The 229,589-nt window shown below is 45.2% G+C and overlaps 3 protein-coding genes and 2 long non-coding RNA genes across 9 annotated transcripts; 2 read left to right on the forward strand and 3 right to left on the reverse strand.

Moving 5' to 3' along the window:
- Nucleotides 1–4,990: 4,990 nt before the first annotated feature.
- On the forward strand, nucleotides 4,991–96,650 carry LOC119976734. The gene is made up of 3 exons (XR_005462983.1): nucleotides 4,991–5,115; nucleotides 37,317–37,372; nucleotides 96,554–96,650. It is a non-coding gene; the product is annotated as an uncharacterized LOC119976734 (long non-coding RNA).
- On the forward strand, nucleotides 11,534–19,660 carry LOC119976735. Its single transcript, XR_005462984.1, has 2 exons — nucleotides 11,534–11,582; nucleotides 19,372–19,660. It is a non-coding gene; the product is annotated as an uncharacterized LOC119976735 (long non-coding RNA).
- prss16 (serine protease 16) lies at nucleotides 12,252–103,435 on the reverse strand. Of its 2 annotated transcripts, none has more exons than XM_038817462.1 (9): nucleotides 103,333–103,435; nucleotides 96,878–97,059; nucleotides 87,204–87,436; nucleotides 71,609–71,744; nucleotides 37,686–37,800; nucleotides 33,740–33,941; nucleotides 30,523–30,613; nucleotides 25,289–25,485; nucleotides 12,252–13,074 (listed from the first exon to the last, which is right to left on the reverse strand). In XM_038817462.1, exons 1-9 carry the CDS (start codon nucleotides 103,429–103,431, stop codon nucleotides 12,965–12,967), a joined length of 1,365 nt encoding a protein of 454 aa, XP_038673390.1. In that variant the 5' UTR covers nucleotides 103,432–103,435; the 3' UTR covers nucleotides 12,252–12,964. The 2 variants fall into 2 exon arrangements, with proteins under 2 accessions (XP_038673390.1, XP_038673388.1); XM_038817460.1 differs by having other exon boundaries at nucleotides 103,090–103,435.
- A 5,734-nt stretch (nucleotides 103,436–109,169) lies between these two features.
- LOC119976621 lies at nucleotides 109,170–133,992 on the reverse strand. 2 transcript variants are annotated; one of them, XM_038817251.1, is made up of 6 exons: nucleotides 133,725–133,992; nucleotides 125,515–126,241; nucleotides 122,626–125,010; nucleotides 122,399–122,523; nucleotides 109,829–110,062; nucleotides 109,170–109,310 (listed from the first exon to the last, which is right to left on the reverse strand). In XM_038817251.1, the coding sequence occupies exons 2-6, from the start codon at nucleotides 126,194–126,196 to the stop codon at nucleotides 109,212–109,214; spliced, it is 3,525 nt and encodes a 1,174-aa protein (XP_038673179.1). In that variant the 5' UTR covers nucleotides 126,197–126,241; nucleotides 133,725–133,992; the 3' UTR covers nucleotides 109,170–109,211. The 2 variants fall into 2 exon arrangements, with proteins under 2 accessions (XP_038673179.1, XP_038673178.1); XM_038817250.1 differs by having other exon boundaries at nucleotides 122,399–125,010.
- A 14,164-nt stretch (nucleotides 133,993–148,156) lies between these two features.
- Nucleotides 148,157–208,782, reverse strand: LOC119976313 (protein FAM124B). Of its 3 annotated transcripts, none has more exons than XM_038816756.1 (4): nucleotides 208,598–208,782; nucleotides 187,431–187,459; nucleotides 151,954–152,696; nucleotides 148,157–149,936 (listed from the first exon to the last, which is right to left on the reverse strand). In XM_038816756.1, the coding sequence occupies exons 2-4, from the start codon at nucleotides 187,441–187,443 to the stop codon at nucleotides 149,205–149,207; spliced, it is 1,488 nt and encodes a 495-aa protein (XP_038672684.1). In that variant the 5' UTR covers nucleotides 187,444–187,459; nucleotides 208,598–208,782; the 3' UTR covers nucleotides 148,157–149,204. The 3 variants fall into 3 exon arrangements, with proteins under 3 accessions (XP_038672684.1, XP_038672681.1, XP_038672682.1); XM_038816753.1 differs by lacking the exon at nucleotides 208,598–208,782 and adding an exon at nucleotides 195,983–196,360; XM_038816754.1 differs by lacking the exon at nucleotides 208,598–208,782 and adding an exon at nucleotides 193,389–193,417.
- Nucleotides 208,783–229,589: the final 20,807 nt, after the last annotated feature.

Genomic DNA, 229,589 nt, shown 5'->3' on the forward strand with positions numbered 1-229,589 from the left:
AGGAACATTCTGAGGCTGGAAGATGGACCTCGTCGAAGACACTAAATCTGGAAGGTTCACCTGTAGATGCTCCCCTCATCCACTGCTATGGTGTTCCAGAGTCCAGGGTTGTCGGCAGCCTCCAGAGGTAGTAACAAGCAATGTTCAGGTGAGTCCCGACTTCTGCACAACACGTTATTCCAGGTATGCACTGTGTTTTCCCACTGAGGTCATGGAGAATTGGGCATGGGAGGAAGATTCCTGTCAAGCCTTCAATGGGATGCAAATCAGTTTCAGGCCGCTCTCCAGCAGATTTCACAATCTGCCATGGCGGACACCAGTGGAAGATCCCACGGGAAATTCACACTAGTGTAAAACCAATTATAGGACTTGCGTCAAGTTCACCATCGCCCATCAGCTTCTAGTTATTTAGATTTATTTGTGAGTAAAATTGTTTCAATTCACTGGAAATTAGGTTGAGGATTAACATGAATTCCTGTTTTTTGATTTTAAATGCAGTACATATAGAAATTGAGAGTAAAAACACCCTCACTGGGTGTGATATCCAGATCAGCATATTTAGATGAGCCATATAGCTCATTTAAATATACTTTTGCCAGATTCTGCCGGCATCTGGGACTCAATGGTCCCACCTGGAAGACCTCGCCAGGGTACTCGTCCACACAAATGTGGACCAGGGGTAACAACACTTGGAGGTCTCCCAGGCCATTTGAGACCCCTGGGCAGTTGGGGACACGGCTGGGTGGTACTCTGGCTGTTCTTCTGGCACCTGGGACTTTTGGCACTGCCAGCCTGGCACCCTGGCAGTGCCACCCAGGCACATTGGGAGTGCCACCCTGGGACTGATTCGGGAAGCCTTCCAAAATGGTGCCTATATGCGAGGAGCCTTTCCAGCTTGCCAGCAGAAAATCCCTGTGAGTGTGGCCTTGATGGAGAGTATCTTCCCGAGACCAAAAAAAAAAGGCAAAGTGCCGTTGAATAGTGAGGTTTTTCTCGGCGCTTCACCCACTGAGAAACACTCATCAAATGTGTCCAAAACCGAACATAGAATTTTTTCGAGTGAATCATGCCCAATATTGAAAACAACAAGATAGAAATGTTCTTTAGAGATTTATGGAACTGCCTGATGGATAAATTGTTTAAGATGTGAGACCCAGCAAGCCACTTAATTGTATCAAATCAGTGTAGAAAATTGAAATCAGAATAAAACCAGAAGGAACACCAAACATTGGCCTTGGCATCAGTCATTAACAAAGGCACACACCGCCAGTCAATACCACAAAGTCATTTACATCTGGTGACTTATGCCAAAACTGGGAGAGCTGTCTCACAGGATGCTCAAGCAACAAGATAGTCAAGCAACAGCAAACAACATAATGCCCCATACTCCTCCAGCACCATCTCTGGGAATGCCCTATCCCACTGGTAGGACAGACCCATCAAAAGATGTGGTACAATGGTTTACATTTGAGAGGGACCAGCGCTGGAATCCCCAACATTGACTTTGGAGGGCAGCACATTCTCCCCGTGTTTCTGTGGGTTTCGCCCCCCCAACCCAAAGATGTGCAGAGTAGGTGGATTGGCCACGGTAAATTGCCCCTTAATTGTAAAAAATGAATTGGGTATACTAAACTTATAAAAAAAACAAACATTGACTTTGGATCCATGAAGTCTCATGGCACCATGTCAAACATGAGCAAGAAAACCTCCTGCTGATTACTACCGACAACCCTCCCTCAACTGATGAATCAGTATTCCTCATGTTGGGCACCACTTGGAGGAAGCACTAGGGTAGCAAAGGCATAGAAAGGACACTGAATGGGGTTCAAAGTCCAGCACCAAACGGGTGGCACGGTGGCACTGTGGTTAGCACTGCTGCCTCACAGCACCGAGGACCCGGGTTCGATACGGCTGCTGGTCACTGTCCGTGTGGAGTTTGCACATTCTCCCTGTGCCTGCGAGGGTCTCACCCCCCACAAGCCAAAGATGTGAAGGGTCGGTGGATTGGCCATGCTAATTTGCCTTTTTATGCACACCCATGTGATAGGCACTGAGCAAATCAACTGGACTGCGTGCCCCCCCCACCCCCCTGAGTGGATCAACTGGACTGCGTGCCCCCCACTGCCCCTGATACCACACCTGGCTAGCCCTGTTAGACTTTTATAGGTTTCTATGAGATCCCTCCCCTCATTCTTCTAAACTCCAGTGGTTATAATCCTAACTGACTCCATATCTCCTCATATTTAAGCCCGAAACATTACATTAGTGTTTCCCTCCCTCCCTCCTCCTCTAACCAAAATCCCAGGAATCTGAAACCCTCCCACTATCTCTTCCGCCACGTATTCATCTAATATATCCTGCTATTTCTGCTCTAATTAGCACGTGGCACTGGTAGTAATCCTGAAATTGCAACCTCTGAGGTCCTATGTTTCAACTTGCTTCCTAGCTCGTTGTATTCTGCTTTTAGCACCTCATCCCTTTTTTAAATCTATGTCATTTGTACTGATGTGTACCATGATCACTGGCTGACTACCCTCCCTTTTGTGAGGGCCACGAAGAATCCAGCACGAGTCTTCAGGATACAAAGAAATAACATTTATTTACAATAACATATATATACAACAGCAGCAACTTCCCTTGCAGCTAACTCATCTCTCTCTGCTGGTTCCAAACTGGCCAGCTTTATTTATGCAGGGAGTCTGCTAATGATTTCTCCACCCCCCTCATTGGGGAAGCTCATACACCCACAGGATTGTGGGATTGTCATTAGTCCCCAGCCAATGAAAAGCAGGCAGGTTATAACACTCCCTCTCCAGAATGCTCTGTAGCCGCTCTGAGACATCCTTCACCCTAGCACCAGGAAGGCAATATATCATCCTGGAGCTGCGTTTGCAGCCACAGAAATGGTTATCTATTCACCTTACAATTGAATCCACTATGACTATTGCATTCCCAGACTTTTTACTTCTCTCCCATCCAGCAGAGCCAACCATGGTGCAATGAATTTTGCTGTTGCTGCTTTCCCCTGAAAGGCCATTTCCCCAACAATATCCAAAGCGTTACATCTGTTCAGCCAGTGAATGACCACAGGAGATTCCTGCACTGCCTACCTGGTCCTCTTGCTCTGCCTGGTGGTCACACATCAAGCAGGCTGGGCAAAATTAAATAGGAATCAGGTGACTAAGTCTCCTGTGGTTGGAGACACAATTGCCACAAAGGAAGATGGTTGAGCTGGTTGAAAGTCAATTGTCTCAGTCCCAGGTAATCACTGCAGGAGTTCCTCAGGGCAATGTCCGAGGCCATCTTCAGCTGCTTCATTAATGACCCTCTCTACAATATGAGAAGTGGTTATGTTCACTAATGATTGCACAATGTTCAGTCCCATTCAGGGCTCCTCAGATACTGAAGCTGCCTGTGACTGTATCAAGTAAGACTTTGTTGAGTGGGACAATTAATAATAATAATTGCTTATTATCACAAGTAGGCTTCAATGAAGTTACTGTGAAAAGCCCCTAGTCACCACGTTCCGGCGAGGCTGGGATGGGAATTGAACCCTCGCTGCTGGCCTTGTTCTGCATTACAAGCCAGCTTTCTAGCCCACTGTGCTAAACCAGCCAATTAACTATAAGGTATGATGGTAAAAGAGGACAATGGCTAATATTGTGCCATAAGGCATGATGGGAAAATAAGAAAATGACTAACATTAAACAGGCAGTCAGACAAAACTGCAACCCTTTGCAGAATGACTTTCATGGGAACCAGAGAACGAAAACATCCGTGACAACACCCTTGTTTTTCGAACATGAAGCACAGGTTCGAATGACATCGAGAAGCTGAACATTTTGTTTAACTGAGATACAGACCACCGAGATTTCAACGGCGATAACCCCGGGGATCAACCATCGTCCAATCAAACCTGAGTCTAAAGGCTCACCAGGACACACCCTTCAGAGTGAACCTGGCCAAGTTTTCTCTCATCGGATAGCATATCTTTGGTTCAAGTCGTGAGTCTTGCAACTTATGTAACTGTTGAAATGAACACATAGCTTTAATAAATTTGTATTAATTCAACTGGTAGTGGGTAGTCAATTCTGTCTGCATTCATCAATTGAGGCCAGCAGAGGCACCAACAACCTGGACAATATTCAAGCCTGAGTTGATAAGTGGCAAGTAACATTTCTTACACACATGCCCGAAAATTATCATCGCTATCAAGAGAGAGTCTAATCACCTTCTCCAACCCCACCCCACAAATCGCTTGATATTCAGGGGACTTACCATCACTCACTCCTCCACCATAAACTTCCTGGGGTTACTATTGACTAGAAACATATCTGGTCCAGCCATATATTACTGTGGCTACAACAGCAGATCAGAGGCTAGGAATCCTGCGTCATGTAACTTACTTCTTGACTCCCCAAAGTCTTTCCAACAAGAGATAAGGCTGAAGCATTCAAAACAATCTTCAGCCAGAAGTGCCGAGTGGATGATCCATCTTAGCCTCCACCAGAGGCCCCCACCATCATAGGTGTCAGTCTTCAGCCAATTCGATTCACTCCATGTGATATCAAGAAATAGCTGGATACTGCAAAGTATTTGGGCCCTGACAGTATTCCAGCAACATTACTGACACCTTGTGTTCCAGAACCTGCCACGCCCCTAGCCAAGCTATTCCAGAACAGCTACAACACCGGCATCTACCCAACAATATGGAATATTTCCCAGGTATGTCCTGTACACAAGAAACAGGACACATCCAACCCAGCCAATTACCGCCCCATTAGTTTACTCTCAATCATCAGCAAAGTGATGGAAAGAATCATCAACAGTACTATCAAATGGCACTTACACAGCAATAACCTGCTCACGGATGCTTAGTTTGGGCTCTGCCAAGGTCATCCAGCTCTTGCCCTCATTACAGCCTTAGATCAAACATGGACAAAAGAGCTGAATGCCAGCTACACATCAATCAGTATCTCATTTGTGTTGATATCGCTTACGTTTTATTTCACCTCACTCCTGACATTGCTGCTCTCCTGATCTCCTGCAGATTCGTAATCCCTCCAAGGTCTCCAATGCAAGGGAGCGCATGAAGAATAAGAGTGGGATCATTTTGTGAGTACAAATTTATTTTTAGAATTTCAAAATGTTTTAAATGAAAGTTGATACATTCAGTAAGGTTAGTGACTTTTTGAAAATGTTTTGCTTTATTTGTGGAAATAAAGAACAAATTATAGTATCATCATGACCCTTCATTGATTGCACTATTAATCATTTTGAGGAGAAATTCAAACCGATAATGCAAAAAGATGTATTAATTGATGTGATGGCTTGTGTAGGCTTGAGAGATGAACAGACACTTCCAACACAGATGAAGGCTCAACTCAATTTTATTAACTACTTCTAACTAACTAACACACAATGACTGTGGGTCTAAATAATGCTAACTTGAACTAGAGACCTAAGCCTTGTCCGAACCAGTTGATTCTCTCAGCATGTGCTGTGAGTCCGTGCTGGGCTGAATAAGTTCTTGTTACACTCAGAGGCAGCACCCAGAATGAGCAGAACCGTGGTGCCCTCTGCCTTTATAGTGTGTGTATTCTAACTTGTGATTGGCTGCAGTGTTTGTACATGTTGATTGGTCCCTGTGTGTGTCCATCAGTGTGTGTCTGCACCATGATATATTGGTATATATTATGACATTAATAATACAAGTTATGTACTCTAAATTTTTCAAAGTTTAGCACAGTGGGCTAAGACAGCTGGCTTGTAATGCAGAACAAGACCAGCAGCGTGGGTTCAATTCCCGTACCGGCCTCCATGAACAGGCGCCGGAATGTGGCTACTATGGGCTTTTCACAGTAACTTCATTGAAGCCTACTTGTGACAAGAAGCGATTATTATTATTATTATTAAATTTACCATATGATTATTGATTATTATTGGCTTGTAGAGAGTTAGTGTAAGCAAATGTAAAAGCTAAGATATATATCTCAATGAAACAAATGACCATTTTTTCCTGACCCACTGAGTATTGCCAGCATTTTCTCATTATTTTGATTTTGTAGTAGTATTTGATTCAGTACCATTTCTCTTTCAAGAATGCCTCTCTTGAAGCAATTCTGCTCTTCACTCCGATGGGATTTCTGTTTACCTTTTTTTAACCTTGTTCACTCTCATTCCTTTCTGTTTCCCTTCTGGTGTTTGATCAGTTATCTATGAAACTAATTTTCGCCGCCACATCCCTACCCTCAGCAACAGCTTCCTTCTGACTAATTTGAGGCCATAATGATTTTGGCAAGATTCTCATCTGCATTAAACATTCCTCCTCAGGTGGGTGCAAAATTGATCTAAAGGCCTCAAGTGTGCGTTGGCGGTGATTGTAATCAATCACAATTGATTACCTTTTGGGGTACATTTAAATTTTAAATTCCTCTTTCCCTGTCAGAGATGCACCCTTGTGCCCAGCCTGCATTGATTTTGGTGCTGTTACTGATCAGAAATCTGTTATATGACAGTCTGTCATGGGCATGCCATTGGAATAGACCTACCTGTGTTAGGCAGGCAACAATGACTGTTTGCATTCAGATAGCAAAATATTCAAAAGTGTTTAAGAGACATTTTCTGATGCTGAGCTAGAAGAGAGATATCAGAGCAGATGACCAATTTGGTTTTAAGGCGCACCTTAAACAAAAATAGAGAGAGTTTGAGAGGTAGAGGTGTCGGTATGGGACAATTGGGCGCGGCCGTTTTGGCGCGGCCGTTTGGACGCAGCCGTTTGGGCGCCATGGGACAATTGGACGCAGCCAATTTGGCGCGGCCGTTTGGGCGCAGACGACAGAAATTTTTTCGTTTTTGTTGCTAGTAAATTGTTGCAAATTGTTGCAAATAAATTTAAAAACCTTAAATTAGTTCATTTAGTTTAGTTCATTTGGTGATTATGAGCAAGGCTCCTCAAGTACTCGATAGCATCCATGTTTTCAAATTTAAGAACAGTTTCATGTATTCTTTTATCTTTATTGTAAATTAAAAACCTTAAATTAGTTCATTTAGTTAAAAACCTTAAATTAGTTCATTTAGTTTAGTTAATTTGGTAATTATGAGCAAGGCTCCTCAAGTACTCGATAGCATCCATGTTTTCAAATTTAAGAACAGTTTCATGTATTCTTTTATCTGCATCTCTATACTTTTTTAGTTTTTGTGGCGGTTCATGGCCGGCTAGTAACCTTTCATAATATGCATCTCTACCTTTCTGTACTTTACGCAGGCCATCAATTAGTTTCCATATGGTGGGATGATGCATGCCAAGTTCATATTTCAATCGACGGTGGGCTGCCTCCGCATTATTGTTTGTGCGGTCTTCCCCGTTTAATGTTCTCTGATAAAGGTTCCAAATCTCAGGGCGAAATAAAGGTGTTTGTCTACCATTTCCTCGTCTGTTCAGACGACCAACATATGTATCTTCAAACCAGTTGAGTAAATCTTGAAGTTCTTGCGGCAGTTGGGTCGCTAAAGCATCCAGATATTCATTGATTTTGTTCAAAGGTACAAAGGCAATGGCAATAATCATTTTAGCTTTTAACGCGAAATCTGGATCAGTGTTATACAAACTACAGAACCCCATACTAGCTAGATGTTTTTGCATATTTTGAGCTAAATGAAAAAAACATCCTTTTATTTGAACATCAGGGAATATGTCTTTCATAGCACTGTGCACAGCCTGTTAATAATCACAGACGATTGAACTGGGTTTCAAGTTGGGTTCGATTTCTTTCAATAATGCGAACATTCTCGCATATGTGGTGCATTGATTGTTGGGCAAAAGAGCATAAACCATAGGAGTAACTCCGTGTTTTTTTACCATAATTACATAAATCTGAGAAAAGAGGCTGGGAGCAATACTGAATGTGCCATCTGCAAACCACATATCAGATGTCAATAAGTGCTGGAGCCAGCTCTGTCTTCCGAAGATTAATATCCGGTCGTGACCTGGTCCGCTATCACAAAGTAAAAAATTTTCTTCCACTCCTGGTTGAGGGACATATATCCTGTAGCATTCTGGCACAATCAATTGTTGTAAATCACTTGGATTGGTGGGGGCGTTCAATACATAATTACGCTTTCTGCTTATCATTCTCCTCAAAGCAGATATATTAGGAATGGCTGGTAGACTAGCTTGGGATATGTCTGTCAAACATTCATTAACAACTACAGTCGGTGCCTCAAGGGTTTCCTGTGCTCTCTTTTTTATTTTAGTTTTCACGAGTGCAACCTCTACTTGTGCAACAGAAGCATCATGCGAATGGCTGTTCAGCTGCCTCACCACGTTTGCAGCTTAAGTATGGAGCCGTTCTTTGCACCGGTTTTTTTGCTTACAACGCCAAAATTTCACTTCGCTGTCACCTTTGCTTGTTTTGTCAAAGACGTAAAGGAATCCGTTATGAACAAATTTTTCTTTACCACATTTCGTTGATACTGCCTCAGCCATCATATGGGTATGCAAATTGGTTTAGTTAAAAAATATATAAAAAGATGGTGATAGAACACACCAGCACCCAACTCAACGCACCCGCACCAGCAGCCAACTCACCTGAAGCTAATTCATAAATAAAGAAATGTTATTTCGGCACCAAAACGTCAATAATGCCAATATACAAAAAATATATAAACGTCAATAATGCCAATATATAACGCCAATATATAAAAAGATGGTGATGGAACGCACCAGCACCCAACTCAACGCACCCGCACCAGCAGCCAACTCAACTGAGGCTAATTCACAAATAAAGAAATGTTATTTTGGCGCCAAAACGTCCGGCGCCAAAACAGCCGGCGCCAAAACGGCTGGCGTCAAAACGGCTGGCGCCAAAACGGCCGCGCCCAAATGGCTGCGCCAAAACGTACCTAACCCAGAGGTGTAGAGGAGGAATTCCAGGACCAGAATTTTACACTCCACAGCCCCCTCCCCCGATAGGTTCTGCAGCTGTGGGCGTGTGGGGGTAGCATGAATTTCCACAGGTGGTATTCCCTTTCTGGGAATTCCCCTTAATTTTCTGCCCAGCTTCAATTTTTAGGCTGGTGAAAGCTGAGGGAGGGGGAATAAAGAAAGTTTGATCTTGGGCAGTTGGATTGAGGGGGGTGGCACCTCCATCAGAAGCCCACTTATAACTGGTGATGCCCTCCCCTTAAAGCCCATTGACCTCAGGACCTACCTCCCTCAGGTTTATCCCCCAACACCATCCTTGCAACCTTCCAGATCTACCCTATCCTACCCTGCCTTACCCACCCTGGGAATCTTTACACTTACCTTTTTCTCCATTTCCCAGGAATTCGTCGCAGGCAGCTCTGTGCAGTGCTTCTTTCAGCCACTGCAGCGCTGTTGGTGGAGGGGCTGAAGAGCTGTTGGCCATTCTGATTGGCCGGCATCTCTCCAAGGTGGAACTTCCTCATGAATCATTAAAGCATAAAATCAAAGCAGGGCTGTAAGCGTTGGCAGGGATGTGTTTCCCGCTGACTCTTCAGGTGGATGGGGCCAAGCTGAGAAAAGTGCCAGCCATCCTAAAATTTAAGGCCCAGGGCTTAGGGTCAAGGCATCTGAGAGCACAACAGCCAATGGTGGAGTGATTAAAATTGTGGCTATGCAAGAGGCCAGAATCAGAGCAGTATAGAGATGTTAAAGGCTTAGAGGGCTGAAGGAGGTAAGACGTGAGGAGAGGCAAAGCCATGGAGGATTTTGAAACCAAGGTTGAGGATTTTTATATTTAGGTGTTGCCGGACCGAGAGTCAATATAGATCAGCAAGCTTGGTTAATGGGTGAACAAAACAAATTGAGGTTAAAAGCAGAAAAGTTTTATGAACACATGTTTATGTAGAGTGGAAGACTGGGTGCTGACCAGAAAAAAAAGCTGAAACAGTCAAGTCTGGAGTAATAAGGACATGATTGAGGATTTGAGCAGCATAAGAGCTGAGGATGGGTCAAAGGCAGGCAAGGTTACAGAGATGAAAACAGGTAGTTTTGGTGATGCAACAGTTGTATGTTCAGAAACTCACCTTGCGGTCAAGCATAACAGACTCAGCTTCAGAAAGTTGTCAGCAAAGGAAATGATGACCAGAAAATGGAGTTTGTGGCATCATCAAATGGCTTCAGTCTCCCCAATATTTAGTTGTAGGAAATGTCTGTTCATCCCACTTTGGATATTGGACAAGTAATGTGACAAATTAAAGAGAGTAGAGGGCACCAGAGAAATGTTAGAGGGATGGAGTTCAGTGTCATCAGTGTGTGTAGAGCCTGAGATATTATTGGATGATATCATTGAGTAACACATAGATGGGAAATAGAAACAATCCAAGGACAGATCCTTGGGGAACCCCTGAGGCATAGGCATGGTATGGGAAGAAAAGCTATTGCAGTCGATTCTCCATCAATAATCAGACAAAATAAGAATAGAATCAAGCAAGAGGAATTCCAGTTGGACAATGAAGGAGGCATTAGAGGAAGCTAATATGATTGACTGTGTCAAAGATGCCAGATAGGTTGAGCAGCATGATGATGGATAATTTATCACAGTCATTGTCACAAAGAATGTCAACAGTGACTTTGATAGGGGCTGATTGAGTACTGTGGGAGGAACAGAGCCTGATTGAAGAGATCAGGTGTGGAATTGTGGGGAAGAAGGGAACAGATTTGGGAGGCAACAGCATGCACAAGGATTTTGGATTGGAAAAGGAAGTTGGAAATGGGGCAATAGTATGCAAGGACAGAAAGGTCAGTGGTTTTATTTTCAGGAGAGAGACGATGACAACAGTTTTGAAGGAAAGTGGTGGGGGTAGAAAGTAGTGTATTCAACCTCTGGAAAGTAGTGCTGTCACCTCTGGTAAAAATCCTACAAACTGTAATGAACTGTAAGTGGATAATCAAAGGAGATCTGTTTGATTCAATGTCCTCACCTGCTGGGCTGTGAAACTATCCCAGTGGGATTGAGGCAGCTGCAATTCAGTCCTATGCACCCAAACGTGATGAATAATTTTAAATTAATTTGGAAATCTTACACTAGGATATCAGAGGACTGATGCTGTGGAAAATGTTACTATTAAGCAATCATGTGATTTTCAATGCAAGTTTTATTTCTGTGCTGTATCTGAACTTGCATTGCATGAACAATGTTCAATTTGTCAGCCAGTTTTGTGCTTTGAAAAAAATGATCATAAAATCTTACGTCATCCCCCCCCCCAAAAATATAAACGAAGGAAAGGCAAACCAGCACAAAACCAGAAAACTATCTCAGTACTTGTTGAGCTCCACTGAATGTACAAAAGGAAACAATTAAAGGCAATAAAAATGGATCACTGTAAATGTCAGCATTTAAATCAACCTTTGAAGCCTCAAACAATCCCTCCAAAAACAGGAATCGATTGATTAGTCAAGTATGAATTTGAACTGCTGCCGTGGGTGTAGGTCTTTGCCATTTTGAAATGTCATCCGCATCCGATGTGAAGAGTGGGCATGTCGTAAGCTCCTGTGCGTCTTTGTGACGCAGCCCTTACCATCTGCATGATCCCTACTGCCTAGTTATAAGGCACTGGTAAGTAAAACATGTATTTACAGGGTGCAAAAAAATGGAGGCTGATTGCCAATGCAAGTATAGTGTGTCGTGGCTGGAAAGACGGTTGGAGGGTGTTGATTTCTATGTCGAGTATCTGCAGAAACTGAATTTCCGGTCTGAAAAATGGAGGTTGAGTTTTCCACCCCTTCCCTGCTGCATGTTTTGCAGAGGCATCCTGCTATTGGCTGATGGTGGGATCTTCTAGTCTGCTTGCTGTCAACGGGGTGTCTCATTGTTCGTACCCTCTGCTGCTGAGAAACCCGCAGGGGTGGGGGTGTCGCCGCTGAGGGGACTGGAAGATCCCGCTGGCAAGACCGGCTGAAAAACCATGCCCAGACCCCCTTAAATACTTGACTAGTTTTTACCCCCAATCTACTGTCAATCTAATGCAACTTTCAAACAATAGGAAAACAATTATCATTTACAATAAATGAATACTTTCAAAATCTAAAATTGTGTCTTACCTCAATGTGACATTTTACCTCAGGAACTTGAGAGAAAATCCCTGGTATAATTGTTTGAATTGTGAGGTCCAAAGAATGCGTTGCCAGATCCATCCTCTTATATAAATATATATGCTTAACTTGCAATTGCCAACAAATGTTTATTGCAGAGAAACTCACAGAAAAAAGTATTGTAAAAATAACTTGATTTGTCAGTCTCGTTGGACATGTTGAAACAGCCAACTCCTGAACCCATCTAAACAAATTATTCCAGAATTAGAATTGGAGGTTGACTTTTTATAGCTGAATCGCTTCTAATCTATTTTATCCTCAATCCCTCTAATTTTACTGGATTTACCAGTGCTCGAACTGGTGTCGAACTACTGAAAATTGGGGGTAATTCACACAAGCCATATTAGATTTCCCCTCACCCACTCAGAAAATATTTGTTCTCATTAAGGTGGGAGGTCAAAAGATTTCCAAGGTCATATATATTATTTTCACATCTGGAGCTTCAATTAGACCACCCTAAACTGGATAACGTGAATTCCTTAGACTGCAAATAACAAATGACATAAAATGTACAACAGTGGAATAGCACACGCTTACTGTATGACATGTTGAGTTTCTTTACTTGTAGAATTCTGCAAGTATGAGTTAACACTCATTCTGCTGACTAAACCATAAATCAATATGGTTGGAAGATATATTGAGAAAAGCATTTTAATATATCATCACTAGTAATAATACAGTTTATACAGAAAGGCATTGCATTAACAAATGTTGGATGGGAAAAATGAAACGAACACTCCTTTGTGACATTCAATATGACCAGGTTGAGCAGAGAAAAAAGTACAGCTAAATCCCTGAAGTTCTGAATCCTTTTATAAAGTTTCATTCTCACATAGATAAAAGACTTCATTCTTCAATCCAGGTTTTGAGTCGCCGAAAGATTTCTTCTCTTGCTCTAATGAGTTGTGGTATATCGTTTGTTTTTTCTGGGTACATGTCAGCACAATGGGCTGTACCTGTTTGGTTAATTAAGGAAAACAGACAAAAATGAAAATCCTGAAACAAAAACTAGCACTGTACTGTCACAGAGCCCTCATTTATATTTATTGATTTAAGAACATGCCAGATTAATCCAGCATGCAGGTATACTCCCCTCAGTTTAACATTAATGATGACCTGTTAATTTACACATCCAAGCGTCACTTATAAAACACCTACCTGCCTTTCTGAACTTCACTTACATTTCCATAAGTCAAACCAGATGCAGACATATATGCTCAGCACTTAGTGGTTTAGGCACAAGAAATCTAGCTTCAAGATTAAAAACAAACTAAAACTAAAATATTTTCTATAAAGTTTAAAAATATATATTTTTAGTAAGGCATTTATAAATAAACATCAAATAAAACCACAACCAAGATTAAAAAAGATAACCAACAGATAACAAACAGGAGAACACAGCATAACTCAATAAATAGCCAACAACCGCAACCAGCCCTCCCTACCATACCACCCATCCTCTCTGCCTTCTATAAAGGTTTTTAACCAATCCTTTCTTTGAAAGTGTGTATCTTGTTCAGCTGGTTTTTCATGCTGTTATAAATTATTTTTTCAGCAGACTTTGGTTGCTTTTCGTTTTATCCGTTTAGAAATTAGATTTGAGCAGTTCAAATTTTAGTCTCCCTTCCTAAAAACTGGATAGCAGCAAATGAGACGTCACAAAAATTGCTTGGCGATTAAACCTACAACAAAATGATTCAACATACCACATTGCGCATTTCTTGTCTTTATTGTAATATTTTAACATTTAATTGATAGTCTCACATGAGCAATTAATTATAATTTTGCTAACAAAACCGTGGCCGCTTATTCAGCTGAAGAGCATTCTATTTATCTTTTTCTTTATCTGCTTTTTCTCTTGGAAAGGCTGAAAAGTGTAAAAGGACTTGATCCAAGATTACATTACATTGTGGATGATTAAAAATCTGGAATATTCGTAAAAGGATTAAAGTAATCCTGAGATATACAAACCTATCAGTTTGAGACAGATCAACCACCTGGAAAAGATCTTAATGGAAAGACAAAAGTAATGTCAAATGAGCTAAATGGATAAAAATTGGAAACACCCCTGGAGTTTGCCTGAAAAATAAACCTGTACAACGCCACCTGTTTTATATGAATTATCACTGTAGAACATTCAGAATGCAAAGTCAGTATATTTCCTCATGTCTGTCATTTAAATTTATAAGTAAAACATTTGTAATTGCATTATTGCCAGAAGGAAGATTATAGGTGCGATCTAATGGAAATGTTTCTGGGCGCGATATAATTAATTGGGAACAAAGTTCCATAGCGAGTGCCTTTAGCTTTGTGTTTCTCCACACAGCGGCAAGAAACACAAGTCGCTATTAAACGCGACTCGCGTTTGATAAGGTGCCTCAATGGGGAATGCACGGCTGAGGCTGAACCTAGCACCATTTTGTACACCGAGGAGCTCCGCTCGCCAGAACTCCTCAGTGTGGCGAATGGGATGCCATTTTTAAACGGTGCCCTGATCTCCGAGGCCCTTGAAGCGCAGCCCGACTACACCAAGCCTCAATGCACTATGGGAGGAATTCCAGATTGGCACCTTGGCAGTGCCAACCTGATACTCTGGCAATGCCACCTGGGCACCTTGTCAGGCTGGCACCCAGGTAGCATCACCAGAGTGCCAGGCTGGCAGTGCCAGGGTGCCTAAGTGCCACCATGCCCAAAGGGCATGCACCTGGGGACCTCCAATCCCCAGGAAGACCCCCACAAATGCAGTTCCATTTCATCAGTGTTTGAACGACTCTCGTCCAAGGCGAGGGAGATTGATCCCATTCCTCAGGTAACTCAGGAATCTGCACATTAAAGTGAGACCAGCTATCTCGGTTTAATATACAGATTTTTAACAAGTGGTTTTGCCCACAATGGGCAGAATTCATATCTAAATGTCACGCGAGATTGCGTTAGATCTCGGTGTTGCAAGCCAGGCAGATCCCAGAAGCGGTCCGGGCAGATCCTGGCACTCAATACACAACAGCCAAGTGATAATGGGTGTGATTCAGTGGACTCAAGTTAAAGTGCACTGAACAGCATGTTCAACAGCACCTTGCCTCTTTTTTTTGGCCTTGGGGAAGAACTCCCCATCGAGGCCACTCTTTAAGTTATTTCGCTCAGCTCCCCAGTGCAGGAAGACCACTCGTTGATTGGGGTGCCATTTTTAAAGGCAGCCCAGCTATTTGTTCCCCTGAAAGTTCTCTTTTGTCAATGAAAAATTGAGAAGGATGAAGAGTTAGGATAAGAAAGGATAGCTGCATATAGTGTTGACCATGCAGGTTAAAGTGGTTAAGTTTATTGCATCTGTTCTATGCTAAATGAAATGCTGAATAAAATGCAGTTACCCCTACTTGGATACACCGCCAATTTGTCCCTCATGCCTCTGCTCACGTCCCTGTCTGGGCTAGTGAGATCCAGGGTTTCTTGAGGACAATCATTTTGATAACTCCTCCAGATGTTCAGTTCTTCTCTTTAGCATTAGGAACAGTCCTGACCCCCAAAAAAGGGTGAGGACTAATGAGGGTGTGTTGAGAAATAAGTGGAGGTGTATGGGATTGTGCAGATAGTGTGTGCGGGTGAGAGGTGTAATAAAAGCAAGTTGGAATGATCATGAGGAGATGACGAATGCAGAAAGATGAGTGTGATGCTGATCACTGCCTCAATTTAAAATAGAGTCTTAAGTCTATTAATAGGTAAGATGTCCTTTCTCCATACTGTAGTATTGGCAAACTGTAAATATATGCTGGGTGAGAGGCAGACACACTTCCTCATTTATTGATTTTTATTGTCTAACAGGGATAATAGAAAAAAGGATTTTATTTTCAAAGACTGTTGATGTTTTTAACTGAACACTGGCATATTATCAAGGTAATTCCCTAACTAATTTATTTTCTTAAATAAAATACGGAGACTAATTAAAGGAGTCAGCTACTGTAGTAGCATTGTATAGACTACAAAAGATGAGAGTGCAGGGCAATGATCCATTTGACCTAATTTAGTCATGTCTTAAATTATTAACTGAGCCCTTTAACAGTGTCGAAAGGACCTTCTTGATTACAGGCTAAAGACTATCAACAGTCCTTTCACATCAATCAGGTAACTGAAAAAATAATAGTTTCCGATTTATAAAAGTAAAATCATCTCATTTCAGTGATTACAGATAAACATGATTACATAAGGACATGAAAATCACCATTAAACACTACATAGATTTTCATGAGGTACTTAAATCAACAACATGTGCTTACAATTCACCAATAAAAGAAAAACATTGTTGGCTAATACAGGTAGTGCAAGTGAACAATGACTGGCTTGTTCATGCCCATCTTTTAAAATTAATAGTTACGTTCTACAGAAAGCTGAAACTTTTAAGGCAACTGGTGGGTAATGGTATCGCTGTCCAGTATTTAATCGACTTTCTCAAAGCCATTCTTAAACCAAAAAATTGATGAAGGATTCATTGAGGAGAGAATAAGAAAGTTAGTGCCTTGAAAATAGATTAGTGGATAACATGAATCAACCCTTAATCTTTGTAGAATACAAATAAACAGTTGCTGGAGTAATATAGTTTAATTCCATGCAAATAGCTTTAATACATGGTTCTGCAGCTAATTACTTGCTCAAAAGTAACAACATGCGTCATGATGTTTTTTAATAGGTTTTAAAAGATTTGTAGTGCCGTTTCTGTATTTAGTTTTGTCACTCAGTGGCTCAAATATAAACCTATTACAGAAATTTAGCAAAATAAATTGGACCCTAATATTTCTCCAACCCTCAAAGCAAAAAGGCCAGCAAGGTGGTACAGTGGTTAGCATTGCCGCCTCACGGCGCCGAGTTCCCAGGTTCGATCCCGGTTCTGGGTCACTGTCTGTGTGGAGTTTGTACATTCTCCCCGTGTTTACGTGGGTTTCGCCCCCACAACCCAAAAGATGTGCAGGGTAGGTGGATTGGCCACACTAAATTGCCCTTTCATTGGAAAAAATGAATTGGGTACTCTAAATTTATTTAAAAAACAAAAGCAAAATACTGGGGTTGCTAGAAATCTGAAATAAAAACGTTACATGTCAAATATTAATCATCTTCAGAACCAAATTTCTGAAACATTGGATGTGATCTAACGGCCCCGTTGACTGGTGTTGTCACTAAATTTTGTGAGAGGCCAAAAACAGGATTTGCACTAGCGAGATCTCAGAACGGAATCTTCCCCACCCCCCCATTGCTGATGTTCATGCCCTTCCTAGGCGATTTGAGTGAAATAACATTACAGAAGCGGGCATAATGCCACTGCTTCCGGCCTCCTTGTAACTTCACACCCAGCCGACGTCATATCACACTGGCCCTAATCGCAACTGTTTTTCAAAAACTAAAACCAATTGCGATGACCACACTATGGGCGCACAGGTAAGTATAGTCCCTGAGTAGTGAGGGACATGCTTGGATATTGCCCCCTGGCAATGCCCCCTGGCACCTCTCGGGGTCCCTTCGGGCAGCACCGTTGCATAGGGGGGAGGGGGAGGGAAGTTGCCCTTCTGCATGTGCCAATGCATAATAGTTGTCCGGTGGACATCATCAAGGGGACCATACTCCCCCTCTAGGAGACCATTCTGCAGCCGAAAGAGTACGTCATGAAACAGAAGGAGATCATCAGAGCACTCACCGCCACATTCTGCAGATCCGAGAGTCAGAGTATGTTAGAGCTCTCGGTGAGTGAGCACAAACCTGGACAGGGATTCCCTGTGTATGTGTGTGTATGTTGCATGTGTGTGTTTGTTGTGTTATCGGTGATGACAATACACTGAGGCAATGACTTTGTGCAGACAAATAGCTTGAAAATCTTCTGCAGATATTCTTGCAGTGTGGTTACTGCAGAGGGACCAAAGAAGCATGTGTGTCAGTGACACCATGGAGGCGCATCCAGGGGAGGGAATCGTCTGCCATTGTAACAAGAGCTACATTATTGGAGGCAATAGTCTCCACAAAGTGACTGCAATGGCATGTCTTCCGGTTGGGGAGACATGAGCACATCATGATGCCACAGTTGAATATCTCGGAAAATAATGTATAATCTGAGAAGACTTGTTTCAACGTCCATTTTCCCTGATTAATGACAACCTGAACAGTTAGTTTGTCAGTTGCCTCCGGGTCAGTTTTAATGTTGTCAGCATTCATCAATATTAATGAACCACATATGGCACTCTCCCAGTGATATCTGTTCCTCTCCTCAAGTCTTCTTCCTTCAATTCTTTGTTTCCTCGAAGTAGTGGCCCACAATGAATGCAGGTTCACAATTGTTGGTGCCTCACCAATATCTCTCATGAGTAAGTGTTCTTCATGTGTGACCCTGGACAGTGAACGTTTATAGATGGGAGGACATCACAGGCATATATGATCCTGTCCTCACTCAATGTTGACATCAATTCAATGCACCCGGGGCTACTGGATACTGGTAAAAACAAGAAAGCTAGATGATTTGCTTTCCCCCTCTTGCCTTGGGCAAGAAAACTTTAGTGTCTCAAACCCTGCCTTGACTCAAGATAGGCTGAGATAGCAAATGTGGCATGGGTCCCAAAGGTCGACTGGCGTGGATCCCAAAGGTCAGTCAGTTGGAATAAGTGCGTCCCGGGGAAAAAAAAGTTTGAAAAACGCTGATGTAGATAAATCCAAAGAGTTATTTTTATACAGCAATGGCCTGATTATGTGTGAACCTCTGTATCTTTATTATCAACCGGTAGAGGTTGTAGAGTGTTTCAGGTATCTGAAAACATATATAAACCAGAAGCAAAGCTTTACAGAGAATCCCAACTGTACCTTTAAAAATAGTGACTATTTTTAATTAGAAAACTGAAAGGGTTTGGAGCGAGTCAGGTTGTTTTAGAGAAGGTATACAAAAGTCTGATAGAGAGTATTTTAACATTCAACATGACAGTCTGGTATTGTAACCTAAGTGTGCAATGAAAAAGTAAGAATTGTTAACACAGCAGGTAAAATCATTGGTATACAGTGGACACAGTTAGATAATTTATTTAACACAGTTAAGAGGAAAGCTTAGACCATTATTGGTGATTCCTCTCATTCTTTATATTATCAATTTGAAAGGCTCCCTTTGGGCCAGTGCCTTAGAATGCCTATTGCCAGGAACAATCTATTCAAGAGGTCTTTTTTTCCAGTGCCATAATCTTACTAAATAACATAATGTAAATTTAACCTACTGATTTTATTTATTTTAACTGCAGTAAATGTTTTAATAGCAGAGTGCTATGTCTGCACAGACCCTCTGAGAGAGCATCCCTGCACATCTTTGGACTTTGGAAGAAACCCGGTGCACCCGGAGGAAATCAATGCAGATGAAGGTGCAAACACCAGACAGTCACCAAGGGCAGAATTGCACCCTGGTCCCTGGATCTGAGGCAGCAGTGCTAACCACTGCGTGACCGTGCCACCCACTATTATATTTGTATGGCATGAATGTATGTTATATATGCACAAATGTATGAACATTAAATATTCATTGTTTTTGACTAATGACTGTGATTATATGTTATACTGGAGGTGAAGCCAAAGACAAATTTCCACTTTTGCAGGGACAATAAAGTTTTATTCTATTCTATTCTTCTACTTAGAAAGGATATAATACAGTTGGAAAGCAGAAGTCATATGACCTCAAAGCTCAAAAATCCCCAGGGAAACTGCAAAATTATGTAGGACATTCCCTTCTAAGGCCTGGTAACAGTTTCTTCTACATCTGGGGTGCCCTTCCACAAAGCCTTGGTAGAACACAAGGTGGGAGACCTGAAAACATCTGTTGCAAATATAAGATTTTTATGTTTTGGGATCTCTTCAATTTAGGATACATTTTTAAAGATGTTTCTATTAGGGTTTTTCTTTTTATACAAAACAAAGATAGAAGTGAACATACAGAGAAACTATATACATCAGTTACAAATCACTATATACATTGGTTACAATTCATATTTCTGTACAAGTGCTGAGCTTTGACTTATCCTCCTGGTCCCAACTCCCCCCCCACCCCCCCCCCCCCCCCCCCCCCCCCCACCCCCCACCCCCCTTTCTTCCTGAGCCCCCTCCCCTTCTTGCTATCTGGTGTGTCTTTTATTTTGTTGGATCTTCCAACTTGGACATGTAGGGGTAGCGTGATGCTATGTATGCTGTTTCGTGTTAGATATAGTTGGGTTCTGTGACTCTTTGTTCCCTCCCTCCTTCTCCCCCTCCTCCCTCCCTCCTCCCCCATTTCTCGTTTTGTTTGTGTCTGTGGTTGTTCTGTGGACCTCCCCTCCCCCTGGCCTATTGGCTGCCTGCTACAAACAGGTCTTGGAGCCATCCGCCAATTTGTTCCAATGTTTTGTGGAAGTCCTCTTCCAACCCCGGGATGGTGAATTTGGTTTTCTCCATTTGGAGAAATTCTGAAAGGTTGGACAGCCAGCCTGCAGCTTTAGGGGGTGCTGCTGATCGCCAGCCAAGTAGGATTCTCTGATGTGCAATTATAGAGGCAAAGGCAAGGGCATCGGCCCTCCTCCTCATAAAGAGTCTTGGCTGTTCTGATACCTTGAAGGTTGCCACTTTGGGCATGGCTCCACCCAACAAGTCTGGGACATGACCAGAACATGTGGGCGTGGTTGACCAGGCCTCTCTGGCACTGTTCACATTTGTCCTCCATCTCAGGGAAGTACCTACTCATTCGGGATCTGGTTAAGTGTGCTTTGCGTACCACTTCCAGCTGCATTAGGCTTAGCCTCGCACAAGTGGAAGTGAATTGACCCTGTGCAGTGCTTCGCTCCAGAGTCCTCACCCTATTTCCATCCTGATATCTTCCTCCCATTTTTCCCTTGTCCAGTGGGCAGCGTGCCCTTCCCAGCAGTCGCTCATACAGGTCCCCGCATTTTCCCCTCCCTAGGATGTCCACGTCCAATAGGTCCTCTAATAGTAATTGTAGCGGCGGCCGTGGGTGTGTCTTTGTTTCCCTACATGGGAAATTTTGAACTTGCACATATCTTAATTTGTTTCCCCCAGTCAGTTGGCACTTCTCTGTCAGTTCCTCTAGTGTTGTCAGTCTGTTGTCTGTGTAGAAGTCTCTAACTGTCAATGTCCCCCATCCTGTCTTCATTTTTTGAAGGTGGCATCCATTTTGGATGGCGCGATCCTGTGGTTGTTGCACAAGGGGGCCTTAATAGACTGAAGTACTGACGTCATGACTGGAGTGTGACTATCACCACTGGGCTTGTTGAGTATCTAATTGCTGGGAATGGGAGTGCTGCCGTGGCCAGGGCCCGGAGATATGTCCCCGTGCGGACCCCTCCTCCATTCTTACCCATTCAGTCTCCATTCTATCTATCCCATTACTCTTTCTGCTGTTGCTGCCCAGTGGTAATATTGCAGGTTTGGGAAGGCTGGTTTGGCCACGCTTCTCGTTCTTTGCAAGACTTTTTGGGGGATCCTGGATTTTTCCTCCCCACACAAACTCCATGATCAATTTTTCCACTGCATTGAAAAAGGCCTTCGGGAGGTAGATTGGTAGGGATCTGAACAGGAAGAGGAACCTGGGCAGTACGTTCACTTTGATCGTCTGCACCCTCCATGCCAGGGAGAGTGGGAGTGTGTCCCACCTCTGGAGGTCCTTTTTAACTTCCTCCGTTTGTGAATCCCTGTCCAATGGGCAATTTGGACCCCCAGTTAGCGGAATTTCTTTCAGGCAGTTTAAATGACAACCCCTCCAGCTCTGCCTTGCTCCTTGCAGGAGCCGGGAAGATCTCACTTTTGCTCAAGTTGAGTTTGTAGCCCGAGAAGGTTCTAAACTCTTTCAAGAGCACCAGGATTCCCTCCTTGTTGCTTTGTGGGTCCGAGATGTAGAGGAGCAGTTCATCTGCATAGAGCGAGACTCTGTGCTCTCTGTCTCCTCTCCAGATCCCCGTCCAATTCTTAGAGAATCTCAGATCAATGGCGGATTTACTGTTAGTGGGGTTCTGTGCTCGGTTTTATATTGGGCAGTACCCTCCGCCCCCTCACCACCAAACAACCAGCAGCAACCCCCCCCCAACTTCCTCCTGGCCAGGAGCATCCCCCCTTCACTCGTCGCAATCTCGAGCAATAAAATAATTAAATTGGAAGGGGCCAATTTCTGAGGAACGGATGTGTTTCAGTTAAATGTGTCAAGTGCGGCCAAGAACTTTCTCATCATGATGTGTGAGTAAAAAGGAATAAGAAGTTACCAAAGATGCAGAAAATCCTCAGGGCAGCCCATAGGCTGGAAATAAAGTATTAAATTTATAATTTGTTAAACTTCTGAAGTTTATTGCTTCTAGGTGATACGTTGACAGGGCAGGATGGATGTGAAACCTGCAGAGTAAGTTGATTGAAATCACCAACTTCTGGGGTAATGAAGATCTTAACAAGTCATGCGGATAAAAAATATCTCTCCCATATCTTTACAATACTTAGATGAGCAAATTGCCAGTTCGTAGCTGGGCTGATTGCCCTATTAATTCAAACTTGCAAAATAAAGTGTATGAAAAAGTTTAACAATACTCGACAGTTTATCTATGGTTTTATTTTTGGGTTGTGACACATGGTCACATGCCATACCCATTCAATCACTTATTCACAATCACATGCAAAAACATGCGTAAACATACACTGGGAATACACAGCACTTTAAAAACTTGCGACATAGCACCGAGTACAAGATTAAAGTATGTGCAAGTGTCTGACACCCCAACTCTGTTTTTGCTATTTTCCCCTGAATCCCCAGCTAGCAGCTAGTATAGTAATCCTACTGTACGATGAATACACGCTCCTCTCGCTGGGACTGGCACTTTAATCATTAAAAAGGAATGTGTGCCTTGAGTGCAACATGAACTGGTGACTATACCCAGTTATTTCTGCCTTCCAGTACAATTGGGTGGCGATACTGAGAGGCAGACAGGTCCAGCAAGATCAACTTCCACATGGTTTGGATTTTGGACACCCTTATCCTCAGTCTTCCTTCCTTTGGTAGAGAAATTCAGGATCCACCAACAGGAACAGCATTGTGAGCAAACAACACCCCATATTCTGCTAAATTGAGAGGGAGATGAGCAGCGACTGCAAAGCAGTTCAATGCAATGGGCTCTCCTGAGACAGTCCAGTAGGATACATTCCCAGTGGAGAGATCGGAGATCAGTAGGGAGGATTGTTTTTTAAATATCAAGGTTCTGATTTAGTGTAGATACATTTCGAAAGAACCACAACACTTTTTGTAGTATATATAACTCTATGTGCAGGTAAAATCACATTCTTACAAATGCAAACATAAAAGTCTCATTGAGAACCCCGCAAGGGTGTCACGTCGCACAGTGGTTAGCACTGCTGCCTCACAGTTCCAAGGACCCAGGTTCAATTCCAGGATTGGGTGACTGTGCTGAGTTTGCACTTTCGCCTTGTGCGTGGGTTTCCTCCGCGTGCTCCGATTTCGTCCGCCAAAGATGTGCAGGATAGTGTCCAAAAGGTTAGGTAGGGTTTCTAGATTACGGGGATAGGGGGCTTGGGCTTAAGAGCCAGTGCAGACTCGATGGGCTGAATGGCCTCCTTCTGCACTGTAGGAATTCTATGATTATATTCTATGATTATATATGCAGACATATAAATAGATTCACGCTGATTAACATATAATTTTTTTTTTAAATTTAGAGTACCTAATTTATCTTTTCCAATTAAGGGGCAATTTAGCATGACCAATCCACCTACCCTGCACATCTTTGGGTTTTGGGGGCGAAACCCCCGAAGACACGGCGAGAATGTGAAAACTCCACATGGACAGTGACCCAGAGCCGGGATCGAACCTGGGACCTCGGCGACGTGAGGCAGAAGGGCTAACCCACTGCGCCATCGTGCTGCCCTCGCTGTTGTACAAATTAATAAGCAGCAGAGTGGAAAGGGATGAACCTGGCCTTACTCTGTACAATCTTCTTCCACAAACACCGGCCGTGAGGGTCACAGTGCCCAGGGCGGTTGGAGCCTTGGCACAACTTTGGTTCTATTTGCATCTTCTCACACAAGAAAGAGCCATGGGAAGCTGACCAGCAAAGAGACAAGCCAATCAGAGTCAGGATTAACCATCAGCACCGACCAATGAAATGCCGTACTGGGTATAATGCGACTTCAATGAGAAATACAGCAGTCAATAAAAAGACACATTTCAGAAGTAACTAAGGAGTGTAAAGAGGCAGCGAGAAAATTAGAAGCGGGACACAAGGGAGTGGACAATGCTCTTGGGTGGCAGGGTGAGCAACTTCATCACTCACTCATCATTTTTGGGGCCCCTATAGTTTGAGGCACGGTGTGTTTCATTGTAAATCCGCCCCGACCCAAATTATGTAAAATATCAAGGAATAAGCCATTTCACCTCCACCAGATACTCAAAATTAGTGTTACAGATTGTCCACTGCTAAATGACAATAAAATACCAAATGCGAGCAGTTTCTGCTTTGGGAACACACGGTATTGCACTTGATAATTGCACTGGTTAGGTTACAAATACAGTAAAATGTATTTGCCTAATCAAAAGTGTCAAATCTTCCAAGGATCTGTGTAAGCACACAAAATTGGTAGAATATTTTTTTGCTGTATGAAATTAGTCCCATTGATCTACTTCAGAGTGGTAACCTGGTGAGGTTTTATTAACACAGCTGGAAATGGGTTTATCATGTCAGCATTTTGAGTCAGATGTCCAGTTCTCCCCCTGTGAGTAACGTCATTTTAAGTAACCAAGATAACTTTTAAAAATACATTGAAGAATTAACTAGCCAGTTTCATTAAAAATACTTTATAATATGTATGCAAAAAGTAATTAAAATTCTCCAGCCTGTGTAACTAAGAAATTGAACTTAAATGGCTACAAATGCGTTGTATCAATGGAAACTGGCCATTCTTATTATTTTGATCTGGGAGCAGGCATTGTTGTGTGGACAGGTCTGGTTTCTGGCAAAACTACTTTTAAGTCACTTGTTGAATGTCAAGGAAACCCAATTTATGTTGGTTGTAACTTACACTTGAATATTTGCAATTGTTTGGCCACTTTTACCCAGACTGTGCTGCTAAAACTAGTGCAAACGAGCCAAAACTCTAGACCAATATGTTTCAAATGTACAATTTCATTACCTTGAATGTAAATAGCTTTAGGTTCTTGGGTAATGCCCAGTACATGCCAGGGGTCCATTGATCCATTCGGGAAGACTATCCGACTCCCTTTGATGTTAATGCCTCCATAGTTTTCATTGGTGTGTTGGACAGCATGAGCAACTACAGTGTCATTAAATGCCGGGCCGAATAAATCTACACATTGTTGAAGTTTGTAACTAAAATGGAAGAAAGAAAAAAAAACACATATTTGTAAATGGGCTGGGTACAGCCGGTCCACCAGCTGCTTGTTTCTCGGTAGCGTGCCATTCACTGGTGGCGGGTGATGTGTTAGGCAGGTTGGTTCAACGTTGACTGCAACGGGATGCAGTGAAGCTAGAAACAGACATCTGACACAGGAGATGATCCAACACTGTTTTATTTAACTAGTGAACTGCTGTACATGTTCAGCTGTGGGTTGACACTCTACTAATCTAACTGATGACCTCTTACTGGCTTGACCAGACTTACTGGGCGCGATTCTCCCAACGGGAGACTAGGGCGCGATTCTCCGCAAATGTGGAGAGTCATGAAGGCTGCCGTGAAACTGGCCGTGTTTCACGGCAGCCTCCGCGCGCCCTCCCGGGACCCGATTCTGCTCACCGGTCGGGGCTAGCAGCGGGGCCCCGTGAACCACGGCATCGCAGGCTTAGCTAAACTCGCTAAGCCCACGCGCCAAGGGTAACGGCGGCTGACGCGCACGATGACGTCAGCCACGCATGCGCGGATTGGACGGCTCCAACCCGCGCATGCGCAGATGGCGTCATCACGCATATGCGTGAAACCCGCGCATGCGTGGGCCGTTATGCCCTTCAGCCGCCCCGCGGACTGATCCAGCGGGGCGGCGGAGGAACAAAGAGTGCGCGGGGTTCGGACCCGCTGCCCGCGATCGGTGGGCACCGATCGCGGGCCCATGCCACCCTTGGCACAGCCGTGGTGCGGCCGTGCCAATCGGTGCCATAGTTCTCGAGAACGGCACTTCGCGGCCGTTTTCACGAACGGTGAGAGCAGGTGTGTTGGAGTTTGTGAAAAAGGCCGTAAAGGCCTGGGAACTCGGCCCCTTGGATAGAGGAGAATCGCTGCTTGCCGTAAAAAAACGGCGAGTAGCGATTTGTGTCGTGGGGCGGCCGTGGGGGGGGGGGGGGAGAATAGCGGGAGGTCGGGACAAATGTCAGGAAGGCCCTCCCACTATTCTCCGACCCGTCGTGGGGGGCGGAGAATCGCGCCCCATGTGCCGATGCCGGTGTGAAAACCGGAGTGTTTCACTCCGGCGTCGGAGGCCGCTCCTCGCCCCCGATTCTCCCACTCCCAGGGGGCTAGGAGCGGCGGCACGTCAATTTCGCATGCCGGGCCTTGGAGCACGCGTCAAAGCAGCGCAGCCTGAATGACGCAGCCGGTGGTGCCTAAATGACGTCACCCGCGCATGTGCAGGTTGACCGGTGCCAACCCGCGCATGCACGGTTGCCGTCCTCCCCGCAGGTGCCCCGCAAGAATGGAGCATTGATCTTGCGGGGCGGTGGAGGGAAAAGAATGTGTCTTTTAGAGACGCCGGCCCGCCGATCGGTGGGCACCGATCGCGGGCCAGACCCCCACTGAGAACCCCCCTGGTGCTCGATCCTCCCCCCACCCCCCCACAGGCCGCCCACGCAGCATTCTTGCGCTGTTCACGCCGGCAGCGACCAAGTGTGGTTGGCGCCAGCGTGAACCGGTCGGATTGGGCAGGCCGCTTGGCCTATCCGGGCCGGAGAATTGCCGCTCGACCGTTAGAAACAGCGAGCGCCGATTCTCCGAGCGGCCTGTCGTAAAACGCGACACTCCATTTTGGGGGGGGGGGTAGGAGAATAGCGTGGGGTGACAGGGTAGCGTGGCGGGAATCGCCTGGCACTCCCGCGATTCTCCCACCCGGCGTGGGGGTCGGACAATTGCGCCCACTAGCTACCGCATGATAGTGCTCACGAGCTTGTGCACTCTGACTGTCTCAGTAGCTGGGTCCTGAGAGAGGGAGAGTCTTAATGCCCTGTGGGCTTTATAGTGGTAGTGTCCAGTCTGGTGATTGGTTGTTCTGTGTTGTGTGTTTTTGGTCATCCTGTGTGTCAATCACTGCCTGTCTGCATCTCATTATATACATGAGTGGATATTATGACATCTCCCCTTTTGTAAAATAAATTTTGAACGTGGAGGTATATACATGCCTGACTATGTACAAGTGGTGAGTTAACGAACATATGTACATGGGAAGATGTCTATCATGCAGATACAGAGCAAACTGAACAAAATTTGCAAGAGTTAAGTCTATAGATTCAGTCTTTGAGTCCGGTGACGAATTCTGGGCGATCGCCGCAGAGGTGGAGCAGGAGACGCCGGCACTAGGACAGGCGGGATTGCTGGCATTGCAGTGGTCTCGTGGACAGGCTTTGATGACTGACTTGGACGTGAGGTCCGACAGTTTCACCACTTCCGGGTAACTGGAGAAGTAGTCGACCAAGAGCACGTAGTCACGCCCATTGCCATGAAAGAGGTCTCCCCCCACTTTAGACCATGGAGAGGTCACAATCTCGTGCTTTTGCAGTGTTTCCTTGGGCTGAGCCGGTTGAAGCTTCTGGCATGTTGTGCAGTTGAGGACTGTGTTGGCAATGTCCTGCTTGATGCCCGGCCAATAAACCGCCTCCCAAGCTCTGCGTCGACATTTTTCATCCCCAAGGTGACCCTCATGGATCTGTCTGAGCACCATATCTTGTATGCTTATGGAATGACGATCCCGTCTAGTTTAAGAAGGATTCCCTCAACAACCGTTAATTCATCGTTAACGTTAAAGAACTGGGGACATTGCCCCTTTTGCCAGCCATGGGCGAGGTGTTGTATCACGCGCTACAGTAGAGGATAATGCCCAATTTGCCATTCCTGTCACATAATGCTCTTTTTTCCAAGAGAGATGACTCCATTTCATTTTCTCTTGCTAGGGAGCAGCAAGCAGAGCTGTGTTGTACATGTGCAAGGCTTGTAGATATCCTTATGGTGCTGAATTCCACTGACTTTACACCTCATGTCAACTCCAAGATGTACCAGAACTGAATGAGATCCATTTCCTCGCTGTTCAGTTGGTGTGTGACAATATACAGAGGATCATGCAGGTCAAAGCTGGTGTTGTCGCAGTAGTCATGATGCTTTTATTCTGTGACAATCCTCTGTATCAGCTGCAATTGAGTCACCAACATAAACCAGAGGGTTGTAACTAGGTGCCAAAGGCTTTCCTTTGATGATTTGGCTCATAACTCATGAAAGCAAGAGAGCATGAAGTTGGATTTGAGCAGGAGCATAAGACATACTGTCATCCTGGATATATTTGATGCAGTTGCCTCTATCATTGCCAGCCTAATAACTCACAGCACCATCTCCACCAAAGATACAGGAAGTGCTGACTTTTCTATCCACCCTTGATTATTTGCTGCTACCTCCTGTTAAGTGTCACCTGGTCTCACAAGAGAGAGGGAAGAGTAAGTAAGTAAAGTCGCCATAGTCTCAGATGACCATAGGCTGCTTTCACCTATCAAGGGGAGAGCTGACTGGTGGTTATTTAACCTGAGGATCCGCACACCTCAGTTGAGGGCAAGGTTGAAAAGGCAGGGTCTTCATGAATAACCTAACCCTAACCCACGCTGCTGGCCTTGCTCTGCCTCACTAACCAACTGTTCAGCCAACTGACTTAAACCGGAGGGAAGATTATCAGTGAGTGTGTTACATGGTGTTTCGGTGATATACCTGTTAAAGCTGAATAGCTGGTAGTATGTGAAAATGGAGAGATGTGGGTGTGTAGCTGGCAGCATTGAGGGTGAGGCGGAGCATGTGAATATTAGGTATGAGTGATGAGGGGTTATGATAATCAAATCTCTTGAACTGACCTCCTTGGCTAGATGCTCCCTCTTCACTCACAGTGTGTAGAGGGCTTCCCGACTACCCGCAGAAACATGATGGCCACCTCCTTTTCACCTCCTACAGTAAGGCCTCCAGCTCTGCAACAGAGAACCCGGGAGCCCACTCCCGGGTGTATTGCTCCATAGGTGGCCAAATTCCTTCTCTGAAATATTTTCGGAGACGGTTTCACCATTCCACATGCTTTCCTCAGTAAAGATGTTGGCCGGGATTCTCCCTTTTGGGGGACTAAGTCCCCACACCCGCCGGAAAACGGGCGAGAATTATTCCGGACTTTTTCCTTGAAAGTCCAGGGTGATTCTGCATTTTCCAGGGGGCTAGCATGGACCCGGTATGCGTCCCGTAGCTCTGGCTGCCGGCGGGGCCCTGCTGTCAAGACCATGCGGCCGTGCATGTGCATGCCGGCTGCAAGTGGGTCCGTGCATGCACGCGCCGGCCCACTTTAGCGCGGGTGTCGTTGACATGACAGAGCCACACAGCGGGCCCGCGCAGAGGAAGGTAGGTCTCCCACAGATCGCGATGGCCCATCGATCAGTGACCCCCGATCGCGGGCCTGGCCACCGCTGAGGCCCCCCCTCCCGCAGTCAGATTCCCACTCCCGGAGTCAGATTTCCCCCCCCCCACCCCCGCCCCCCACCAGGACCACCACCGCAGCCGCGGGTCGTAGCTCCCACCAGGTGATACCAGATGTAAACCACGCCAGCGGGAGTTCGGCCGGACGCCTGTGGAGAATTGCCGTGGGGGCCTATTTCAGCGGCCCCCGACCAGCGCCACAACGACCATGCGGGCGTGATTGGCGCCGATTCTCCTGTCGGTGGAGAATCGGCGGCCCGGGGTCAGAGCGGCATAGCGGGAATTTCCCGCACCTCCGCCGATTCTCCGACCCGGCGCGGGCTCGGAGAATCCCGGCCGTTTTTTCCCCCCAATCCTTTAATGTGTTGACCAATACTTACAGAATATCAGAAGTAAATCACGTTTTTTTCATAGTTAGGGTTAATTATTTCTTCATCAGTTGTGTGGACAGCTGGATTACCAAACGTATCAAAACCTTGCGTGGTTAAATGGTCTGTTACTTGCTTGAGAAGTGTGAAGTTCATTATTGGTAGGGCAGCACGATTTGCTACATTTGTCACAAACAGAATCAGATTCCTTCAAATAAAATGCACCTGTGTTTTTGTCACATTTTAAATGCGTATGTGTCCAGGAGTATTGTGCATTAATATTCCTCATTCAAGTTATCGATAGAAACAGACTGGAAGCAACAAGTCACTTAGAATTCAACTTACTTGAGAGAAAAGCCAGAAAAAGGTTGCAGCGATGAATCGGTTGACTGATAATAGCCAAATTCTGTACATGACTGATAGGCCCACTGCCTACCTGGAATAGGAAAAATGCAGTTCAAATATGTAAGCAGATTAAAAAAACATTTGTCTAAGCTTCTCCTGTGGTCTTGTGGATAAATACACAACTGGAGTGATACTAAACCAAATAGTTCAGGTTTGGCTCCTGGTCTGTGGTGAGCCAGCTGGATCAGCAGTTTAATGCTACAATTGATCTCAGTGCCTGAGCTAGCAAGAGGGATCAAAAATGTTTCCTGCTTCTGACCAGAATCCAAAGAAGCCCACAAAATGCACATCTGTCAACGTTTTTATAAGGACAGTATGAAGTGCAATCATTACTTCCAAAAGTTGAGCAGCTTGCCAACACAAACTGTCTACTCTAGACTTGCAAATGTGGGATAACCACCCAGGCGTCTAATGGACAAGGAACAGAATTCCAGAAGAAGGTGGCATCTTCAGCAAAGTAAGGGAGAAATTTTGAGGGACGAAAGAGAAAAAAAAATAGCAGTTACCACTTGCAATGTTGATACGTTCTAGTTTCACAATCTTTTCAAAGACTTTGTAATACGGACATGTAAATGTGAGAGTGAGAGTGAAACAGCACAAGTCTCCTGACTGCAGCTCTGGCACACACACATGATGCAAAGCATTTCTGAAACGGGAGCATCATTTACTTCTCAAGCTGGTCAGACTCTCAAAATACAAAAAAATGAAGAATCATGTAACTCTGAGCTTTAAATTAGAAAATACAAGAGATACCATAAGAAATAGTTGGACACCGCACTACCTGGGAATTTCTGCTGCCGCGTTTTTGACCGCTCTCCAAATTTTCCCATCCCTCCTGCCACAATGCCCATCGCTGGTAGGACTGGAAAATCCCACCCCTAATTTCCTTTTATGTTATGTTGTCATTTAAACTGGTATTGGTTTTTCAGAAGCCAAATGAAAAAAGTTTATAAAGATAAAATATTGCTATAAAGACCTGAAAGTCATCTATCACTTTTTAAATGATAATTTTGAGAAGGCTGTTATTACTGTTTCTGCTAAATAATGAAAATGTTCAAATCATTTCAAAGAGGCTGTTATGTTGCATTTAATGGGAAATAAATCATAGAAAGGAATATTCATTCATCTAATGTGGTTTAGCTTTGAGCTGTTAATTGTTAATTAACATCCCTCATACAGTCTTGCACGCAGCAATGCTCACAGTCATAGTTTCCATGCTGAGTTGATCAACTCAAACTGTTTAACAATTTAAATATGTTAATGTTGAAGTCAGATCCCTAAAATTTAAATTTAGAATCTCATAATATACACAATCCACCACACAGTAATTCACACTCCAAAGTAAACCTTCAGGTCTAACATCAAGATCCAATCCAAAAGTAAAAGTTATGATATGATTAAATTAATTCAATTCAATCACATCTCCTCAAATGAGGAAAATGCAGAATGTTTGATGAAAAAGTTAAGCCCACAAAATACTTCTATACCTGAAGCACCCCAAGCACTCAGTATATCATGGATGCAACATTGCAACGCAGAATACAAAGTGTGAAACATAGCAACAATGTGCACCTTATTGTGGATGCCATAGTTGCAAAGGCTAGGCAAATAAATGAATTTTCTTCACAGCTGACACATCTTGGGCGGGATGCTCCATCCCGCCACGCCACATTCCTGCCTCACCATTCCAGCGGGATGCTCTGTTATGCTGGCTGGTCAATGTGGTTTCCCATTATGGGGCAGCCCCACGCTGTCGGGAAACCCCCCTCCCCCGGGCGCTGGCGAAACAAAGCATCCCGCCGGCAGAGAATCCCGCTCATTATTTTTCCGTCAAAAATTGTTCTCTTGTTAGGGCCTCTATAGAGCTTATCAAACGTATAAGCTGGCTTGTACATAACTGAAGCTGACCAGATTTGGATGATTGGTCAGCTTTTCGCCAATCAGGAGCAGCTTTCTGTAAAATAGTTTTCTTTCGCAATAAACAAACAGCAATAAAACAGGGGGCAGAATTTCTCATTTTGTTTCCCATTTTGCTCAGGCAAGAAAAGCAGTGTGCAGTATGTCAGCTGCACTGCTGGCTTTTCTTGCCATATCTTCCAACACTTTGGTAAAAGAAAATGCTGGATGAAGCTCCCACCCCATCACACTGTGGGGCAGGCTCTAAAAGGCCCCACCAGAAAAGTCAACTTTCCAGAGATCGGGATGCCATTTTTAAAGAGCACCCTGATTCCCTGATTTCCAGCACTAAAGATAAAAACCAATAACCCCACATAGACATCACGCATCAACCCCCTCATGCCCATAGGAACCCCTCATCCCCAATGCACATAGGAAACCACCCCACTCATGGATCACCCCCAGAGGAAGCCCCTTGGCACTGCCATTGATAGTGTACAGGCATGTCTTTTTCCCCCCCAGGGTCTGTACATGCCTATGCGCCACCAGCATGGTCACTTCGTCAGGCTCACATTACTCCAGACCTGTTGTAAACCTCGCCAACGTCGGCCCTCATCGGCAAGGGGGGAAATCTAAGTGCAGTGGGAATGATGCAGTGGGGAAGCACGCTAAAGACATGGTAATGTATTTAAATGAGGTTCCCAACTTACCTGGGTATGAACTGTGTTACGTTACTGGCAGGGGAGGGGGATGCGGAGACAATCACGTTGTGAGATTATTCTTGTTTTTGGCCTCTCCCGAGATTTGCACTCATGTTTAATCCCAGCATGGTCTTGTGTCTGTTGACGGGGTTATTAAGTATATGGCGTTCATCATCCTTGTCGACCAGCAACATTTTTCCCCATCTCTTATTTTTACAGGGTTTTCCCAGCACCTGACAGCCAGAAATGAATTCCTTAATCAGGACTTTCAAATATTGCCAGTACTGCAGAATCCATCCTACAATACAAAATTCAAGATTCAACAGCACTGCCATTCTATAAATGTGACCAAGGCCTTGGAATTGTGAATTAACTGGCTCAGTTCCTACAACAGTCAAATATAGATTAAATAACTTCAAAAAATTTCATCAGCATCTCAATAAAAATTGGGTCAATGAAATAGAAAAATAACTGTTCATTCCTCCATTATTTTTGAATGCCAAAACACTATAAAACAGATCTTGATAAAAGCAGTTTTTAAGTATTGATTGCTTTCCTACTTCCATCTGCTGCAGGTGCAGCCCAGGAGGTGTTCAACATATCAGATACAAACTTGCTGTAACTTGCATCTACACATTTCTCTTCATATGTCTTCAGTAGGAGGTGTGAAACCTTTGCATATCTCTCGTAAGGTATGCCCAGTGATGAATTCTCCATTATAGTACAGAGCACGTCAATGGTGATGTTAACACCTTTTGGGTCCTGTTTACAAAACATCCGGATAAATCATTATTGACCCTTAAAAGAAAATGCATGAAAAAGATTAAAAGATGACAACTGCCTATTTAATTCCTCACCCGTCACCGTAATATTCTTTAGCTAAGAAAAGGCTGAAGATTGGCCTAATGAAGATCTTCAGAATTACGAAGAGGGTAGATGTAAAGATACTGGGGGTGATTTTCAGCCCACGATTGATGCAGGGAGAATGGCGACATGGGCAGAAAATCGGGAAACGCAATCTTTCCGGAGAGAATGGGTAAACTCGATTCTCTCCGGAAAGATAGCGGTCGCAATATTCCCATCGGGAGACAGTGAAAACTGGAGTGTTTCACTTCGGCGTCGGAGGCCGTTCCCAGCCCCCTATTCTCCCGCCCCCGGGGGGCTAGGAGCGGCGCCGCGTGATTTAAATGCTCCGGGCCTTGGCGCCGCGTAAATGACGTCACCCGCGCAGTCGCAGATTGGCCGGCGCCAACCCACGCATGCGCAGTTGCCATCCTCCCCGTGGTCGCCCTGCAAGAAATGACGACCATTTGAGGCCCCCCCCCGGTGCAAGAACCCCCTCTCCCTCCCACAGGCCGCCCCTCCAACGTTCCAACGCTGTTCCTGCCGGCAGCGACCAGGTGTGGACGGCGCCGGCGGGAACCTGTCGTGTTGGGCAGGCCACTCGGCCCATCCAGGCTGGAGAATCGCCGTTCGCCCATTACAAACGGCGAGCGGCGATTCTCCCAGCGGCCAGCCATGAATCTCGCCGCAACGGTTTGGGGGGGGTTGGGAGAATCGCGTGCGGGTGCCGGGGCGGCGTGGCGGGACTCGCTTGGCAGCCCGGCGATTCTCCCACCCGACGTGGGGGGGGAGAATTCCGCCCAGCTTTTCTCGATTTTCCCTCCCCCTTGCCAGCGAAGTCACAAGTTTCATGGCCACAAAGGATGGGAACCTCATTAAAATACATCTGACCCCGTTTACATAATATTGTGATGTAATATTATAATATTAATACCTCGCCAACATAATGGCACGTCGGCAAGGTTTGCAACAGCTTTTCAAAAACGTGAATCAGTCGAGGAGATCCCTCCAGGGAGTAGGGCACTGCCCCCAGCACTGCCCCCTGGCACAGAGTGGCACAGCCAGGTTGGTCAGGTAAACCACGGCCACTCAGTTTTTTCTTTAAAGAGGCTCAGGATCTGAAGTGAAAACTGGTCTGTGCAACTGGAGAGCAACACGGCAGTTTTCAGTCTGAGCCTGACACTTTGAAAAAATAAGGTAAGGTTCCGCTCGTTGTTTCCAATTGCGAGGAGTCCAAAACTAGGAGCCATACTTCCTTACCAAAGAATTTGCTATCATATGGTATAGTGGACGTAAACAGCACGGATGCATTTAACGGGAAGCTGGATGAGCATAAATGGAAGAGGGGAATAAAAGTACATGCCGATCTAGTTAATGAAGCACAGCAGGGGTGACTCATGTGGGATATAAACACCGACTTGAATCAATTCGGCCAAATAATCTGTTTCTGTTCTAAACTCGATATAATTCTGTTTACTATTGCTCCCTCATTTCCTCTTATCTTTGCCACTGCTCACACAACAGCCAAACGCTTCCATAATGATATGCACATTCTCAAGACATTTCAGTAGGCCATCACTAACACGCCCACCTTTCTCACCGAACAAGCGGGGGTGCAGTGTTCAGGAGCAGATGAGGATAGGAGGAAGACGAGCATCTACTCATGTTCTGCCATCACTCCTGTAGAAGGTCCTGAACACTGATAAACACTTGAAGAGAAAGTATTCAAAGGGTATGGAGAACGAGCAAAAAAATTAGGCTGGAGCCATTGCAAATTGGACTTTGACTTTAGTTCTCTTAAAACTATTAATGACAATATTATTGTCCTTGATCTTTCTGAGGAGAACAATCAGCTCAAAAATTGTACAATGCTTACGTGACTCCGATTTTTTTATTAAAGTGAGATACCAGCTCAATATAAGCATGTTAAAAATGTTTCGGGGTTGCTGGGTCCGAAACCCCACAATCCAATAACAGCAAAAAACTGACACCTATCATATTTCTTTCATAACTCTGACCCACCATAGTAACAAATGCTACTGCCAAATTACCACACTGCCTTCTGATCTTCTGCTACTCCTCTTCAATGCCCACTCCCATACAAAACACTAATTCTGCTCCTGTAGCCTTCTTAAACACAATATGAGTACAACACACACATAACCTAGGAAGCTGCACCTCATGAAGTACTGCCAAAGGATCAAAGATTGACATTTAAGGACCTAGGAACTACACGAGACAGTTCTACAAACAATTGTCCAACTGTAGCTTACCCAAACATCATCACCTACTATCTCTTTTGTACCTGGACCTCGGGTCAGACTAGTTGGGTGGTTATGCTGAGAGATGGGCTGGGTTAAAATTCTCGGTTCCAAAACACTAAATTGGCTTCGTGGGCGACGGTGGTGCAATGGTTAGCACAGTTACCTCATGGCATTGAGGACCCAAGTTTGATCCCAGCTCCGAGGCACTGTCCGTGGGGAGTTTGCACATTCTCCCTGTGTCTGCGTGGGTCTCACCCCCACAACCAAAGATGTGCAGGATATGTGGATTGGCCACACTACAATTGTCCCTTAATTTGGAAAATGCTTAAAAAACTAAATTGGCTTTGGGAGTTGGTTTCAATTTCGAGAAATTGGCTTCAACTATGAACAGTTAGTATCGTAAATAAAAAACATTGTCTCCGAATATTTTTAAAATCATAATTTTTCTTGTGGTATTTAAAATCGGGAAAAGGTGCCGTGGCTGCTGAGGCAGAGAGGGGGGAATACAAAAAGTGTCCAACTGCGCACGCCGCTGACTGCCAAGTGTGAACTTAGCGCCTCGGATCATATAGGTGCCTCCCCAGGCCACCCCCCTAGGTACCCTCTGGCCCCAGCCAACCAATCAGTGGGATGAGAATGCTCCAGCGCAACCAGTGCCATCTTCTTGGCTGGAATGAGGGTATCTGGGGAGTGGAGTGCCTATATGCAGCTCCTGCTCGTCAGGTTCTCTAGTGCCTATCCCAACCTCATCGTATTACACGGCAGCATGCATTGGAATTGCACTAGTTCCATGTAGTGCCCATTAGGATGTCCAGAACCTCTCCAAGACCGGTGCAATAGAACGCTCACAATTCAGTCCCAGCGACACTGTGTCTCACAAATGGAGAATCCAGCCCAGTTCGTATGTCAGTCAGACATGAAAAGGATATGTTAAAAAAAGTTGCTTGCCAGAGAGTGAGTACAGCTAGCAAGGTGATTTTTAAAACATAGGTAAATGGTGACCACTAAATCCAAATTTCTTCTTTTCTAGGACTCCTAGAAAAGGCAATTCAGAAGTAGCAACTGCAGTGTTTCATGAAGATCTTGGTAAGTCTAAAGGTAACATTTACATAGCACAGTGAAACGACAACTATTAGGTTAGTTTAGAGGTTTATGCTGATAACTTATCATATTTAAGAATATTTTAAGAAACCACTCAGGTTGGAAAAGAAAGAAAAGCACGTTTTGCTGAATTCTAGAAGAAACATATTTATATTGAACACATATGTGTTGCAGCTAGTTTAGGTGCAAGGCAAAGTTGGCCAGATACACAGACAGTCATTTACACTTCAGAAAATCCCGCACTCCTATGTATACAAACTAGTACAAATAAATATCGCATGTCTGTTGGAGCACTTACCTCAAAAGCTCTGTTGTCCTTATTATATTGGACCACATCCATGAAATTCCCAGCCAATGTCTCCAATAAATAAGCAGAATCCATTTCAGATTTTATTCTAAGTTTTTCGCATAAGCTGAGAAGGTGAATAGTGTATGATTTAAAAAAAAAGTATTTTAAAATTCTAAGAAAACAAAGAGCATGGGTTAAAATATCAATTTATATAAACAAGACCTACTTGACAAATCATGAACCGTTTTCAGTGTTGAATGTTCTGTTAGATATTTATCAAGGTTCATTAGAATATTTTACTGCATTTCAATTCAAAAGAGACATTCAATAAAACACATCACCGATACAGAGAGGAAGTATTCTTTCAGTGATCAACTGGGCTTCTAAGAGGGCAGCATGGTGGCGGAGTGGTTAGCACTGCTGCCTCCTGGCGCCGCGGACCCAGGTTTGATCCCGGCCCTAGGTCATTGTCCGTGTGGAGTTTGCACATTCTCCCCGTGTCTGCGTGGGTCTCACCCCCACAACCCAAACATGTGCAGGGTAGGTGAATTGGCCACACTGCATTGCCCCTTAATTGGGAAAAGAAATTAAAACAAACTGGGTTTCTAACTTGAATGCAAGGGACAGAAGAGTCAGCAGCTCTCTACCAGACTGTCCACATACTTTCCCATGTCAGACTTAATCGGAGCAGAGGTGGGAAAATGGCATGTCTATGCTCCAACCCAATTAAATGTCACCCCTAACCAAATTCACCATTGGGGATGGCATTAAATTCCAACCCTAATTACTGCAGAAGGAGGAAGATTTTGCTAAGAGTCATGAAGCAGTAGAAATACTGTGAATATAGTTAAGGAGCAACAAAAGACGCAGGATTCTGGTCAGAATTCTCTATTGACCACCTGATGGTAGTGATGTACTGGAGGGAGGAGATCTGTATATAGGGAAACATGTAGCAAAAGTAAAGTGGTCACAACAAAAGTTTTGAATTTTCACATAGACTGACAGAGAAAAGCAGAGCAGTGAGTAGTAAAAGCAATGCATTTCTAGAATATATTTGGGTCCTAAATGATTGTCTCCTTATCCTGAAACTGTGCCCTGGTGTTCTAGATTTTCCAGACAGGGGAAACAACTTTTCAGTGTCTACCCTATCAAGCCACTTCAAGATTTTGACCAGAATCTTCCTGTATAGGTGTAGTGATGGCCAATCAACTGTGAGATAGTGCAAAATCTGACTGCTCCCACCTGGAAAAATCCACTGGTGTCAAAGTTTAGGGCAATGGTGACCTGACAGCCATTAGCAGCAATGTTGTTGCCTTGCTGTGAAGCTGCAGGTTGGGTTGGAGGATGTGCAGCTATCACCTCCTTGGTAAAATGTAAGTATCTCACGCACTGCTCCTGGCTGAGGTGGCGAGTGGGAGAAATGCTCCCTCAAGACCCCTGGTGAGTAGGGCCGTCTATAAAGAGCCTTCCTCCTCTCTCTGCGTTGGTTGAATTCTCTGCTGCCTACGCTCCATTTCAAAGTCATGCTGCTTCTCAAGAGATACTGCAACTGGCCTCACTTCAGCTAACCAGGCAGTAAAGGATAGAACTGGAGCCAAGTCTTCACACATGGAAGCTTTAATTTGCAGAGACACACTTCGCAAATAGGCACCTGCAAATCCTACTCAAAATTTCAGTCTGTTTCCATATGCAGCAGCACAAAAGAATAAAGCATTAATGTTTGATGCACCATCGATTGCACGCGAGGCGAGTGATTTACCAATGTCAGGCTTTAATTAACTAGAACACAGCCTGGCGATCGTCTACAGTGGAAAGGAACGATCGTCAGGCTTCTGAGCATTTATACCTCGTTGATAGAGGCGTGGTTAACTCAGCCTCTCGGCCAATCGGTCGAGAGGCACATGACCGACCAGGGCAATGGTAAGCCGACGTTCTGGCCCAATGGCAGACGAGTATGCAGATCATATCATCACATTCACCCCTTACGGAGAAGGAAGGCGGGGGGGGGTGTGAACGAGACCCGGGAGGGGGGGGAAGAACTGATGATATGAGTAGCCGTCGGGAGAATAGTTTTCTCTCCGTAACCTTGTCGAATTTGGGGGCTTGCCACTGGCCCAGACATAACAATATTTACAAAAGGAAGTCCATGGGACCGTAGAACTCTAGATGGAATCGATCAGTCATTTGGTGGTCCTTGACGTCCTGGCCGAGCGCCGTAGTGGAGGAGGTGTCGTCGGATCGGCTGATTGTCCTGCTGATGTCCTGGAGTCCGGGAGCGATAGACCTCGAGTAGTCTCCGTCACCTGAGCTGGCCGCGGAGACGCCATGGATGAGGGATGGGGAAGCTGAGTGGGGTGCTGGGGTGAAAAAGGGGAGGGGGGGTCTGTGGTGGGGGGGGGCTGCACGCCGGCGGGTGCCAGGTCCCGGAGGGAGACCGTGTCCTGCCGACCGTCGGGGTACTCCACATACGCATACTGCGGGTTAGCGTGGAGTAACTGGACATGCTCCACCAACAGATCGGACTTGTGCACCCGCACATGCTTCCGGAGCAAGATGGGCCCGGGAGTGGCCAGCCACGTCGGGAGAGGGGATCCGGAGGACGACTTCCTGGGGAAAACAAGAAGACGCTCATGAGGCGTCTGATTAGTTGCAGTACAGAGGAGTGAGCGGATAGAGTGCAGTGCATCGGGGAGCACATCTTGCCATCGGGAAATAGGGAGATTTCTAGACCGGAGGGCTAGTAGTATGGTCTTCCAGATGGTACCATTCTCCCGCTCGACCTGTCCGTTACCCCGGGGGTTATAGCTGGTCGTCCTGCTAGAGGCGATGCCCCTGTCGAGCAGGAATTGACGCAGCTCGTCGCTCATAAATGAGGACCCCCGATCGCTGTGAATGTACGCGGGGTAGCCGAACAGTGAGAAGATGGAGAGTAGGGCCTTAATGACGGTCGATGTGGTCATGTCGGGACAGGGAATGGCGAAGGGGAAGCGGGAGTGTTCGTCGATAACCGCCAGGAAGTAAATGTTGCGTTTGTTAGAGGGAAGGGGCCCCTTGAAGTCAATGCTAAGACGTTCGAAGGGGCGGGATGCTTTGATCAGGTGTGCGCGCTCGGGGCGGTAGAAGTGCGGTTTGCACTCGGCGCAGATGTGGCAGTCACGGGTTACTGACCTGATTTCCTCGATGGAGTAGGGCAGGTTGCGGGCCTTAATGAAGTGGTGTAGGCGGGTCACCCCTGGATGGCAGAGGTCTGCGTGGAGGGAGCGGAGGCGGTCTATCTGCGCGCTGGCGCAGGTACCGCGGGACAGGGCATCAGGAGGCTCATTGAGCTTCCCAGGACGATACAAGATATCATAGTTTTACGTGGACAACTCGATCCGCCACCGTAAAATCTTGTCATTTTTGATCTTGCCCCTTTGTGCATTATCAAACATGAAGGCTACTGACCGTTGGTCTGTGAGGAGGGTAAACCTCCTGCCGGCCAAATAGTGCCTCCAATGTCGCACGGCTTCGACTATGGCCTGGGCTTCCTTTTCCACAGATGGGTGGCGGAGTTCGGAAGCCTGGAGAGTTCTGGAGAAGAAGGCCACGGGTCTGCCCGCTTGGTTCAGGGTGGCCGCCAGAGCTACTTCTGAAGCGTCGCTCTCGACCTGGAAGGGGAGGGCCTCGTCGATGGCACGCATCGTGGCCTTTGCGATGTCCGCTTTGATGCGGCTAAAGGCCTGGCAGGCCTCCGTCGACGGCGGGAAGGTCGTGGTTTGCATGAGGGGACGGGCCTTGTCCGCGTAGTTGGGAACCCATTGGGTGTAGTATGCGAAAAACCCTAGGCAGCGTTTGAGGGATTTGGGGGTATTGGGGAGAGGGAGTTCCATCAGGGGGCGCATGCGTTCGGGGTCGGGGCCTATCACTCCGTTACGCACTACGTAGCCGAGGATGGCTAGGCGGTCGGTGCTAAACACGCATTTATCCTTATTGTACGTGAGGTTAAGGAGTTTTGCGGTTTGGAGGAATTTCTGGAGGTTGGCGTCATGGTCCTGCTGGTCGTGGCCGCAGATGGTGACATTATCAAGGTACGGGAAGGTAGCCTGTAATCCGTACTTGTCGACCATTCGGTCCATCGCCCGTTGGAAGACCGAGACCCCATTCGTGACACCAAATGGAACCCTAAGGAAGTGGTAGAGGCGCCCGTCAGCCTCGAACGCGGTGTACAGTCGGTCACTCGCACGGATGGGGAGCTGGTGGTAAGCGGACTTAAGGTCCACAGTGGAGAAGACCTTGTATGTCGCGATCTCGTTTACCATGGTAGAAATACGGGGAAGAGGATACGCGTCCAGTTGCGTAAACCGATTGATGGTTTGGCTGTAATCGATGACCATCCGGTTTTTCTCCCCCGTCCGGACCACCAGCACTTGGGCTCACCAGGGACTGTTGCTGGCCTCGATGACCCCTTCCGTCAGCAACCTCTGGACCTCGGACCTGATGAAGGATCGGTCCTGGGCGCTGTACCGTCTGCTCCGTGTGGCGACGGGTTTGCAATCGGGGGTGAGGTTAGCAAACAGGGAGGGAGGGTCTACTTTGAGGGACGCGAGGCTGCAGACAGTGAGGGGGGGTATAGGGCCGCCGAATTGAAAAGTCAAGCTCTGCAGGTTGCACTGGAAGTCCAGTCCTAGGAGTGCCGGTGCGCAAAGGTCAGGGAGGACAAGGAATTTATAATTTTTAAAAACCTTCCCTTGGACCGTGAGGTCCGCGATGCAGCACCCGAGGATGTGGACGGAGTGCGAACCTGAGGCTAAACCGATTTTGCGTGTTACGGGATGGACAGGGAGCGCGCAGCGTCTTACCGTGTCAGGGTGAACAAAGCTTTCCGTGCTCCCGGAGTCCAGCAGGCAGTCCGTCTTGTGGCCGTTGAGGTGGATCAGCGTAGTCGTTTTGGCGAGCGTGCGTGGATGAGACTGGTCGAGTTGAACGGCCGCGAGCCGTGGAGAAAATCCGTCGTCGCTGTCCGATTCCATGCTGGAGGGACCTTGCGTGGCAGATGTGGAAGTCGGTGGCCAGGATCCATATGTGGGGTGAACGGCCGCGAGCCGTGGAGAAAATCCGTCGTCGCTGTCCGATTCCATGCTGGAGGGACCTTGCGTGGCAGATGTGGAAGCCGGTGGCCAGGATCCCCAGGTGAGGTCTGTTCCCCAAGATGGCGGCGCCCAGGACCCGCACGTGGGGTCGGGGCCCCAAGATGGCGGCGCCCAGGACCCGCACGTGGGGTCGGCACCCCAAGATGGCGGCGCCCAGGAAGCCCTCGTGGCCGCTGGAGGCGGAGCTAGCGTTGCCGGCGCTGTGAGCGGAGAGGCGCGCAGGCCGGCTCCAAGAGGTGAGTGACCGGCATCAGCTGCGGGGATGCACAAGCCGGCTCCAGGACGCCGGCTAGGTGCATCAGCTGTGGGGATGCGGAAGCCGGCTCCAGGACGCCGGCTAGGTGCATCAGCTGTGGGGATGCGGAAGCCGGCTCCAGGACGCCGGCTAGGTGCATCAGCTGTGGGGATGCGGAAGCCGGCTCCAGGACGCCGGCTAGGTGCATCAGCTGTGGGGATGCGGAAGCCGGCTCCAGGACGCCGGCTAGGTGCATCAGCTGTGGGCGGAGGTAAGGCGCGCGGGCCGGGTGCGGGGGGCCGGGGGCGGGGGGAGCCGGGGTCCGGGAGCGAGGGAAGCAGGGCCGCTGCGGGCAGGCAGGGACCAGGGGGGCCCGGAGAGGCGAGCCGGTCGGGCGCCGGGGCCCGGGGGTGGGGGGAGCCGGGGTCCGGGAGCGAGGGAAGTAGGGCCGCTGCGGGCAGGCAGGGACCAGGGAGGCCCGGAGAGGCGAGCCGGTCGGGCGCCGGGGCCCGGGGGCGGGGGGGAGAAACGTGCGCGGCGGGCAGGCAGAGGCCTGGAGGGGCCGGGGAGGTGCGCATGTCGGCCGGCGGGGCGCGAGTCGGGAGCAGCTGGGGCGGCCCTGGGGGAGAGAGGGAGGCACACAGGCCGTTTGCAGAGGCCTGGGGGAGGGGGGGAGAGTGCTGTGCAGCTTCCAGAAGCGCTGCAGCCAGCGATTTGGCCTGGCAGACCGTGGAGTAGTGGCCCTTCTTCCCGCAGCTCTTACAGAGGGCGGAGCGGGCTGGGCAGCGCGAGCGAGGGTGCTTAGCGTACCCACAAAAGTAGCAGCGGGGCCCCGCGGATTTATCGGGGCGCCCCGCAGCACAAGCCTGAGGGAGGCCGGGAGCGGTGGGTAGCTGGTGGGAAGCGTGCCAGGAGGCGGCCTGGCCAGGGTCATAGGTGCGAGCGCTTTGATCTGCGACCTCCAGGGAGGCGGAGAGAGTCAGTGTCTCCGTTAAACTGAGTTCGTCTCTTTCCAGCATCCGCTGGCGGATCACGGGGGACAGCATCCCAGCCACGTAAGCGTCTCTGACGAGTAGCTCCATGTGCTCTGTAGCGGACACCGCTTCACAGGCGCAACCTCTCCCCAGGGCACAGAGGGCCCGGGCGTATTGGTCTAGAGACTCACCGGGGACCTGCTTTCTGGTGGCCAGCAGATGTCGAGCGAATACCCTGTTGATCGGTTTGAGGAATTGTCCTTTTAGCTTCCGTATAGCGTCATCATAATCTGTTTCGTCTTCGATTATTGAGTAAGCGGCAATACCCACGCTGGAGTGGAGGACGTGCAGCTTCTGTGCCCCGGTGGGGGGGGGTGGTTGTAGATGCCAGGAACCCTTCGAGGCAAGTCAGCCAGAGTTTGAAAAGTTCTGTAGAGTTCGGAGTTTGCGGGCTGATGCGGAGGCATTCGGGCTTGATGCGAAACTCCATCTTCAAAGTTGTAGTTAATTAAATTGATGCACCATCGATTGCACGCGAGGCGAGTGATTTACCAATGTCAGGCTTTAATTAACTAGAACACAGCCTGGCGATCGTCTACAGTGGAAAGGAACGATCGTCAGGCTTCTGAGCATTTATACCTTGTTGATAGAGGCGTGGTTAACTCAGCCTCTCGGCCAATCGGTCGAGAGGCACATGACCGACCAGGGCCAATGGTAAGCCGACGTTCTGGCCCAATGGCAGACGAGTATGCAGATCATATCATCACAATGTTCACCAGCTGTATACAATAAATATCCAATTAATATTCAATCAAGACAAATATAGTTCCCAATACAGAATCACACAATAGTTACAGCACAGAAGGAGGGCATTCAGCCTGTTAGATCTTGCTGGCTATCAGAAGGAGTAACTCATCTCGTGCCATTCCCCCACCTTCTCCCTGTAGCCCCGCACATTCTTACTTTTCAGATAATATTTCAATTCCCTCTTGAATTCCTCAATTGAATCTACTTTCACCACTATCTCAGTCAGTGAACTCTAGACCTCAACCACTCACCACGTGAAAAAGATTTCCAATATGTCGCCGTTGGTTCGTTTACCAATTATCTTAAATCTGTGGCCTCTGGTTCTTGATCCCTCCAACGGGAGCAGTGTGTCCCTATTTACTCTGTCTATGCTCTTCATGATTTTGAATACCTCTATCAAATCTCCTCTCACCCTTCTCCTCGCCAAGGAAAACATTTCCAACTTCTCCAATCTATCTACGTAATTGAATCCATGGGGAGGCGGTGACATAGTGTTATTGTCGCTCGACCAGTAATCCAGAGACCCAGGGCAATGATCTGAGGACCCAGGTTCGAATCTCACCACGGCAGGTGATGGATAAATAAATATCTGGAATTAAAATATCTAATGATGACCATGAAACCAGTGTCGGAAAATCCCATCTGGTTCACTAATGTCCTTTCGGGAAGGAAATCTGCCATCCTCACCTGGCCATGAGTTGTCAACATCGACTCTGTGTCAGCACCACATGAAGTCTCATGGCTTTAGGTTAAATATGGGCAAGGAAACCTCCTACTGATTACCATGTACCAGTCACCATCAGCTGATGAAACAGTACCCCTCTGTGGTAGTATGACTAGGGGTATTACGGTACCTGGGAGTGTGAGCTGCCATTGGTACAGAGGGCTCGCTGCCCATTGGCCCAAGTATTGTGTCCTCTGTATTCTCATTGGTCAAGAGGAAGGTAGCTCCGCCTACGAGGTGGGGTAAAAGAACCCGTGTTCCCCACCAGCCAGGTCATTTCTGTACTCCTGCTGCTGGGCACACTTCTTGCTGATTAAAGCCTTCGCTTCGGACTATTCCTTCGTTTCCGTGTCCATTGATTGTGCATCAATTTAATCAACAAGATTAATCAGCAAATTGAATTAAAGGATGGAGCTTCGCATCAAGCCGGAGTGTCTACAACTCAGCACCCACGCAGCGAATGCAACAGCCACATTTAAGCACTGGCTGGTTTGCTTCAACAGTTACCTTAGCACGGCGGAAAACGTCCCGACGAAGGAGCAGAAACTCGTGCGTCGGCACCGCCACATACACGCTCATAGAGGACACGACAGACTACGACGCGGCTATGGACCTACTCAAAGCACATTTCCTACGGCCGGTTAATCAAGTCTACGCTCAGCACTTACTAGCACAAGACAACAGATCCCCGGTGAGTCACTGGACAAATTTTACCGTGCCCTCCTTGTGCTGGGGAGGAACTGCGGCTGCCCACAGGTATCTGCTGCCTCCAATGTCGCACGGCCTCCACAATGGCTTGTGCCTCCTTCTCGACTGTAGAGTGCCGAATTTCCGAGGTGTTGAGGGTTCGGGAGAAGAACGCTATTGGTCTGCCCGCCTGGTTGAGGGTAGCAGCCAGGGCAACGTCAGATGCGTCGCTTTCTACTTGGAATGGAATAGCTTCGTCCACCGCGTGCATGGCGGCCTTGATGATGCCGGCCTTGATACGGTCGAAAGCCGACTGGGCCTCATCCGTCAGGGGAAAAACCGTTGAACATCACTTAGAGGAAGCACTGAGGATGGCAAGGGCGCAGAATATGCTCTGGATGGGGGACTTCAGTGTCCATCGACAAGTTGAGCGGGAGCTTAGTTGATGTGCTTGGAGTCAGACTAGTTATGCAATTGTGCCAACTCAAGCAGCTGTTGTGATGAGTGTGTCAATGATTTAACCCTTGGCACACAGATTTCCAAATTCAATGACCGCTATGGTGAGGACTGGACTAGCTACAATACAATATTACCTTAGAAAGGTGGCCGTGGCACATTGCCCAAGAATAGTGCTCCTAATTCTGCACTCTATTCTCAAGTCCTCTTCCGAATGGGCCAAGCTGAGTTCAAGGCCTTGGATGGAAGGTTATGAGAGCTCAGAATGCATTGAGTGGCCAAAGCTCTCGGCATTGGGTAATGCGGGTGGGGATGGTGTGGGGTCTTGTCCAAACAGCATGCAAACTAAGGACTGGATATCGCTGTTGTGGCCAGGGACATGAATCAATAGGCTTTACGAGATAGCTGCAGATGGTGAACGGTCTTTCATAGACAAATGTTGGTGGAGAGTGTGGACGAAGGCTCTAAGGGTTCTTCTACTTTGGGATCTGAATTCATGGTCTGTGCAGCTCGTGGGGCTGGAGTCATGACTTGTCACACGGACCCCCTCGGCTGCTTCCCAGATGTGCCTGCGAAAGAAAGGAATGGCCATTAGTGCATGGCGAGGGCCTGAGGAACAGGAGACATCACTCACTGTATGGTTGTCTGATGGATGGTGCAGTGCTGGATCCTCACTTGGTTGAGTACTGTCAACTTCACCCTCACCAACCAAGCAGTCCACATCCTCACCTGCCAGCTGACTGGCTCTCTCCTCAAGGCTGATGAGGACCTTGAGTTCTGGTATCCCTCCATCCATCTGAGATTTCTTCCTCTTGTTGTGAGCCAGTTGTCCTGCATGAAGGCAGATGGAAATTGTCTAAGCAGGACGTGTGCCAATTATAAAGTTGCCTTGTAAATGTGGATGAGTGAGGGCAGGGAGGTGATGAGGACAGAACCCGCAGGGCAGATGAATATGTGTGTGTGGGAGGCCGAGTGGTGGTGTCCCTTGAGCTGTCAGTGATTGAGATCCCTGCAGATGTGTGATGGGCTTGTGAGTGCGAATGAGAGGAGTGACTTAGTCTGGCAGAACAGAGGAGATCATTCATCCTTTTACAGCACTGGATGGCTGTCCACTTTTGCAGGGTGTTAGCACTGACCACTGTTTCCCATGCTGGATTTCTGACCCTGTTTGCAGGTCTTCTTCAGAGCATGGGTACAGGACATCAGGGTGGCCCTCCACTGCAGCCAGCAGGCACTTTAGGAAGGCATCATTAAATTTGGGTGTAGTATGCTTCCTGGGTTTGGCAGTCATGACTTCCCAGTGGCTACCTCCACCTTGCTGTATGCAGGGCCAGCCATTAAATATGATGCCTGGATCACTGCACAAATGAGGTGATGGGGGGTCGGACAAACCAGAGGCTTCCCACCAGCGATCCAGCGTGGAACCCATGCCTGCTCATTTTTTGCACTGAGTATTGCATAATGCGACGGAAAAAGCCTCCATTGCTGTTGGAAGGCTAAATGCCACTTTCCCACCCGAAATCGGACTTTGCCAATTTCTTGGATGATTCTGCCCTAAGTACCTGAATGCAAGTAGCATTCAAATCAAAACAGATGAACTCAGAGCACAAATAGAAATAAATATTTGACAACCATTCCAGAAACATGACTGCAGGATGAGATAAATTGGAAGCTGAATATTGAAAGGAACGTGTTATTTAGGAAGGACAGGGGCCGGGATTCTCCCCTACCCGGCGGGGCGGAGTGGCGCCAACCACTCCGGCATCAGGCCTCCCCAAAGGTGCGGAATTCTCCGCACCTTTAGGGGCTAGGCACGCGCCGGAGTGGTTTCCGCTATGCCGATGGCGCCAAAACCGGCACCAACGACCTTTGGCGTTATGCCGCCCGGCGTCGGAGCTGGCCGAAAGGCCTTCGCCGGTCCGCGCATACGCCGGTGCGTCAGCGGCCACTGACGTCATCACCGGCGCATGCGCGGTAGGGGGATCTCTTCCGCCTCCGCCATGGTGGAGGGCGTGGTGGCGGCAGAAGAAAATGAGTGCCCCAACGGCACTGGCCCGCCCCCCAATCGGTGGGCCCCGATCGCGGGCCAGGCCACCGTGGGAGCACCGTCCGATCGCCCCGCGCATCCCCAGGACCCCGGGGGCCCACTCGCGCCGCCAATCCCGCCGGCACCAGAGGTGGTTTAAACCACGTCGGTGAGATTGGCCTGTCAGCGGCGGGACTTCGGCCCATCGCGGGCCGGAGAATCGCTGCCGGGGGCCCGCCGATTGGCGGGGCGTGATTCGCGCTCCCGCTGATTCCCGGGTGGCTGAGAATTCCGGCCACGGCAGGGGCAGGATTTACACCAGCCCCGGCGATTCCCCGACCCTGCGGGGGGGGTCGGAGAATTCCGCCCAGGGTTCCAGGAAAAGGTGGAGGCAGTGTATGTTTTGTCCATAACATTGGTGATGAGGCATAAGTTTTAGATCGCAGCCGACAGTGGTTGCAAATTGAGGGAGGAAGAAAGGAACAGTTGAGAAAGTAGAGAAGCTCCTGCAAGAATTGGAATCATTTAAACTGTTTGGAAATGCCTTAAATTAGGAAACTAGACCGAATTGACAAAGAGGTTGAGTCTTGGAGTCAATACATCAAACGGTTCCGTTTCTTCTTTACCGTGAATGAGATCACAGGTGAGGACCAGCAGAACGTGGTACCTCTGACAGTTTAAGGGCCCCAAACATATAATGTCATTCGGAACCTCACGTCCCTGGAGGCACTGGACTCTAAGACCTTTGACCAGATAGTGGAATTGGATAAAGAACATTACAACACAAGGTTCTCAATAAACATAAGCTTAACTCTGCAGTGAGTCATCAGGAAGAGTCTGTCTCAGCCTTTACCAGCTTGCTGAGCACTGAGTTTGGGATTGCGCTTAATGACATGTTGCACAACTGGTTTGTGGGATCCATAACCTTAATATCCAGAAGAAGCTTCTAGCGGAGATCACAATTATATTGAAAAAGCGATCAAAATAGCTCAGGCCATGGGGTGCGCTGAAAAAGGCACAACTGAGCTTCATAGAATCATAGAATTTACAGTACAGAAGGAGGCCATTCGGCCCATCGAGTCTGCACCGGCCCTTGGAAAGAACACTCCATTTAAGCCCATACTTCCAACCTATCGCCGTAACCCAGTAACTCCACCTAACCTTTCTTTTGGACATTAAGGGACAATTTTATCATTGCCAATCCACCTAGCCTGCACATCTTTGGACTGTGGGAGGAAACCGGAGCACCCAGACGAAACCCACACTTCAAAGCATCGCTGAATGGATGGTTAGTATGATGCAGTACAGCTGCAAGATCTGCGTCAGGATCAACAGGCACAGCTCAGACAGACACGGTCCTTGGTACAGGATCGGAACCAAAGGAATGGGAAGGAACCTTGAGCATCAAACTGAATCACATTAAGCGCGAGAATGCAATGCAAAAGAAAACAACATAGCTATGGTCCACAGTGCTACTGAACATAGTGAACATAGTGAAGAAGAGTTCTAAAGAACAACATGCAATGCAACTGGTTGAACGCAGTCCAATTGAATGAGATTGCTTTGATTAAAATTGTCTTAAAGATAAATGGTAGACCTCTTAAAATGGAAGTCAACACCTCGGCTTCGGTGACCAAAGTGGATGAGCAGACCTTCCACTTTGTCTTTAAGTTTGAAGAGCACTTCAGACAATCTTTTGACCTACACCAGGGAGGCTTTGAAGGGGCCTACAGAGGGCAAGAGGCCAATGTGCATTTTGTTGTTGTGGAAGAATACAGACCCAATCTATTGGGAAGAGACTGGTTACGGAAGATTGGGCTCGAATGGCTGGAAATATCTTAAGGAGGTATGGAGACATCTTCTACAGAGAATTGTGCTGAATTAAGAGCATAAAATGGCAACATATAAGGCAATCCAAGTTCTTCACAGCCAGACTAATGCCATGCACATTGCGTCAGAATGTTGAAGCAAAGGTAAAGGGATTGGAAGAGCTGGGTATAATTAAGCTGGTTCCATTTTCAGCATGGGTGGTGCTGATAGTCCCTGCCCTTAAACCTGATCAATCAATAAGGATTAGTGAGGACGGGACTTCTGGTAGCGACAGCCAGCGGAAGGTCGAACGGAAGGAGGGTTTAATGGTTGTGAAGAAATTCCATCAGTATGTGTACAGTCAATGGTTCGACATAGTGACTGTTCACAAGCCATTACTGGGGCTGTTAAGGAACAATAAGCTCATATTGCCCATAGCCTCAGTGAGTGTGCAGCATTGGGCCCTGCAGTTGATGGCTTACAACTATGTTTTCAGCACCAGCCTCCGACACAAATTGTTAATGCAGATGCAGTACATCACCTGCCCTGACCCAAGAGCATTCCGCCACCAGCAGTACCCCAGGACATCATTTTAGCCCTAAACTTCCTAGACACCCTGCCAGTATCTGCAGGGCACATCTACAGCTGGACCCAAGACAACCATATTCTTTCAAAGGTCAAACTAATGATACAGACTGGCTGATGTTACCAGGAGGCTGAACAGTTGAGACTCTACTTCACTCCAAGGCGACTTGACATGGTTTAGCTGGTTTAGCAAAGGGACTGGTTTAGCAAGGGGCTGGTTTAGCACACTGGGCTAAATCGCTGGCTTTTAAAGCAAACCAAGGCAGGCCAGCAGCACGATTCAATTCCCGTACCAGCCTCCCCGAACAGGCGCTGGAACGTGGCTTCTAAGGGCTTTTCACAGTAACTTCATTGAAGCCTACTCGTGACAATAAGCGATTTTCATTTTTCTTTTTTTTTTCACGTGGAAGCAGCGTAATTCTCTGGAGATCACAGATGGTTGTCCCGCCTCTGGCCAGGGAAACCCGTCTTCAAGAGTTACACGGGCCCACCCAGGGCAGACAAAGATGAAGATGTTGGCATGCAATTATATCTGGTGGCCAGGCATAGACAAAGCCATTGAAGAATTAGTAAAGCAGTGCCACTCCTGCCAAATGTACCAATCTTTGCCACCTTCCACCACCAGAGTCCACGTTGATTAAGCGGGACCGTTCCAGGGCAAGATGTTGCTGGTGTTGGTAGATGCTCAGCCGAAGTGGCTATCAGTTCAAGAGATGATGACCTTGGTTGTCACGGTAGACGCCTTGCACCAACTGTTTACCATTAATGGGCTTCCTGGGTCAATTGTTTTCGACTCCCTTCACGGGCGATGATTTCCAGCATTTTGTGTGAGCAAATGGCATACGACACAGGACAGCGCCTCCCACCTAATGTCAAACAGTTCAACTGAGATGGCCATTCAAACTTTCAAGAATACCATGAAAAAGCAATCCCATAAACCATTTAGCCAGAGGTGGCATCAATTGTGGACCACTCGATCACCCAGAAGAGTGCTGAGCCTGTGGCTGGGCTACACGGCTGTCTGGATCGATTGGCTTTTTGATTGTCTCTCTTTCCTTGGTGTCCCTGTTAACAAATGTACATAGTTTTGAGATAGTATGTTAAGGGACTAAGGGGAAGGATGTGATAACGTGAACCTCGTTAAGGAGGCGGACTCCACAGACCACATGACCGGCTAGGGCCGAATCACGTGGAAACACTTGAACCCCAGCCAGTGGGGAGTTTGCGCAGGACCCTGGTGCCAGGACACCGGCAGTGCGAACAAGGGAGCTGAAGTGTAAAAACCTGTTGTTTAGTGTTCTATACATCTGTTATCTAACTGCCTTTGCCTTTCATCAATAAACCCCTCCGTTACTCCTGGAAGCCTTGAGTGTATGTCACAAGGCACCACAAGAGGGATGACCTGAGTTCAGGAAACCAGGATGTGGAAAGAGCTTGGGTAGAGATGAAATAATACAGGCAAGAAGTCACTTGTGGAAGTAGATCCCCAAACTGTAGCCAGGACGATGGGGGCATAAATGGCAGCTTGTCATAAAGGCATGGCGATAATCATGGGGGAATTCTAATATACATATAGACTGGAAAAATCAGATGAGCAAGAGTAGCCCAGATGGGGGGGTTCATAAGAATATTTTCAGGATAGTTTCTTAGAACATGATGGTGGTGATTCTCCAAAATGGAGAATAAATGTTTGCGCCGTCGTGGAAGCCATCGCGTTTCATGCCGCTCCAGCCTCCCTTCCCGGCGCCAAATGGGCTCCACGCCAGCCCGCGCATGCGCGAGGGACTTCGTCAGCGTGCCGGCCCCTACACAACATGGCGTGGGGTACTGGGGCCGGCCGCGTAACAAAGTAGGCCTGGGGAGGGTGGGGGAGAGGCCGACCCACCGATCAGTGGACCCCATCAGAGGCCCCCCCCCCCCCCCCCCCCCCCGGTGAAGGAGCACTTTTCCCCGCCCACAGGCCGCCTCCCGACCCTTCGCGCAGAGTTCCCGCCAGCAGCTACCATGGGTGAATGGCGCCGGCGGGATTCTGCTTTTTCCCCGTGGCCGATTCTCCGCACCTCGGAGTAGCGCGCACTGGCGTCGGGGCGTTGTGGCGCGGTTGCGGCGATTCTCTGGCCTGGCACGTGGCTTGGAGAATCACGCCCCATGTTCTGGAACTAACCAGAGAAGACTATCTTGGACCTGGTATTGTGAAACAAGAAGGTGCCCCTAGGTAGCAGTGATCATATAATTGAATTCTACATTCACTTTGAGGAAGAGACGAGTAGGTCTACAACTAGTATTTTAAATTTAAATAAGGGTACTTATGAGAGCATGAAAGCAGAACTAGCTAACATCATCTGACAAATTAGTTTAAGGGATAGGTCAACAAAAATGCAGTGACAGATATTTAAATGGATCTTTCAGAATACACAGAATAGATACATTCCAACAAGAAATATTCTAAGGGGAGGACTGTCATAACCAGCACTGGGCTTAAGGTGTGGCCACAATCCGACTCCTGGTAAACCTAGCCTAATACGAGCTCCCCGTTAAGCGGGTGGGGAACTCTGAACCATGTTCTCTGGAAAAAATTGATCGGTTTTGTTACTGACGGGAGAGACCTGGCCGGGATCTTTCATGTATTGTAAATAATAGTTTATTGTAATCAAACTTTATTTAATTTAAACTACTCAGTGTGGACTCCTTCGAAGTGTACAAAAAAGACCAACAAGAAAAATTCTGAGGAGGATCTATTTCCTTCACTGGTTGACTAAAAAAATTAAAGATAATATCAAACTTAAAGAAAAAGCAAATAATTGAGCCAAGGTGGGTGGCAGGTCAGAAGATGGGACAGAATTTTTTTTAAAACAGAAAACAATGACTAAAAGATTGATAAGGAAATCAAAATTAGAGTATGAGAGAGAGAGGGCTAGCTAGAAATATAATGATAGATAGTAAGAGTTTCTAGCTTCTATAGATATTTTTAAAAAGAAAATAGTTCATACAAGCGACAGTTGGTCCCTCATAAAGTGAGTCTGGGAAATTAATGATGGAAAATTAGGAAATGGCAGATCAATTGAACAGGTATTTTGTATCGGTCTTGACTATAGGGGATACAAGTAACATCCCAGAAATAGCTATAAATCAGAATACTGAAGGATGGAGGAACTCAGGAACATTACAATCACCAGGGAATTGGTACTGGGTAAATTGTTGGAGTTACAGGCTGTCAAATCCGGGTCTTGATGGACTTCATCCTAGGGTCTTAAAATAAGTGGCTAGTGAAATAGTTGATGCATTGGTTTTAGTTTTCCAAAATTCCCTAGATTTGATTTTCTTTTTCCTCAATAAAATTTTATTAAGGTATTTGAAAATTTTTCTCACAGTAGCAAAAATAATGACATCAACATGGTAAAATAAACATTCCCCCCCCCCCCCCAGCCCAATTTTCACACACCTCAACCATACAACAACAATCACCCCCCCCCCCCCCCCCACCCCCTTGGCATACTGCATCTGCTGACATTTTTAATTTTCCCCGAGAAAGTCGACGAACAGCTGCCACCTCCCGGAGAACCCTAACATTGACCCTCTTAAGGCAAACATGATTTTCTCAAGACTGAGAAACCCACCAATATCACTAACCCAGGTCTCTACACTCGGGGGCTTCGAGTCCCTCCACATTAATAAGAGCCGTCTCCGGGCTACCAGGGAGGAAAGGCCAGGACGTCGGCCTCTTTCGCCCTCTGAACTCCCGGATCTGCCGACACTCCAAAGGTCGCTATCTCCGGACTCGGCACCACCCCTGTTTTTAACACTGTCAACATTGCCTTAGCAAAACCCTGCCAAAACCCTCTAAGCTTTGGGCATGCCCAAAACATGTGGACATGATTTTCTGGGCTTCCCGCGCACCTCACACACCTATCCTCTACCCTGAAAAATTTGCTCAGCCTAGCCACTGTCTTGTGTGCCCGGTGGACTACCTTAAATTTATCAGGCTAAGCCTGCACACGATGAGGAGGTATTAACCCTGCTTAGGGCATCTGCCCATAGATCCGCATCTATCTCTCCTCCTAGCTCGTCCTCCCACTTGCCCTTAAGCTCCTCCACTGGAGTTTCCTCCGCCTCCGAAAACCCCTGGTAAATTTCTGATACCTTCCCCTCTCCCACCCAGGTACTGGAAACTACTCTATCCTGTATCCCCCATGGCAGCAGCAGAAAGGCCGGCACCTTTTTTCTCAGGAAGTCGCGCACCTGCAAATACCTAAAACCATTCCCTGCTGGCAATTTAAATTTATCCTCCAAAGCTTTCAAGCTGGACAAGCTCCCATCTATAAATAGATCCCCCATCCTTCTAATTCCTTCCCTCTGCCAACTCCGGAACCCGCCATCTAACCTACCATGTACAAACCTAAAGGTTGTTATAAATCGGGGTCCAAATCGATGCTCCCTCCAGTCTCTTATATCTCCTCCACTGCCCCCAGACCCTCAGAGCCGCCACTATCACCGGACTTGTGGAGTATCGGGCCGGCGTGAACGGCAGAGGTGCAATTGCAAATGCTCCCAGATTGGTGTCTTTACATGACGCCGCCTCCATCCGCTCCCATGCTGACCCCTCCCCCACTACCCACTTTCTAATCATGATTATATTAGCCGCCCCATAGTAATCGCGGGGTTTTACTCGCCCACACAAAGCCCGAAATAATCTTATTCACCCGCTTGAAAAAGGCCTTGGGGATGAAGATGGGGAGGCATAGATTTGATTTTCAATTATAAATTCCTATGTCCACATTTACAATGGAAATTGGCCATGTAAATCTGTCATACATTCAGTACACCTCAGTCATGCATCTCCCACACCCTCAGCTTGTACTGTAGAGAAGGTCTACATTGCATCCCAAATTGCTTTAGGGTTTACCATTTAACTATAATTAATTATACAGAATTGAAGTAACAAATTAAAATAATGACAAGATGCATAACTTTAAAATGGGTATTGAATTACATTCCATATTCTGGTCTAATTACACCTTGACCTTAAACTTTGTCCTGGCTGAAGACTACATTTGGTCTCTGCTCTCTGTGAAACACCACATCTAGTGTGGGCAGCACGGTAGCACAAGTGGATAGCACAGTGGCTTCACAGTGCCAGGATCCCAGGTTCGATTCCCCACTGGGTCACTGTCTGTGTGGAGTATGCACATTCTCCCCATGTCTGCGTGGGTTTCCTCCGGGTGCTCCGGTTTCCTCCCACAGTCCAAAGATGTGCAGGTTAGGTGGATTGGCCATGCTAAATTGCCCTTAGTATCCAAAAGGTTTAGGAGGGGTTATTGGGTTGCGGGGATAGGGTGGAAGTGAGGGCTTAAGTGGATCGGTGCAGACTCGATGGGCCGAATGGCCTCCTTCTGCACTGTATACTCTAGTCTATTATTAAACATCTTGATATGAAAGTGCAATCACTGTTGTTTTACGCACAATGCCACCATTTCTAGCGACTAATGCTTTGACAGACGATATGTTGACAGGTAAGTTTTCTAATTTAAATTATATGGCCACATACACATAATATCAAATTCCAAAATTTAGATCAACCCTTTGCAGATGAATGAAATATTGAGCTGCATAAAAAAAGGCAGTTGAAGCAGCCAGGAGATAATCATAAGGTAAATATCATCACAGCACCAGTCAAATGGGTCATAATTTCCAATCTTTTCATGCTGCATTATTTTAACAACTGCCTCATTGTAATAACAATTGTCTTATTAGGTATGCAAAATATCGGCAGTACTTATAATGAGGATGTAGCAGCATTACATTTTGTAATATTATTGAAAATGTGAAAGTGTTATGATCATATCATCCAAAAATGTGGCAAATTAATTGCTTCATCATTCCATAGCTGCAGACCCAAAACTTAAATTGCAGTTTATGAGGGTTGCCAAATCTTAGCCACGTTATTAGATCTAGCTTTCCACAGGGGGAAAACCAATGAACCAGAATTACACCTGTTTGTGAGGCGTTCCCGACCCATTCACAAGTCATTTCACTGGAAGGGAATTGTACACTTATTATAAACAAGAGGGAAGGAAAGAAGAGGGAAAACACATTTTAACTTCACACATTTTTTATCTTTACAGTTACTTGGTATGACTCAGCCAGTAAACACAAAGGCACAACAGCTGGTTCCCATTGTATGGCCTAGTCAAATCTTGTATGAAACTTTCCCTTAGAAGGAAGTGGCATTTTAGAGCATTCTAACCACAGTCCAGCAAAATAACTTCCATACGACTAATGTTCTAAATTGCGACATTACAGAACAGTAGCACAGACCCATTACAAATTCCAAATAAATCCACCCCTGGTGAGACAGGAAAACAAGTGTGGCTCCCACACTGGTAATGACAGGCTTGTTTTCCTGAACACAATTCACAGTTATGCACTCGTTTCAACTGAAGAGAGTGGGGATGACGTTGTCAAAAATAAGCAGTGGTATAATGTATTTTGGTTAACACAGAGACCGTTAAATGTCAGAGGCAGAGGTTTCCAAACAGTGGGTCTGCCTATGGTGGGTGTATGTGTGTGTGTGTGCGCGTGTGGGGGAGGGGAGGAGGGGGGCAGCGGAGGGAATGGTGATTAGGCCTCACTGGCAAAACAAACCCCAGAGCCACCAATGTAATCTGGCATATCCGGAGGAGAAGCCTCAATGGCTGCACTTCTAACTTTTGCTCAGTTCCTTCAAAAGTTAAGTTGAAGTTCAATGAACGAGTGATGCAGGTTCATGTAGGATGATCTTGGCACAGCACTGGAGCATAGGTTGAACCAATCAGAGATGCTTCTGGTAGATATTAATTGCTCTCACTGGTCCAACTTCTGCCTTTTAGAAATCAACAGGAATTTAAACATCTGGGTAGTGATGTGATCATCCTATGTGAGGCTGCATTGGTGCATGCTCAATGTGGTATAGAATTGGCTGGAAGTGTAAAATGGCCACCTGACCTGAACCCAATCATTTTTCTCTCAGTGGCTTAGGTTAGAATCAGAGCTTACAATACCCATTAATTGCGATATGGCCAAAGCTTTAATGCCTGAACAAGAGAATATCCTTCTTTCTCTAGTCTTCTCCCTTCCATCCTCTACACACTCCAGAGTACAGATGATTTGGAGGAAAATATATAAATGGTTTGGAGGAAAAATATAAATGATTTGGAGGAAAATGTAACTGGTCTGATTAGTAAGTTTGCAGACGACACAAAGGTTGGTGGAATTGCGGATAGCGATGAGGACTGTCAGAGGATACAGCAGGATTTAGATCATTTGGAGACTTGGGCAGAGAGATGGCAGATGGAGTTTAATCTGGACAAATGTGAGGTAATGCATTTTGGAAGGTCTAATGCAGGTAGGGAATACACCGTGAATGGTAGAACCCTCAAAAGTATTGACAGTCAGAGAGATCTAGGTGTACAGGTCCACAGGTCACTGAAAGGGGCAACACAGAAGATAGTCAAGAAGGCATACGGCATGCTTGCCTTCATTGGCCGGGGCATTGAGTATAAGAATTGGCAAGTCATGTTGCAGCTGTATAGAACCTTAGTTAGGCCACACTTGGAGTATAGTGTTCAATTCTGGTCGCCACACTACCAGAAGGATGCGGAGGCTTTAGAGAGGGTGCAGAAGTGATTTACTAGGATGTTGCCTGGTATGGAGGGCATTAGCTATGAGCAGAGGTTGAATAAACACGGTTTGTTCTCACTGGAACGACGGAGATTGAGGGGTGACCTGATAGAGGTCTACAAAATTATGAGGGGCATAGACAGAGTGGATAGTCACAGGCTTTTTCCCAGGGTAGAGGGGTCAATTACTAGTGGGCATAAGTTTAAGGTGCGAGGGGCAAGGTTTAGAGGAGATGTACAAGGCAAGTTTTTTACACAGAGGGTAGTGGGTGCCTGGAACTCGCTGCCGGAGGAGGTGGTGGAAGCAGGGACGATTGTGACGTTTAAGGGGCATCTTGACAAATATATGAATAGGATGGGAATAGAGGGATACGTACCCCGGAAGTGTAGAAGATTTTAGTTTAGACGGTCAGCATGGTCGGCACAGGCTTGGAGGGCCGAAGGGCCTGTTGCTGTGCTGTACTTTTCTTTGTTCTTTGTTCTTTGTTCAGAGTCCATTTCCTCTCACTCCCTCTGCACATTTTCTATGACCTGTAGCCTCGATTACTGTTTTTAACTTGGCTTGCTTCCTCCCGATCTCTGTTTCTTTTTCTGTGGAACGCACTTGGCCCTCCACTGCAGTCTTGCCACATAGAAACGGGAATGATACAGGAAATAGGACAGCTGAAGAAACAAAAAGGAAAGAGAGAAAGCAAAAAAAGTGGGAATCAGGAAAATAAAGGAAAGAAAATTTAATAAAATAGAAATCAAGAAAAATGCAAAGCAAAAGACATGGGATAAAGAGCAGCAAAAGGGTGAAAGTGAGACGTGAAGTAGGAAAGGGTAACATCAGGAGAAGGGTGGGAACAAAGGGCAGGAGAGGATCCAAGTCCTTTAAACGAACATCTGACTTCATTGTGGAGGTGGTGGAAGCAGGGACGATAGTGACGTTTAAGGGGCATCTTGACAAATACATGAATAGGATGGGAATAGAGGGATATGCACCCCGGAAGCGTAGAAGATTTTAGTTTAGACGGTCAGCATGGTCGGCACAGGCTTGGAGGGCCGAAGGGCTTTCCTTTTTGTTTCTTCAGCTGTCCTATTTCCTGTATCATTCCCGTTTCTATGTGGCAAGACTGCAGTGGAGGGCCAAGTGCGTTCCACAGAAAAAGAAACAGAGATCGGGAGGAAGCAAGCCAAGTTAAAAACAGTAATCGAGGCTACAGGTCATAGAAAATGTGCAGAGGGAGTGAGAGGAAATGGACTCTGAACAAAGAACAAAGAACAAAGAAAAGAAAATGAAGCAAGTGTGAAACACATAAAAGTGGCAGTGGAGGAAAATAAATGAGAATCAGTGGGAATGAAGAGACAGAAGGGGCAGGATTCTCCGTTAGCGGACGGCGAAATCGGGAAAGGCGACTGGATGGAGAATTGGATTGACACCAAAATCTCAGCAGTTGCCGATTTGATGCAAAATCGCAATTCTCCAGCACCTCGACAGTGGCGTCAATGCATTCTGGAATGCAGATACAGTAAACACCATTTGCATATTATTAGCGGGCCTGACACGGTATTCTTCGGGGCCTCCGCGAATCTCCTCCTCCGATGGGCCGAGTTCCTGACAGTGCGGTTCATTTGCGCTATTAAAAATCATTTTGGCTGATGAAGGAGAGAGAGGAGGTAGGACCCTGAGAGGAGCAACTGCAGGCTGCCGACCTGGACTCTGGCCATGCTGCTTGAGGTGGGGGGTGGCCCCTGTCAGGGCCGGGGGAGGAGGGACGAGGGCAACAGGCCGAGAAGCTGGGGTGACACCCCCCCCCCCCCCCCCCCCCGCCACCCCACGAGCATGTGGCGGTGTCCAGACTGCCATTACCATGGCCTGAAAGGCAGCCATCTTGCTGCGCACCCCACTGACCACCCGCACTGGCCCTTGGTTCTGCAAAGTGCAGAGTGACACTGACTGTACCCCCATGGGTGACTCCCAACCCCCCCTGCCACACCCCACCTGGCCGCCACACGCCGACGGCTGACACAGGGCCACACCCACAGTAACCCCCACTTGCATACCCCTGGCAAGGGCAGTGGTACCCCTTGCATCAGGGACGTGCGTCAGGACCAGAGGCCCCCACGGTGTCAGCCACCGACAAGGCCAGGGGTGCAGAGATGGGGGTTGTGGGGGAGGGACATGTGGAAGCAGAGCCTGCAGTGCCAACCAGGGCCACCATGTAGCCCGGTGGACCTGGCTGGGCACTGGGTTACGCATCATGCTAACATGTCGGCCTTTCACCCCCTGTAGACAATGGATATTGGAATTCAACCAGCAACGGTGGCCTTCCTCCTAGTTGCCGCAGCTCTGACGGATGCTATGTGGCTGTATGAGCTCATGCTTCTCGAGGAGGAGGAGGGAGCTGGAGCGGCAGTAGGGCAGCAGCGGAACATGCAACTGCGGAACAGGAGGTAACCGACCAACAGGCTGAGGAGGTGCCAAGAAGGCGCCACATGAGGCAGCACCTATCATTCGAGGACCTGCTGGACCTGGCATGCCTCCAGCTGAGCAGAGAGACAGTATGACGTATCTCCAGATGATGGCACATCCAGGGGAGGACAACCGTTCCCGATGGTCGTCAAGGTGATGGTTGCCCTGAACTTCTATGCCACGGGCTCCTTCGAGGTTCTGAGAGAGGACCTATCCGGGATCTCACAGACATCGGCGCACAGGTGCGCCCGCGCAGTCACGGAGGTCCTTTACGCCCAGGCGCCTCGCTACATCCACTTCGATGTGGACCAAACCCACCAAGATGCCTGGGCACTGGGTTCACCGCCATCGACGGGATGTCCTGGATCCAGGGGATGCAACTTAGCAGGGGCTCACTTTCTCACCCACAGCCGAGCTCCACCTCGGCGACCTCCCATTCCTATGGGCTGCCGAGCGCGTCCAGGGCCCTCTGCTTGGTCTCGATGGAGGGTCCACAGGTCTGGCGCTCTCCCTGCTGTCTTCTCCCACTCCCGGCGGTTCTGCACGGCCTTCTCCTGGGGAGGAGGGCGGGTGGCAGGAATAGAAGAAAGTTAGACAGTCCGACTCACGTAGCCCAAGGGGTGGATAGCTGGTGATCTTAGTGGTCAGGGCACCCAGCCATGGCAGCTAATATGGGTACCAACATGTGGTGCAGAATGGGGGTTCAGCCTTCCTCCTGGTGGGTAGGGTTAGGGGTTTGTGGGACCTGGATTACTGCCAGGGGCATAGTGCTGCCTACTCACCCTGGCTGCCCTGAGGAGGCCATGCTGTTTTTTTCTGGCACTGTTGCTCGCTTCGGACGGCCCATGGCGCTCACGGCCTCTGCCACCTGCACCCAGGCATGGCAAACGGTGTCAGCTGGCAACCTCCATCCCAGGCCGGGTACAGGATCATCCTCCACTCTTCCACCATGTCCAAGAGGGTCTCCAGCTCGGCATCTGTAAATCTCTGGGCTGCTCTCCTCGCTGCCATCTTGTTGGCTGGAATGGTGTGCGTATGGGGAGTGCAGTTTATATCTGTGGCTGCAGCTTGTCAGCCTCTTAGTGTCAATCGTGAAACTGGTGAATCCGGCAATGTTTCTCATTGGAATCAATCGTGTTCCATGTGCCGCCAGTGCTAGCCCCTTACCAGTAGCGGAATCAGTACAGGTGTGGAGCAATATTTCTGTCGTGAAAGTCCACAAATTCTGCGTTGGCGTCAACACTTAGTCTCAGAAGTGGAGAATCCTGCCCAAGGACTATCTTGAGCACATCAATAATGAAGAGGAGTTAAAGGTGGGAGATGTGTTACTGGGAGCCATGGGGTGAAATAAAACAGAAAAAGGCAGAAATCCCCTATTGTGGGAGAGTGAAGAAAACAGGTATGTGAGTGGAGTACAGGTCGAGAAGTCCATTTTTGGGATGAGGCACATCGCTGAGGGGAGGGATAATAATTTAGAGCTTAGCAGACTCTTGTTACAAAACATTGCATCAGCCAACATTCCATGGAGAACACATCGAGTTGTAATAAAAAAGATATGTGAAACACATCATAGTTCAGTAATCTCAATATGAAATTCACTCAGGCTTGTGATTGATGAGTTCAAATCCTTCACTTGCTAGGAGCATCTGTGTTACAAAGTGACTCCAAATAACTCAACAGTAGAACAAGGCTGTTCAGAGAGCGAAGCAGCAGACAAAATGGCCCTGTCAATGCTAACAGATAAAGAGCCGCAGGTATCTGCAACCATTGGACGTTTAAAGCTTTTATGGCCCTCACTAACATAGGTAAAATCCTTAAAAGGGGACATGGCTAGATATTCTCGATTTGAAATTAAACATTCTTTGAAAGGAAGAGGTGAAAATTTTATGCTCAAATTGTGATCATGTTACAAACGTTAATGAAGAAACACTGCCCTCAAATGGAGTAATGAAAAAATCACTTTGCAGGAACATGAGCAGAGATGGGTTTTGTAGAGACAATTGTAGTTTGATGATATATTTTATTTTTTTAAATAATCTTTTATTGTCACAAGTATGAAGTTACTGTGAAAAGCCCTTAGTCGCCACATTCCGGTGCCTGTTCGGGTAAGCTGGTCCGGGAATTGAACCCATGCTGCTGGCCTTGTTCTGCATTACAAACCAGCTGTCTAAGCCCAACATTTGTAGGCATTGGCAGTCTTCTGGTGCATTACCCCTAGTGGACTTGTAAGTCTGGACATAGAGAACAGAATTTTGCAGCAGGCAGTGAATCAGAAACTCTCAGGTATACAGCAAACCTCAGAAAATTCCATTCAAAGTCAATGGGCACGATTCCCCCAAAAGGGAAAAAAGCCCCTAGCGATCATGTTTAGCCGCTTGTTTGCAGGCACTCAAAGTGCCGGGAAACACGCGACTATTCAACACAACTCATGTTGAATAAAGAGCCCGAACAGGGAACGCGCAGCCGAAGCCGCACATAGCACCGCTTTGTACAGTGGGGAGCTCTGCTCACCGGAACTTCCCATTGTAGTGAGAGATCAGGACGCCATTTAAAATGGCTACCGATCGCTGAGGCCCCCAAACTGATATGAGACCCCCTCCTGCATCCCCCCCCATGACACCCACACCAGGCAACGCCAGCCTGATTGTGCCCGCAAAGAAAATGCCAGCTTGGCACCCTGGGTGAAGAAGTTCCTCCTAAATCTACTTCCCCTTATTTTGAGGCTATGCCCCCTAGTTCTGCTTTCACCCGGCAGTGGAAACAACCTGCCCGCATCTATCCTATTTATTCCCTTCATAATTTTATATGTTTCTATAAGATCCCCCCCCCCCAGCATGTTTCTAAATTACAACAAGTACAGTCCAGTCTACTCAACCTCTCCTCGTAATCCAACCCCCTCAACTCTGGGATTAACCTAATGAATCTCCTCTGCACACAATCCAGCACCAGTACGTCCTTTCTCAGGTAAGGAGACCAAAACTGAACACAATACTCCAGGTGTGGCCTCACTAACACCTTATACAGCTGCAGCATAACCTCCCTAGTCTTAAACTCCATCCCTCTTGCAATGAAGGACAAAACTCCAATCTCCTTCTTAATCACCTGTTGCACCTGTAAACCAACTTTTTGCGATTCATGCACTAGGACACCCAGGTCCCTCTGCACAACAGCATGTTTGAATATTTTTTTCATTTATATAATCATCCTTTTTATTGTTATTCCTACCAAAATAGATAACCTCACATTTGTCAACATTGTATTCCATCTGCCAGACCCTAGCCCATTCACTTAAACTATCCAAATCCCTCTGTAGACTTCCAGTATCCTCTACACTTTTTGCTTTACCACTCATCTTAGTGTTGTCTGCAAACATGGACACATTGCCCTTGGTCCCCCAACTCCAAATCATCTATGTTAATTGTGAACAATTGTGGGCCCAACACGGATCCCTGAGGGACACCACTAGCTACTGATTGCCAACCAGAGAAACACCCATTAATCCTCACTCTTTGCTTTCTATTAATTAACCAATCCTCTATCCATGCTACGACTTTACCCTTAATGCCATGCATCATTATGTTATGCAGCAACTAGCGGGCAGCACGGTGGCCTAGTGGTTAGCACAACTGCCTCACGGCGCTGAGGTCCCAGGTTCGATCCCGGCTCTGGGTCACTGTCCGTGTGGAGTTTGCACATTCTCCCCGTGTCTGCGTGGGTTTCGCCCCCACAACCCAAAAATGTGCAGAGTAGGTGGATTGGCCAGGCTAAATTGCCCCTTAATTGGAAAAAATAATTGGGTAATCTAAATTTATAAAAAAAAAAAAATGTTATGCAGCAACTTTTTCTGTGGCACCTTGTCAAAAGCTTTCTGGAAATCCAGATATACCACATCCATTGGCTCCCCGTTGTTTACTGCACTGGTAATGTCCTCAAAAAATTCCACTAAATTAGTTAGCCACGACCTGCCCTTTATGAACCCATGCTGCGTCTGCCCAATGGGACAATTTCTATCCAGATGCCTCGTTATTTCTTCCTTGATGATAGATTCCAGCATCTTCCCTACTACCGAAGTTTAGCTCACTGGCCTATAATTACCTGCTCTCTGCCTACCTCCTTTTTAAAACAGTGGTGTCACGTTTGCTAATTTCTAATCCGCCGGGACCACCCCAGAGTTGAGAGAATTTTGGTTAATTATCACTAGTGCATTTGCAATTTCCCTAGCCATCTCTTTTAGCACTCTGGGATGCATTCCATCAGGGCCAGGAGACCTGTCTACCTTTAGCCCCATTAGCTTGCCCATCACTACCTCCTTAGTGATAACAATCCTCTCAAGGTCCTCACCCGTCATAGCCTCATTTCTATCAGTCACTGGCATGTTATTTGTGTCTTCCACTATGAAGACCGACCCAAAAAACCTGTTCAGTTCCTCAGCCATCTCCTCATCTCCCATTATTCCTTCTCATCTTCTAAAGGACCAATATTTACCTTAGCCACTCTGTTTTTATATACTGGCAGAAACTTTTACTATCTGTTTTTATATTCTGAGCAAGTTTAGTCTCATAATCTATCTTACTCTTCTTTATAGCTTTTTTAGTAGCTTTCTGTTGGCCCCTAAAGATTTTCCAATCCTCTAGTCTCCCACTATTCTTTGTCACTTTGAATGCTTTTTCATTCAATTTGATACACTCCCTTCTTTCCTCAGAAATCCACGGTTGATTTTCCCTATTTTTGTTGGTATAAACTTTTGCTGAGCACTGTGAAAAATCACTTGGAAGGTTCTCCACTATTCAACTGTTTCACCATAAAGCCTTTGCTCCTAGTCTATCTTAGCCAGCTCTTCTCTCATCCCTTGTTGTAATCTCCCTTGTTTAAGCACAAATCACTAGTGTTTGATTTTACCGTCTCACGCTCCATCTGTATTTAAAGTTCCACCATATTGTGATTGCTCCTTCCAAGAGGATCCCTAACTATGAGATCATTAATCAATCCTGTCTCATTACATAGGACCAGATCGAGAATCACTTGTTCCTTCGTAGGTTCCATTACATACTGTCCTCACAGCGAGAGGCTATGAGGGCATCTTTAGTTCATCGGGCGATGGCTATGGCCCGAGGTCCTTCCTCATCCTCCGCAGGTTGCCCCTTGACCCCCTCTCCGACAACCTCATCCAAGGAGATGTGGTGCTCCCCAATCTCCTCCGTGTTCACTGGGTTTCCCCTCTGCAGTGCCAAGTTGTGAAGAGAGCAGTAGACCACTATTATGTGGGACACCCTCTGAGTATTACCGGAGAGCCCCGACTGATCCAAGCACCAGAATCTCATCTTGGGCAGTCCACTCACCTGCTCGACCAGTTCTGCATTGATGCATGAGACTCATTGTAGCGAGTCCCTGCATCTGTTTGCTTCCTCAGCTTCATTAGCAACCTCCCTAGCAATAACCCCTGTTCCCAAAGAGCCATCCCTCCAGACTCTGCTCTCCCTCAAAAACATCTGGGATCTGAGAGTGCCCCAAGATGAAGCTATCAGGGATCCTCCCTGGGAAATGGGCACACATCTACATTATTTGCATTGTGCAGTCCCAGATGATCTGGACATTGAGGGAGTGGAATCCCTTGCGGTTCATAAATGACACCCCATGATGCAATGGGTACTTCAGGGCCACGTGGATGCAGTCTATCACACCCTGCACCTGGGGCATGCCAGCTAAATGGGCAAAGCCCCTGGCGTCCTGGCTCTCCTGGTCCCAGTCTAAGTTGGTATACATGTGGGCCCTCGCATAAAGGGCATCTGTATCTTCCCTGATACATTTGTGCATGGCTGACTGGGAGGTACCACACAAATCACCGGTGCTGAGCTGAAACAAGCCACTTGTTCAGAGCGGCTGCCACTTTAAGGGCCACAATGATGCTCCCCATCATGACCTATAATGGTGTGAGTGATGATAGACTTCACCATGAAGCCTTGATTTGGGGTTCCCATCAGTACGTCCTGTATAATGATAACTTTTGTATGAGCACTGGGATTCAATGTTTGGGAATCCAGTCAGTGACATGAAGTTTAGCTCTTCAGACAACTGATTTGTCAATGAAGGGTTTGATAGAATATCACGCAAATGTCTGCCGCTAGATGAGACACAATTGATTAGATTATAATTAGCATGACAAGCTGTGGTAGTCACCACTGTTGTATTATATTGTATATATATTGGTATTACGGTAAGGCCCCTGTACTACAGGTACGGAGGTAGATCCCTGCCTGCTGGCTCCGCCCAGTAGGCGGAGTATAAATATGTGTGCTCTCCGAACAGCAGCCATTTCACCAGCTGGTGTAGGAGGCCACACATCTCTGTGTAATAAAGCCTCGATTACATTCTACTCTCTTTTCATCGTAATTGATAGTGCATCACAAGCATCAACCTAGTGGGCACCCTCATTCTCTTATTTCACAGCCCTACACACTAATTCCTGACAGGCAAACCTCCCAGACAAGTGGAATTTAAATTCAATAGAGCTTTGTCCTCACAATGCAGCATGAGTGTAGGTTTCTACCTGCATGGCAGTCATGCTTCCCAAAGTCAGAGTGTCTTCATTTCTCATGAGGCAGGGAATTACCCCATTCCTGAGTTGACCATTCTGCCCTTGCAGCTTGGACTCACATGCGACGCCACCCAAGAACCTCAGACACCCCCAGTGCTGACTTTCTGTATTCACCTCCTCCCATCTACTTTCCAGCTCCCACTAAGGACGGGCACTCCCTCAGTGGTGATTTGGACAGAAGCCCAGCAAGGAGGACATGAAAGCGATGCCAGCCTCCACATCCCTTTAAAGCAAGGGAGCAAGGGCTATCCTGAAGTCAATGGAAGGTAAGGCCTGCTAGCGACCCCTAATGCCTGAGGTTGAGTGACTGAACCTAGGACCTGAGATGAACGCATGACCCCCAGGTCCTGTGCACCCTGGGCAACAAAGAGCCTGGCAAGTCAGGGCTGCCTGAGCGCTCACCTATGATATCCCACTCGAAAGTGAGGCCACCAAGATGCATTCTTACATAGACTTCTTGAAAGTGGCATCAGTGTGACATCTTGCCAGAGCCCGGTGACTTCCGTAACGGGGCGGGCGGGAGGTCCAGAGTGAGTGGTCGCTAATGACATGCTAACCTATTAAAATGAGGTTCCAGGGTTCCCACGGTGCAATTTGCACTACTCGACTGGAGGGGCCACTCCGACAGCACTCCGAGAATTCTGTTTTCCTCCAACTCCAACCTCATGCACATCTCCCACTTCCTTTGCCCCACCATTGTCAGCCATGCATTCAGCTGTCTAAGCCCTAAACTCTGGAATTCCCATCCCAAATTCCTTCGCCTCTCAATCTTTCTACTTTTCAGAAGCAGCTTCAAACATGTCTCACCTGAACAACTGTCCCTTTCTTTGTGTCAATGTCACCTTTGGTCTAAGTACACTCTTGTGAAGCACTTTGGGAGATTTTATGCATTCAAGGCATTCTACAGATGAAAGTTGTTGTTGAATTTCGATTTTTTTTTCTCCCCATTCTTAACCCTGGGGCAGTGACATTCTAACTGTAGTGCACTGAATGCTGAGGTTAGAACAGAAGCTGATCATTGGCTTCACTTGACTGAATCCTATTTTAAATGTTTCACAGAATTTACTTTGGCACAATTTTTCGCAAATCATTGGCATACCCACTCAAGGTCATATCTAACCCTTTAATTCTTCCATCAGCTGCTCAAATGCAGACCCACATCTCCCTCACAGGCACCAGTCCAATTTCCTGGACTTGCCTTCGGTCTGGCCTTCATAATTTTCTCTTCTTTGGAGACTTGCTTCTCAGCAATGGCCAACACTCAAACCTGTCGCTTCTGAGACTGCTCAACTGGATTGGCCAACATCTGAAAGGCAGGACTTCCTTGTCAAATGGGTGCAGAAGTCTCACCCAACCAATGCACTGCCAAGAGCAAAATCTCCGTGGACAGCCTGATTTTTCGCAGGCAGACTCTTGACTGACATTTTCGTCAGGGGGATAGGGCTCACACCCCGTAAAATCCAGCTCTGCGTATTAAGTCACTTTTTTGGCGATAAACACGTTTTTAGTAACTTTAATCAAACTGCATCTAACACAGGGGTGGGCAAACTACGGCCCACGGGCCGCATGCGGCCCGACAAAGGTTTTTATGCGGCCCGCCAATGAGGTGCCCGGGATCATAACCGGCATTTTTGAAAAGCCGCCGGGGAAAAACCGGCTTTTCCCCGACGGCTTTTCAAAACTGCCGGTTATGATTCCGGGCACCTCATTGGCGGGCCGCGTAAAAACGCGCGTAGTGGTATGGATGAGTGGGGCTGTCTCATTGGTCGGTTTAGTTGGGTGTGCGACCAATAGGAGTCCAGGTTACAAACAATAAGCCTTATTATTGTTTGTAACCTGGACTCCTATTGGTCGCACACCCAACTAAACCGACCAATAAGGCAGCCCTACTCATCCACCCCACTACGCGCGTTTTTATCGTTGACTCGGCTAGGCTGTGCTTCTGTCAGTGTTAAGGATCAGCACAAGCAACTTGACACCTGATTTCAACAAACTGGTAAATGACTGCAGTCAGATGCATCATTCTCATTGACATTGTTCTGTTACTTACTGAGTTACTTTGTTTTTCAAATAAATGTGCTTTTTTTTCTTTAAAGACCTTTTATTTCGGCTATTTAAAATATTAATTATTTTACTTAATATACTATGCGGCCCTTTAAAATTGTGAATTTCTGAATGTGGCCCTTGCACGGAAAAGTTTGCCCACCCCTGATCTAACATAATATTTATTCAAGCGATTTGTTTGGAGAAATTTTAAAACTTGCCCAATTTTCCTGCTTCATGGCAAATTTTAAGTTTGGTGAAAACTCAAAAGAGAAAACGTCTGAAAACAAAGTGATTTAAACTGTGCCCAGGCTGCTAATTGTGACTAAAGTGGAAAATCTCTTCTCTTCAAACTGGAATTTTGTAGCCGAGGTTTTTCTTGTTGTCCTCTCCACTTTTAAACTATGGAATCAGCTTAAAAGAGAAAGATTGTCGATCAGGTACATTTGCCGTGATGCACCACTGAACTTGACATTTATGTTTGAACATCAGAATCAGCACCCAAAAAGTAGAACAATATTAATCCCACATTGGAGCAACTAACCAAAGACAGCATCTGAACCTGGTCTTTTCTGTCCTGGAGGCCTACCCCATATAGCCCATGGAATGACTGATTTAGATAAATGGAGCATTTATCTCGCTGCCTTCTACACACACACAACAAAGTCTACTGTGAAGTACTGCACTGACAGGGAAATGTGCAGCACACCGACTCCAGAAATTATGTTGAAGAGGACAGAAAAGCTACATTAGAGTTAAGAGTTGTGAAAAGTCAAAGTTCAACACATTAAACTAATGCAAAGTAGCAAACAACAAAGCCCAGGGAATTTAAAAGCCAATAAGCTGCAGATACTGGAAATATTAAACAGAAAATTAAACCGAGGAATTTACCTTTTGGAAGCCAGCACCTGAGAAAAGTATTCTCCAGAGGAATACAAGATAGTAAATAGCACGAGAAGGTAAATCAAGAAAATTACCTTTGTAAGGAGGATAAGTGTCACCGGTTCAAGAAAGTAAAAGATAAATTCAGGATTAACATCCGAGAATGTTTCAATCCAACATTTCAAATGCAATCTCAAATAAATTAGCAAAGGCACAGAAATCATTTAAAAATCAACTTAATACTGCATGGAGGGGGGGGCGAGGGGGGAGTTTGAAAGCTATTTGGACTAACTTATCAACCTCATTAGTAATTATCTTATGAACTTTTGAAGTTGTTGATTGCTGTGATTTAGAATTCTGCCCTGTATTGTCTTTTGAAAAGGTTAGCCTGACAGCAGGTTGATGTTACTGTACAGAGTACTCCAACATAGGCAGCACGGTAGCACAAGTGGATAGCACTGTGGCATCACAGCGCCAGGGTCCCAGGTTTGATTCCCCGCTGGGTCGCTGTCTGTGCGGAGTCTGCACGTTCTCCCGTGACTGCGTGGATTTCCTCCGGGTGCTCCGGTTTCCTCCCACAGTCCAAAGACGTGCAGGTTAGCTGGATTGGCCATGATAAATTGCCCTTAGTGACCAAAAAGGTTAGGAGGGGTTATTGGGTTACGGAAATAGGGTGGAAGTGAGGGCTTAAGTAGGTTGGTGCAGACTCAATGGGCCAAATGGCCTCCTTCTGCACTGTATGTTCTGTGTCGATGTAAAATTACCTGCCTTTGACCATGTGCCATTTATAGTGCAACCTGTTTTTAAATAAAATCAAGTAACTTCATATAATGCTTCATGTTATATGTTTTTGAGATCCATCATACTTACTGAAAATCTTGCGTTATTTGCTTATGCTTGATGGTATTTTCCAGCAACTCTATCAATGTGTCAGAGGCATCCTTCACCAACAGAGGACACGGGGTACTGAAACTTTCCAAGGAATAATTTACCACTTCCAAATACTCTGAAAAATATTGAAAATTAAGTCACAGATTTATTTCCAGTTTCTCTGGTGACACAATTATTCAGAATTTTCAAATGCTGACTAAATGTAGTGGCTAACTTCAGAAAAAAGTCTATTAAGTATATTTAGGTAGCTAGTCAGCTACATGACCAAGGAAAATCTCTAGATCTACAAATTAAACACTCAATTAAATGTCACAAAATCAGTGAGCTACAGACATTCAGAACAATTATAACTTTCTTAAAACTTCCTATATATTAAGATATATTTATTAAAATCAGCCTCAGAGGTTTATTCTACCACTTCATAACCTAATAGATGGGAATCATCTATTCAACACCAAAAAATGGTTTAACAAAATACTAAATGGCGTATGTTCCAGTTTTTGTCGGATCAACCTCTCAATGTCAGGTTAGATGTCATAGGGTCTAGCTTCCAAAGGCCATCGAGTCTGCACCGACTCTCCGAAAGAGCACGCCATCCAGGTCCACTCCCCCTCCAACCCGTCCTAGCCCTATAAGCCATAATCTAACCTTCACATCCCTGGACACCAAGAGGCAATTTTAGCATGGCCAATCTACTTAACCCGCACATCTTTGGACTGTGGGAGGAAACCGGAGCACTCAGGGGAAACCCACACAGAGATGGGGAGAAAGTGCAAACTCCACACAGAGTGTCACCCAAGGCTGGAATCAAACTCAGGTCACTGATGCTGTGAAGCAGCAGTGTTAACCACTGTGTCACCAGGCCGCCGTGTTAAATGTTGGAGAAGATTCTTTTGGTAATGTTAACACCATTTCAGAAGATTCCTATGCCTGTAATAAGGTTAATTTCTTTTTTTTTAATTTTATTAAATTTAAAGTACTCAATTCTGTTTTTTCCAATTACGGGGCAATTTAGCATGGCCAATCCACCTTCCCTGCACATCTTTGGGTTGTGAGGGTGAGACCCACGCAAACACGGGGAGAATGTGCAAACTCCACATAGACAGTGACCAGGCCAGGATCAAAAGTAGGGTTAATTTCTAGCCTTCTTATTCATCATTGATATTTCTCTAAGTTAGCTAAGCAAGTGCCCAGTGATGGGTCATTTTAGTGCTGTAAACTCATGCCTTGAGAAAATGGGTTTAAGATAGTGAAAGTATTCCTTCTAAGAGAGAGAATTTAATTTTCATGGTCTTCTCACAGCTCATTACTAAAACCGTGCAGATAGGGATGTAGCGCATGCAAGTATGTGAATCTTACTCAGAGATTTGCTCAGTGTAAGGTAACTGGCAGTGCTCCCTTGACAGCAATGAGCAGCAGGGCAGCTTGCGACAAGCGGCAAAATAACAAATTATCATTGATAGGTGCTGATTGCCCAGTGAGAATGACAGCCACTAACAATAGAGGGCTTTGTAAAAGAAATATGCTTTTTCAGCTCATAAATGCGGCAGCATGCCATTTCTGAGGAATGGTACAGTTTCAGCATTCAAGGTATCAGCATTGGCTCAGAGATCGCACAATTGCCTCTGAGTCAAAAGATTAAGTTCGAGCCACATTGCAGAGATGCAGTACACAATTTAGGGGCGCATCTATGCAGAGAGAGGCCCGCACTGTTGAAGGAGCTACAATTGGATAGGATATTTACCAGGGCCTTGTCAACTCTCTCAGGTAAATATAAAACAACCCACGAGTTTACCTGAAGAGCAAGGGAGTTTCCCTGTTGCTCTGGCCAGTATCTATCCTTTAGGTAACAGCATTAAAATCAGATTTTTTGGGTGACAATCTCTTTTTTAAAATTTATTTCTATTCAAAATTTTTCAATAATTTTTACAAGCCACTACAAAAAAGAAAAACAACAAAAAGAAAACATAACAATAAAACAGAAAACAACTTAACCATTTCACAGTTTTAGCAATTAACAAAATAAGGTGGGGTGTTTGCCCTTTACAAATGAAATCAATCCATCACCCAAGCCACCCCACGCCCCCCGCACTCTGGTTTGCTGCTGTTGCTGACCTCCACCTAACGTTCCGCGAAAAAGGAACAGTTGCCACCACCTGGAGAACCCCTGCAAGGACCCTCGCAAGGCAAACTTTATCCTCTCTAACTTGAGAAATCCGGCCATATCACTGACTGAAGCCTCTACGCTTGGGGGTTTTCTGTCCCTCCACATTAACAAGAGCCTTCTCCGGGCTATCAAGGAGGCAAAGGCCAGAACTCCGGCCTCTTTCAACTCCTGCACTCGCGGATTATCCGATACCCCAAATATCGCTATCCCCCAGCTCGGTTTTACCCGAGTGTCCAAGACCTTGGACCTAGCCCTTGCGAAGCCTTTCCAAAATCCTGTATGTGCCGGGCATTCCCAGAACATATGGACATGGTTTGCTGGGGTCCCTGAGCACCTCACACACCTGTCCTCCACCCCAAAGAGCTTACTTATTCTCGCCACTGTCATATGCGCCCGGTGCACCACCTTAAACTGAATCAGGCTAAGCCTGGTGCAAGATGAAGAGGAATTGACCCTGCCAGGGCATCAGCCCATAGGCCCTCATCTCGCTCCTCACCCAGCTCCTCCTCCCAATTGCCCATCAGTTCCTCCACCGAGGCCTCCTCCGCCTCCTGCAGCTCCTGATATATTTCCGATATCTTGCTATCCCCTACGCACTCGCCTGAGGCCACCCTGTCCTGTATCCTCTGGGCAGGCAGCAGCGGGAATTTCCCCACGTGCATTTTCACGAGCGCCCGAACCTGCATGTACCTAAAGGTGTTCCCGGGGGTAACCCAAATTTCTCTTCCAGCGCCCCCAGACTAGCAAAAGTCCCATCAATGAACAAGTCCCCCATCCTTCTGATACCCGCCTGTGCCAACTTAGGAACCCCACCCCCCCGTCTATTCTACCGGGAATGAACCTGTGATTATTCCATATCGGGGCCCAGACTGAAGCCCCTACCTCCCCCCTGTGCCGTCTCCACTGCCCCCAGATCCTCAATGTCGCCGCCACCACCGGGCTCGTGGTATACCGTGTTGGCGGACGTGGCAACGGTGCCGTTATCAGTGCCCCCAAGCTAGTATCTTTACAAGACGCCGCTTCCAACCGCTTCCCCGCCGTCTCCTCTCCCTCCACTACCCATTTCCGAATCATGGATATATTCGCTGCCCAGTAATAGCTGCAAACGTTCGGCAGCGCCAAACCAGTCCCCCCCCCCCATGACTGCGCCACAAGAACAGTCTCTTAACACGCGGGGTCTTATTTGCCCACACAAATCCCGTAATAATCCTATTTACCCGCTTGAAAAAGGACTTGGGGATGAGGATAGGAAGGCACTGGAAGACAAACAAGAACCTGGGGAGGACCGTCATCTTTACGGACTGCACCCTGCCCGCCAGGGAAAGCGGTAGCATGTCCCACTTCTTAAAGTCCTCCTCCATCTGATCCACCAGCCGCGCTAAATTGAGCTTGTGCAGGGCACCCCAGCTCCTAGCCACCTGAATGCCCAAGTAGCGAAAGCTACTCTCCACCATCTTCAGCGGTAACTCTTCCAGTCTCTTTTCCTAGCCCCTCGCCTGTATCACAAAGAGCTTGCTTTTTCCAACGTTCAGCTTATACCCCGAAAAGTCTCCAAAATCCCGAAGTATCTGCATGACCTCCCCCAGCCCCTCCACCGGATCCGCAATATACAGGAGCAGGTATCACGGGGCAGCAGGGTAGCATGGTGGTTAGCATAAATGCTTCACAGCTCCAGGGTCCCAGGTTCGATTCCCGGCTGGGTCACTGTCTGTGCGGAGTCTGCATGTCCTCCCCCTGTGTGCGTGGGTTTCCTCCGGGTGCTCCGGTTTCCTCCCACAGTCCAAAGATGTGCGGGTTAGGTGGATTGGCCATGCTAAATTGCCCGTAGTGTCCTAATAAAAGTAAGGTTAAGGGGGGGGGGGGTTGTTGGGTTATGGGTATAGGGTGGATACGTGGGTTTGAGTAGGGTGATCATGGCTCGGCACAACATTGAGGGCCGAAGGGCCTGTTCTGTGCTGTACTGTTCTATGTTCTATGTTCTAGGTCATCCGCATACAGTAAAACACGATGCTCCTCCCCCACCGAACCAGCCCCCTCCAGTTTCTGGACTCCCTCAACGCCATAGCCATTAGTTCAATTGCCAGGGCAAACAGCAGGGGGGACAGGGGGCACCCCTGCCTTGTCCCTTGATGTAATCTGAAGAACCCCGACCGCAGCCAGTTTGTCGACACACTCGCTACCGGGGCCCGATACAACAATTTGACCCATTCTATAAATTCCTCTCCAAACCCAAATCTGCCCAACACTTCCCACAGGTACTCCCACTCCACCCGATCAAAGGCCTTCTCCGCGTCCATTGCCGCCACCACTTCTACATCCCCCCCTCCGAGGGCATCATGATCACATTCAGGAGCCTCCGCACATTCGTATTCAGCTGCCTGCCCTTCACAAACCCTGTCTGATCCTCATTAATCACTCCCGGTCAAACTCCGCCTGCAGGCTCCGGCACTCCTTCAGCAACCCCTCCTCGGGGGTATCAGCATACCTCCAGTCCACCCTGAGTATCTCCCCCACCAATCTCTCCCTCTCCATCGTATCCCTCTCCTCTCTGTGGGCCCTGACCGAGATTAGCTCCCCTCTGACAACTGCCTTCAGCGCCTTCCAGGCCACACTCACCGGAACCTCCCCATTATCATTGGTCTCCACATAGCTTTGGATACACCTCCGGACCCGCCTACAGACCTCCTCGTCCGCCAGTAGTCCCACGTTCATTCTCCACAGAGGGCGTGGCCTCTCTCCTCCGTCAGCCCCAACTCCACCCAGTGCGGGGCATGGTTCAAGATGGCAATGGCCGAAAACTCCACCCCCTCCACTCTCGGGATTAGCGCCCTACTTACCACGAAAAAGTCAATCCGCGAGTGCGCCTTGTGCACTTGGGAGAAGAAGGAAAACCCCTTCGCCCTTGGCCTGGCAAATCTCCATGGACCTACTCAGGTCCATGAACCCCCTCAGGACCTTGGCCGGTGCTGGCCTCTTACCCGATCTCGACCTAGACCGATCCAGTGCCGGGTCCAGGGCCGTGTTAAAGTCCCACCCCCATTACCAAACTACATGACTCCAGATCTGGTATCCTACTCAACATCCGCTTCATGAACCCTGCATCATCCCAGTTCGGAGCATACACATTCACTAGCACCACCCGGACCCCCTGCAACCTACCACTTATAACATATTGACCCCCTTTATCCGCCACAATACTCGCCGCCTTAAATGCCACCCGCTTGCTCACCAAAATTGCGACCCCCCCTGTTCTTCGCATCCAGCCTTGAGTGGAAAACCTGCCCCACCCATCCTTTCCTCAGCCTGGTTTGATCCGCGATCTTCAGGTGTGTTTCTTGTAGCATGGCTACGTCTGCCTTTAGCCCCTTTAAGTGTGAGAACACACGGGCCCTCTTGACCGGCTCATTCAGGCCTCTCACGTTCCACGTGATCGGCCTGGTCGGCGGCTAGCCATCTCCTTTTTTAGGCCAGCCACGTGCCCACGCCTCCCGCACCTTCCAGGCCCCCAGGCGGAGGCCCCCCGCCCCGACTCTCCCCTTTAACATCAGTTCCCCCTCAGTCAGCACAGCAGCATCCCAGCCCCCCCTTAAACCCCCCCCCCCCCTTAACCCCCCCCGGCCGCTCCCGCCTCCACCTCCAATCCCCCCTTACAAGTCTCCACCCCCGCCCCCACTGAAGTGGGTTAGAGAGAGTCCCCCCCCCCCCCAACCCCGTGTGAACAGAGAGAGAAAAACAGAGCAAAGTACTGTACACTCAAACCCCCAGCTTCAGGTGCCACCCCCACCATTTCGCGGGTAAACCGGGCTCCCTATCTGGTCTGACCCCACCTCCTGTGACGCAGCTCTTCCCAACTGTGACCTCGCCCAAAGACTCAAGGGCCTAGGGCAAAGGGGACCACAAAAACGCAAGAAAACACAGGGAAAACCCCAACATAACATCGCCCCCTCCCCCCTCTCTAGCAACTCCCATAACATACTGCAGTCCATTAACTCAAGTCCAGCTTCTCATTCTTAATGAAAGGCCACGCCTTGTCCAGCGTGTCGAAATAGTGGTGCCGGTCCTGATATGTAACCCACAGCCTCGCCGATTGTAGCAGGCCGAACTTCACCCCCTTTCCGTGGAGGACTGCCTTGGCCCAGTTGAATCCCACGCGCTTCTTGGCCAGCTCTGCACTCCAGTCCTGATAAATACGGATCTCGGTATTCTCCCACCTGCTGCTCCGCTCCTTCTTCGTCCATCGCAGGACACACTCCTTGTCGGTGAAGCGGTGGAACCTTACCACCATAGCTGTCGGCGGCTCATTCGCCCTCGGCCTCCTTTCCAGGACTCTGTGCGTCCATCCAGCTCCAGGGGGTGCAGTAAGGCCCCCGCGCCCATCAATGTGCCCAGCATCGCGGTCACATACACCCCAGCATCCGACCCCTTCACGCCTTCAGGGAGACCCAGAATCTGCAGGTTCTGCCTCCTTGACCTATTGTCCAGGTCCTCCAGCTTCTCCTGCCATTTTGTGTGCAGCCTCCACTCTAACCGCTAGACCCAGGATCTCATCCTCATTATCAGAGGCCTTCTGCTGCACCTTCTTGATTGCCATCCCCTGCATCTTCTGGGTCTCCACCAGCTTTTCAATCGACGCCTTCATAGGGGCCAGCATCTCTGCCATTAAATCCGCGAAGCAAGTTCTTAACAACTCCTGCTGCTCCCGTGACCACTGGGCCCACGCTGCCTGATCTCCGCCTGCCGCCATCTTGCTTTTTCGCACCCATTCTCCTCTGTTCTCCAAAGCTGCTTTTTTGACCGCCCCCTCCTGGTCCACTCCATACAACGCTGGGGAACCCTCACTGTTTCCTTCCCACACCAGGAATCGTTGTCAAAGTACCGCTGGAGTTCCTTAAAAGGGCCCAAAAGTCCGTTATCAGCGGGAGCTGCCGACCGTGCGACCTACCTAGGCATAGCCGCAACCAGAAGTCCTGGGTGTCAATCTCAATGATGATTGTTAGACCTTGCTGTGCACAAATTGGCTGCCCCATTTTCCTATATTACAATAGTGACTACACTTCAAAGATATTTCATTGACTGTGTTATGCTTTGAAACATCCTAAAGTTGTGAAAGTCAGTAGATAAAATTGAGATTTTAAAAAATTCTAAGTCAGATAATGCATGGACTACACCCATGTAGCATGGACTACATAATGAGTTCTTTCTATCATGTGGCATGGTGACACATTGGTTAGCACGGCTGCCTCACAGCTCCAGGGTGGCGGGTTCAATTCCGGCCTCGGGTGACTGTCTGTGTGGAATGTTCACTTTCGCTCTGTGTCTGCGTGAGTTTTCTCCGGGTGCTCCAATTTCCTCCCACAGTCCAAAGGTATGCAGGTTATGTCGATTGGCCATGCTAAATTGCCCCTTAGTGTCCAAAAGGTTAGGTGGGGTTAATGGACTATGGAGATAAGGTAGTGGTGTGGGCTTAAGTAGGGTGCTCTTGGCGCAGCACGTTGACACAGTGGTTAGCACTGCTGCCTCATGGCGCCGTGGTCCCAGGTTGAATCCCGGCCCTGGGTCACTGTCCGTGTGGAAAAAAATGAATTGGGTACTCTAAATTTATTAATAAAAAAGTAGGGTGCTCTTTCCAAGGGCTGGTGCAGACTCAATGGGCAGAATAGCCTCCTTCCACATTGTTAATTCTATGATTATATGCCCTAATAATATGCCTTAACAACAGTCTCAAAAATCTCCCCAGCTTTGTAACAGATTTTCAACTCCAGGGGCCTCACGGTAGCATGGTGGTTAGCATCAATGCTTCACAGCTCCAGGGTCCCAGGTTCGATTCCCGGCTGGGTTACTGTCTGTGTGGAGTCTGCACGTCCTCCCCGTGTGTGCGTGGGTTTCCTCCGGGTGCTCCGGTTTCCTCCCACAGTCCAAAGATGTGCAGGTTAGGTGGATTGGCCATGCGAAATTGCCCGTAGTGTAAGGTTAATGGGGGGATTGTTGGGATACGGGTTACGTGGGTTACGTGGGTTTAAGTAGGGTGATCATTGCTCGGCACAACTTCGAGGGCTGAAGGGCCTGTTCTGTGCTGTACTGTTCTATATTCTTACAAGCCTCAAAGGATGAGAATTCCAAATTGTCTCAAATTAATGGCAGCTTTCTTTTGGGACTAAGAGTTCTATTGGAAAGGTATATATTATCAACTATTGAACTAGATGATTTTCATCTAATTAATCTATACTATATACAAACTCGGGCCTCGAATTTCACTGCTAATTCCAGAGCGCAGAGAGAAGACATTTCCTAGCTCCACCAATCCTACCTGGGAAATATATTCCCAGAGGTTGGCATTTTTAATGCGGGGAGAGGGTGGAGTGGATTAGAAATTGAGCCTGAATGTGAAGGTTGCTGGATGTGTAGGCATGTTGGGTGAAGGCCTGGCCCTGTGCTCCGGTACTTTTCTGAATTTATTTTAAAAATTGAACTAAAATCACTGCTCCTCATACCCCCTCAGACCCACACTTTCCCCAAGCCCTTTCATGCCAATCTATCCTCTTCTACTGATCTATTTGCCTCCTCATGGCCCCCCACTAATTCCCAGCATCCTATCTAGTTTCTATGCCAACATAGTGCCAATTTGTTGCCCCCAACCTTTGCTCTTACCCGCCCTATGCTAACTCACATAGATTCCACCATGGGCAAGGCTCAAAAGCCATGCTGACATGAAATAGCGTGTCTATTGATGGCATCATTATTTAAAAATCACTCTCATTGGTTAGAAACCCATTTAGTACATTGATATTCCTTCAACTAATCTATTTTGAAAAGGAACTTTTCTGTTCCAAAATCAACAGTCAATCGAACTTTTCTGTTCCAAAATCAACAGTCAATCGAACTGCTCACTTAACAAGCACCCCACTGTGATTAAAAGGGTTAAAAAGAATCACACAAGCTGCTAACTGCTGAATTGTCACAGACTGCAGAGACAGATAACCTTTGAAAAGCCACGAGCTGCCTTAATTTCAAGCTGTCCACGGATAACATCCAAGGACCATTCTCGAGTTTAATTAAAAGAGAGGCTTTAGTCATACAGTCCGCACACAATAATTCAATTGAAGACGGTGCAGCTGTAGCTCATGTGTGCCAGTAAAACAAGGGACAATGGGCAAGAGAGTTGATACACCACTGGTCAAACATAGTCCTGCCATAGCTATGTCTGGACGTTAGTAGATAAATAGAGAAACATACATGCTTGATGAGATTATAATTAGATAGATGTACCCAAATTGTGATTGGAAAACTCTCCTCATATGTTAAAGTTTATGTAATCTTAATTGTTTGTTTGGATGGCTACAGATAATTTCTAAACAAATGAAATTTTTGATTGGTACATGTCAATTACTTCTAAGATAATCTAAAGGTAAAATTGTTTTGAGAGCTGGCAGGCTACATGGTGGATAACTAGCTTGCATGCCATAGCTTGAAATAAAGGTCATTTTTAAGACTCCAAAAATCTCCATCTGGTGAGTGAGGTACACTATAACCGAATAGTTTTGAAAACTCCCATAACGGTGGCAATGTTACGTCTAAAAATCAGTCAAGCAGTATTATACCTATAATAATAGAGTTCCTAAACTCACTCCACACCTTTTTAAAAAATGAATAGCCCAGTAGAGTTAAAACCATTGATAGTTTTGATAGCTTACACAGTCTCAATGAAATTATGCACTTTTACTTCATAATCATATCTACTTTTTAAAATTCTAAAGGCATCTATCATGTCCCAAAAAGCGCCTTATCTCTCCCTAAAGTGTCCTGTGACCATACCCAAAGGGATTCCTTACCTCTCAAAAAGGGTACTCTGGCTAATGTGAGGGTACCTTTAAGAAATGGGTGTTTATCAAATAGCTGTAGTGGGTGTACCTTTAAGAAATAGCTGCAGTGATGTCAGAGTGTGGGTGGAGCTGGGCTGTCTGTCTGTTTTACTTTTGCTTTGAGCTAGCAGCTCCAGGGTGTGTTTAGTTTAGTTTTGCAGACTGGGAGCTGCATCCAGCGAAACCAGGTATAATTCTGATTTCTTTCTGCATGAAAGGAATGTTATATTAATAACATCTTTGCATTCACAAAGTGCCATTGAGTTAATTTGAAAATATTCAAAATATATTCAATAATACTGACATTATATTGTATTGTAATTTGCTTTTCATTTCTTATTTGACCTTAAATGGGCCTTCTAGGTCTAATATTATTTCCATTTATTTTATATATTTCTTTATCTATAATACAGGTCACTAGAATATTTATATTGGGTGAAACATGAGATTCAGGCCTCTGCCAGTACTTTTGCGCAGACTGAGAAACTCTCCATTTGTGCAAACCTTCAGGTCTTGGTGTCTGGAAATGCAAATTTATAAGTGATAATTGCTCTCAGTAGAGAATTTCAATCTGATCTATGTGTTGAAGAGTGTATTTGTCTTATGGATGTTGCAAGGAAAGATTAAGGGTTACTTATAGAGTACTGTATTCTTTGGGGGGAGTAGTTGAGTTGATAGTTGCTAAAATGTTTACTGTGTGCTCATAAAATGTTATTGTTGGTATGTTATTGCGGTTCGTTGGTGTTATATAAATACAAAATTTTTCAATAAAAATTATTTAAAGGACTGGTTAACTGGATTCATAGAATAAACATTGTGTTTTGTTTTAAAAGTAGTTTAGATCTCTCTTGCATCACATCTGTAAAGTAGGCCCTGTTGCTCCCCATAACCACAATCTATTTAAAGTTGTGGGTCAGGTGAACTCCATGATACACTTTGGGGTTCTCTAAACCCTGGCCCATAACTATCCAAACTAATCCACAAGTTTCAGACCTGCTCTTACCAGGCCTAATCTGCACACTTCAGGTTTCACATCTGACAGAGGTCGAGGTGGCTGCTGATTTATATGGGCAGTTCCTCCATGAACCATCGATTTCCATTTTAGAACCTGCTCCCATTCCCACCCCCACCACCCTCACAAAAATGACAGACTGGGTTCAGGGGTGGGGCATCAAGATTCAGGCCTCTGCCAGTACTTTTGCGCAGACTGAGAAACTCTCCATTTGTGCAAACCTTCAGGTCTTGGTGTCTGGTAATGCAATAATCTCATGTTTCACCCAATATAAATATTCTAGTGACCTGTATTATAGATAAAGAAATATATAAAATAAATGGAAATAATCTTAGACCTAGAAGGCCCATTTAAGGTCAAATAAGAAATGAAAAACAAATTACAATACAATATAATGTCAGTATTATTGAATATATTTTGAATATTTTCAAATTAACTCAATGGCACTTTGTGAATGCAAAGATGTTATTAATATAACACATTTCTGCCAATAAATGTGAGATTGGAAATTTCAGTTTATGTTTCAGCTAAGTGGTGTCCCATTTCCACAAGCTAACTGAAGTCCAGTTTCCCATGCCAGACAAAGATCTACACTTGTATGCTTGTATGTTTGAACACACATTCATCGATAACACGGGCTCCAGCCCATTCAAACAGAATGTATTTAAAACTAACCAGTAAAATCAGCAACTGCAACTCTAATTGTTTTTTGCCCTCTCTCCTTCTCGACCTCCCACTGTTAAAAATAACTTTCTGAAGTTTGTTTTGTACACTTAACGTCCTCTTCCTCAACTTGAGCTGCATTATCAACACTCAGTCAAAAAGACCATGCGTGGAATTCTCCGAGCCTCCGGGACAATCGTCGTGAATCGCGTGCGCGCGATCTATGCAACGCCGGTAGGGGGCCATTGACAGAGACACCCACGGCAATTCTCCGACGACAACTGGCCGAGTTCCCGACGGTGTGGTTCTAACCACGTTTTGCCTGTCGGGAACGGCCAGAGGTGCCTGTGGAATCAGTCCGCGGCCACCGTGGCGGTGGAGGGGGGAGCCTTCATCGGGAGAGGGGGGGGGGGGCTCACGGACGGCCAGGCTAGAGATCGGGGGCTACCGATCTGCGGGCGCGTGTGATCTTGGGGGGGAGGCATGCTATATTTTCGGGGCCGCTCCATGTCAAGCAGGGCGGCCGCCGCCGTGCACATGCGCGGACTCCCGGCCGGAAGTGCAGGGACCCATGTCGGCAGGCAGAGCTGCAACGAGTACTCTGGGGCCCTGCTAGCCCCTTTCACGTAGGAGAATCAGTCCAGAGTGAAACGCCGCGTTTTGATGCTGGAGTGGGGACATAGCCCCATTATTGGAGAATCCCACTCTCCCAACTTCATCACATCCTATATTGTTACTAAGGATAAAGGGGTAATCTGCATGCATAATAATAATCTTTATTAGTGTCACCAGTAGGCTTACATTAACACTGCAATGAAATTACTGTGAAAATCCCCTAGTCGCCACACTAGGGCACCTGTTTGGGTACACTGAGGGAGAATTCCGAATTTCCAGTTCACCTAACAAGGACATCTTTCAGGACCTAAGGGAGGAAATTGGAGCACCCGGAGGAAACCCATGCAGACACGGGGAAACATGCAAACTCCTTATAGACATGACCCAAGTGGGGAACTGAACCCGGGTCCCTGGTGCTGTGAAGCAACAATGCTAACCAGTGTGCTACTGTGTCGCCCATAACATGTGTTAAGCAGAGAAACACTTCTAACTAATATTCTGCAAATTAGATAATGAATTACACCAGTGTTTTTCAAACTTTTTTCCCAGGGACCCACTTTTACCAATCGGCCAATCTTTGGGACCCATGCTGGCTGACCTTCACGACCCGCGCCGACCGACCTTCGTGACCCACGCCAACTGAACTTCGCGACGCACCATTTTTGTTTTCCTTTAATGTGATGGGTGAACCTCACAATCCCACTTGCTCTCTCATTCAATGTCACATTTCTGTGAATGACTTCAGCTGACTATTTAAGTTCTTGCTGCATCCTTTGAAAAAATTAAGAGGTCTGTCTTCGAACAAAGCTGTGTCTTCAAATGCCTTTGAGGTTTTAAACTTTCATTTGTCAGTACTTCCCTGCATATAACACACATGGGCCTTGCACCCTCATTTGCATCGGCAGAATTAATAAAGCCATACCTCAAGCAATTATCTTTGAACTGCTTTGTTCCTGATTTTAGCTTCTTCTTAATGGGTTGATCAGAGACATTGGGGCTCATACCAGCGCTGCTTTGTCCTGCTGTAGGCTCTCCTGAGCAGATCTCGCCAGCAGATTTAGTTATGAGATCCTGGTGTATTTGTGACTCCAGCCCTTCTTTATTACGAAATGAGCCACTTCAATTCTTCGGTCCTGTTGCCTGTTTACTGGCAGCTCAAAATAGAGGAATCTCTCTTGTGCCCAGAGCATGTGAGGTCAGAGTATGGGGCGCGTGAACTGCTGTCTTCTGCCGTTTCTGGTGGAAAGACTCCATCAATTTCTTTTTAAAAATCTGTTCCTGGGTCAGCATGCTGATGTCAGGAGGAGGAGGTCTGCTCCTCTGGGCACTCACGCCTGGGACAGCCAGCATTCTGAGAGCCGATCATGGCCCGCATTTTCAAAAGCCAGTTAGAACATAGAACATAGAACGATACAGCGCAGTACAGGCCCTTCGGCCCTCGATGTTGCACCAACATGGAAAAAAAACTAAAGGCCATCTAACCTACACTATGCCCTTATCATCCATATGCTTATCCAATAAACTTTTAAATGCCCTCAATGTTGGCGAGTTCACTACTGTTGCAGGTAGGGCATTCCACGGCCTCACCACTCTTTGCGTAAAAAACCCACCTCTGACCTCTGTCCTATATCTATTACCCCTCAATTTAAGGCTATGTCCCCTCGTGCTAGCCACCTCCATCCGCGGGAGAAGGCTCTCGCTGTCCACCCTATCTAACCCTCTGATCATTTTGTATGCCTCTATTAAGTCACCTCTTAACCTTCTTCTCTCTAACGAAAACAACCTCAAGTCCATCAGCCTTTCCTCATAAGATTTTCCCTCCATACCAGGCAACATCTGGTAAATCTCCTCTGCACCCGTTCCAAAGCTTCCACGTCCTTCCTGTAATGAGGCGACCAGAACTGTACGCAATACTCCAAATGCGGCCGTACTAGAGTTTTGTACAACTGCAACATGACCTCATGGCTCCGGAACTCAATCCCGCTACCAATAAAGGCCAACACACCATAGGCCTTCTTCACAACCCTATCAACCTGGGTGGCAACTTTCAGGGATCTATGTACATGGACACCGAGATCCCTCTGCTCATCCACACTACCAAGAATTTTACCATTAGCCAAATATTCCGCATTCATGTTATTCTTTCCAAAGTGAATAACCTCACACTTCTCCACATTAAACTCCATTTGCCACCTCTCAGCCCAGCTCTGCAGCTTATCTATGTCTCTCTGTAACCTGCAACATCCTTCCGCACTGTCTACAACTCCACCGACTTTAGTGTCGTCTGCAAATTTACTCACCCATCCTTCTGCACCCTCCTCTAGGTCATTTATAAAAATGACAAACAGCAACGGCCCCAGAACAGATCCTTGTGGTACGCCACTCGTAACTGAACTCCATTCTGAACATTTCCCATCAACTACCACTCTCTGTCTTCTTTCAACTAGCCAATTTAGCCATTGTGCCACTTTGTACCGTGGTTGGGAATGCCGCGACCGCTTATGGCCCCACCACCCACCCCCGACCCATCCATGTTTGCGATCCTGTGTTGGAAACTGATTTACATTGTTATTTTATATCCATTTATGACAGAAGCAATTTTCAGTTGAAGGAAAGACAAAAAAAAATTATATTGCGTTTTCAAAAGTTCAGCACATCCTAAAGTATTTTACAGCCTCTTAAGCACTTTTGATGTGCAGTTACTATTATAATGATAAAAATACAACAGTCAATATGTCCACAGAAAGCTCTCATAATTAGCAATGCCATTAGTGACCAGATGTCAGTTTTAGATAAAAAGGAAAACACTGAAAAAGAGTCATACGGAGTCACAATGTTAACTCTGTTTCTCTTTCCACAGACAATGCTGCCAGTCCTGTTGAGTTTTCCCGGGATTTTCTGTTTCATCAGTTTTCGAACCATATACAACTGATGGGCAGGAAAAGCCCATCTGATCCATTAAATCTGTCCATGGGATTAGGGACAAATATTGGCCAGGTCATCAGGAAAACCCCTTGCTCTTCTCCAAATAGTGCCCTGGAATCATTTACATCTATCTGAGAGAGAATGAAACAGCAGAGCAATTAGTGGCATAGTGAGTAAATGCAACACGTGTGTGGTACTCAATCAGACAGGTATCTGCTGGATAAGGAAAAATAAATTAGGATTCCTGTTCCCAATTTTTACCTTCATTCAGAGTCTGCCTCCTCAGGAGTGTGGTGAAGAAATAAGTTTGGATAATGGCATTTCAGCACTCACCCGGAAAGTTGACGACAGCTTGCACTGGTGCACTAGATGCAACGGCAGCATGGACCAGATGTGGATACTTCAGTCTGAACCATGCTGCAAGAGATCCTGGATAAGAACCTCCAAAAGCAATCCACTTGTTAAATGTCAGGTTCATTTTCAGATCCACCGTAGCTCGAAAGTGGGCAAGGTCTGCGAGTGCCTGATCAGAACGGAGGTATTGAAGACTTGAAATGCTCAAATCCCTTGGAGAAAATTTCAACAAACACAGCATGAGGGTCAACATAGAATTGTAGGATCTGAAGTAGGTCATTTTATGCTTTCATGGAATTTATAGAATTTACAGTGCAGAAGCAGACCATTCGGCCCATCAAGTCTGCACCGGCCCTTGGGAAGAGCACTCTACTTAAGCCCATGCCTCCATCCAAGCCCGTAACCCAGTAACCCCTCCTAATCTTTTGGACACTAAGAGGCAATTTAGCATGGCCAATCCACCTAACCTGCACATCTTTAGACTGTGGGAGGAAACCGGAGCACCCGGAGGAAACCCACGTAAACACAGAGAGAAAGTGCAAACTCCACACAGACAGTCACTGAGGCTAGAATTGAATCCAGGTCCCTGGAGCTGTGGGGCAACAGCATGTGTCTATCTGTTATCAACAAATTTAGATGAGTGACTTTCTGAAATCCTATCACCTAAATCAATAATAACTGTGGTGAATTGTGAATTTGTCCTACAAATCCTTGTAGGACACATTCAGTAACATCCTCCCAATTAGAGTACCTTCCCATTGTCCCTACACTATCTCCTGCTATTCAATTGCCTAACGAAGTCAATAACTTGCTTCAATGTTTGCTAACATCCTTATATTCAAAAAACACATTACCAACTGCCTTCTGGGAGACAATATAGAGAACATTCTTAGACATTCCACTGTCCAAGTCTTTTGTCACCTCTTCAAAGAATACAAACAGGTTAGGCTTGATGAACCTATCTTCTGATCAGTTGAAACTTTTCATGGTGTTCACTCGCTCATTCTTTAACTATAGACTCTAGTGATTTCCTTACAACAGATAAATAAAAGCAAAATACTGTCTGTGGATGCTTTCACAGAGATTTCACTCCTGGACTCAACATTGAGTTCAACAATTTCAAACTGTGAAATCTCGCATCCATTCTTTATCCCCTTTTCTAATCCGAATAAAAATATTTTTGTCCCAATGCACCACCCCCACAGGGCCATCTGTCACTTGCTCTTTCACAGAGTGTTGACCTCTGTTATGCAATCAACACATTCTGCTATATCTGTGCCACTACCAGCAACTTATTTAGATCATAGAATTTACAGTGCAGAAAGAGGCCATTTAGCCCATCGAGTCTGCACCGGCTCTTGGAAAGAGCACCCTACCCAAGGTCAACAACTCCACCCTATCCCCATAACCCAGTAACCCCACCCAACACTAAGGGCAATTTTGGACACTAAGGGCAATTTATCATGGCCAATTCACCTAACCTGCACATCTTTGGACTGTGGGAGGAAACCGGAGCACCCGGAGGAAACCCACGCACACACGGGGAGGATGTGCAGACTCCGCACAGACAGTGACCCAGCCGGGAATCGAACCTGGGACCCTGGAGCTGTGAAGCGATTGTGCTATCCACAATGCTACCGTGCTGCCCTTTAGTCTTTACCTCTGCCTTGCACCCAACACATCTTTGTCTAATCTCTCCCAGCTCCCACCTATCCCTTCTACTTTGCTCCATTAATTCTTAGACAGTACAAAATCCACCACATTTGTCCTTCTCTTTAGTTCTGAATAAGTCATAAGGACTTGAAACGTTAACTCTGTTTCTCTTTCCATAGATGCTGCCAGATCTGAGTTTTTCCAGCATTTTCTGTTTTTATTCCTGACAACAGATATTAGGCTAACTGGTCGATAATTCTCTGGTTTTCCTCTCAACTTTCTTAAATGGTGGAGTGATGTGCACAATTGCCCAATCTAAATGAATGATTGCCAGATCTAGAGAGCATTGAAAATGTATAGGGCCCATATAACGTTCTCACCTACTTCCTTTAAATTCCAGGGATGGGGATTTGTCACTTCCTGCTGTCAAAATTTTCTTCATTACTGTTACTTGTTAATTTTGGTGAATCCTCGTCCCTTGTGCAATATTAATTTTCTTGGAACTTCTGGCTTGCTAGCCTCTTCTCTACTTTAAATACTGACTCAAAAGTCCTTGACTTTTATCCTTGACGCAGGAATTGCAAGTTGGCCATTTCCCTCTGTCATAATTCCACTTCTTGCCAGGCAGTGCCTGCCGAAACTATTTTCATTGTGGGGTGGTGGGTTGTGCGCAGCAGTCAGGGCCACTATTTCAAAAGCAGGCCAGAGACAGAAATGGATGTGGGCAGATGCTGAGATGGACAGATTAAAAATGTCTGTTTTGGTCCCCTGGGACACCAGCCCAGTTTGGTCAATGAGCATATGGCCCCTTGATCCTTATTTTCCCCCACCCCCACCCCACTCATCCCAACACCCACTCAATCTCTGTACCCACATACCTCCTATGCTGACTCAACCCCTATTCCCACTCACCCATTAGCCACCAATATGCAGAGCCATTTGAGCCCTATAATAACAATGGAAATCTTTGAGATGCTCTTGAAATTATCAAAATAAATAAACATTCAGCTCAAAAACATAATTCTTTTCAGTGGTTATAAAAATATAAACATAAACAAATTCATAGTTCCCTTGACAGCTGTGTCAATACCCCTGCTGAGCTGAATCCATTGGCTTGGGGCTCATCCAAGCATTGATAATGAGATTATAGTGAACAGCTGGACAAACAAAGTCTTTAAAGCTAAATACATTAAAACTTTTGAAATATTTGAAAGATCTCAACCATCTATTCCAGGTTAAAAGCAGGGGAAAAATGTTTGAGTGAGACCATTGACAGTGGAAAATATTAATGGGGGTCCTGTCCACCATTTTTAAAACTTGCCCACCTCTGTTTCAACACTGATGGAGGCACAAAAATCTGGCCCAAATTATTATTCAACTTGTCTGATATTTCTTTATTTTCATTGACAATTATTAATTTTCATTACGGGGCTGGTTTAACGGTTTAGCACCGTTCAATTCCCGTAGTGGCCTCCATGAACAGGCGCCGGAATGTGGTGACTAGGGGCTTTTCACAGTAACTTCATTGAAGCCTACTTGTGACAATAAACGCTTATTATTATTAACATTACTGTTATAAGTTGTCAAGGGGGCCCACATTAATGTGAACACCTTCTTCCCCCAATGCAATTGTAAAATATTTTATGTTGATTTTGCTATCGCCTGCAAGTTTATTTTCACACTCTCTTTTGTACTTCTCACTGTCCCTTTCTGTCACCCTTTGGTGCTCCTTGTATAATTCCATTTCCAGGATCTGTGCCAATTTTTGCATTCTTAGATGCTTTTTCATTTAGTTAATTTTTTAATCTCTTATCTCTTCAGACATGCATGTATACCTTTTTAGACAAGTAGAACTCTTGCCCCTTAGAGGTAAAAACAAGTTTGGCACTGAATTACATTTTGTCATGAGCACCTCCCTTCTCTCTTCTGTCAATTTACAAGGCACTGTTATTGCATTGGCATCAATCTTACCTACATCTAGAATCTTGGTCATTGTTTCCCGATTCTTCCTTTCAAACATTATGTTGAACTCAATTATATTATGATCGGTAATAATTAGATGATAGAACATCTTAACACCTCATCTAGACCCAATCATTGCTTTTCTACTTGTCCCATTACAACTCACTTTTTGCCTTGCACCATTATCTCTTGTGTTCTTTAATATCATCGGCCTCCAATCTGTCGCAGATCTTCCCTTTTGCACTTCATTCCCTCGCCTCTCCCTGCCTCTTATCCTGCTATAAACATGTTACATCTCTAAATCTTTCCAGTTCTGCTGATTAGTCATCAAACTAAAATGTTAACTTTGCTGTGCCTCCTTTAGATGCTGTCTGACCTACTGAGTATTTCCAGCATTTTCTGTTTTTAAGATGTACCCTAAACATATCAACTTGACATTGAATGGCAGTGCCATCACTCCGTTCTCTACCAACAACGTCTTGAGGGTGGTGTAGGTGCAGGGTGGAGAGGAAGGGGGCACGATAGAGAAGAACCTCAACTGGAATAGCCAGTTAAGTGCCTTGGCTATGAAAGCAGGTCAAATGCTGGGTATTCTGCATTTCCTGTTTCCCTAAAGCCTCTCCATCATTTACTGGACACAAGTTTGACTGGTGCTCCAAACACCGCCTTAAATGTTCACTCCCACCATCACCAGTACCCTTAACTATAATGTGTACCAGCTACAAGGTCAGCTATAGCAACTCAGCAAAGCTCCTTCAGCGGTATCTTCTGAACCTAAAACCATTGATCGTTAGAAGAACGAGGACTGCAAGGTATATGGGGAGACCACAATCTGCAAATCCCCCTACAAGTCACACACCATTTAGACTTGGAAATATATTACCGATCATTCTTCACTGGCTCAAACTCCCTGACTGTCAGTACATAATCGTATGGATTTCAACAACAACTTATATTTCTGTAGCAGTGGTGGGTTTTAAGAAGTGTTTTCACAAGGGCAATTTGGAATGAACACTAAATGCTGGCTATGACACCAATACCCACATTTCAAAAAATATAATAAAGGAACAAGAATAATTTTAATTACTATTTTAACCCTAGCCATTCAAAATACCTTCCCATCTCACAGAGATATCCAGTTGGCAAATGTGTCAATATTTGAAGAATGAATGGCTTATTTTTTTAATATTAATTAGTTTCTGATATACAATAGAACATAGAACATAGAAAGATACAGCGCATTACAGGCCCTTGGCCCACGATGTTGCACCGACATGGGAAGTCAAAAACTAAAGGCCATCTAACCTACACTATGCCATTATCATCCATATGCTTATCCAATAAACTTTTAAATGCCCTCAATGTTGGCGAGTTCACTACTGTTACAGGTAGGGCATTCCACGGCCTCACCACTCTTTGCGTAAAAAACCTACCTCTGACCTCTGTCCTATATCTATTACCCCTCAATTTAAGGCTATGTCCCCTCGTGTTAGCCACCTCCATCCTCGGGAGAAGGCTCTCACTGTCCACCCTATCTAACCCTCTGATCATTTTGTATGCCTCTATTAAGTCACCTCTTAACTTTCTTCTCTCTAACGAAAACAACCTCAATTCCATCAGCTTTTCCTCATAAGATTTTCCCTCCATACCAGGCAACATCCTGGTAAATCTCCTCTGCACCCGTTCCAAAGCTTCCACGTCCTTCCTATAATGAGGCGACCAGAACTGTACGCAATACTCCAAATGCGGCCGTACCAGAGTTTTGTACAGCTGCAACATGACCTCATGGCTCCGGAACTCAATCCCTCTACCAATAAAGGCCAACACACCATAGGCCTTCTTCACAACCCTATCAACCTGGGTGGCAACTTTCAGGGATCTATGTACATGGACACCGAGATCCCCCTGCTCATCCACACTACCAAGAATTTTACCATTAGCCAAATATTCCGCATTCCTGTTATTCTTTCCAAAGTGAATCACCTCACACTTCTCTACATTAAACTCCATTTGCCACCTCTCAGCCCAGCTCTGCAGCTTATCTATGTCCCTCTGTAACCTGCAACATCCTTCCACACTGTCTACAACTCCACTGACTTTAGTGTCGTCTGCAAATCTACTCACCCAACCTTCTGTGCCCTCCTCTAGGTCATTTATAAAAATGACAAACAGCAACGGCCCCAGAACAGATCCTTGTGGTAGGCCACTCGTAACTGAACTCCATTCTGAACATTTGCCTCAGAAGGTATCACACTATAGTTTGATCCTAACCTTATTATTGTGGTAGCATTGTGCCAGGAAAACATTGTCACCACAAGGACTGCAGAAAACACAGAGAGAACAGAAATACCCAAGTTGTATAAGACATGTGCAACTCACATAGTATCTTGCATAGAAACATACAATGGAATGGTTACAGCACAGAAAGAGGGCTTTTTGCCTGTCACTTATGTACTTCCCCTCTGAAGGAGTAATTGCCTTTTCTCTGTAGCCCTGCGCATTTTTCCTTTTCAAATGAAGATCCAGTTTCCTTTTAAAACCTGTTCACCTTGCCTCCAACACACTCTCAGGCAGGCATTTGAGATCCGAATCGCTTGCTGTGTGAAAAGGATTTTTTCCCATGCTATCTCGGTTCCATGGGCTGGATTCTCCGCCACCGGGATGCTTCCTTTTTTCCGGCAGCCCGGGGGGGTTCCCGATGGCGCGTGGCTGCCACAGAATGGGAAACCCCATTGACCAGCCGGCGTAACGGAGCATCCCGCCGGCGGGGTGAAACAGAAATTTGGCATGGCGGGGCGGAGAATCCAGCCCCATATACCCTGTCTCATATGAATACCACTATCATGACAAAAATCTAAATAGTTCTTGCCTAAAATCAAAATGACCATTTTAAACTTAATGACATGAATAGCTTCAGGAAAATGCCATTTCATACTAGCAGATGGCCAGCTTAGAAATGGTATCAGGCAATTATACTTCAAAGAGTGGCCAATCTTGGAAATTGACTTCTAGATTAAACAGTAATGGAGGTAAAAATGTAAGAAATATTTAAGGAACGATGGACTGAAATTTGAAATGAGAATAACATGGAGGCTATCAATGGTCACTGTTATAATGGAGGATATCTGGCAGCAATATCTAGAGTACCCGCATGCAATTAAACATGGAAATCCAGAGCATGCTATCAAAGATGCCCTGCTCCTTCAGAAGGTGCTGATTGACTTGCTGATAGGCGTGCCATTGAAATCATTGCAAAGGCATGCACTTGCTGTATTTGCTGACCAGTCCCGTACTAAATATGGCTGAAAAAGTTAGGTTTGGTGCAATCAGGAGTGAGTTTTTAACCAGATGTTAAGTGGTAATTATAGTTGAACAGCCTCTCTGGCCCAGAAAAATTGTGGTATCCCTCTCCCTCAGAAGAAAATAAGTGGAGATTAAATTTAAACATTAAAATAATGGGCTGCAACTTCCTCAGAGTTGCAATCAGTGTCAGATTGCCACTTTGTGCCCAATTACTTATGCAAAATATCATCTATGCCAATCTCGCCCATCCTTCCGGTGCAAGCTGGGCATCAGGAACATAGGAACAGGAGTAGACCATTCAGCCCCTTGAGCCTCTCTCGACATTTAATGAGATCATGGCTGATCTGCGGCCTAACTCCATATACTTGCCTTTGGTCCATATCCCTTACTATCTTTGTTTTAACAAAAATCTATCTTTCAGATTTAAAATTAACAACTGTTCTAACTTCAGCTGCTATTTGTGGGAGAGATTTCCAAACAACTACCACTCTTTGAGAGCAGAAATGCTTCCTAACATCTCTCCTGAATGGTCTCGCCCTAATTTTTAGACTATGCTCCCTAGTTTTAGAACCTCCAACCAGTGGAAATTCTTTATCTTTATCAATCCTGTCTTTCCCTATCAGTATCTTGAATACTTCAATCAGATCACCCCTTCACCATCTAAATTCTAGTGAAAACAGACCTAATTTGTGTAATCTCTCCTCGTAACTTAAGTACAGGTATCATGTTTGTAAACCTATGTTGCACTCCCTCCAAGGCCAAAAGAACCTTTCTAAGGTGTGGTGCCCAGAATTGCTCACAGTACTCCAAGTAGGGTCTAACCAAGTTTTGTGTAGCTGCAGCTAAATGTCTGTGTCTTTATATTCCAATCCTCTAGATATAAAGGCTAACATTCCATTAGCCTTTTTGATTATTTTCTGCACTTGTTCCTGGCATTTTAAGGATCTATGCACCTGAACCCCCAAGTCTCTTTGGACGTCCACTGTACCTAACCTCTTTCCATTTAGCAAGATTCTGCTTCATCCTTTCTTTATCCAAAATAGATAACCTCACACTTGCTTGCATTTAATTTCATCTGCCACAATGTGCTCCCCGACTTCCTTTAACACCCTCAGATGGAAACTGTCAGTTCCTGGGGATTTATCACTCTTTAGTTCCATTAATTTGCTAGTTGCAGATGCTGTACTTACGTTTATTGTATTAAGTCCCTGTCCTCTATCAACTATTCATTTTATTGGGACTTCCAGCAAGTTATCCACCTTTTCAGGTGGATTAACAGGTCGGCGCAACATCGAGGGCCGAAAGGCCCATAATGCGCTGTAGTGTTCTATGTTCTATGTTTTCAACTGTAAATACTGAGGCAAAATAATTGTTCAAGATGTCCACCATATCTTCGTTTTCAGCTTTTAGTGGGCCCACATTGCTCTTCACCACCTACTTTCCCTTCATAGGACAATAACATTTCTTTTTACTGATTTTGATGCCCCTTGCAAAATATCCAGGCAATGCAGGTGTCTTCAAATCCCAGTGTCGAATTTTAGGAGAGTGAGAATAAAGGAGGACATGCCCCCTTTCTATGGCACCAGCTGCCCTGAACCAGGCAAATTTAAAGGTCCCACTGAAATTAACATGTCAGGGAGAATTAACAGAATTAACAGACCAGGCAAATGGAAAAGATAAAAATGCAAGGTAAAAGGGGAATCTTTCTCTAACGTCATACAAAAAAAAATTTACAATAAAACAAGCACAATTTTGTAACCTACATTGTTGGCTGACTTTTTTCATAAAATCGATGTTCTATAAGTATACAGAGGGCTCCCAACTTTTCTGCAGATGTTAGCCAGGTGCCATAGTCCATCCAGGCCTAAGGTAAATGGATAGGATTTGTGATGGGGAGGGAATTGGTGGATGGCATTTGGGAGGAATTGGAGGTGGGGTAAGATGTGGGGGGGGGGTGCTGGATTGAGTCAGGGGGAGGGTTGGGCCTCTGGAATTTTGTCATCCACTGGGATTTTGTCATCCAATTAAAATAATCCAAACTGAAATTATTGCCTTTCAAAATAAACAGCAGTTGGAAGACTGAGAATACATGTTGGGAAAGGCATGCATTTCAGTGAACCACGGTGTTGAGCGAAGTTCGGATATGTAAGTCGCTCATGTAACAATTTCTGTGTTATTTGCATTCTGTCAGGTTTCTCTACACAATCTAATGGAAAAAGTGAAATAATTACCGACCTTGAGTAACTCAGGAGAAGCGCATACATGATTAACGAAGAGGCAGAGAAAGTATTAGCATTTTAAAAGTAAAATATGAAACATGGCAGTGTAGTTGTGTTGGGTAGTAATACACTAAAGGTATTACAGAATGAGAATTAATTATATTTGATTTTCCACTTAATTATTTTCCCCAGCTAAATTAGGCGGACAGTTGCAGGGCAGCAACCGTGGCATTCAACAGCTGAAGAAAAATGGAGGGAGTGAATGTGAGAAGAGATAAACATGACCACGTGATGTCTGCTGGCCCTCCAGGAATGTGATAACTTCCAGGAATACTTGTGATCATCTGGACATAGATTGAATGGTGAGCCCCGCCACCCCACCCTTCCCATCCACTCAGCTTCAGATATCAGACCAGGCAAATGGAAAAGATAAAAATGCAAGGTAAAAGGGGAATCTTTCTCTCACGTCATGCAAAAAAAAGTTAACAATAAAACAAGCACAATTTTGTAACCTACGTTGTTGGCTGACTTTTTCCATAAAATCGATGTTCTATAAGTATACAGAGGGCTCCCAACTTTTCTGCAAATGTTAGCCAGGTACCATAGTCCATCCAGGCAGGGTTTGCCGTTCCCTCTCCACCAATCATCAGAAAGATAGGACCCCCAGTCTGGAAAAATGTATCGTTGATATAAAATCTCTGGAAAAATAAAGGTAAAGATGGAGCAGCACTGGTTTGCAAAATGTATTTGAATTTAACTCTAATTGTACACACCACTCATCACTACTTCAATAATATTAAATTCAAAAATGTATTCCTGAACGAAAGACCAAGGAAGGAGACCAACATTTTACATCGTCACCAATAATAGCAAGAATGAATAATTATGACAGTCAGCCTCCCCTTATTTTATGTAGAATTACTCCAACAAAAAAGACCAAGGTCATAACCGAAATGGTTTGACCAAGGGACGACACTCTCAAGGATATTAGGTACATTAGTCATACAAATGTTCATGTCATTGCTTACAGTCGATCGATTACCTGACACCTTGTCAGGATGGTTTGAAAGGGGCTCCTGTGTCCTTTAAAAACATGTCTTAGAGACGGATAGCACTGAAATTTTGATTAACTACTACCATCATGGGTTTGTTTTGATGATGGTACACCAAACCCTTGCTTTCAGAAGTCTGGAATAGCATAATTTCGTTATTAAATAGTTAACTAGTTAGCACCGATTTATTTGTTGTGTGTATCACTTATCCCATTAGAAAATAGTTGGTTAAAGTTATCGATACCTATTCTTACTGTGACGGAATTAAGCAGCATCTTGGATATGGCACAAATGTTTTTGAGTTGACCTTTGATCCACTGTTCAATACAGCAACATTCTGCACATGTCCACGGAGTTCACGAGAAGGTGTGTAACTCTCAGAATTCCTCATATGTAAAAACTGCCCACGGTGGGTTAGTTGCTACATTACCCGGTGTTACTTTATTGTGCATCATTACTTCATCCGGTAATGCGTGAGTAAAGTCCAAAAGGAAGAGGCAAACCATTATTTTGGAACAGTAATTCAAAGTGGTAGAACATGGCTGTGCTGGTGAGGTCATAACTCTCACAAGTTCACTCGGCCTCCCATTGATAACTGTGCACCATCAAGAGAACAAGGATAAAATAGATATGAGCTGACATCCAAGGTGCTAATCCTCTAAACACTATGAAGATTTGTCTGGGCATTGTTCAAATCTGAATGAATTCTTCTAAATACGTGCATGTAGACATCCTCCTAAAAGCAACGCATCCTTGATCCAACCCATGGATATTGCCATGTTCATATCCATGTGGGACTTCGCACACCTCATTGCGGAGACCGACCGCGAAAAGAAAGCTGACCATACACCCAGGTTCTGGCGCGGCTACAACATTGTTCAGGAAAGTAACAGCATTGCAAATACATAGCAGAAGGTAATATGGTCACCCATGAGCAGTGTATGGCACAAGATCTTCTCTGCAGATATTCAAGACGTTTGCGGCTTCGATGAATCAAATGGCCAAGACATAGGGGCTGTTGTCAACAAGATAGGATTTTCTGAAGTGGATGGTGTTGGAGTCCCGCAGTGAGGCACCAATCAACAAGAGTCAGCTCTATACGGGGAAGTAGAGGCGGAGGGAGCAGCGCAAAGCAAGCAAATAACATGGCAAATGCAAGTTAGAGGCTTGCGAGCTCATCGATTGAGCACTGAAATGTTTGGAAGATAAGAATTCTTCTTTGGAATGAAGTTTAAAGGCTAGCAGAGAGATTAGAAGAGTCAGGAGTTGCTACAGGGAGTTGTACCAAGTACAGGAAAAGCACAAGGTGCACCAGTCCATTTGAACATTCTTTACCGACAATTCAATAATATCCCAAACTCATTCATAGAACATAGAACATTACAGCGCATTACGGGCCCTTCGGCCCTCGATGTTGCGCCGACCCGTGAAACCATCTGAAGCCTATCTGACCTACACTATTCCATTTTCATCCATATGTCTATCCAGTGACCACTTAAATGCCCTTAAATTTGGCGAGTCTACTACTGTTGCAGGCAGGGCGTTCCACACCCCTACTACTCTCTGAGTAAAGAAACTGCCTCTGACATCTGTCCTATATCTACCACCCCTCAATTTAAAGCTATGTCCCCTCGTGTTGGTCATCACCATCCGAGGAAAAAGACTCACTGTCCACCCTATCTAACCCTCTGACTATCTTATATGTCTCTATTAAGTCACCTCTCAGCCTTCTCCTCTGTAACGAAAACTACCTCAAGTCCCTGAGCCTTTCCTCATAAGACCTTCTCTCCATACCAGGCAACATCCCAGTAAATCCCCTCTGAACCCTTTCTAAAGCTTCCACATCCTTCCTATAATGTGGTGACCAGAACTGCACGCAGTACTCCAGGTGCGGCCGCACCAGAGTTTTGTACAGCTGCAGCATGACCTTGTGGCTCCGAAACTCAATCCCCCTACTGATAAAGGCTAGCACACCATATGCCTTCTTAACAGCCCTATTAACCTGGGTGGCAACTTTCAGGGATTTATGTACCTGGATGCCGAGATCTCTCTGTTCATCTACACTACCAAGAATCTTGCCATTAGCCCAGTACTCTGCATTCCTGTTACTCCTTCCAAAGTGAACCACCTCACACTTTTCCGCATTAAACTCCATCTGCCACATCTCAGCCCAGCTCTGCAGCTTATCTATGTCCCTCTGTAACCTATAACATCGTTCAGCACTATCCACAACTCCACCGACCTTCGTGTCATCTGCAAATTTACTAACCCATCCTTCTACACCCTCTTCCAGGTCATTTATAAAAATGACAAACAGCAGTGGCCCCAAAACAGATCCTAGCGGTACACCACTAGTAACTGAACTCCAGGATGAACATTTGCCATCAACCACCACCCTCTGTCTTCTTTCAGCTAGCCAATTACTGATCCAAACCGCTAAATCACCTTCAATCCCATACTTCTGTATTTTCTGCAATAACCTACCGTGGGGAACCTTATCAAACGCCTTACTGAAATCCATATACACCACATCAACCGCTTTACCCTCATCCACCTGTTTGGACACCTTCTCAAGAATCTCAATAAGGTTTGTGAGGCATGACCTACCCTTCACAAAACTGTGTTGAGTATCGCTAATCTACTTGTTCTTTTCAAGATGATTATAAACCCTATCTCTTATAACCTTTTCCAACATTTTACCCACAACCGAAGTAAGGCTCACAGGTCTATAATTACCAGGGTTGTCTCTACTCCCCTTCTTGAACAAGGGGACAACATTTGCTATCCTCCAGTCTTCCGCCACTATTCCTGTCGACAAGGACGACATAAAGATCAAGGACAAAGGCTCTGCAATCTCCTCCCTGGCTTCCCAGAGAATCCTAGGATAAATCCCATCTGGTCCAGGGGACTTATCTATTTTTACACTTTCCAAAATTGCTAACACCTCCTCCTTGTGAACCTCAATCCCATCTAGACTGGTCGACTGTACCTGAGTATTCTCCTCGACAACATTGTCTTTCTCCAGTGCAAACACTGAAGAAAAATATCCATTTAACGCTTCCCCTATCTCCTCTGATTCCACACACAACTTTCCACTACTATCCTTGATTGGCCCTAATCTTACTCTAGTCATTCTTTTGTTCCTGATATACCTATAGAAAGCCTTAGGGTTTTCCTTGATCCTATCCGCCAACGACTTTTCGTGTCCTCTACTCGCTCTTCTTAACTCTCCCTTTAGGTCCTTCCTGGCTAACTTGTAACTCTCAAGTGCCCTAACTGAGCCTTCATGTCTCATCCTAACATAAGCCTTCTTCTTCCTCTTGACAAGTGCTTCAACTTCCTTAGTAAACCACGGTTCCCTTGCTCGACAACTTCCTCCCTGCCTGACAGGTACATACTTATCAAGGACACGCAGTAGCTGTTCCTTGAAAAAGCTCCACATTTTGATTGTACCCATCCCCTGCAGTTTCCTTCCCCATCCTATACATCCTAAATCTTTCCGAATAGCATCATAATTTCCTTTCCCCCAGCTATAATTCTTGCCTTGCGGTATATACCTATCCCTGCCCATCACTAAAGTAAACATAACCGAATTGTGATCACTATCACCAAAGTGCTCACCTACATCTAAATCTAACACCTAACAAATGGGCAGCACGGTAGCATGGTGGTTAGCATAAATGCTTCACAGCTCCAGGGTCCCAGGTTCGATTCCCGGCTGGGTCACTATCTGTGCGGAGTCTGCACGTCCTCCCCGTGTGTGCGTGGGTTTCCTCCGGGTGCTCCGGTTTCCTCCCACAGTCCAAAGATGTGCGGGTTAGGTGGATTGGCCATGCTAAATTGCCCGTAGTGTACTAAAAAGTAAGGTTAAGGGGGGTGTTGTTGGGTTACGGGTATAGGGTGGATACGTGGGTTTGAGTAGGGTGATCATTGCTCGGCACAACATCGAGGGCCGAAGGGCCTGTTCTGTGCTGTACTGTTCTATGTTCTATGTTCTACCTGGCTGGGTTCATTACCCAGTACCAAATCCAATGTGGCATTGCCTCTTTTTGGCCTGTCTACGTACTGTGTCAGAAAACCCTCCTGCACACACTGCACAAAAACTGACCCATCTATAGTACTCGAACTATAGTATTTCCAGTCAATATTTGGAAAGTTAAAGTCCCCCATAAATACTACCCTGTTACCCTCACTCCTGTCGAGAATTATCTTTGCTATCCTTTCCTCTACATCTCTGGAACTATTCAGAGGTCTATAGACAACCCAACAGGGTGACCTCTCCTCTCCTGTTCCTAACCTCGGCCCATACTATCTTAGTAGACGAGTCCTCAAACATCCTTTCTGCCGCCATAATACTTTCCTTGATTAACAATGCCACCGCCCCTCCCAACCCCCCCCCCCCCCCCCCCTCTCTCTCTCTCTCTTTTACCATCTTCTCTGTTCTTACAGAAACATCTAAATCCTGGAACCTGCAACAACCATTCCTGTCCCTGCTCTACCCATGTCTCCGAAATCGCCACAACATCGAGATCCCAGGTACCAACCCATGCTGCAAGCTCACCCACCTTATTCCGGATGCTCCTGGCGTTGACGTAGACACACTTCAAACCAGCATCTTGCTTGCCGGTGCCCTCTTTCGAACTTTTAACCCTATCCCTGACCTCACTACTCTCAACATCCTGTACACTGGGACTACAATTTAGGTTCCCATCCCCCTGCTGAATTAGTTTAAACCCTCCCGAAGAGCACTAGCAAATCTCCCCCCCCCCCCCCCCCCCCTCATGATGAGAGGCAACTATGTTTGTGCATTGTGTTTTGTTTATATTAGAAATAGTGTGTATTTCATTTTTATAAGACACATTGGAGCCGAAAATTTTAGGTTAGACATGCATCTCCTGATTTTATATATATTTAAACGGGGAAACGTGTTTCGTTATAAGTAGTATCTATTTAAGTCATGGTTTCCAGAATCACAACAATTACTTCAAATGGAGTATTCCTGTATAAAGCAATTTGACATAAAGTCACCGGAGATAATGGAATAAGAATGTGAAATTTGAATCAGTTACATTTTACTAGCAAATTGTGGCTGTTTTCTATCATTTTAAATCCCAGAGGGAAACATGTGCACGTGCATGTCAAGATTCACAAAGGCAATAGACACATCTCTACAGCATTTATTCGGGCTGAGATTCCCGCTACTCGATCCAGATATTGGACGGGAAATAGGCAACATTACCCCATGCTGAGTAATTTATTTCTGTATTACTTTACATATCTCACAGTGGGAATTATAAAAACAAATCTCAGTTGCAACTGGCTCTGTAATGGAAACTTTTGTATATTTTCATTACCATTTCAATAATGCTGTATTAAAGTCGATTTATCGATGATTGAGCCACGCAATTATATACATGCCTGTTCAATTCGATAAAAGTATCTTACATGAACTTGCCAGAGGAGAATTCTTTTGGGATCACGAGGACTTGCCATAGGCGTCTTGTTCAAAATCAGCACTACATTTTGAAAATATAATGCTGAAAATCCCTTTTCCGCTGTAGATATTTGTAAATCTTTTGTTTAATAGGGAACAACCAATGGACAGTTTATTATTGGCTCAGACCCTCTGAATTTCTGGAATGAGCAAAATCTCAACCATGCATTATTAAAGGTTACCTGTTTCCACATCCTCCCATCAGCGACGTTGAAATGATCCAGTCTCTGGACGAACCATTGCTCTGACCCTCTAAAGTGCGGTTTGTGCCGTATAATTCTGAGGTACCTCGAATTATGAAAACCCAAAGCACACCATTCACACGAAACCAAAAGAACAACTGATAGCACAAGGCGAACCATTCTCATCGCCATTGCAGCCGAATTACAAACTCCGGCTCATAATCATTATACGAAGACCTTTACCATTGTGATGAAACCTGATGAAAAGCAAAAAAAACTGCCTGGATCAGCTGATAAACAGGCCGCCAGAGCAGTGGCATCTGGCAGGCGCATCGTGTGCATTCATTTCAACTTACGCTTGTGGTTAATAATGTAACACTCCGAGCGGAATTGGCGGTCAAAGTAACAATCACAATTGTACTGCTTCGGCATCACAACAGACTGGGTGACATCACAAAGCTGTCGGAATTAAGTTAGAAGAACAAGTGATGTGTGTGTTGAATCCTGGCACATTAAATATATCCCTTACTTTCTCCGCTACCCCTGCCAAATTTCAAACTTGGAACATGACCCTCCTCCCATGTGTTGCACCGGTGAAAGTCACTGAATCCATGGATTCTAACGGAGCACATCTTAAGATCACTCCCCAGCTATTCCTTTGACTCCTAACTTCTCAGTAAGAAGTCTCACACCAGGTTAAAGTCACCAGGTGTATTTCCAATCACTAGCTTTCGGAGCACTGCTCCTTCCTCAGGTGAATTACTTCTTACTGTGCCCACCCTAGTCCAACGCAGGCATCTCCACATCAATCCTAACTTCTCAGCCGTGGTCTAGTTATTGCTGATGTCACTACTTTAGTGCCTATCGCACAGGAAATCAAGTGGATTTTATTTTTTAAAACATATTCTCCAGTTTACCGTGATGTATTATGTTCCTGGTCACAGTCCTATTCTGAATTTGAGTCGTACTTGCAGACCCCAGAGTTTATCAGTCTTGTTACCAGCCTATTAAAACAGGTTTATAATAAATGCTTTGAGCCAGCCAGTCGATGCCAGTCTCCTGGGATCTGAATTAAGAGACTGCTGCAAAAGGCCATTCTGAAATCACTTGGACCTATCTAGTATTTTTCCTAGATAACTCTAACCCTAACCCATGGAAATTCCTGAAACGCTCACACATTACTTTAGAAATGCAATTAATGTTGTTGTATATTTGATCTTACTCAATCTGCACGTCCTTCTGATCCTTTCACTCTCATCTACTTATTTAAATTTGCTTTAAGGCCATCTACTTTATTTTCTTCAGCTACCCTAAATAATAGCAAATCCACATTCTAATCACAATTGTGTAAAGATGTTTCCCCTGAATTATTTAATGGATTAATTAGTTATATTGATGGGCCTTGGTTTTTGTTTCAAATTAAAGTATACCTGTAATCACAAACCATTTGTCACCTATAAACTTGATGGAACAAAGCTGCTCTATTGTGTATATTTTTTCATCAGAACCTCCTGCTGATCTCTCCACCGGCCATCTGTATAGGCTTGTTTTGCTTATTTCTAGTGCCACGGATCAGCCCAGCAACAGGTAGAGATCTGCCTAATAACAGCAGTAACATGAACATAACATGTCACGATGGAATGGGATCAACCCAGCAGCCGATATTATGGGTCTGTCCAGCAACAGGTAGAAATTTTTCTCGGGACAGCAGTAGCCAGCATTCAAAAGGCGTAGTGAGATACGGTTTTAAAAGTAATAAAATGCAGGTCTCTAGTCAAGTGATATAATGTAACCAGCACCCTCCGAAGCAGTTTACAGCTAACAACCAGGCAGGCCAGTATTATATGTAACAGTGTGTGAGGTCAGTCCCTAATCTAACAGCCAGGAGCCTAGGCTATCATCCAAGTCTTAGAGCCAAGGTCAAGCAGAATCCTTAATAAAGGCAGTTTACGTATCTTAATTGGACCAGGAAAAGACATTTCCCAGACTTGATTATCAGCCCTATATTGTGTGGTAACTATAAGTTGGATTTGGCTAGCAGGGGAGGTGGTGGCATCATGGTATTGTCACTGGACTAGTAAACCAGAGACTCAGAGTAATGCTCTGGGGAGCCACATTCAAATCCAGCCACTGCAGATGGTGAAATCTGAATTCAATAAAAATCTGTAATTAAAAGTCTAATAATGACCATCAGTTGTCATAAAAACCCATCTGGGTCACTAATGTCCTTTAGGGAAGAACACTTACTGTCCTGACCTAGTCTGGCCTACATGTGACTCCAGACCCACAGCAATGTGATTGTTATTTAACTGCCCCCTCAAGGGCAATTAGGGATGGGCAAAACATGCTGGCCCAGCCTGCGACACCCACATCCCATGAACAAAAATAAATTTGGCTTATAGATTTATTTAATTTTGGATGTTGCTTGGGGAAAGAGAATTCTTAAGGAGTTCAAGGATAATAGAGATAGTTTGGAACAAGGGTACATTCTACATAAACTGTGCCTGTGTTTAATGATTCAGATACTTAATTGTCGTGGAGTACTGTAGTCCTGCTTCGTGTTTATTTGTCTTTTCTTTAATCATTGTTACATAACTGGACTGGTTATTCTCATTGAGGCTTCACTGGATTCCTCACAATATTCCAAAAAAATCTAAACAGCTCCATGAACCAGGGTTCCAAGTTGGGATACCCTCGCAGATACCAACAGCATGGTTCATGACACTAGCCAAACAGTTATGTGACATGATTCTGCTTCATGTAGTTAAAACACTGCTTTCCCCATGCAATTTTTCTTTTCCTTTGTATGCTGTGCTCCACAATATTTGCATACTGCCCTTTGTCTGCAGTTGTTCTGCTTTTTTGGCCTGGAATCTCTCTCAGCATAATGTTGATCCTGGTTTGCTCTGCCATGTACATGCTCTAGTTGATATTTCACAACTTCTGCATTTCAATACACATCTATTGCTTTCTTTAGCATCAGTTTCTCAACTTTTGGTCGACTTGCTTTTACTGAGGAGTCTCGTACGCTGAAGAGAAATTTATCATTAATCAGATCATTGTTTAGTTGTCCAAATTCACATGCTTCTGGAAGCTGTGCCACTGCAGTCACATACTTTTCAATGATTTCTTGTCTAACTTGTGTTGAATATGTAGCGTTCATACTGAACATTCACTCAGGGTTCAAAGCTTTCATTCAAAGCTTCCAAAATTTCTGTTGCTTTTTTCCTTTATGCATTGCTCAGATTTAGGATGCTATACATTTTGTAGCAGTCCCTCCCTGGCGTGTTAAGAGTGTGGATACACTAATCGGTTTAGACTTGCGAATTAAGTCTATGCCATCTCATAGTTTTGCCATTGTAAGTGCAAAACCAAACTGCCAATTCTGCTTCATATCACTTTCAATTTTACTGGAGATGGGTTTGGAAAGTTTACTGCAACCATTTTACTCAGTGAACAATTTACTTTGCAGCCTTTGTTTAATAATAATAATAAAGCGCTTATTGTCACAAGTATGCTTCAATGAAGTTACTGTGAAAAGCCTCAATACCACATTCCGGCGCTTGTCCAGGGAGGCTGGTACGGGAATTGAACTTGCGCTGCTGCCTTGTTCTGCATTACAAGCCAGCTATTTAGCCCTGTGTGCTTTTACTTTTCCTTTGTCCTTTTTCAGCAGCTTATTTTGCAGATTTGAACCTGTGTGTATGCCTGGATTCTTAGTGTGTTCTCTGCAGCATGTGCAGGATTTTAAATTTAAATTTTATCTCCACTTCTAACATTGTGCTTTAAGTTTAAGGACAGCTGTACTTCATCTGTGTCTGTCTTGGTAGGAATCTTTATTGACCTGCCTTTAGCTGCCTGCCTCCAGACAGACAGCCTCAAAGCATAGCCACATGACTATGGAAAACCAGAGGTGACATCAGACTGATTATGTTGCAAAACCCACACAGTTTTAGATTCCCCACAAGTGGAAACATCTTCTGCTCATCTACCCTGTTAAACACTTCAAAACCTCAATCTGGTCACCCCTCAACATTCTTTTTTGGAAAAAAAAACAACTGTATCCTGTTCAAGTTTTCCTGATAGGTACAATCTCTCAGTTCTGTTACATTTGTTTATATTTTTTAATTTTGCATCTTCAGTGACTCAATATCCTTTTAATAATGTGGCGATCAGAATAGTGTACAGCAGTAGAAGTCTGATCGAGCCAAAGTTCAAAACAGCTTTAATATAATTTATCTGCTTTTCAACCTATTCTGCTAGAATTAGAAAGGAATTAGGGCACCAATTTGCTTGCTATAATGTCCCACAAACAGTTTAATACGATGAATGAACAGTTGATATGTTTGGTGTATATTTCTAGTGATAACTTTGAATGAATTAAAATATGATTTATTCTAAATTTTCACTGAGAGTTTGTTGACTATTAAAAGCAAAGGATGAGAAGAAAATGTCACGAGGATAGCATTTCTATTTTGGGGTCAGGAAGCAAAATGTGTGTTCAATTGTGCTGATTAGATAAGTTTCACGGACTACAAATTGGATGCGGCATGCTGTGAAGGGCACTAGGGCACAGTAGCATAGTGGTTAGCACTGTTGCTTCACAGCCTCCAGGGTCATCCTGGCTGATCTCACACATTCTACCATCTATAACCTTTAGGTCATCCAAAATTCTGTTCTACATGTCTTAAATCATAGCAAGTCCCTTTCCCCATCAGCCTGCCTCCCACTGTGCTTCCTGATCGATCTTGGCTTCCAGTTATACCAAATCTTGATTTTAAAGTTTTTGTTCTAGTTTTCAAATCCCTCCATGGCATTGTCCCTCCCAATCTGTGAATCTCCTCCAACCTCCACCAACAATCATCCAAGATACCAGCACTCCTCTAATTCTGACCTCTTGTGCTTTCCCACTTATAATCGTTCCACTTCCCACTTATAATCATTGGTGACCGTGTCTTCAGTTGTAGAAATTCTATCTTAACACTGCCACAGGTGCACTGTATGTGATTTTAAAACTTAGAACAAGTTGTAGAATATCCACCTCACACTTCTCATTGCTTTCCTCCTTTACGACACTCCTTACTGACCAAGCTTTTTAATCTCTTTAAGTGGCTCAGTGTCAAATTTTGTTTCATAATGTTCCTTTGAAGTGTCAAGAAAGTTGTGACTTCAAATTATTAGTGCCCCCTCCCGTCCCAAAGGGGCTTTAGTGCAATCTGAATTAGAACTGTTTGAGTACTATGCATATGCATTCTTTTCTTTATGGTTATCATGTTATTCCTTCTACGCTATTTTCATGTTGTAAAGAACACATAATCTCAGACAGGAGTACATTACACTAATGACACCAATAAGACTGCAGGTTGAGCTTGGTAATACTTGGTGATGTAATACAATATTATTTGCACAGTCTTCCGTAAGACTCATTTCCTCGTGCCTTATGCTTTGCAGCTGATTGGTCTCAAGTGAGTTAACTTTTTTTAAGCATTGCTGGAGAAATTATCAACGGCATAAAATTGCATCAACTCGTTGAAATGGAAGCAGTTGAAACAGTGACAGAAGCTGAAAAGACTTTCAAGAACATTTACAATTGGAGTGGCAAGAATAAAGCACAACTGCTCACCGTCAGGAAAAAATATCGAAAAATATAGCTCTCTGTGATTTGGGAAGCAGCAATAAATTCTGGGGCAAGCAGACCAAAAGATATCTGCTCAGATTTGCAAGCAGAGCAATTTCACCCAAATTGATCTGCTATCACTTACCATTTGTTGAAAGGTCTTAACAGCCTTAAAGGTCAAATCATTTCATTATAAAGGAAGAATAAAAGTGGAAATTCTATCTTAACACTGCCACAGGTGTACTGTATGTGATTTTAAAACAAGCCTACTCTGACTAGATACAAATTCACTGCTGTCACCAAATATAAAATAAATCACTTGAGAGTATAAACCCTGAGGTATGGAATGTTGAGACGAAATTTTAAAGAAAGCTTCAGAAAGATACATTCTTCCAATTACCTAGATATACATAGTTTGAGTCAGTAAGAATTCCAACTGGATTTCTAAAACCTTAAAGCAAACTTGGAAAGAATTGGCTTAGCTTTATTACACCTTTATAAAGGTTTAGCTGCTTCTGCGAATGGTAACTTTAACTCCTTTTATTGAAACAGATTCCTCCTTGGTATCCGTATTATGGTGCATTGTGCCACGTACAGTTAGGATCTGAAAACATATCCAAAAAGAAAGCCATCAATAATGCCAGTTTCAAAATACATCCGTCCTAACATGAATTCAATTCAGGTCACAAAAACTTAACGTATGGGGCCACAGATATACTGTGTCTACCCTGTAAAAAAGCTCGGCTACATGTGTTAAGGTTCACTTCTCGTAGCCAATTCTAAATATTAAATGGAACATTGGAGTTTCTTTGTTTAAATGCCACTTTCCACAGTGTCACATGAGTTTGGCTGTCAATGTGAAGTTATTTGGCATTAGTTGATCTCTTAGATAGGGCCTGCCATCATTCAGCTTTAATGCACATGGAAACCATATCAGCACCTGACTCATAATGCTATATTTGCCTGTCGTCGCCCAAAACATTTTGCATTGACACAAAGTGGTAATGCTGCTGAAGCCAATGGTGAAGATATATAAATTATTGTTTTGTTTTTAACACCAGCAATTAAGCATGCACAAAAAAAAATTACATTTTCAATGCCTAACGATATAAACGCATGCACCTTATAAGGCTGGCTCCATGGCCCTTTTCCAGTCATATTCACTGCGCGGACCCGGAACAAGTACTCAGAGTTGGTGTTCAGGTTAGTAGCAACAAAGTTTGTGCGTCTGATTCCAGAGAAGACTCCAGCTTGAAACTGAGGTATAGCCATCTCCTTATCAACAGAAATGATCTCTTGGAACTGCAGTTCAAAAAAGAATATAGTGTGTTCTTCCACTGGAAACAGCCATTTCACCTATTTAAAGCAAAAGTGAAATAGATGGTAAACTAAAAAGAACTATTAATGGTTGACATGGCCCGATGTACCAAATAACACAGAAGTACATAATAGATAAAAACAAATTACTGCGGATACTGGAATCTGAAACATAAACAGAAAACAATGGACAATCTCAGCAGGTCTGACAGGTCTTTCCACAGATGTTGTTAGACCTGCTGAGGTGTCATAGGATCATAGAATCCTTAAAGTGCAGAAGGAGGTCATTCAGCCTGTCTGCATCGACCCTTTGAAAGACCACCTTACCTTGGCCCAATCCCCTGTCCTATTCCTGTAACGCTACTCTAAGGGGCAATTTAGCATGGCCAATCCACCTAATCTGCACATCTTTTGACTGTGGGGGGAAACTGACACAATCACCCGTGGTCGGAATCGCACCCAGGTCCCTTGCGCTGTGAGGCAGCAATGCTAACCAATGTGCCACGGTGCTATCCAGAAGTACATAATCATGGATTTGAGTTGAGTGGAAGCATCTTTTCACGGATCTGGAGCAGTTTGGGCTACACCCAGGGTTTGTGTCATGGGTTCGACAGTTGTACATAGCTCCATCTTCTAGCATGCGTAGTAATACCATGAGTTCAGGGTCGTTCAGCTGCATGGGCGGGGCGGAGGGGAATGAGGCAATGGTGTCCAACTTCTCCTCTCCTGTTTGCATTGGCAATTGAGCCATTGGTTATTGCTGAGGGCCTGGGATAAATGGAGGGGATTTGTCAGGTGTGGGGTAGAACTCAGGGTGTCTCTGTAAGGGATCTGGGACCAGTTATGGGGGACAGGATGGGTGTATTGAAGGGATTTGTCTCATTACAGTATCAGGGTATAAGTTAAATTCTGGTAAGAGCAAGTATTTTGTGTGTGTGGGGTGGAGAGGGGGGAGCATTCAATTTGCGAAGTCACATCCTGCACCACCTGAACCCCTAGATACCGGAAACTAGTCCAAGCCAGTTAAGCTTGGACTAGTTTCCGGTATCTGGGGGTTCAGGTGGTGCAGGATGTGACTTTGCAAATTGAATTGCACCAACCTGGCAAGCAGAATCAGGGCGGATGTACAGAGGTGGGACAGCCTTCCATTGTCGCTGGCAGGCCGGGTTCAATCCATTAAGATAAACAACTTGCGGTAATTCTTTTCTTTTGATAAATTTAGAGCACCCAATTCCTTTTTTCCAATTAGGGGGCAGTTTAGCGTGGCCAATTCACCGACCCTGCACATCTTTGGGTTGTGGGGACGAAACCCACCCGAACACGGGAAGAATATGCAAACTCCACACGGGCAGTGACCCAAAGCTGGGATCGAACCTGGGACCTCGGCGCCGTGAGGCAACAGGGCTAACCCACTGCGCCATCGTGCTGTCCTTACTTTCTGCGATTCTCGTTTTTATTTCAATGCCTCCCAGTTTTTCTGCCAAAGTTGTTCATCTGAGGAATGGAACGGCTCATGGCGGATTTTGAATGGGCAGGAAGAACTCAGATTCGGACGTGGGTCCTGCAAAGGGATAGGTAAGTGGGGTGGAGTGGTGCGTGCTGGCGCTGCCAAATCTCGGGTGAAATTCTCCCCTACCCGGCGGGGCGGGGGGTCCCGGCATAGCGGAGTGGCGCCAACCATTCTCCGCACCTTTAGGGGCTAGGCCCGCGCCGGAGTGGTTCCCGCTCCGCCGACGGGTGCCAAAACCGGCGCCAACCGCCTTTGGCGTCGGGGCTGGCCGAAAGGCCTTCACAGGCCGGCGTGAGTCCGCGCATACGCCGGAGCGTCAGCGGCCGCTGACGTCACCACCGGCACATGCGCGGTGGAGGGGGTCTCTTCCACCTCCACCATGGTGGAGGTCGTGGCGGCGGCGGAAGAAAGAGAGTGCCCCCACGGCACTGGCCCGCCCGCCGATCGGTGGGCCCCTATCACAGGCCAGGCCACCGTGGGGGCACCCCCCCCCCCGGGTCCAATCGCCCCGCGCCCCCCCAGGACCCTGAGGGCCCGCTCGCGCTGCCAATTGTGCCGGCACAGGGATGGTTTAAACCACGTCGGCGGGAGAGGCCTGACAGCGGCGAGACTTCGGCCCATCGCAGGCCGGTGAATCGCCGCGGGGGGCACGACGATCTGTGCGGGTGGCCCATCGACATGCGGGACGTGGTTCCCGCTCCCGCCGATTCCCGGGTGGCGGAGAATTCCGGCCACGGCGGGAGCTGGATTTACGCCGGCCCCGGGCGATTCCCCGACCCTGCGGGGGGTCAGAGAATTCCGCCCCTGATGTTTGTTACTGGGCAGCCAATGTGGAGAAGGTGTAGGGGTGATGTAGAGATCTGTAAGCTACCTGGATTAGGATGAAGTCGGGGTCGTGCAAAGGATCTAAGCTGGTGATAGCGTCTCTGCCATTTGCTCCAGCAACATATTCTTCGAAACTGGTGGTTTTCTCCACTTTTAAAATATGGCAGCAACTCAGTTAGAATTTTAAGCTGAGGGAAGTGTCAGGTTGGGCCCCTATCTGTAGGAATCATTTTTTTGAGCTGACGAAACTGGATGCCACATTTGGGGGTGGAAAGGTGGGGGGGGGGGGGGGGGGGGGGGGGGGGGTGCTGGAGAGGGTGAGGGATTTGTTTTTGGAGGGACAAGTGCCAGCCTAGAGGAGTTGGAGAAGAAAGCAGGACCATCTACCATAGATGGCGGGCAGCCGTTTATATTGCACTTTAAGGAACTGGTTGGTCACTATCAGCTGTTAGTGAAGGGGGAGGGGTGGGGTGCGGTCAGTGGGGGGTGGGTTTTTTGGGTTGTATTTCTGTTGCTGGGGTTACAGTTACTGTTGTTGTTTGTAATTTTTGATCTGTGTGTTGGTGTTGTTTTGTTTTGTAGATTTTTGAAATAAAATGCTAAAAGTTCAATAAATATATATTTTTTCAAAATCATACATTGGAATATTAATAATAACCGCTGTTTTTGCTCATCTATGACTGTCCGGAATGTATTTTCTTGGCATGGCCGCAAAATGGAAGTGAAATGCAGTTGATGATATTCAGTTGTGGAAGATGAAGAAACTTGACAACTAGTGTGAACCTGCGGTCATTTTATTGACGCAGAATGCTATCGTTTATTAGCACTCACTGTCTACACTCATGTGTAGAATAAATGCCGTAGCACATTACAAGGTTGCAACTGTACCTCAGCAACAAATATAAAACTGCAACCTGGTGATTTATGTCAGTGAATCTAAAACTTCTTCAACTGAGTCAAAACAGACCCACTCACAAAGCTACAAATGAACATTGAAACAAGGTAAATAAGACATAGTTCACTACAGCACCACTGTGTGGCCTATCTGAGGTAGTTCACGGGTTTGGATCCACAAGTACCATTTAGTGAATGAATGTAACTGTTTCGCTCTGGAGGAGCACCAAGTGGAGGAGAAAACCTATGGGGAGACTCATCCCCAGGGTACTTACTCTCAGACATCCTCAAATTGTATTTTTCTGAGCTGCGCTGACACTTAGCTTTCAAAGCGAAGATATCCAAATGGAAAAAACAAAATTAGTCCTTGCTGGAAAACCACCTAAACCCCTGACACTCCCCAAACGGGCATCTTGTAAACCACCTAAACCCTGACACTCCCCAAACGGGCATCTTGTAAAGCAGATGTCAATTAGTGTGTAATACTGATATTAAGCCAGTGCTCCCATTTTTAAATGCCGTTGTTGCAGCCAATACCTTAATAATATCGGCAGCTGAATAAGCATTCAATAATAAATGGACCACCCCCCACCCCACCCCCAACCCCTCACCTCCAGCACCACTTGAAGGGATCATAGTCTACTTAATCTATTTTTTTGATGATTTCTTCTGGTTCCTGGTGCAATTCTATGCATTGCTATGTTTTCGTATATTTGTTAAAATTCTCTGATAGTCAAAAAGGTGTGCTTTGGCAAATTCTCTGATCGTCAAAAGGTTGTGTTCTGGCAAATGTTGAAGTGCTTGCAGATAGTTGAAAGGCCTGTGCTGAAATACGTTGCCTCCAGACAGGAGTGGTCCGATCCGAACTTTCTCTTGCAATTTAACATGACTGGCAGAATGAATAGAGGTCACACAGATCAGGACAAGATGAGCGAGGAATAGGGAGGAAGGGATCACAAGAGACCATATCACTGCAAACTCTTCAGGGGACAATTCTCTGAATTGAACTTTAGTGAGAACAGTGCATGAGTGACTTTGTTTCACTGAAGAGATTGTGACTGAAACGTGGCAACTGCTGCTGCAACTGTGTTATCAAAACTGAGTAGGGCCATGGCTCTAAATTCTTATGGGTCTAACTCCGTCCAGACGGTTGTTGCAGATGGGAACAGAATCATGGAATTTGCATTACTGATGCAACCATCAATTCATGTGAAACAGAGAATAGATGTAAACTGCGGTTTTAATCGACTGGAACAGTGCCTGCCAGCGACTGCTCTGCTAGTGAGAGCCGCCTACAGGGCAGCTGCTCTTTATACCTCCCCTCAAGGGGCGGAGCGAGGGGCGGAGCCCACAAGGGCACCAACCTGATACATTCCATGTAATATCATACAGTGGGCCGTAGGTGGAGCCCACATGGGCAAAAGCGTGATACAGTAACATACATGGTGAATGGTTAATACAATACGTTCACCACATTCACCCCGTTAAAAAATTGAAGTCCGGCGGGGGTGAAAGGTTCACAGGTTCAGTCTGTCTGGCGCCTGTATCATGCACTGTGATCGCCAAAGCTCTGGTATCGCAGCTGGCCCGGGTGTCGAACTCATCCGTGCGGGCATGAGTGGTGGAGCCGCTGGTGTGGGGACAGGCGTGGACTCCGGGAGCGTCTCTTCTGGAGCTTCGTTCCTGTGGGTCGGTGAAGGGGGGGGGGGGGCAGGAGTGTGTGGAGGTGCCATGGACGGGCAGGGGCGCTGGTCAGTGTAGGTTGGGTGGGGTAATTTGGGGTGGTGGTGGTAGTGGAACCTGCGGGTGCCAGGTCCCGGAAGGAAACCGTATCCTGTCAGCCGTCAGGGTGTTCTATGTAGGCGAACAGGGGGTTGGTGTGAAGGAGCTGGACCCTCTCGACCAGGGGGTCGGACTTATGGCTCCCGAGGTGTTTGCAGAGTAGGACGGGCCCCGGTGTCTTCAGCCAGGACGGAAGCGAGACCCCGGAGGTGGATTTCCTGGGGAAAACAAACAGGCGGTCATGAGGGGTCTCGTTTGTGGCCGTGCAAAGCAGGGACTTAATGGAGTGGAGTGCGTTGGGTAGGACCTCCTGCCAGTGGGAAACTGGGAGATTCCTAGATCGTAGGGCTGGGACGACGGCCTTCCAGACCGTCGCGTTCTCCCTCTCCACCTGCCCGTTTCCCCTGGGGTTATAACTGGCAGTCCTGCTCGAGGCGATGCCTTTACCAAGCAGGTACTGATGCAGTTTGTCGCTCATGAACGATGAGCCCCGGTAACTGTGGACGTATGTGGGGAAACCGAACATGGTGAAGACACTATGCAGGGCTTTAATGATGATGGCCGCGGTTATGTAGGGGCAGGGGATTGCAAAGGGCAAGCGGGAGAACTCGTCAACGACGTTGAGGAAATACATGTTGCGGTTGGTAGAGGGGAGGGGCCCTTAGAAGTCAATACTGAGGTGCTCAAAGGGCCGGGATGCCTTCACCAGGTGGGCCTTATCCGGTTGGTAGAAGTGCGGCTTACACACCGCGCAGATTTGGCAGTCCCTGTTCATGGCTCTGACCTCCTCGGTGGAGTAGGGCAGGTTGCGGGCCTTGATGTAGTGGAGAAGCCGGGTGACCCCCGGTGGCAGAGGTCATCGTGCATAGCCTGGAGTCGGTCATCTTGTGCGCTGGCACACGTGCCGTGGGACAGGGCATCTGGGGGCTTGTTGAGCTTCCCAGGACAATATGCTATATCGTAATTATAGGTGGAGAGTTCGATCCTCCACCTCAAGATCTTTTAATTCTTAATCTTGGCCCGCTGCGTATTATCAAACATGAAGGCTACCAATTGTTGGTTGGTGCTACCAATTGTTGGTTGGTGATGAGGATAAGCCTCCAACCAGCAAGGTCGTGCCTCCAGTGCCGCACAGCTTCCACGATGGCTTGGGCTTCTTTTTCGACCGAGGAGTTTCGAATTTCGGAGGCGTTGAGGGTACATGAAAAAAATGCTACTGGCCTGCCTGCCTAGGTGGCGGCGAGGGCGACCTCTGATGCGTCGCTCTCCACCTGGAAGGGGACGGACCCATCCACCGCGCGCATCACGGCTTTGGCAATATCTGCCTTGATGCGGCTGAAGGCCTGGCGGGCCTCGGCCGCCAGTGGGAAGATGGTGGCCTTGATTACTGGGCGGGCTTTGTCCGCATAGTTGGGGACCCACTGGGTGTAATAGGAAAAGAACTCGAGGCACCTGATGGAACCATCAATTCAGCGAACACGTGTAGTTGGATCTGAACAGAGGCTTTAATACACTTACAACAGAGCCAACCTATTCGTCGTTTAACTCCAGATGACTGCAGGCTGGCTCTCAGGCACTGATCTTTATACATCGGTCCCAGGGGGAGGAGTCCTGAGTGGAGCCAAGGGAGGAACCCAGTACAAACTCTCGCGTACTCCCAGAGCGACTCCCCTTGGTGGTCGGATAGTGCAACTGCACTTACAATGGTGGATAGTGAACATATATACACAGAGTTATATTGGCAACTATATACAGCACTGATCTTACAACGGATAGATAACGAACATATATACATGGAGAGATATTGGCAACTATATATAGTGTGAATCACATTCACCACAGCACCTTTTCAGGGTCTTGGGGCAGTGGGGAAGGTGGAGTTGCAGGAGGGGGCACATACGGTCGGGGTCGGGTACTAGAACTCTGTTTTCCACGACGTAGCCGAGGATGGCTAGTCTGGTTGTGGGGAAAACGCATTTCTCCTTGTTATAAGTGAGGTTAAGGGTTTGGACGGTTTGGAGAAATTACTGGAGGTTGGCGTCGTGGTCCTGCTGGTCGTGGCCGCAGATGGTGACGTTGTCCAAGTACGGAAATGTGGCCCGCAGCCCGTACTGATCCACCATTCGGTCCATCGTTCTTTGGAAGACCGAGACCCCATTTGTGATGCCGAAGCGGACCCGGAGGAAGTGGAAGAAGTCTCTGTCTGCCTCAAAGGCTGTGTAGTGGCAGTCCTCCAGGCGGATTGGGAGCTGGTGGTATGCAGACTTCAGATTCACCGTGGAGATCTGGTTAACCATATCTGCGCTCCAGGGAAGGGGGTACGCATCGAGGTGGGTGAACTGGTTTATGGTCTGGCTGTAGTCTACAACCATCCGGTTCTTTTCCCCGGTCCTGACGACCAACATAGAACATACAGTGCAGAAGGAGGCCATTCGGCCCATCGAGTCTGCACCGACCCACTTAAGCCCTCACTACCACCCTATTCCCGTAACCCAATAACCCCTCCTGACCTTTTTTTTGGTCACTAAGGGCAATTTATCATGGCCAATCCACCTAACCTGCACGTCTTTGGACTGTGGGAGGAAACCGGAGCACCCGGAGGAAACCCACGCAGACACGGGGAGAATGTGTAAACTCTGCACAGACAGTGACCCAGTGGGGAATCAAACCTGGGAACCTGGCGCTGTGAAGCCACAGTGCTATCCACTTGTGCTACCGTGCTACCACCACCTGAGCTCTCCAAGTGCTATTGCTGGCCTCAATGATCCCCTCCCGCAGGAGTCGCTGGACCTCGGACCGGATGAAAGTCCTGTCCTGGATGCTGTACCGCCTGCTTCTGGTGGTGACTGGCTTACAGTCGGCGGTGAGATTTGCAAAGAGCAGGGAGGGTCGACCCTCGGCGAGCTTCAGAGTTAGGCTCCTGAGGTTGCACTGTAAGTCAAGTCCCAACAGGAGAGGAGTGCAGAGGTCAGTGAGTACATATAACTTAAAATCGGCGTACCCAGCCCCCTGTATTGCAAGGGTTGCAGTAATGCACCCCCGGATATGCACCAAGTGCGGCCCAGAAGTGAGGGAGATGGTTTGATGTGCAGGGAAGATTGGGAGCGAGCACCGTCTTACCATGTCTGGATGAATGAAGCTCTCTGTGCTCCCGGAGTCGACCAGGCAAGGCATTTCGTGTCCGCTGACCCGGACGGTCATCATGGAGTTCCGGAGGTGTTTGGGTCACAACTGGTCAAGGGTGACTGTGCCGAGTTGCGGGTAGCCGGCGTGCTCGGAGGTGCTGGGGTGGTCCCAAGATGGCTGCCCCCGCGGTCGTACGTGTCGGGCAGCGAGGAAGATGGCGTCCAAGGTGGCGGCCCCCATGAATCGCACATGGCGGGCCGCGTGGGCGACGATAGCCAAGATGGTGGCCCCTGTGAGTGTCACATGTTGTGTGGGCTTGAAGATGGCTGCCCCCACGAACAGCACGAGGCCAATGGTGCATCCAGGGGAGGCGGAGCTGGCAGGCACGCAGCCACATTGCGGGGTCTGCGGGCCTGTGAGTCAGAGAGTCGGGCCTGTGATTTTGAGGATTTGGACCTGGCCAGGCAAACTTTAGCATTCCCTTTTTACCGCAGTCACTGCAATTCGCGTTCTGGGCCGGGCAGTGCTGCCTGGGGTGCTGATGCTGGCCGCAGATATAGCAGCCCCCCCCCCCCCCCCCCCCCCCCCCCCCCCCCCGTGTCAGGCATAGGCCTGGGGTATTCTCTGGTCAAGGGTCCACGAGGGGGTCGCGTGATCAGACGGGAACGCGTTGAGGCTCTAGAACGCTACTTCTAGGGAGGAGGCTAGCTTTACCGTCTCTTCCAGGTCGAGGGCACCTTTCTCGAGTAGGCGCTCTCTCACGTAGTTGGACCTGTCTCCAGTCACGTAGGCGTCCCGGACGGCGAGGTCCATATGTTGAGTGGCCGTAACAGCCTGATAGTTGCAACTTTGCGCAAGGACTTTGAGGTCACGTAGGTACTCCTCCAGCGATTCCCCAGGGTGTTGGCAGCGAGTATTGAGGAGGTGCCGCGTGTACACCTTGTTCACTGGCTCAATATCGCGAGGGCGTTTGCATAAGTGGAGGCTTCCTCGAGTTGTACAGAGATTCGATGGCTCACCCGGGTGTGGAGGAGGCTCAGCTTCTGATCATTGGAGATGGAAGGCGAGGAGGAGGCGGCGAGATAGGCCTTGAAACAGCGGAGCCAGTGCAAAAAAATCCCTTTGGCTTCCGCAGCTTGCGGGTCGAGTTCCAGTCGGTCAGGTTTGAGGGCCGATTCCATTGTGGTGTTGTAGTCAATTAAATTGATGTGCCCATCAATTCACGTGAAACAGAATAGATGTAAACTGCGGCTTTAATCGACTAGAACAGTTCCTGCCTGCGACTGCTCTGCTACTGAGAGCCGCCTTCAGAGCTACTGCTCTTTATTCCTCCCTTCAAGGGGTGGAGCCAGGGATGGAGCCCACAAGGGCACCAACATGATACATTCCGTGTAATATTGTACAATGGTCCATAGGTTGAGCCCACATGGGACAAGCATGATACAGTAACATACATGGTGAATGTTAATACAATACGTTCACCACAATTACTATGTTGTACAATGAGTTCTCAGAGACCCTCTATCTGGAGACAACATCATCCCACTCACTCTTGTCAGAGACAAGCACATAGAGTAAGCCTAAAGGTTTTCTTAGCTTGCAGGTTTCTCTCTAGTGCAGGGTTCTATTGGCACCAGGCATATTGCTCAGTATGTGTCCATGTGAACTTCCATTTTTCTGAACTGAAAGCAATTCCAGTCCTTCAATGTGCAAGGTCACAGGCTGTGCATCATAAGGCTGAATGCCCACAATCCTGACAGGAGTTACAATTCCTTCATTCTGTAGCAATCTTCTGAGACAGCTGCATTTGACCCACCACAAATCAAAGGGTTATTACTGGGTGACAATGAGTTTCTGCTTATGACATGGTTCATAACCCTTGTGCAGAATTCAAGCACAAATGTACAGTAGGCATACAATGAGGGCCATGCCATCAGAAGGAACATCATAGGGCAGACCATTGATATTCTTAAACAATGCTTTTGCTCCCTGGCACGACTCTGGAGCCCTGCTGTACCCAGCTGAGCGGGCATCATGAATTGTGCAATGCGGCATGGACATTATGAGGGAACAGTCCTTGTCACCAGCATGAGCATAAGGAATAATGAGGAAGAACAGGAGCATGAGGAATAAAAGGAGGCGAGGAGGAAGTAAAGGGATCTTGTGTAACAGGAACTAGGGCACAGAAAAAGCGAGGAGACAGCTTTGGCAGCCTTTCTCCGCCTGATTTGTACACAATCAAATAATAAATGAATAATTAGCCTCAATAAGAAGCAACTCCATGGAGCCAATCCAGTCTCCCAGAGCAGCACCTCAAAAATCCGAGAAATCTGTTGGAGAACTGTTTGACGGACCGTTGTGATGCCCGAAAATCCCCTTTGAACACTGACATTCAGAATTAGAATGCTGGCAGCCGGTGCTTCCATTACAGCTTTGGGGGAGCTCCTCATGCTGAGATCAGAGTTGTGATATCAGCCATCAATATGTTGCATCATACTGAGTTCCATGGGTGTGCTGGTGGAGGTGACCCCCCCCAATTCATACTGAAAAAGGTCTGCTCAAAGCTCAGTGCACAGCACTTTACTATGTTGGCCCTGGATTCCTTTCTAATCGCTGACATTGAGCGCAGGCTTTCTGGTGGGCATTTCCATGCACCAAGCATTTGGTTGTGTCCACACATCAGCTTTCCAATACAGCTATGTCCAACAAGGCATGATCTCTGTCCTTTTCAGCAGAAATAGTGTACAACATCACTCTTTGTAAGCTCCCATCTATGCCATCCTTTACCATTGCGTTAGCTCCTGCCCTAGCTGCTGCTTCGCCACCTGCAGATCTCCCCTCTTTCTCAGCCTCCAAAATACACAGTCAGTCTCTGAGCTGATGGCATCTGAGTGTAAGGCTGAGTGATAGTGTCTCTTCATCTTCATTGTCTTCTTCCTCTATCTTCGCTAACTTGGAAGGCACTTCCAGTTCTTGAGCATTTAAATGAAAAGGGGCAAGTGTTGGGTTATCATGGGGGGGGAGAAGAAAAATTAAGAAGTGCATGCTGAAACCCTGAGCATCCAGAAGACTTCAAGATGAGGGACTAGTGGGATGAAAGATTGAGGATTTGGTATGCAGATAACCTCAGTGTCAATCAATTTGGTGCTATTACATGGAGACCTACTTGTCCTCTTCCAGTTATTTGCTGCCTCCTTCTGGGATGTGCCACCTTCTTCTGCAAGAAAAAGGGAAGTGTGTCAGTGTGTTGTGCCATCTGTTTGGATGATGGGACAGTCGTTGTTGAATAACTGTCAGTGCAGTTGAGACTTGCAACATTATCAATTGCAAGTTAAAGCACATGAATTGCATGAATGTTAGGGTTGAGTGCTGGAAATTTGTTGGTGGACTGGTGTTGGGGGCGTGGTTTTAGTGAAATGAGCAGTAGATGAAGACAGATGGTGAAGCTGAGAGGGTACTCCTTTTGAATATGGGCCCACTCATTTTGACAACTCACATCAGGTAATTAAAATTCTGTCTTTGTTGCATCTATGCTCAATGAGCAATATTCCCAGATGACCTATTTCATCTCTAGCTATTTATTCCTGAATGCCTTCTGAGCATTGTCGCCCCCCCCCCCCCCCCCCCCTCCCTTTACGGATGCGAGATATCTCTCCTTTTTTGCACCCTTCCACCAAAGCCTCCAGTGCACTGTCTAAAAACCTTGATGCTCACTCTCATGCATGTTTAGCCATTGTTCAAACACCACTTGTCGAAGTCGCACTGGATCTTACCTTTAAGTGGCACCAGATACTCATGGCAAAAGACACCTTGCTGATACCTACACGGCCAATTGCCAGTGTGAGGACCATCGGGTGTCTGCGGAAATTATTGAAATAAACCAGGCAGCATGAGTTATTGTGCTGCCTGCAACATATGAATGGGCACTGGTGATTTCTGTAAATTGTTTTCAGGTCTTATCCAAGTTCATCCCGTAAACTTTGCAATGTTCTCTGATTAGAAAATGGATAAACAAATATAGAAGAGGAGACCTGTCAGGTCTCAAAGAGAAGGAAAATTGAGAATTTGTAAGTAATAATATTTGTACCAATTAAACTGTATTTTAATAAAATCACTTGGCTCAATCTGATTTATTTTAAATGAAATGCCATGATAAATGAATTTAAATGATGTTGCTCTAAATACTAAAGTTTCATTATATATAATATAATTTCACTTATGTACAAGTCAAATGTTACCTTAGCAGAGGTTCCATCCACAGTGTGCTTGTATATTGTAGGAGCTTCTGATAGTTCACGCCTCAAGGTAGCTACAGGTTCATTCGGAAATCTTTGTGCTGATATTTGTGTCAAATCATTATTTTCTGTATCAAATTGTACACTATTATCAAACAATTGAAGTTTCCCACCTTTGCATGTTAGGGTAACATCATGCGTCTGAGAGAGTAATGAAACGTTTCTTGTACCTTGCTTTAGAGTAATGCTCTTTTTTGGTGTGTCTACGTGTTGCTGATTCTTATGACCAGTGCTAATGTGGCTGCTATTTTGTGGTCTCAATTTAGAACAGGTTCGCTGGCCATTTCTTAAATTTCGGGTCTTTGGAAAACCAATTCTGTACAAATGATTTGATGAATGATACTTTACGGGATCCTTGATAGGTGCATTTGCATTGACTTCAAAATTAGTTGCAGATTGTGACAGACATCGAGTCGGCTGGGAAGATCTTATACTGTATCCAGTTTGAGCTTTCTGGTTACTTCTTATGAAACTTTTGCTTTTGGATAGCAACTTTGGATTTCGGCAGTAAGGTCTACCGCCAAAATTATGCCTTGACCTTGAATTGTGAAGGGCATTACTTGTATTCCAGAATCGCAAGGGTTTGGAAATATCAGCATTGTCAAAGGAAGCACTTTTTGTACTGTATGCAGTAGTCCCAAGCAGGCAATGCATTTCTTGTCTACAGCAGTCCATTTTGTATCCATCTGAATTGCAATGTTGTTGATTTTGGAAACTATGGGTGTTTTTTTCAGAACATTCTCTTTCGGTTGAAGAATCTAAGCTTTTGCAGCAAAGGTTATTTCCAATGTCGCCATGTGACCTTATACTCGAAAAGGTGTTGCATGCATTGTTGGATAGTTGACTCTTGGACGAACCTTCACTGACATGACAGTTTGAAGAAAGGTTTTTCTCACTTTTCGAACAAGTACACTTGCCTAAGTGTTCCAATCTATTCTCCGTAGAATCTGTCTGAGATGGTTCTCCATTGGTAAAGAAACAAGGTCCATTCAACTGATAAAGTGGTTCAATGTTTTCACCATTCCCTCTTTCCAATGACCAACAAGAACTGTTGCAGGGATAGCTAATTCCAGTGTCACTGTCTGACATAATTTTAGAAGGAGTGCTGAAAGTATGATGATTCTTCAACAAGTCTACATTTTCATGATCATTTGGATGTTTGCTTTTTGTTGTTTTAGAAGAGGATATTGCATTCAAAAAATGTGCTTCTTTCGGACTTAAATTTACAGTGAATACATCTCCACTGATAACACTCTCAGAGCTACACTGCTGCGGACACTGCCAAGTAGATATAGCCTGTTTATTTTCTGAAATGCATGTGGACTTTGTTATTTCAAGTGGACTTTGGCATTCACCTGATTCTTGATGTCTGTCATTACATTCCATCTTCATTGGCACATTGGAAGCTTTATTGCAAAGGTCAATTCCATTTGTATTGCAATAGGTGCTGCTTATATCCATGAATTCATGTTTTTTGATGCAGATACAATAAACACCACCTGAAGGAATACTTCCATCAGATTTAGAACAGCACGAAGGAGGCAAACTATGATTTGTATCGACTTGAACCTCACTGCCATATTGTCGGGTATGACCATCACAATTTGACAGAGATTGACAGCAGGTTACACTGGGTGCATTTGAAGTCACATCTATCATAGGTGTACATGGCTTGCTATATTTGCTAGAACATGTAACGCAAATAGATGAATCCACATCGGTTTCATCTGAAGTGGCATCCATCTGAGATGTACTTTGAGGGCTGCATAGGCTAGAATATGCAACTTGACCGCGCAAGTTGGTTGAACTTAGGGTAACATTACTCTCAGATGCACATTTTGGTCGACACAGGCGAAAAAGTTTATTTGCATGAGAATCTGCATTGGGTTCATCAGAGTTGAAAATAGCTGCACAAGAACGTGAAATATATGAACAAAGGTTCAAGTTAGGAGCACTTAAGGTGGCATGAATTTTGGAAGTGAATGATGGACAATGTAGGTTAGGCAATATCTCTTGTACATTGCAAGTAGCACTCATCTTTTTCATTTTGTTTGGAGCATTCACTACTTGAATATTTTGGAAATCTCCACTGCACAAATATTCTGAGTCATTGTCACACATTTGCAAGGGAAGGGCATTAATTGCATCTCTTAAGTGATCTACATTTAATTCAAAATCCGCAAAAGGAATTACTGCTAATGACTTACTAGGAGTCACACAATGCATACTTTCAGTCAGCCGTTTGTTTATCTGTGCAGATGTCTGAAGGAATATAACTGGACTAGTTTCTTTGAAAGCTTCTATTGTGTATAGTATCAATCCTTCCAGCTTTATCATTAACTTTGATGCTGATTCAATGAAATTGTCAACTTCATTTTGTTTCTTTGTATTCTCAATTTTCATTATCTCTTTAATTGTTTGTTCTTGCAGTTTAAGAGCTTCTTGTAATGAATTGAACTCTTTGGTCAGTTCTGCATTTTGTCGCATTTCATTTATCTCAATATTAGTTTTCATTAACTTCAGCTGCTGAATACATTTTTCATAATTTGCTTTGACTAAAACAAAAGAGCATCCATATCAGAATTTTTTTTAAAAGCACTTTCCAAACCACAATATTTAGTATTTTCAGAACCTGTTTGTTATAAGCAATGTACAATTATAGAAAACGAAAGTTACAGTTGACAGTAGAACTCAAAATACACCAATCTTATATTACAAAAATACATTGTCTAAAAATTGACTTTCAGTTCATTATTATTGCTCTAAGTAAATCTACCATAATTGAAAGTTACATTTGTCAAATCAATTACCTGAACGGAGGTGAAATTGATGTTAGTCAATATTCAAAACAGGCAATGGTGAGTTTACAGTTTGATTTCTATGTAGCCTAATTTTTTAATAGGGCTTTCAATTAAGTTTTTCTGAGCCTAATTTTACCCCAATTACATACATTGCAATTGCCTTTCAAATGTAACTTCCTCTATAGTCCTTAAATAATTTAACAAGTACTACTAATAAATCCAATCAGGTGTCAAATGGTCTGTTTGCAGAACATGTACCTTCAGTGAATTGGGAGACATTCTTCTGCATTTCTGCTACTTCACATTGAAATGCGAGGTCAAGTGAATATAAACGATGATTCCTGTGGGTGCTCAATTTGCATTCATCACAGATTGGCAATTTATCTTGTACACAGTAATGTTTCAGGTTTGTAAAAGGATGGTAGAAACATTTAATCTGACCGCCAATGTATGATGAAGGATCTATCAAAACGTGAGATAGAAATGCTTTATTATTGTGGATTTTGCGAAGACATCTTTCACAGAAGTTCAGATTGCAGTTGACACACTTCTTCATAGCAATACGGTTGTCTTTTTCATCACAGAGTTGACAGAGGATCTGCATTTGCTGGGGACTTATTCTTCCTTTAATTTTTCGCTTTTTCTTCCTGACTTTTTCAGCATTAAATCCTTCTCGTCTGTATCTTGTCACAGTATTATTTAGCAAATAGTTCTCTGGGAACTTAACTTCATCTTCTTGGCTGAAACAGAAGTTTTCCTTGCACAAAGGGCACTTAACACTTATTTGACCCCTCTTCTCGTGCTTTATTTCTTTGCTAAGACAGGTGTCACATAAACTGTGATCACAAGGCAACAGATATGGGTTGTTGTAAAGCTTTCCACAGGCTGGGCAAGTAAGCTCTTGACATATTGTACCAGTAACTTCTTTCTTTTTTTTCATTTTAATCAGTCCTTACTTTCATGCATGGTATTTATTGGAATGGGTCTGCAAGAAATAATGTTATGTTAGAGTCATAATCATAGAGTTTTACAGCACAGAAAGAGGCCCTTCAGCCCATCATGTCTGCACCGACCATCAAACACCAGTCTATTCTAATTCCAAGAGTTTATTTGAAATTGTCATCATATGAAACAATGCTTCATTCACACTCAATTTATTTTAGATATTCAGTTCATTTTTTGGATTAAAGCAAGTTCAAATAAATTGCCAACCTAGAAATGTAAACACACAGTTTAATAATACAATCCTTAAAGCATGTATTGGAAGATGGGAAATTAAAAGTCAGCAATTTACTGCAAAGATTTTTGTGATTATGTTGTTCGCACTTAAAAGTTGAAGATGACAATGACATCAACTAGAATTCATGAAGTTCATTTTTAGGTGTGATGTGTTTGAGAAAGAGACCTGGATTCTGAGCAGCGATGCTGATTGACTACTGTGATCAAAAATTTCCCCGACTTGATGCTGCCACTCATTTCTACTGAAATGTGTAGCATGGTGTCCATCATAGAACTCCATTAAAGCAGAATAGAATCAGGAGAAGACAGGAGATATACCATTTTAAGGCACTAGTTGCGACCTGGCAAGTTTAAATACCCAGTTTGAATGTTAGTGAATTAATGTCAATGGCTGGGTGAATGAGTGAATGGGTAGGTGGATGAGGTAGATAAGTGGGTAGGGAGATAAGTGAGTGAGGTGGGTAGGGTAAGTGGGCGGTCAGATCTGGAGGAGTAGTTGGGTCGGTCGATAGTCAGGTGTGTGGTTGGATGGTATGGGGAGGTGATGCGTGGTCAAGGGTGCGATTGGAGAGGGTCAGCTGTGAAGTCATCCAGGTGTTTGGTTAGATTTTAACCTGTCCAACATTTCCAGGATAACTGTTCAAGTAAATACCACAGAACTTCCTCAAAGCCAAAGACATTCCTGAAGTTCCTGGGGAGAAGGGGATTGAAACTTCCCAGATAATTCCCACAAAGGTCTGTGTCAGGATTTCCAGAGGGTCCTGACGTGCATTTTCACTCGTACGTCCATCCTCTGAAGATTGAGAGGCTTGAAGATTTAGGCCATAGGAAGAAAGTGAATGAGGTTCACCGATACTGAGGGATAGTTAAGAATTGAAGTATACAATCCAGATTTCAAAAACAGTTGCCGTCAAAATATGTCAAAAATCCCACTGATGTGTTCAAAATCTCCTGCATAGTTTGCACTGTTTGGAATGAGAGTAACTTGAGGAAACAAATATGCTATATTGGAAACATATGACTGAAATCATAACTGCTGTCATAATCAACAATGAGATGTGAATATCTCCATTTATAATGTTGACAATACTCATGATTTTTTTCATTTCTGATCCTCATCTATAGATATGCATTGTTACCTCACTTCTGGGCATGGAACCTTGGCCATTTATATCTCTCAGCATTTGTAAACACCTTGTATGTGATGTGATCATGTAACTAATTTTCTCACTTTGGATGCAATCCTTTTACATTCAAAACAGATTTAAAAATGAGAAAACTAGCATTCCCTCTAAAATAATGAATAAAGTTAAGTGCATGAAAACGTTTACAAAAGCATCTCAAATAATGAAAATAAATCAAAAAGTCGCATTCATCAGCCACATTCAATTAAGATCACCAGAGTAGTCTTTCCTGGGCAGCACAATGGCACAGTGGTTAGCATTGCTGCCTCACGGCGCCGAGGTCCCAGGTTCGATCCCGGCTCTGGGTCACTGTCCGTGTGGAGTTTGCACATTCTCCCCGTGTTTGAGTGGGCTTTGCCCCCACAACCCAAAAATTTGCAGGTTAGGTGGATTGGCCACGCTAAATTGCCCCTTAATTGGAAAAAATGAATTGGGTACTCTAAATTTAAAAAAAAAGAATAGTCTTTCCTTTTACAAATTAGCATAAAACAGTTGATTACTTCAGACCTTTGTTACCATATCAACCACACAAAAAAGCAAAGTATGGAAATACTGTGCAGAGCAAGACAAGGAATAAAAATGCTTGATGCATCAAAGAAACTCAGTGAATAAAATAGGTTTGACAGAAAATTACAAATTTTACAAATTTCTTCTATTGAGTCAATGTCTTTTCAGATTAAGATTTACAACAAATACTAGAAATAAAATTCACAAATCCTGTCAGAGATTACCACACAATATAAAACTACACAACAAACAGAACCATCTTGATCATTAGCTTCAATACAGGGCTTTCAGACATCACCCTCCAGTAAACAACCCATCAAACATACAGGATCATTGACTTCCAAAAAAGTATATGAAAAGTAAATTACAATGGAGAATTTATCGAGCAACTGAACCACTTAACCAACAATAGCTAAAGCAGCAGGTACAAACATTTTCTTCCTTCATTTACAGTCTCTTCCATTCATCAAACATTTTAAACTACTTACAAAAATATTCCTTCATTATAAACATCCACTCTTGTCATATAGATGTTCACAAACTAATGTTTATTCTACAATAGACACTTTTTCTCCAATATGTCTGAGTGTATTATTGCCACAATAGTCTCTGCTCGTCAATCCTATGATTCCCTCTGATTATGTTCTGGCTGTCTCTGATGATCTGTAGATTTTGTTATTTGGACTATGGGTTTGCTTTATGAGTTTCAGTGGGCGAGGTGGGAACGCATTAACTTCCCAAATGGGAAAGGGACAACACATCTCAAACTTTCAGCTATAAAGCCTTCATGACATCAACAAATTTTCTTGCTGCCAAATCCAAATCATGTTGATTAACAAAGCCGGTAAAGCCAGTCTTTTAAGATAACTGAAATTACATTCGGAGTCTGCATGTGCTGAATAATACCTTCCCATGCTGCTGTAATCTGTAAAATCTTAAGGACCAATTTCAAAACCACAGGCTGAATTTTCAGTAGGCCGCGGTGGTGGGTTTGGAGGCAGCAGATGTGTCCGAAAATGGGAGGAAAATCCCATTAGGTTGGCCTGCAATGTGTTCCCGCTTCAGCAGTATTATGGAGGAGTCAGGTTATGGTGAATGGGTTGGCTTTACACCCGTCTCTTATGTTACGGTGAACAGGTTGGCTTTACACCCATCTCTGACCTCAGTGAAGTGGGTGCAGGTGAATTTATACTGGAAATCTGATCTGAAGGCTTAAGCCCTGGACCCACCCCAAACCCACCCAGTTTTTACCCAATAAATAAACTGCAAGGTGATAAAACAAATCATCCTTATGAAGTCATTGTGGAAAAAACTGAAGTGAGCAGCATTAATTTCCATAACAAGAACGTACATTTATTAAGCACCTTTTACACAGTAAAGTATTCTATGGTGTTTATCAAACAAAATTTGACATCATCTCACATATTAATTCACAGAGGTAGGTTTTAAGGAACATCTTTAAAAAGAGAGATGGAGAGACAGGGGGCGCGATTCTCCGCCCCCCACGATGGGTCGGAGAATAGCGGGAGGGCCTTCCCGACATTTTTCCCGCTCTCCCGCTATTCTCCCCCCCCCCCCCCCCCCCCCCCACCGCCCAACTCCCGACACGAATCGCTGCCGCCGTTTTTTTACGGCCGGCAGCGATTCACAGCTGATAGATGGGCCGAAGTCCCAGCCCTTTACGCTGTTTTTACGAACGGCAAACACACCTGGTCTGGCCGTTCGTAAAAACGGCGGGAACAACTCGCTTTTTATAACCATGGCACCGATTGGCACGGCAGTACCACGGCCGTGCCAAGGGTGCCATGGGCCCGCGATCGGTGGGCACCGATCACGGGCAGCGGGCCCGATGCCCGCGTACTATTTCTCCTTCCGCCGCCCCGCGGTATCCATTCGCGGGGCGGCTGAGGGGCATCCCGGCCCGCGCATGCGCGGGTTTCGCGCAAATGCGCGATGACGTCATCCGCGCATGCGCGGGTTGGAGTCTTCCAATCCGCGCATGCGCGGCTGACGTCATATGACGCGTCAGCCGGCGCTAACTCCGGCAAGCGGGCTTAACGAAATTCGTTAAGCCCGTGATGCCGGAGCTTACGGCGTCGGGCTGCTAGCCCCGACAGGGGACCAGAATCGGTTCCCGGTCGGGAAGGGGCGCGCTGGCGTCAAACCCGCCCGGGTTTGACGCCAGCCTTACGATTTCTCCCGTTTTGGGAGAATCGCGCCCAGGAGGTTTAGGGAGGGATTCCAGGGGATCTCCAGGTAGCTTAGGGCAGTGTTCTTCAAACTTTTTTTCTGTGGACCCATTTTTACCAACTGGTCAACCTTCGGGACCCAACGTGGCCAACGTTCGCGACCCACGCCGGCCGACCTTCGCGACCCACGCCGGCTGACCTGAGTGGCCCACCATTTTCTCTTACCTTGTTTGCTGCTGATAAAAATGGAGGAAATGGTTTTGGGTCCCTTTGGCCCTCGTACCCTCCAATGGAACCTGTTGGATGAAGGTGAAGCCTTCCGGTGTCGGAAAGTATGGAGTCTCCATCTGTCCAAAGTACTGCATTTTTTTCCTGTAAAATGTTATCAAATAAAAACCCCCCAAACTTGTAAAAACAATGAAAAATAAAATGAATAAAATAAATGAAAAAAATAAAAATTAAATGAATAAAATGAATAAACCAACCCCCCCCCCCCCCCCCCCCCCCCCACCGGAACTTGTAAAAAAAAATGAAAGAAATAAAAATTAAATGAATAAAATAAAGAATAAAATAAATAAACCCCTCCCCGAACTTGTAAAACAAAAAGCTGCGACTGTTTAAAAAAAATAATGGCGCGGGAGGGGCCGGAATCACAGAGAGAGGGAGGGACCCGGGCACCGGAATGGGCACCCCGAGGGGAGGGCACACACTGGGCGGGGGAGGGGGGATACTGGGGATGGAGGGGGAGAGGGCAGGATGGGAGTGGAGGGTAAAACAGGGCACACTGGGGGAGGGGGCACACTGGGGGTGGGGGGGGAGAGGGCAGGATGGGGGGGGCGAGAGGGGGCATAATGGGGTGGGGGGCACACTGGGTGTGGGGGCACACTGGGGCTGGGTCCTTAATTCCACCCGGTCCGGGCGGCTGACCCGGGCAGAGAGGTAGAGCAGTCCCGCTGAGAGGTCGGTGTGAATGGGGCGGGGGTGGGGGAAGTGGGGCCGCCTGTCGCTCGGCAGCGCGGCCCCGGGATGAGGCGCCCCCGGGCCCGGGACAAACCCAAATCAATTCAGCACCGAAGCTTCGCTCACCACAAACTGCAGCCGGAGCCCCAGCCCCGCTCCCCAGGCAGCTTCCCTGCTCCGAACCCCACCTCACAAAGCCCGCTGCAGCGTCACCACTTCAAACAATGCTCTCCAACAGCGAGCTTCGACTGGGGAGGGAGGGAGAGACCCTCACAATGAGACCCCCACCAAAAAGAAATAGCGGCCGCACTGTGCATACGAACATCGGCGCACGTGCGCAAAAGGGCACGCATGCGCATAGTTTTACGCATGCGCGCCGACGATAATGCGGCCAGACTTTTTTTTCCATGTTCGCGGCCATTTTAATGGCCACTTGCAGCCGGCGTTATTAAAAGCCGGCTGCTGCGCGGGGACTTGCGCGATCGGGAGCGCCGTGGACAACGGCTCCGCGACCCCCCCGACCCACCCACGGGTCGCGCCCCCGAGTTTGAAGAACACTGGGGGAGCAATTGAAATTGGGGATGTCTGAGAGGGCAGAATTAAAGGAGGGCAGAGATCTTGAATATCAGAGGGCTAGAGGAGGTTACAAAGATAGTGTAATCTGATCTTCAGAAGCTTATGAATGAAGCTTAGAGAAAATGGTTGTTTCCTTGCCTGGCTCTGCTACACACTCATACAGTAGATGGGGCAAAACTATTGTTCTCTAGATTTTCAATTTGGGAGGCAGACTTACTCCTCTTGATTCTAAGACTGATGTTCAAAGTCTGCCATTTGCTTTGTCAATTCTTGCATGTCTCCTGTTATCAATATAGACAGTTCAAGGGAGTGTACTGCTGAGTTAATTGAACTTACCACTGTTGACAGGTTCTGGTCATGGACTCGAGATAGGACTTTCCTGGAGCTGGCTGATGCATTACTTCAGTTTTCTTCATGCGGATTTTGAGCGTAGAAGATTTTGCATGCATTGGCGAAGAAGACCTTGATTATTCCATGACAAGCTCGGAATTGGCAGCTGGAAAATCACAACGAATGTCCTTGGAGGCCTTAATCTTAGCCTAGACTCGTCACAGATTGAGCAGCTTCTCATCCATGTGATATTTGATTTTACTGCCAGGATCAACATGGAAAACTTCAGAGATCACGATGGAGAAAAATATATTGAAGAGAGTTGGTGCCAGCATGCAGGTCTGTTTAACTCCATTAGTGACTGGGAATGAGTCAGAAGACTCACCATCATCGAGGAAGCACACAAGCATGCTGTTAGGGGACTGTTGAATCATCTTGATGAATTTCTGAGGACAGCCAACCTTTTCCTGAAGCTATGTTCATTCCATCGAGCCTCATTTAATGCTTCTTCAAGCTTATCATCCCTCCTTCACATATGTGACTGTTTCTTTGCCCAATACTGTGACCTTAACTTCTTTGTCATCCTCCTCTCTATCTCTTCTGAAAATCATGTAATCAGAAATCAGAAATGCTGAGCTGAAGTTCTTGCCCTCTTTAAGCTATGTTTCAGCGATGGTTATGATATCATGCTTCTAAATATTCACTAGACTCCATGCAATGAGGTATTTCCGTATTCTTGTAATTCCTTTGCTGTCAATTTTCCAGCCATGGTTTCCTCTGCCCTCTGTACAACTTACCGATTCCTTTCTTTTGATTCCAGCTTTGTCTCCCTTCTGAAGCTACATTCAGGTTCCCATCACTCTGCCAAGCTAGTTTAAAACCTCCCCAACAGCACAAGCAAACATACCTGACATTTTACAAATACTGCAGATGCTGGAAATCATTGTATCTGAAATGTTAGCACGGTTTCTGTCCGCAGATGCTGTCTGGCTTGCTGAGTATTTCCAGCATCCCCTGTTTTTTAAAAACTTCCTTGCATGACAGCGGACCCTGTCATGTTCAAATGTAACCTACCCGACTTATACAGGCTCCATCTCTCACAGAACTAGTTATGGGCAGCAGGGTTGTGATGAGCTCCAGTTTATGCAGAGTGGCAGAAGACCAAAAACAGTATTGGAATAGTTAAATCACAAGTTAATAAAAGAAAGGATGAAGGTTTCAGCGGCAGAGTAGGGTGATGGTGGAGGTGGAAATAGGCAGTCTTGGCGATGAAACAGCTACACGGTTAAATATGACATTAAAGTTGCAAAATGGAAAGAAAATGTTACACAAAACAAAAAACTTACTGGCTTAAAAATATTCAGCCATGCAGTATTTCACAATTAAGGAAGGATTAGAGCATGTTATAGAAAACAGTAATATATTGGGTTGTAAAAGAAAATCAGTTTTTACAGTGAGAATTAGATTCTGAATTATGCAATACCATAATTATCTCCTGAAGTAACAAATTCACTTTACTCCTTTTCTGACTGAACGCAGTCGCATTGAAAGCAATAGCACATCACTCAAGGGTTCATCTTTCGCTGTTAACTTTCCTCCTATTAAATTTGCTTTAACTTCATAACGTCCTTTGCTGTTCAACAACCATTTTCATTTGAGCTGTTCTTCCAAAGTTATTTTCCACACTCTCTTCGGCTGAAAATATTTTAAATATTACCAATTTCACAGTCGCCTTTCACTCAACTCTCTTCAATTTATATCCAAGGCATCACTGGCCATGTACTATTATGTCATCACAATGTAAAATGGATATTACACTCAGTAACCAGGAGGGGTGAAATGAGTGATGAAAAATTCTAAATAGCTACAATTTTCATGGCTCGTAAAAGTCCCATGAAAAGTAGAAATTCTTCTCAATTGAAGAAACAACCTTTGCAGATATTTTATTGAATTCCTATTGTTTATTGATAAATTTACAATTACTGAAGAGCCTCCTTTGAGAAACATGAACACTACGAACAAAAACTGAGTGACTGCTTTCTCATGTCAAGCTTGAGATGTCCAGTATCCACAAAGAGGTATTAATTATTGGAGGCCTTCTGTGCTAACGTAAGAGATTGCAATTAGTCAATTAAAAAAATTAAAACGGATTGTGAATCTAATTTTAATGTACTATTTATCCATAAATAATCAATAGAAGCAGTTATTGGGAGATTGTTGGAAGGACTTGCATGTTTTAAAAGCTTCAAAAAAAATTTCCATACACAAAGGATTGTTAATAACAGATTGCATTTGGTGGATCGACGACTTTTGTGATGTCAGAATGCAATGGTCAGGTGACAGGCTGAAGCTTGTGGAAATGTTGTCAGCTTAGAACCAAACCATAAACATCAACAAGCTTCCAGAGTCAAATCTTATTCTAAATGGTAAATGCCTTGATAAGAGTGCAGTGACAAACTAGGTTTAAATAGCTGAAGTGGGGTAATTCAACGCTGCTAGAATTGAAGTCGGCAAATGTAGTAATGAGCATTAACAGGTTTAAAAGAATAATTATTAGAGCCCTTTCTCAGCATGAAGGTATGGAAAAGTAACAATTGCAAACTTAATGGGGAGGATTCTCCATTTGGGAGACTCTAAACGGGATTCTCCGCCCCGCCACGCCACATTTCTGTTTCACCCCGCTGACGGGATGCTCCGTTACGTCGGCCGGTCAATGAGGTTTCCCAGTGTGGGGCAACCCCACGCTGTCGGGAAACCCCCGGGCTGCCGGCAAATGGAGCATCCCACCGGCGGAGATTATGTTCTCCCACTGGACCTGCGTTGCAAATCAGGAAGCGATTCCCAATTACATTAACCGTGCAAAGTTATGCGAGGGATTCCCAAGGGAATCCTGCTATTGGGCCGCCAATCTGAGCTGGCGGCTCGATGGCGAGGTCCCGTGGCTGTCCCTCACCCCGCAGCGCAATTCAGCTCCCCACCTCCGGATTTTCTAGGTCTCCTCTTTCCCACAGTATAGGGGTGATCTGACTCATCCCTCCTAATAGAGGCCCCTAAAAAAGAGAAACCCCCGAGTCCCCCTAAATAAATAGATCTCAACAGTGATGCCTTAAATAAGGAGATTTCCCCCCCCCCCCCCCCCCCCCCCCCCCCCCCCCCCACAGACCTCCCAGAAGAGAAGTGGTCCAGGAGCTGTCAATCAAAGCTTGGTGTTTATAAACATTGCGGTCAAAGCACTTCAAAGTTACTCATCCATGAAGAGAGATGAATGGAACAGTGCTAACAGTTGGGGAAGCTGTCAATCACAGCCTAGTAAAATCAATATCAAAGAGAAATGAATGAATGGCTTTCATATCAAAGATCTGAGGGAGATGTAAACTCAGCTGACTGGTTTTCTCTTTCTAGGAATTGACAGGTGCTGCTTTCAGTGTCTGAGCTAGCAGGTATATTGCTTAGGTATGTATAGAGATTTTTTCACTGCCTCAGTCTGAACTGCTCTTCCAGATTCCCAGCATCAGTTACATTTCATCTTTTGAACTAAATGGATTTTGCCTTTGAAGCAATGATGTTCAGTTTTCCAAAAAACATATATTAGAGGAAAACCTATAACATATTAAAGCAACCCAGAATAGTACTTTCAGGTATGCTAAAGCGATAGGCCAATAGAAAATAATTTTAAAGTTATAAAGGGCAGATTAAGAAATGAAACAAGGAAGTCATTATTTCATGAGAAGGTTGTCATGAAGGGAGCTCAAACTATGATAATAGACTCATTGAACAAACAGCCAAACACTATATGGGTGGTGGCATTCTCAACTGTGGAGTCCTCTTTATTGAAATCAATCTTGTGATCAGTAACCTTTAAAAAACTCGTCAGCAGACTGGAAAAGCACACTGTTAATACAACAAAGCTTCTGTGTTTGGTTCTAACACTTATGATAACCAAATAAAAAGAGAAAAAGTCAAGTGTTGACGATTTTGTCAAGCATGATGGAAATAAAATTAAGATTAGGCATTTATTAAAATCAAGAAAAAGATTTTATAGTGAAGGGACTTGTGTTGCTCATTCATTTTATGTGGGAGGAATAATTTCTCAGCCTATAGTTATATGCACAAAGAATACATTACAAAACGTCTTCCATACATCTTAAACAACCAAGAATCCTGCAAGTGTGAGCAAGATGTAAGATATCATATTTTACAACAATGGAAGGAATGTCAACAATCTCATAATTGGGAAATTATTCCTTTTGTACCGGCTTTTCAAGATTTTATGGGAGGCAATCCTCTGGGTTATGGGGAGAGGGAATGGGCGGAGAGGATAGACTGGACCAGCATATGAAGCCTGGTTTCTACATTGAAGTAAGTTTGAAAGAAAGAAGACCCAATTCTTTTTTTTAAGCAGCCTCCAGATGATCATTGGTAAGGCTGCATTTACATTTGGGAAATCGGTGTAAAATGGCCTCAACATCTCCTCTGCTCAGTGCTACACAGTTTCCCAGAGGGATCTTTAAATAGGTGTTAAGCCTCTTATTACCTTGAGCACAAGACCCGAGTTGATTTTTCAGTGTACTACTGAGGCAGTACAGCAGTGTCAAAGGTGCAATCTTTTGGATGACATATTAACCAAGACCCCATTTACCACCTTGGAGTAGTGTAAGAAATCCTGTGGAACACCTCCTGTGGCTAGGAATTAGTCCCAGGTATCCAGGCCAATATTTATCCTTCAACTAAAACAAAATTCCTCATTATTACCCTTTTGCTGTTTGCGGGGCCTTTGCAGAGGGGCTGGTAGTGTAGTGGTATTGCCGCTAGACTAGTAATCCAAAGACCCAGGGTAATGTTCTGGACAACAGGCTTCAATGGTGAAATTTGAATTCAATAAAGAAAATCCAGAATTGAAAGTTAATGATGACTATGGGACCATTGTCGATTGTTATAAAAACCATCTGGTTTACTATGTCCTTTATGGAGGGAAATCTGACATCCTTAAATGGTCCAGATCCACAGCAATGTGGTTGACTCTTAAACATCTTCTGAAATGACCTAGCAAGCCACTCACTTAAGGGGCAAATAGGGAAGGGTAATAAATGCTGGTCCAGTTAACAAAGCCCATGTCCCATTAATGCATTTTTAAAAGGGCAAAGATTAGCTGCCACATTTCCTGCATTATAACACTTCACAAAGTGTAACATTGGCTGAAAAAGTGTTTAGGGATAACCCCGAGGTTGTGAGAGGTGCTATATAAATGCAAATCTTTCTTCAATACCATATGCAAGGGTCCCACCAAACATTTTTGGCAGCCTCCAGATGTGCTTGGAAATTTGCAGATTTGGCGTGGGAGTTTAAACCCTAAATTGGTCCATGTTGCCTGTGTTTTTCAGGTGCAAAACAGGCATGATGAGAACCAATTTCTCCCCCCATATCTTGATAATTAAAGTAAAAGAAAAGTAAGTAAAATAGTATGAAAATTACCTCACTTGGAGGTTATGAGAGCATTTCTAATCTGTACACCTTGATGAATACCAAAAAACAAAACAAATGTAAAAACAATAAATTCTCAGCAATTGTGTTTCTGAAATTGCCACAGCAACATATTTAATGCAGTGCTTCAGCTCAGTTGGCTGGACGCCTGGTTTGTGATGGACAGCAAGGCCGATGACGTGGGTTCCTATCCCGTATCTGCTGAGGTTATTCTCTCTGAAATCTACTACACAGACCCACTCCCCTCTCTGAAACTGTACAGACCCACTCTCCTCTCTGAAATCTGCGAAACAGACCTGCTCTCCTCTCTGCAATCTGCTACACAGACCTGCTCTCCTCTCTGAAACTGTACAGACCCGCTCTCTTCTCTGAAATCTGCTACACAGACCCACTCTCCTCTCTGAAACTGTAGACCCACTCTCCTCTCTGAAATCTGCTAAACAGACCTGCTCTCCTCTCTGCAATCTGCTACACAGACCTGCTCTCCTCTCTGAAACTGTAGACCCACTCTCCTCTCTGAAATCTGCTACACAGACCTGCTCTCCTCTCTGAAACTGTAGACCCACTCTCCTCTCTGAAATCTGCTACACAGACCCACTCTCCTCTCTGAAATCTGCTACACAGACCCACTCCCCTCTCTGAAACTGTACAGACCCACTCTCCTCTCTGAAACTGTACAGACCCGCTCCTCTCTCTGAAACTGTACAGACCCACTCTCCTCTCTGAAACTGTACAGACCCACTCTCCTCTCTGAAATCTGCTAAACAGACCCGCTCTCTTCTCTGCAATCTGGTACACAGACCTGCCTGCACTCTGCAATCTGTACAGACCCGCTCTCCTCTCTGAAATCTGCTACACAGACCCGCTCTCCTCTCTGAAATCTGCTACACAGACCCACTCCCCTCTCTGAAATCTGCTACACAGACCCACTCCCCTCTCTGAAACTGTACAGACCCACTCTCCTCTCTGAAACTGTACAGACCCGCTCCTCTCTCTGAAACTGTACAGACCCACTCTCCTCTCTGAAACTGTACAGACCCACTCTCCTCTCTGAAATCTGCTAAACAGACCCGCTCTCCTCTCTGCAATCTGCTACACAGACCTGCCTGCACTCTGCAATCTGTACAGACCCGCTCCCTCTCTGAAATCTGCTACACAGACCCGTTCTCCCCTCTGAAATCTGCTACACAGACCCGTTCTCCCTTCTGAAATCTACTACACAGACCCGTTCTCCCCTCTGAAATCTGCTACACAGACCCGTTCTCCCTTCTGAAATCTACTACACAGACCCGTTCTCCCCTCTGAATTCTGCTACACAGACCCATTCTCCCCTCTGAAATCTGCTAAACAGACCCGTCTCTTCTCTGCAATCTGGTACACAGACCTGCCTGCACTCTGCAATCTGTACAGACCCGCTTTCCTCTCTTGATATCTGCTACACAGACACGCTCTCCTCTCTGAAATCTGCTACACAGACCCACTCTCCTCTCTGCAATCTGCTACACAGACCTGCCTGCACTCTGCAATCTGTACAGACCCGCTCCCTCTCTGAAATCTGCTACACAGACCCATTCTCCCCTCTGAAATCTGCTACACAGACCCGTTCTCCCCTCTGAAATCTGCTACACAGACCGGTTCTCCCTTCTGAAATCTACTACACAGACCCGTTCTCCCCTCTGAATTCTGCTACACAGACCCATTCTCCCCTCTGAAATCTGCACAGACCCGCTCTCCTCTCTGAAATCTGCTACATAGACCTGCCTGCACTCTGCAATCTGTACAGACCCGCTCTTCTCCCTGAAATCCGCTACACTGACCCGCTCTCCTCTCTGAAATCTGCTACACAGACCCACTCCCCTCTCTGAAATCTGCTGTACAGACCCGCTCTCCTCATAGAATTTACATAGAATTCACAGTGCAGAAGGAGGCCATTCGGCCCATTGAGTGCACCGTTCCTGGAAAGAGCACCCTATCCAAGGTCAACACCTCCTCCCTATCCCTATAACCCAGTAACCCCACCCAACACAAAGGGCAATATTGGACACCAAGGGCAATTTAGCATGGCCAATCCACCTAACCTGCACATCTTTGGACTGTGGGAGGAAACCGGAGCACCCGGAGGATACCCACGCACACACTGATGTGTTGGGTGTGCTGGGTCTGCGAGGACTGCCTTTACCAAAGCAGTGAGAGAGACTGGCTTCCAACACTTGTAGAAGTACAGCTCTATTTTATTTAACTATGAGCTGTTAAACATACTTGCACTGAGGGTTGACACTATATTAGGTTGACTGGAGACCTGAGGCTAACCTGACCAGACTATACTGCTAGCATATGGTAGATGTTCGTGTAGCTGATCACGGGCTCTGGCTGTCTCTGAGGCTGCATCCCGAGAGATCGGGAAAACTAGTGCCCTCTGGCTTTATAGTGGCCGTGTCCTGTCTGGTGATTGGCTGCTGTGTTCTGTGTGTTGATTGGTCTTTCAGTGTGTCTGTCTAAGCATCATAATATACTTGTATGTATATTATGACACACACGGGGAGGATGTGCAGACTCCGCACAGATAGTGACCCAAGCTGGAATCAAACCTGGGACCCTGGAGCTGTGAAGCAATTGTGCTATCCACAATGCTACCATGCTGTTGTACAGACCCACTCCCCTCTCTGAAATCTACTACACAGACCTGCTCTCATCTATGAAATCTGCTACACAGACACGCTCTCCACTCTGAAATCTACTACACAGACCTGCTCTCCCCTCTGAAATCTGTACAAACTCGCTCCCCTCTGAAATCTGCTACTCAGACCCGCTCTCCCCTCTGAAATCAGCAACACAGACCCACTGCCCTCTCTGAAATCTGCTACACAGACCCACTCTCTTCTCTGAAATCTGCTACACAGACCCACTCTCCTCTCTGAAATCTGTACAGACCCGCTCTCCTCTCTGAAACCTGTACAAACCCGCTCCCCTCTCTGAAATCTGCTGCACAGACTAGTTCTCCACTCTGAAATCAGCTACACAGACCCACTCTCCTCTCTGAAATCTGCTACACAGACCCACTCTCTTCTCTGAAATCTGCTACACAGACCCACTCCCCTCTCTGAAACTGTAGACCCACTCTCCTCTCTGAAATCTGCTAAACAGACCCGCTCTCCTCTCTGCAATCTGGTACACAGACTGGCCTGCACTCTGCAATCTGTACAAACCCGCTCCCATCTGAAATCTGCTACACAGACCTGCTCTCCACTCTGCAATCTGTACAAACCCGCTCCCATCTGAAATCTGCTACACAGACCTGCTCTCCACTCTGCAATCTGTACAAACCCGCTCCCATCTGAAATCTGCTACACAGACCTGCTCTCCACTCTGAAACTGTACAGACCCACTCTCCCCTCTGAAATCTGCTAAACAGACCCGCTCTCCTCTCTGCAATCTGCTACACAGACCCACTCTCCTCTCTGAAATCTGCTAAACAGACCCGCTCTCCTCTCTGAAATCAGCTACACAGATCCACTCTCCTCTCTGAAATCTACTACACAGACCCGCTCTCCTCTCTGAAATCAGCTACACAGATCCACTCTCCTCTCTGAAGTCTGCTACTCAGACCTGCTCTCCTGTCTGAAATCTGCTGTACAAACCCGCTCCCCTCTCTGAAATCTGCTACTCAGACCCGCTCTCCTCTCTGAAATCTGCTGCACAGACTAGTTCTCCTCTCTGAAATCAGCTACACAGACTGCTCCCCTCTCTGAAATCTGCTACACTGACCATTGTACTTCATTTAGAACCCCACTCTCATCCCTTTAGTCTCTCCCTGTTCTGCCAATCTATTCCCACCTTTCATACCTCCCTCTCCCAGTTTTCTTCTCCCTCCAATGTTCTTATTGTTAAAGTTTCAGTCTTTACATCCCCACTCTCCTCGCTGGAGTCTGTGCAAAATCTGGGAGTAGCATGTTTGGATAAATCATTAGTTTTGGAGCGAGTAGTCAGCACAGTTAACAATTGGGAAATGTTAATTATGTTCTTCTAATCCCAGGAGTAACGCAAGGAATTGTTTTCATCCCTCAAGGTTTTGTGGTGTGCTGGTATATTGTAGCCTCTCTGGGATATCTAACGCAAAGCTCAGAGCTATTGGCTGCCAGACCACCTTCTGAGTTGATTGAGGCCTTTCTCTTTCCAAACGGGAGTTGCCCCAGATTCCGTCTATAGTGATCTGCATATCTGAGTGTATGTAAAGGGTTAACATACATAAGTAACAGCTAGATAACCACTAGATGGCAGCACCAGATATGGGTATAAAATACAAACTCAGCGAGTGTTCTCGCCTCTTCGTGTTAGGAGTGACTAGTGAACAGAGTTAGAGAGAGATAGCTTAAGAGTGCAGGTGCAGTTCATCATTGTTATGTATATTTAGTCTTGTTAATTTTATCTAGTTTTAGTTATTGAAGAGTGAACAAACTCATAGTTACTTTATTATAGTTACTCAATAAACAGTATTTGCTTTATTTGAAGACTTCGAGTGTTACTGAACATCAAAAATATGACCATTCTGGCAGTAAGCAAATGAGTAACAAGATATTACACAACATAATATAACACCGTCCTGCTCCATGCAGCTGTCCAATAGCATTGAGAAGCGCTGTACGCCCCAGACCGCCAGTTAAATTGACTACTCCTCACAGTGGTTGGGTGAATGGAAAAACTAGTCACATTGTACAGCTGCCACCCTATTCCCAGAGTTAATTTCACATGCCTGGCATATTACAGTCTTGGGAACAGAACCCATTTTCGATACAACTAAGATTTAAATTGACTTTTTCATAACTCGGAGTATTTTGTTTCATTGATTTTGATATTTAAAACTCGACATTTCAGTTGAATTGGTGAAGCACAGATTGGGAAGAAAGATATGGGGCACAATTCTCCCACCAGAGATGAATCGCCTCTGATTTGCACTCAGGCTGGGAGCGGCACCCAAAGGCGATTCACTATTTATTCACAAATTTATATATGGTGGGGATTGCTAGGAATTCAATCGCTAATCTCACTATTGGGCCGGCATTTTGAATGGGCAGCTCGATAGCAAGGTCAGGCCGCTAGCCTCCCTCTTTTCCTCCCCTCCCCAATGCAAATCCTGCCCCCTCCCCCAACACAGGAAATGTATGGTCACTGCCCTCCCTCCCACAGTACACACGTATAGTTCCAACTCCACCTCCACATTTGCTAACGATACGACCATAGTGGGCCGGATCTCGAATAATGATAAGTCAGAATACAAGAGGGAGTTAGAGAATCTAGTGGAGTGGTGTAGCGACAATAATCTACCCCTCAATGCCAGCAAAACTAAAGAGCTGGTCATTGACTTCAGGAAGCACTGTACACACCCCTGTCAGCATCAACGGGGCCGTGGTGGAGATGGTTAGCAGCTTCAAATTCCTAGGGTCCATCTACATCGACGCTACCCCCAAGAAAGCACAACAGTGCCTATACCTCATCAGGAAACTAAGGAAATTCAGCATGTCCACATTAACCCTTACCAACTTTTATAGATGCACTGCATCACAGCCTGGTATGCCAACTGCTCAGCCCAAGACCATAAGAAACTTCAGAGAGTCGTGAACACAGCCCAGTCCATCACCTGAACCTGCCTCCCATACACTGGCTCTACACCTCCCACTGCCTGAGGAAAGCGGGCAGCAGAATCAAAGACTCCTCCCACCTGGCTTACTCACTCTTCCAACTTCTTCCATTGGGCAGGAGATACCAAAGTCTGAGAACATGCACGAACAGACTCAAAAACAGCTTCTTCCCCGCTGTTACCAGACTCATAAACAACCCTCTTATGGACTAACCTGATCAACACTACACTCCAGTATGCTTCATCCGATGCCGGTGTTTAAGTAGTTACATTATGTGCCTTGTGTTGCCCTATTATGTATTTCATTTATATTTTATTTTCATGTACTTAATGATCTGTTGAGTTGCTTGCAGAAAAATACTTTTCACTGTACACGTGACAATAAATCAATCCAATCCAATGAGAGTGACCCCCCCCCCCCCAATCCCTTAACAGAAACCCCTGCATGGAAGCTAAAGAACAGTCCGGACAGACACAGTGGGGGAAAAAGTCACTGCTTTAAAACTCACTTGCCCCTTTCATAGCAGCAGCTGTGGCTTCCGAGAAAAACCACATCATCAAGGTTTAACTCCTGCAAGTCTCTTATTCACATCAGTGAGTAATAGCTTTTACTGGGCTGTGATCGACAGGTTCAAGACAGATAGATGTCTGGATTGTTTCATTTCATTTCCCTTCATGCTTGAATGGATTTCAAGTATGCTGCTGTGAAACTAAGCAATATCGATACACATCTAGCTGTGATTAACAGCTCATTACCACATCAAAAGCAGTAAGTACTATGAGCTGTCAATCATAGCTAGATGTTTTATCTGCCTGAGGAAGTAGCTGGAAGGGCCAAGTAAGCAATGATTTTTTAAAAACTTCCTGCCTGGGCTGCTCTTTAGCTTCCAGCAGGGGTGATTGATGGGGGGATGGAGGGCCTCTATTATGGTGGGCTCTGCTGGGGGTGGGTTGGCAGGATGTGCATGGGGTGGGAAGAGGGTGGCCCTCTGATGGCCTTTGGGGGCATCTTCCTTAAAGACTTAACCCACAGAGAGGTCCACCGTGCCAAGACCACAGCGACAAATACCTGCACCAATCCATGGCCACGTGAATCCCAGCCCAGAGAATCACGCAGCCGTGGAGAATCTGGTGTCCAGCCTATTAATCAGATCTAAATGGATCCTATTTTGACCATTTTGCATCCTCCCGTTGGCACCGGGTGCCGATCCCATTTTTTGACAACGCCGGGTTTTCCGCCCAATCGTGGATTTCTCTGGTGGTGCTGGGCAGTGGCGATAATGTAATTTACATATATTTGAAAAGTGGCGTGATTTACCAGCCTAGCCATGCTCAACATGGCCAATGCCAGGGTCATTGGCAAACTGGCAGAGGCACTGCCAGGGTGCCAGTGCCAAGGTGGCATCTTGCCTGTGCCGGGAATCAGGGGTGCCCTGCCCTAATGAGGTGGGGTGCGGGAGAGCTTGAGGATCCCCTAATTGGTACATTGGGGGAGTCTGGAGGTCATGAGGGGGGGGGGGTCCAGACATCAGGGCAGCTCGTTACTACAGGAAATGGGCCCAAAAAGTATGGCCTCGACAGGGTATTCCTCGCTGAGTCAAAAATGAAGCAGAGTCCCGTTCAATAGTGGGTGCCCAAAACACCCCAGTCAACATGCCCAAAAGGAATCAGATTTATTTTCCATTAAATCGCGCCCAAGATCATTGCCTGATGTTTTGTTGTTGTTTTAATGCCCAATTCAATTCCATACATTGGGATTAATATTCGTCTTTGGATCTGCAGCATTCCCTTTATTATAATGCTTCTCACTATGGAAATATTTGGTCACAATATGCGGAGGTCAGTGGCACTAAATGAATGCGGGAAACCTCCTGGTATTAGTGCTTGCTGTCTGATTTACCTGAATGCGCGATAAACTCAGTGCATTACTTTCTACATCCACCACTCCTCGCTGAAGCCTCACCATTTACAGTGTGGGCCCACTCCACCCCTGACTCTTACATGTTGGGGTGTGGATTGTTTAGTCTGTGTGTGTGTGTGTGTGTGTGTCACTGGCTCCACAATGCAATGCAAATGGCTTCTCGCAGCCCCTCCCCTTCTGCACTTCCATAGAGATAATCTGCCCCTAGCCACAGTACATTTGCATGCTTCTTACAGCACACTGGCGGTTGAAAACCACTGTTCTGGATGGTAACGGTCTTGGGTTTGAAAGGTGCCGTCTAAGGAGCTTTGGTGAGTCCCTGTAATTCATCTTGCAGACGGTACACACTGCTGCTACTGTGCGTCTGCGGTGGAGGGATTGAATGTTTGTGGATGGGGTGCCAATCTAAATGGCAAAAAGAGAATAAGATTCAACCAAATCTCAAAAACATTTCCTTTTCTGATTTAATATTTTTTTCCATTTAAAATTATTCAATTATTATTTTTATCAGTTGTTGGGCTATTTCAGATGTCAAAATCCACTAGTTAAACATTCAAATTTTTAAAGCACAATCATATTCAAATACATTGGCATTCTAAGATAATGTTAACAAAATTGAATTCAATTACTAAATGAATGATGCTATCCCATGGTGCAAACGACAGTTCAGGTGGGTCACAGCAATCTTAATGTTATCCAGTGCCACCGAGTCGAAAAGAATCCAGTTAAAGAGTTTATATGAATGCCAGTAATTACAGCATCTTTGGTGAGTTGATTTAGGTAGCAGCTTTATAATTTTCTGAAAGTCAGTTACTTGACATTAGTGAATTTGTTTTGCAACTAACTCCCCAGAATGCGTTAATGCAGTTAGATGTGTTGTCACAGCTTGTGTTCTCCAATAGTGAGTATTAATAAATAACATTGGAAAGAAGTCTATGCAGCCTGTAAGAGCAGGAAATATGGAGTGAGAGGTGACCGAATTAGGCAGGCGCCAGAATTTTAATTTCCCGACAGCAGATTGAGATGTAAAGATAAAGTCAGCGGCGTATTGGACCTCACACGGGTCTGCGGCGGGTTCCCGTTGCAATATATTTACATTCTATGAATAAATTATTTGAATTATGGTCCTACTTACAGGGTAAAATAAGAGGCACACGAGAGTCTTGTGGCACTCAGACATGGTGGCATGTAACAGTCGGCTTGGTACAGTTCTGTCGGAGGTTCTTCTTGTTGAACTCTGCACCACAAGAAATGCAAACAGTAAAATGGTAGCTTGCATGGACGCTCAGGACCAACAAGATTGAGCCAGTGGTGAGGGAGGGCAGGGAGTGTGGATTGGGTTGCAGGCATGGAGGAGTGGAATAGTGGTGGGGAGAGTCCAAGGGAGGAGAGGGTGCATGGAGGAGTGGAAGAAGGAATGGCCTGCATCCTGTGTGTGATCAGTCAAGGTAAGAAAATAAGGGGCCTAAAGGGTGGTGTCAGTATTATCCACCTGCGGGTCCATGTCAAGATGTTGGTAGGCAGAATTGTTTGAACTGACCTACACATTTCAACTATCCTCCCTGAGATATCATCTTGGACAATGTCCTTTACAATGCACAGAAGGGAGGGCCAACTGAGCCTGCAGGTTCAGTCAGTCTCAGAGTGGTGAGTGCAACATTACACACTAAAATGACCATTCAATAAAAACACATGATTTCTTCCACAATAAGGAAATGCCCCCAACTCCCCTGTAACCAACCATCAATGTGTGCAAACCATGAGGTGTGCCAGTACAATTAGCTCTCTGACGAAGCAGTCCCAACAAGTAACAATGACATACACATGAATAATGTGATGCAATGTGAAATATTTGCAAGTGAAATTTAAATCTGAAAAACAAAGCTATGTGCTTCAACGGACCTATGATAGAGGCAATGGAGTTGGACAGGAAAGTTATGGCTGTGATCAGGAGCCTCCCTATTTGTGAGGAGGCTCTCCCGTAGCCCGCCCGTACCTGCAGTATTGTCAGCTAATGATGGTTTTACCACTGAAAAGCTTTCTCCGCGGCCTGATCGCACGAGTCTCTTGTGCACGCTGCCGACACTTTAAATTTAAATTTTAAAAAATAAATTGAGAGTACCTAATTCTTTTTTCCCCAATTTAGCATGGCAAATTCACTTACTCTGCACATCTTTGGGTTGTGGAGGTGAGATCCACGCAGACACGGGGAGAATGTGCAAACTCCACATGGACAGTGACCCGGGGCAGGGATCGAACCGGGTGCTCGGTGCCATGTGACAGCAGTGCTAACGACTGCGCCACCGTGCCGCCCGTTAAATTTTAATTCAATTGTGTGGGAACCAGCAAAAAGCAAGAGAACATAAGTTCTGCAGAAGGGTCATATGGATTCAAAAAGTTAACTCTACTTCTTTCTCCACAGATCCTGCTAAACCTGTTGACATTATCCAGCATTTTCTGCTTTTATTTTAGAACAGAAGTGACGTCGACTTTCTATGCAAATCGTTGAGAACAGTCCGCCACAGATAGAATTCTACCTGTTATATTAAAAAGCTGTTAAAATACAAGGAAGTAGGTCTGACTGGATTGTCATTTTCATTCATAGAATAAATTGTATACACTGTACATGATACATTAATAGTACACACTTTTCAGTTCTGGGCTAGCAGTTGTATAAAATGGAGCGGTGCATAATTCAAGAGCTATAATGGTGATCATAAACATTTTCTAAACTATCTGCTTTGCCACTTATTGTGAAATGGTGATATTAAAAGAGAATCTCACCTCATCACCCTCTAAAAACAAATCAAATTGTTCAAATAATTAAAATAAACTTTCTAATATCCGATCAATTTTATTTTGTTTAAACAGTGGCTGATATAACCAGAACATAAAAAGTTATAGAGTAATGCGAGTGTGAATTGCATTAATCAATTGAAGGCACTTCAACTAGATGGACTAGATGCCACGCAACGGGCAACATCTGTGAATCCCCCAAGCAATCTAATCTGCCACCTTCAAACAAAAATTTGATAAATACAAAGAAAGAAATTCCAAACAGATTGCAAATTGATCATAAATCTTTGAAATAGTTTGTTTAAAAAAAACACAATGCTTTCATGCCCTTCTTTAAACCCTGAAGGGTGCAGTCACAATGGCTGGAATTTTCTGGCCGTTCCTGCCAGTGGGATTTTCTGGTCTCATCAACAGTACCCCCACCACAGATTACCTGGCAGCGGAGGGAGTATGTTCAATGGGAAACACTTGATGACAAGACCAGAAAATCCCACCGCAGTGGCCAAGGGTGGACCTACCTCCTCTGCGAAACAAGCCACAGGGACCTGTGGAAAATCCGCATTTACCTCCTTCTCTGTAGCATGTTCTGCAGCAACAGAGGACAGCTCGGCAGTGGCTGGCAGCAGGATCTGCTGACCCTGCCATTGTCAACGGGGTTTCCCACTGAACGCATCCCTCTCCACCGCGAGATGCACTGTCAGCGGGATCCTAAGATCTCGCCAGTGTGAAAATCCTGTCCCATGTCTACACATCACGGAGAAGATAAATTTTGTTATATGCTTATTTTAGCAGATTAGAGTTACAAGAAAATTATTGTGCAGTTTCTGCAATTCTAGATTAACATTATAATTAAATTAAGTAAGAATGGTTTACAATTTAAAGATAATCATTTCAAAAATTCTGCACATCCATAGCTCAGGTGGAGTTTAGCTTTTTCTATAGGACAAATCTTACAGTGAGTGCAAGTAAAATTGTAACGTGATTAATAAACCAACTTTTTTTACTTAAAGAAAAATGACAAACGGCCTAGATTTTGTTAATTCATGGCGTTGCCTCTTGCAAGTATGTGTACTTTACAACATTGTTTTGCAGGCGAAATCTAGTTTCACAACTAGTTGTCATATGTCACTCTAGATGAAAAATTCTTCCTCCACACCACTTTCATACAACTGCGGGTGGGCTTCAAGTGACTGTTGACAACAATGTGCATGCTTCAACCCAACATTGGAGGTGTGCCATTTCCTGCTCAAAATACTGGTATTCTCAGAAGACATTGCACCTTTTAGTCCAGTTCTTACTGTTGGTTTTAATGCAAGGCTTGTTGAACTTAAACTAGGAAGACTAGTCTTTAAGTTTGCTGGAAATGTGTCCAAAGAACAGAGGCTATCGTCAGAAGATAAGTATGACTTTGTGACTATGAATCCGGTGTCAACATCAGTTTCTGCATTTTGTAGTCCAGTGTTGGTTTCATTTTCAAAGTTTCGGAGATTTGTAGATGTGTTGTAGTAGCACGCAAGATCACAACGAGATAATGTTGCTGGACTGCTGCGCTGTGATGAGTAGCAGGAGCTGCTTTTGGGCGTGCTGCACAAACTCTCTGAGGTACTCATATCAATTCTGTCCAGTATTCCATTTAAACTGCTTCTTTGTTTTCCTTTCACACATCTCCTCTCTGATTCACCTTCTGTCAAAGTGGAAACCATTCTGATCTTGGCCTGAGGCATTCGGTTGTGGAGCCACTTATCTGGAAGTGAATTTTGATTGCATGGCACAGAACTACATGAGTAATTGCTCAAACCAGTATTACCATGCACTTGGGAGGCAGAGTAACTTCTGTCCAAGTGCTGAATATTCCCTCTGACCTGTAAGGGGTTTAAAGTTAGTAGATCAGTATGAAGATCTTTAAAGGACACAATTAACTTAGTTAGTAGTAAGCACTCCAAAAAAATGAGCTCATTTTCAATGAGCCTCAGTTTAACGCGATGCGATTACATAACAAAAACACTATTTAAAAACATTAATGTTACATACCATCTTTAAATATATTTGAATTACCATAAGGGAAATTATCCGAGTTGGTGCTAAATGTACAGAGTATTAAAAAAAACTAGTGTTCTACAAGGGGCTTTATCTGCTCAAAGAAATTTGCTTTGTAATGCTCTGCCCTTTTCAATAATTACCTTTGAGGTTTTTGATGAAAGAGTTTACAGATTTAACAAATTTGAAAAATATTCAACAGTCTTATTGAAAGGATTACCAGAAGTTTACATTGTATTGAACACAATTTACATAATTAATGTTGGTTCTCAAGCAAAGAAAGGTTTTATCAACAAACTCACATTATCCTATACTGTATTGAGTTTAAGGGCAATAATTCCTCAGTTGCAGTTTACGCTAGGCATAGTGAACCCAAATGATCAGTACCAAAGTATAAATGTATATTTAAATTAGCATCACAGATTGATAGAGAGATAACGCTGGGATAATGTCTGGGCATCAGTGAAGTATCTGTAGCGGGCCAATGGGAAAGCAATTCCAGAGTGCTGACATTGATGAACCATATGGACAACACTTAAAAGAACCTCATGACAATGCAAATTGTTAACATTTTTTATATAGAATTTAGAGTGCAGGGGTCCATTCAGCCCAATAAGTCTGCACCAGCCTTTGGAAAGAGCACCCCACTTACGTTCCACGCCTCCACCCTATCCCCCTTTATCCCCGTAAGCCAGTAACCCCACCTAACCTTTTTTTTTGTGGACATTAACGACAATTTAGAATAGCCAATCCACTTAACCTGCACATCTTTGGACTGTGGGAAGAAACAAGAGCACCCGGAGGAAACCCACGCACACAAAGGGGGGGTGGGGGGGGGGGGGGGACCGTACAGACTCCAGACAGACAGTGACCCAAGCTGAGAATTGAACTTGGGACCCTGGAGCTGTGAAACTGTGCTAACCACTATGCTACCGTGTTGCCCCCAACTTTCATTGAATCTTCGCCAGATCACATTTGGCAGTATTGTGCATATCGTGCGACTCGACCAACGTTGTCTGCCTCATACGCTGCAGGAAGGGATGTCCCGAAGTGTGGTACATTGGTGAGACCATGCAGACGCTGCGACAACGAATGAACGGACATCGCACGACAATCACCAGGCAGGAATGTTCCCTTCCAGTCGGGGAACACTTCAGCAATCAAGGGTATTCAGCCTATGATCTCCGGATATGCGTTCTCCAAGGCGGCCTTCAAGATCTACAAACGCAGAATCACCGAGCTGAAACTTATAGCCAAGTTCCACACACATGAGTGCGGCCTCAATCGGGTCCTGGGATTCATGTTGCATTACATTCATCCCCCACCATCTGGCCTGGGCTTGCGAAATCCTACCAACTGTCCTGGCTTGAGACAATTCATACCTCTTTAACCTGGGGTTACCCTATCTCTGGATCTGTAAAGACTTAATCACCTGCCAATGCTCACATTCCAAGCATTGACTGGCATCTTTGAATTTGTCTATATATATGTTTCTGGAACATACCTCTTCATTCACCTGAGGAAGGAGCAGTGCTCCGAAAGCAAGTGTTTGAACAAACCTGTTGGACTTTAACCTGGTGTTGTAAGACTTCTTACTCATTTCTCTTGAAAAGAGAAGACTGGGGGGTGGGGTAAACATGGAGAAAATAATTCCATTTGTGGGGTATCCAAACTTGAGATTATAAATATAAATTGCCACTAATAAACCCAATAAGGAATTCAGGAGAAATTACTTTACCAATATAGTAGGAACGCGGAATAACTACCATGAAGATTTGTTAAGGAATGGCTGCATGAAGGTGATGCAACCAAAGTTTCTGGCTGTCAGTATGGAATACCTACTTGGAAAAGGATCTTGTTTCTATCATAGTCTTCGGTTTGCCATCTCGTATTGCTGATGGGGATGCACGGATTTGGAAGAAGTGGCACCAGCTCTCCAATTGCATGCACTCTGAACTGAAGCACAGCTGATTCTTTCACATCAACAGGAACTCCAGGTGGCAATTGTTTTAAAGAAAGCTGGATACAGAAGCTCTGGGTTGAGAACACTGTGAAACAGCAAAAGTCCATTTTCTGCACAGCAGCTTTCTTCTGCAAAATTAACTCATAGAGTTTGACAGCATCTTCAAAATTTTCATTGCTGCAGCACACGGTAACTCGCAAGATCTCGGTGCCATAATGCACTTGTCTTACAGCCCAGAGAGGCATGTTGGCATCCAAGGAATAGAAGTCCTGACAACAAATCATATAAGGAAGGATTTTCCCACCTACACTTTCACTGTGATGATAATGCCATGGTAGGCCCTGGAAAAAGTCATGAACTTGTAAAATTCGTTCCTCACCAAAGTCTTCATGCAGGAATAGAATAACAGAGAGAGATGGGTAGCCAGAGCTTTTTCTGTGCTGTGCGTCACAGTGTTTGATTGGCGTTGCCCGCTCAGAAACATGGAACAACTGGATATCTGGGCTCAGCCAATGCAACAGGCAGTCTAAAGTTTTCTGTAATCCTCGAGATTCACCAGGGTTTGCCAGCAGATGCACAGTCATCCGAAAAGGGTCTTGACCCTCTTCCAGCAGAGGTTCACCTTAAAAACAGAGGAAATTGTGTTAATTGACATTGAGAAAACACGCGTTACACTGCTATACAACAGACTTGAGAAAAGTTAATGAATTAAGCTCATGGAATAAAAGCAACATTAGCAATGCGGTTACAAAATTAGCGGAATAACAGAAAGCAGGCAGTAATGGTCAATGGATATTTTTCAGGCTGGAGGAAGGGTTGCAGTGGTGTTCCCCAGGGGTCGATATTGGGACTCTTGCTTTTCTTGATACGAATTAATGATCGAGACTTTGGTGTGCAGGGGACAATTTCACAAACTTGTGTTGTGAACTGTATGGAAGGACATCAACACGGTGGAGTGGGTAGATAGATGGCCGATGACGCATTTTGGTAGGAAGAACATGGAGAGGCAATATAAAATAAGGGGTAAAATTCTCAAAGGGGTGCAGGAGCAGATGGACCTGGGTGTATATGTGCATAGATCATTGAAGGTGGCAGGACAGGTGGAGAGAACAGTTAATAAAGAATATATATTCTGGGCTTTATTAAGAGGGGCATAGAGTGCAAGAGCAAGGAAGTTATGCTGATCTTATACAAGGCGCTAATTAGACCTCGGGTGGTATTTTGTGCATGGCTCTGGGCACCACATTACAGGAAAGATGTGACTGCGTTCGAGAGAGTGCAGATGACGTTTACAAGAAAGGTTTACGGCATGAGAAACTTCAATTTTGAGGATAGAGTGGAGAGGTTGGGGATGTTGGGACTGTTCTCCATGGAGAGAAGAAGGTTAAGAGGAGATTTGGTAGAGATGTTCAAAATTGAGGGGGCTGGATAGAGCATTTTGGGAGAAACTGTCCCTGCTCATAAAAAGATCAACAAGGGGGCACAGATTTAACGTGATTTGAAAAAGAAGCAAATATGACAGGAGAAAAATCTTTCTCACACAACAAGTGGTTGGGGTCTGGAATGCACTGCTTGGAAGTGTGGTGGAGGCAAGTTCAATCGAGGCATTCAAAAGGGCATTAGATGATTACTTCAATAGAAACAACGTGCAGACGTGTGGGGAAAAGGCAGGGGAATGGCAGTAAGCCACAATGCTTGTTTCGAGAGCTGGTGCAGACACAATGGGCCAAATGGCCTCCTTCTACACCATAAAGATCCTGTGATTCTGAATACTAGAATAAAACAAATAATTAATGCCACAAGCATCAGGTGATTCTAATCATTTAAGGAAGCAAAATATTTAAGATGCCATACACTCCAAGATAACATCCCCTCCAGAGGATTATCTACAAATGTCACTACTTCAAAAGATACTCTCATGTATTTAGTTAATTAAGGAGAGCCAGCCTGGATTTATAAATGGCAGATTGAATTTGGCTAATCTAACTGAATTTTTTATTATGGATTAGAGAAGGTTGATGAAGAGAAGATGATGGTTGTTGTTTATATGGATTTTAAGAAAACCTTTGACAAAGTACCATGTAAAAGGCTGGTGATAAATTTGAGGCCACGGAATAGGGGCACGGAATAGGAGAGTCTCATCAGCTTGGATACTGACTTAGGGCAGAAACAGAGTTGCGATAAATAGTTGTCTTTCAGGCAAGAAGATGGTCGACAGTGGAGTTTCTCAAGATTCAGTGCTGGGAGCATTTTTTTTCAATATAATTGTAACAAGTGTCATGTGAGAGTACCTTTAAGAAATGGATGTTTAAGCAGTGTACCTTTAAGAAATAGAGCAGCTCATATTATTGACATGATGTCAGAGAGTGAGGGTAACTGAGTTGAGCTCACTTCTGCTTTCAGTTTCAGTTTGAGATAGAGCAGCTGAAGAGTGTCTGGCTGGTTTGCTGAGAGCTGCATGAAGAAAAAGAGCGTGGGTGTGTCTGTGTTTGCAGTGAGCTGGATCTGCGGTGATCTCTGCCAGGAAAGACCATCGCTGAATCATTTGGGTGATTTAAACTCATAATAGTAATGTCTTTAACCTGATGTATTTCTGTTTAAAGGTGTTAAGTCTTTTGGAGGTTTGAAGGAACATTTTGAGGGATTATTTAGTGTTGTATTATTTTTGGGGTTATCTTTGAAGTAAGGGGTGTTAAGGGATCCAATGTTCATTTAAAAAGGTTAAGTTGAATTCATGGAATAAACAGTGTTTTGTGTTTAAAAACCCACGTGTCCATAATTGTAATATCACACCTGGAGACCAAGCCGTGTGCTTCAAAAGCAACAATACATTAAAGGGAGAGGTTGGTTGAACTCCATGATACATTTTGGGGTTCTGAAAACGCCGCTCCCATAACAATTGGGGGCTCGAGGGGGATAAAAGTCTATCTATTGGATTGGCTTTTGTGAACTTAAAGACAGTGAAGGATTGTTGCTTTTCCGGTGTGGTATTTTAGTTTAAGTGGGGAGAGTGTTGTGAACAATGGCTCTTTGAGAGGCTCAGAAGTTTTTGGGGGTGGAGAATGTCACATGCAGTACCTTACGGACAGAGACTAAAAGCAGACTGTTAGATTTGGCACAAACATTGCAGTTAACATCACCTAACAAAATGTGAAAAGATGAGGTAATTACAGCGGTGGTTAAGCATTTAAAGTTGCATGAGATAGAGTCTGACTCATTGGAAATGGCAAAAATTCAGTTCAAATTAAACAAATGGAACATGAGAAAGAAAGCGGCTTTAATACGAAAGAGAGAGAGAGAGAGAGGAAAAAGAAAGAGAGAGAGAGAGGAAAAAGAAAGAGAGAGAGAGAGAGAGAGAGAGAGAGAGAGAGAGAGAGAGAGAGAGAGAGGAAAAAGAAAAGGAGAGAGAAGAAAGGAGAAAAGAAAGAATAGCCCTCGCAGAACAAAAAAAAGAAAGGGAATCAGGGAAAAAGATAAAGAGAGGGAGCTTGAACTTCAGAAAATGGCCATGAAACATGACAATCAGTTAAAATTGGCAGGCATAAATGGAAACGTACAGTTGAATGATAGTGATGAGGATAGTGAGAAAGAGCGTCATAGTCGAAGGCTTGGTGGGAATCTATTTAAATATGTCCAAGCATTGCCAAAGTTTGACGAGAAGGAAGTGGAAGCCGTTTTTATTTCATTTGAGAAGATAGCTAAACAAATGAAATGGCCACAGGGCATGTGGGTGTTACTGATTCAAACAAAGCTGGTAGGTAGAGCTAGTGAAGTGTTTGCATCACTACCGGAGGAGGTATCTGGAACGTATGAGGAGGTGAAGAAATCCATCTTAAATGCATATGAGCTAGTGCCTGAAGCTTACAGACAAAGGTTTAGAAATTTAAGGAAAGAAGTTGGTCAAACATGCATGGAGTTTGAAAGGCTCATACAGAGTAATTTTGATAGGTGGATAAGGGCTTTGAAAATAGATCAAACGTATGAAGCTCTCAGAGAAATTATACTTTTGGGGGAGTTTAAAAATTCAATTCCTAATGTAGTGAGAACTCATGTGGAAGAAAAGAGGGTTAAAACTGCGAGAGTAGCAACAGAGATGGCAGATGATTATGAATTAGTTCATAAATCAAAGATTGGTTTCCGACATCAGTTTCAGCCGGTGAGGGATAGAAACTGGGGGCATTAGAAATGGTAAAGGTAAAGATGATCTGATGGGAGACAATAAAGAGAGTGTACCTCAGATTAAAAAAGAAATCCAGGAGGGTGGAAAAGAAATGAAAAGTTTCAAATGTTTTCACTGTCATAAACTAGGCCATGTAAAGTCAGTGTTGGTGGTTGAAGAAAAGCACTGGGAAGGCTGATGTGGTAAAACAGGATAAGACAGTGGGATTTGTTGGAGTGGTAAAGGAAAGCCCAAGGGAAGCGAAGGAGGTGCAAACAATTGTACAGCCTGTTCAAGAAGTAATTGTTAAGAAGGTGCCAGATGTCACTTGTGTGGGTAAAGTTTACTCATGTGTATCAGGAGGAGCAGGTAAAGAAGTCACAATTTTAAGAGATACAGGGGCTAGTCAATCTTTAATGGTAAGAGATGACGAATTATGTAGTTTGGGAAGAATGTTGCCAGAAAAGGTGGTGATATGTGGAATTCAGGGTGAGAGGAGTAGCGTTCCATTATATAAGGTAAGGTTGGAAAGTCCAGTGAAGAGTGGTGAAGTGGTATTAGGAGTAATAGATAAACTATCTTGTCCAGGAATACAGTTTATCTTGGGTAATGATATAGCTGGATCGCAAGTGGGAGTGATGCCTACTGTGGTTGATAAGCCAGTGGAAAATCAGACAACTGAAGTGGTGAAGGACGAATATCCTGGGATTTTTCCGGATTGTGTAGTTACCCGGTCGCAAAGTCACAGACTAAGACAAGAGGAGAAATCAAAGAGTGAATATGAAGTTGAAGTGCAATTATATGAAACGATTTTTGATCAGATGGTTGAAAAAGAACAAGAACAGGTGGAGGATGAGGCGGTTATTTTTAGTTCAGGAAAATTGGCGGAGTTACAACAGAAAGATGTAGAAATAAAACGGATATATCAGAAAGCATATACGGAAGAAGAATCTGAGTGTATACCAGAGTGTTATTACCGTAAAAGTGATGTCTTGATGAGAAAATGGAGACCTGTACATATGCAGGCGGATGAAAAGTGGGCAGAAGTTCATCAAGTAGTATTGCCAGTAGTCTTTTGTTACAGTAAATTAATTAGAATATAAAATCTTGTTATGTCATCCTTTCAGGTCATTTGGATTTCTTTTTAAAAGTTCTCTGGGGCGGGATTCTCCTGTACCGGGCGGGGTGGAGTGGCGTGAACAACACTGGCATTGGGCCGCCCCAAAGGTGCGGAATCCTCCGCACCTTTAGGGGCTAGGCCCACCCCGGAGTGGTTGGCGCCCCGCCAGCTGGGGCCGAAGGGACTCCGACGGCCGGCACGGATCAGCGCATGCGCAGGAGCGTCAGCGGCTGCTGACGTCATCTCCGTGCATGCGCGGGGGGGGGGGGTCACCTACAGGCTGGCCATTGCAGAGGTCCACATGTCCGGCACGTAGGAAAAGAGTGCCCCCATGGCACAGGCCCTCCCGTGGATCGGTGGGCACCGATCGTGGGCCAGGCCACCGTGGATGCACCCCCCGGGGCCAGATCGCCCCGCGCCCCTCCCAGGACCCCGGAGCCCGCCCGGCCAGCGCGATTCCCACCCCCGCCAATTCTCCAGCGCCGGAGAATTTGGCGGTCAGCGGGGGCGGGGTTCACGCCACCCCCCCCCCCTCCCCGGCAATTCTCCGACTCGGCTGGGGGGGAGGGGGGAGGGGGGGGTGGGGTCGGCGAATCCCGCCGCAGGTCTCTACAACTATCACTATTGGAAGAAAAAGTAAAGATGTCCAAATTTGCTGATGACGTCGAAAGATGTGCAGGTTAGGTGGAATGGCCATACTAAACGGCCCCTTTGTGTTTAAAGGTTAGGTGAGGTTACTGGAATAGGGTGGGGTCATGGACCTACGCAGGGTGCCCTTTCAGAGAATCGACGCAGACTCAATGGGCTGAATGGCCTCCTTCTGCCCTGTCTTCTATTAAAATTGGAAGTGTGGTGGACAGGCTGATTGAAACAGGACACAGATAAGCTAGCAGAATGGGCTGACAAATTGTAGATGGAATTTAATGCAGAGAAGTGCAAGGTGATAGGCTTTGGTGGAAGGAATAAAGAGAGGCAATATAGACTAAATGGCATAGCTTTAAAGGCAAAGGGATGGGGTGCTCATGTGAATAGATCATTGAAGGTGGCAGGACATTTTGAGAGAGTGGTTTGCAAATCAAATGGAATCTTGGACTTCATAAACAGACATGATGTGGAGATGCCGGCGTTGGACTGGGGTGAGCACAGTAAGAAGTCTTACAACACTAGGTTAAAGTCCAACAGGTTTGTTTCAAACACGAGCTTTCGGAACGCAACTCCTTCTTCAGGTGACTGGAGAGGTATGATCCAGAAACATTTATATAGACAAAGTCAGCAATGCCGGACAATGCTTGGAATGCGAGAATTTGCAGGTAATCAAATCATTACAGATCCAGAGAGAGGGATAATCACAGGTTAAAGAGGTGTGAATTGTCTCAAGCCAGAACAGTTGGTGGAATTTTGCAAGTCCAGGCCAGATGGTGGGGGTGAATGTAATGCGACATGAATCCAAGATCCCGGTTGAGGCACTGAACATAAATAGAGGTACTGAACACAAAAGCAGAAAAGTTATGTTGAATCTTTATGAAGCTCTGGTTAGGCCACAACTAAAGTATTGTGTCCAGTTCTGGTCAGTGCACTTTAGGGTGGGTGTAAGGGTTTTTGAGATGGTGCAGAGGAGTTTTACTCGAATGGTTTGGGGATGAGGGATTTTGGCGACAAGGTTAGGTTGGGGATGCTGGAGTTGTTCTCCTTGAGGGCAGATTTGATAGCGTTTTACAAGATTGTGAAAAGTTTCGATAAGGTTGAAAAATAGAAGCTGTTTCCATTAGCTGATTGTACAAGGAATAGGGGACATAGATTTAAGGTTTTGGGCAAGAGATGCAGGAGGGATGCGAGGAAGAACGTTTTTGTTTTACACGAGTGCTAATGATCTGGAACTTTCTGCCTTCGGGGGTGCTGGAAGCAAAGACAATCAATGCTTTCAAAACAAAATTGGATGGGCACTGGAAGGAAATAAACTTACAGCAGTTAGAGCAGGAGAATGGAACTAATTGGATTGCTCTACAGGGGCCGACATGGATTCAATGGGCTGAATGGCCTTATTTTATATTAAAATGCCTCTATGACATTATCATTGCAATTGGAATGTCATGAAAAGTATTGCAAGCTATGTATGGAAGGACATGTCCACCCAAGGTAGTCTTTCCTAAATTTTGTAAGAATTGAATTGAAATGGCTGATTTTCTTCAATGGCTTGAACAAAGCGGCAGATAGGAGCATGAAAATTGAACAGTTGCTTCTTCAGACATCGTGACTGGTATTACACTCTGGCTAGCAGTTTAGGCATGAGCCGAAGGTCTTTTTTTCAAAAAAAAAGTATACATATAAGAACACCTTAAATACCCACAAGAGTGCCAAAAAAAATTGAAACTATGCCACTTGCTTAAAAACACAAAGAAAATGGAACATAAAATCGAACAACAATGTACTTTAAAGGCACATGAGACAATTCATCCAAGGTTCTTTCAAAACATTCGAATTTCATGATATCATCAAATCGATATGAGAAGACCTCCTAGCTTGTTCCACGATGCAAATATTATTCAATATCCATTTCCAATTAGCTCCAGAATGACAATTCATGGAGCTTAGTTAAGTACTGTGAAGTATTTTGAAGTTTAGTTCCACTTGGATCTTTTCATAAACAGGGTTTTGTGAAGGTACACTGTTACCACATCTGAATAACGTGTTTAAATATAATGATATTTACTCACACCAATTTCAATCCTGCAAGTATGTTCAAACAATTATTTTAAAATATGAAGTATGAGGAAAACAATTTATGGGGAGAAAAGAATATTGGATTTTGTTGACTTTCAGCAGGAGGTCACTTTGACTGTGCCTAGCAGGACACTGTGCCCATTAAAAAATATCCACCTTATGAATAGGGAATGGAGAAATAATTTAGTGCGGGGCTAATCTGGAGGCAATTACACTTAAAGCTAAATGTTTGAATTTGTTTATGTGGAGGGTCAATTTTAAAATTAAGACTGCCAAAAGTAATACAAAATTTGAATCTATCTTTTGGTGAATCATTACTTTGCACACACAACGGATTTCAGGAGATTAACTTTCCTCGAGTGTAAAACAGTTGAACAAATAATCAAGCAAAATCTGCCTGAATAAATTAGGTTTGGAATAAGATATTTGTACACAGCTGTGTTGCATGTGAACTGGACTGAGTTGCAGAGTTGGCGCAGGAAAGAAGGGTTTTTGTCCAGAACAATTTTATATTTTTTTCTAGATTTTATAGATTATTGCAAAACTACAGACTCAGTTTCATGAAGAAAATATTAGTCTTTGCAGTTTGTAAGGTTAGAAAAACTCCACATTGATAAATGGGTTGCTCATAAAAAACAATTATTTACTCTGCATTAAATGTTATTAATTACATGAAATGCTGCAAAAAATGTTAATCATTTTCCCCTAGCATAATCCAAAAATGATTCTTAGATTGTGATCTCTATGTGACAGGCAGAGCTGTAGCTCTGCTTTGCGATTAGGAAACAGCTCTGAAAAAAATCATATGGCATAATCACTGCACTGCTAGTGTGCTAAACGGCTACATGGGCAGGAGTTTTTAGATGATCGGGAACTTAGTGGGGAATGCATCCTGGCCAATATCAGCTGTATCGCAGCAATTTATTTTATTAATAAATTTAGAGTACCCAATTTTTGCTTTTCAATTAAGGGGCAATTTAGTGAGGCCAATTCACCTACCCTCCACATGTTTTTGGGTTGTAGGGGTGAGACCCATGCAGACACAGGGAGAATGTAGAAAATTCTCATGGACAGTGACCTGGAACCGGGATTGAACCCGGGTCTTCGGTGCCCTGAGGCAGCATTGCTAACCACTGCACCACCACGCTGCCCAAATACTGCAGCCATTTAAAGCTTCATGGAGCCTTAACTGACAGAAGGGGGTCTTTCATTCTTCACTCCAAGAGATGATGGCCAATCTCATTGGCTGGTAGCTCTGTGGTTCCAGTAGCACCAGATTCAAGCAGTGGCTACTGCTGGGACTACAGGCTGTCTCAGAAGAGGAGGAGCTTATGAAGGCAGGACTTCCATGATAAAAGTCTGGGGTATCGGCAGGGCCAGGTTTGAGGTGCCACGGGAGGAATGTTAAAGGGGGAGCATGACCTTGTGACGGGCTGCCTCCAAGGCTAACCAGAAGTCCCCAAAAGATGTATTCCGGCCCATCTTGCCCCACACCAGCTTGTCTATTAAAAGCTCTCAGGTTACCTACCTGACATGGGCTCCTCCTGCTCTGGGTGCATTAGTGCCAGGGATGGGAGAAGGCATGCAATCTAATTGAAAAGAACTCATGAACCCAAGGAAAGACTGCCAAATGCCTCCATTGCCCTCTGTAAAATGGGGGAGAAGTCAGGACAGATGGGTAGGTGGTGCACTGCATTGTAAGAGCACCCCCCCCCCCCCATTATGAAAATTTATCTATCTTACAAATGGTGACTCAAGGAAAGGATCTTAATTAATTAGCAGAGTGCAAAATGGTGAGGGAGCATGGTCATGGGAGTACAAAGCAGTGGAAACGTGTGGTCCCCAGAATATACGCATCTATGCATGGAGCAGGAGAAAAATTGCAAAGTGAAATCAGTACATGGAAGGCAGGAGGGAGGGATAAATGTCATCTATCTATAACATAAACTAGATCAAGAAATTTACTAAAAAGTTAAAACAATACAAGTTTTGATGAAATAATGCAATTTGAATAATGATACGAATAGAACAATGTTAACATAGGAATGGTCACACTTAAGGAGCATCGCGATCCTGGCCAATCACCTCTGCAGTAATTGTCTACACCTCAAAGAACTTCAGCTGAACTATTGAACTGGAGTCTGAGATATAGATATTGTGGCTCATCAGGGATGAGGAGGAGTGTTACCTGGACGCTATGATCCAGGAGCAGTCCCACACTTTGGGCTATGCCGTGGCCAGCGCCAGGAGGGCGTGATTGCGGGTCAGGAGGGTAAGCGGTCCCGAAGTACAATATTGGAGGATTCTCAGCCTTCACCTTTATCTAATAGGCATGAGGATCTTGCTGTTTGTGTGAATCTGAGAGAGCAAACTGACCATGGCACACAGTGTCATTCAAGTGTAGGGCGTGAAAAAAGAATGTGGTAGTGATAGAGGACTGTAATAGTAAGGGAGGTGGTGTTACAATCTCAGCAGAGACCAGTAACATTTTAGGAAAAAAAATTGAAATTGAAGTTCTTTAGTGATAGAATGAAGCCACAAAATTCCATGAATTAAAACAGAAATATTATTATACAAGAATAAAATAAAGCAAACACTAAATACTATCACAGTTAACCTTCTACACACCAATCTAAGTTAGACATGAATTAACATGTAAATTGTGTTTGTTTATAAACTATAAATTACACATTCAATGCCAGATGTTTGTTAAAATTGGCTCAGCAGTCCACATAGCACATAGGCCATTAAACACAGTCACAAAGTACTTCAAACCTCCATTTATGAGGAGTTTCATTTCCTCTCCTACCAGGATGTAGCCTTTTCCACAGCAACACACAACCGACCAATGTCCATGGGCATGGCCTTCACCACAAATGGCACCCTTCTGCAGAGCCTCCTCAACTCGGTCAGGATGATTTAAGTCAGGCTTGTCAAACCTGTAGTTCGAGGGCCAGATGAGGCTCTCGATACCTTTCTGTGCAGCCCCCAGAGCCAGTTTTCAAAATGCCAATCAAACAGTTTGAATGGAAGAAACCGCACAGAGCTGCTCATCCAATCACAGGCAGCCTATTTTCCTTCCCTGGCTTCTTTCCATACCTCGTGGTTTTTTTTTGAACCCTTGTTTAATGTCATGCCAAATATTTATTTCTGAAATTTGCTCGAGAGAGAGAGAGAGAGAGTGTGAATGAGAGAGAGAATGAGTGAGTGAGTTGGGGGGGGGGGGGGGGGGGGGGGGAAGAGAGAGAGAAAGAGAGCAAGAGGAGCGAACAAAAGAGTGTGAAAGACGAGAGAAAGTGTGAGGCGGAAGAAAGATTGTGAGCGGGGTGAGTGAGGGGGTGTGAGTGGATGTGAGGGAATGTGAGGGGGCGCTGGCATTGAGTGTGAGAGGGACTGAGAAGGTATGAGAAAAGAGAGCGGTGAGTAGAAAGTGTAAGCGGGGCAGAATGTGTCCATAAGTCTGACTCACTCCATATATCACAGCACCATTTGTTTTATTCCTTCAAGAGGCTGTTCCAGCTGTGGGTCTGGATTCACATGTAGGTCAGACAACACAAAGGACAATGATTTCATGGTCATAAAACTTTTAATTCCAGATTTTTATTGAATTCAAATTCAATGGTGGGATTTGAACCTGGGTCTTTGGATTACTAGACCAGTGACAATACCACTACTCCACTGCCTCCCATGCAATCTGATTCACTCTCAGTGACTGAGATTGGCTGTGTGAGCACCCTGAACCTGGAAGTTAACAAGAAACACACACCATCACCCTATTACACTCTAAAAACTCATCTTTATATACTCCACATCACTTTACTCAGCAAAGTAGTTTCTTTTCAAACTTCAGTCTATTTTGAAATTCTTGTTTAGGATGTTATGCCAAACATTTTCTTTCCGAAATTTGCTCATCAGCCGTTAAGTGAGAGGCCGCTTGAAATATGGCCCCCACACACGAAAAGGTTGGACATGCCTGGTTTAGATCAACTAAGGGCAGCACGGTGGCACAGTGGTATTTAGCACTGCTGTCTCATGGCGCTAGGGACCCGGGTTCAAGTCTGACCTTGGTATCCGCCTGTGTGGAGTTTGCACGTTCTCCCTGTGTCTGCATGCATTTCCTCTGGGTGCTCCAGTTTCATCCCACAGTCCAAAGATGTGCAGGTTAGGTGGATTTGCCATGCTAAATTGCTCCTAGTGTCCAAAGGCTGGATGGGGTTACAGGGCCCAGGTAGGCAAGTCTTGAACTGGATGTTGTATCTGGCCAGCTCTCTACTGGCAGTTCTCTCAGGTCTGTCAACCTTGGTGTTGTCTACGAGGGTGCACATGTTTCATGCACCAATAGTGTCCAGAGTCATCTTTACTTTATTTGAAATGATATATATTGAATTAGAAAAGTGGTTCTGTTGGGAGAGTGGGCATTAGCACACAGAGCCCCACAGCTAATAATTTCCAATTACCGGAGATGAGCAATAAGAGGTAGGAAGAGTAGAGCCTCTCGCCATTCATCATTAGAGCACTTACTCACAGCAAAGGAGGGGGAAGTGGCAAGTGGGAGAGTTTAGGAGCAGGATGTTCAGCAAGAGGAAGGATCAGTGAGTGGGTGGATCAGGGAGTGACAAATTGGGCCGACTGGGCTGTGCGTCAGACCGGCACAAAACCATGTTAAAATGAAATTCGTGACACCAAATGAGAATAAATGAACAACATTAAAGTGAAACAACATAAAATGGAGACTTACTGTACAGTCAGTTTGGGCAAAGCTAAGAAATACTAAGCGGCAGTATGCAATGGTGGATTCAATTTAAGGCTCCCTGACAGTAGTTATAGTGTAGGGCAAAGGATCAGTCAGGAAATTAGAGATGTGTGATAAGGGCAATACAATATTTATGGGGGATTTTAATTTTTATATAAAGAGGAAGAAATAGATTTGTAATAATAGTATGGATTGGATTTGTTTATTGTCATGTGTACCGACAGTGAAAAGTATTTTTCTGCGAGCAGCTAAAACAGATAATTTAGTACATGAAAATAACATTTTTAAAAAAGAAAATACATAATAGGGCAACACAAGGTACACAATGTAAATACATAGACACCGGTATTGGGTGAAGCATACAGGAGTGTAGTATTAATCAGATCAGTCCATAAGAAGTTCGTTTAGGAGTCTGGTAACAGCGGAAAAGAAGCTGTTTTTGAATATTTTCATGCGTGTTCTCAGACTTTTGTATCTCCTGCCCGATGGAAGAAGTTGGAAGAGTAAGCCGGGTGGGAGGGGTCTTTGATTATGCTGATTTACAGATCAGTATGACAAGGTTTCAATTAGGCAACAAGCTATTTTAAAACTATTACTGTTCAGAGAAGGGTTAATCAGTGACATTGTAATAAGAGTCGCTGGGGAAGAGTGATGATAATGATAAAACTGTATAATGAGTTTGAGAATATCTTAGTTCAACTTGAAACTAAACTATCACATCTGAATAAAGCAAACTACACAAGTAGTTTGGAAAAATAGATATGTTAAGGAATGGAAAAGTTTTAAAGAATTAATTATTAATTCACAACCAATACACTGCCATGAAGAATAGAAAACATTGGGGAAAATGGTCCAATCACAGCTAACAAGAGACGTTAATGGTAGTATTAGAGGAATAGATGGTTTACAATATTGTCAATAGGAGTGGTAAGCCTAAGGGAGAGGAAGGATTTTAGAATTCAGCAAAGAAATTCAAGAAGAGAAATGAGAATGACAGTGATCTAGCAGGAGACATAAAAACAGTTTGTTACACCTCTATATCATAGAATTTACAGTGCAGAAGGAGGCCACTTGGCCCATCGAGTCTGCACCAGCTCTTGGAAAGAGCACCCTACCCGAGGTCAACACCTCCACCCTATCCCCATTACTCAGTAACCCCACCCAACACTAAGGGCAATTTTGGACACTAAGGGCTGTGGTGAATGTATTCTCATGTATAATGTATTCTCATGTATTTTCTTGAATTTTGTTTAATTCCCTTTTCTTCAAAGTACTGAATGATCTGTTGAGCTGCTTGCAGAAAAATACTTTTCACTGTACCTCGGTACACGTGACAATAAACAAATCCAATCCAATGAGATTCACACGGTATTATAATCTGTATATATATTTATCAATATTGTAAGTGCAGTTGCACTACCTGACCACCAGGGGGAGTAGCTCTGGGAGTACTCGAGAGTTTGTACTGGGCTCCTCCCTTGGCTCCGCCCAGGACTCCTCCCCCTGGAGCTGCTGTATAAAGATCCGTGCCACAGGGTCAGCCAGCCAGTTCACCGAAAATTCAACTTCTAACAGGCTGGCTCTGTTGTAAGTATATTAAAAACGCTATTCTAATTACAAGCACGTGTCCGTAGAATTGTTGGTTCCAACAAGGGCAATTTATCATGGCCAATCCACCTAACCTGCACATCTTTGGACTGTGGGAGGAAACCGGAGCACCCGGAGGAAACCCACGCACACACGGGGAGGATGTGCAGACTCCACACAGACAGTGACCCAAGCCGGGAATCGAACCTGGGACCCTGGAGCTGTGAAGCAATTGTGCTATCCACAATGCTACCGTGCTGCCCTATATGTACAGAGGTTGGCAAAATAAATGTCTCCTTAGAGGCAGAGAGACAAGGAATTAAAATGAGGCTTAAGGAAATCGCAGACAGTAAATAAAAAGTTTATATCTGCCTTCACAATAGAACAGATAAAAAATATGTTCAGCAAATTATTGCAAAACCAAGGGACCAGCAAGAATGTGGGGGGAAGCGTTTTACGGCGGTGTCACGTGCCCCTAGGATCAGCGATCCAGCGCCGCACAGGGGGCCAGCATGGCACAGGAGTGCTTCACACTGCTCCAGCTGCTGATCCAGGCGTCAGAACGGGCAGCGCGGGTCCACGCATGCACTCTACGGCCGCGCACGTTCGCGCACACGCGCTACGGCCAGCTCGGGTTCGAGCATGCGCATGGGTTGCCTTCTCCGCGCCGGCCCCGATGCAACATGGTGGAGAGCTACAGGGCCCGGCCATTACACGGAGGAACATAGGCCCCCACCAGGATAAGCCCGCCCGCCGATCGGTATTCCCCGATCGCGGGCCAGGCAACCGTGGAGGCCCCCCCCCCCCGGGGTTGGATCCCCCCTCCCCCCCACCAGCCCCCACCCCCCGCAAAAAGAACACCGAGGTGCCACCAGGTAGGACCACATGTGAATGGCGCCGGCGGGACTCGGCCTAACCCGGTGGGCACTCAGCCCATTGCGTGCAGAGAATCGTCGGGAGGGGGGGGGGGCAGGCTCGTAGAGTGGCCCCGACCACGCCGGCGCCAATTCTCCGGTGAATCGGTGAATGAATCGCGGGGTCAAAAAATCGTGGCGCAGTGCGGCGTCGCGTGAATCACGGGGTCGGAGAATCCCACCCGGGAACTTGAAGAAATTAGTGTCAGTAACTAAATAGTACTGGAGAAATTGATGGGAGCAAAAGATGACCAATCCCCTGGACTTGATGGCCTATAACACTAAGAGTGGGATTCTCCCCCCCACCCCCTCCCCGAAAGGATGGAGGAAGGAAACAGGGAATTAAAGGCCAGTCAACCTGACATCAGTAGTTAAGGAAAATATTAGAATCTATTTTTAGGGACAAGGCACTTAAATTATAATAAAATAGGGCAGAGTTAACACAGTTTTATGAACTGAAAATCATGTTTGACATCTCAATTGCGCTTTTCTTCCAACTGTAACTGGCAGGGCAGATAAGGGGGAAACTATTTGAATATTGAAAAATAATAACTTTATACGATGCCACAATATTACATTACTACACAAGTTTAGGGTTCATAAGAGTGATGATAATATTTTGCAAAGATTGTGAATTGGTTAATGGACAGGAAGTAGAGTAAAATTAAACAGATCACTTTTAGATCAGCGGGCTGGCATATAGCCACTTGCGTACTGCACGGATCAGTGCTTGGTCCTCAGCCATTTACAGTATATAACAAAGACTTTAATGAGGGGACTGAGTGTAATGTGACCAAGTTTGACAACATTTCGATGCAACAGTAAGCTGTGAAGACGGCACTGAGCTTGCAGAGGGAGATAGACAGGTTCAGTGAGTGGTGAGAACATGACACCTAGAATAGAATGTGGAAAAGTGTCAAGCCATCCATATTGGTTGGAAAAACAGGAAAGTAAAAATTTTTAAAAGGCAAAACATGGTGTCTTTTCACATAAAAACACAAAATTAACATGCAGGTACAGCAGTGAGGCTATTAGTATGTTAGCTTTCAGAACAAGGGGATTGGAGCATTTTCTAATTGCACAGGGCGTCTGTGTGACTACAGATGTCCGATAACAAGATTGGGTGAACTAAACCTGTATTATTACCTAGGCCAGAACTTCACCTGTCCAGTGAACCATGGGGAGTTGGGTCAGATTAGTACCCAGTGTGGCCCTGCTGTTAGATGTGGGGAGGTGGGCAGCCATTTTACATATTTAAAGACTCTCATTTTGTTGAGAGTGGGGCAAACCCCTTCCATGTGAGGAGACCGCCAACTAAATGGCAAGGCTCCGTTGGGCCAAGGAAGGGGCTATGTGGACAGGGAAGGCAGCACCTGTGGCCCCAGCGACCACACCAGAGGGATTTCTCCTCCAATCCTCGATCCCGATCTCTCGGAGACTCCAAGTCTCCTGTAATTCTTGGCAGCAACCACCTCTCCTGGTGGTGCTGCTGACACTTCAGAACTGCCAGTCCAATGACTGGGCCAGCAGCATCAGGAGCTCACGTGCTGTCCTTCAGCAGTCAATTAGGAGGCCACTCAAGGTAAAATTGCTGAGCAAGTCCCACTACCAGCAAGTGCTGGCTCAGAACTCTGACACCTCTTGTAAAATTCATCTCTTAGAGTTTAGAAGATTGAGAGGTGATCACATTGAAATATACACAATTCTTCAGGAGCTCAATAAGACTAACAGCCATGGTCACATTGAATGGTGGAGTGGATTCCAATGGTGAATGGCTTATTCCAATATTTGCTGTTTATTAAATATGTAATAATAATCATCTTTATTTTCACAAGTAGGCTTACATTAACACTGCAATGAAGGTAGTGAAAAGGCCCCAGTCGCCACATTCCGGCGCCTGCTCGGGTACACAGAGGGAGAATTCAGAATGTCCAAATTACCTAACAGCACGTCTTTTGGGACTTGTGGGAGGAAACCGGAGCGCCCGGAGGAAATCCACGCAGACACAGGGAGAACGTGCAGACTCCGCACAGACAGTGATCCAAGCCGGGTATTGAACCTGGGACCCTGGAGCTGTGAAGCAACAGTGCTACCCACTGTGCTACTATGCTGTTCCAGCAAGGCACTTTCCTTTATATAAATGGTATATAAACAGTCACATATCAAATTATATCCTCCCACATCTCCCGAGTGAAAACTGTCTGAACATGAACATTGTTATGCAGCACATTTCCTCAAGAAACAATTCTCTCTCAAAGGCTTGGCCCTGGTAGTTTTGGACAAGTGAGGAAGGTCAATTATTTCTGAAGCTGGGCCAATACCTTCTCTGCTGCTGAATGCTGATAAGGGCTTTACTACTGTTCAATTACAGCAACTATTTCTAATCAGGAAATCCTGGTTGACTGCAGACTCAGAAAATAATTCAAGATTTGCTTTTAAGGGAAAAAGAACAGCTATTTACCATAGTTTGAAAGCTGCCCTAACTAAAGCAACACCTTCTTATGATGATTTTTTCCCATTTTATTGTTCTATTCTCCCTGCCAACGCCCACACTGCTCCAAGGGTGTTGTTGGCCAAATAAAAATAAATGTAATAAAGCAACTAAACATCAAAAACAAGCTTTACTAAATATTTAAACTGACTATTTCTTTGGAATAAGCTAACTTTCCAATTAATTTTAAAGTTTGAACTCCACATTTAAATATAAATCTAGTCAACTTTCTTGAATCGCTTGGCTCAAGTTAGACTACTAGATTTGAAGTTTGAAATCTGAAATATGACTGGACTGGATCACGACAGCCGACCCATTAACCTTCTACACATTATTGTGACAGACCAATTATACAATGTTGGGCTCTGATTCCTTGGTTTCTTGGAGGAAGAAAACGTGCTCATGATACATGATGTACTAAGACCAAAACACCTAAAAATAGGTCTTCTGCCAATAAATGGAAGATATGACTCAGTTCCAGTCATGCAAGTGCATTGGGGAGAAGGTGAAGGATTTTCAGATCTCGCTCCTTCAGCTTGTTTGGATGTTTATGCACATTGTCCATTATTTAAAGAGCTTTAAAGTGTCTGCATGGGTTTCCTCTGGGTGCTCCGGTTTCCTTCCACAGTCCAAAGACGTGCAGGTTAGGTAGATTGGCCATGATAAATTGCCCTTAGTGACCAAAAAGGTTAAGTGGGGTTATTGGGATACGGGGATAGTGTGGAGGTGAGGGCTTAAGTGGGTCGGTGCAGACTCGATGGGCCGAATGGCCTCCTTCTGCACTGTATGTTCTATGTTGAGCTTTGGTAACAATGCCAGTTCTATCATCTGTGTTCCATCTAAGTGGAAAAGGGGCACGCTAATAACACCTGTAAACAACATATCTCCTTCATTGAATTACAGCCTTGCATTCATTTTAGGTTAATTGATTGTTTGATGAGAATCACTTGGCATTGAAATGAATTGCACACTATTGATGCAGGCTTTGTTTGGAGACTACAAAGCACTGGATACTGTTAGTGTAAAAAAGTCAGGAGAATTATAATGTTCTCCATCTGTCATGGCATCATAGGCATGTACTTTCTAAATGTATTTGCAATATCACTATATAATGTGCCAAAGCTATTCTTCCTGAAAGTGTGTGGAGTAACAGGATTAAGGTTTCATATGCCTCCCAGAGGTCTTTTTAAGCTGCAATTGAAAGCAATACAAATAAAGTACGCCAGCTACCCAATGAGCTGTTGTACCCTCTCCGTGCCTGTAAAATATCCCAGTGAATTATGGGTGGAAGGGAAACACTATCCCTAAGACCTGGCCAGCATTTATCCCTCAACCAACATCTAAAACAGATGATCTGGTCATGCATTTCAGTGCTGTTTGAGGGAACTTGCTGTGCATTAATTGGCTTCCATATTTCCTCAATTATAAAAGTGTCTAGGGCGACATGGTAGCACAGTGGGTAGAACTGTTACTTCACAGCACCAGGCATCCAGGTTCAATTCCCGGCTTGGGTTACTATCTGTGCGGAGTCTGCATGTTCTCCCGTGTCTGCTTGGGTTTCTTCCGGGCGCTCCAGTTTCCTCCCACAAGTCCTGAAAGATGTGCCTGTTAGGTGATTTGGACATTCTGAATTCTCTCTCAGTGTACCCGAACAGGCGCCAGAATGTGACGACTAGGGGATTTTCACAGTAACTTCATTGCAGTGTTAATGTAAGCCAACTTGTAACACTCAAAGATTATTATTTAAAAAAAATTAAAAGTGACTAAACATAATTAGCTTTAAAGTGCTCCGGTCATTAAGAGATCATGAAAGGCGCATATAAGTGCAATTGTCCAATAGATGTGCATTTCTCTTTTAAATGCAGAGGATGTACAAACATTAATAATATAATAAATATTTAATAAAAATACTGGCGGAATGCTTTAAGTGGTAGCTTTACAATTTGCATAGGCCATGTTTTACAGACTAAATGCTTGCTAGAATGGGGCGGTAGTCAGCTGTTATGAACAAGCTTCAATAAATTATATTTCCGTAAAATTCTGCAGCATGGTTTGGGTGTATGAATGATCTGTGATGATCCAGTAACTGATCATGTATGTGCTTTTTTTTTCAAATGCCAATTCATTTTTTGCGTTATGAACTTTTGAGTGTCACTTTTTTAAAGTTATTGAAGCAACATAAAAACTGACAACTTTTTTTGTAACTATAAAAGCCATTTGGTGGCTGTAACATATTGGGGGTGAACTTACATTGCGCAATATTGGCAGGAAAATGTATGTGGCATGATTTCATCTCATTTGTGCCTCACAAGACAACAGATTTGTCTCTGATCCTAACATTAATTAAATGATTTTTCTTTGGTCTTAGTAGCGTCAGATGGTGTAGCCAGGATTATAACTAGATGCAGGATGGAAAGAGATTACACATCTACCATCTGTGAAGGTCTGTGTGTGAGCACATAAAACTATACGTATCAGTTCAAAGCCACACAAAGCATGCACAATTTTTGAGGTTTTCTTCAGTGATTCCTGCCAGTCTCCAATGAAATATGCTTTTTTAAAAAAAAAATTTAGAATACCCAATTCATTTTTCCAATTAAGGGACAATTTAGTGTGGCCAATTCACCTACCTTGAATATCTTTTGGGTTGTGGGGGCGAAACCCACGCAAACACGGGGAGAATGTGCAAACTCCACACAGACAGTGACCCAGAGCCGGGATCGAACCTGGGACCTCGGCGCCGTGAGGCAGCAGCAATAGCCACTGCACCACCGTGCTGCCCAGAAATATGCTTTTAATGTACAATATATTCCTGCATCCCCAGCCTGTGTCTTCATGCAAATTACAACTCCCCTTTGTGAGGATAAAAACAGAATTAATTACATTATCATGTTGACAAATCATTCCAGACTCAACTTTTCACTGCCGTCTTAGACAGAGCCTCAGGCTAATGGTATTAGTCTCAACTTTCCAAAATGGCTCTTAGTGGTTCTGCTAGTCTCAAACAGAGGTGAGAGCTAAAGCCAGATTTGAGAAATGAATCAAGTTACTGGCATCCTAGCAACCAATGTGCATTGTCCAGAATATCCACAAGTTGATGGTGCAAAATTCTCAGCATTTTGTGAGCCAGCAAGATGAACTTTTAATATGTTGTTGAATACTTTCAAGAGGCCATACTTGTCCTGTCTGTGGAGACGTAAATTCCGAGGACTAATTTTGAGTCTACTCGGCGTATTTTCTGCCATATTGTAGATCACAGCAGCAATGACACTCATTTCTAAGTTTTATTTACGGTGCTTTAAAATGTCTACTCCATTCTTCAGCTCTGGTTTCCAGCCCTTCAAAAGTTTGTTTACTTTTCCCAGAGTTCACACTCATGCTTGACCAATCAACACAGGGACCATCAATAGTAAACAGACTCACATAATCAAATATGGAATAATGGAACATCACACTTTTTATTTTATTACAAGAAGCAATAAATGGTTCACAAAGTATTTTAACTGTATCAAAATCTTGTCGCTTTAAAGAAAGTAATGAACAAAGATATGCAAGTATAGAAATAAGATTCAAGGGCGGGTTGGCGTGGTGACGTAGTGGTTAGCACTGCTGCCTCACGGCGTCAAGGACCCAGGTTCGATCCTGGCCCGGGGTCACTATCCGTGTGGAGTTTCTCCCTGTGCCTGCGTGGGTCTCATCCCCACAACCTAAGGAGGTTTCAGGGTAGGTCGACTGGCCACGCTAAATTGCTCCTTAATTGGAAAAATTTAAATAATAAATAAAGATTCAAGGGCCACAAAACATGGATGCATAGTCCCCATTTTTGTAGAACAGTGGGTTCCATTTTGCTTCCAAAATGGGATCCATAGCAAACATGTGCACATTTGGTATTGACCATTTAAATGGCAATTTTGGCGAAGATGTGGCCACTGAGAGTGTCCGTTGCAAGTTCCAGAATAGGTGGATCATGACACAAGTCAGTATGTAACACTAATTTGATGCCTGCCCAGTGAACTCTGGGAAAAGTAAACAAACTTTTGAAGGGCTGGAAGCCAAAGCTGAAGAATGGAGTAGACATTTTCAAGCACCGTAAATAAAACTTAGAAATGAGTGTCATTGCTGCTGTGATCTAAAATATGGCAGAAAATAGGCCGAGTAGACTCAAAATTAGTCCTCGGAACTTACGTCTCCACAGACAGGACGATCCGGCTAACATTACTTAACCGCACACAGTTGAACATGCATCAGCAGCAGCGATACCCCCTCACCAGTACTGCTTAAAGAGATCATCACTGACTCACAGATTAGTTGGTGGTTGATTTCCACTGGCTCTTTCTGTGGTTGTAGATATGTTTGGTGGCTTCCAGTGTTTCAACATTGTTGAAGGCTACAGGGAGTGGTATGGAACGTGCTGAATGACTGTCTTGACTTTAAGGAATCTGCACCAAACCACTTGTTCAATGATATGGATGCATAGTTTCCACATCCTGCAGGATGACAGGGAAAATAAGCAGTGGGAGCAATTTTCCTACCACAGCCTCAGCAAAGAACTGCATGGCAGATGTTTCAGCTTCACTCTGAGTTCCTCTCAGAGATCTTCCACCAGTTTGTCTCAGAGATCTTCCACCAGTTGCAGTCAAACGCAGTTGCAGAGTAGCGCAAGGATGGCATGGCCAGAGGCTGTGATGGTGATTGTAGCCTTGGAGTTTTATACGTTGATACTTTCCAGGCTGAAGCAACAGATATTTGCAACATGTACAAGTTTACCATACATCTGAGCTTCTGTAGTTTGAAAGAGCCGTATATGTTTCATGTTCCTTTGCCAGAAAGAAGCAGGCAGAGTGGCTTTGTGAGCATTGTAGGCTTCCCCATCGTGCAGGGTGCCATTTAGCGCATGCATGCCACTTTGCAGTTACTGCGTGGAGAATCTGTCATGTACTGCAACCAGAAGGAATTCCATTCCCTCAATGCCCAATGCTGGTGTGCAATCATAGAGAGGGAATCATGTAGGTCAATGTCTGATACCCTGGCAACTTTCATGATACCTTCCTTCTGCGGTAATCCTCTGGAAAATCTGTATTTATACAAACAAGGAGCAGGAGTCGACCATTCAGTCCATCAAACCTGCTCCACCATTTAATAAGTTCTGGCTGATCTGACAGTAATCTCAAATCTGCATTCTGCCTCACCCGTGATAACTTGTCACCTCCTGGTTTAGCAAGAATCCATCCACCTCTGCTTTAAAAATATTCAAAGACTCTGCTTCCACCACTTTTTGAGGAAGAGAGTTTCAAAGACTCACAGCCCTCGGAGTGAAAAAATATGAGTGAAAAAAATGTCACCTTATCTCAGTTTTATATGGACGACCCTTTATTTTTAAATAGTGACCCCTAGTTCTAGATTCTCCCACGGGAGGAAACATCTGCTCCACATCCACCCCTCAGGGTCTTACATGTTTCAATCAAGTCACATCTTACTCTTCTGAACTCCAGCAGATAAAACTCCAGCAGATACAAGTTTAGCCTGTCCAATCTTTCCTGATAAGTCAAACCTCCCATTCCAAGTATTAGCCTGGGAAAGTTTCTCTGAACTGCTTCCAATGCATTTTCATTCTTCCTTAAATAAGGTGACCAACACTGCACACAAATACTCCAAATGTGGCCTCACTAGTACCCTGTACAACTGAAGCACAACCTCCCTACCTTTGCATTTAATTCCTCTCGCAGCAAAAGATAACATTCTATTTGCTTTCCTAATTACTTGCTGCACCTAAATACTAGCCTTTCATGATTCATGGACTAGGACACCCAGATCCCTCTGCACCACAGAGCTTTGCAAATCTCTCACCATTTAGATATTATGTTTCTTTTTTATTCTTCCCACCAAAATGGACAATTTCACATTTTTCCACTCTATTCCACTTGCCAGATCTTTGCCCACTCACTTAATCTATCTACATCTTTTTGTAACCTTCTTATCCCCTCTTCCTACCTATTTTTGTGTCATCAGCAAATTTGGCAAACACCTCTTCATTCAAATCATTTATATAAATTGTAAACAGTTGAGGTCCAAGCATTGATCACCGTGCCAATCTCAAAAAGACCCATTTATACCTACACTTTGCTTCATGTTAGCCAGAGAATTTTCTATCCATACCAATATATTATCCCCATTTACATGAGCTCTTATTTTCTGTAATAACTTTTGATGTAGCACCTTCTCAAATGCCACCTGGAAATCGAAATACAGAACATCCACTGGTTTTCCTTTATCTACAGCTCATGTTAAAGAACTCTAATAAGTTGGTTAAACATGATTTTGTTTTCATAGAGCCATGTTGACTCTGTCCAATTACTTTTAATTCAATTCAAATGCCCTGAAATTCTGTGCGTTCTGAAATTTCTCTGTAAATGTTTGCCACAGCATCTCTATTGTCCTACCCCCAATTTGCCAGTTCACTATAGCCAACTTAGCTTTCGTACCCTCTTAATTGCCCTTATCCAAGTTCAAAACTGAGGGCGAGATTCCTCGGCCGCGTTGTGCTCTCGTTTGAGCGCAAACCGGCCGTAAAATGTCGGGAGAGACTTGCAGCGAGCGTCCCGAATGACTTCGCGCCTCCCGGGATTCTCTGAAGTCCCGTGAGACGTCGGAGTCGGAACCCCACCACAAATAGGCGGGGTCGTATGGTGCTCGCGGATGTAGGCCGTAAACCTAGCGTGGGAGCCATCGGCCTCCTTCGATTCACTGGCCTCCCCAGGGAGGCTAGGCTGCAGCGGGGCGCTATCAGTTCTGGTCCACACAAACGTGGACCAGATGGAACGGTGGGGGTGTCTCCTGGGCCTTCGGAGACCCCTGGGTGGTCAGGATGTGCGGGATGGCTCCCTGGCCCTAACCCTGGAATTCAGGCACCTTGGCACTGTCAACCGCAGTGACAAGGGCCAGGGGGCAAGAGGGGCCATGTCCGTGACACAAGGGTGAAGAGGTGTTTTAAGGGTGGGGGTGCAGGGCAGGTAAGTAGAGGCCTCCGGAAGGTTGGGTGGATGCTGCAAGGGGTCTTGGGGAGGGTGTGGGGGCCTGAAGAGGGGGGAGCGCCCCAGGGACCCCATAGCGGGTGTCCTCACTTGGGGGGTGTAGCGTAGTTTCTCCGTGTGTGGGGGTGACATTGCCCATAGGTGGGGGATGTGGGAAACCCACACGTTCACATATATCGGGGCACCCTTTCAAAATAGCAGCCTGATCTTGGAGTTCAGCTCCCCAGTGCTAAAAAAAATTCTAAGTGTGGGCTAAACTGATGAGAAACCCCCTAGGGCCTAAAAAATGACTAAGTGTCATTGAATAGCGGTGAGGAACTCGCCGGCAGAGCTGCTGGGAAACTCTCTGAAAAACCCGCCACAAATTAACATAGAATTGTTTTGGGAGAATCGCACCCAGAGTCTCAGACTTACACCTCTCTCCCTCAAACTGAATATAAAATTCAATCACATTATGGTCGCTGCTAGCTAGGGGCTCCTTCACTATGAGATCATTAATTACTCCCATCACGTTGCATAAAACCAGGTCTAGTATAGCCTGATCTCTGATTGGCCCAGAACCGGTTCTAAGAAACTAGCCTGAAAAATTTCAATGTACTCCTCATCTAGGCTACCATTGCCCATCTGACTTTTTCAGTCTATATGCAAATTAAAATCTCCCATGATTATCACTGTACCTTTCTGACAGGCTCTAATCAAGTCTTCCTTTATGCTTCACCCTATCACGTGGGTTACCATTATAGGGCCTCTAAAGGAGTCTTACAAGTGACTTCTTGCCTTTATCATTACTTACCTTGACCCAAACCGTTTCCACATCCTGTTTTCTGAAACTTGGGTCTTCTCTCGCTATCGTGCTAACACTGTCATTAACAAAGCCACCCCTCCACCTATTCCTCGCTGCCTCTCATTCCTAAATGTCCTATACCGTTTAATCTTTTAATATTCAGGGCATAAGCCAAGCCCTCCTGCAGCCATGTCTCTGCAAATACTTATTTATCTCTGTGTGCGCTCGGTTCATCTGTTTAGTTCTGAATGCTTCGTGCATTCAGATGCAGAGCTTTTAGTTTAATTCTTTTTGTTATATAACTCTCGTCTCATCTGTTGATTTACTATTTGAAATGTACTCTATCCCTTCCTGCCATGGTCTGTTTTTCATTTTCAGTAAAAATACCTTTCTCTTCTGCCTGGTCTCTGTTCTTTGATTTACCACATCTTCCCAAATTTGATCTCTTGCCCCCACTATTTGGTATAAAAAGCCTCTCTCCCTAGTTATGCTGCTCAAAGAACACTGGTCCTAGCAGGGTTCTAGTGTATACGGCCTTTGCAGTACAGATCCTACTTTCCCCAACACTGGTGCTAGTGTTCCATGAACCTGAACCCATTTCTCCCACACCAGTCTTTGCGGAACACTTTCATTGCTCTAATCTGATTTGTTCTATGTCAATTTGCATATGGCTCCCATAATAATTCAGAGATTATCCCCTTGAGGTTTTGCTTCTTAATTCTGTGCCTAGTTTCTCATTCTGACTATGCAGAACTTCCTTCTTTGAACTGCCTCTGTCATTGATACCTACTGGGCCACCCCTCTCCCAACTGCAAGTTCCTCGCCAGCCCCGAGCAGACATCCTGAGCCCTGGCACTGAGCAGAGAACACACCCATCTGGATTCTTGCTCTTTGTTGCAGAGAAGGGTATGAATTCCTCTGACTATACTGTTCACTACGATCACTACATTCCTATTTGCTTCCCTGCTTGAATTGCTTCCTGTACTACCGTGCCATGGTCAATTAGCTCATCAACCTTATAACCTTCAGTCTCATCCAAAACTGTTGCAATTCCAGTTGATGTTATAACTGGACGGAAAGATGCCAGATTGAAATCCTGTCTTCAAAGACTGTGGCCAGGATTCTCTGAAATCCTGGCTAAGTGTTGATGCTGGCGTAAACACCATAGTTGGTGTTAACAATAAGAAAAAATACATTTATTAAATGTGAAATGTTGGATAATGATACAATACTCCTTTACTCCCCCCTTGGTTCAGCAAATATACAGATTTCAAGGTTAACATGGGTTAAACAATACATCTTAAATTTTAATGGTCTCAATAACACAAAGTCAATTTAAACACACAAGCTGGCTGTAGTAAAACACACACTCCACTCTGAAGACAAACCCAAGTGAAAGTGTGGATTTCTCCTCAAAATTCCTCGCAATGATAGTCACATTAGAGTTTCCAAACTCTACTCCCAAAAAAACATGCTTTAATATTCTCATTCACCATATTACTTTCCATCAGTGGTTTGCATTCCAAATCCAGTCCAGGTTTTCAAAATTATTCATTCATTTCTGTCCACTTTTAACAAATAATCTAGAATTCAGGTTTTAAAACTTTCCCTTCAGGATTCCTTTGTCTTGACTGTTGTACCAATTCCTCACAATTGATTTAACTAATGATTTCCAGACTGTATTAAAATGACATCAAACTTTTGATTTACCTCTGAAGTCTGTTTTTCTACTTGAAATCTGATTACTGCAGTTGTCTCTTTCACTCATAACACATTATCTGCGGTTCGCTTTAATTCTCCTGAACAGAACTTTGATCTCTGTTCTCTTAACTTCAGTCTTCCAAAGACATTATTTCTATCCCAATGCCCTGGTTGTCTGAACTGTATCTGGTACTTTGGGAAGTCTGCCTTTTTACAACTCTCTTGTGCTGTCCAGCTTATCTTTTCCTGGCAGAGGTGAGAGATGTCTAATCCCCGGTGTACTGTCTTCAACTGCAAATAAATTCAGCTGAATCTATATTTTAAAAGTTTTTCTATCTAAAAAAAAAAAAAGGCCCCCTGTTGCTCGTCAACCCCCACATGCTCCTGCTGGGTCATTTACTTTTCACACCGTAACCCTCTCTAATTAGAATAGAAGCACAATTGGAACTGAACCTTTGTCCAGCATGAATCTAACTATAGGTTTTCCCCTTCCTTCCATAGAAACATTAAATTAGACCGACTTAATATCATACCTTATTTCTAACGTTTATCAATACAAATATAAATCCTTTAAAGCTATCTATGTTTTCCTAACAAAACAAGCTGGACAACTTCAAACTTGTTAGACAATGTAAAGACTGAGGCTTCTGTGCTCTTACTTTCCCAATCTCCTTATCTGTAGTCACTTCTTCCTGTCCCTGACCACTGAACAAATCAGCAGACCTGGTCCAAAAGGTATGACTGCCCCAGGTACATAAAATCCAAGCAACTTTCCCCCTCCCTGATGTGCCAGTGTCTGTAGTTCAGCCTCCAGCTCATAAACTGTGAGCTGAAGCTGCCTGAACTACAAACACTTACTGCAGGCGTGTTTGCCATGGATCAACCTGGCATCCAGAAGCTTCCACATGCTGTAGTTGCTACAGCTGTGACGTATCACCCACCCTGCCTTCCTTAATGTATTCTAATTAACTATTTAATTATTTTATTAAACTTACCACCAGTTGCTGGACTATTTTGAACCTTAGGAATAGAATAAATCTTAGTCAGATGCTCACCAAATAATGAGCTCCTTCTCTTGTAACAGAGTACGACCCACTTCCTGCAGGCTGAGAAACTTAGAAAGCAAAAAGTAAAAGATCTTTCCCTTCCTTCCCGAACTTCCTTAATTACCCAATTCCCCGGGCTCTATTCTAAGTTGCACTTCTTGCCATAAACCTTACCTAAAGCACCCCTTTCCCACTTTGAACCAAATTCCCAAGTATACTCACTCGGTCGATATGTCACTCAGGCTGAAGTCTCCCCTTATTGACCGTGCGCCTCTTACTGACCATGCACGTTAAAAGTCCCTTTCTTATGTTCAATCATGAGTCACTACTAGCTTAGCTTCCTGCCACAGTAATCAATACCTTTTCGGCAAAGGGCTTTCAGGTGATTAAAAACTAAAGGCCACTGTTTAACTAGGCTATTTAACTTACTTCAAAGCGGTTAGTCAGATTCTGACTAAAACTTACTCCAAGACTGAATTTGAAAAATTTCAGTGTTGAATTCCCACTTTGAACCAAATTCTCAAATATATGCACTGTCTCTGTCCCACGCATGCCAAAGACATCCCTCACTGACAGTGTGCTTCTTACTGACAACATGGCAAATCAGAGAGTGGCTACTGGGTGATAAGAGCACAGAGGACCACATGGTTCATGATTTGTGACCAATCCATGAACACATAGGCAGCATGCATATAATGAAAGCCACGCTGCCACAGGAAATGTGATCCAGGAGATTTAAAAATCTAAAGAGAAATGTCGAGGCAGTAGAGCAGTGTGGCAATTTGGGTGAAGACAAGCAGAGTGGGACTGGAAGGGACAGAGAGTTTAATGGTTAAACATTGGGTGGTGTGGTTCAAGCACAAAATTCTGGCATGTCAGCTCGTCTCTGAAGGTGAAGGCGTTAAGCAGAGGTGCAAGATTCTCACGTTGGCACAGTGGTTAGCACTGCTGCCTCACAACTCTAGGGAACAGAGTTCAATTCCGGCCTCAGGTGACTATCTATATTGAGTTTACATTTTCTCCCCGTGTTTGCGTCGGTTTTCTCCAGGTGCTCCAGTTTCCTCCCACAGTCCAAAGATGTGCAGGTTAGGTGGATTGGCCATGCTAAATTGACCCTTAGTGTTCAAAAGGTTAAATCGGGCTACGGGGGTGGGGTAGAGGCATGGGTTTAATTTGGGTGCTCTTTCCAAGGGCCGGTGCAGACCCGATGGGCCGAATGGCATCCTTCTGCATTGTAAATTCTATAATTCACAGGACTCCGGTTTTCTCTGGGTCCTCCTCTCAACCAGCTGAGTTTTAGGTTCTTCCTCATCCTGCCCAATGCCTTTTGAAACAGCCAGCCTCCAGATATCTCGACCGCTGGTGACTGTCTTCCACTGGGCTGAATCTGTGATCACTGTCTTTTTATCTTGCTTGTACCAAATATATGGACTTCCAGACAATCGCACCCAGTGGCCTGTTCACTGCACAGAAGGATTTTGGGTATAAAGCTGTCATCAATCTGATGAATTCGGCGAGCCAGACACATTGGCCTAGTAATGGGAGTATGCTGATTGAATTAAAAAGCTCCAGGACCTCAGAGTTGGTTACTTTGTCCTGCCAAGAGAATTGAAAAGAATATGCCAAAGATCATCAGAACCAAAACGCAGTCCTGATTGATTCCACTGTGAATCACAGGGTTTGATATTTCCCCATCATAGGTGACCCATCATGTTGTCATGGAAAGAGGAACAGCTTCAGTGGGCAGTCAATTTTCTTCGGCAGCTTAAATAGACTGCCTCTGCTCATACTGTCGAATGCCTTGGTGATGTTGATTAAGGCAATATCTTGTGGTTTCCTTTGTTCATGGTTATTCTCTTGCAGCTGCCAGATTTGAGAACATATCAAATTGCAAGTTTCTAGTTCTGAAACCATTCTGGGACAATTCCTTTCTCCCATGATACACAGCCGAGAAATGCCCCAATTGCTGTTGCAAATTTTTTTTGATTTGATTTTGATTTGATTTATTGTCACATGTACCGAAATACAGTGAAAAGTATTTTCCTGCGGCCAAGGAATGTACACAGTACGTACATAGTAAACACAAGAATAATCAACAGAGGACATTGACAAATGGTACATCGACAAAACAGTGATTGGTTACAGTGTGGGCAAACAAAGCAAATACATGAGCAAGAGCAGCATAGGGCATCGTGAAGTGCTCTTACAGGGAACAGATCAGTCAGAGAGAGTCGTTGGGGAGTCTTGTAGCTGTGGGGAAGAAGCTGTTCCTATGACTGGATGTGTGAGTCTTCAGACTTCTGCCTGATGGAAGGATCTGGAAGGAGGTAATGCCTGGGTGGGAGGGGTCTCTGATAATGCTGTCTGCCTTCCTGAGGCAGCGAGAGGTGTATACAGAATCAATGTGGGGGTGGCAAGTTTGTGTGATGTGTTGGGCTGAGTTCACCACAGTCTGCAGTTTCTTGCGATCTTGAACCAATCAGTTGCCATACCAATTGCTGCAGTTGTCCTTGTTCAGTGTAAGTTAAGAATCTTTGCATCACAAATATCCTGCGACACTTTCCCCTACTTCCAACAGAGAGAGAGAAGTTTGTGCAGATGCTGCTGAAGTGTCGGTTTTCCATATTGAATGATTTTAAGTGGTATAGCTACCTCACCTTGAGCCGTGCCAATGACAAGTGAATCAATAGCTTTTCTAAACCACTCCAAATGTGGTTTCAGAATCCAGCTCTTCCATGCCACTCAAGCTAGTTACGGTGTCTAGAGCTTCTTGAGTGACGGCGATTTCCCTGGAGTGCAACTCAAGGTAGCGTTCCATCCATCTCTTCACCTGTTTATTTGTCAGTGATGGCATCCCCTACCTTTAATTCCAATGGAACCGTTTTCTGTGTTGACGGACCTGTGGCCTTTTTGAGCTCATTATACATGTCCCCAGAGTCCTTTAGTCAGAAGCTATCTATATATTCTGTCAAAATTGTAACCAGTAGACATTGTTGCGATGACAAACTAACTTGTTAAGACTTTACTTCAAACCATTCATACTGCAGAAGCAACTAGCCCCAATCTCTTTTGTACTTAATGACAGCGGGTCGCTGGACTTCAATGACAGGTTCCACTCCAGCAACATTAGCTTTTAACCAGTCAGCAGTGTTCTTCCACTCTTGCTTTCGATATGTTGAGACATCAATATTATAACTGGTGTCACGGTGTATGCCCATTTCATTTCTGTACTCTATGGGGGAATTCTGAAGAGCACCGTTTCAATGGAGTCGAGGAAGCAGCATAGCAGAATTTAATATGAGGATGGCATTTCTCTTTTGAATTGAAAAGCTTTGAGGATTACTTCCTACCCGTGGTGTACACCAGAGTGTGACCCGTGTCAGAGTCAGTGCTATAGTAGCTACATGTGCTGTGAGGATGCTGCGGAAACATGTATGGCGATGGTCAGATCCAGCTGTTGCCAGCACCCTGACTTTGGCTTCTACAACACCTTGTGGCAGGGTATTCTGAAAAAAAGAAATATCCTCGTTACACAAATGTCATGGTATCAGCAAAGCTCAAGTAGCTTTGGTCACTTTTTATTTATCTGTCTCATTCAGTGACGTCCAAGGCAAGTGGACCATGTCTTGTAGTCCACACTTACTTCACACATCTTCAGTGTGAGATTTCCATGTCAGACAGAAGTTTCAAAATCATGAGAGGTCTGGACAGAGTACATAGTAAGAAGCTGATCCCATCGACAGAAGGGTCAAGTAGCAGAGGACACTGGCAAACAAACCAACAGCGAATAGAAAAATGATTCCCATCGGCAGAAGGGTCAAATAGTGGAGGACGCTGGCAAACGAACCAACAGTGAAATGCAGGTTTTTTTTTTATGCAGTGAATGTTTAGGATCTGGAATGCACTGCACGAGAAGCTGGTAGAGGCAGATAATATTTGGGGCTTTCAAAAGAGACTTGTATAAGCACCAGCTGAGAAGAAATTTGCAGGACTACAGAGAATGGGTGGGGCAGTGGAATAAGCTAAATTTCCCTTGCTCCAAGTTGGCTGAAGGGCCTATAATTCTATGTTTAGAAGTGAATGGTGGTTGATAGAGATTTTTGTGATGGTGCAGTGAACTGAGGGTTGTGGGATATGACAATTGAAGTCACAGTCCTTTATCCTGTTCACCTGTGTGAGGTCACTGACTCCTCACTGAACATGTGGTGGGCACCGTATCCAGGTCCTCAAGAGTTGGACTCCTGGCATCGACAGCCATAGCTTCACGATTCCACTGCTTTTGCATGGGGCTTGGAGTTCTCTTTACTTTGTGGATGGGTGGTATCCCATCTGCTCTCCACCTCCTGCACCAAGGCCTCCAGTGCAATGTCAAAAAATCTTGAGAGCTCACTCTCTGCCACGTTGTGCAGTGTCTTTTCCATTTCAAGCTCACTCTTACAAAGACCTACAGCATCTGCTCCAGTCAAAATGTACCTCACCTTTAAGGAGGTGCATATTGATTTTATGTATGCCAGCCACTCAAATTTGAGCCTCTACTCAAACATGCAGCCACTCAACAGTGAGCTTAGCATTGGCTACATTTAACCATATAAATCAGATACCGGTTTGTGCACAGTCTGCATCAGAAGTAATGGGCACAGGCTAATATCGTATTGCAACTGCCACACTCATTTTTGGGTCTTGTCAAATTTCGCGGCCTGTGACTGTTAAGTCAGAAGCACCATTCTAACATCATAAATATTGCAGAACAAAGTAACTTGTTGTTAGGGATAAAAAATTCTGTGTTATTTGTTACAGTTTTTTAAAAAAAGTAGAGCTCCTTATGGCTGAAGAGTGACCTGCTTTATCTTGCTGTTATAACTCTCCAAGTGATATGCTGATGTACACCTGAATGATTCTCCTTGATCTTTATCTCCCCCTGCAGAGGTCTATTTAGCTCTTATCCATAGTGGTACGGTTAAATTGAAAGCTTGCCAAATGAGGATTAAATGTGGTACTGTGCACGTGGGCTCCAACTGGCTAATGGTAATAGTGTGCTTTCTGGTTTATGTTCTCAAACTCCTTTCTATAAAACAAAACAGCTGCTGAGCCTCTTTGAATGTGTCAAATCAGCCTAATAGGATTCATTTGTACCTATCCATGCAAAAGAAAAGCCAGGAACATGTGCATATTAAAAGAAGTGAGTGACATTCGGAAAAAGTTGTAAGCTGCATGATTAAGTTTCTATTTTCTGCGCAACAGTTAATAAAATTGGTTAATAGCAATAAGCTATTGTATTTAAAAATAATTAGCAACTCACCTCTGGCCCCCATAGTCAGCAACCTCTCAATGGTCGGGGATATTGTACACAGATCGACAGAACTTATTTGCGAGACTCATGAACATGTCAAATTGCTCAGTCCACCCACTGGCCAGAAAACACCTATGTCCTCAATGGCAAGATACTTTGCGCATCCTACAACTCTTCAGCCTTCTGAAGACTGCCAAACATTTTTCCATGAAGTTAGATTGTGGTTGTTTGACTTCTTTGGATTTGCTAGAAACTGCATACTATATGACAGATTTGTGAGAAATCAAATAAAATTTCTGGTGCCATATCAATGAAAAATAAGCTTGGCTTCAACTACTGTAGTGGGCTTTAAGAGTTCTGCCACATTTCATGCTGAAGCTGTGATGCCACCAGATAGTCTGCAGGCAAAGTCAGGAATGTGGTTTGGGAGAGCTACGGGCCACGATTTAATGGCCTCTTCAGCCTGGCGGGCTATTACGGTCCTAGCGAAGTGAACGGCAATTTAAATGGCCCATTGCATTCCGTCGCGGGGTGATGGGGGAGACACAACATGGCGGGGGTTGGTGGTGGGGATGGGGTAAAATCACGGTCATGGTTGCCAATGCAACCGCAATCAGAATGTGGTTCACAAACCCATGGAAGTATATAAAGCTCAACACTAGAAATCAGACACAAAGACAATTCCAACAAGTGCTGTTTGGCTTGATGACGCTGAAACCATGACAATGTTTACAAGAGTGATCGAAGTGCATCAAGTTATCAGCATAGTTCTGATGGAGATTTGCCAAGATAAAGGTTAGCTTAACTGAAGATGTTCTGCTTTGAATCACTTCGAGAAACAGTAATTGCTAGATTTTGCACCACAAGGGTGCTTTGTACCGGTGTCTTTGTTAAATTCATCTTCTGTAATAAAATTCTTGAAAAACATCAATTTTAGCACAACCAATATGCTTTCAAACATCAATTTTAGCACAACCGATATGCTTTCAAAAGAAGTCAAACTCTTTTGTTGCTTGGGAACGCAAGGTTCCCGATGCTGCCAATGTAGCTTAATGATGCATGCCGTTCTGTGGTGGCAGATCTGCCCCATTTATACACTGGAACAAATTCACAAATAATGCGCATGTGTGTGCATGACTCTCTTTCTACCTTCAACTTCCTTGCGGGCCAGCAGGGCCAGAATAAAAATAACCAGCAGGCTGTCAATAGCCACCGACAGCCACCATTTACTCATGCTGACAATTTTACTTTCCCTCTGGAGAGAATTAGCAAAGTCCTCTGCTTATGAGCATTTTGGTGCCTCCAACAGCAGTCACCACGCCGTCAAGCAAGTAAGGTGCATCTGACAGAACCAGAAATGGTGAGCAAATATTAAGTAAGCCAAACAGTGCTACAATGAAATGCCAAGTATAAATATTATTCCAATTAAATTGAAAAATATGTTCTGGTATTAGTTTATTTTATTCTTGGTTTTTCTGCATTCTTTGACTTCATCTGCAATTTTAAAAGGGACAATAATTTTACCAAAACATAAAAGATAAAGGGCAGGAACTTTCCATATGGACAAAGCTTTCTTAAAATATGCATCTTTTCCCACACTCTTGTGCAAAGACAGATGCACACTTTACTGTGCATAAGCAGGAAGTAACACAGCCCCTCCCTTACTTTCAACAGTGACCGTTTCCTCTTTTGCTGTTAACTTTTACAAGGATCGCGAATATGTTGAGAAGCAATGGTCACAAATATAATTTGTACTTACTACTTGAAGACATCCTGCTGGAATCAGACCTGTAAACAAATGACAATAATGCAAAATTAAGTACAATGCAGGCACAATCATAAAGAAAGGAACACTGCATACAATGGGAGAAAGAAGCAAAGTTTTAACAAATTTAGTATGCCAAGTTTCAAGTTTTTGCCACATGCATAGCTGAGGCCTGAGATCCTTCATTCCATACATTCAGTGGCTTGTGGGAGTTCCAAGACAGTTTTGGTTTTAGAATACTAATTTCAGAAAAACTTCCTTCTTGAATATACCACCAATTGCAATAAAAAGTTTTTTTTAGGTTATCCATAACATTGCAGGATATAAAAGTCAATATAAAACTGCTGAATTTGCCCCTTGCAAATAATATGTTGAATGTCATAAATTCCTCTTAGTAGTGATTTGCAAAGTTTAAAATGGAGCCATTGCGCTATTATTATTAAAAATGGCAAATTAACAAAAACCCATCCCCAGTGCAGCAAATCAAAAATGAGAAATCAAACTAAAATAGTTAAGATGTAAGGAAAAGATTTGCAAACCAAACCTGGAATTAATTTTAGAATCACAGGATCAACAAAAGGTCTTTGTTGCTCACCACTTTTTGCCCTAAAATATTTGTATATTAAAATTATTGGAATCTGTGACTTGGAAATCTGCAAATTGGTATTTCTGTGAAAGAAAGCAATATTCCGAAAAGAACCTTCTTAGCTTGTTTCAGAAAAATGAAACACATTTTTCCCAATTAAATATTGGAATTGGAGTGACGCCTCTTCCACATTCCAACTCCAGCTTCATTATGACTTTAGCAGCCTTGCAGGAATGGTGACAAAAATACGAAGGGTGACAATCCTGTTTATACAAATTCAAATATTTGTTACAACCCTGATGGGTGAAATAAATATTTCCCCAATAGTAAATAACTGATTTGTAACCTTTTCGCTCTCAAGTTTTAGCAAGTTAGAATAATTTTATTTTGATGCTGCATCAAACTAAACCACTGCAACGTTAAAATCAAAATCCATGCACTCTATTTAGTTAAAACACACATCCGCCACCGACTATGAGACAGAACACTGACCAACAGCAACAAAAGAAAATCTTTTATTTATATTACACCTATCACAACATCTGGATGTCCCAAAGCACTTTACTGCCAACTACTTTTGCAGTGTAGTTAGTCATTGTTGTTTTGAAAGCAACCAGAGTTAGGTGATAATTGGCCAGTTGAAATATTTGATGATGTTGCAGAGCGAAATATCGGCCAGGACGTAGGGGGAATTATCCTGTTCTTCAAATACTGCAATGGGGCTTGTTATGAGTAAGCAGAGCAAACTGGAATGTTTCATCCAAAAGACAGCTCCTAGGATAATGCAGCACTCGCTCATTGGTCAAGCCCGGGAGTGGGGCTTGAACTTAAACCTTCTGAATCAAAGGCAAGATTGCTATCACTCAGCTAAAGCTAAGGCTCATATTCAAGGATGATATTTCACTGCAAAATTATAATAGTAGGTTATTGTTGGCATCCTTCTGTCCAAGTATAATGGTGGGTATGTAGCAAACTCATTGGTGAGGATATGGTTTCATAAGGAGCACTTTTGCAGACGGCTGGAGAGACCAATCTGTGAGAGGCAGATTCTGCCACATGTGCTTTACGCGAGGTGGTTACCAGGCATCAATGTGGGTTGCCGTTTTCAGCATAGGCACATGTTGTCAGGCTGTTGTAACCACTGATCATCAGGGTGTCACATGCTGGCTCACAGGAAACGTCCCTATTTTTCTCTGTTGGTGGCTAGAATCTCCTATGTGGGAAATCAATGTTTAAGCCTTTGTACACTTGCAAGCATCCTAGAAGTGAAGCTTTGGTAACATACTGACCTTCAGGCTCTGGCTCCTCTGCCATACAGAAGGGGGAGGTAGCAGACTGGTAATTTCACTGGACTAGTCATCCAGAGGCCCAGGCTGCTCCTCTGGGTCACAGGTTCAAATTCCAACATGACAGCTGATATGATTTAAATTACATTTTTAAACATCTGAAATTGAAAGCAAGTTTAATGGTGACGCAAAGCCATTGTCGCAAAAACCTACCTGGTTCACTCCTTTAGGGAACAAAATCTAATTTGACCTACATGTGACTCCAGACCCACAGCAATGTGGTTGACTCTTACCTGCTCTCTGAAATGGCCTTGCAAACTACTCAGTTATATCAAACTGTTATGATATCTAAAAGAATAAAACCGGATGGAGCACCTAACATCCACCTAGGCACGAGAAAGGACAGTGGCAAGCCCAGCCCAGTCAACCCTGCAAGGTCCTCCTTATAAAGATCTGTGCAAAAGTTGGGGAAAATGGGTCATAGACAAGTCTAGCAGCAGCCTAACACAGTCATAGTCATGGAATCAAACCTTACAATGTCCCAGACACCACCATCACCATCCCTGCTATGTCCTGTCCCACTGGCAGGAGAGATACAGAGATACAGCATGGTTGGCAGCACAGTGGTATACAGTCAGGAAGGAGTTGCCTTGGAAAGCCTCAACATCACCTCTGGACCCCGTAACTTCTGATAGCAATAATATGGGTAAGGAAACATCCTGCTGGTCATCACCTATCATTACGCCTCAGCTGATGAATCAGTACACCTCGATGTTGGACAACACTTGGAGGAAGCACTGAGGGGAGCAAGGGCACAGAATGTACTCTGGTTGGGGATTTCAATGTCCTACACCAAATTGGCTCGGTTGCACCACCACAAAAGTTCACCGAGTCCTAAAGGACATAGCTGCTAGACTGGTATTCAGCAAGTGGGGAGGGAAAAACAGACTTGATCTTGACCTCACCAAACTACCTATGGCAGAATCCATGATACTATTGATAGGAGGCCGCAGCACAGTCCATGTGGAGACAAAGTACCATCTTAAATTGAGGATACCACCCTACTTAATGGGTAGACGTCAAATGATCAAATTTGGCAACTCAGAACTGGGCATCCACGATGTGCTGTATGTCATCAGCAGTAGCAGAGTTGTATACAATCTCAATCTAACCCCATGATCCGGGATATCCCTCACTCAACCAATACCACCAAGCTGGGGATTAACCCTGGTTCAAGTGCATGCTAGGAGCTTCAAAGGCATACCTCTAAATAAGCTGTAAACGTGGTAAATCTATAACACAAGACAACTTGCATGCCAAAAAGAAAAAGCAGCATGCAAGAGATAGGGCTAAGCAATTCCACAACCAGCGGATAACCAGTCCTGCCACATCCAGTAGAGAATGGTGGTGGTCAATTAAAAAACTCATTGGAGGAGGAGGCAGCTCCACAAATATATCCAGCCTCAATGATGGACAGCCCAGCACATCAGTGTGAAGGAGAAGGCTAACGCGTTTGCAACCGTCTTCATCCAGGACTGTCAAAATAGATGATCTGTCTTGCCCTCCACCTGAGGTCCCCAGCATCACAGAGGTCAGTCTTCAGTCAATTTGATTCTCTCCACATAATATCACGAAATGGCAGAAGGCACTGGATACTGTAAAGTCCATGGAACCTGACAATATTCCAGCAATAGTACTGAAGACTTGTGCTCCAGAACTAGCCACACCCCTAGCCAAGTTGCTCCTGTATAACTACAACACTGTCATCTACCCAGCAATGTGAAAAATTGCCCGGGTGCATCCTGTCCACAAAAGGCTAGACAAATCCAACTCGGCCAATTTACGTCTCATCAGTCTACTCTCCGTCATCAAAGTATTGTCAGCACTACTATAAAGTGTTACTCAGCAATAACACATTCACTAACAGTTCAGGCTCCTCATTACAGCCCTGGTTCAAACATGAACAAAAGAACTGAACCGAGGCGAGTGAGACTGTTCCAGACATCAAGGCAGCATGGCTGAGTATGGCATCAAGGAGCCCCACCAAAACTGGAGTCAATGGGAATCAGGGGAATCATCTCAGCCCCATAACATCGCTGCGAGAGTTCCTCAGGCCCAACCACCTTCAGTTCCTTCATTAATGACATTCCCTTCATCAGGTCAGAAGTGGGGATGTTTGCACAATATTCCGCACAATTCATGACTGCTCAGATACTAACGCAGGCCATGTTATTATGATCCCAGACCAGACCACAACAGTGATTATGATGCTGGACTGACACCCCAATATTTGAGTTTCTTTGTAAGACTGTGCAGAAAGAATGATTCGCTACATCAGTGACTGCATGAAGAAATAAGGATTTAGTATTTTTAATACAAAACTATTAGGAATACTATTTAACTTCACAACCGAAAAGAACAGCTTACAATTACGCCTTAAACGATACTACTAAACTCACCATTAAACAAGAAAAGAAATATACAACTCTCAATCCATCTTAAAATCAGCAAAGCAGAGAGTAATATTTACTTTACCAAACAGATTTGGCTCCTGTTAGAACCCCTTCGGACTTTGGCTGAATGTCTTCAAAAAGCTGGTACACCTGGTGTGTTTCAGCTTCTTCCTTGTCCTCAACCAAAACTGCTCTGCTTTATAAGTTCATAAGATATAGGAGCAGAATTAGGCCATTTGGCCCATCGAGTCTACTCCGCCATTCGATCATGGCGGATCTCATCCTGGCTTTAACTCCACCGTCCTGCCCGTTCTTCATGACCCTTCAACCCATTACCAATTAAAAATCTATCTAACTCCTCCTTAGATTTACCAACTGTTCCAGCTTCCATCACACTCTGGGGTAGCGAATTCCACAGATAAATGTTATTCTTGTCCTAACTATCATACTGGGAGAAAATTGTGAACTGGTGTCAAGCAGATCAAACTTCAACTTCTCTCCAAAGCTTATCCCTTAGCTCCACCCAGCAATGGCAATCTCCTGAAGCTGAAAAACAAATTACCGCTGCAGGATGATAGCACATTAACTCCACGAGGACAGTCCACGAGGACAGTCCCCGGTCAAACCAGTGCATTAGCCCAAATTGAAAATCACCTTCTGGCTCCTAAAATTTCCTACGCTCAGCAAAACAAAATTATTTTTAAAACATGACCACTGCAGTCAAACACATTGTAACCCTAGATTTCTGACCCTTAAATTGCCTGAAATATTTAGAAGCCAATATTCCTAAAATCCTCCATGCGTCGCAATGTCTATATGCAGCAAGAAATGGGCAATATTCAAGCTTGGGCTGATGTGACAAGTAACAATCATGCCACAGAAATACCAGGTAATGATATTTCCCAACGCGAGAATTCAACCATCTCCACTTAACATGACATTATCATTGCAGAATCTCCTACTATCAACGTCTTGGGGTTTACCATTGCGCAGACATTGAACTGGACCAGCCATATAAATACTGTGGTCATTAGAATGAGATGGGAACTCACCTCCCGACTCCCCAAAGCCTATCCATTATCTACAAGATACAAGTTAGGAGTGTAATGGAATAACCTCCTTTTGCCTGGATGAGCGCAGCTCCAAAAGTCAAGAAGCTCAACACCATCCAAGACAAAGCAATCCGCTTGATTGGGACCCCAGCCCCCCACCTTAAGTATTCACCCCCCTCCACTGCCAACGCACAGTAGCAGCAGTGTATACCATCTACAAGATGCGTTACATGAACTCACCAACGCTTCTGAGACAGCACCTTCCAAACCTGCAACCTCTACCACCTCCAAGGACAAGGGCAGCATATGCATGGCAGCACCACCACCTACCCCTCCAAATCTCACACCATCCTGATTTGGCATTATATCACCATTCCTTCCCAGTAGCTGGGTAGTAATCCTGGAACTCCCTCCCTAACAGCACTGTAAGTGTTCCGAAAATACATGGACTGTAGTGGATTAAAAAGGTGGCTCACCACCACCTTCTCGAGGAAATTTAGAAATGGGAAATAAATGCTGACTAGCTAGCAACGCCCACATCCCTTTAACAAACATGCAGGACCAAGCAAAGCCACCTCTACTTGATGAATACTTTAAGGATTTGCCTTTGAGAGACTGTCGCATTTGTGATTTTGTCCTTCCATGAAATGCCGTAATGAGTGCAGACATTGAAGTTTGAAATTATTGAGCTCCTTTTCTTGATAGCTCCAAGTGATCGATACTTCACAGCCGTACAAGGGGCTGAGAACATAGGCATCATAAACTAAGTATCTTGATCCTAAGAGTCCGATTGTTATTTTTCCATGTTTCCTGAGTCAGCCAAAGGTTGTAACTACTTTCCATATAGGTGTGTCGAGTTCTGAAATGAGTCACCATGGTCCCAAGGTAACAGAATTTGCTAATCATTTCCAGCCAGGTATTGTTTAAAGTGATCAAGAGCAATGGAATGACACTCTTTCCCATAACAATTGTTTTCTTGGTGCTTACAGTAAGGGAAAATATATTGCAAACATGAGAGAGATAATCTGTGCCAGTGACTAGCCCAGTATTATCAACGTTGAGGAGTTCTCTGACCAAGACATGCTGCTTGCTGTTTGACCTGGAATGCAAGTAAACCCCTGATATTATAAAGATAGTCTAATAAGCATTATATGTTTCTCTAATATGTTTCTCCAAACGGGCAGCATAATCAAAGATCCCTCCCACCCGGCTTACTCACTCTTCTAACTTCTGCCATCGGGCAGGAGGATACAGAAGTCTGAGAACATGCACAAACAGACTCAAAAACAACTTCTTCTCCACTATCACCAGACTCCTAAATGACCCTCTTATGGACTGACCTCATTAACACTACACCACATATGCTTCATCCGATGCCGGTGCTTATGTAGTTACATTGTATATCTTGTGTTGCCCTATTAGGTATTTTCTTTTATTCCCTTTTCTTCCCATGTACTTAATGATCTGTTGAGCTGCTCGCAGAAAAGTACTTTTCACTGTACCTCGGTACACGTGGCAATAAACAAATCCAATCCAATCAGTAAAAGATCAAGGAAAGTGCTAGTGATTAATAGATGAAATAAAATGAAAATCGCTTATTGTCACAAGTAGGTTACAAATGAAGTTACTGTGAAAAGCCCCTAGTCGCCATATTCTGGCACCTGTTCGGGGAGGCTGGTATGGGAATTTTGCATTTCTGTTTCAAATGGAAAGACACAGTGGGACTTTTCCGAATGTCCCGCTAGCACAATAATCCCAAAACGATACTACAATGATCTTAGCAATGATTGAAAAATCTGCATATTTACATCCACACCACAAGCTCCATTTCACTGTCCTAAAGATTTGCAATGCTTTCCTGATGAATTTTCTAAAAGCAGAGCTGGGTGTTGGAGCGAAGGAAGAAATTTGGGCACCTAAATCGCAGAATCATCAATACCAAATCTGTGAAGATGTTTAAAAAAAACTTTTAAAATTTTAGTTCTATATTTCCTCACAAAGATTCTGTCACAATGTTCCGCTTTTTGTAAAATCTCTAGGATGTGGAGTTTGAGTTGTTTTGAATTTCTCTGAAACCAGCAAACTCAGACCTTCAATCCTAGGGAAGAAACCACATGATTGACCATGGTTCCTGTACAGACCTAATTTTGTGGAATATTGAGGGTATAAAGTACCATTTCATGATGGTTGGTTCTGTGCTTAGTGAAAAACGGGCGAAAAATGTAGCGCGTACGGTTATGTCTCATTGTTTGGATACATTGGAATCTGAAAGGAAAATGCCCAATTCACGAAAGAAAGCTGTTCGTTTGAGGCTTAATTGGAAGCTTCTTCAGTTCCAAAAATAAACATCAAGTTCTTCGTGTTTGAAGTTTGATAATATACAAAGACGGCGGTGAACGCGCGGCAGAAAAAAAAAATGCACTGAATGTTCTGGGGGTTACCAGGACAACTGCCGTTTAATCTGTGTTCTGAATTTTGATTTTTGTAAACTGCGGGACTACATATGAATTGCCAAAGCAGCACTAGCGCAAGTTTGCTGTTTTCACCGTACATCAGTAATCGAACATTATTTTAATATCATGGACAAAGTGAATGCAAAGTGTCTTCACGGTTGTCCTGCAGTTAACACCATCCGAGTGGAGATTCCTTGATTATGTCACTGTCTTTGTTGTTAATATTATTAAATTAGAAATCTGATCCGCTTCAAAACTGCCCAAGAGCACCATATACATTCCATTTTGGCTCAGACTCTGGCAGCTTGTCTTGTTAGCAAGTGGTGTCAAACTCCGGTAATCCAATGCATGCTGAAGTGCATCATTCACAAAGGAAGACCAAAAAAAAATTACATAATGCCCGGGACAGACTTACTTTATCGTAACTTAAAGAGTAGCAAACCGGTTTGGCAGCGTCAGTGGACTTGGGAAGCGTTATAAAGGGGCGTTTAGCCTTTTTTATTTTACTTAAAATCGAGTGTAAAATAGGAGAACTCGGTATCTCCCCCCACCACCACCACACTGTATCAGAAGTTTTTTTTTATTGTTGTTGCTTTCCCCCTCCTCGGCTGGAGACGGAGGAACAAGCTGCTCCTTTCTCCTGATCTCCCAGCTCCCTCTGAATAGCAATGGGCCGAGGGAGAGGAGCTGACAATGGCACTCGCTCGCTCACTCACCCTCCGGTCTCAGCTCCAGAGTCTGCACACTCCTCCGCAGCGCCGCTCCTGCTTCTCGTCATGTCCCTGCGCAGCATTTGGGACTCTGCTGGTCGGTTTGGGGACCCTGCTGGTCGGTGAGGTGACTCTGCTGGTCGGTGAGGTGACTCTTCTGGTCGGTGAGGTGACCCTGCTGGTCGGTGAGGTGACTCTGCTGGTCGGTGCGGTGACTCTGCTGGTCGGTGTGGGGACCCTGCTGGTCGGTGGGGTGACCCTGCTGGTCGGTGAGGGGACCCTGCTGGTCGGTGTGCTGGAGACTCTTGCTGGTCAGTGGGCCCGGGCTTCCAGCTTCGCTTCTTTTTCATTGTTTTCCCCGCAGGTTGATAATAGTAACACATCCCGCCCACTGACGTCACCGTTGCTGACAGACAGGCGGCTTCGCCTTTGATGTGGAATTCCAATGCGGTTTCTGCCGCTTCTCCAGCCCGTGCAAGTTTACATCAGACGTGTGTGGGGAGGGGAAAGGGGGAACCAGAGACAAGAAAAAGGTGAGAGAGTTCTCACAACTATGCTGCAAACTCAACGCTGCAGGCTGCAGCCAGGCAGAACATCGATTGCTGGAGCTGGGCCTGTTTAAGGGCCACAGCAATCTTAAGATCGGGACATTTTGATGCGCAAACTATGCAGGTCCTTAGCCGTGAAGGAGAGGCTGGCTGGTTTACGCAATTCAGTATCATGGCCCTGCCTCTGAACGTTAAAATTCTTCCCATGTATGCTTCATTATGCAAATCAATGCTGGAATACAGTCACATAGTTCGTCAAGTAGGGAAATCCATAAGTAATTTTACTCAAAGTCTCCTTGCCAATATCTGGCCATACTCTCAGCTTTGTCAAATGAAGTATGTATCAGGGTCTTAATTGAACAATAAAGATAGCATTGTGGATAGCACAATTGCTTCACAGCTCCAGGGTCCCAGGTTCGATTCCGGCTTGGGTCACTGTCTGTGCGGTCTCTGCACATCCTCCCTGTGTGTGCGTGGGTTTCCTCCGGGTGCTCCGGTTTCCTCCCACAGTCCAAAGATGTGCAGGTTAGGTGGATTGGCCATGCTAAATTGCCCTTAGTGTCCCTTAGTGTTGGGTGGGGTTACTGGGTTATGGGGATAGGGTGGAGATGTTAACCTTGGGTAGGGTGCTCTTTCCAGGAGCCGGTGCAGACTCGATGGGCCAAATGGCCTCCTTCTGCACTGTAAATTCTATGATCTATAATTACATTGGAGTATTTACAGTAAACAGGCAAATCAGGTCTCCTGGTCAATGCCTCCTTCCACTCTTTATTTAATGCCATCATCATATCCTTCTATCCCTTTCTTCTTATCTCGGTTCTCTTTAAATGTAAAATAAAAGCAAATTACTGTGGATGCTGGAATCTAAAACAAAAATAGAAAATATTGGGCAATCTCAGCAGACCCGACAACATCTGTGGAAAGAGAAGGGCACTAACGTTTCGAGTCTGGATGACTTGTCAAAAGCTGGCATTTCTAAAAATGATCTTGAGTTTGGCAGTTTCTTATAAAATCCAACTGATTCACTAAAATACTTTTGGAAAAGAAATGTGCAGTCGTTTTTTAAAATAAATTTAGAGTACCCAATACGTTTTTCCACCATTTAAGGAGAAATTTAGAGTGGCCAATCCACCTACCCTGCATATCTTTAGGTTGTGGGGTGAGACCCACGCAGACACAGGGAGAATGTGCAAACTCCACACGGACGGTGATACAGGGCTGGGATCGAACCCGGGTCCTCAGCGCCATGAGGCAGCAGTGCTAAACACTGCACCGCCCTGCTACCCTAAATGTGCAGTCCTTAGCTGGTGTGTCAAACAGGTTACTCCAAATTCAGACCAATGTGGTTTACTCTCACGCTCTTAAGAAGCCGCTCACTTTAATTAAACCTGTACAAAAGAACAGAAATTGGGCTACAGCAGTTCAAGGTGGCCCACTACCTGTTGAAAGCAACAAGGGTTAGAGCAATAAATACCATCCCTGTCAGAATACCGACCTCTGGGAAATGAATAAAAATATTTCATCCAGTGTACGGTGGTACTTCACAGCAAAGCAATAGGAGTAACCAAATGAAGTCAAATAATGATATTCAATCTTCGAGTCCCCACACTCTACACAAACTCAATACTTACATCTCAAAGTACTTCAAGGCAATCGTGCACTTATGTGTAGGGAAACACGGCAGACACTTTGCACACAGCCAGTTCCTGCAAATAGCAATACTTTATAGGCAGATTTTCTTTAGATTATGAGAGTATAGTGTCATGAACCACACTTATGGTATCTATGAGGATATCCCAACTTGAAACACAGGTTTGTGGGGGTGTATAGTTTTGTATTTGGAATAGTGTGAGGAGTCACGTGAAACCCCAATAAGACTAGCCAGCCCAGTCGTCATATAACAATTATTAAAGACTATTTATCAATTTAAAGATAAATACACACAAATACGAGGAAAAGACATTTAAATATATGAATCACTAAACATACACAGTTTATGTCAAACGTACCCCTTGTTTCAAAACATATCTACAATCCCTGGACTCAAGACTTTCCCCTTCCCCAAACAGTGTCCAAATTCAATACATCTTATAGTTACCACACAAAACAGGGCTGATAAAGTCTGATAAACATCTTTTCCTGGTCAAGCAAAGATATAATAATAATAGTAATATTTATTATTGTCTCAAGTAGGCTTCTCTTAACACCAATGAAGTTACTGTGAAAAGCCCTTAGTTGCCACACTCCAGCGCCTGTTCAGGCACGCAGAGGGAGAATTCAGAATGTCCAAATTACCCAACTGCAAGTCTTTCCGGACTTGTGTGAGGAAACCGGAGCACCTGGAGGAAACCCACGCAAACAGGAGGAGAACGTGCAGACTCCACACAGACAGTGACCCAAGCCGGGAATTGAATGGGACCCTGGTACTGTGAAGCAACAGTGCTAACCACTGTGGTACATTTAAACTGGCTTTACAAAGGTGTCTGCTTGGTCTTGGCTCTAAGACCTAGATGCAGGCCTCTAGCGCCCTAGCTGTGAGTTGTGGACTGGCCTTTCAGGCTGTTAGATGTCAATTCACCCTCTGCTTCTGAGGGTCCTGGCAATTATACCATTTGACCCTTTTGATTCTTCAATCTGTCTATTTGGCTGTCTGCCTCTCAAATTCCTTGACTCTAGAAATTAGCATGTCCTTATTCCCACTGATCTCTCAGTTGACTAGGTAAGCGGTTTCTACTCATGGCATGATTTACACTGGATTTTGTCTAGACGCCTGCTAATCATGTTACTGGAAAATTCACATCTCATCATGCCTTTTGTATGCTGACTGCTGCTGTCGCGAGGCAGATTTCTACCTGTTGTTGGGCAGATCGCACCCCATCGTGCCTTGTTAAATTCATTTCACTGCTGTTACTAGGCAGACCATGACAATGGTATATACTATACTTTTTTCTTAGTGTAAGTCAAACTTAATAGAGTGTAAATATTAACAAATATTTGAAAAAAATTAGTTTATTTTTTGACTCATATTGGATTATCAGCACAAGAAGAAATTACACTCCAGTAGCAGCACTTGTTTAACCCCTCACACACATTAAAAGTGATCAGATTAGGGGTGGCTGTAGTGTCAATCTACAGTTATGATGGGCTGTAGAAATATAATTTTGTCTATAATGAAATTTCCTTCCAGACAAGGGTGATGAGGTTGTGGATTCTTGTCAAGAGTGGTGCTCCCCCACATTTTAATACTTCTGTATTCCATCGGCGCCAGAGACCTTGTAGTTTTTCAGTTGTTGGATGATCTTTTTGATCTCATGGCGAGCTGGGGTTGCTCTGGTAGTGTGGGCATTCTGCAACATTGGCTCATTGGTTGTCGCAAGTTTAGCTGCGAGGCTCCGACTGAGAAGCTCTTTATTCTCAGGGTCTTCCAAGTCCAGCGACATTAAGTCGCCTGCGGCAGAGTGTGTGTTTTCTGCCTGTGCCAGTTTGGGAGCCAGGGTGATGGAGACGGTAGAGTGGATTAGTCGGTGGTCAGTCCAGTGGTCGACAGCTCTGACTGTGGCACGGGTGATGCAGATACCTTTGCGGTCCCTTGCTCGGACGATGATATGGACTATATTAGGTGCCAGTGCTTGGAGCGGTGGGGGGGGGGGGGGGGGGGGGGGGGGGGGGGGGGCTGTTGCCATGAGGCCGTCTGGCAAAACACGGTGTTCCAGATGATCAGGTCATGTTCTACACATTTTGTCAGGAGAAGGACTCTGTTGGTGTTTGTTTTCCCCACGACTTTCCTGCCTGACACACCCTTCCAAAGGTTTGCATCTTTCCCAAGTCTAGCATTGAAGTCACAGAGGAGAATCAGCTGGTTTCCCTTTGGGATACGGGACAGCGAGTGATCGAGACTGGAGAAGAATGCCTCTTTTGTCTTGTCCATCGCATCTAGAGTTGGAACGTAGACACTGACGGCTGTGATGTGCTGTTTCTGGCCCAGGGTGAGCCGTAGGGTCATGAGTCATTCGCTCGTCCCGCAGGGGGGTTCGTTGAAACATCCGACCAATTCATTTTTTTTATGGCAAGGCCGACCCTGTAGAGATGACATTCTTCCGGAAGGTGTATCCGCCATCTTGTTCCTTAAGTTGGCCTTCTCCTGCCAGTCAGGTCAAGCTTAGGGTGTCAATGCTGTGGTGTCAGAATTCCCAGGCTATGATGGTGGTGGTGTGACGTTCAGGTCTGTTGTCCATAAGGGTCCTTATGTTCCTGGTCAGAAATTCATTTGGGTGGGGTTGGGGTACGAGATGCCTATGCATAGATTCTTTTAACGTGGGGTGGTCGTTGCACACCAACCACCACAACAGTCCCAACAGAGCAAGGTCTTGGCCCAGTGGCAGGGTAATCCAAGATGACTGGAGAGCAGGCTTTGCTGTAGGGCGGGGACTAACATACACTCATCATCCACCGATCAGCTGCCTGCCTGTGAGTGATGGCACATTTAAAGGGTGATGTCATTTTCATCAGCCCTCCCCCTCGTGCTATGCAGTCCCACCCCAGCTTGCACTGCTCCCCTCGCCCCAGCTTGCAGTACTCCCCTCACCCGGCTTGCACTGCTCATTTTGCCCTAGCTTGCACTACTCCCCTCACCCAGCTTGCACTGCTCCTCTCGCCCCAGCTAGTGCTACTAAGGTAACCAGCCCAACTTGGCGGAAGGTATCTGTGGTGGTGAGCACGCACTCCACCCAGATGAGGTCGGCCATGCAGTGCAGAGAATGCATGAATGAATGCATCCACACAGCCTGCAAAGTAAAAAAAATGGGAAAATGTCATTTGAAACATGGAAGTCTGGCAAAACCTGCCCTGAGATGCATGAGAAAATGAAGGAAAAAATCCCACGAAGAGTTAACAGAATTCAGCAATAGAAGTTTGAAATGCAGATAGCCTTTATCAAACAGGCGTTAAGAAAACAGCTTGTAACAGTTCAAGCTGTAAAACTGTTGCATGTCTTTCAAGTTAAAGCAGATTGAACTTTTAGTTACATGGAGAGAAACAATATTTCGCACCTTCTTTTAAGTTAATTATTTTAGCAAGCAGTTATTAAAGAATTGCCACGCGACTTCCGGTTGCGGTGATGTGGAGCTAAGCCGCACGTTCGGTAGCTCCCGCTACTTTTGGTCTTTTGGGCTCTTTTAAGGGCCCGCAGCAGTGCTGGTTGGACTTTTCCCCGGGTGGGAACACATCCACTGTGCTTATCTGCCGGTGGATGGACTGGACCAGGAGCGGAGCGGTCAAAAAAATCAGCTTTGGAGCAGAGAAAAGTGCGAGGCAGGAAAAACAAGATGGCGGCGGGCTGGGAACCGGCAGCGTGGCAGCAGTGGGCGCAGGAGCAGCTCCATCGCTGCTTCAGAGAGCTGAAGGCTGAGATTCTGGAACCATTTAAGGCCTTGCTGGACAAGCTCATGGCGACTCAGACGGCTCAGGGTGTGGAGATCCGAGAGCTACGGCAAAAGGCCTCGGAGAGCGAGGGCGAACTCCTGGGCCTGGCAGTGAAGGTGGAGTCGCACGAGGCGCTTCACAAGAAATGGCTGGCTAGGATGAAGGAGATGGAGAACCGCTCCTGTCAGAAGAACCTGCGGATTTTGGGCCTCCCGGAGGAGCTGGAAGGTTCGGATTTGGGGGCCTACGTGGTTGTGATGTTGAACTCGTTAATGGGAGCGGGGTCGTTCCAGGGGCCCTTGGAGCTGGAGGGGGCCCATCGAGTGCTGTTGAGGAAACCCAGGCCGAACGAGCTGCCTACGGCAGGGCTGGTCCGTTTTCACCACTTCGTTGACCGTGAGTGCGTGCTGAGATGGGCGAAGAAGGAAAGGAGCAGCAGGTGGGAGAACACAGAGATCAGGAACTATCAGGACTGGAGCGCGGAGGTGGCGAAGAGAAGGGCTGGTTTCAATCGGGCGAAGGGAGTGCTTCACAGGAAGGGGGTGAAGTTTGACCTGCTACAGCCGGCCCGCCTCTGGGTCACTTACAAGGACCGCCAGCTCTACTTTGATTCTCCGGAGGAGGCCTGGGCTTTTGTCCAGGCAGAGAAGTTGGACTCGAACTCAGGACTGGGGGGCTGGGGAATGATGTACATAGTCCGGAGGCTCTGTCCTCCTTGGTATCCTTTCGGTTTTATTGGCTGTGTTTGATGTTGCCTTTTTGCTGTTCTGCTTTTTCGCTTTTTGAGGCTGTTATTTATTTATTTGGGTGTTTTTTTGTTTTTTCACTGGTGGAGGGTAGGGGAGCAGTTCGCGGTCCCGCTGGGTCATGTGCCCTGTCTTTTTCCCGCGTGTTGGGTCGGGGAGCGGGGTTTGGGATGGAAGCGTGGGCTTTCTTCCCGTGCTGGAGGAGTAGTGGGCGGGGCCAGCACTGGGAGGGGGTAATGGTGGTTGTGTTGCATCATGGGGGGGGGGGGGGGGGCGTCGGGATGGCGGGAGCAGTCGGGGTCAGCAGGAGTCGGCTGACTTAAGGAAGTACAATGGAAGGGGTTACGCAGCTGGGGGGGGGGGGGAAGTAGGGGGGGTATCGGGTTGCTGCTGCAGGGGCCGTAGGGGAACGGCTGGTGAAGGGGGAGGTGGGGGGGGGGGGTCTGCCACCGTGGGGAACGGGCCTGGGGGGTTCTGCGGGCACGTGGCGAGCCAAGGGAGAGCTATGGCTGACCGGAGCAGAGGGAGGGGGAAGACCCCCCCAGATTCGGCTGGTCACATGGAACGTGAGGGGGCTGAATGGACCGGTGAAGCGGTCCCGGGTCTTGGCGCACCTGAAGGGGCTTGGAGCGGACGTGGCTATGCTCCAGGAGACGCACCTTAAGGTGGCGGATCAGGTGAGGCTGAGAAGAGGCTGGGTGGGGCAGGTGTTTCACTCGGGGCTAGATGTGAAGAATCGAGGGGTGGCGATCTTAGTTGGCAAGAGCCTGTCGTTTGTTGCGTCGAGTGTGGTGGCGGACAGCGCAGGGAGATATGTGATGGTGAGTGGTAGACTCCAGGGGGAGCGGGTGGTTCTGGTCAATGTGTATGCCCCCAACTGGAATGATGCGGGCTTCATGCAGCGAATGTTGAGCCGGATCCCGGACCTGGGGACGGGCGGTTTGTTCTTGGGAGGGGACTTTAATACTGTGTTGGATCCAGCTCTGGATCGTTCGAAGTCTAGGACGGGCAAGAGGCCGGCGGCGGCCTCGTTGCTGAGGGGGTTCATGGATCAGATGGGAGGGGTAGACCCTTGGAGGTTTTCGAACCCGGGGGGGTAGGGAGTTCTCCTTTTTCTCCCATGTCCACAAGGCTTATTCCCGGATTGATTTTTTTGTTCTCAGCAGGGTGCTAATCCCGAGAGTGGTGGGGGCGGAGTATTCGCCGATAGCCATATCTGACCATGCTCCGCATTCAGTGGACCTGGAGCTGGGGGAGGGGAAGGATCAGCGCACGCTGTGGAGGTTAGATGTGGGGTTGCTGGCAGAGGAGGAAGTATGTGGGCGGGTCCGTAGGGTATAGAGGGGTATTTGGAAGCCAACGATAACGGGCAGGTGCAAGTTGGGGTGGTTTGGGAAGCGCTGAAGGCAGTGGTTAGAGGGGAGCTGATATCCATTCGGGCACACAGGGAGAGGGGGGAGAGGGTTGAGAGAGAGAGGCTGGTGGAAGAAATGGTAAGGGTGGACAGGAGGTATGCGGATGTCCCGGAGGAGGGGCTTTTGAGGATGTGTCGCAGTCTCCAAGCGGAGTTTGATATACTGACCACCGGGAAGGCGGAGGCGCAGTGGAGGAGGGTGCAGGGGGCGGTATATGAGTATGGGGAGAAGGCAAGTTGGATGCTGGCCCACCAGCTCTGGAAGCGGGAGGCAGCGAGAGAGATAGGGGGAGTCGCAGATGCAGGAGGGAACTTGGTGCAGAGTGGCAGGGACATTAATGGGGTGTTCAGATCCTTTTACGAGGGGCTGTACCGGGCGGTGCCCCCTAGGGAGGTGGGCGGGATGGACCACTTTCTGGATAAGCTGGAGTTCCCAAGAGTGGAGGACGAGCGGGTAGAGGGGCTGGGGGCCCCAATCGAGTTGGAGGAGCTGATGGAGGCGCTGGGGAGCATGCAGACAGGGAAAGCACCGGGGCCCGACGGGTTCCCGGTGGAGTTCTATAAGAAGTTTTAAGATCTGCTGGGTCCGCTGCTTGTGAGGACCCTGAATGAGGCGAGGGAGGGGTGGGGGGCTCTGCCCCCGACGATGTCTAGAGCAATAATCTCAGTGATCCTGAAGCGGGATAAGGACCCCCTCCAGTGTGGATCTTACAGGCCGATTTCGCTCCTCAACGTGGACGCAAAGTTGTTGGCTAAGATACTGTCCAGGAGAGTGGAAGATGTGGTCCCGATGGTTATCCATGAGGACCAAACAGGGTTTGTGAAGGGGAGGCAGCTGAATATCAATGTTCGGCGGCTTCTTAATGTTATGATGATGGCGTCGGCGGCTGGGGAGGCGGAAATAGTAGCATCGATGGATGCGGAGAAAGCTTTTGACAGGGTGGAGTGGAGCTACCTGGGAAGTGCTGAGGAGGTTTGGGTTTGGTGAGGGATTCATCAGCTGGGTGAGGTTGCTATATAGCTCCCCGGTAGCGAGCGTGGTGACGAATGAGAGGAGGTCAGAGGACTTTTGGCTTTCCCGGGGGACGAGGCAGGGGTGTCCCTTGTCTCCCCTGCTCTTCGCGTTAGCGATTGAGCCCTTGGCCATGGCGCTGAGGGATTCGAAGAACTGGAGGGGGATTGTGCGGGGGGGAGGATCACCGGTTGTCACTGAGTGCAGATGATTTACTGTTGTACATCGTGGATCCAGTGGGGGGGGGGGGGGGGGGGGGGGGGGGGGGGGATGCCAGAGGTGTTGAAGATACTTGGGGAGTTTGGGGATTTTTTGGGCTATAAGCTCAACATGGGGAAGAGTGAGCTGTTTGTGCTGCACCTGGGGGACCAGGAGAGGGAGATAGGAGAGCCCTCATTGAAGTGGGCACAGAGGAGCTTTAGATATCTTGGGGTCCAGATATTTAAGAGCTGGGGGGCCCTGCACAGGCTAAACTTTTCGAGGCTGGTGGAACAGATGGAGTAGGAGTTCAGGAGGTGGGACGCGCTACCACTCTCTTTGGCGGGTAGGGTCCAGTCAGTTAAGATGACGGTGCTCCCAAGGTTTTTGTTTCTTTTCCAGTGCCTCCCCATATTGATTCCAAAGGCTTTTTTTAAGAGGGTTAATAAGAGTATTCTGGGGTTCATGTGGGCGTGGAAGACCCCGAGAGTGAGGAGGGTATTCCTGGAGTGAGGAAGGGAGGTAGGCGGCTTGGCGTTGCCCAACTTGTGTGGGTACGAGTTTGGAGGCATTGGTGACGGCCCCGCTCCCACTCCCCCCGGCAAGGTACTCTACGAGTCCGGTAGTGGTGGCGACCCTCAAAATCTGGGGGCAGTGGAGGCGGCATAGGGGGGAAGTGAAGGCCTGTGTGGGCCCCGATACGGGGCAATCACCGGTTTGCACCTGGGAGAATAGATGGTGGGTTTTTGAGTTGGCATAGGGCAGGCATCAGGCGGATGGGGGACCTTTTCCTTGATGGGAAGTTTGCGACTTTAGAGGGGTTGGAGGGGAAGTGGGGCCTCCCCCCTGGGAATGCTTTCAGGTATATGCAGATTAGGGCGTTTGTTAGGCGGCAGGTGGCAGAGTTCCCGCTACTGCCGCCTAGGGGGGTGCAGGATAGGGTGCTCTCGGGGATGTGGGTCGGTGAGGGTAGGATCTCGGCAATTTATCAGATGATGCAGGAAGAGGAGGAGGACTCGGTGGAAGAGCTGAAAGCAAAGTGGGAGGAGGAGCTCGGGGAAGAGATCGACGATGGGACGTGGGCAGACGCCCTGGGGAGGGTGAACTCATCCTCTACTTGCGCATGGTTCAGCTTAATTCAGCTGAAGGTGCTGCATAGGGGGCACATGACTGGGGCACATGACTGGGGCCAGGATGAGCCGGTTCTTTGGGGGGGGGGGGGGGGGAGGACAGGTGTGGGAGGTGTTCGGGTGGCCCGGCGAACCACACCCACATGTTCTGGGCATGTCCGGCGTTGGAGGGGTTTTGGAAGTGGGTGGAGGGGACTTTGTCCAAGGTGGTCGGTTCCAGGGTGGAGCCGGGCTGGGGGCTCGCGATCTTTGGGGTAGCAGCGGAGCCGGGAGTGCAGGAGGCAAGAGAGGCCGGTACCCTGGCCTTTGCGTCTCTAGTAGCCTGGCGTAGGATTCTCTTACAGTGGAGGGACGCGAAGCCCCCGAGCCTGGAGGCCTGGATCAATGACATGGCCGGGTTCATCAGGCTGGAGAAGGTCAAGGTTGCCCTGAGGGGGTCAGTACAAGGGTTCTTCCGGTGGTGGCAGCCCTTTCTCGATTTTCTGGCGGAGGGTTAGAGGGTGGTCTACACCTTGTTTACTTTATTGTTGGGAGAAAATTTGTTGTTGAAAAATTTGAATAAAAATTATTTTAAAAAAAAGAATTGCCGCGCTCTTCAGTTGAATTAGGTGACAAATGTTTAGGTGTGAAATCCTGCTGACACCAGTTGAATATGGGAAGTCGGAGACGACGTGTCCATGACAGCACAAGTTAACACCAAATTGGGGTCAGAGGTCTGACAAGCTAAGGGAACTATTTGGTAATAAAGCAACTTTAGAAGTGACAGGAACCAGATTGTAACACCCCTCTAGGATCAAAGCACTTTTGAACATTAGAACGGAAAAAATGTAATTAGAGTTCGATGAACTAAACTCATGCTCAACATGAATATATAGTCGTGTTAGAAGTAATTAAGATTAAAGGTACACTGAACAGTCAAGAACAAAACAATATGATAATGTCATATAAACTTAATAACTGCTAGAAGGCAAATATAAACCCTAAATTGGTAGCAGCCAGCAGAGTCAGCTCTCATAGTTGCCCTCGGTTATGGGAAGGATAGAACACAGAAACCGAGCAGAACAGTGAATTCATCAGGAGAAAACCAAAAGCTAAAGAATAATGATTGTCAAGGCAGACCTGAAGATCTAACAACTGACCAGGAGGATCCAAAGAAAATATCTTTTTACCTTTCTGTAAAAACATTGATTTAATCTTTTAAAAGAAAAAATATAATAAAATAACTTAAAGTTTTAACCTGAAACAGTGGTTATTATGAAGTCTTTTTACTTACTTAGCAATGTGGGGCCCAGGATTGATGCTACTAAGTGGTAAGCAGATAAAATCTTCTATGAAGATATGGGTTATACCGGGGGATAACTTGAAAATATAGATTGACCCGAATAGCACCCACCTAAGTCTGCGTAGGAGTCAGGGAGTGAGAATCCCTGTTCACCATTTACAATGTCTTATTGACCCTTTTTGGTATAGGAGGAATTCTAAGAATAGTGAGTTTTTTTTACTTCAAGCCAAAGTAAGTCAACCTTCTCATGACTCAACTCACTCTCACAAGCCCTTCACATACTGTCAGGATCAGACTCCACAGAGATCTCAAACACACATCACAAGGGACATCACTCTCTCTCCCGGACAACACTTTGTCATTTCCATCTCGTCTCACATGCTGTGCAGCTCATGTATTTTAATAATCTTTATTGTGACAAGTAGGCTTACATTAATACTGCAATGAAGTTATTGTGAAAAGCCCCTAGTCGCCACATTCCAGCGCCTGTTTGGGAACACAGAGTGAGAATTCAGAATCTCCAAATTACCCAACAGCACCGTCTTTCTGGACTTGTGGGAGGAAACCAGAGCACCCGGAGGAAACCCATGCAGACACAGGGAGAATGTGCAGACTCCACACAGACAGTGAACCAAGCCGGGAATCGAACTTGGGACCCTGGAGCTGTGAAGCAAAAGTGTTCATTCATTATGAACATGGTTCCACTCAGTCCGAGCGCACACACAGCTATGCTTATCATCTGCATTGGCATGCCTCATGCACATACTCTCTCTTTATGTAACCCAAGCTCGTCCATAATAAAAGTGAAAGGTCCCAGACTGGCGAGGGCTTGACAGATCCCTCACCCAGTATGATTAATGTGTTCTTTACCTGGCTGGAGAGGACCTGGACTGTGTCTGTGGCGATGGGGAAGTCAGCGGCGCACACCGAATTGAGGAGTTTGCACATGCTCATCTGGTAGACTCCAAGACTATGATTGCTATAGGATGTTTTCGTATTTTGATGCCATATGCTAATTGTCTGTATTCTCTTTCTTAGTGGCTGGGAGAGACACAGAGAGCCAGCTGATCAGCTCCAGCCCACTTGACACCGCGGATGAAGATCATCTGGCTGCAACAAATGAGGACCTGTCACAGCGCTCACACACGCCCTCCACCAACACAGAGACACACCCCGGTGGACTTGCATCTTGAGCAGGATTGGGGTGACAATCTGGCAAGCACAGCACAAATTATAGTCCACAGCAGATTAAGGCAGCGGTATGCAAGATCACAGGCACTCGGGGGACTGCTGGAGGCCAGGATTCTGATGAGTTCGAGTCAGATGACAAGCCTCCGGATGCGGTCTTAAGGCAGGCATTGGAGCTGCAGTAAAAGACAATGGAATATCAGACAGAATTGTCAGATGCATTACACAGATTGCAACATATGATTGAGGACTACTGCACAGAAATCAGAATTAATATTGCATCAATACCCCTTTACATTGACAGCTTATTGTTGCCTCTTAACATGCACAGCTGTCCATTCCTCCTTTTTTAGGGGAGAACAGATTTTAGATGCGTGCCTCTTTTAATCGGTCTCCCAGTGCTGTCACCCTCCCAGAAGCCCTAACAGCTCTCCCAGCAGCATTGTTTTTAAGTTTCATTTTCCACTGCTTCAGATTCCACGTTGTTAGTCCTCAGATTTTATAACCAGACCAGCTTTGACCCTCCCTGTGTGACTGTGGAAATCCTTCCCTTCATCTCGGAGGAGGATAACGTTCCGGTTCATGGATATGAATCACGATGAGTCATTTGAAGTGAATGTTTCTGTGTCTCATGTAGATCTTATCCCTCCCCATCTTGCACCCTATTGTAAATGATGGGAGAGGGTCCCTATCTAAGGCTGCAGCTGCTTCCCCTGACTATGATTGTACCATTCACAATCAGAAACCAAAGTTTTGGCCTTTGCCTGCCTGGTGGCCCGGATACATTTTGCTGGGATGGAAGGATTCGGAGCCTCCAAAGTCGGGGGTTTGGGTCAGTGACATGGCAGGGTTTCTTAGGCTAGAGGTGCTTAGGGGTTCGCTCAGAGGTGGCAGCTGTTTATCAACTTCTTCAAGGAGAATTGACCTTCAGCAGAGAGGGGGTGGAGGGGAGGGGGCGGCATGGAAGTGAGGAATAAGGGCAATGAATCTAATGTATGGCTAGTTAGGGTTCAGGGCTAGGGGGAGTTGGGTATGTTATTGTGGGGTTTTTGCGTGTGTTGGATTTCTCTGTTTAAAATGTTAAAATTATAAAATTATAAATGCCTCAATAAAATATTTTCTAAAAAAAAGATAAGCCATTTGCCGCCAGCCCTTTCCCCTCCTTTTGACTCCCCAGCCTTTAACCCATAGCACATTAGAACCTACCCCTACCTTCCCACTTGTCTGGTATATAGATAGCCTCAGATAGCCCCTGAAATCAATGTGCTCAAACCTGGCACAGAATCTGTGGAGGAGCGAGCACAGTACAATGCAAGGCAGACAGACCTATCTTGAAGTCACAAATGAAGTGCAGTTGTAAGCTGCATGTCACTTATATGCATTGGTCTAGATGGGCACTTTTGATTCAGCTTCGGTGTGTGATTCTGCCTTGATAATCAACAATAATAATATTCTTATGTCTTCAAATAACCTTCATCACATGGCTTGGCAGAAAGCACGGCCCACCATTGAAGGTTGAAGCTGACGTTCACAACCTGTTTTCCCACTGATGGGAAACAGACCTGGAGCTTATTAGAATGCTACCGCTGCAGGAGAGAAACCCCCAGGAAAGATGTAAATTTAACAAGATGCAATGGGTTTTGCCTGTAACAGAAGAGCACATATCAGAAATAAATGCAGAGCCAAAAGAAACCCATCAGGGATAATCAAAAAAAAATTCTGACTCCAGTCCATAGTGCAGTGAACGGCTCCAAAGAAGAATCTGAAGTTTACAGACTGATTAAAGTAAACAAGACAGCTCCAATCAGGTGTTAATGGTGAATGGCTAGCCACCATGTATGGAAGTGGATAAAGGAGCCTTTGCCAATGTCATAGGAGAGCAGATGTATTCATATTTGCAAGCCTGTGCTTGCTTTTCTGAGTGGGCTGCCTGTTGCCCCCAGTGTACCGGGTTTAAACCAGATGGGATTATCAGAATTATTATAATACTGTATGACAATCGAGCTACAAAATTAGGTTGGGACCCAATACCTAGAATTGAAGACCTAAATGCCACATTAGCTGGGGGTTGACTTATATAAAACTTGACACGAGTTCAGTCGCTATCTGGGGTCAGAGAGGTATCGAGGGAAGTTGTGACAAACAAAGGTTTATTTCAATATAACCGGCTGCCATTTTGAGCATCTTCAGCATGCAATATTCCAGTGTACAATGGCAAGTTTAGGCAAATCCTGCAACGAGGAGCAGTAGCCTATTTAGATTACTTCTTAATTTCGGGAGCTTCTGAGGAAGAACATTTAGCAAATCTGGAAGAAGTCCTGCAACGATTTTTTAAAAAGCAGGAATAAAGCTAAAAAGAAAAATGTACATTCTACGCTCACAAAGCCACTTACCTCAAATTCAGTGTTGATGTCCAAGGACTTCATCATATGAAGGGAAGATCAAGGCAATCAAGGAAGCACCAGCCCCCCAAAACATATCAGAACTAAAATCTTTCTGTGGCATGGTGAATTATTATGGCTGATTCATCTCCAGCCTTTCCATATTGCTGGCATATTTGCACTCACTTCTTAAAAAGTACCAGGTATTGGAGTGAACTTCAAAAAGAAGCCTTTGAATGAGTCAAATTGGCATTGCAGTCATCAAACCTCTTGGTTCATTTTGATCCCTCAAAATAAATAGTTCTGACTGGCAATGCTATATCTGACGGGATAGGAGCAATATTGTCCCACAAAATGGAAGATGAAAGTGAAATTAAATGAAAATCGCTTATTGTCACGAGTAGGCTTCAAATGAAGTTACTGTGAAAAGCCCCTAGTCGCCACATTCCGACGCCTGTTCAGGAAGGCTGTTACGAGAATCGAACCGTGCTGCTGGCCTGCTTGGTCTGCTTTCAAAGCCAGCGATTTAGCCCTGTGCGAAGACCAATTGCTTATCCTTCTCGAACACAGAGATGCCAAGATAGCCTATTCTCAAATAGAAAAGGAAGGTTTGGTCATTATTCATGGAGTGAGAAAGTTTAATCAATACATCTATGGACCTCACTTTGTGAAATTTAGCGACCATAAGACACTCTTGGACTTCATGTCAGCTAGGGTCCAACAATAGGCTTTGCTATTAGCAGCCAATAATTACACATTCCAACAGAAGACAGGCACCCATATTGCCATCAAGAAGCATCGAGTCACCTTCTTTCTCCACAGAGCATTCCACTGTCACCAGTGCCACAAGAAATCATCTTCATTCTGAACTTCTTAGACACGCTACCTGTATTGGCACAAAAGTAAAAGTATGAACCCAAAGAGACCCCTTATTATCCAAGTCAAACGTATGGTCCTTCACAGTCGGCATTACAAGAAGTCTGAGCAATTTTGGCCATTTCAACTCAGAAAAGATGTTAGGTTGTGAGGATAAAGTACTGTTATGGAGTACTAGGGTAGTTGTCCCTACTCCTGCAAGGAAACAATTCTTGCAAGTGTTGCACTGTGCACACCCGAAAATGATGAAAATGAAGGCTCAGTTATGTGTGGTGGTCTGGGATTGACAAGGACATTGAAAACCTGGTCAGTGTTGAGCACGTCAAAAGTCTCCCACCCTCGGCTCTGTTGCACCTGTGGGAATGACCAGGTAGGCTGTGGGCGCATCTCCACATAAACCTTGCAGACCCGTTCATAGGCACTATGTTCCTGATCATTGTTAATGCTCATTCAAAATGGATAGACATACATGGCATGAAGACTGCAACCTCCCTGGCAATGATAGATAAACTACGGTAAACAGTTGCGACTCACGAGTTACCCAACGTACTGGTCTTGGATAACGGGACAGCATTCACTAGGGAGGAATTTCAATACTTATGTGACCCAATGGCATAAAGCCAACAGCACCCTAACAACCGGCCTCAAATTAATTAGCTGAAAGGGCTGTCCAAATGTTAAAGTTGGCAATGAAGAAAGAATCATCGACACCTTTAAGACTTAAGACTGGCCCCATTTCCTACTCGCATACAGAACAACACCTCATGCAACTACAGGCATGACCCCTTGTGAGTTCATGGGTAGACCTCTTTGAATGAGACTTGATTTAGTATTCCCCAATTTGGCAGGGAGAGTAGGGCAAAACAAAACGCAAAGAAACACCATGATTCCACAAAAGATGAGAGCTTTTGAAGTAAACGATTGAGTATACGCAAGAAATTTGAATGCTGGTCCAGATTGGGTCCCTGGGAAGATTGTGGTAAAGACAGGTACAGTTGACATACAAGGGAAGAAAATGAAGACACTTATTGACCACCGGAGGAGAACCACACACAGTAAAATTTGAGCAGTCTATCCCTGATATGCCCGTTAGTGTGATTCCAGCAATTGTAATGTATGATTCCATGAGTATGACTATGTACCAGACATCACCATCACTGAATATGTCCTGTTCCACTGACTGCACAGACCGTGGCGGCACTGTTGTATAGTCAGGAAGGGGTTGCCCTGGCAGTCCTCAACATCAACTCTGTTGAGGAAACTCCTACTGACTTCCACTTACTCCACTACAAACCACCCCCGCGATGAATCAATACGTCTCAATGCTGAACACCACTTGGAGGAAGCATGGAGGGTGCCAAGGGCACAGAATATACTCTGGGTGGAGGACTTCAATGCCCATAACCAAGAGTGGCCCGGTAGCACCACTACTAACTGAGCTGGGAGAGTCCAACAGGACATAGCTACTAAGTCTGGACTGCAGTAGGTAGTGAGGAACCAACACGAGGGAAGGACCTACCTGACCTCACCCTCATCAATCAACCTGTTGTAGATGCATGGATGCATCTGCCCATGGCAGTAATTGGTAGGAGTGACCACTGTACAGTCCTTGTAGAGACAAAGTCCTGTCTTTACATTGAGGGATCCCTCCATCATGTGTGGCACTATTAATCTGCTAAATGAGACAGATTTCAAATAGACCAGACCTAGAAACGCAGAACTGAGCACCCATGATGCGCTGTGGACCAAGAACAGCAGCAGAATTGCATACAACCACAACTTTTAAACCATGGCCCACCATATCCCCACTCTACCATAATAATCAAATCAGGGAATCAACCCCTGGCTCAATGAAGAGAGCAGAAGGACATTCTAGGAACAGCATCAGAGATACCCCAAAATGATCTGTCAATGTGGTGAAGCTACAACACATGCCCAACAGCAAAAGCAACATGCAAGAAACATATCTAAGCGATCCCACAACCAACAGTTCAGATCCAAGCTCTGCAGTCCTGCCACATCCAGTCGTGAATGTTAGGGGACAATTAAACAACTAACTGGAGGACCGTCCACAAATATCCCAATCCTAAAATGAAAATGAAAATCGCTTATTGTCACGAGTAGGCTTCAATGAAGTTACTGTGAAAAGCCCCTAGTCGCCACATTCCGGCGCCTGTCCGGGGATAGGGAGGCTAGCACATAAGAACATAAGAACTAGGAGCAGGAGTAGGCCATCTGGCCCCTCGAGCCTGCTCCGCCATTCAATTAGATCATGGCTGATCTTTTGTGGACTCAGCTCCACTTTCCGGCCCGAACACCATAACCCTTAATCCCTTTATTCTTCAAAAAACTATCTATCTTTACCTTAAAAACATGTAATGAAGGAGCCTCAACTGCTTCACTGGGCAAGGAATTCCATAGATTCACAACCCTTTGGGTGAAGAAGTTCCTCCTAAACTCAGTTCTAAATCTACTTCCCCTTATTTTGAGGCTATGCCCCCTAGTTCTGCTGTCACCCGCCAGTGGAAACAACCTGCCCGCATCTATCCTATCTATTCCCTTCATAATTTTAAATGTTTCTATAAGATCCCCCCTCATCCTTCTAAATTCCAACGAGTACAGTCCCAGTCTACTCAACCTCTCCTCATAATCCAACCCCTTCAGCTCTGGGATTAACCTAGTGAATCTCCTCTGCACACCCTCCAGCGCCAGTACGTCCTTTCTCAAGTAAGGAGACCAAAACTGAACACAATACTCCAGGTGTGGCCGCACTAACACCTTATACAATTGCAACATAACCTCCCTAGTCTTAAACTCCATCCCTCTAGCAATGAAGGACAAAAATTCCATTTGCCTTCTTAATCACCTGTTGCACTTGTAAACCAACCTTCTGTGACTCATGCACTAGCACACCACATCTCTCTGAACAGCGGCATGCTTTAATATTTTATCGTTTAAATAATAATCCCGTTTGCTGTTATTCCTACCAAAATGGATAACCTCACATTTGTCAACATTGTATTCCATCTGCCAGACCCGAGCCCATTCACTTAACCTATCCAAATCCCTCTGCAGACTTCCAGTATCCTCTGCACTTTTCGCTTTACCACTCATCTTAGTGTCATCTGCAAACTTGGACACATTGCCCTTGGTCCCCAACTCCAAATCATCAATGTAAATTGTGAACAATTGTGGGCCCAACACGGATCCCTGAGGGACACCACTAGCTACTGATTGCCAACCAGAGAAACACCCATTTATCCCAACTCTTTGCTTTCTATTAATTAACCAATCCTCTATCCATGCTACTACTTTACCCTTAATGCCATGCATCGATGTGAAAGACAAGGCTGAAGCATTTGCAACCACCTTCAGCCAGAAGTGCCAAGAGGATGATCCATCTTGACCTCCGTCTGAGGTCCACACCATCACAGATGCCAGTCTTGAGCCAATTTGATTCACTCAATATGATATAAAGCAAGCATTGCAGGGACTAGTTCCTGCAAAGTCCATGACCCTGACAACACTCCAGCAATAGTATTGAAGACTTGTGCTCCAGAGCTAGCTGTGCCTGCAGCCAAGATGTTCCTGTACTAGAACACTGGCATCAAGTAAGCAATGTTCAAAACTACCCAGGTATGCCCTGTCCATAAAAGGACAAGTCCAACTTTCCCAATCATCATCCATCAGTCTACTCTGAATGAGTGCTCGCTTCCTCAGAAACTGTTCACTGACTCTGTTTGTGCTCCACCAGGCTCACTCAGCATGTGGCCTCCTTACAGCCTTAGCCTAAACATGGACAAAAGAGCTGAACTTCAGGGGTGAAGTGAGAGCAACTGCCCTTCAAGGCAGCATTTAATAAAGTATGGCAACAGGAGCCCTAGAACATTTTGGAGTCGATGGGAATCAAGAGGAAAACTCTCCACTGGTTGGAGCCATATCTGGCACAAAGGAAGAGGTCAGTCATCTCAGTCACAGGACATTACTGCAGAAGTCCCACAGGGTTGATCAAATTTGAATTATTGTCACCTGTACCGAGGTACAATGAAAAGTATTGTCCTGTGTACAGTAGAGATCGTTCCACACATGAAAAAACAGGACCTACATAAATACACAATATAAACACATAGGTACAGGCATCGGGTGAGCATACAGAGTATAGTACACTCATTAGAAAAGATGTGTGAAGAGATCAGTTCAGTCCATAAGGGTCCTTCAGGGGCCTGGTAACAGCGGGGAAGAAGCTGTTTTTTTGAACCTGTTAGTGCGTGTTCTGAGACTTTTGTATTTCCTGCCCGATGGAAGAAGTTGGAAGAGAGAATAAGCCTGGTGGGAGGGGTTTTTGATTATGCTGCCCACTTTCCCAAGGCAGCTGGAGGTGTAGGCAGAGTCAATGGAGGAGAGGGGTGTGATGGACTGGACTGTGTTCCCAACTTTCTGTAGTTTCTTGCAGTCTTGCGCCGAGCAGTTGCCATACCAGGCTGTGGTGCAGCCACATAGGATGCTTTCTATGGTGCATCTGTAAAAATTGGTAAGAGTCAATGTGGACATATAAACAAAGAAAGTACAGCACAGGACCAGGTCCTTCGACCCTCCAAGCCTATGCCAAACTTAATGCCCTAACAAGGGCAGCACGGTAGGTAGCATAAATGCTTCACTGCTCCAGGGTCCCAGGTTCGATTCCCGGCTGGGTCACTGTCTGTGCGGAGTCTGCACATCCTCCCCGTGTGTGCGTGGGTTTCCTCCGGGTGCTCCGGTTTCCTCCCACAGTCCAAAGATGTGTGGGTTAGGTGGATTGGCCATGCTAAATTGCCCGTAGTGTCCTAAAAAGTAAGGGGGGGGGGGGGTGTTGTTAGGTTACGGGTATAGGGTGGATACGTGGGTTTGAGTAGGGTGATCATTGCTTGGCACAACATCGAGGGCCGAAGGGCCCGTTCTGTGCTGTACTGTTCTATCTATCTATCTAAAAGAAAACCTTCTGCCCTTACTTGGTCCGTAGCCCTCTATTTCCTCCCTATTCATGTATCCATCCAGGTGTCTCTTAAATGTTGCTAATAATGTTCCAGACACCCACCATTCTCTGCATAAAAAACTTACCCCACACATCTCCCTTAAGCCTTTCCCCTCTCACCTTGAATCTGTGCCCCCTTGCAATTGACACTTCCACCCTTGGAAAAAGTTTGACTGTCCACCCTGTCTATGACTCATAATTTTGTAGACCTCTTATCAGGTCCCCCCTCAGCCTCTGTCTTTCCAGTGAAAACAATCCTAGTTTAATCAACCTCTCCTCATAGCCAACACCCTTGAGATTAGCCAACATCCTGGTATACCCTTGCAGTCTCTCCAAAGCTTCCATATCCTTCTAATCATGTGAACTGCATACAATACTCCAAATGCAGCCTAACTAAGGTTTTATATAGTTGCAACATGATTTCCCAACTCCTGTACTCAATGCCTTGGCTGATGAAGGCAAGCATGCCATGTGCGGTCTTAATCACCTTGGCCACCTGTGTCGCCACTTTTAGGGAACTATGGACCAGCATGCCCAGATCCCTCTGTATGTTAATGTTCCTATGGGTTCTGTCATTTAAAGTATAATTCATACCTAGATTTGATGATCCAAAATGCATCACCTCGCATTTGTCCAGATTAAACTTCATTTGCCATTTCTGTGCCCAAGTCTCCAATCTACCTATATCCTGCTGTATCCTCTGACAATCCTCGGCACTATCAAGAACTCCGTCAACCTTTGTGTCATTCGCAAACTCACTAATCAGATCACCCACATTCTCCTCCAGATCATTTATATATATACTACAAACAAGAGGTCTCAGCACTGATCCCTGCAGTACACCACGAGCTACAGATCTCCATTCAGACAAATACACTTCCACCACTACTCCGTCTTCTATAACCAAGCCAGTTCTGAATCCATCTAGCCAGGCCATCCCAAATCCCATGTGATTTTAGTTTTTGTACCAATCTGCCATGTGGGACTTTGTCAAATGCCTTAAAGTCTATATAAATACATCCACAGCCCTTCCCCTCATCAATTTTGTCACCCCTTCAAAAAAATTCAATCAAGTTTGTGAGACATCGCCTTCCCCATACAAAACTATGCTGTGTGTCACTAACTAGTCCATTTCCCTCCAAATGTGCACATATCCTGCCCCTCAGTACCTTTTCCAAAAGCTTCCCCACTACTGATGTCAGACTCCCAGCCTATAATTTGCTGGATTGTCCTGCTTCCCTTCTTAAACAAGGGAATAACACTGGCTATTCTCCAGTCCTCTTGAACCTCGTCTGTGGTCAAACAGGATGTAAAGATATCTGTTAAGCCCCAGCTATTTGTCACCTTGCGTCCCGGGTTAACCTAGGATAGATCCCATCCGGCCCAGGGGACTTGTCTACCGTAATACAATTTAGGATACTCAACACTTGCTTGATATATTGACCTTCTCAACAGTTTACACACCTATCCCTGACCTCAACATCTGTCATGTCCTTCTCCCTGGTGAATACCGATACAAAGTACTCATTACAGATTTCACCCACTTCCTGTGGTTCTACACACACACTCCATTGTCCTTAAGTGGGCCGACCCTTTTCTCTTGCTAATATATGCATAAAAAGCCTTGGGATTCTCTTTAATCATGTTTTCTAAAGACATTTCATGGCCTCTTTAAGCCCTCCTAATTTTACGTTTATGTTCCTTCCTCCTTTCACTGTCAGTTTTTAGATGTCTAGACCAATTTCCCTTGTCATCCATGGTTCTCAAAACCTGCCATTTCTATCCTTCGGTTTTGCAGGGACATGTCTGTCCTGCACATCAATCCATTGGCCTTTAAAAGCCTCCCACATGTCAGCCATGCATTTGCCCTCAAATAGCCGCTCCCAATCCACATTCCCCAGTTCCTATCTAATTTGGATGTAATTGGCCCTTGCCCAATTAAACACTTTCACCCGCGGGCCACTTGTCCTTGTCCATGACTACTCTAAATTTAATGGAATTATGGTCGCTAAGCCCAAAATGCTCCCCCCACTGAAACATTAATCACCTAGCCTGGCTCATTTCCCAATACCAATTCTAGTATGGCACCTTCCCTGGTTGGATTGCCAACATACTGTATCAAGCCCTCCTGGACACATCTAACAAATTGCTCTCCATCCGAACCCCTGGCTGTAAGGGATTCCCAGTCAGTATGGGGGAAGTTAAAATTGCCCATCACAACTACCCTGCTTTTTCACACCTTTTCAGTATCTGACTACACAACTGCTCCTCTGTCTCCTGCGGGCTGTTGGGAGGTCTATAGTACACTCCCAACAATGTGATTTCACCTTTCTTATTCCTGAGCTCCACACACAATGCGTAACTACAAGATCCCTCCAATGTGTCCTCCCTCAACACAGCTGTGATCTGCTCCCTAATCAGCAATGCAGCTCCCCCGCCTCTTTTGTTTCCCCTTCTTTCCTGCCGATATCCCGGAACATTAAGCTGCCAGTCTTGTCCCGCCTTTAACCATGTCTCCAAAATTGCAATTACATCAAGTGGCATGCCATAATCCAGGCTCTCAGTTCGCGATTTACTTGTACTTCTTGCAATGCAGTAAACACACTACAGGACTACAGTCCCAATGAGCCTTGCGGCTTCCTTCTGCTTGCTCTTACTCTGCGCTGTTTATCTCAGTCTCACTTTATTCCCCCAGTCTCTACAACTACTGGCCTGCTGTCCCAGATCCCACCCCCCTGCCACACTAGTTTAAACCCTCCCAAAAAGCATGAGCAAACCTCCCGCCCAGGATATTGATGCTCTTCCAGTTCAGGTGCAACCCATCCTTCTTGTACAGGTCCCATCTACCCTAGAGGACAACCCAGTGATCCACATATATAAAGCCCCCCCCCCCCCTACACCAGCTCTCTAGCCACGTGTTCAACTGTATCATCTACTCCAAGTCTCACTAGCATGTGGCATGGGGAGTAATCCTGCGATTACTACCCTCGAGGGCCTGCATTTTAGCTCCTGACCTAACTCATTGAAATTTATTTTCCGAACCTCTTCCTGCCTATGTCATTAGTATCAATGTGGACAGTGACACCTGTCTGTTTATCCTCCTTTTTCAGGATGCCCATCCAGGACCTTGGCACGAGGGAGGCAACACACCATCCAAGAGTCCCGTTTGTGGCCACAGAATCGCCTATCCGTGCCCGACTATCAAGTCTCCTATGACGATTGCTCACTTGGACTTAGTCCGACCCTGCTCCACAGCAGAACCAGTTGTGGGGCCACAGGCCTGGCTGCTGATGGTATCTTCCCTGGAAAGGCTATCCCCAACAGTATTCATAAGAACATGAGAACTAGGAGCAGGAGTAGGCCATCTGGCCCCTCGAGCCTGCTCCGCCATTCAATGAGATCATGGCTGGTCTTTTGTGGACTCAGCTCCACTTTCCGGCCCGAACACCATAACCCTTATTCCCTTTATTCTTCAAAAAACTATCTATCTTTACCTTAAAAACATTTAATCAAGGAGCCTCAACTGATTCACTGGGCAAGGAATTCCAGATTCACAACCCTTTGGGTGAAGAAGTTCCTCCTAAACTCAGTCCTAAATCTACTTCCCCTTATTTTGAGGCTATGTCCCCTAGTTCTGCTTTCACCCGCCAGTGGAAACAACCTGCCCGCATCTATCCTATCTATTCCCTTGATAATTTTAAATGTTTCTATAAGATCCCCCCTCATCCTTCTAAATTCCAATGAGTACAGTCCCAGTCGACTCAACCTCTCCTCATAATCCAACCCCTTCAGCTCTGGGATTAACCTAGTGAATCTCCTCTGCACACCCTCCAGTGCCAGTATGTCCTTTCTCAAGTAAGGAGACCAAAACCGCACACAATACTCCAGGTGTGGCCTCACTAACACCTTATACAATTGCAACATAACCTCCCTAGTCTTAAACTCCATCCCTCTAGCAATGAAGGACAAAATTCCATTTGCCTTCTTAATCACCTGTAAACCAACTTTGTGACTCATGCACTAGCACACTCAGGTCTCTCTGCACAGCGGCATGCTTTAATATTTTATCGTTTAAATAATAATCCCGTTTGCTGTTATTCCTACCAAAATGGATAACCTCACATTTGTCAACATTGTATTCCATCTGCCAGACCCTAGCCCATTCACGTAACCTATCCAAATCCCTCTGCAGACTTCCAGTATCCTCTGCACTTTTCGCTTTACCACTCATCTTAGTGTCATCTGCAAACTTGGACACATTGCCCTTGGTCTCCAACTCCAAATCATCTATGTAAATTGTGAACAATTGTGGGCCCAACACGGATCCCTGAGGGGCACCACTAGCTACTGATTGCCAACCAGAGAAACACCCATTAATCCCCACTCTTTGCTTTCTATTAATTAACCAATCCTCTATCCATGCTACTACTTTACCCTTAAAGCCATGCATCTTTAACTTATGCAGCAACCTTTTGTGTGGCACCTTGTCAAAGGCTTTCTGGAAATCCAGATATACCACATCCATTGGCTCCCTGCACTGGTAATGGCCTCAAAAAATTCCACTAAATTAGTTAGGCACGACCTGCCCTTTATGAACCCATGCTGCGTCTGCCCAATGGGACAATTTCTATCCAGATGCCTCACAATTTCTTCCTGGATGATAGATTCCAGCATCTTCCCTACTACCGAAGTTAAGCTCACTGGCCTATAATTTCCTGCTCTCTGCCTACCTCCTTTTTTAAACAGTGGTGTCACATTTGCTAATTTCCAATCCACCGGGACCACCCCAGAGTCTAGTGAATTTTGGTAAATCATCACTAGTGCATCTGCAATTTCCCTAGCCATCTCTTTTAGCACTCTGGGATGCATTCCATCAGGGCCAGGAGACTTGTCTACCTTTAGCCCCATTAGCTTGCCCATCACTACCTCCTTAGTGATAACAATCCTCTCAAGGTCCTCACCCGTCATAGCCTCATTTCTATCAGTCACTGGCATGTTATTTGTGTCTTCCACTGTGAAGACCGACCCAAAAAACCTGTTCAGTTCCTCAGCCATTTCCTCATCTCCCATTATTAAAACTCCCTTCTCATCCTCTAAAGGACCAATATTTACCTTAGCCACTCTTTCTTGTTTTAGATATTTGGAAAAACTTTTACTGTCTGTTTTTATATTCTGAGCAAGTTTACTCTCATACTCGATCTTACTCTTCTTTATAGCTTTTTTTAGCAGCTTTCTGTTGCCCCCTAAAGATTTCCCAGTCCTCTAGTCTCCCACCAATCTTTGCCACTTTGTATGCTTTTTCCTTCAATTTGATACCCTCCCTTATTTCCTTAGATATCCACGGTCGATTTTCCCTCTTTCTACCATCCTTCCTTTTTGTTGGTATAAACCTTTACTGAGCACTGTGAAAAATCGCTTGGAAGGTTCTCCACTGTTCCTCAACTGTTCCACCATAAAGTCTTTGCTCCCAGTCTACCTTAGCTAGTTCTTCTCTCATCCCATTGTAATCTCCTTTGTTTAAACACAAAACACTAGTATTTGATTTTACTTTCTCACCCTCCATCTGTATTTTAAATTCCACCATATTATGATCGCTCCTTCTGAGAGGATCCCTAACTATGAGATCATAAATCAATCCCGTCTCATTACACAGGACAAGATCTAGGACCGCTTGTTCCCTCGTAGGTTCCATTACATACTGTTCTGGGAAACTATCACGGATACATTCTATAAACTCCTCCTCAAGGTTGCCTTGACCGACCTGGTTAAACCAATCGACATATAGATTAAAATCCCCCATAACTGCTGTACCATTTCTACATGCATCAGTTATTTCTTTGTTTATTGCCTGCTCCACCATAGCGTTACTATTTGGTGGCTGATAGACTACTCCGATCAGTGACTTTTTTGCCTTACTATTCCTGATTTCCACTCAAATGGATTCAACCTTATCCTCCATAGCACCAATGTCATCCCTTACTATTGCCCGGATGTCATCTTTAAATAACAGAGCTACACCACCTCCCTTACCATCCACTCTGTCCTTCCGAATAGTTTGATACCCTCGGATATTTAACTCCCAGTCGTGACCATCCTTTAACCATGTTTCAGTAATGGCCACTAAATCATAGTCATCCACGATGATTTGTGCCATCAACTCGTTTACTTTATTCCGAATACTACGAGCATTCAGGTAAAGTACACTTTTGTTGTTTTTTTTAACCTCTGTTTTGAATCTTAACATCTCGGGTTTTATTCCTTTTAGTATTACTGGGCTTAGTCACTGAGCTCCCCTCAGTCACTGTACCTTGTACTGTCGCCCTTTTTGATTTTTGACTATGTCTTCTCTGCCTTGCACTTTTCCCCTTACTTCCTTTTGCTTCTGTCCCTGTTTTACTACCTTCCAACTTTCTGCATCGGTTCCCATCCCCCTGCCACATTAGTTTAAACCCTCCCCAACAGCTCTAGCAAACACCCCCCCTAGGAGATCGGTTCCAGTCCTGCCCACGTGCAGACCGTCCGGTTTGTACTGGCCCCACCTCCCCCAGAACCGGTCCCAATGCCCCAGGAATTTGAATCCCTCCCTCTTGCACCATCTCTCCAGCCACGCATTCATCCTATCTATCCTGACATTCCTACTCTGACTAGCTCGTGGCACTGGTAGCAATCCTGAGATTACTACCTTTGAGGTCCTACTTTTTAGTTTAACTCCTAACTCCCTGAATTCCGCTTGTAGGACCTCATCCCGTTTTTTACCTATATCATTGGTGCCTATGTGCACCACGACAGCTGGCTGTTCACCCTCTTCAAAACGGTATACCTGTTTGAGGGGAATAGCCACAGGAGACTCCTACCTTAACTGCCTCCCTGAAGCTAGTGTCTATCACATTCTCTGCCCCCTGTATGCAATCAGTCCACTTGCTGCTCCAACCGAACGACGCTGCCTGTGAGAAGATGCAGCTGGTCACACTTCCTGTAGATATAGTCGCCAGGGACACGACAAAGCTCCCTGATCTCCCACATCTGGCAGGAGGAGCATATCACTTCTACTGCCATCTCTGCCCTTGTACACTTAAGATATTGAAATCTTACCTTGCTTGTCCTCCTCACAGTGTCTCTTTTTGGTTAGAGGAGGGAGGATGTAGTGTTTTGGGTTTAACCGCTCCTTTACATCAATTCTTCCACAGGAACAGTCGGGGTGACCGTTCCCAGAATCCTCTTCTGGATGATGATCTTCCTCCTATTTGACAGTGGAGGGGTTCTTTGGCTACCCACTGTACAGTCGAGCTGACTGAGCTGATGTTTCCCAGGACCCCCTTCTGCCGCCTCTGCTGGATGATCATCCTCCTGTTTGTCACTGGAGTGGTTCTTCGGGTACTCACAATATAATCAAGGTGACAAACATGATGTTTCCCAGAATCCTCTTCTGCCGCCTCTGCTAGATGATGATCTTCCTCTTGTTTGTCACTCAAGGGGTTCTTTGGCTACCCACAGTACAGTTGGGGTGATCGATTTGACTTTTCCCAGAATCCACTTCTGCCGTCTCTTCTGGATGAGCTTCCTTCTTTTTGTCACTGGAGGTGTTCTTCAGCTACCACAGTAGAGTCAGGGTGACATGAGTTGACTTTCCCAGGACCCTCTTCTGCCGCCTCTGCTGGATGACGATCTTCCTCCTGTTTGTCACATGCCGAATTTCCTCAAGTTTCCTGAGGAAGCATAGGCACTGTTGTGCTTTCTTGGTCATAGCATCGAAGTGGGTGGACCAGGACAGATTGCTGATGATGTGGATAGTGTTCGAACCAACCAACCTCCAGGTTAGAGCTGGAAATTATGCAAAAAATAACTCACTTCCTGACTTTCAAAGCCCATCTACCATCTGCAAGGTACAAGTCAGGAGTGTAATGGAATACTCTCCACTTGCCTGGGTGAATGCAGCTCCAACACTTAAAAAGCTCAACACCTTCAAGTTACAAAGCAGTCTGTTTTGATTGGCGCCTCATCCACCACCTTAAACATTCACTCGCTGCACCATTGACAGCGGCAGCACTGTGTGCCGTCTATAAGATGTATGGCAGCAACTCACCAAGGCTTTTTCAACAACACCTTTCAAACCCGCATCCTCTACCACCTAGAACGGAAGGCAACAGATACATGGGAACGCCACTTGCAAGTTCCCCTCCAAGCCGCACACCATCCTGATTTGGAACTATATTGCCGCTCCTTCATTATCGCTAGATCAAAATCCTGAAGCTCCCTCCCAAATAGCACAATGGGTAGACCAACATGACATGGACTGCAGTGCTTCAAGAGGCAGTTCACCACCACCTTCTCAAAGGCAATTGGGAACGGGCAATAAAAAATTCTGACCTATGCCCAGCAAAGGAATTTTTAAAAATACAGCTTCCATTAACGTGGGCACCCCCAAAAGTGTTTAAAGCTAATCTTGGACTAACTTAACGATGCAATCTTCTGAGTAATTGATTGGTCGCGTTCCTGATGCTCTCCAAAAGTGACGATTGGCTATATCCATATTGTTGGAATACAAGCCTAATTTATGTAATCTTTACTGAAGATTAACACTGTTAACAGTCTGGTGAATCTACACTTCACTCTGTCCATAGCCAATACATCCTTGCTACAGTGCAATGTCAAAACTGAACACAACTCCAGATATGGTCTAACTAGAGCTTTGCATAGCTGGAGCACAATATCCTCCCCATCATATTCTAATGATAAAATGTTAATATTCCCTTTGTCTTTTTGATTATTTCTCATACCTACATTTTAATGAACAGTCTTCATTACTCCCTAAATTTCTTTGGTCCTCCATTTTTCTGGCTTTTCATAATTCAAGTAATACTCAGGAGTATCCTTTCTTGGCCTCAAATGAATGACTTCTGCATTGAAACCCATCTCCCCCTGTTTTGCCTACTGAGTCCATCGAAGAAAGCTGCTCGCTAAGTCGAGCAAACTCTGAGGCTGGCATGGATTTTCCCTTTCCTGGCATCAGTTTGAATCTCGAATCAAGTCAAAGGAATTTTCAGGCATCGAAGAACAATGTCAGGGTAGGGTAAACAGACAATCACACTAAAGTATTCTCTGAGACAGTAAACCAGAAAGCAAAATGCACTGAATAATACACTGAATGCACTTTTAATAAAACTTTTTACAGAGTAAAATAAATAGATGCGATATGTGAGATTAAGAGTAGAAGCTGAAATATCAAAACAAAAATTATTTAGAAAATATTCTAAAAATATTAAGTATATTGGAGTAATTTGACATTACACACATATAAAACCAGTTTTATATGAACAGGGAGACTGTTCAGCAGTAAATATGCATTCAGTACATTGTCAAAAACCCAGATGCATGGGACCATCACCACCTGTGAGTTCACCTCAACATCCTGACTTGGAAGTATCCTTCATTGTCGTTGGATCAAAAGGAATTCCCTCTCTAACAGCACTGTTAGCGTGCCTCCACCACATGGACTGCAGCAATTCAAGGCAGCGGCTCATTACCACCTTCTCAATAACTATTAGATATGGACAACAGATTCTGGCCTTGCCAGTGACCTCAGCCCCAGAACAAAAAAAGTTACATCTCATTCAACAAGGTGCAAGTTTTTCAAGGGTTTTTACATTGTGATGTCTAATGGATAAAAAGGCAAGTTTTCATCAATTCAGTGATTTCTACTTGATTATATTCCGGGTGGAATTCAACAGCATTCCCGATGAGGAAGCGTAGAATCACAAAGTACTGGATTTCTGTCCTGACTGCGTGTATACGGGCTCCCAAAGTTGTCAGTATCAGGGCAGCAATGACTACAAATTCTACCAGTTTTGTGGTCATTACAGTTGTAAAATCTCGGCCAATTATAAAGTCAGGACACTGTTTGAGGTATGGATAGTACTCAACAGACAAAAATCTGCAGGTCTTTTAAATTTCTTTGGGTTCTGTTTGAAACCATATTTTTTATCTGAATGGGGAGGGTAACAAATACACGTGCTGCAAACTGCAACCGAAAACCAGCAATTATTTGGTGATTATATATGCTTCATATAAAGTAGTTTGCACTGCGATAATACATACACAAAAAATTCATTGTTTACTTATCCATAGTTTTATTTTTTGAAAAAACCCACCAACTCGATGATTAAACAATTTTTGCCCCAGACATGTCACATCCATACTCACGGTTTTCAACTACAATTAACTGAAAAAAGCTTCTACCCACTGTGCACGCACATTTTAAAAATATATTACTTACCAAGTGAACCTCTTAAAAAATAGTTAAAATGCAATTTTAGTGTCTTCAGCTAATTACAGAAGAACCTAGCCACACTTGATGCACAAGTAGAGTCCAGTCATTAAACTCAACATTTCTTTTTGGTATCTAAATTTCTATTCCACAAAATTGTACATTAATCCCCACAAATACAACAAACATCACCCAAACTGAAATACAAGTGTTCTTATTTGAAGTGCACAGAGCAGGCATACTTTGTTACTATATAACAAAATTGTATGTTCATGTGTAAACTGTTTGAAGTTCAATATAAATGTTGCATACAATTAAATCTCAGGTAGTTAGAAACTTAGAAATATAACTTTTTGATTAGAAGGACTACTCCATTTTTAACAAGAGTTCAACTTAATAAATGTCATCCAGGAAATACATACAATGTCCACATATTCATGCAGGCACATCAGTGGAATGGATAGCAAATATAGTCTCGAGCAATTAATGAATATGCATTTCAAAACATTAGGTTAGACTAGACTATAACGTTGCATTCTTCGTACAACACATTACTATCCAGAAAAAGAATGTCAGAAAACATGCAGAAGGCAAAATAATCTAATTTGCATTTGATGAAATGCAATCGCAGCACATACCTGAACTGATTACACTTTGCAGTAAGTAAAACGTTGCCTATTAAGATACAACTTAGTAGCTGACTAGCTTGGCAAGAATTATTTTGATAAAAACTGTAGCAAAACGTGAATAAATTAAAATAACACAGAAATTCTAACATCTCTTTTAGAATTACACACAAATCATGTTAATTTATCCAGATCCAACTGCAATGACCAGTTTTCACAGATGAAAATGTTATTTGTTTTGCCATAACTCTCAGCAATGTAACTGTGGTAATATTTCTTACAGTGCATCCCACTGTACCAGTTTTGACAACTCATTAGAAAGTATTGGTTGTAATCATCGTAGATCTTTCAATTTAATTAATTTTAATTTAACTTTGGATCAACTCAAGACTTATTATTTTTGAATGGATGAACACATTGAGCTACTGCATACTACTTACCCTGGACCAATCATCCTGGAAATATTCAGTATAAAATGTCTTGATTTAATATACAAAAAGTTTACAAGTGCTCAGGTTTATTGCAGAGACCTGAAGATTCCTCGTCTATTTGAGCAGAACTTAAGCTGGCATCACTAGTTATTTGGTTCAGAACAAAGATGGTTGAAGATTGGCAGGTATAACGTTGACCAGATTTGCAATGGATAGAGCGTTACTGGATTGTGTCACTGGACTAGGAACAGATATCATTAGTAATCCAGAGACCGTGAGTTCAAACTCTTCCACGGCAATCTGAGAATTTAATTTCAGTTTAAAATAATCTGGACATAAAAAGCTATAATGAAGCTGTCAGGTTGGCATAAAAAAAAACTGCTTCACTGCTTTAATGTCCTTTAAGGAAGGAAACGTATAATTCTTCCCAATCTAGCCGACAAGTGATTCAAACGTGGTTAGTTCTAACTGCCCCCTGAAGTGGCCTGGCAAGGAACTCGGCTGTATCAAAACCATAGCAGTAGTTCAAGAAAGCAGCTCATCAACACTTACTTAGGGTAGCTAGGGATCAGCAAACATGCTAGTCTTTCAATGATACCCGGAATGAATAAGAAATATTAGCTAATTGAATTCAAATGAATAAGAATGTGTTTTAGCCACTTAACCTTTCGTAAGCAAACTGATAAGGCAGATTCCCATTCACAAGTGGAACATCTTTCTTGGCGACAGCATGAGAGAACTCAACAAAATATTCAAAAATTTAAACCTCAAATCAAGATCCTCTGTGAGTCTCTCAAAAATTACTTGGGAGTCAAATTAAACTTTTGACAATATATATTTTCAAGTGCATAAAATTACTCGGGAGTCAAATTTTAAAGCGAAAATATGAAGATCTACGTGAAAAGTCAATTCTCAGTTTGCGAGCACACCTTTCTAAAATGTGAAGACCAGCACCCCTCAACACTATTAGCAGAAAATAGTAACATATTTTGAAATAAATATTAACTATTGCAACAGCCCTTCAAAAACAATAACCTGCATGAAGATAATTCTTGACTTTTCAGAAATGTAGCAAGTGGGGATGA

Source organism: Scyliorhinus canicula, chromosome 13 (assembly GCF_902713615.1).
Source record: "Scyliorhinus canicula chromosome 13, sScyCan1.1, whole genome shotgun sequence".
In the NCBI taxonomy this organism is placed as follows: Eukaryota; Metazoa; Chordata; class Chondrichthyes; order Carcharhiniformes; family Scyliorhinidae; genus Scyliorhinus; species Scyliorhinus canicula.

Excerpts from the sequence above, each read along its gene's own strand:
- prss16 (XM_038817460.1), bottom strand. The coding sequence starts at position 103,281 with ATGGCGATGAGAATGGTTCGCCTTGTGCTATCAGTTGTTCTTTTGGTT. Across the intron at positions 97,060-103,089 it reads ATGGGAGGATGTGGAAACAG|AGATTTTATATCAACGATAC; the intron begins GTAACCTTTAAT and ends TTATTTTTCCAG. Across the intron at positions 87,437-96,877 it reads GGAAAAAGTCAGCCAACAAC|GGATTTGAGCATTTCAAGTC; the intron begins GTAGGTTACAAA and ends ATTTTCTCCAAG.
- LOC119976621 (XM_038817250.1), bottom strand. The coding sequence starts at position 126,196 with ATGAAAAAAAAGAAAGAAGTTACTGGTACAATATGTCAAGAGCTTACT. Across the intron at positions 110,063-122,398 it reads TGGATGGAACCTCTGCTAAG|GTGAAATGGCTGTTTCCAGT; the intron begins GTAACATTTGAC and ends TGCTTTAAATAG. Across the intron at positions 109,311-109,828 it reads CATGGAGCCAGCCTTATAAG|ATCCTAACTGTACGTGGCAC; the intron begins GTGCATGCGTTT and ends ATATGTTTTCAG.
- LOC119976313 (XM_038816753.1), bottom strand. The coding sequence starts at position 196,359 with ATGTGTTACTATTATCAACCTGCGGGGAAAACAATGAAAAAGAAGCGA. Across the intron at positions 152,697-187,430 it reads CAGCAGGATGTCTTCAAGTA|GTGAACCTCTGCTGGAAGAG; the intron begins GTAAGTACAAAT and ends TCTGTTTTTAAG. Across the intron at positions 149,937-151,953 it reads GAAACAAGATCCTTTTCCAA|GTCAGAGGGAATATTCAGCA; the intron begins GTAGGTATTCCA and ends AACCCCTTACAG.